This window comes from Dermacentor andersoni, chromosome 6 (genome assembly GCF_023375885.2).
Source record: "Dermacentor andersoni chromosome 6, qqDerAnde1_hic_scaffold, whole genome shotgun sequence".
Taxonomy (NCBI): domain Eukaryota; kingdom Metazoa; phylum Arthropoda; class Arachnida; order Ixodida; family Ixodidae; genus Dermacentor; species Dermacentor andersoni.
The window spans coordinates 78,573,911-78,862,268 of NC_092819.1; the positions used below are offsets into that span (position 1 = coordinate 78,573,911).

Sequence of the window (288,358 nt, forward strand, 5' to 3'; positions counted from 1 at the left end):
CTGTCATTAAAGCCCCTCCATCCACGCGTGACTGGTGGGGTTTTAACTGCCATAGGCGTCAAAAGACCAGATGGCCGGGCAGAGACGAGACTCGGCTTTTTCAGAAAGTTAACAATTTATTCACGTGTTGAGTGAAGGAAGAATTCGAGAAAAGAAAATGCACATGGGTGCCTCTTGTATAGCATCGGCGCCCCTAAAATGTCCCTAGTTCCTTAGACGGCGAATTCATTGTCCTCCTCAGGGCGCAAGCCCTGTGTATTCTTTTAAATAGGCGTCTCTCTGGTGGGCGAGGAGGTCATCTTCGCCTCGAGAGCACAGATCCATTCATGCGGTTGACTTGAGAGACAACTCAAAGGGGCCGCACTTGACTTCAGCAGGCAGCACTTCACGCCACTGTCTGCGCTTAACTTAAACTGGTTATGCCCTCGTCAATTAAAGGAACTATTCAAGCACTGTAGAAATACCCCCCGCAGAGGTGCGGCATTTGACGTCAATGGACACCACGTGACACCCAAACGCACAAGACACGACGCACGCACCAAACTTGCTTCTGCTGGTGTGCTGAGTCGCCCGTAATCATTTACACTAAACTGGCGGCAATGCCACCCTGAAATTTCCCACACTATGCATGCCGTGAAGTCGCGGGTTTTGACGCGTCTGCTCACTCAATAATGTATAGATAAATTTGACACGTTGTTCTTCGCGCTAAACGCTCCTAATAAACAGAAGTAACAAAAGAAATCCGTGATGTCACGATGAACTGGCGGCGTTGTGATGACGACGCGAAATCCAACACAGGAAAGATTCACCTGCTTTTTCTTTGTTAATGACAAATCCTTTTCAGCCTAATAAACGCAAAAGAAAGGTAGCAGCAATGGGTTACATGAAGCCTCTTGTGTTGGTAGCTGTGGGTTGTACGGGCGCTAGGGTACAGAAATGACGTAAGCGAATATACAAGTGACATTTATTCACACATTTCAAAGCTTGCCCCCCCCCCCCCTCCTTGCCCTCCTGTATGAGCTCAACGACGCCTGACGGGGAAAAAAATGTACTGTAAATAATAATTTAGCGGTGTAACTCAGTTAGTCTTTCTCTTTAGAAACTCTTTGAAAAATTAGTTTAGCCGTATTAGTAAATTACGCGTCTGAAGTATCAAACAAGCCCTTGACAGTATGCATCGCAACACCCCTATGTGCTCAGTGATCAAATAGCTACTAGAATTCATGCGGACTACGCTCAGCAGAGTGGCGCAGTGGAAGCGTGCTGGGCCCATAACCCAGAGGTCCGTGGATCGAAACCACGCTCTGCTACATTTTTTTTCATTATTGTATTTATTTAATTCTTCCTATTGTTAATCTTGTGCCGTGGTTATTACAGGAGTGGGGCTTTGAATTCATCATCATCATCATCATCAGCCTAGTTACGCCCACTGCAGGGCAAAGGCCTCTCCCATACTTCTCCAACTGCCCCGGTCATGTACTAATTGTGGCCATGTTGTCCCTGCAAACGTCTTAATGTCATCTGCCCACCTAACTTTCTGCCGCCCCCTGCTACGCTTCCCTTCTCTTGGAATCCAGTCCGTACCTCTTAGTGACCATCGGTTATCTTCCCTCCTCATTACATGTCCGGCCCATGCCCATTTCTTTTTCTTGATTTCAACTAAGATGTCGTTTACCCGCGTTTGTTCCCTCACCCAATCTGCTCTTTTCTTATCCCTTAACGTTACACCCATCATTCTTCTTTCCATAGCTCGTTGTGTCGTTCTCAATTTCAGCAGAACCCTTTTCGTAAGCCTCCAGGTTTCTGCCCCATATGTGAGTACTGGTAACACACAGCTGTTGTACACTTTCCTTTTGAGGGATAGTGGCAACCTACTGTTCATGATTTGAGAATGCCTGCCAAACGCACCCCAACCCATTCTTATTCTTCTGGTTATTTCAGTCTCATGATCCGGATCCGTGGTCACTACCTGCCCTAAGTAGATGTATTCCCTTACCACTTCCAGTGTTTCGCTACCTATCGTAAACTGCTGTTCTCTTCCGAGACTGTTAAACAGTACTTTAGTTTTCTGCAGATTAATTTTCAGACCCACCCTTCTGCTTTGCCTCTCCAGGTCAGTGAGCATGCATTGCAATTGGTCTCCTGAGTTACTAAGCAAGGCAATATCATCAGCGAATCGCAAGTTGCTAAGGTATTCTCCATCAACTTTTATCCCCAATTCTTCCCACTCCAGGCCTCTGAATACCTCCTGTAAACATGCTGTGAATAGCATTGGAGATATCGTATCTCCCTGTCTGACGCCTTTCTTTATAGGGATTTTGTTGCTTTCTTTGTGGAGGACTACGGTGGCTGTGGAGCCGCTATAGATATCTTCCAGTATTTTTACATATGGCTCATCTACACCCTGATTCCGTAATGCCTCCATGACTGCTGAGGTTTCGACTGAATCAAACGCTTTCTCGTAATCAATGAAAGCTATATATAAGGGTTGGTTATATTCTGCACATTTCTCTATCACTTGATTGATAGTGTGAATATGGTCTATTGTTGAGTAGCCTTTACGGAATCCTGCCTGGTCCTTTGGTTGACAGAAGTCTAAGGTGTTCCTGATTCTATTTGCGATTACCTTAGTAAATACTTTGTAGGCAACGGACAGTAAGCTGATCGGTCTATAATTTTTCAAGTCTTTGGCGTCCCCTTTCTTATGGATTAGGATTATGTTAGCGTTCTTCCAAGATTCCGGTACGCTCGAGGTTATGAGGCATTGCGTATACAGGGTGGCCAGTTTCTCTAGAACAATCTGACCACCATCCTTCAACAAATCTGCTGTTACCTGATCCTCCCCAGCTGCCTTCCCCCTTTGCATAGCTCCTAAGGCTTTCTTTACTTCTTCTGGCGTTACCTGTGGGATTTCGAATTCCTCTAGGCTATTCTCTCTTCCACTATCGTCGTGGGTGCCACTGGTACTGTATAAATCTCTATAGAACTCCTCAGCCACTTGAACTATCTCGTCCATATTAGTAACGATATTGCCGGCTTTGTCTCTTAACGCACACATCTGATTCTTGCCTATTCCTAGTTTCTTCTTCACTGTTTTTAGGCTTCCTCCTTTCCTGAGAGCCTGTTCAATTCTATCCATATTATAGTTCCTGATGTCCGCTGTCTTACGCTTGTTGATTAACTTAGAAAGTTCTGCCAGTTCTATTCTAGCTGTAGGATTAGAGGCTTTCATACATTGGCGTTTCTTGATCAGATCTTTCGTCTCCTGCGATAGCTTACTGGTTTCCTGTCTAACGGCGTTACCACCGACTTCTATTGCGCACTCCTTGATGATGCCCATGAGATTGTCGTTCATTGCTTCAACACTAAGGTCCTCTTCCTGAGTTAAAGCCGAATACCTGTTCTGTAGTTTGATCCGGAATTCCTCTAGTTTCCCTCTTACCGCTAACTCATTGATTGGCTTCTTGTGTACCAGTTTCTTTCGTTCCCTCCTCAAGTCTAGGCTAATTCGAGTTCTTACCATCCTGTGGTCACTGCAGCGTACCTTGCCGAGCACGTCTACATCTTGAATGATGCCAGGGTTCGCGCAGAGTATGAAGTCGATTTCATTTCTAGTCTCACCATTCGGGCTCCTCCACGTCCACTTTCGGCTAACCCGCTTGCGGAAAAAGGTATTCATTATACGCATATTATTCTGTTCTGCAAACTCTACTAATAATTCTCCTCTGCTATTCCTAGAGCCTATGCCATATTCCCCCACTGACTTGTCTCCAGCCTGCTTCTTGCCTACCCTGGCATTGAAGTCGCCCATCAGTATAGTGTATTTTGTTTTGACTTTACCCATCGCCGATTCTACGTCTTCATAAAAGCTTTCGACTTCCTGGTCATCATGACTAGATGTAGGAGCGTAGACCTGTACAACCTTCATTTTGTACCTCTTATTAAGTTTCACAACAAGACATGCCACCCTCTCGTTAATGCTATAGAATTCCTGTATGTTACCAGCTATTTCCTTATTAATCAGGAATCCGACTCCTAGTTCTCGTCTCTCCGCTAAGCCCCGGTAACACAGTACATGCCCGCTTTTTAGCACTGTATATGCTTCTTTTGTCCTCCTAACCTCACTGAGCCCTATTATATCCCATTTACTACCCTCTAATTCCTCCAATAACACTGCTAGACTCGCCTCACTAGATAGCGTTCTAACGTTAAACGTTGCCAGGTTCAGATTCCAATGGCGGCCTGTCCGGAGCCAGGTATTCTTAGCACCCTCTGCAGCGTCACAGATCTGACCGCCGCCGTGGTCAGTTGCTTCGCGGCTGCTGGGGACTGAGGGCCGGGGTTCGATTGTTGTATTCATATAGGAGGTTGTGGCCAAGTACTGCACCAGGGTGGCCAATCCTGCTCTGGTGAGAGAGTGCGTTACCGGTTCTGGTCACCGGGATCAGGCCGCACTCCAGGCCTGTTTGTGCAATTTTCTCAACACACGGTTTTTTTTTTTGTATTTTCCGGTGGAGAACAGCGCGGCACCGGGGTTTGAATCACGGTCCTCTTGCACTGGAGACGGATACTCTACCGTCCCCGTAGAAGTTAAATTAAAAATTAATTTATGGGGTTTTACGTGACAAAACCACTTTCTGATTATGCACGCCGTAGTGGAGGACTCCGAAAATTTCGACCACCTGGGGTTCTTTAACGTGCACTTAATTCTAAGTACACGGGTGTTTTCGCATTTCGCCCCCATCGAAATGCGGCCGCCGTGGTCGGGGTCCGATCCCGCGACCTCGTGCTCAGCAGTCTAACACCATAACCACTGAGCAACCACGGCGGGTCCCGCAGGAGTTGTACGCCTCATTTAACCTACAGTGGTGCCCTACTTGGTCAGTCAAGGTGGACCAATCTGAGCTCGGTTATACCGCATGGATGGCACTCGGCTAGAGAACCTGGTATTTATGACCTGCACATGTGAGTGTGAGGCCATACATATTTGAAAATATATATCTTTCTTTTTTTTTTTTAGGAGGGTTCCCGTACAGTGATAAAATAAAGGAAAAGACATTAAAAGAAAGAAAAAAAAGAAAGAAAAAGGGGCGGAAAAAAAAAAGGAACATAACAGGTGATTTGAACTCGTGACCCTTCGATGTTGCCCGGAAAGATAGCTCAGTCGGTTGGTTCGTCAGGCCCCAGGCTACTTTCAAGCGCCACAGCTCCTCCTCCGAGCCTCACACTTACGTGGAAAGAGACTCATGTTGTCCGCGATAGTCGGTTTCCGCTTTCCGATCGCTCAAGGTTGCGCGGACAAAGCATAGTTCTAGCGTCTAGGAAAAGCTTAACCAGGTGCGATGGCGGCACGCATAGCGTGGGAAGCTAGCCGCCAGAATAACTATACCAAGGACTGCTGCTGATGAGGGCGAAGTACCTTCGTGTAATTATAATAACCCTAATAGGACTACTTTCGAAAAAAAAGGAAACGGCCCAGAGGGCTATACTACGAGAGCTATGACTGATAGTTTTCTATATATATATATATATATATATATATATATTCATCTCATCTATGGGATCGCATTCGCGCGCTGTTTCTTTGTCTCTGCGTGTAGTAGTTGAGAGAGCCAGTTTAAGGGCGGAGAAGAAGAAAGAAGGGAAAAGCAAAAATTGCAGCGCCGTGGTTTTAAAGCGCACCCGTGGTAGAGAAACGGAATGCGATATAAGCGTGCGTAGCCATGATACGCACACGACAAACTGCCTTAAAATATTTAGACTTGAGGGAAAGCTTCGTTAGCAAACGATAGCACGGCAATCAGCACTCGAATATAATTATAACCCTAATACTAATTGTAAATATTCATCTCATCTATGGGATCTAATGCGCGCGCGTTTTCTTTGTCTCTGCGTGTAGTAGTTGAGAGAGCCAGTTTAAGGGCGGAGAAGAAGAAAGAAGAGAAAAGCAAAAACTGCAGCGCCGTGGTTTTAAAGCGCACCCGTGGTAGAGAAACGGAATGCGATATAAGCGTGCGTAGCCATGATACGCACACGACAAACTGCATTAAAATATTTAGACTTGAGGGAAAGCTTCGTTAGCAAACGATAGCACGGCAATCAGCACTCGAATATAATTATAACCCTAATACTAATTGTAAATATTCATCTCATCTATGGGATCTAATGCGCGCGCGTTTTCTTTGTCTCTGCGTGTAGTAGTTGAGAGAGCCAGTTTAAGGGCGGAGAAGAAGAAAGAAGAGAAAAGCAAAAACTGCAGCGCCGTGGTTTTAAAGCGCACCCGTGGTAGAGAAACGGAATGCGATATAAGCGTGCGTAGCCATGATACGCACACGACAAACTGCCTTAAAATATTTAGACTTGAGGGAAAGCTTCGTTAGCAAACGATAGCACGGCAATCAGCACTCGAATATAATTATAACCCTGATACTAATTGTAAATATTCATCTCATCTATGGGATCTAATGCGCGCGCTGTTTCTTTGTCTCTGCGTGTAGTAGTTGAGAGAGCCAGTTTAAGGGCGGAGTAGTTGGAAGGCATACTTTCTAGGAAAAATGGCCGCTCAAGGAGAAGAGCGAACTCGAGCGGCTTTAGAGGCTAGGAAAACTGCCTTAAAATATTTAGACTTGAGGGAAAGCTTCGTTAACAAACTATAACACGGCAATCAGCACTCGAATACGACGAGAGAAATTACTGAGACGTGGAAAATTCCCTTGAAAAAAAAATTTGCTAGACAAATGCTTGTATGTATTGAACCTCTTAAAAGATGAGGGGTGAAATATGCGCTCACCGAGAGGGCATCTTCAGCACGAGACATCCACAAGGCACCTTACAGAGATGTGGAGAGCTTCGCGGCCGGAACGAAGCATCCCTTCTCCGCCGGCCAAGAGGGGGAAACGCGCTTTCCGATCGCTCAAGGTTGCGCGGACAAAGCATAGTTCTAGCGTCTAGGAAAAGCTTAACCAGGTGCGATGGCGGCACGCATAGCGTGGGAAGCTAGCCGCCAGAATAACTATACCAAGGACTGCTGCTGATGAGGGCGAAGTACCTTCGTGTAATTATAATAACCCTAATAGGACTACTTTCGAAAAAAAAGGAAACGGCCCAGAGGGCTATACTACGAGAGCTATGACTGATAGTTTTCTATATATATATATATATATATATATATATATATATATATATATATATATATATATTCATCTCATCTATGGGATCGCATTCGCGCGCTGTTTCTTTGTCTCTGCGTGTAGTAGTTGAGAGAGCCAGTTTAAGGGCGGAGAAGAAGAAAGAAGAGAAAAGCAAAAACTGCAGCGCCGTGGTTTTAAAGCGCACCCGTGGTAGAGAGACGGAATGCGATATAAGCGTGCGTAGCCATGATACGCACACGACAAACTGCCTTAAAATATTTAGACTTGAGGGAAAGCTTCGTTAGCAAACGATAGCACGGCAATCAGCACTCGAATATAATTATAACCCTGATACTAATTGTAAATATTCATCTCATCTATGGGATCTAATGCGCGCGCTGTTTCTTTGTCTCTGCGTGTAGTAGTTGAGAGAGCCAGTTTAAGGGCGGAGTAGTTGGAAGGCATACTTTCTAGGAAAAATGGCCGCTCAAGGAGAAGAGCGAACTCGAGCGGCTTTAGAGGCTAGGAAAACTGCCTTAAAATATTTAGACTTGAGGGAAAGCTTCGTTAACAAACTATAACACGGCAATCAGCACTCGAATACGACGAGAGAAATTACTGAGACGTGGAAAATTCCCTTGAAAAAAAAATTTGCTAGACAAATGCTTGTATGTATTGAACCTCTTAAAAGATGAGGGGTGAAATATGCGCTCACCGAGAGGGCATCTTCAGCACGAGACATCCACAAGGCACCTTACAGAGATGTGGAGAGCTTCGCGGCCGGAACGAAGCATCCCTTCTCCGCCGGCCAAGAGGGGGAAACGCGCTTTCCGATCGCTCAAGGTTGCGCGGACAAAGCATAGTTCTAGCGTCTAGGAAAAGCTTAACCAGGTGCGATGGCGGCACGCATAGCGTGGGAAGCTAGCCGCCAGAATAACTATACCAAGGACTGCTGCTGATGAGGGCGAAGTACCTTCGTGTAATTATAATAACCCTAATAGGACTACTTTCGAAAAAGAAGGAAACGGCCCAGAGGGCTATACTACGAGAGCTATGACTGATAGTTTTCTATATATATATATATATATATATATATATATATATATATATATATATATATATATATATATATATATATATATATATATATATATATATATATATATATTCATCTCATCTATGGGATCGCATTCGCGCGCTGTTTCTTTGTCTCTGCGTGTAGTAGTTGAGAGAGCCAGTTTAAGGGCGGAGAAGAAGAAAGAAGAGAAAAGCAAAAAACTGCAGCGCCGTGGTTTTAAAGCGCACCCGTGGTAGAGAAACGGAATGCGATATAAGCGTGCGTAGCCATGATACGCACACGACAAACTGCCTTAAAATATTTAGACTTGAGGGAAAGCTTCGTTAGCAAACGATAGCACGGCAATCAGCACTCGAATATAATTATAACCCTAATACTAATTGTAAATATTCATCTCATCTATGGGATCTAATGCGCGCGCTGTTTCTTTGTCTCTGCGTGTAGTAGTTGAGAGAGCCAGTTTAAGGGCGGAGAAGAAGAAAGAAGAGAAAAGCAAAAACTGCAGCGCCGTGGTTTTAAAGCGCACCCGTGGTAGAGAAACGGAATGCGATATAAGCGTGCGTAGCCATGATACGCACACGACAAACTGCCTTAAAATATTTAGACTTGAGGGAAAGCTTCGTTAGCAAACGATAGCACGGCAATCAGCACTCGAATATAATTATAACCCTGATACTAATTGTAAATATTCATCTCATCTATGGGATCTAATGCGCGCGCTGTTTCTTTGTCTCTGCGTGTAGTAGTTGAGAGAGCCAGTTTAAGGGCGGAGTAGTTGGAAGGCATACTTTCTAGGAAAAATGGCCGCTCAAGGAGAAGAGCGAACTCGAGCGGCTTTAGAGGCTAGGAAAACTGCCTTAAAATATTTAGACTTGAGGGAAAGCTTCGTTAACAAACTATAACACGGCAATCAGCACTCGAATACGACGAGAGAAATTACTGAGACGTGGAAAATTCCCTTGAAAAAAAAATTTGCTAGACAAATGCTTGTATGTATTGAACCTCTTAAAAGATGAGGGGTGAAATATGCGCTCACCGAGAGGGCATCTTCAGCACGAGACATCCACATAAACGCAATAATCTTGGCAAGTAATAAAACAGTTGGCTAAAATGCAAACAGAAAAGAAGGAAGAGAAGGCATGCATATACCGAAGAACTAGTGTTAGCGTAGAAGTTCGCATAAGTACAGACGTAAACAACTTTATAAGTCGGAGAATAAATACAACAGTAAGCGCAAATATAATAATTAGAGGTACGTCATTAGGAAAAATTCATAAACAAGGATAGGAAAGACATAAATACGATACGATTACAAGCTCATCAGCACATGTAAACTAAGCTGTTCTTGTACTAGTTCTAGAGACTCGTCTTTTGTATGCTGTTTTACTATAACTTAGTCGATACCATTCAATTCACGTATGGATCTAAAGAATAATAAAATGTGTTGTTTTTGCACGAATATTCTTGTAGTGTGAGATCATGCTCCTGACGTCTACGTTTGTATTGTTTTCTTAGTTTAAACGTATCCTGTGTGTGTATCTCAAAGCACTTGTGCAGTATCAAATATGAAAAGTTTAGGCGATTAACTTTAGCAAGACTTTAGAGTGTAAGTAATGCTGCACGACAAGGCAGCTCTTCAAAGTCTGCAGTCAGCCTTACGACGCAAGACCCATGACAGACTGGTGTTTGAGACCAGAAATACTCGCCATCAAGCCCTCATAAACGGACCTGTCATCATCTTCCAATGGTTTCCGGGGCACTGTGGCATTGTTAGAAATGACGTTGCTCGCTATGCCGCCCGGTCAGCTCATAAAGAAACCCTGACACTTCCTATGCCTTTATTAAGGGCAGATTCTGCGGGGGGTCTTTCTTTACTTGCTCAAACCAAGATTGAAGCTTTGTGAAACACCCCGATTTTCTCCAACTGCCGTCTTCACCGGTTGGATTCTACATTGAAGCTGCAGGCTTCATCGAACTTCTCCCGACGCGATGCATATTTACTGTGCCGCCTCTGGTTAGGGGTGGCTTTTACGAAAGCCTACTCATTCCTTATTGGAATGTCCGACACTCCGATCTGTGACTCGTGTAACAGTGAAGAAACGATTGAGCACGTGTTGTGTTTTTGTGGTCTATATTACAATGAACTCGACATCCTTCAGAAGGTGTTAAACCGATTAGATAACAGACCATTTTCAGAAACCAAGATTCTCGGACCATGATCTCATGCATCGCAGGCTTACAAAGCCACGCGGGCACTGTTACATTTCATGAAAGCGACTGGCATCCGAGACTGATAATAGGCGTGAAGTTATGTAGATCCGCATGTACTCGCACCGATAGTTCCTTCTTCCTTCCCTCTCCTTCTTTCTTCCCTTAAACCGTAAATCACATGACCAACTGTGTAGGGTAGCAAACCGGACGTGCGTCTCGTTGGCCTTTCCTCCTTGCTTTTTTATCCTCCTGCACGACATAACAATTCTGTCGGGCTGTCCGGGAGTTGATAACAGTTTAAAATAAATCTAACCACTTTCCGCTACACGTTTTCTAGCGTGTTGATACCACACTTGTGAATGGGAACCAGGTTATATATTAGCATAGGCCTCGGGCAACCCGGGACGACCTTGCACACTTTCTCGACATTTTGTCGCCTTAGTGATCCTGTATACCTGCATTCTTCCTCTGCAAGTGCGCATACTTTTCTGTGACGTCGTGTATCCTAGGACCTAACTTATTTTTTATCAGTAAAGAAGGACTGCATTCTATTCTAAACGAGTAATAGACTGAAATTAGCGAATCACAATAAGCTTTACTGAACCAAAAAGACCCAAATGCGAGGAAATAGTTTAATATTCACGACGTCACAGCTATGTGCAGGTGCTGTATCGCATCCCAAAATTAAAAAAAAATGCAAGCTTAATTTTTCTGTTTCGTCCTACTATAATCAGGCCTTTTCCAAGAAACAAAATGAAATAAACTTCTGACAACATATAACCATAAAATGGTTTAATATTTGTCTGTTGTGCCCCTTTAAACACGGTTTATATTTACGAGTAAGTATGGAAACAGCTATCAAATTTGCAGACACACGTGAAAAAATATTTGAATGCGTATACCCTGCATTCAAAGAGAATCTCGACGGGACGATTATTCTGCTGTAGAAAGCATTTCCGCGTATGGATCCTGCAAATAGCCGCAGCACGCATCTAGTCTGTTTGCTCTCTTTTGAAGCGTTCAAAGAGCTTCGAAAATGGCGGTTTCCCACAACTTGACATTAATTCACGCATGCTTCGAAAACAGCGTGATAAATCAATTTAAGTGGCAATTCATACCGACGATCACAGCAAGAAACGCAACCCAATATGTTAGCTGGTGTCGCTGTTTGCTGGGTCTGAGTGACACATTTCTGTCCATCTAAAGCATGCGACCCGAACACAATCCCAATACACTTAAATGTTTTCGCACCTTCACTACCATTATTACGAAGTTGTAGTGCACCCGACGTGGTGGCTTTGTGGCTATGGCGTTGCGCTTCTATAAGCTCGAGGTCGCGGGATCGAATCCCGGTGGCCGCATTTCGATGGGGGTGAAACGCAAAAGCGCGCGTGAACCGTGCGTACGTTAAAGAACTCCACGGGTGGTCGAAATCGATCCGGAGTCCCTCATTATACGAGGTGCCTCACAATCGAATGATGGTTTAGGCACGTAGGACTCTGGAATCTAATTTCCTCTCTTAACTGGTACCGCTTGAGTTACCGTAATAATTTAAAAGAGCAGTTGACAATGCTGCTGTTTCCGTCCGACCAATTACGAAGCGAGCAGAGAGCATCACCGAGCCTCTTTCTGAACAGCTCACCTGCTGTGAAACTGTGTAGGAAAAGGCATCTTCAGTTACACGAGAACGTCATTAGCCTATACACAAGTCGAGCGAGCAGGGGCGAGCACCCAAACCTCGTGACGTCCTGCTCCCACGTGACCACCTTCTGCATCACGACGTGATGACATACACTTCATGTGAAACGAAACCAAAACTGCTTCGTAGAAAGTGTGTGAGAGCAAATTATTTAGGCTGACTGTAGGTTTGCCAGTACTTCATTACGGCTTCAAGGTCCAGGAATTCATTTAACGCAAAGAAATAGGTAAAAAATTATGCCTATCAAAGTAATAACACATCAGATCTCTGTGACGTAAAAAAATACAGAATGCATTTGACGGCCGACCTACACATAAATAGAAAATGTGATAAAGCGACATCAAGTACATAGTATGCTTTCTATTCCAAAGAGTCAGTGCATCATGATTTACTAAATCAAACGCCCTTATTATATGTTTAAATAGCACGGGAAAAGCTTTATTTATTTCATAAAATATTCTTTTTTCTAAAATGCACGTTCCCTCTGTAATAGTAAACTTGATTCTGTGGATTAGTAGATTCCCCCTTCGGGAAGTCTGACACCTCGACATTGTTATGTTATGCTAGCGAAAAAAAAGGAACCCTCTTCGAATCCTACTAACAATACTTTCTTCAAGTGGATTGCAGAATTATGTGGGCAGAAATTAAGCGACAGTTATTTATTAACCGACACATCCTCTATTCCTACGGGAAACGTGCAAGTTGAAGGCAACAGTTAGAGAAAAAAGAAAACATGGAAAATTTTACTGGATAGATGCCAAGGTCAGAGTCGTAAACATGGGCACGAAGCTTTATTACTCGAACAGCTGTCACAGGTTGCTCGCCGAGGCTGGCAATATGCTTCCGCAGCCTTTGTTTTTTTTCTTCGTGTTCTTCTTCTAATGGCACAGCGGCAGGTGAACGCCATTAACGACTGGTTCACGTCGTCCTGGCGTGAACATGTGCGATCTGCATGAGCGACAAATTGCCGCTACATATTACACGAACCGTATACTGGAACCGCCGTGGAAGCGTGTTGGGCCCATAACCCAGAGCTCCGTGGATCGAAACCACGCTCTGCTAATTTTTTAATACTTTTTTTTTACACTTTCTCCAAGTTTTCCCACTGCAACGAGCCGCTGCATTATTCGTTAGAGTTCTGTATACGCGTAATATTACAATAAAGCATCATTCAATTTGTGCCTCAATATCAAATGCATCATAAGAACCCAGCAAACACTGACACCAAGGACAACATAGGGGAAATTACTTGTGCGTAATCAATGAAATAAATAAGCGATAAATTAATGGAAATTAAAGTGGATGAACAAACAACTTGCCGCAGGTGGGAACCGAACCCACAACCTTCGCATTTCGCGGCAATAAAGGACGTTCCACGTCCGCCGCCAAGGTCTGTGAGTGATGGCGCTGGCTAACACTCCCAGGGTTCTACTAGGACACATAAATACCCAAGAAAGTGGATGGGGAAACGGCGCCGTGGTAGCTCAGTTGGTAGAGCATCGCACGCGAAATGCGAAGGTTGTGGGTTCGGTTTCCACCTGCGGCAAGTTGTTTCTTCATCCACTTTCATTTCCATTAATTTATCGTTTATTTATTTCGTTTATTAAGTACAAGTAATTTCCCCTATGTTGTCCTTGGTGTCAGGGTTTGTTGGCTTCGTATGATACGACTAATAAAAATCGGGCCTCTCGGTTAACCCCCTTTGTTCTCGTTTAATATCAAATGCAGTCACTCGTATATTTCTTCAGAGTGAAATTACATCGGGTACCGTTGCGCATTTGCTGGCCCCAGTCCTCGTAAACTTTCTTATTCTGTGTGCAGGGTGACACTACAGTGTAGAAACGGAGAATCTGCAGATACGCAGCACAGTTGGGCATCAACGAAAAGAAACAAAAGCGGGTACGCTTAACGCGAGAAATTACCCACTGAAAAAAAAGACTAATTTTCAGTTGGAAATAAAATGCGAAATAAGTGCACAGGGTATTGTGGGCGTAAGAAATTACGTCTTATTTTATTTATATATTTCATTACGTAAATCCTACCGCGGCAACTACCATGTTATAATACTATGCGGTCCATAATGATCGGCGAAGGATTCGGCCGGATTTAATAAGTGTGTCAGACGTACGTTTCAATTGTCTTTTATCACAATGGCGCTACCTACATACTTCCATTATAAAAATCGCAAAAACCATGGTTCTCGAAATGTGTTCTGCCTCTCTCCAATATTTCTGCCCCCAAGGTGCAAAGCCTTTCCCTGTCTACGGCTATTCTCCCTAATTTAGTGGGAAGAAAATGAAAAGAAAGTAAGGTTTCTTATTATAGTGCAGCTGAAAGTAACACGCCGCACCGGACTTCTTATAGCTAGGTATGTTCATGCCAAATAATACGCTACCTGTAACAGTACTACGGGGTTATCGTTTTTCTTTAATCCGCTACTTTCTAGATCCCTCCGAAAAGCAGATAATTAATGAAAGATATAGCAAAAAATGAAAAACAAGCACTGCGCAGTCGACAGGATTCGAACCTGTGCGGGGAGACCCCAATGGATTTCTAGTCCATCGCCTTAACCACTCTGCCACGACTGCACGGCTGACAACCATCTTCAGTTATTTTTAAACGCGTGGTGTCTTCGGGGAACGAGGCGAACACGTGGCCTTCCACGGCGACCCCTTTTGTCCGCAACGAAGCCAGCAATACTAACGTTGCTTTCATGGCAATACCAACGCAGGAAAATATTTGGCAGTGAAATGGAGCCATTTTGCAGGTGTGTATGCAGATTCCGTTAGATAAAGCATGCGCCTTCTACTTCAGTTCCAGAGAGCGTTCGTGAAATTTCAACGACAATCACGGAATAAGAAACTCATGCCAAAGTTTTCAATTTGCGGGCCGAAGCAATTTCAACTCAATCTTTCTAAAAGGCATTCATTTCCGTATCGTTTGCACAGCTTCTGCTTTACCCTGCCTAACTTTCGCCTAAGTTCTCTCTCCCTTCTTAACATTAACCGCCGGCTTCTAGACCAATTGGCCCGTAGTGGATAAGCGCCGTGTAATGATGTGCAAGCAACAATTAAAAGGCGTAAGAATCGTTCGTCCGTAAATCACTATTTGGACTTGAAAAAGGTAAATTGACAGTCATATCATTGAATTGCCGTTATCTTTAAAGTACCATAGCTCGAAGTGACATTTACATTGCGAAATGTAATGCGTTTCGTGTAAACCCTGGCGTCATGGAGGCAAATTGTAGCGCAGGGATGCTTGCTCCGGACATTCTCCAGTCACGCCAGATTGTTGTTAGGAGAGTGTTTAGCGGATCAAAAAGTAGTTTCTTCCTGTCAGAAAGCCGGTTATACAGTTACGGCTACACCACAACGGGTAGCGTTCGGAATACAGTTAATTGTATAGGAGCAGTAATATATTTCCGACGGAACAGAATAAAGGTTTACCATGCTGATAAGCGTGTTCCAGGCACTTTCTACTCTTCGAATACTAAACCCATCTAGAAGAATGTCAAGAAAAGGGCTTAGTTACTAGATGAAATAATTGAAGTTCGCTTTGAAAACCACTATCCGTGGTTCGTATAGCTATCCACTAATTTGCCATCACAATCAGTGCTTCGACTTTCGGGCGAAACAGCCACTTCTTTTTCTTTCACTTTCCTTCTCACACACTTGGCCCTTGTACCAATAAACACTACATATCATCATCATCATCATCATCATCATCATCATCATCATCATCATCACTTTCCTTCTCAAAGGCAGTACATCATTTTTGAACTTCGTGCTAGGAGATTGAACGATTATTCGGCTATTGGGCCGCATCTATGACGTCAAAAGGGGCCCATGCGGTGGGTGCATTCAATCGCTCAGTCAGGCTGTGGGCGATGCGCGTCCTTTTAAAAGCGTCTAATCTGCCTCTCACGTTCTTCCCAGGATTCACGGCAATCAGGAATACAGCGGAAGCTTAGATTTTTGTTACGCTTGGACTGATCTTCAACTTCAGAAGAGTATAGGCTTGGGCTGGTTGGTAAAACATAGTTACACTGGAAGCATTGCGCGGAAAGGACGATCCACAAAAACTAGACAACGCGAGCGCTCAACCCGATAGGTTAGCTGGTCCGGATCTGAGTGACACTTTTCTCTCCATCTAAAGCATTCATTCCAACATAACGAGTACCGACACGCTTCGCAGAAGTCGTTGCGGTTGTCATGGCTTGCTCTAATGGGTCGATCGAGTTACTTTTTTCTTTCTTCCTGTTCATCCACTGCAGTCTTTTCTAGATTGTATCCATACCAAAGACTAAGCGCATAGCGAAATTCGAGAACGTGTCCTGCGCGCTAAAACGCGCCAAATAAGAAGAAGTGGCGATGCTGCGGTCACGACGCGAAATTCAATATAACAAAGCGTTGCTTTCATTTATTTTTATTAACTACATACCTTTTGCAACTAAACGAACGGAAGCAGTGTTCTTGAATAATAACTTAACGGTCCAACTTGTTTAGCCTTTCTCTTTAGCTTCTCTCAGTAGGGACACTAAAGAGAAAAATAAAATTTAGCTGTATTAGTAAATTACCCGTCCGCATTATACCTGAGAAGCGTGCATAAGCGACAGCGGTATGTGGGTATGTGCTCTATACAATCGAATATCAACCAGATGTTGCACGCAGCATATACCTAGCCGACTGTCACAGTGGAAGCATGCTGGGCCCATAACCCAGATGTCCGGAGATCGAAACATCGCTCCACTACGGTTTCTTTTGTTTTCTTTTTACGATTCTTTGTACACTACCTCTACATTTTTCACACTGAAGTGACGTTCTACACCTGTTCTTTAATGCATTCTTTTTGTGCATATGCGCATATCAGCTTTTGTTCGGGAGCCGTGATGCCTTACTACATAAGCGCAACAAGGACAGGCTGATGGGAACGCCGCCTTGAAGTCTCCGCACCAATAGTGCTGTAATTCTGGCGCGAAATTAAAAAAATATGGAGGTATCTACTTCATTTTCTTTTCTAGTAATGCAATTTTCACCACGAAGTTAACTCAGATAAAGTTTTGACAAAATATTCTGTAACTCTAAACTGGTTTGCTGTTTCTCTTCGGTGCCTCTTTAAGAAGACGGATTAGAAATTACGGATAGGTATGAAAATAGTTCTCAAATTTTTATGCACACGTGGACAAAATGTTTGAATGCATATAATCTGCATTCGACGAGAAGCCCGACGTGACGATGATTTTGCTGTAGAAGATATTTACGCGTATGGATCCTGCAAGTAGCTGCAGCATGCAGCCAATCTGTTTTCTCTCTATTGAAGCGTTGCAAGTGTTTGGACAGCTTCGAAAATGGCAGTCCTCGCAGCGTGACATTAATTCATGCATGCTTCGAAAACGGCGTGATATATCGATTTAACTGGCAATTCATAAGGACGATCCCAGGAAGAAACGCCACCCAACACGTTAGCTCGTCCGGATGTGACACTTTTCTGTCCATCTAAAGCATGGATTACAACATAATTTCATGATATTTACATGTTTTTGCAATTTCTGTACCATTATAACGAATTTTTGCGATGCGGAAGAGCTCGAGTTACTACTGCAACACTTTAAGACACCGAAACAATGTTGCTATTTACTTCTGACCAATCACGAAGCGTGCTAATCGCATCGTCGACCTACGAGTTCATATGGTGTGGTCATCGATAAAGAGACTTTAGCTGTCATCGGAACGTCATTGGCCATCACACACCGAGCCAGCCGAGGCGAAAGTCCAAATCTCGAGATGGTCCTGCTCCCACGTGACCACATTCTGTATTATGACGTCGCGAGACATGTTCCTCTCCCGGGAAACGAAACCGAAACTGGTTTGTAGAGAATTCATTGCAGTAAATTATTTAGGACGCTCTCAGGTTTGCCGGTGTTTTTTAAAGGTTTCAAGGTCCAGTAATATCATATCGCGCACAAAAGAAGAGATGCCTAACCTCATTTGCGCATTCCTTGAATAGGCTGCTCCGAAACCTATCAGGGTAATGCCCTATCGGATATGCAGTCATAAACAAATACGGAATGCGTTTGATGGCCGAATTGCTGACAAATAAAAAAAATCACAGTGACACAGACATTGCTCACACCGCATTCTTTACTTGAGGTCAATGTTTCTACACGAATGAATCACAGTATAATGATTCACTAAATCAAACGCCTTCACTAAATGTACAAATACAATGAGTACAATGATTCAATATTTTTTTCAAATACTTTTTTCGGGAAATGTAATGTTTTTTAGGATTATATCTTTTTTTTCAGGAGGTCTCACATCTTGACATTGCACAATTAGTTTCCAGCAGAACGTACTTACACGATCAGAAAGCGTCAACGACACACACTGCGTGTGTCATCGTCTCTTTGTGTTCGTGTCAATACGTTCTGCTGGAAATCAATTGTGCAATGTGCAACCAACGAGCTATGGCAAACACTGTATTGAATCTTGGCATCGTTATCTTGTGCTAGGGGCGAAAACGACCTCTTCGAATCTGCCTAATAATATTTTATTGAAGTGGATTACAGAATATGTGGACAGCTATTAGGTGATAGTTTCTGAATACCAAAGATATTCTTTATTTCTACGGGACATGAGCAGGATAGAGGCGACAATTTAAAAGAAAGTATGCAAGAAACGCGACAAATTTAACTGCGGTGATGCCGAGATCACAGTCTGTAAAACATGGCCGTTTAGCTATATCACAGGAACAGCTGTCACAGGTTACTCGACGAGGCTGCGAATCTTCCTTCGTAGTGTTCTTTATGTTTTTTTTTTTCTCCTAATAGAGAAACGGCAGGCGAACGCCATTAGCGATCTTTTCACGTCTTCCTGGCGTGAACATGAGCGATCCACATGAGACACACCAATGTCTGCTCCACGATCAAACTGCAGCTACATAACACACGAGCCGTGCTCAGAGAGTGGCGCAGTGGAAGCGTGCTGGGCCCATAACCCAGAGGTCCGTGGATCGAAACCACGCTCTGCTAATTTTTTTTATATATATTTTCTTTTTTTTACACTTCCTCCAGGTTTTCCCACTGTAGTACTCTCCTGCATTGTTCATTTGAGTTCTCTAACCGCTTAATAGTACAATAAAGCATCATTCAATTTGTGCCGGAATATCAAATGCAGTCGCTCGTAATTTCTTCAGAGTGAAATTACACCGGGTGGCATTGCGCATTTCCTGGACCGGTTCTCGTAAACATTGTTATTTCGTGTACAGGGTGATGCAGCAGCGTTGAAACGCAGAATCTGCAGGTACGCAGCATGTTTCAGCATCAACAATGTTAGTGAACTATATACTCACTGCCAAAAAGAAAAAGACGAAAAGAAAATAGTATGCTTCACGCGATAAGTTACTCGCAGAATAAGAAAACTAATTTTTTGTTGGAAATAAAATGCGAAATAAGCACACCGTGTTTTGGGGGAGTAAAAGCTAAATATTACCTGATTTATATAGTTCATTACGTAAATCCTACCGAAGCAAATACTACGCTATATACTATATGCGGTCCTTAACAATCGACCAAGGAATCAGGCGTATTTAAGTGGGGTAAACGTACGTAGCAATTCTCTTTAGCAACAATGGCGCGCTACTGACTTTCATTATTTAAATCGCGAAAACCACTGTCCTCGAAATGTATTCTGCGTCTCTGCAATATTTCTGGCCCCAAGGTGCAAAGCCTTTCCATGTCTACAGCTATTCTTGCTAATTTTGTGATGAAAAAAAGAGGATTTGTCATAAAAGCGTAAACTAACACGACACACCATACTCTCAATAACTAAGTTTCGTTATGCGAACTCAAACGCAGCCTGCAGCAATACTAAGGGATATTCATTTTTCTTTAATCCGCTGCTTTCCGGATCACTCCCAGAACCTCCTCCATATAATTAATCAAATACGTAACAACAAAAACAAAAACCGAACGCTGCGCAGTCGACAGGATTCGAACCTGTGCGGGGAGACCCCAATGGATTTCTAGTCCATCGCCTTAACCACTCGGCCACGACTGCTCGGCTGAACGCCATCTTCAGCTATTTTTAAACGCGTCCTGTCTTTTGGGAACGAGGCGCACACGTGGCCTTGAACGGCGACCCCCTTTCTTCGCAACGAAGTCAGCGATACTATGGTAGCTTCCATGGCAACACCAACGCTGGAAAATGTTTAGCAGTGAAATGGAACCATTTTGCAGGTGTGGATTCAGATTCCTTTGGATAAATCATGCGCCTTGTACTTCAGTTCCAGAGAGCGTTCCTGAAATTTCAACGACAATCGCGGAATAAGAAACTCACGCCAATGTTTTCAATTTGCGGGACCGAAGCAATTCCAACTCAATCTCTCTCAAAGTTATTTATTTCCGTATCATTTGCACGACTCCTGCCTTACCCTGCCTAACTTTCTCCTAAGTTCTCTCTCCCTTCTATACCTTTAACCGCCGGCTTCTTGGTCAATGCCCCGTAGTGAATAACCGCCGTGGAATGCGGTGCAAGCAACAATTGTTGGTGTGGTTTACCGACCTCCTAACTCGTTAATGGCGCCTTTCCTGAGCCGGCTTGAGTTTACTTTGGGAGAACTATCTCGAAGATCTGGTACTAATATCGTTATGGTTGGTGATTTTAATATTGATTTAGCTTGTGATGCGCAATACAGTTATACGCTACTTCTCCAGTCATTTGGCTTAGCCAATCTTCTCATGGAGCCTACTCACCTTACTGACACGTCTAGCATCTTATTAGATCACGCTCTATGCAATATAGATACTGGGGTGTGTGCTGGAACTTACTCTGATGTAATAGCTCATGATTTACCTATTTTTCTTATTATACAAACCAATCCACCCAGGCTGAAGTCGTCCGTTGAACGTATGCTTACGAACGTTGATTATGATCTGCTTCGCAGACACCTTGAGCAAACTGATTTTTACGTTTTGTATGACAGTGACGTTGACATTGAATATCTGAAATTTGAAGAAACCCTTAGAAATCTGATTAATCTAGAGTAGAATCCAGATAACGCGTAACAATTACAGTAAGCCCCTCTGTCCCTGGATGACAGATGAAATTGTATTTGTGTTGAAAGAAAAAGATAAGTGGTAGGACAAATGGGAGGAACACAGGCCTAACTCCTATTACTTGAGCCGAGTTAAATGCTTCAGGAATAAATCAGTTTCTCTCCTGCGGAAACAGAAAAAAACAAAACGATATTACTCCTCGATGGTACAGCGGGGCGACGGAAACACACACAAAATATGGACTATTGCAAATGATGTAATCGGCAATCGGTCAAACCAGCCTGTATTGCCCGAACTAGTTGGTCAAGCTGCAGCAGATGCTTTTAGTGACTACTTTTCCAACGTGGGGCTGTCACGTGAAATCAGCGCAGTTTCCTCCCGCTCATGAACCCTCCATACAAGCTGTTAGTGATAGCTTCGCGACGCATGATATAGAGTAGGTGGATGTTGTAACGGTAGTGAAAAACCTTTCTGTGAATAAGGCGGCATTCCCTTCGGGTTATTGAAAGATAATAAAGATATATTAGGTATTCATCTGTTGCATGTGTTTAATCGCTCCTTGTAAGCGGAAAAATACACTGACGCCCTCAAAGTAGCAAAAGAAGTGCCAATTTATAAGGAAAGAGATCTTTCTGCCCCCAGCAATTATATAGACCAGTATCTGTTCAGAGCATATTTAATATTTTGTTTGAGAAAATAATTTGTACACGCATTGGGGCAGGAATTTTTAGGCAAACATAATATTATTTTTCCTAGCCAGCATGAGCTTCGTCCTCATAGATCCACATCATCTGCAGTTCTTGCACTTACACAATTGATTAATACAGCATTACGTGATATTAAGATTTCTGTTGTTGTATTTATATAATTGAAAAAACATTTGATACGGTTAATCATATCATATTATTGCAGAAAGTGTATACTTACGGTTTTAAGGGGAGAATATTGGCTCTGCTAAATAGTTATCTCTCGGAGCAGAAGCAGTATGTTGTAATTAACAGCTTTATGTAAGCCCCAGCTAGTGTTTCGATGGGCGTTCCGCAAAGCTCAGTCTTCGGGCCCGTCTTCTTCTCCCTATACCTCAACGATCTTCCGGCGGTGTTAACGTGCTCTGAAGTTTCATTATACACGAATGTTACCGCTTTAATTTTGTGGGGGACACTATTGAGAAAATAATTGGCAGAATAAATAAAGGGCAAAATAAATACAGAACTCGATCGTGTCGTGAAATGGTTCATGCAGAATCAGCTTACACTTCACATCGACAAAACCAATTTTGTAGTCTTCCATTCCAGGAGGAAGTAAACGAATTGTGACTCCCTGTCTGTATTTTTGAATAATGTCCGGTTGAGCAGAGTATGCCGCTACAAGTATATAGGAGTTTCGTTTGAATTGGATATGCTCCGCAAATATCAAATCGGTAATGTATGTTCAAAACTGGCGCATAGTTGTCATGTATGGTTAAAAGCCCGTCATTGTTTTGACCTCCATGTTTCACGGACAATTTGCTTTTATACAGAGCCTTGGGGCAGTATACGTACAAAGCCTATGTAGAACCTGTCGTCGGTCCCCAAAAACGGGCGTTACGAACAGTTACGTTTTCTAAATATACTGATCCAAGTAAACCTCCGTTTCAATTGCTTCGTGTTCTGTCGTTCAGTGAGGCGTATAAAGTGAAAGTTGCTCAGGCAGTTAATGCAACAATATGTTTTAATAACCCACTACCCATCACAATATTTAATTTTCCAGCACGAAACACGAGGGCAGCTACTAACAACTTTATTAACTTACCACCATGCCACAATGTATATGGACAGAGAATCGTGGCGTTCAGCGATGCCATATTATGGAACGCACTTCCATAAATATCTACAATATCTACAAATCGCTTATATAAATGTTACCTTTCGCGCTGTTTTTTTTTTTGTCTACGTCAAGCCCCACCACAATATAGAAAAGCTGTAGCCATGCCATATTCGCAGTCTTAACACTTCAGCACCTCGACATCAATGGTGTTGAAATAAAGTGAATTTGAATATTAGACAACGTCACACATATTTAAGTGATTTACACCAAGCTCGTATATAGGTATCATATGTTGTTACGACGTCGGACCCTCTTACCTTGCCTTTGTCGTTCGACGTTATACGATGTGCATGATTAGCGACTGATGATAACCGAGGGATGACTGTCATTAAAGCCCCTCCATCCACGCGTGAGTGGTGGGGTTTTAACTGCCATAGGCGTCAAAAGACCAGATGGCCGGGCAGAGACGAGACTCAGCTTTTGCGGAAACTTAACAATTATTTCATGTGTTGAGTGAAGGAAGAATTCGAGAAAAGAGCATGCACATGGCGGTGCCGCTTGTATAGCATCAGCGCCCCTAAAATGTCCCTAGTTCCTTAGGCGGCGAATTCGTTGTCCTCCTCAGGGCGCAAGCCCTCTGTATTCTTTTAAAAACGCGTCTCTCTGGTGGGCGAGGAGGTCATCTTCGCCTCGAGAGCACAGATCCATTCCTTCGGATGACTCGATAGACAACTCAAAGGGGCGGCACTTGACTTCAGCAGGCAGCACTTCACGCCACTGTCTGCGCTTAACTTAACCTGGTTATGCCCTTGTCAAATAAAGGAAGTATTCAAGCACTATAGAAACCCCCCGCAGAGGTGCGGCATTTGACGTCAGTGGGCAACACGCCACACCCAAACGCACAAGACACGACGCACGCACCAAACTTGCTTCTGCTGGTGTGCCGAGCCGCCCGTAACCATTCACACCAAACTGGCGGCAATACCACCCTGAAATTTCCCACACTAAGCATGCCGTCACGTCGTGGGTTTTGACGCGTCTGCTCACTCAATAATGTATAGCTAAATTCGACACGTTCTCCTGCGCGCTAAACGCTCCTAATAAAAAGAAGTGACAAAAGAAATCCGTGATGTCACGATGAACTGGCGGCGTTGTGATGACAACGCGAAATCCAAAACATGAAAGTTTCGCCTAATTTTCCTTTGTTAATGACAAATCCTTTTCGGCCTAATAAACGCAAAAAAGGTAGCAGCAGTGGGTTACATGAAACGTCTTGTGTTTGTAACTGAATGTTGTACGGGCACTAGGGCACAGAAATGACGTAAGCGAATATACAAGTGACATTTATTCACACATTTCAAAGCTTGCATGCCAACTTGAAATGCAACTAGTGAGGTTCTACGACCCCCTCCCCCCCCCCACCCTCCTGAATGAGCTCAAGGACGTCTCACGGGAAAAAAAAATGCTGTAAATAATAATTTAGCGGTACAACTCAGTTAGTCTTTCTCATTAGAAACTCTTTGAAAAATATTAGTTTGGCCGTATTAGTAAATTACACGTCTAAAGTATCAAACAAGCCCCTGACAGTGTGTATCGCGATACCCCTATGTGCTCAGTGATCAAACAGCTACTAGAATTCATGCGGACTCCGCTCAGCAGAGTGGCGCAGTGGAAGCGTGCTGGGCCCATAACCCAGAGGTCCGTGGATCGAAACCACGCTCTGCTACATTTTTTTTGTCATTAGTTTATTTAATTAATTCTTCATACGGTAATCCTTTGGCGTGGTTATTACAAAAGTGGGGCTTTGAAATAGCGTACACATAAACGCAATAATCATGGCAAGTAAGAAAACAGTTGGCTAAAATGCAAACAGAAAAGAAGGAAGAGAAGGCATGCATAATCCGTAGTACTAGTGTTAGCGTAGAAGTTCGCATAAGTACAGACGTAAACAACTTTCTAAATCGGAGAATAAATACAACAGTAAGCGCAAATATAATAATTAGAGGTACGTCATTAGGAAAAATTCATAAACAAGGATAGGAAAGACATAAATACGATACGATTACAAGCTCATCAGTACATGTAAACTAAGCTGTTCTTGTACTAGTTCTAGAGAGTCGTCTTTTGTATGCTGTTTTACTATAACTTAGTCGATACCATTCAATTCACGTATGGATCTAAAGAATAATAATAAAATGTGTTGTTTTTGCACGAATATTCTTGTAGTGTGAGATCATGCTCCTGACGTCTACGTTTGTATTGTTTTCTTAGTTTAAACGTATCCTGTGTGTGTATCTCAAAGCACTTGTGCAGTATCAAATATGAAAAGTTTAGGCGATTAACTTTAGCAAGACTTTAGAGTGTAAGTAATGCTGCACGACAAGGCAGCTCTTCAAAGCCTGCAGTCAGCCTTACGACACAAGACCCATGACAGACTGGTGTTTGAGACCAGAAAGATTCGCCATCAAGCCCTCATAAACGGACCTGTCATCATCTTCCAATGGTTTCCGGGGCACTGTGGCATTGTTAGAAATGACGTTGCTCGCTATGCCGCCCGGTCAGCTCATAAAGAAACCCTGATACTTCCTATGCCTTTATTAAGGGCAGATTCTGCGGGGGGTCTTTCTTTACTTGCTTAAACCAAGATTGAAGCTTTGTGGAACACCCCGATTTTCTCCAACTGCCGTCTTCACCGGTTGGATTCTACATTGAAGCTGCAGGCTTCATCGAACTTCTCCCGACGCGATGCATATTTACTGTGCCGCCTCTGGTTAGGAGTGGCTTTTACGAAAGCCTACTCATTCCTTATTGGAATGTCCGACACTCCGATCTGTGACTCGTGTAACAGTGAAGAAACGATTGAGCACGTGTTGTGTTTTTGTGGTCTATATTACAATGAACTCGACATCCTTCAGAAGGTGTTAAACCGATTAGATAACAGACCATTTTCAGAAACCAAGATTCTCGGACCATGGTCTCATGCATCGCAGGCTTACAAAGCCACGCGGGCACTGTTACATTTCATGAAAGCGACTGGCATCCGAGACTGATAATAGGCGTGAAGTTATGTAGATCCGCATGTACTCGCACCGATAGTTCCTTCTTCCTTCCCTCTCCTTCTTTCTTCCCTTAAACCGTAAATCACATGACCAACTGTGTAGGGTAGCAAACCGGACGTGCGTCTGGTTGGCCTTTCCTCCTTGCTTGTTTATCCTCCTGCACGACATAACAATTCTGTCGGGCTGTCCGGGAGTTGATAACAGTTTAAAATAAATCTAACCACTTTCCGCTACACGTTTTCTAGCGTGTTGATACCACACTTGTGAATGGGAACCAGGTTATATATTAGCATAGGCCTAGGGCAACCCGGGACGACCTTGCACACTTTCTCGACATTTTGTCGCCTTAGTGATCCTGTATACCTGCTTTCTTCCTCTGCAAGTGCGCATACTTTTCTGTGACGTCGTGTATCCTAGGACCTAACTTATTTTTTATCAGTAAAGAAGGACTGCATTCTATTCTAAACGAGTAATAGACTGAAATTAGCGAATCACAATAAGCTTTACTGAACCACAAAGACCCAAATGCGAGGAAATAGTTTAATATTCACGACGTCACAGCTATGTGCAGGTGCTGTATCGCGTCCCAAAATTTAAAAAAAAAATGCAAGCTTAATTTTTCTGTTTCGTCCTACTATAATCAGGCCTTTGCCAAGAAACAAAATGAAATAAAGTTCTGACAACATATAACCATAAAATGGTTTAATATTTGTCTGTTGTGCCCCTTTAAACACGGTTTACATTTACGAGTAAGTATGGAAACAGCTATCAAATTTGTAGACACACGTGAAAAAATATTTGAATGCGTATACCCTGCATTCAAAGAGAATCTCGACGGGACGATTATTCTGCTGTAGAAAGCATTTCCGCGTATGGATCCTGCAAATAGCCGCAGCACGCATCTAGTCTGTTTGCTCTCTTATGAAGCGTTCAAAGAGCTTCGAAAATGGCGGTTTCCCACAACTTGACATTAATTCACGCATGCTTCGAAAACAGCGTGATAAATCAATTTAAGTGGCAATTCATACCGACGATCACAGCAAGAAACGCAACCCAACATGTTAGCTGGTGTCGCTGTTTGCTGGATCTGAGTGACACATTTCTGTCCATCTAAAGCATGCGACCCGAACACAATCCCAATACACTTAAATGTTTTCGCACCTTCACTACCATTATTACGAAGTTGTAGTGCACCCGACGTGGTGGCTTTGTGGCTATGGCGTTGCGCTGCTATAAGCTCGAGGTCGCGGGATCGAATCCCGGTGGCCGCATTTCGATGGGGGTGAAACGCAAAAGCGCGCGTGAACCGTGCGTACGTTAAAGAACTCCACGGGTGGTCGAAATCGATCCGGAGTCCCTCATTATACGAGTTGCCTCACAATCGAATGGAGGTTTAGGCACGTAGAACCCTAGAATCTAATTTCCTCTCTTAACTGGTACCGCTTGAGTTACCGTATAATAATTTAAAAGAGCAGTTGACAATGCTGCTGTTTCCGTCCGACCAATCACGAAGCGAGCAGAGAGCATCGCCGAGCCGCTTTCTGAACAGCTCACCTGCTGTGAAACTGTGTAGGAAAAGGCATCTTCAGTTACACGGGAACGTCATTAGCCTATACACAAGTCGAGCGAGTAGGGGCGAGCACCCAAACCTCGTGACGTCCTGCTCCCACGCGACCACCTTCTGCATCACGACATGGTTACATACACTTCCTGTGAAACGAAACCAAAACTGCTTTGTAGAAAGTGTATGAGAGCAAATTATTTAGGCCGACTATAGGTTTTCCAGTACTTCTTTACGGCTTCGAGGCCCAAGAATTGATTTAACGCAAAGAAAAAGGGGAAGAAATTATGGCGATAGAAGTAATCACGCATGAGATCTCTGTAGACATAAAGAAATACAGAATGCATTTGACGGCTGACCTATATATAAACAGAAAATATGATAAAACGACATCAAGCACATTGTATGCTTTCTATTCGAATGAGTCACCGCATCATGACTTCCTAAATCAAACGCCCTTACTATATGTAGAAATAGCAAGGGAGAACCTTTATTTATTTGATCAAATATTGTTTTTGAAAATGTAGGTTCTCTTTGTAATAGTAAACTTGATTCTGTGGATTAGCAGATTTTCCTTTCGGGGAGTCTGACAGCTCAGCATTGCTATGTTATGCTAGTGAAAAAAAAAAAAGAACCCTCTTAGAATCCAACTAACAATGCTTTCTTCAAGACAGTTGCAGAATTATGTGGGCAGAAGTTAAGTGGCAGTTATTTATAATTAGACATATCCTCTATTCCTACGCGAAACGTGCAAGTTGAAGGCAATAGTTAGAAAAAAAAAAAGAAAACATGGAAAATTTTACTGGATAGATGCCAAGGTCACAGCCGTAAACATGGGCACGAAGCTTTATTACAAGAACAGCTGTCACAGGTTGCTCGCCGAGGCTGGTAATATGCTTCCGCAACCTCTGTTTTATTTTTTTTTTCTTCTAATGGCGCAGCGGCAGGTGAACGCCATTAGCGACCGGTTCACGTCGTCCTCGCGTGAACACGAGCGAGCTGCATAAGTGGCACCAATATCTGCTCCACGATCATATTGCTGCTACACATTACACGAACCGTGCTCAGCAGAGTGGCGCAGTGGAAGCGTGCTGGGCCCATAACCCAGAGGTCCGTGGATCGAAACCACGCTCTGCTAAATTTTTTTTATATATACATAAGTTTTTTTTTCTTTTTACACTTTTTCCACGTTTTACCACTTCAATGCTTGATGATGAACTGATCAAGCTGAAGCGATTTTAATATATAATGTTAGCCAAAGTGTGGTTGACATGTTTTAGCATTTGAATGTGTTCTTGGTTTGTGCTGCAAACAGGCAAAAAAGAAAAAAAAAACCACTTCAATGCGCTCTTGTATTCTTCGTTAGAGCTCTGTTCCCGCGTAATAGTACAATAAAGCATGATTTAGTTTGTGCCCGAATATCAAATGCAGTCACTCGTAATTTCTTCAGAGTGAAATTACACCGGGTAGCGTTGCTCATTTGCTAGACCAGTCCTCGTAAACTTGGTTATTCCGTGTACAGGGTGATAAAAAACTGTTGAAACGCCGAATCTGCTGATGCGCAGCACGTTTCGGCGTCAACAAAATTGGTGAACTAAATATTCACTGACACAGAAAAAGAAAACGAAAAGGAAGAACGAACGGCACCCTTAACGCGAGTAATTACCAACTGAAAAAAAGAAAACTAATTTTCGGTAGGAAATAAAATGCGAAATAAATACCGCGTGTTTTAGGAGGGTAAGAAACTACATATTACCTGATTTATATACTTCATTACGTAAATCCTACCGCTGCAACTAGTACTTTCTTATAATACTGTGCGGTCCATAAAAATCAACCAAGGAATCGGGCGGATTTAAAAGGTGTCTTAGGGTACGTATCAATTGTATTTTGTCACATTCGCGCGCAACTTACTTTCATTATTTAAATCGCGAAAACCACTGTCCTTGAAATGTATTCTACGTCTCTGCAATATTTCTGGCCCCAAGGGGCAAAGCCTTTCCATGTCTACTGCCATTCTTGCTAATTCTGTGAAGAAAAAAGAAAAAATGGTTTGTCATAATAGCGCTGACGAAAGTAACACTGCATACGACACTCTCAATACCTAAGCATGTTTATGCGAACTAAGATGCTGCCCGCAGCAATACTAGGGGATTTTCATTTTCTTTTATCCGCTACTCTCCGGATCACTCCCAAAACCGACTGCATATGATTGATCGAAGATCTAACAAACAAAAAACATCAAAACTGCGCAGTCGACAGGATTCGAACCTGTGCGGGGAGACCCCAATGGATTTCTAGTCCATCGCCTTAACCACTCGGCCAGGACTACACGGCTCAGCGTCGTCAGCTGTTTTTAGACTCCTCGTGTGTTCGGGGAACGAGGCGCACACGTGGTCTTGAACGGCGATCCCCTTACTTCGCAACGAAGTCAGCAATACTGTGGTGGCTTCCATGGCAATACCAACGCTGGAAAATGTTTAGCAGTGAAATGGCACCATTTTGCAGGCGTGGATGAAGATTCCTTGAGATAAAGCGTGGGCCTTCTACCTACTTTCTCGGGAAGCTTTCTTAAAGCATCAACGACAATCGCTGGATGAGAAACTCACGTCAAAGTTTTCAATTTGTGGGACCGAAGTAATTTCAACTCAATCTCTATAAATGTTATTTATTTCCGTATCCTTTACACAACTCCTGCTTTACCCTGCCTAACTTTCTCTTAAGTTCTCTCTCCCTTCTTACCTTTTAACTGCCGATTTCTTGACCAATGCCCCATAGTGGATAAGCGCCGTGAAATGAGGTGCAAGCAACATTTAAACGGCGTAGGACGCTTTCGCACGCAAATTGCTGTTTGGACTTTAAAAGGATAAATCGACAGTCGTCTAATTGAATTGCCGTCATCTTTAAAGTACAATAGCTCGAAGTGAAGCTTACATTGCGATAGAAATGTAATGCGTTTCGTGTAGACCGTGGCGTCATGGAGGCTAATTGTAGCGCAGGGATGCTTATAGTGGACATTGTCAAATCACGCCGGATTGTTGTTACGACAGTGTTTAGCGGAACAAAATAGTCATTTCTTCCTGATAGAAAGCCGGTTAAACAGTTACGGTTAGACCACGGCGGATGGCGCTCGGATTACGGCTAATGGTATAGGAACAGTAACATATTTGACATTAGGTTCCTTTGCTGACAAATGTGTTCCGGGTACCTTGTACACTTCGGATACTAAATGCATCTAGAAAAATGTCAAGAAAATGGCTTAGTTACTAGTTAACATAATTGAAGTTCGCTTTGTGTTTACAAGTTTACACCGCCGAGAAAACTACTATCATTACTTCGTATAGCTATCTACTAATTTGCCATCACAATCAGTGCTTCGCCTGTCGGGCGAAACTGCGACTTTTTTTCTTTAAATTTGCTTCTCACAGACAGTACACCATCTTTAAACTTCGAGCTAGGAGATTGAACGATTATTCGGCTATTGGGCCGCATCTATGAGGTTAAAAGGAACCCAGGCTATAGGTGCGTTCAATCGCTCAGTCAGGCAACTAGTGGGCGATGCGCGTCGTTTAAGAAGCGCCTAATCTGCCTCTCGCACTCTTCCCAGGACTCACGGCAATCGGGAATACCGTCGAAGATTAGATTTCTGTTACGCCTGGACTGATCTTCAACTTCATTAAAGCCGAGTGCCGACACCCTTCGCAGAAGCCTTTGCGGTTGAATGGCTCGCTCTAATTGGTCGATCTAGCTACTTTTTTTTCGTTCTTCCAGTTCATCCACTGCAGTCTTTCCCAGATTGCATCCATACCAAAGACTCGGCGCGTAGCGAAATTCGACAACTTGTCATGTGCGCTAAAACGCCCCAAATCTGAAGAATAATAAATTAACGGCCCAATTTATTTAGCCTCTCCCTTTAGCTTCTCTTAGTAGGTACACTAAAGAGCGAGAGAGAGAGTGAACTCTAATAAGCACCAGCAGTTTAGTCGGCTGGGCCTAGGCCTCCCACGATGGGACGTCGAGGTCTTGCCTCTTCGCCGCTTCGTAGGCCTGCTGGGTCGCCCAGAGTTGGTCGTCGAGATGGGAGCTGCGCAGGGCGGCGTGCAATCTCGACGAGAGGGTCACGGAATTAAGGTCTTGGTATTGGTGTTTGCACTCCCATAGCATGTGGGGGAGTGTTGCCGATTCAGTTTTACAGACTTTGCACGTCTGGCTCGGGTAGATGTCGGGGTATATAGTGTGATAGCGTGTGAGGGAGGGGTATGTATTCGTCTGTAACAGGCGAAGGGTTGCCTGTGCCCTGTTTAACTTGCGTTGAGGGGTGGGGAAGGTTCTTCTTGCGAGGTAAAATGACTTTACAAGGTCGTTGTATCGTGTAAGGCGGTCGCGTCCTGCGGGTGCACCTGCACCGTCTCCGGCACGGTTGACTAGTCCTCGTGCTACGGAGTGACTAACCTCGTTGAGGTTGGTGAGGTGCGGGTGGACAACGCCGGCGTGTGCTGGGATCCAGACGAGGGTGATTTGATTTTCAGACGAATGCGGGGTTTGTCGTAAGATACGGAGTGATTGATGAGAAATACGACCTTTGATGTAGTTGTTGACTGCTGCGCGAGAATCGCTCAGTATGGTGTGACAGGCTGGGTCAAGAGTGGCCAGGGCGATGGCCACTTCCTCGGCCGTCTCGGCATTTTTGATAATGATGCTGGCACCATGTCGGAGCAAGCCGCCTGCTGTGGTAACCGCCGCAAAGCGCCGTCCATCTTGGTACTCAGCTGCGTCGACGAAGGTGACGCCCGCGGTGTTGGCGTAAGCTTTGATGAGAGCAGTAGCTCGTGCCTTCCTGCGTTCTTTGTTGTTGTCTGGGTGCATGTTTTTCGGAATAGGGTCGGCGTGTATCCATTGCTGAATGTCGCGTGGTATTGGGTGTTTGTCTCCATGTTGACGGTGGTAGGTGATATAAGCTTGTTTAGAATGCTGCGGCCCGTTTCCGTGAGAGTAAGCCACTCTAGTTGAGATCGACGTTGGGCCTCGATCAACTCGTCTAGCGTGTTGTGGATACCTAATTGTAGTAGAAGTTCCGTGCTGGTGTGGTTGGGTAGTCCTCAGGCCTGCTTATAGGCTCCTCTAATGATGATGTCCAGTTTAGTCTTCTCAGCTTTGTACCAGTTGAGAAAGGGCGCAACATAAGTACTGTGACAGACGATAAAAGATTGGACAAGGCGGATGAGGCTGTCTTCCTTCATACCCCCTCGCCGGTTGGTCACTCGTTTCAGCAGTCTGGATGTATTGGCGGTCTGTCGAAGGATCTTTGAGATAGCCGTAGAGTTACCTCCGTTGGCTTCTATGGTCATACCAAGAACGCGGATACAAGGGACCACGGGTATAGGTCTGCCATCCCTCAGGTTGAGCTCTATTTCCTCGTATTGGCGTTTAGTGGTGGAGCCCCGCGGGGGGCGTCCACGTAGTGTGGGGCGGTATAGGAGAAGCTCCGACTTTTCAGGGGAACAGCGGAGTCCCGTGTTTTCAAGATAGTTTTCTACGACGTCAATGGCGTCTTGTAGGGCAGTTTCGATTTGGCCGTCACTGCCCTTTGCAGCCCAGATTGTAATGTCATCGACGTATATGATGTGTTCAATGCCGTCGAGTTTTTGTAGTTCTTGTGCTAATCCGAGCATAACCAGATTAAACAGTATTGGGGAAATGACAGAGCCTTGCGGTGTGCCCGTGCTGCCGAGGGAGAGTTCCTCCGATCGAATGTCTCCGACCGACAGGAAGGCCTTCCGATTGGATAGAAAGTCTCTTACGTAGTTGTAAGTGCGTTCTCCAAGGTTGAGCAAGGAGATGCGCTCAAGGATGGTGGAGTGCCTTACATTATCGAAGGCGCGCCTTCGATAATGTAAGGTACACTAAAGAGAAAAATAAAATTTAGCTGTATTAGTACATTAGCCGTCCACAACATACACAAGAAGTTTCCATAAGCGACAGCGGTATGTGCTCTACACAATCGAATATCAACTAGATTTTACACGCAATGCACTCATCTGAGTGTCGCAGTGGAAGCATGCTGGGCCCATAACTCGGAGGTCCATAGATCGAAACCAAGCTCTGCTACGGTTTCTTTTTCTTTTTCTTATATACCTTTGCACACTTTACATTTTTCCCACTGAAGCGGCCTTCTATATCTGTCATTTAATGCATTCTTGATGTGTGTGCGCGCATATCAGCATTCGTTCGGGAGCCGTGGTGAGTTACTACACATAGGCGCACCAAGGAAAGGCCGATGAGAACGCCACCTTGAAGTCTCCGCACCAATCGCTGTAATTTCGGCGCGAAATAAAATAAACGTAAGCGTCACCTTCATTTTCTCTCGTAGTAATGAAACTTTCGCCACGAAATTAACTCAGACAAAGTTTTGACACAACACTTTCTAACTCCAAACTCGCTTGATGATTCTCTTTGGTGCCTCTTTAAAAAGAAAGGATTTAAAATTCTGGATAAGTATGAAAGTAGTTCTGAAGTTTTCAGGCACACGTGGACAAAATATTTGAATGCATATAATCTGAATTCAGAGAGAGGCTCGACGTAACGATGATTTCGCTGCATCAAATATTTCCGCGTATGGATCCTGCAAATGGCTACAGCACGCAGCCAATCTATTTGCTCTCTTTTGAAGAGATTAAAGTGGACAGCTTCGAAAATGGCAGTCCACACAACGTGACATTAATTCATGCATGCTTCGAAAACGGCGTGATAAATCAATTTAACTGGCAATTCATAACGATGTTCACAGGAATAAATGCAACCCAACACGTTAGCTCGTCCGAATCAGAGTGACACTTTTCTGTCCATTTAAAGCGCGCGTTACAACATAATCTCAAGATATTTATATTTCTTTTTGCAATTTCAGTACCATTACTACAACTCATTACGATGCGGAAGAGCTCGAGTTACTACTGCATTAATTGGACAGACGGAAACAATGTTGCTATTTACTTCAAACCAATCATGAATCGTGCTAACAGCATCGTCGACATACGAGCGCATATGATGCGAAATCATCGATAAAAAGCTTTATCTTTAGTTGTCATCAGAAGGTCATTGGCCTACACACATCGAACGAGCCGAGGCCAAAGAGCCAGTCTCGAGATGGTGCTGCTCCCACGTGACCACATTCTGTATTATGACGTCATTCTGTATTATGAGTCCATCGCCTTAACCACTCGGCCACGACTGCTCCGCTGAACGTCCTCTTCAGCTATTTTTAAACGCCTCGTGTCTTTTGGGAACGAGGCGCACACATGGCCTTCCACGGCGACCCCCTTTCTTCGCAACGAAGTCAGCGATACTATGGCGGCTTCCATGGCAATACCAACGCTGGAAATGTTTAGCAGTGAAGTGGCACCATTTTGCAGGTGTGGATGCAGATCCCTTTAGATAAAGCGTGCGCCTTCTACCTCAGTTCTCGGGAAGCTTTCGTGACGCATCAACGACAATCGCGGAATGAGAAACTCACGTCAAAGTTTTCAATTTGCCGGACCGAAGCAATTTCAACTGAATCTCTCTGAAAGTTACTTATTTCCGTATCATTTAGACAACTTCTGCTTTACCCTGCCAAACTTTCTCCTAAGTTCTCTCTCCCTCTTTACCTTTTAACCGCCGGCTTCTTGGCCAATGCCACATAGTGGATAAGCGCCGCCGAATGAGGTGCAAGCAACAATTAAACGGCGTAAGAAGCGTTCGTCCGAAATCGCTGTTTGGACTTGAAAAGTATAATTCGACAGTCATTTGACTGAATTGCCGTTATCTCTAAGGTATCACAGCTCGAAGTGACGTTTACGTTGCGTTAGAAATATAATGTGCTTCATGCAAACCGTGGCGTCATAGAAGCTAATTGTAGCGCAGGGATCCTTACTCTGCGCATCGTCGAATCCTAAAAATCTAAAAAAATCTACAAATCTCAACAAATCTAAAAAAAAAATTGTTTGCTCCTGTTAGAAAGCCGTTTATACAGTTACGGTTATACCACAGAGGGTGGCGCTAGGATTGCAGTTAATTGTATAACGGCAGTAATATATTTGACATTAGATTTCTTTGCTGATAAACGTGTTCCAGGTGCTTTGTATACTTCGTACACTAAACCCATCTAGAAAAATTTCAAGAAGAGGGCTTAGTTACTAGTTGACGTAACTGAAGTTCGCATTGTGTTTACAAGTTTATACGGCCGAGAAAACTACTATCCTTACTTCGTATAGCTATCCACTAATTTGCCATCACTATCAGTGCTTCGCCTTTCGGGCGAAACTACGACTTTTGTCCTTTAAATTTGCTTCTCACAGACAGTACACCATCTTTAAACTTCGAGCTAGGAGATTGAACGATTATTCGGCTATTGGGGCGCATCTATGAGGTGAAAAGAACGAACTCAGACTCAATCGCTTAGTCAGGCAGTGGGCGAAGCGCATCGTTTAAACAACGTATAATCTACGTCTCGCACTGTTCCCGGGATTCACGTTAATCGATCATACCGCGGAAGATTATATTTCTGTTACGCCTAGACTGATCTCCAACTTCATTAAAGCCGACTGCCGACACCCTTCCCAGAAGTCCTTGCGGTTGTCATGGCTTGCTCTAATGGGTTGATCGAGTTACTTTTTTTCTTTCCTCCAGAGCCGCCTTGAAGTCTCCGCACCAATCGCGCTGTAATTGTGGCGCGAAATTTAAAAAAAAATGGAAATGTCACCTTCATTTTCTCTCCTAGTAATGAACATTTCGCCACGAAATTAACACAGATAAAGTTTTGACACAATACTTTATAACTCTAAACTGGTTTGCTGTTTCTCTTTGGTGCCGCTTTAAAATAGGATTTAACGTTACGAATAAGTATGAAAATAGTTCCGACATTTTTAGACACACCTGAACAAAATATTTGGATGCATATAATCTGCAATCAAAGAGTTGCTCCGCTGGACAATTATTCCGCTGTATAAAGGATTTCCGCATACTGATCCTGCAGATAGCTCCAGCATGCAGCCAATCTGTTTGCTCTCTTTTGAAGCGTTGAAAGTGTTGGGACACCTTCGAAAATGGCGGTCCACGCAGCGTGAAATTAATTCATACATGCTCCGAAAACGGCGTGATGAATCAATTCAAGTGGCAATTCATAACGGCGATAACAGGAAGAACGCAACCCAATACGTTAGCTCGTCCGGATCTGAGTGACATTTTTCTGTACATCTAAAGCGTGCATTGCAACATAATCTCAAGATATTTATATTTCTTTTTACAATTTCCGTACCATCATAACCAATTGTTACGATGCCGAAGAGCTCGAGTTACTACTGCAGCAATTGAAGAGATCAAAACAATGTTGCTTTTTACTTTAGACCAATCACGAAGCGTGCTAATCGCATCGTCGACTTACGAGGCCACATGATGCGAAATCATCGATAAAGAGACTGTATATTTAGATGTCATCAGAACGTCATTGGCCAACACACATGGAGCGAACCGAGGCGAAAGTACAAATCTCGCGATGGTGCTGCTCTCACGTGACCACATTCTGTATTATGACGTCACGACACATATACCCCTCCCGGGAAACAAAACCGAAACTGGTTTGTAGGGAATTCATTGTAGTACATTATTTAGGACGCTCTCAGGTTTACCAGTATTATTTTTTAGGGTTTCAACCGTCACGTGGTAGTGACGGTTAAGAAGGCAGCAAAACTGTGGTTAACGAAACGAGCATTTTATTGGGCGAACTTGTGCCCTCAAAAACAGGTTACACTCAAAGAACAACGGTAGCGGCGAACACACTCGGCGATCGTCGAAAATCTGATCAGCGGGTCAAGCGCGTCGGCTTTCATAGATCAGTCGCCGAGTGTTCCAGAGTAATCGCTGGGACCCGCATGCTTTCCACAAAGTTCTACGCCATTCGCGTCGCGCATATATTCAATCAGATTACACAAGGTTCGGCAACAACAGACAGCGGATGGAACCATCGATAACATTCCAGAAACTTCCGACACATGCAAGCGCGTCCTGCGCTGTGTGATAACATGTGTTAGGCGGTGAAACGCGTCGCCCTATAAAGACAAGTACACGTGTCAATATCATTTTACGCAAGATAAAAGATGTCTAAAATGTCATTTACGCATTCCTTTAATTGGCTGCCCTGAAGACTATTAGAGTAATCCCCTATCGGATCTGCAGTCATAAACAAATAGGGAATGCGTTCGACGCATTCACAAATCACAAAGTAACATTGACATTGCTCACGCCGTATGCTATAGTGCAGGTTAGTGTTGCTACACGAATGAATCACCGTATAATGATTTACTAAATCAGATGCCTTATTAATTAAACAAGTATCGCAAACAAAAGTGAATATTACGCTTGGTTTTGCGGATTTGATCTTTTCAAGAAGTCTGACATTTTGACATTTTTATGTTACACTTGGGGGGGGGGGGAGACATTTTCAAATCTTTCTAATCATATTTTATTCAAGTGGATTACAGAAGAAGTGGACAGAAATTCAGTGATAGTTTCCGAGTACAAAACATATCCAGTACTCATACGGACAGACAGACAGACAAGAAACTTTAATTGGTCCTAAGGGACTACGTTGTCGTAGTCGCGGGCCGCACCCGCGCCGGGGGCGGAAGACCGTGATCTTCAGCCCTGGCGCAGGCCCTTTGGACAGCCCGAAGTTGGACTTGAAGGTTGTCGCTCTTGACGGCTTCATCCCAATCTTCTTGCCTGTTGAAAGGCGAGTGGCGCAACACAGAACAGTCCCACAGCATGTGGTTCAAAGTGGATCGTGCCTCGCCGCAGTCTGGGCAGCGGGGATCCACACCCGGAGTGTAGTGGCTCAGCCTTGAGCGAGACGGAAAGGAGCCCGTCTGCAGCATTCGCAGCACCGAGGCCTGGGGTCTGCCTAGCTTCGGGTGAGGAGCCGGAAACTGCCTGCGTCCCAGCTGGTAGTGAGCAGTTATCTCGTGGAAAGTTAACAGCGGGTCCGTGGTTCGGTCGATCCCCTGCGAAGCCGGGCCCCTCGGACCGGCGCGGTTGATGAGACCTCGCGCCTGGTCGTGGGCCAGCTCATTCGGGTTGATCGAGCGGGGGGAGACGCTCCGGCCCATGTGAGCCGGGAACCAAGTGATGACATGACGGGCCGTGCCTGTCTTGCGGGTCCTCAGCACTGCCGCAGCCTCGGCCGAGACAGAGCCGGCGAGAAAGGCCATCGCCGCCGACCTGGAGTCCGTGAAGATATGCGTGCGCCCGGGTTCGCACAGAGCCAGCGCCACTGCGACTTGCTCTGCGACGGACGCCGTCGAGCGTTGTATAGACGCCGCATTCAGGATCTTGCCCTGGGGGTCAACCACCGTGGCCACGTACGAGTTTGATCCGGCATACCGCGCCGCGTCGACAAAGGACGCGAGCTCTGGGGTTTGCAGGGCAGTCTTGATGAGTGCTCGGGCTCTGGCTGCGCGCCGGGCCTCGTTGTGTTGTGGATGAACATTCCTCGGGAAGGGGGAGACTCATACGGAAAAAAGGAAAATGGAGGTGACAGCTGAAAAGAAAGAAAAAAAGAAGACGTGGTAAATTTAACTCCATACACGCCGAGGCCACATTCGCATAACATGGCCCTGTAGCTATATCACAAGAACTGTCACAGGTTGCTCGACGAGACTACGAATCTGCTCTCGTAGTAACCTTCTTTTCTCTCTCTCCTTTCTGACGGAGCAGCGGCAAGCTGACGCCATTAGCGACCGGTTCACGTTGTCCTTGCCTGAAGATATCTGCTCGACTCTGATCAATCTGCATAAGCGACACCGATGTGGGCTCAACGGTCAAATGGCTACTACATATAAGGCAAAACCTACTCAGCAGAGTGGCGCAGTGGAAGCGTGCTGGGCCCATAACCCAGAGGTCCGTGGATCGAAACCACGCTCTGCTAAATTTTTTTTCTATCCTATATTTTAGTTTTCCCATGGACTGTAGTGCATGTTCTCTTCTATACCTGTCGTTTGCTTTTCTTTATTTCAGTTAAACCAGCATAAACCAAACCAAACGTGCGAAATTTCCTGACCAACACTCGCGTAATATGACTTGCTTGTAAAGAACTGGTAATATATCACACGCACTGAAATCGGGGCGTCCACAGCGGGCAGCCATAAAACCGCTCGTAAGTCGCTGAGTTATTGGTTTTAAGGCCAATAGCTTTGTTTGGCACCGCCCGTCGCTGGAGCCGAGTAGCTATGGCTTACCGCTGCAGAGCTCGAGGTCGCGGGTTCGATCGCGGCAACGGCGGCCGCATTCCGGATGCAGAAATGCAGAAACACACGTGTACCGTGCACTGGACGTGCCTCAAAGAACACCAGGTGACCAAAATTAATCCGAAACCCCGCCACTACACGGCTTGCCTCGATCATAATCAGATTGTGGTTTCGTCACGCGAAACCCCAGAATTCAATTTAATTTATTTGGCTCTTCCGCACGTTTTCGTGTTGGCCGGTGGCTATAGCGATAGCCGAACACTGGTTGGACTTTCCCTGACGGTGAAAAAAGGGCGCCGATTCTCTCCGGCTCGCGCTCTTGCGCAACCGTCGAGGCTCCTTCGTCGCCGGACGTTACCCATCGCCGCTGTTCGAGACGTGCGTGCCCTCACGGGTGTGCTGGTTAACGGCTCTGTTCTCTACGCAATTACACACTGAAGTAACAGGCGCTGCCTGTAGAACCTCGCTTCAACAAATGTGCGCCCTCAAGCGCATCACTTCCTTTAATACAGCGGACAGCTTTTGGCGGCGTTCGCGGTCAATCGCTCGTATTGACGGTCATCGTCGATGGTTCCTGCGCAACCTCTAGTTTTTTTTTTTTTTTGCGCTTTTGTCTTTTTGGACATGTCTGCGCGAGAATGTTCGCAAACGTACCTGAAGTGCATCAGAAGCACATGGGAAGGCTGCAAGGACGGAAGTGGACTGGAGCCGCCCTGCTGCAGTATCGAGCATCGAGAGCGCTATTCTGAGCTATATGACAGTTAACTCAAAACAAAGACAAAAATTACTGCCTACTGCGCGCAATTTATCTTGTTTTTTAAGAAATGATTTCCTCGCATGCATATTTTGACCGCTGGAGATAGCAAATGCGCATATAACGAACGCACCACAAAGGTTCGCTTAACTTCGTTATAACCGAGTTTTGACATACCAAATTTCCCAATATACCGAACAATTTTTGTCGCGAAAGCTTCTTCGTTATAACCGGGCTCGGCTGTACTGGTTTGTTCATGGTGCATGAACCTAAACTGCTGTAGGCAGATCAGGTGTCCTAGGTGAACCTTCTAGCCTTCTGCTGGTTCAGGGCTCCCTCCTGGTCCGGTGAAGGGTACAGCCCACGTGGTCATTCCCTTGCTGAATGAACGGTGCTGCCGAGGAAAGAAGGGGTCACTCGCCGTTGTACGGGAGGGTGGAGAGCCGACGCACTCACATGGTTTGGTCGAAGCCGAAATTATTAATATTCGGTCTGAAAGCATACAAACAATTCACCGAGAGGGAAAAAAAAAAGGCGGAACAAGCAGGGCTGGGTAACTCGCACTGGAAAGAGCACAACTCCTGTCTTCGGCTCTTCAGGAAGGAGGGGTACAGAAACATCGACATGGAAGATAGCAAGCAGGAGAGGCGGGGAAAAGAAATGGCAGGATCACGGATTACAAAAGCTGATGTTAAACGATGACGAATAGAGCACGGCAGTAGGCGAGCATGAATCAATTGAGATCGCGGCTTCATAAGAACGCTTGCTTAGTGCTCGCCCGCCTGTGAGGCACAATCGAACACGTCGCTCGTGCGCGTCTAGAAAAGGGCGATCCAGTTGCGCCTGTTCAGTTCCACTTTTCCGCGTGAGATTGGCTGGGATTGGTAGCGTTAACTTCTCTTTCTGGAAACAGTTCCTCGGATGGCGCGCTGTACGTCTTCCATTCGGACCAGTCGCATGACTCATTTGCTTAAAAAGTTACTTAGTATAGTTTGTTACTTGTTCAAATACTTTATCGAGTCACTTTCACATGTATGACTCTATGGCAGAAGCAATCAAGAGGAGGTCATTTATAATGCCACATTTCCTATTCTTTAAGGAATTACGGACACATTTCGTAAAACACACGCTATAGTCAGGGGTCATCTGACGTAAAAATATTCCATTCTGACTTTATCCCAATCTCCTGAAGTCATATTTACGTAACCGTCGACGCAAGCATCGGACGGTGACCCGCAGCACCTTTTGAACAGCCCACTGAAACGCTGTCCTCGTATATAGAAGGCCACTGTTGTTTGCTTTGAAAGCAAATAGCATTGCCTACCTTGAAAGCTTTTTTCTTATCTAATTAACTAACAACACGCGAGAAGCACGCCGAAGTGGAGAAGGTTTCGGTAGGTTCTAGCTAGCGCAGTGAATGTAGATAAACGGATGAGGACAACAGAGCTAAAATGGCGATCGGTTCTCCCCAGCTGCAAGCATATCATATCTATACACTTCAATATGTGTCTATATAAATATATATATGCATGGGAGCCCGCCGAGATAAAACTCAAGCGTCACCCTGTTGCCCTAGCAATCTTTTTTTCTTAAGCCCGGTCCACATGGTGCGATATTACACTGCGTTTATCGCAGCCACGATTTCCGCAAATTCGAAAATCCCATTTGCGAGCATCTAGTGGAGGAGTGAATAATTCTTGGCGTCAGTTCGTTTCCGTAAGAGAAAAGTAAAGCAACTTAGAAACTGTTTTCTAAGCTTTTGAAGTCCATGGCAGTAACTTACGCACGCTTCCGACGTCGCTTCATTGTGGCTTGCGCCTCAATATATTGTGGCACTTGCCATTACATAAGGGGTGGTGAACCAAGAGAGAGAGAGAAACAACTTTTGTAGTGAGCCCTTAGTGACGGTTGGTGCGCGCTGGCACCAGATGGGGTGGAACCTTCTTCTCAGGTCCCATATGTGTCCAGCAGTTCCTGGCCCCTAGCCGCCAGCGCGAGCTGGTTAAACGGAGGAGGGGAGAAAGAAAAAGCTTTAGAGAAATTGTAAGGTAAGGTAAGGTAAGGGGTAAATTCTGAAATAAAGTGGAAACAGGTTAATTCTAGAGAGGCTCCGTGCATGGGTTGCAGTTGCTTTGTTCACACAGATTGAAAACTTCCGCATGAGTTACTTTTCTAATGCACTGGTCATTGATACTTTCTCTGCGATGAATGTAGCGCACACGAAAGCCCATTGTTCCAGACAGCTTGGGAAATGAGGTCAAGGGTACACCCTTTATCGTTGCGCGGAAAATGCATTCGAAGCTGCCAAATGGCACCATTTCGCTGCTACAGAAATTTCCAGCGTTTTTTCTTTTCTTATTTTATCGCATATCGGATGACTTATGTCGTAAAGGAGGTCGCCATGTGAGATGCTACACGGCGTCTCCGTATATATGAATACTTGGCGTTTAAAAATACCTGGTGGCTTATCGTCCAGCAGTCGTGGCCGAGTGGTTAAGGCGATGGACTAGAAATCCATTGGGGTCTCCCCGCACAGGTTCGAATCCTGTCGACTGCGCAGTGTTCTTTTTATTTCCTTATTAAGGTGTTAAATCTTCAATTATGCTGCCGCTTCTGTGAATGATTTGGAAATCAGCGCATTCCTTTGGAAAAAAAGATGATAATAATAATCGCGCAGCATTCTTGCAGGCTACATTTCAGTTCACATAGAAATACCTAGCTTATGGCGAGTCTGTTATCCCGTGTTATTTTCGCCTGCGCTAGTACGACATCTTTTTTTTAAATTCTTTATTATTCTTTTTTTTCACCAAACTGGCGAAAATATAGCCGTATGGACAGGCAAATGTCGTCGTATATTGGGACCAAAATATACTATTGGCGACGCGAAATGCATTACAAACACCGTGTTTCTCGTGATTTAAGTAAAGAAATGAATGAGTTTGGCGTGCCAGTGAATTGGGACAAAATACATTTCGAAGGAGATACTCAGAATAATTTATGGACAGAATAGTAACCACACTTGCAACGGTAGCACTATTTATGTAACGAACATCATAATTAAAACGGTAGTAAGGTGTGGCTTTTAGTTTCCCATAATTCGGCCTACTTACTACTTATTTTGTTTTTTATTTCCACCCGAAAATTATTTTTCTTTTCCGGTGAATATATTTTTCAGGATGAACATTCACGACTTCTTTCGGGGCGTAATTTTTGGCGTCGAACTTGCCTTGGCTTTCTTTCTTTCTTTTTTTCCTTCTTTCTTTCTTTCTTATTTTTTTTCGCTCAGTATCTAGTTCACTAATTTTGTTCATACTGAAATGTGCTGCGCGTCTGCATATCCTGATGTTCAACACGGTAGTTGACTTCACTGAGTTACAAAATTTACGAGAACTGCTCTAGCAAAAGGGCAACACCACACGGTGTTCTCATTGTGCGGAAATTATACGAACGTGCGAGTGACATCATTTGATACTCAACACAAACAATGTAATACTTTATTTGTAATAATACGTGGCTACAGAGCTATAACAAATAATAGAAAATGACATTATTCTCCCCTTTACCCCGCTCTTTATTTTAGTCGCAATGGCAAGCAATGCGACTAAAGTAAACAGCGGGGTAAAGGGGAAAATTCCCCTTTCCCCCACCCCCAGTGTAGGATAGCAAACCGGATGCTGTTCTGGTTGACCTCCCTGCCTTTCCTATCCTTGTTTTCTCTCTCTCTCTCTCTCTCTCTTGGCAAGCAAAACTGACGTACGCAAGTAAAGACCGTTTCCCATAGTGCGAATTTGACTGCATTTTCTTACTTTCTTTCGCAGTGGCGGCAAATGGGCCGTCGGACCCTTGATGCGTGCGAATTTTCGATGTTCGGAGGGCTGAACTTCTACGCAAAAACGCACATGCGGCAAGAACGGGGAACCAATCGCAACGTGGACCGTCTAGACGCGTCACTGTGGCCTTCCTACTTAATTTTGTTTTGATAAAGTAACGCACTCAATCGCAAAGAACTTTCACGAAAACAGTTTCTAAGTTGCTTTAGTTTTTCTTACGGCAACGAACTGACGTCAAGAATAATTCAGTCCTCCGCTATAGATGCTCGCAAATGCGATTTTCGCATTTGCGGAAATCGTAGCTGCGATAAACGCAGTGTAATATCGCACCATGTGGACCGGGCTGGTTCTTGAGCTAATTGGTATGGTTTACTCATAATGGCAAAGCCTTTAGCGCAATTCACAAAAGACCGGGACGTGACAGAGACACAGGACACCGCTTAAGACACCGGACTCAGGACACCGGGCTTAAGAAAAAAAAAAGATTGCTTAGGGCAACAGGGTGACGCTTGACTTTTATCTCGCATGTCTACCATGCATACATAGATTTACATAGATACATATAGAAGTATCTATATGTATGCTTGCAGATATGATATGCTTGCAGCTGGTGAAGAACCGATCGCCGTTTTAGATCTGTTGTCCTCATCGGTTTATCTACTTTCACTGCGCCAGCTCGGACCTACCGAATTCCTCTCCACTTCGGTGCGCTTCTCGCCTGTTGTTAGTTAATTAGATAACAAAAACCTGCCAAATTAGGCAATGCTATTTGCTTTCAAAGCAAACAAAAGTGACCTTATATATACGAAGACAGCGTTTCATTGGGCTGTTCAAAAGATACTGCGGGTCGCTGTCCGATACTTGCGTCGGCGGTTACGTAAGTATGACTTCAGGAGACTGGGATAAAGCCAGAATGGAACGTTTTCACGTCAGACGGCCCCAAGCCCATTGGGCGACTATGCCGTGTGTTTTACGAAATGCGTCCATAATTCCTTAAAAAATAGGAAATGTGGCATTATAAATGTTTTCCTCCTGATTGCTTCTACCGTAGGGTCATACATGTGAAAGTGACTCGATAAAGTACTTAAACAAGTAACAAACTACACAAATTAACTTTTTAAACAAATGAGCCATGCGACGGGTCCCAACGGAAGACGTATAGGGCCAAACCCGCCATCTAATTTTTTTTACAGCGCAATGAATCCCATCCAATTTCACGCGGGAAAGGGGAACTGAACAGGGGCAACTGGATAGCGCTTTTCTAGACGCCAACGAGCGACGTGATCGATTGTGCCTCACAGGTGGGCGAGCACCAAGCAAGCGTTCTTATGAAGCCGCGATCTCAGTTGATTCATGCTCGCCTACTGCCGTGCTCTATTCGTCATCGTTTAACATCAGCTTTTGTAATCCGTGATCCCGCCATTTGTTTTCCCCGCCTCTCCTGCTTGCTATCTTCCATGTCGATGTTTCTGTACCCCTCCTTCCTGAAGAGCTGAAGACAGGAGTTGTGCTCTTTCCAGTGCAAGTTACCCAGCCCTGCTTTTTCCGCGTTTTTTTTTTTCCTCTCGGTGAATTGTTTGTATGCTTTCAGACCGAATATTAATAATTTCGGCTTCGACCAAACCATGTGAGTGCGTCGGCTCTCCACCCTCCCGTACAACGGCGAGTGACCCCTTCTTTCCTCGGCGGCATCGTTCACTCAGCAAGGGAATGACCACGTGGGCTGTACCCTTCGCTGGACCAGAAGGGAGCCTTGAACCAGCAGAAGGGTAGAAGGCTCACCTAGGACACCTGATCTGCCTACAGCAGTTTAGGTTCATGAGCCATGAACAAACCGGTACAGTCGAGCCCGATTATAACGAAGAAGCTTACGCGACAAAAAATGTTCGATATGTTGGGAAATTCGGTATGTCAAAACTCGGTTATAACGAACTTAACCGAACCTTTGTGGTGCGTTTGTTATGTGCAGATTTCTTATCTCCAGCGGCCAAAAGGAGCATGCGAGGAAATAATTTATTTAAAAAAAGGATACACCGCGCGAAGAAGGCAGTAATTTCTGCCTTTGTTTTGAATTAATTGTAATATTGCTCAGAATAGCGCTCTCGATGCTCGAGACATTGTAGGGCGGCTCCAGTCCACTTCCGTCTATGCAGCCTTCCCATATGCATCTCATGCAGTTCTGGTACGCTTGCAAACATTCTCGCGCAGACATGTTCAAAAAAAAACAAAAGCGCGAAAAAAAAAGAAAGGTTGCGCAGAAATTATGGACTATGATGGTCAATGCGAGCGAATGACCGCGAACGCTGCCAAAAGCTGTCCGCTGTATTAAAGGAAGTGATGCGCTTGAAGGCGCACATTTGTTGAAGCGAGGTTCTACGGGCAGCGCCTGTTGCTTCAGTGCGTAATTACATAGAGAACAGAGCCGTTAACCAGCACACCCGTGAGGGCACGCACGTCTCGAACAGCGGTGATAGGTAACGTCCGGCGACGAAGGAGCCTCGACGGTGGCGCAATAGCGCGAGCCGGAGAGAATCGGCGCCCTTTTTTCACCGTCAGGGAAAGTCCAACCAGTGTTCAACTAACAGTATAGCCACCGGCCAACACGAAAACGTGCGGAAGAGCCAAAGAAATTAAATTGAATTCTGGGGTTTCGCGTGACGAAACCACAATCCGATTATGATCGAGGCAAGCCGTGTAGTGGCGGGGTTTCGGATTAATTTTGGTCACCTGGTGTTCTTTGAGGCACGTCCAGTGCACGGTACACGTGTGTTTCTGCATTTCTGCATCCGGAATGCGGCCGCCGTTGCCGCGATCGAACCCGCGGCCTCGAGCTCTGCAGCGGTAAGCCATAGCTACTCGGCTCCCGGGACGGGCGGTGCCAAACAAAGCTATTGGCCTTAAAACCAATAACTCAGCGACTTACGAGCGGTTTTATGGCTGCCGGCGGTGGACGCCCCGATTTCGGTGCGTGTGATATACTACCACTTCTTTACAAGCAAGTCATTTTACGCGAGTGTTGGTCAGTAAATTTCGCGTGTTTGGTTTGGTTTATGCTGGATTAACTGAAAAAAAGAAAAGCAAACGACAGGTATAGAAGAGCACATGCACTACAGTCCATGGCAATGCATGCTCACTGACCTGGAGAGGCAAAGCCGAAGGTTGCGTCTAAAAATTAATCTGCAGAAAACTAAAGTAATGTTTAACAGTCTCGGAAGAGAACAGCAGTTTACGATAGGTAGTGAGGCACTGGAAGTGGTAAGGGAATACATCTACTTAGGACAGGTAGTGACTGCGGATCCGGATCATGAGACTGAAATAATCAGAAGAATAAGAATGGGCTGGGGTGCGTTTGGCAGGCATTCTCAGACCATGAACAGCAGGTTGCCATTATCCCTCAAGAGAAAAGTATATAACACCTGTGTCTTACCAGTACTCACGTACGGGGCAGAAACCTGGAGGCTTACGAAAAGGGTTCTACTATGGAAAGAAGAATGGAAAGAAGAATGATAGGTGTAACGTTAAGGGATAAGAAAAGAGCAGATTGGGTGAGGGAACAAACGCGAGTTACTGATATCTTAGTTGAAACCAAGAAAAAGAAATGGGCATGGGCTGGACATGTAATGAGGAGGGAAGATAACCGATGGTCATTAAGGGTTACGGACTGGATTCCAAGGGAAGGGAAGCGTAGTAGGGGGCGGCTGAAAGTTAGGTGGGCGGATGAGATTAAGAAGTTTGCAGGAACAACATGGCCACAATTAGTACATGACCGGGGTAGTTGGAGAAGTATGGGAGAGGCCTTTGCCCTGCAGTGGGCGTAATCAGGATGATGATGATTGTTATTATTATTATTATTATTATTATTATTATTATTATTATTATTATTATTATTATTATTATTATTATTATTATTATTATTATTATTATTATTATTATTATTATTATTATTATGAAGACTATCTTCAAGGACGCCAACTTTTCATGTGTACCCCGGATGGCCCCACGGCGCTTTATGTCATCGAGAAGGGAGTGCCACAAGGAGTTGTGTTAAGCCCGGTATTATTTAATTTAGTCATCATCCATCCGAGAAGAAACCTGCCCCGCGGCGTCAAAATCACACTGTATGCGGACGACATCTGCATTTGGAGTGCGGCGCGTTCCCTCAGTACCACCTAACAACGTCTCCAGAGAGGGCTAGCAAATATATCGGCCTACCTAAATCCAAGGGGTCTGAAATTGTCCCCCGACAAAAGCGTTGCCATGGCTGTCACGCGGAGGTTTATGGAAAAGTACCCACTAGTGTTGGGTGGTCGAGCCCTTCCATACGTCAAGCAGCAAAGGTTTCTTGGAGTGACGATCGATAGGAACCTCACATGGTCGCCCCAAGTGAAAAAACTGAGTGAGAAGATTTCCTCGGCGTCGCACGTATTCCGATTTTTAACCGGATCACAGTGGGGCAGCAACTGTCGATCAATGGTGCTCCTCCATAAGGCCTACATCGACGGAACACTATATATACGATATTACCTCCCGATCCTGCACAAAATATCTCCCACAAGCAAGAGAAAACTTGAGGCAGCACGAAACAACTGCCTTCGCGTATGTCTTGGCCTTCCGAAGGGGTCGTCCCGCTCAGGAACTGTAGCAGAAGCTGGATGCCCGCCTCTCGAAGTGCTATCTTCGCAGGAGACACTTCGGATTCACCTCCGTCACGTCATTCATACGAAGACTCACTTTTTAAAGGATATTTCTAGAACCCGTGCTACATCTAGCTTTGGGCAGGCCGTCGGAAGCATATCTGTTTCGATTACTGCTCAGGCGCCACAAATTATGCCACGATACATTTCACCATGGACACTGTCCCCACTGGAAATCGTGCCATATATACCTGGAATTAGTGCGAAAAAGAAAATGCCTCAAGCAGCGACTTATCAGATAGCTTTGGAATATATGCACAAAGAATACGCAGCCGCAACGCACATTTTCACAGATGGCTCTACAACTCCACATCGTTCATCACGCGGACTTTTTGTTTCCTCTACAGGACAACGATTCTCGTTTCGTCTTGAGCGAGCGACATCATCTACTTCAGCGGAGCTATATGGCATTAAGGAGGCCCTTGTGTATGTACTTCGACAGCAGCCGCCAAAGACATGGGTGATTTTCACAGATTCAAAAGCAGCCCTACAAAGTATGTGGAACAGGCAGAAGCGTTGCAATAATCAACTTACAGCATTTGACATTGCTTATCTTCACCACAGGGCTAAGATTGCTGGGCATTGCATAAAGTTCCAGTGGATACCTTGTCATACCGGCATTTCGGGAAATGAAAGAGCGGATGAAGCTACCAGAAATGGACTCCAATACAGCAAGTTCAAAAGAACATTTTTTACAAAAGCCGACGCTTCAAACATGGCAAAAAAATATGCCTATAAAAATAAAGACCGTATCTGGAATCTGCCGCTTCACCAAGATACCTTCCTGCGTTACATTGACCCAGAAATGAGACCGAAAATTCCACGACCACTTCCTCGACACTTAGAGACATTGTACCATCGTCTTCGACTGAACGTGGCATACACGAACAATTATCTGTACCGCATAGGGCTTACCACTAACCCATACTGTGATAACTGTCGCAACTTAGAGACAATTGAGCACATATTACTAGAATGCCCGGCGTACCGCGACGAGAGACAATCTTTTGAGCAACAAATGGATATGATTTGCCACGAACCGTTAACGTTACCGAGCATCTTAGGTCCAATGCCCGGCCCTTCAAAACAGCGACGGGTTTTGGATTTATTGTTCAAATACCTGTCAAAAATTGGTCTAATAGGAAAGCTTTAAAAATTGCACACCTTATATACAAAAGCCTAAGTTTACCCTCCTTGTCACCTGTAAATATTAGTATCAGGTCCACTCGGACATTCCATATTTATTTTTATCCTCTTTTTCTCCTACTCTCTTCTGGAATCTTTTAATGCCATTCCCCATCCCTATACAGAGTAGCATGCCAGCGGTTATATACGCGCCGGCAAAACTCTCTGTTTTTCTAATAAAGAGCTCTCTCTCTCTCTCTCTCACGGACCCTCTTTAGAATTAGCCTATTTCTACTTTAGTTCAGAATTTACCCCTTACCTTGCCTTACAATTTCTCTAAAGCTTTTTTTTTCTCCCCTCCTCCGTTTAACCGCGGGCTTCTTGGTTCATCGCCCGTTATGTAATGGCAAGTGCCACAATACATTGAGGAGCAAGCCACAATGAAGCGATTCGCATTTGCGGAAATCGTAGCTGCGATAAAGGCAGTGTAAGATCGCACCATGGTGGACCGGGCTTAAGAAAAAAAAAAGATTGCTAGGGCAACAGGGTGACGCTTGACTTTTATCTCGCATGTCTACCATGCATATATAGATTTATATAGATACATATAGAAGTATATAGATATGATATGCTTGCAGCTAGGGGAGAACCGATCGCCGTTTTAGCTCTGTTTTCCTCATCCGGTTATCTACTTTCACTGCGCTAGCTAGGACCTGCGGAAACGCTCTCCACTTCGTCGCGCTTCTCCCCTGTTGATAGTTAATTAGATAACAAAAACCTGTCAAGGTAGGCAATGCTATTTGCTTTCAAAGCAAACAAAAGTGACCTTCTATATACGAGGACAGCGTTTCATTTTGCTGTTCAAAAGATGCTGCGGGTCACTGTCCGATGCTTGCGTCGGCGGTTACGTAAATATGACTTCAGGAGACTGGGATAAAGTCAGAATGGAACACTTTCACGTCAGACGGCCCCAAGCCCATCGGGCGACTATACCGTGTGTTTTGCGAAATACGTCCGTAATTCCTTAAAAAATAGGAAATGTGGCATTATAAATGACATCCTCTTGATTGCTTCTACCGTAGAGTCATACATGCGAAAGTGACTCGATAAAGTATTTAAACAAGTAACAAACTACCTCGAGCGACCTCGAGCTCTGCAGCGGTAAGCCATAGCTACTCGGCTCCCGCGTCGGGTAGAAAGCCAAACAAAGCTACTGGTCTTAAAACCCGTAACTCGGTGACTTACCAGCGGTTTTGTGGCTGCCGGCCGTGGACGCCGCCCCGATTTTGGTGTGTGTGATATATTACTTCTTTACAAGCAAGTCATTTTACGCGAGTGTTGTTCAGCAAATTTCGAGTGCTTGGTTCGGTTTATCCGGGTTTAACTGAAAAAAAAAAAAAAAGCAAGCGACCGGTATAGAAGAGCATATGCACTACAGTCGATGGGAAATTTTAAATATAGATACAAAAAAAAGAAGAAAAAAAAACTAGCAGAGCGTGGTTTCGATCCACGGACCTCTGGGTTATGGGCCCAGCACGCTTCCACTGCGCCACTCTGCTGAGTACGTTTTGCGTAATATGTAGTAGCCATTTGACCGTGGAGCCTACATCGGTGTCGCTCATGCAGATTAATCAGAGTCGAGCAGAGTGCTTCAGGCAAGGACAACGTGAACCGGTCGCTAATGGCGTCAGCTTGCGGCTGCTCCATCAGAAAGGAGATAGAGAGAAAAGAAGGTTACGAAAGCAGATTCGTAGTCTCGTCGAGCAACGTGTGACAGTTCTTGTGATATAGCTAGAGGGTCATGTTATGCGACGGTGGCGTCGGCATCTATGCAGCTAAATTCGCCGCGTCTTTTTTTTCTTCTTTCTTTTCAGCTGTCACCTCCATTTTCCTTTTTTTCCGTATGAATAAAGGATATGTTTTGTACTCAGAAACTTTCACCCAATTTCTGCCCACTTCTTCTGTAATCCACTTGAATAAAGTATGATTAGAAGGATTTGAAGATGTCTCCCCCCCCTAAAAAAAAAGAAAGTAACATAAGAGAGTTTTAGAATAGGGGCCCCAAACGTTTTGGAGCCCCAAAGAAATAGCGTCGAAGCCACTGCGCATGCGCGAGACGCAAACTGCGTTTGGGTTTTGCGTTGGGAACGCTATTTCACCGATTTAGCGGGATCCGAAATAGCGTTCCCAAAAGCTTTGCGTCAACAAACATGGCGGCACCCATCGAAGCGACGGCTCTAACCTAGCACCAAACTGGGTTCGATTCGCGGTAATGCGTGAAGTTCGCAAGCTAGGAGAAGTGATTGCAGTTATCGCTTTCTTTCAACTAGCGTGTGTTATGAAGATTGATTCATTAGACGCCGCTGATTCCGAATTCGAGTGTGGATTTTATGGCTCGTAGGCCTAACACGGCTAAGCTTGGCTGGTGAAGGCACGTAAAGTTGGTTTTGTTGCTCCAAACTAAGCACAACTAATTGTTTGCCGCTTGAAGAATAACCTCTGAATTGTAATTAAACGCGAATACACGCAACTCAAAATTACTATTCATATCATAAGATGGTATATTTTATTTAATTATTTGTAATCGTTTTTCTTAGACGCCGTAGTGGCGCTGTCAGCGCAAGACGCTATCTGCAAACGCAAAGCCCTATTCTAAAGCTCTTCACTCCTGCGTGCCCCAACGCTAACACCCGCAAAGCTCTTTGGGGCCCCAAAATATTGGGGCCCCTATTCTAAAACTCTCTATTATGTCAAAATGTCAGACTTCTTGAAAAGATCTAATCTGCAAAACCAACCGTGCTATTACGAGAAAAACGTATTTTACAAAATATTGGATCATATAAATTCATTATTTCGCGATATTTGTACATTTGATTTAGTAAATCATTATACGGTGACTCATTCGTGTAGCAACACTGACCTGGACTAAAACATTCTGTGTGAGCAATGTCAATGTTACTTTCTCATTATTTTCTTATTTGTATGTAATTCCGCCGTCAAATGCATTGCGTATTTGTTTATGACTTCAGATACGATAGTGGATTACTCTGATAAGCTTCGGGGCAGCCTATTCAAGGAATGCGCAAATGACATTTTAGACATTTCTTCTTTGTTTTGCGTAAAATGGTGTTACTGGACCTTGAAACCCTAAAGAAAAACACCGGCCAACCTGAGAGCGTGCTAAATCATTTACTGCAATGAATTCTCTATAAGTCAATTTACCGCACATACCGCTGTCGCTTTATGCAAATTTCTTTGGTATATTGTGGACGGGTAATTTATTGATACAGATAAATGTTATTTTTCTCCTTAGTGACCTTAAGGGGAGAAGCTAAAGAGAAAGGCTAAATAAGTTAGGCCGTTAGGTTACTATACAAAAACACTGCTTTCCTTCGTTTAGTTGCAAATGATTTGTAGTTAATAAACATAAATGAAGGCTACGCTTTCTTATTTTGAATTTCGCGTGTCACCGCAGCATCGCCACTTCATTTTGGCATATCGCGGATTTTTGTGTCACTTCTTTTTATTTGGGGCGTTTTGGCGCGTAGGTCAAGTTGTCAAATTTGGCTATGCGCTGAGTCTTTGCGCTCCGAAGGAAATGTAGATATCTTGGGATTATGTTGTAATGCGCGCTTTATATGGACAGAAAAGTGTCACTCAGATCCGGAAGAGCTAACGTATTGGGTTGCGTTTCTTCCTGTGATCGTCGTTACGAATTGCCAGTTAAATTGATTTATCCCGCTGTTTTCGAAGCATGCATGAAGTAATGTCATGTTGAGTGGACTGCCATTTTCGAAGCTGTCCTAACACTTCCCACTCTTCAAAAGAGAGCAAATTGATTGGCTGCATGCTGCATTTTCTTGTCGGATCCATGCGCGTTAGTTTACGTAGTCTTTGGTATGGATACATTCTAGAAAAGAGTGCAGTGGATCAACTGTAAGAAAGAAAAAAGCAACTACATCGAGCAAGCCATGACAACCACAAATACTTCTGAGAAGGGTGTCAGCACTCGGCTTTAATGAAGTTGAAGATCAGTCCAGCAGTAACAAAAATATAATCTTCCGCGGTATTCCCTAGTGCCGTGAATACTGGGAAGAGCCCGAGATGCAGATTGTACGTAGTTTAAAGGACGCGCATCGCCCACTGCTTGAGTGATCGAACGCACCCATCGCTTGCGTTCCGTTTCACCTTATAGATCCGGCGCCGAATAATCGTTCAATCTTCTAGCCCGTAGTTTAAATGATGTGCTGTCTGTGAGAAGCAAATTGAAAGACAAAAATATTAATTTCAATAAAGATGTCTCACAGCCACCCGAGAGGTCCGTAAAAAGTTAACAAACTGTACAGGGTGCCCGAACTGTCATGCACCAAGATTTAAATTATGTAACCGCCACGCCATGTTGTTGCCGTCGATTGTAGATAGAATATATATATTGTTTTTGCATTCAGCCTAATTACATAGTTAGTCTTAATAAATTAGAATAATAAAGTTTAATAAAGTCTTAATAAGTAAACTTAAGAAATTGTTTTCGTGAAAGTTCTTTGCGCCTGAGTGCGTTACCTTAACAAAACAAAAATTAAGTAGGAAGGCCACAGTGGCGCGTCTACAATCCACGTTGCGATTGGTTCCCCGTCCTTGCCGCATGTGCGTATTCGCGAAGAAGTTCAGCCCTCCGAACATCGAAAAATCGCACGCACGAAGGGTCCGACGGCCCATATGCCGCCACTGCGAAAAAAAGTAAGGAAACGCGGTCAAATTCGCACTATGTGAAACGGTCTTTACTTGCGTATGTCAGTTTTGCTTGCCAATGCGACTAAAATAAAAAGCGGGGTAAAGAGGAGAATAATATCATTTTGTATTGTTCGTTATAGCTCTGTAGCCACGTAATATTACAAATAAAGTAATACCCTGTTTGTGTTGAGTATCAAATGATGTCACTCGCACGTTCGTTTAATTTCCGCACAGTGAAAACACCGTGTGGAGTTGCCCTTTTGCTAGAGCAGTTCTCGTAAATTTTGTAACTCAGTGTATTCAACTACCGTGTTGAACAGCAGGATATGCAGACACGGAGCACGTTTTAGCGTGAAGAAAATTAGTGAACTAGGTGCTGAGCGAAAAAAATAAGAAAGAAAGAAAGAAAGAAAGAAAGAAAGAAAGCCCGGGCCAGCTCGACGCCAAAAATTACGCCCCGAAAAAAGTCGGTGAATGTTCATCTGGAAAAATATATTCACCGGAAAAGAAAAATAACTTTCGGGTGGAAATAAAAAACAAGTAGGCCGAATTCTGGGAAACTAAAAGACACCTTACTACTGTTTTAATTATGATGTTCGTTACATAAATATTGCTACCGTTGCAAGTATGGCTACTATTCTGTCCATAAATTACCCTCAATATCTCCTCCGAAATGTATTTTTTCATAATTCACTGGCACGGCAAACTGATTTACTTCTTTAGTTAAATCACGAGAAACGCGGTGTTTGTAATGTATTTCGCGTCGCCAATAGCATCTTTTGGTCCCAATATACGACACCATTTGACTGTCTACGACTATATTTTCGCCAATTCTATGAAAAAAATAATAGTAATATTAAAATTTAAAAAAAAAATGTCATAATAGCGCAGGCGAAAGTAACACGGCATACCAGACTCGCCATAAGCTAGGTATTTCTATGTGAACTGAAATGTAGCCTGCAAGAATGCTGCGAGATTATTACCTTTTCTTAAAAAGAAATGCGCTGCTTTCCCAATCATTCAGAGAAGCGGCAGCATAATTAAAGATTTAACACCCTACTAAAGAAAATAAAAACAACACTGCGCAGTCGACAGGATTCGAACCTGTGCGGGGAGACCCCAATGGATTTCTAGTCCATCGCCTTAACCACTCGGCCACGACTGCTTTTTTTTTTTTTTTTTTTTTTCTTTATTGCCGGTCTTCGACGTACACATACGGCATAAACAGATACACTTCATAATGGTAAAAGCAATGACCGTCTTGGGCCCTTGCGAATAGTTAAAAACACTTGATTACCGCTAGTTCATCCAATATATGCATCCATTCGGGTGGTTCTGTTCTCGTTTTATAAGCTTCACGCAGATATAGCACGCTTTCAATGAAATGCTCTCTCGCAGGATGAATAACAAGCCTCTCATGACGCTCATCCATTCTTGTTTTCCACAGGCTATGTAAACATATTGCCATGAACATGTCACATGGCATATCTGCGTTCTCAGTTGGCAAGAAGCGGATGCCGTACGGTGTTATCGGTAATTCCTTTTTCAACGTTCTTTGTAGGATGTCCCACAAGAACATTGCATCTGAACAATCAAGAAAGATATGCTCAATCGTCTCTGGTTGCCTGCATCTTGAGCAGTTTACAGACCACGGCACAAAGATTCCCCTTTCTCTTAGCCATGGCTTCACTGGGAGCGTTCCACTGTGTAAATGGAAGAAAAAGGTTTTTGCGGATGACCGTATCGGCATCCGCTTCACTCGCTTGAGCACGTTTCTTCCTCTGGATTCAACGCGGTACATAGAACGATAGACAGGCACAGGCAATGATACATCAAGTAAATCTTTGTACAGTCTTTTGCGTTTAACAGATGCAAGGTAATTCAATGAAAAGCGCGTATGTAGGAAGTCAAAGGCCAATACGACTTCTCGCAGGAAGCCTCTGAGCCTAGGTCCTGTGCTGTAATCGGAGGACACAACGAATTGAGGCAACGCGTTGCTCAAACGTCTTTGAAGGACTGTGCACAAGAATGTATCTTTCTGATCACGTAGGAACAAAAATCTCGACACGACTTGTCTTAAAAAGAGATGAACCAACCCTAGGCCTCCACTTTTCACTGTTCTGAACAAATTAGTGCGACTAGAGCGCTCCCAAACGGAACCCCAAATGAAGATGGCAAACTGCCGGTGTATTCTTTGTATGCTGACTCTTGATGCGCACAATGCTTGTAAAACATACCAAATTTTGGCCACTAAAAACACATTACACACTGTTGCTTTTGTGAATATTGATAGTTCCCTCCCACCCATCCTTGCCGCTTTCGCCTTAATTTCTGCGACCTCTCCTTGCCAATAATCTTTGGTGTCCTGGTGGTGTTGCAGAGGTACCCCAAGGTACTTGGTAGGCATATTCGTCCACTGCATTTTTTCAAAAAGTGAAGGCGTGTCTTCCCATTGTCCATACCATGTCCCAATCGACTTGCCCCAATTAATCGCACTCCCCGTCATTTTACAATACTTTGTCACAACATTAACGGTATTGCTTACACTTTGCTTGTCATCACAAAAAACAGCGACGTCATCCGCGTATGCTAACAATTTTACCTCACTGTAACCGACCCTAAAACCCCGGACATGGCTCTCTTTTATTATCTTTAGACACAGTGGCTCGAGATATAGGGCAAACAGTAGAGGCGATAAACCACACCCCTGTCTTACGGAAGACCTGACGGCAATGCTGGGAGAGAGTGTTCTACCAACGATGACCTTTGTGGAAACGCCTGCATAGCACATTCTGATCCCTTCTGTTAAGGTTGATCCCACATTGACGTGCTCCAAAACATTGAAAAGAATTGTGTGTGTCACTCTATCGAACGCTTTTTCTAGGTCTAATTGTAACATGGCCACCCTACCAGAAAAGTCGTCACAATGCTCAAGTACTGTTCTTGCTACGTGTACGTTTGTAGTTATTGACCTCCCCTTAATGCCACATGTTTGATGTGGCCCTATCAATCGTGTTATTATACTCTGTAGCCTTCTGCCCAAAACTTTAGTGTATATCTTATAGTCTGAGTTTGTTAAGCTGATTGGTCGGTAGGCTCGCACGGATAGGAGTGATGAGGGATCAGTAGTTTTGGGTATCAGGACAATATGACTCTCGCGAAACGACGGTGGCAGTACCCGCTTTTCATAGGCTTCTGTGATAACGTAATAAAGAGCTGCAGCTATATCTGTTTTGAAAGCTTTATAGAATGATCCACCCAGTCCATCAGGTCCTGGCGTTTTCCCAGGGCTCAGGTCATCTATAGCCTGCTCTATTTCCTTGATGCTTATTGGCATTTCTAATCTATTTCGTTGTTCATCATCTAGACTTGGCAAAAGGTGTAAGAATTCATTTTCGAACCCCTGTTCGCATTGCGTTTCATGTCCTAAAAGTTCGCTGTAATATTCTACAAAGGCAAGTTGGATGGTTTTCTTATCACGTACTATTTCATTACGGTATGTTATCGCATTTATCTCCTTTCGTGTGGCATAACTTTTTTCATCCGAAAACGAGCGCTTTGTAGGTTGTTCTCCGCACCATAGATGTTCTGCGCGTGCGCGAATGATTGCGCCCCGATATTTTTCCTTATCGACAAGTTCCAACTGTGCTTTCGTTCGCTGTATTTCTTTAGCGAAACAACCAGGACGGATGCTTTCCATGTTTAAATAAAAGTTGAGCTCACTTTGTAATTCTATTTCATTTCTTTTTTCTTGGTGGTGTAAAACGCTGGACCTTTCTATGGCTATTAACTTTGTTTCTTGCTTAAAACACTCCCACCTTTCCGTGCAGTCACTGTGAACACCCGATAACAGCTCTTGAATGCTATCTTGAATTTTTTTTATAAATATTTCGTCCTGCAGCAATTTTTCATTGAATTTCCAAAGATCCCAGTTGAAGCTTGACGGCTTCTTTGAACCAAGCGAAAAACGGACCAAACTGTGGTCGCTAAAATAAACATGTTTGACTTCATAATCACTGCACAATGGCAACGCTTCCCCAGAAACATAGACACGATCCAGTCTGGCATGGCTGTCCCCTTGAAAATGAGTGAACCGAGGTGTATCATTATTGGCTAAAACGTCGCCTATATCCTCTAAATTATGTTTTTCAACGAGTGCTGCCAAGAGGAGCGCACTGCCTTCGAGACGAGACAGATTACGGGCTCTGTCTTCCACTTTGCAGACACAGTTGAAATCTCCCATCATGACCATGGTTCTCTCACACTTCAAGTGACATTCCACGCTTTCAAAAAAAACCTTGCGCTCAGCTATTCTATTCGGCGCGTAAACACAGATAGCGCGGAACTTGAGATCGCAAAAGATAAAATCGCACAATATAATACGCCCAGAATCATCACTAAATACATTTTCCACATTTATACCAATATTATTGCGTAGAAAGAGCACACAGCCCCCTGCTCTACCAACAGCATGAGAAACGCACACATAATATCTAGACATGAACGTTTGGACTAGGCGTTCGGTCCCTTCCTCAGTTTCTATCTTTGTCTCTTGTACAGCAATAATGTCCAGATTATTTTCGATGAACAGGCGATTAAGCTGGTACTGCTTCTTCTTTGCCGTAAGTCCCCGCACGTTAATCGTGCCTACGCGTAAGGGTGTTTCAATGTGTATCGCCATTTCTACGGTGAAGAGATCAAGGCCGATAGATATCAATAAATTTGCAGCTCACGTCAGTGACGAAGGATCACTCACATTACCGTGGCGAGTCTGTGTTCAGCCTGCACTGTTGACAGGTCTTCCATCGGCAGATCAGAAGTAGCAGGATTTTCCACCACCCCCCTCCAGACCCCCCCCCCCCCCCCCCCGGCACGGGCAAAAACACGCGAACGCACGACCTGTTAAGTCCGCTGCGTCGCCGCCGCCTTTCTGTCCGGCGGTATGGTTGGCGTTGGTCTAAAGGTTGGCCTCCGACCAGTTGCTGTCTTCACAGGTGGTTCGCCCGCACTTTGAGTGCTCGCATTCTGCTCTTCGCCGGTACTTTCTTCGTGCGTTCTTTTGGCCGCTGCCGCTGCTTTGCTGGTTTCCGTAGTGTCCATTACGCTTGAATCGTCCTCACTCGTTGCTACGGAGGGTTGCTTGCTTGTACTTGCGTCATTACTTGTTTCAGCGTCCTTAGCTGATGTAGTCTTGCCAGATGTCGGTGTGGCTTCACTCGTCACCTGCTCTACATCTCGTTTGGTAGAATTTGTGGCTGGGTCTTTCCTTGAAAGTGGCGCCAGAGATGGTCTCGACGCACTGGCACTTTCCTCTGCGTCGACTTCGTCCATGAGGTGCTCGTTGACGACTTCCTCACTTCTCGATGGCCCCGCAACGTTTGCATACGTGCGCACGCACTGACTTTCTTCGTGGCCGAAGCGTTGACACACAGAGCAACGTGGCACGCGGCACTCGCGCCTGATGTGCCCCGTACGGTTGCACCGAAGACACAGTGGAGCACGACCTGGCACGACCACTAGCGCCATTATGCCTGCTACTCGTAGCTGATGCGGTAGATCGTCACGTGTCACGCCTGGCTTCAGCTTGAGGGTCACTGTACGCATAGACGACCCCTTGTCCGTGATGCCTGGTACACGCCATTGCTCTTTTTGGACGTCGTTGACTTTCCCGTATGGAGCAAACGCCGCGTGTACGTCTTCGTCGTGCACATTGTGCAGCAACCAGTGGAGTTTAACCCGGACATCCCGGTTGTGTGGATCCACAACCAAACATCGTCGTTCCTTGACTTGAACTTCCGTATACTTCAGCATTTTCTTTGTCGCCTCTGCACTCTCGAACGTCACCGCCCAGACGTGGTTCATCTGGAAAGCCCCCAAGGCGACCACCTCGGGGAGCAATTTCAAATGAGCCAGCGTGTCGCGAAAATCTTCGACACGGAAAGGTCTCGCTTTCACGTCGCCGTGAAGAAAAACTGTGTTTAAAACACACGAACCTGTAGGCAGTGGCGGCAAAACAACATGGTATTCCGGTTCAACGGACGCAGGCATCCTGTTTCCGCGGCTTGGCATAGCCGCAAACACCGCCCCTACGGAGCGCGACATTCGACGTCCGTACCGAACGGTAGCCGGAGGTAGAATCACTCGGCCACGACTGCGGGACGGTAAGCTACCAGGTATTTTTAAACGCCTCGTGTTCATGTTTACGGAGACTCCATGTAACCTCTTATATGGCGACCTCCTTTGTGACGAAGTCATCCGATATGCAGCAAAACAAACGCCGGCAATTTCTGTAGCAGCGAAATGGTGCATTTCCCAGGTGCGAATGCATTTTCCGCGCAGCGATAGGTAAAGGGTGCTCCGTTGACCTCATTTATCAAGCTGTCTGGAACAATGGGCTTTCGTGTGCGCTACATTACAACTGCATTAGAAAAGTAACTCACGCGGAAGTTTTCAACCTGTGTGAACGAAGCAACTGCAACCCGTGCACGGAGCCTCTCTAGAATTCGCCCATTTCCACTTTATTTCAGAATTTACATCTTACTTATTTTGCCTTATACCTTACAATTTCTCTAAAGCTTTTTTTCTTTTTTCTCCCCTCCTCCATTTAATCGCCGGCTCCTTGATTCATCGCCAGTTATGTAATGGCAAGTGCCACAATATATTGAGGCGCAAGCCACAATGATGCGACGTAGGAAGCGTACGTAAGTTACTGGTTGGACTTCGAAAGTAGCTCTGCAGTAAACTCCCTGAATTGTTGTTTTTAACGTACGGTAACCCGAAGTGATTGTGATAGAAATATAGTGCGCTCCGTATAAACCGCGACGTCATGGAAGATAGCTGCAGCACAGGCCCACATAGCCCCCTTTAGAAGCTACATGAGTAACAATTAAAGAAAGAATACTCATCGCATTGTCGACATGCCGTGCAAGATTGTTCTCCTACATCCGTTATCGGTTCTCGTTACTTATCGATTATCCAAAAGGAAACTGAGACTCAAGCTAGCAAGTTCCGAGAGCTGCTCCTACGTTTAAAGTACGAGAAAATATTTGAAATATCCGTGAGGTGCACTAGGGTTGGCAGGTCCGCAGGTTCTGGCACGAAGTTCGAAAAGGAGCAGTTGTAGCTTCGTTTTCTCTCGTAGCCATATGGGCCATATCCGACCAAATGAATCTCAACGTACGTTTAAAATCATTGCTCTGATTTATTTTGCGAGGAACTTCAGAAGTAGGCGACCAGATGTGCATGTTTAAAGGGACTTTAAAGGGACACTAAAGTGAAATATTATTTCTTCTGCATCAGTAAATTACCATTCTACAACACCAAAGACACCACTCTTACAACTGACTATCGGTTGGAAGGCCTTCCAAACGCCCGTGTGACACGGGTATAATACCCGTGTCACACGGGCACATTTGGAAGGCCTTCCGGTCAACGGCCTTCGAAACGCCAGAACTCTGTCGACTCAAAGGAGTTGTTGCGCTGCTACACGGCACTTTTGAAAGGCCGTTGAGTGGTTCCGGCGTTTCTCGCCAAATTGTGTGGCGTTGCGTATCTTTATTTTCGTTTTCTTGTCACAAAAAGTTAAACAACGTTAAAACCACTTAAAAGCACTATAATTTCTTTTATGTTTGTTTATACATTAAAACAATTGTTTATACATTGCCTTACATATATGTTTAGTTTTTGAGTTGTTGAGTAGCGAAACTGCGGCAACGTTTGCGTCGCTGCACGTCGCTGTTGTCGAGAGTGTGTGTAGTTCGCGCATATCAAGTGGCAAAAATACTTTATTGAATAATTGATAACACTCATACATAGTATTTTTAGAGCATTTTGGTTTGATTTGTTCTTTCTAACCGTGAGTTGGAGCACACTGTGAACGAGAGGGCATGTTCGCGCTGTTTCCGTTTCCGTTGCTCAAAGGCCATCGAGATTTCGATAGAGTTGTAAGGTGCTCCGTTGACTCAATAGACTATTGACTCGGCGGCCGTCGAAACCGCCCGTGTAGCAGCTCGAACTTGACCTTTGAGTCAACTGACTATCGGTTGGAAGGCCTTCCAAACGCCCGTGTGACACGGGTATAAGACGTTTGGTAAGCCAGAAAAATCGCAAGAACGAAATACGGGTGGCGACGCCTACTTAAGTTCCCGCACCTGGGGGCTGTGACGTCTTGAATTTTGATGGCATCTTCTAGGGCCTACTAGTTATATACAGCGGTACAGATTGACTACATTGTGTTCTAAAGGAACCAAATATTAAACATGGCAAGTTTCGGGAACATTTATTCAGCCAACGCGGCCCAAATGCGAAAACATACTTTAGAATCCCTGACGTCGCGCTGACGTACCGGCGCTGGGGTTTCGGCGCAAAATTCAAATACTAATACTTCTCATCTAATAATCAAACTATCTTTTTTTTAAATGACTGCCTGCAGGGTTCTCAAACAATGCTTCATTAGTCTAAACTGATTTATTGTTTCGCTTTAGTGTCCCTTTAAAAGTAAGCGACAACCGAGTGTAGAACATGTATTCGCGATGGATGGGTGTTATGAGCGTCTCCTTCGAAATGGGGCAGTGGGTTGCGCCACCAAGTTTTTGTTTTTAATTTGCCTAATGTCCCACCTACACTCTTAAGCAAAATTATACCCTTTTACCACACAACGATAGTCGTCATCTGTCATGCCCGCATTTCCTTTCTTCAACGCGGCGAGCCCGGCACTTCCCAGTAACGAACGGCATGCGCGTTATCAGCATGACAGCATTCCCGACAGGAAAGTAGCGGGCGCGGCGTTTTCAAGAAAGAAAACGCAAGCAAGGCAGATGACGATTATCGTTGTGGGATACACCACAAAGAGTGCAACTGTTTTAAGAGTGAAGCTTTAGTTCGGGTCCAACTCCGACGCGGCCTATGTCAAACGCAAAAACGTTATTCCGAGATAACCCCTGGAACGATTTTAATGAAATGTAGGCATTTGAGAAAGAGTTAAATTCTAGTGACTGTTGGAAGCGGAATTTCGGCTTAGGGCCTCAGTTATGTTGAAAAGATTTTTTAAAATTCGGAAATTGAAATAAAATAGAAGGACGAAGTTTACAAATCAATAACTCTGACTCAACAAAATGGATTGCGGTTCTGTAAACGGGAATCATTAGTCCATTGTAAGCGGACAACCTCGATATGTCATTTTATATCTTACGTGAATTTGTTACGCTGTGTACAAAGGTTCTGCAAAAGCTGTATTTCCAAATTACTAAATTTCTTGAAATTCATGTGTAACATATCAATTTTGTCCGCTTTAGATGCACTATTAGATGCATTTCACAGATTTGTGGCATCATTTTTCATTGCAGAGTTGCACAGTTGTAAACTTCATAGTTTCGTTTTCTGAAAATGTTCTATTTTTGCCAATTTTTAATGAAAAATTGACGAGCTAAATCAAACGTTCGAAACAAGCAGTCACTGGATTTTAGGTTTTTCCTTTAAAATGCCACAAACTTGGCCAAATTTGGTGCAGTGGTTGCCGAGAGAAACGAATTCTCCTTTTACATGTATTTAGATAGGAGCACTGCGTTCCCCAGCCTGGACCCTGCCTCGAACAGTGCTTACTGCGAGCACGAACAAGTGCACCAGTCATCGGATGCAGACTACCTTATCACACGGAGCAGCTAACTATATAAAGAGAAAGGTGCATCCCGGTTCACAAATGGAACTCTCATTTGTTTTTATCCGAAGACACACTAACAAGCTAACTTGACAGCTTTTAGCCTCGTTCTTTCAGTGCAATATCAGTATTTACCTTCTGAAAGCACCACACACGTTACTGCCTGTATGTTGCGGCATCCTATGCGATATAGTGCAACACGAGTGACAGTACGGAGTTGCCTACGAAGGTCGAGAACAGTCAAGTTGTCGTACCTGTAGCAGCTGGAGCAATTCCGCGAACGAGTGCTTGCACATTTTGGAGGCATTGCGCAAACACGTGCAAACACTTTCATTTTTCAACCTCCGGCTCGTTTGAAATGCTCTTCGTATTGAAGAAAGTCTGATGCGGCTCGCTAGGCAGGCTGGACGTTTTGCACGCACAGCGCAACGATTTTCGCGGTTTGGTCGCTGCAGTCCACGAGAGGGATCAAAATAAGGTAATCAGAAGCAAGGGAACATTTCGGCATCGAGGAAACACCTAGGTTCTACGCCACAAACGAGAGACTTGAGAGATTGAGCCGTAGCTATGCCATTTTTGTAGACGGGTTAAGTAGCTGTGGGAGATCGTGCTCTCGAGTTGGTACTTGCGAAACGTGTTCTACACTGTATAATTTCTTGTTTTATTAGTCAGGACTGTGCTCCAACCAGTGGATCGAAACGGCCACCTGAAAAACCGCAGTACAATTGGGCGAGGTCTACCTACGTGCGCTTCGCAAGGTGTAAAAAAGAAGGCAATGTGCTATAGGTTAAGCCGGCCACCGCCATCTTATTAAGGGAATAGATTGACGTTAGCATTTCGCGGATAATAGGACGGTTTTTTTTTTTCATCTTTTTTTTTTCTCACTTCCAATGGCTTTCACAAAGCCAGTTTTGGCGTACAGATGCTTCTCGATGAGTCCGTCTGAGTCGCTGGTTATAGGATGAAGCTTGAAGGTCTTAGCAACTTACTTGTATGGGTGATCACGATGTCATTACTAAGCCCGAAACAAGATTCTATTATTTTCCAGTTACTCTAACATTCATATTAACTGATCAAGAGTAGTTGAACGGCGACTGTTCTCCGTGTAGTTCAGCCCGCTTTCAAGGGTGAATTACGGGCAAGCGCTGGTAAGAAACTGCAAGGGCTGCCACAGCAGAATTTATTTTGTAAGCTCAACGGTGCTTCGACGTCCGCCTCGCCCGCCGCTCCGTACTCGGAGCGGCGGGCGAGGAGGAAATGTGGTCAAAATGGACCCTTCCAGAAACGCGCACGCGCTGTCAGCGGCGGTCACTCCGCTGGCGGCGTCGACTGCTGGCTAGGTGCAAGGCACTGTGGGAGGGAGCGCTAGGCCGCGCGCGGCTCGCATGCCGCAGGCAAGGGCGCACAGGCGAGTCTTCAATATAGCGGTTCATATTGCGCCTGCTGCTGAAGTGGCTATTGGCGGCGAGGAGTTACGGAGTCGCCATCTATCGGAAGCGCCTCGCTGGCGTAGTATGAGGGATCACGTGGCGCGCTCCTCATAGGTTTTGCTGTCAGCGCTCACTGAAAACACCACGCGCGAGCTCTCCCGGATATTTCTGTAAGTACTTTCGAAACGAGGGACGTTTTTTTAATGTCTAAATAATAATCTTGGGCAAACTGAAAGCACAGAATCGTTTACAGACGCTATCTCTCTTTACCGAATACGTACAGTGAACGCCACTGCGCGCGGTCGCCGCGATGGAGTCTCCCGAATCGGCTTCTTGCGTGAAAGGGAGGTAAACGCTGAGAGCAAACTATGTGAAATATGCTCTTATAGTATTTGTATAACTAAATGGAGCGTAATAGAATGAAGCCTCAATGCAGCGATCGCACAGATTCGCAGCGACCGACTGCGCGTCTGCATGCTAATCCGCGTACTGTTTCGCTTTCACCGCGTGCGCGTTTACGCGCCGTGCCATGAGCTTTAGGTCGCAGAATATGAGCATCTGAGTATACAAGCTACCATTGTTGCGTGGGCGCTATCAGAGTTATTCAAAAATAATTTCATTGTAGAGGCTTCGACGCCTACGGGGACTGTGATGTGCCGTCGCGACGATTCAGTTTTTTTTTTCTTCTAAATTCTTGGACGTTTCAATATAATTTCTCGAGTTGCGCCGCACTGTATGTTTATCGGTGTTCTCAGCGTGCGATTTCCCGCTGCTTCTTCTTCTTTTTTTTTTTTTTTGTAATCCAGTGCATTAATCCATAACACAAACATGACCATATGCCATGCTTTTTTTAATGTGCTTCTTACCGCTCCCTTTCCACTCCAGTGAATTTGCCAGTATATACAGCATCGACAAGTTCATAGACCAAACCGTCATGACATTACTCGGGCAGCGGACTCGGGCGAGCGTCTCAGTGCGCGTTTTCGAACATCGCAGACCCGGCGCTGTAGCAGAAATCTTCCTCGCGTCTGTGCTTGCTGCATACCCGAGTTGTAGCCGATGACTGTTTGCCGGTTTTATGTTTCGCGAGCCAAGCATTACGCAGCTTCTTGTCCTGCGGCTACGTGTGAATAAGGCTGACACCGGGCTCCGTTGCGTACGTCCGGCACTGCGGCACCGAGCAGTAGCCTACCATGTTGCGCGCCTTCAAAGGCAGCCACTACCTATTGAAGTGCTTGCAAGCGTTGTAAAGGAGACACTTGAAGCGGGAAAATCTCGCCACTAAATGAGGACCGCAGCGTACGAGGGAATTTAAACTCTCGTTTTCAGCTCGCTTCGGCGCTCCCGAAGCAGCCGACGCGGCCGCTATGTCCACGTGATCCCTAATAGCACGTCACGCCAATGGTGGCGCCAGGTTTTCCAGTGGTGGAGCTCGAGGCCAATAGGTATGCAATCGGGAGCTGCACATCTAGCGCCAATCGGAATTAGTAAGGACGCGGGAACAGGGAAGTGGCGACGGCAGCTCCATTTCGCAACACCCTTCTGTACGTCACAGGAGGTTTGCAATGCACCGGCCGCGACCCGCGCTTCGCAGTGCTGCTGCTTGCGTAATCGCGGGTTCAATTCAACGACTAATTTGAGGCCAATTATTTCTTTGTACGTGGCCGTTTTGAAATGTCCGAACGCGAAACTTTCGACCTTTATGACGACTACTTTGAACTCTTACGTATATATAAGCATGTGCCGTAAAGTTTGCAACTTATGGCGTTTTTCACTGGTCGATTCGGAGCAGGATTTTTTGCTCCGCGGCAAGGAATCCGAATTTCACTGGTCGATCTGGAGCGGGTTCGCGCTTCCACTGGTCGTTTCGGATCAACTCGCTCCGCGCCGGATCGCTCTCACTTGCTCCGCCGCCGAGACGCGGATTCGGGCGGAAATAGAACGCGTCACATGGCGTCACTTCCGTCTTCAAGCGAAATCGGTACCCGGTCGGTACGCACAACTTTGTGTTGGGCATAGTTTGCGGAACCGGTTTGTGTCACGTGCACGCAGACTTCCTGTGTGATCTCCCGCGGAGCGTTCGTGCGCTCCACTGGCAGACTCGGATTGGTGAAAGCCGAGCGCTCGCTCGAGGATTCAGGCGGCTGCTCCAGATCGACCAGTGAAAAACGCCATTAGAAGTTAATTAATCTCATGTTTAATTAGCGAATTGCCAGCTGCCTTGGCTTTTCTTGCAATGATGTCCGCCTGGGCAGACATAGTTCATCTGTAGTGACGTAATTCGAGTAATTATTCTGAGCTTTCTAAAAGCGATGCTTTTCTTTGCGAACGTCGCAGTTTCGTGACCGTGGGTACTGCGGCCTGGCTGTTAACTGGATAGGCCAACCAATCACAGCAGAGGTCGCGTGCCTTTGAGTGCCTTGCACCACCACCAGATGGCGCTCTCTCAGCAGCAGCAGCGGAGAGATGAAATACTTCGGGTAAAAAAATATAAATACCTTGGTATATGGATAAACGAAGGCAACAGATATATGGAAACAGGAAAAAACAATAACAGTGAAGGGGAAGAGAAATGCAGCCATAATGAAACACAGAGCGTTATGGGATACAATAGGTAGAGGTGCTCCGGGTTACGTGGAAAGGTGTAATGGTACAATCAGAACTTGATGGCAACCAAAGGTCAGTGGGACGCCTCGCATTAAGCGCTCACGGGAAGACTACAAATGAAGCTGTGCAGGATGATATGGGCTGGACGAGTTTTGTAGTGAGGGAAGCTCATAATAAAATTGATAATGAAGAACAACTGAGGAATACGGAAGAAAGTAAATGGGCTGGGAGAGTGTTGAGGTAGTTGTACAGGGAAAACGTTGATTCACAGTGGAGGAAAAGAACTGGGAAGCTTACCAGCAATCATGTGGCCTGTAGGGTGAGCAACACAGCAACAAAGAACGTAGAGCAAAGTCAGAGAGGCTGAAATCATGTCATGGGTGGTGGCAATGGAAAAGAAATGTGCCATGAGTAACTACCTAGGAGGAAAAACAAAATCAGGAAAGAAACAAATGATAACTCAAAGGGAAGCTCATTACTTTTTGAAGAGAGATCAGCATGCCTTAGAACACGCACCTATAAAGAGAGATATAACTTATAAGGAAGAAAATGCGTGTGCTTGCTGCGGTAAAGCTTGGGAAATGATGGAGCATATTTTATTAGAATGTGAAGATCTCTACCCAGCCGTTGATTTAGGCACCACTGGCCTCCTTGAAGCCCTTGGGTTCAGCAAGAGCAGGGGGAAAGTAAACATGTCCGCAACAGAGATTAGCAAGAAGCGACGAAGATTGTTGGAAGCAAAGTAGGGAAGTGACAAAAACAAAGTTCACAAAAGGGGGTCAGAAAATTTGGTTACAGGAGTTCATCGTACGGTTTTTTCTTTTTTAACCTAGGTAGGATATTAAGCAGTATAATAGCAAGAGCTTGGTGGGACAACCAACCGCCCCGTTCCAAAGAGGATGCTCATAACATCCATCCAGCGGTGCCAACCATGCTGGGGAGAGAAAAAGAAGGGACCATAATGCTCACCTTCACGCATCTGCGGCATGACATTAGCCCCTCTACAATGCCTGAACAAAACCTTCTTTGTAACTTTTTGGAGGCACTTGATAAACACAAACTCGTGTTTCGACTCTTTGTGCACTCACACAAAGCTTCACTGTATATAGATTCACTCGTTGAATCTGCTGCATTTAGAAAAAGAAAGTGTTCAAAATAAATCGTAACACGCGCAAAACGCATAAATTAGAAGAACCAGGATGAAAGGGCAGCCCGGCACACAACCGCAGATGCAGTCAAGGCATGCATGCCAACCGTGGTTCCCGCCACCGATGGCAAGAATTTTTGAAGTGAAGAGCTGCAAGGCCACGCATACTTGCAGAAACACCACCGGCACTGCCACGTGTCACCGTGGTGTCAACCACAGAAGGCTCAAAATATAGACACCGTTAACGCCGCAATGGTAATGGTTTTGTATGTACCTGCTCATAATCGCAGCTCTTGAGTGGGTTTGTGCTGTTGCAGCATAGTCAAGGAAGAAATTCCCTCTTCAGCAATGCTTATGCTATGAGCATGACTTTACATGAGCAACACCAACTGTGTCAGCTGCACTGTTTGTGGCACGACAGACAGACAGCGTTTCACCGCAGTATGGGGTATAACTTGACATACTCTGGGTGCTTGTGGGTGCCTCACGCGAATACACGTGAAGTGCCTCGAGCGGCCAGTCGCACGACAATTTTGTGTGCATTTGCGGGCTTCTTTCACGCTATGCAGAAACACCTATGTAGCATGTATTGAGCAACAGAAAGCTGTATCGGGAGTCTTTCATGTCGCTCTACAATTTTCTCATTGACACTTTTAATTTAATCATAATATTTGACAAGCCCATTAAGTAAGACTAGCTTATTAGGCAGAATGAAAAAATATAACTTGTATCTCCAAATGATGGCAAACCACATTACTTTGGTTCTGTCCAGCTACGTGGCATTCATATATATTAAAACTTGACAAGCCCATTAAGTAAGACTAGCTTATTAGGCAGAATGAAAAAATATAACTTGTATCTCCAAATGATGGCAAACCACATTACCTTGGTTCTGTCCAGCTACGTGGCGTTCATATATATTAAAGCTCTGGCTAAAGTTAACTGAGACACCTTGTACATGCACATACTAAATGAAAAAAAAATTGAATTAGGTAATGTAATTATTTAATTACGCACTTCTTGAGCCTAATTTTCTGTGCACAGCATGTCCACCAAGTAGCCTAAAGCATCAGTGCCAGTCATGTTTGCATAGCATAATTGTTTGCATAATTCATGAACTTTTATCTTAAGACACAGTAAAACATTCCACTGCCCTGCAGGAGAAAGTATGTAGAACAGAATGAAAGGTTCTTTAACACATTAGGCTCACATTAACAAGTGAGGAACATTGACACAATCGCCATCAGGGTGAAGGTTTAACAGGCACGATCAACCAAAGATGCTAAACAGAATGCTTTGCTTCCTAGGTGACTCTCGCCCCACTTACGTGCAGTGCGATACAGTTATACATGGTGTAGTAGTAATATTACACCTGGCTTCTCAGAGATGAACAGGAACTAAGTCAATGAACGCCATATTATATGCACAAATACTAGAAAAGCACAGTTCAGTTCCTTTACCACTGTCATTTACATGCAATTGTGTAATACATAGAAAAGTTTAACTTTTCTCATTTGCGAATTCTCTATTCAGCTACATTTTCAGCTGTGAACAACTTTAAATATACTTATATGCAAATAGGGCATCATCTGCCATATAGTATACGCCTTTTAATTTATGAGGCCATATTAAAGTTGATATTAAGTGCCATATAATATGTAGTATATATTTATTACCTCATTTGACCTTACTATTCATACATCTGAACAAACAAGTTTTAAGAAAACTGAACAAAACCAGCATTGTGTTAGCTTTTACAATCCTAACTTTATTACTAAGACTGTTTTGCAGGCTCATCTTCCCATAAGGAGCAGTCCCAACAAAAGGAGGTCCTCCATTACACTTCCACACACAAGCTCGATCTTCAGAACATTAAGCAAGCAACTCCAGCAAATGCTTATCTTACAGAGCACCAATTCTGCAGGGGGAGAAGGAGGGAATAAAGAGAGAAGGCAGGGATGTTAACCAGAGATGCGTCTGATTGGCTACCCTACTCTGGGGGACGGGAAAAAGGGAATAGAAAGATAGAGAGTGAGAGGGGAGGGAAGGGAAAGTCGCGGTGAGGTTGCGCATGTACGCGGAGGGCCTGAGTGAGTCAAAGGCATTCACATAAGCCAGTCGCCCTCAAGAAAGAAAAGTGCCTTAATAGCTTTGTGGGCCGACGAGCGATGGGGACGGTCTTCAAGTAGCACCTGCACAGACAATGGCCGATCGTCCAGACGTCACAGAAGCAATATTGTGTATAAAGCCTCTTAATCTGCTGTCACAGTTGCCTGCACTAAGCTCTTATCCAACAGACACTAAGTGATGCAAGTATAGCACATACAAAAATTTATTCTTCTGTGAATGAGTTGACTTAAAAATAAAAAGTAGCAGAAGGAATCTCAGACTGTCACATCAACATAGAATGTGACCTGTTTTCATAAAAATCTTTATATGCATATTTTTTTCTTTATTTAACTTAGCTCTCATCTAGAAAACATTTGCTCAGTTTAGTCTCCAAATGTATGCAGCAAAAATAATACTATCAGTTACAACAAATCCTTGCTTGAGGGTCAACACATGCCTTCCTGTACAGACAACTGCAAGGGGAATGTCTTTATTGCAAACCGGTTTCAAAACACGCACAAGCATTTCACAATAAGCATCATATTCTTACTTTCTGCAGCCAAAAACGACATACAATTTACAGAAACAGGTGCCTACTGACGGCCATTGTAAAAAAACTACTCGTTCCTCAACAGCACCAGCCAGCATTAAAGCCCCCAACTTTTCAACTTTGCAGCCAGAGCAAGAGAAATTGGAAAAAAAGTTGGAAACTAACAACATTAAAAATTATGAGGCAAACAAAACTGGTACAAATCAAACCCATCTGCGGGTTGCTCAAAATGTGGCTGACACTTTGATAGCTCCACGAGAGACTTGTCACGTTGACAAGCATTATAAACAATCTAGCAAGCTGCCCAGAGGAGGGGGGAAACAGCACGACGGCCTCACTCCTTTGGCTTGGACATCACTCCAGCAAGTGCTGCAGTATCAATTCGGGATGCCAGGGGAGGCAGAAGTTCAGTCACGAGACAGACACAAACAAGCCCCGGCATTGCCACTAGAGCCGAGACATATGCTAAGAGTAGTAGCGGTGAGTCTGCCTCGTCGTCAGGTGGCCTTTGCGGGGAGGGACTTTCTTCGCCGGGCCAGCTTGCATTCTACAAGTGATGCCTCATGCAGACACCACACTTCCCCTCCCCGCACACAGCTTTGGACCAGATAGGAACAGGGTTTGGCAGCGACCCCAACATCACAGTGGAAGGCACGTTTGTGTCGTATACGAGTCCCAGCGGGCATCAGCTCTCCCCCAGGGGCGGCGGTGTCTGCGGCATGTGCTGGCTGGAACCTTGGGTGAGGTAGCCAGCGATGGCCGTACCTGCACCTGTGAGCCGGAAAAGTATGTCTCAATCTTAAAAGGGCCACCTGCAGGTTTGTTATCTCAGTTCATCTTAAAGAGGGTTTCTTTATTTTTTTTATTTTTGTGGATTTTCCTGTGTTTAAGTCCTAAGGAAATTATTTCTCGCTTCTTTTAAAGGCACTGACAACCAATTTTCATGGTACCCACTTTTTCTAGTGCAATGGAATGCTTACTGGCCGGAGCGTCTAATCATGAAGTAGTAACGCGGAAAATGCCATGGAACATATTTTTTATCAGAGTTTTTCGATCTGCAGCGAGGATGAAGTCGTTCCCTGGAAGCATGCTGAAAACTGTGATAGGTGAGTGCGATAGCGATTATAGGTCGGCATTAGTGGGAGGCAGATGACAAGTGCGGCCGTGATGGGAAAAAGTATTATTTTGTTTATCAAGTCAATGTTCCTGCGATTCATGTTTTCCAAAGTGTTCAAGTATTTCTGCGATAAAGTGAAACCAAGTGCGAAACCAAGTGCATCGAAAATGAAACGACACTTTTACACGTGGTACACTGTTCATGTCGCTGTAGCCAAGCGTGCACTCCTGATTTCCGATGTCGTCTCTCGAAGACCTGAGCGAGCCGGAACAAAGGCTTTTAGCTCGCATGCATGCTCTGAAGTTAGGTCCTTACGAATTTGCACCAGAACGCCATGCTTCAATGGACAAAAGCGGCAGTGGAAGCGACGAATCCTACTTGCATGATAGACTACCATCCCCGCGACAAGCAGCGCGCCTGGAGAATGCCAATTGGTGAAGGCTCACTCACACTAGGCCGACACGATACCGATTTTGGTCTGCCGACTGTCGGCGACAGTGTTTTTTCCTTTGTGTGGGCACCTCTGTCACACTGTACCGACGGCGACAATCTGTCGATAGACGGCAGAGAGCACGGCGTCGGTACAGTGCGACAGACACGCGCCGACACGAAGGTAAAAAACGTATCCATTTATGGCACAACTTGTTGATGGCATCTTGTATCACAGGGAGATAATAAAATTCTGGGTACTTGCAAACTCGAGCCATGCATGTGGGACGACATGAGTGCCGCTCATTAGCGTGAACTTTCTTTACTTCGTGATACGCGTAGAATAAAGTGCAAGTGTCTAATAATATACTAACTGCAATTTTAAGCAATAATCGTACCGTACCTAATGACAGTCGACTTATGTACAGTAACCTCTTGACTGCATTTCGAAGTATCAAGATTTCACCACCAGGCTTTGCCACTTACTGGTCTTTCTGACTTTCTTTGCCCAATTAAAAATTATATTTCCTACTTAAATCCCGAACACCGTGCTGGATTCTATCCCTATAAATCATGGTCGTTTCCTTTCCATCAACTTCTTACAACACATTCTGGCCAGTTGTCAGTCCCTTTAAGTGGTTTAGCTCCATCAATGATATGAACAACCGAGTGGCGATACACAGTAGATACAGACTTCGAAGTGATCAACAACAGCCTAGCAAGGGGCGTCTTTTGCTGGTGCCCACATTTCGACAACAGGACCTGTTTCCATCAGGGCAGCAAGGGCAACAACAAGTTTTGGAGAAGCGTAGAAGTGAGAGGCAGCTGAAGTGATCACACCCTTCTGTTCATGCACGTTTCGTTAGCGTCGTCACAGCGAGTGGTCGTTGAGTGAGAACTGCTCATGTTTACCTGTGTGTGTATGACACCAATACTTGTCAATTAGTGGGCGGATGTTTACTGCAGTTTATACGGCCAGACAAACTATGAACTTTATTTCTCGTAGTTGTCTTCATAATTTGCTATTGCTATCAACGTGAGACTTCTTGTGCGAGACTGCGTTTTTTGTTTTTAGGATTACATTTCTTCTCAAATACAGGTATTAGAATTGAAGCGAATACCATAATATTCAATCGAATATTCCAACGTACCAAATATTTGCACGAGCTCATCGTATTTACTTGTGTAAGACTCCTCTTCGGGCAAGACCTGCACCCCTTACTTTCGAGGTAAATAATTAAAAATAATGTTTCACTCGGGTTATCTGGCATCAAAGCACAACTGTTTTTTGTATTGTGCTGATGAGGTAGGAAGCTTCAATGTTGATGGGAGAGACGTCACAAGCGGAAACTTTTAAAGAATGAAGTGTAATTTGATCAGTGGAGCTGGAATTTTGAATAAATGTGCGTGTAGTGTGTAACCAGTGTTTGCATTATCTTTTACATCATTCGTGAAGTCATTCCAAGCTTTAGTGAGGTGACATATGCTTCACTCGTGCATGAGCCACACCCTGCCAAGATGTTGAATACAAAGCGTGGCGTCTCACACAAGTAAACACAATAAAATCCGGCGTTACGGATGTTTAATGCACCAGTCAAGCTTAGAGACACAAGTTTAGGTGCCCTGGACCAATGTAAGAGCTTACAATCAGTATGCAGCCAAATCGCAACAAATGGCAAGATGAGGCTAAATGTGATCGAGTCAATCTCTTGTGCACACACCTTAACAAGTGGACTGTAAGTACAAGACAAAGCACCAAGCGAACAGGCAAGAGAACAGACACGCAAAGTGTAGGCATGTTGGCCACACTCACTGGGCAGGTAGCCAGCCGTGGAAGCAGGTGCCATGAAGAGGTCATGCTTCTGGTCCTTGTAGTCTGACCAGACGCTCGACTGGCCGAGAAGGTTGTTCACCTGCACAAGAACAACAACGAAAACAAACAGAAGACACACAATTAGCAACCTCTCAAGTAGCCAGCCATTTTTCTCATGCCAATATGTGCAAGCTCACACCAGGCAGCTGAAACCAGTCAATCATCATGGCATGCAGTAGGTTAACCCAGACATTTTTATTGTAAAAAAAAAAATTCAGGGGTTTTATTTGCCAAAACCATATTATATGATTATGAGGCATGCTGCAGTAAGTTACTCTGGATTAATTTTGACCATCTGGTGTTTTTAAAGTGCACCCAATGCATGACACAGGCATTTTTGCACTTTGCCTCCATCAAAATGGGGACACCACGGTCTGGATTTGATCCCGCACTCTCGGGCTTAGCAGTGATGCCAAAGCCACTATACCAGCACGGCAGGTTTTCTTTTCCCTTTTTTTGTTTTTTTAACCGTTACCGAAGAGCATCAAAAGCAAGAGCACTGATAAACATGATGCAGTAGACTTCCATCACTTCAACTTCAGTTATATCAGTGTTAGGTTAACTCCTTAAGTGCCAGCAAGAAATCCAGAAATGTGTTTGCAAAATGAAATTTTTTTATTGCATATCTGGATAACAGACTTTGTACAATTTCAAAATACAGTTAAACCTCGATATAATGAACTTCAATATACAGAAGAGTGTTTACACACAATTTCAATGTAACGACATTTCTCTGCCGCCGCAAAGGAATACCGAGATAATAAATAGAAACTTCTGTGGAGGCACACAGTCAAATAGTTGGATTAGAAGCAGCTGCTCGCCAACGCTCCTCTCAAATTGTGTGCCGCGCGACGAAGAGCAACCTCCGAAGCAAAGCAGCGTCATGTTCTGTATAAAGCCCAAGTGCGATAAGATCCTATCGCACCTCGCGCACTGTATGCTTTGGTGCAAGTGAAAGCGTGTTAGAGCAAGTTAAGAATGGGGGCTTGAGGTACGCCTTCTTCCCGCACGAACAAGAGGAAAGGGCGGGAAGGGAGCAAGCTCGCAGTAACGCGATAAAGGGCATGTGAGGAGAAGGGGGGGGGGGGCTAGTTGGCATTTGTCTTTTTCTACGCGGCCATCGCTGCACATGGCCGCGCATGGCTATCAGCGCAACTGAGCACATACGCAGCCAGCGCTCCCTGTTTCAGGTGTAATTTGCCATGCGTGCAAAGAGTGGGTACGTCGAGAAGGCGTGGCATCATGTGTACTGTCTTCCCGCGCTTTTAGTACTGGAGGTTACATAATCTAGAGTTTCGGAGACACGTTGAAGCGAGAGGCAGACAAAACATTCGCTCCCAGCTGCCAGCACTTTTCATGATAACATCGTCCCACTGCTAGCGACACTATCAGCTGCGGCAGCAGAGTGGATGCGAAAGCACAGCTGACCTCATATCATACTGCCGATGTGAAGATATCATCATGGCAGGAAAATGTATTTTTTGTCGCCGACTCTCAAATTCAATTAAATAAATTACTAGTTTTCATTTCAATTCCCTCTTTCTGATTGGCAGATAATTCGGAAAATTTTGTGGCTCCTTCTGTGTAAGAAAAATCCTTCGGCGACTGTACTTGTTTGCATAAAAAGTTAAATTTCAATGTAACAAAATTTCGATATAATGAAGTAAATTGCCAATTTTACCGGCTTCGTTATATGAAAGGATGTATACATAACATGGGGGTAGCAAATTCATTTTGGTCTGAAAATATGAAATAACAAGAAACATGTATGTTAACTAGAAGTTTCAGTTGAGAGGAGTTCAGTTCCGTAAACAACCGCTCGAAGCTGCAGGCACATTTTAGAGCAAACGTTGTTGAGAAAAGCTTGCAAATGCAACATGTCAAAATTCTTGAAGAAAGGCCATGGAGGATTAGAATGCAGCTTCCGTACAATAGTTCTCTAAACACAGTATGAAGCAAAGTCCCACACCACACTCTGCATCAGAAAAGTGTGTTTCTTTGCGAACTTTAATGTCAGTGTTGCTTCTACCCCTGTAACAGACAACACGCTGCCTTTTTTTGGAGGTTTCTTGCCAGCTGTGGACAGGATATAGTCCACAAAGCGGCGTGCCATCCTACAAGTAAGGCCTGCCTCTGAAGAATGTGCACACTTGAGAGGGCAGCAACATGTAACATGCAGCTGCCATGTTTTAAGCCCCTGCTGGACAAGCGGAGTTTGTAGGCCCCCTAGCAGGCCAAAGAGGGAACTTGCCATAATGACAAAATGGATTAGACGAGCTCGGCCCATTATAGGCACATAGAAAGAGCACCCAAATCATGGACGAGACAGAATACACATGCCAGACTGACATGGTGACGCCAATAGCAGCAGCATCTGTATTGGCAGCGCTTATGGTAGCGTGAATGAGTTGAACACACACCATCCCATGGCGAAAATGCACATTTTCGACCTGCATTAGGAAGATATTCAAGTGAAAATGGTAGCTCACAATGAACGCCTACAGAATTTACTTCATGCTAATGTGCATCTTTTCTTCCCCCAGAAATTGGTTAGAAGATTGCCTGCGTGATGCAATTACTAAGTGCAAAACAAAAACCAGATTTGCAGCAGCCTACCACCAGAGCTAGCCTTGACAGCATCACTGCCATGTGTCGTTGCAATGTTGTGAACTTGATCCTCTCTTATCTACATGCTAGCTTAATGCATTCTGTTCTGCAAGCGAACAGGCAAAAGAAAAAAGTTATTTAGTAGCAAAACTGGGTTGTAAGATATGCAAATTTATACTTTAGGAGTGGTTTTACGGCGTCAACTCGGAGTAGATGTCACCTTGAAGTGTGCTTTCACAGGGTGCGCTGCTATGAAACTACGTTTACGGCAACATTCTCTGCCATCAGTGTCACCGAAAAGGTAGGGAACACAGCCGCTGGTGAAAGATAAAACGTGGACAATTAGTGCATCTAGGAATGGAGACTTCTTACACAAATGTGAGCATCGCATCCTTTTATTTCTGCGGGTTATACGTGCAGATTTCTTTCTTAAATTCTGGGGCGTTATAATTGGGGGGTGCGGCTTATAAGTGGAAAATTACGTATATTCATTCATTTCGAATACTTCAAAAACACAAATACCGAAATTTGAGCCGAAGCAAGTATTGAATAGCATAATATATTGGATCAAATGTTTGAAAATGTTGAATATTCGCACAAGGCCACCTGTCGCTCGCAATCAAGGGGTTAGTCTAGGTGTGAGCTACCACCTCCTTTGAGATGGTTATGGAGCGGTTTGATAAATGCAGAATGTCAAACTTGTACCGTATGCAAGACGACATGTTGCAGTTCAAAGACAGTGACAAAATTCTGTCTTAGAGTGATGACGATGAATATTAAGTCCTTAATAAATATCCATTCTGTGAAGGCAAATTCCACAGGGTTAAGTCTTTTTCTTATTGCCGGAATTGGAGGCATGTTACATTTTCTTGCTAAAAGATCAGTTGTGCGTTAAGATTTCTACTTTGTTGAGCAGTTCTAATGTAATTTCTATGTTAGTTTTCTGCTCTGATTCCATAAAAAGCGGCTGCGCATTTGATTTAAGGGCATGTTATAATCGGGTAAACACTCCCAAATTAATCAGTGGTGCATCTCAGCCTTCTTTTTCTACTTCTTGTTTGTGCTTTCCAAGTATGCTATACATGAAATAGTTGATGTTCTGATATCTGACGTTCTTGTGAATAGTTCTCACATACAATACACATTTTGCAAACTTGACAGAACTGACTTTAGAATAGAAGGTTTTCAATTTATTCTGCAGCTGTAAGCTCTTCGTGATTCTGAAGCTGCAAGAAATGTTATGAAACTGAACTTTCAATGGACAGAATTGGACAAAAATGGACTGAAGGGGATATCTAAATACAGTTCCTTCCCTTCTAATACACGGTGTTTGAAGAGTTTTCAAAGAGTGGAATAATAGCCGTACACACAAGTTCGGCAATGTAACGCTGCATAGAAGTTTTGTCGCCTCTTACGATACTTCGGAAATGCTCCTAGTGACAGCCCAGCATTTTCAGGACGACAGCACCTATGGGAACCAACCTAAAATGGTATAACTGTTGCTATGCGATAAGGTGAACATAATATGCTACAGTGACGGCTTTCACTTACATAACCTGGACCATACCGAACGCTCTACAGACAGTCCAGAGGTAAAATGCGAGATGCCATTGACTTTCTTTTAGTTCTGACAGTGTTCCACTTCACAACCAATTGTACATTAAGCATCTAACAAAAATATGTTTTCCCAGGCCCTCAGCCTAATTGAGCAGCTAGCTACCCACAGGCCAACTACTCACTTCTAACCCTTGTGCCATCACAATGTGCACAAAAGACACGAAAAACTTAGGTAGCATCGTGGCACAAACACCAACTGGCCTCCATTTCAGTTAAATATGAACTAGTGAATTCAAAGTCAGTGTTGGTACAGTCGACTCCCGTTAATACAAAGTTCACGGCGATCACAAAAATCTTCGAATTAAACGAATTCCCCGTTAAGCACAAAACACAAAAACAGCACTTTATTGGTAGCGAAATTGAGTATTTTCTCAAAGAAAAATAGTCGGTCATCTTGCTCTGCTTCTTGCCGAATCACGCTGCTGAAAGCAAGTTCTGCAGGCTGTAGATATGGCGGAACGCTTCTTCCGTGTTACCTTCAGCGGCAAAGAAGCGCTCCGTGAGAGCAAGGCCCGCAGCTGCATCGGCAGCCTTAGGTTGCGGCTCGTCTTCAACGTCATCGTCGCTTTCCTGGGTCGCTTCCTGGAGCCGAATAATCTCTACAATCTCGTTATCCGTTCGTGCACCGCACGTTTCGACCGCCTTGTCTATGGCGACGTAATCTTCAAAATTGACGTCCCCGAGAGCATCACCAAAATCAGTGCCGTCAAGCTCGCTTGTTGACGCTTCCTCCGATGAAATTGCAGAGGCATCCTTCGAAGAAGCTGCCACAAAACCGCAAGCCCTGAAGCAGTTTGCGATTGTTTCTTCCTTCACACGATCCCATGTTCGCGCTAACATGTGAATGGCACTGAGCAGGCTCACCTCGTATTTTGCAGTTATCCATACACATATACGCTGCAAGCCTAATCTAGCACAATCTTGCCACTGCCAGTATACAGCGCTGCATGCACCTATGGCACTCGCGAGGCCTCTGCGATCGGCTCCAGCCACGCACAGCAGCTGCATCGCCTCCCGCCGGAGCTGATCGCAGAGGCTACGGCAGCTGTAGCAATGTATAATCGCGCCGCTCAAAGAAAGGCGGCGTTGCGGACGGCTGCGGTGGCGATGACACCAACGCGGAGCACGGAGCTGTTGCAGCACTTGAAAAATTGCATTCTCCCAAAGAATGAAGGTCACCTCGAGGATCCTGGCTGAATTTTAACTTCCAATTAAACAATATTACTGGATGAGGACTTCGAATCATCGAGCGATTTCTTCCATAGTATTACATGCAAAACTGACGGGACCAGCACTTCACTTCTAATTAACCGAAAATTCCAATTAAGTGGCCTCGAATTATCGGGAGCCGACTGAACATACCTCGGTGTAAATTTGGAGGTGAATGTTGGTCACTAGAGCTAAAAGAAGTTTCACACAAAACTGACCTGGTCCCCACTGGCCATGTCGGCTGCCATGGCCTTGAGTGCCTGCACAGCGTGCGCCTTGGTCGTTGCGCTGGTTGAGGGCTTGCCCAAAAGGTTGAGCAGCTGCTCCACCAGGCCTCCACGCACAGCCTGTGCGAGAAATGGTCACACAGTAGCAACGTAAAGGCTCTCCTTACAACGGTCCGAAAGAAGACACAATCGCAGCTGCTCCACAAGAGCGGCAGGCAAAGCATTGGGCACTGCCTCCTGTGCTGAACATAGCATTAATAAGATACTCGGCCCTAATTACTCTTGCACTAAAACCATTGGCCTGTTTTCACTCACGCTTAACATGAAGGTGGCACTTAACGAGAAATGTTTGGGTTGATTGATTGATACATCGACTGATTGGTTGAGTGTAACATACCAAAGAAACACTCTGGCTATGAGAAACATTGCAGCGAAGATCACCAGGTTAATTTTGACGTGCTCCCCAATCTAATCACACACGTGGTTTGGATGCCTGAAATCGAACCTCACACTCAGAAGTGGAAAGCCCTAGTAACTTAGCCACTTGGCGGGCCAGTGCATTTTGTTTAGTGTCATCTCGGGACGCAGTACTTGCCTGTATTGCTCAGAATAAATGTTAACATGCTGTGCGCTACAACGCCTGCAATAAATTAAGATTTTCCAATAGGAAGGAATGTTAACACTGTCTGCAGTTAAAAAATGGCCACTACTATTGCATCTGCTGAGAATATCTACATTGTTCATCTAGGCCTTGCCTAAGACAATGGCTACTTTCGTTTTATTCTGGGACGAAATGGACAGGACACTGCATTCAAATGTGATATCAAATGAACTGCTCTGTGAAAGGCCACCTCTGTTCGAGATCAGTGTGCTAACAGCCAGCAGCATGGTCGGTAGTGCAATTTACACAGGACTTTTATCACGCATTTATACGAAACCTGCATGTGGCCAAGGGGTATTTCAATAGAGGAAGTTACAGTTGCAATTTTATCAAAATTTGTGGGGATGACTGTGGCAGAGATTACAGAACGAATGGTGTGCATTCATCAGGACACTACTAGCAGGGCCACCAGATGCATAATTACTGACAGCGACCATTACGACCATTAGGTTCTTAACAAAAAGACAAGCCAGCAGGATACTCTCCCCCTCCTGTTGAATTCACAGCTTGAAATCTCTGCTGAAAGAATAGTGCATATCTTTTTGTGGTGTTATTATTTTGGCAATGTTCAAGACACTCAATTCTTTAAGAGTAGGTCACTGACCACAATTAAAATGCTAAAACAGGCTTAGGGCTCACCTGTTGAACAAGACCAGGCACAGAAGCTTCGCAGAGCCCAAGTAACGTTTGGCAGGCCAGCTGGGCTGACTCGGGGCATGACAAGGACCGGCCCAGGGGGTCCAAGCAGGCCACGCCCACCGACTGCGCGCAGGCCTGTGTGCACAATGTGTGCACAAGGCAGTTTAAAAAGCCTGGCCATGCACTTCACTCACCATCTTCATTCATCGCCACTTCACTCTTCATCTCACCGTCTTAGATATCCGTCAAGAGCACATAACATCAGAGATAGACTGTACAAAGCAAAAGAAATGGCTGCCACATAATATTCAATGTTGATGATGGCTGAGGACACTCTGCACCAACTTGAGCACATAAAAGCTACATGATAGGAGAGGCTGTTACGTGATTTTGCAGCATTGGAGAAAAAAGTGGACTGAAAAAGACAGGGCCGATTGAAACGATAATGCGATGCAGACAGAAGGAACAGCAAAAACGCAATGCTTATCTCGAAGAGTGCGAAAGCATGTGCAAAAATAGGGCTCATTCCTCACCGGAATTGAGGCATGCAGATTGTGTTTAACACGTGACAAATGCCACTTAAACAGCAGTCAATTTAACCTACATGTGTATATAATGATGGAGTCTATCGCTAATGAGCCACCCGCATAAACCAACTAGCAGCAAGAATTTTGTGAGGGCTGCCCATTACCATATCAGCCAGCGGCAAATGTTTGTCATGGCCACATTGCCTAGGCCACTAGGTGTAATCGGTGCTGCTTCATCAGGCGTTGGCAACTAAAGTTATGGATCTATTTCGCAGCAGCTGCGCAGTACTCAGGAAGCCGACAAACCACCTCGGAAATGAAAGCGAGTGCATGGAATGGCAAGAAAGTTGTTCACGGCCGCCATTTTTGTGAAATATGGCCTCTCATTCCCGACGCCACTCCTAGATACACTCCAATCTTATTTTGTAGGTTTGAGCACATGGTGGGTGTGAAAGTGTCATGTGACTAAGGCTCTGACAGCTCGGCTGCATACATATGCATGAGCAGTGGACAAATGAGAAGGAGTGGGAGGGAGGAGGGGGAGGAAGGGCGAGTGTCGAGCAAACTTCTCTGGAACCTTCTGATTTTAGAGTCTTACAGGTAGCAAATCCTGCCAAATTTGACAATGAAAAGGTGCCTGCTCTTCACCGCCAATGCCAACTGCAGTACCAACGCACTAATGATGGCAATGCGCAGAACAGTGATAGAGTCGCATGATGAGAGGTCTGCGCTTTTGTCTGCCGTACAGATTGGCCTTATGATGACCCCCACTGTAAAGATGGGAAAGAGATCCTGTACCTTAAAAAAAAAGAAAGAAAAAAGAAACGGAAAGCAAATCTTTCTTTGCTATAAAATATTGCCATAAGACCCAGGTTCACTATTTGGGTACCTGATTGGCACTCAGTACAACATAATGTCACTAAATCCTTAGCTTCAGAGTAAAATATAACACCCGATTCTATTCAACATCCTATTGATAAAAAATATAGGAGACCTTCACATACAACAGAGCTATAATAAGTGCTGGCCTACTAATTAAGAGTTCGCTTTATAAGAGTAGACTGCATTGCACATCTTGATTTCTATGTACCTAAGTTGTCGACAACTTGCTGCATCCTTATGCAATACTAGGAAACGCTCGAGCGCGTGCATCATTGTGTTTTCTTGCCAATATTTGTAAGCATCAACCTTTGCGATATATTTTCTGATATTCGGCTTTTATTTTTCTTGATTTGATTCAATATTTTATTTGAAATCTATTCGGTATTTGCACACTCCTAGTATTTATTGGTGACGCTTGGCCAACCTTCCCAACAACATGTTTTGATGCATAGCACCAGCCGGTGCCACAAAATGATGTCAATGGGAACGCTGCTATTGTGAAGAGGAGGTGGCTACTCCCGCAGCTTACCTGGCTGGAGCTGGCCTGATGCAGTATGCGAAGGCAGCCGGGAAGGCCCGGCCTACGTGCCAGTGCTTGACACAGCTGAGGAAGGTGTCCCAGCACCGGCAGTCGCTCTCGCAGGTTTGGCTGGCCTTGAAGCACACCGCAGGCGGCCGAGCACAGCAGCTCTAAGGGGCCGCCTTCCTCCTTGTCGGTCTGCATGAGGCCAGAGGCTATGTATCCCCTTCAAACATGCCATGCGGCTTGTTCTTGTGAGCTCTGCCTAGTGGTGGTGTGTAAACGGCCACGGAAATTGAGCTTCAGGTAAATTTAGCCCCTTGTGTATACCAGTGAGGCTGTTGTAATGTAGACAAAGACGCCGCCGACGAAACTAACTAACTAGTTGTACACTACCATGCCCAGTGGATCAGCAGAGGGCATGAGAAACCTGCTCTTTTTCCTCTTTTTTTATGTCGCCGTTAAAGTGAATGTAAGCTGGTCAGCACAGCTTCGAGTTTTTTATTGCAGTGTGCCTCAGGTTCAGCTCGTCATGCCTAAATAGGGGCTGTAGTGAATATCAATGTGCTGAATATAGCTGCACACAGCCATTTTTTATGAGGCCATTGCTGCGTCTGGCGGGACGTTCAGACTTGCTGTGTTCCGTCAACAATGATTAAAGAATACTATTTCTTTTCTCATAATGCTTCTAGGCAATAACTGACTTATGCATGTGCTTTGAGCTGGCAATTGAATTCGTTTTGTGAAAAGGTGCAACATGACTGACAGTACAATAAATGAACACCTAATTACTACGCAATTACGAGGACTCACTATAAGATGCACAAAGCATCCTCCTACAAAATTAATTTTTTTTTTCAATGGAGTCTGCAACACCTTGGAATAAAATTATATAACTGAAACATTTATGAACTGTCCATCCTAATTCGGGACTGAAGGGGATAACCCCTCCAATAGACATGCTACCACTTGGACAGCCATGGATCTGTAGAATTGAGTGATTAACATGTTAGAATTCTGACTACATGGGGTCCATTAATTTGCAGCTAAATTTAAGTAAACGAGTGTTTGGGCATTACACCCCACCTAGTTGTGGCCATCATGCCTGGTAAATGAGCCCATGACCTCCTGCCGGGCAGCAGAACACCACAGTCATCATGGCAAGTCCTGCTTGTTCCAGGCAAAACACAACAGCAGAGGCACTGCCGAGCTGATGAGCAAAACAATTATAACACCCAGCTGTCAAAGTTTTTAGCATACCCTAGTGCTTTGTGACAAGGGGAGACAATTTCAGCATGACTGCCAAGAGCACCCAGCTTTGTGCCGCTGCATCTTTCCCGCTTTGTTCTGCTTTTGTGTACTTGCAACCCTGCACCCCGTAATGTGAAAATGTGTCTAGTCTCCATATTGGGATGCTGGCTTTACCACACAGCTCAGTCACATAGTGGGTGAGCATTCCTGCACTTAGCAGCACAGAAGCGGAGGGAAAAAAAGTTGCATTCTGAATACAAAGCAAGGCGATTCTCAAGTGTTAATAGAGGCACGCACTGAAAATAAGCAATTCAGTATTGAACAGAGTCCATAAACTTAATTAGCAAGTCAGTTTGCAGGCTCAAATCTGTCCTGCTCATCATCAGTCAAATGCAACAGCAGTGATCTCCAACTTGGCCAGCCCCTGAGCTAGCCAGTATTTAAAAGTATTGGATTGCTCCAGCCACGCACTTGGAGGGGCTCCTTGGCAAGGAGGCCACAGATGCGGTCGAGGCACTCGGTGAGGAACTCCTGCGGCCGGCGTAGTGTCCAGCCCGGATTCTGTACGAACAGGCGCACGTAGACACCTGCCACAACCAGCTCCGAGGGGTCTTCCTCCACCAGGCTGAACTCAGCTGGCAGCTGCACAAGAACACACCAAGAGGAATGGGTTCAATGGTGCGGTCTAGGACTCGATTTCACAATGTGCCACATGGTTAACCTGACCTAGCAGCTTAAGACTACAGCATATTCCCACATGCGATACGCATTCTGAAAACAACACTAAAGACTAATAGGTCAGGCTACACTGGTCACCACCTGCAACAGCAACCTAGCTAAGCATTTCTGGCCTGAATTTTGTTTTTGAAGTAATAAATATATATGACAATTAAATACTAGCAGAACCAACCTTGGAATGATATCTGTCAGCGATAGCTTGCCCATTACGACAAGAGACACGCCGCAGATTTTAGTGACAAACGCATCCCTCAGCCACCGCGGCAGACCTTGCAGAGAAAGCAGTACTTTTATTCAGCATTAAAATGCTTTCACTCACAAGTCACAACATGCTTAACCTCATAGAAACGTGCCACAGCTCCAGAGTATGATGAGAGATCTGCAGTGAAATTCGGAGACGAACGTCTCCCGTAATTTCTTTCTTCACTGTCAGCAAGAAGATGCGTGCTATGCGACGTGGCTAGCGTGTCAAGCGTCTCATGGGCTGGCTTGCATGTGTTTATTTAATGTTTTCAGGCATGCATCCACCATCAAATGGTTTGAGCATGGAGCTTTTGTGCAGGGGGGCCAGGGTTCGAAACTGACCATCAGACATTTTTACTTATTTCTTTAAATAATTTCTAGTGGCAACTGGTGACATCTAGTGCCCCAAGTTGACCATAAACGGCCAGAAATTGACAAACCGCAATATGGGGCGAAAAGTCGAAAACTATCGCTTTTAAATTACCAAAGCAATTTTTCATGAGAGCCATCCGTCACAATTCAGTATGTGGTGCAGAGTTTGTAGAGCTTAAAACTTGTAAATTTCAATCACAAGTGTGTGAAGAATGGGCACAACAAACTATTCAAAGCATGTTTGCATGCTGTACCTTACATTTTACATGCTTTAAGTGGCATGCTCCAAAGGTGCAGCTCGGGTACCTAACCTCAGCATGTAGTCACATGTGGGCACACTTCAAAGAGGATTTATTTGCAGTATGAAGCCTACAGTGTACTAGAATAGGGGCAGTGTGCTCACTGCCGCATCCCTGCGCTGCGTTGCCGTGGCACACTCAGCGTCGACTGCTCTGGCACCCACCAGAGGCACTGCCGCCCGTTTCTCCTGAAAACTTCCCCTCTCTTCGGGTGGAGTGTGTTCTGTTGGATTGACGTGCTGTCGACTGCAAGTCCCGCCAGCGTTTTCAGCAGTATCCTCTGTGCTTGCTCTGTGCTTGACGCTTCACTCAATGTGCACTGTGAGTGAGTGAGAATGGCATGCCGCCGTCGAAATTACTACTTTGCACCCGAGCGCAGAACTGGCTACAGCTGCATGAAAGATGCACCGAAAGCCTCTTTTTTCAGCGTTCCACATGATGAAGAACGGCGAAAGGAATGGGAGAGGAACCTCCACCGTGTAGATAAAAGACTGGATGAATCTTGCATGGTCTGCGAGTTGCACTTTGAACCGCGATTCATAATTAGGGACTTCATGCACCTTATAGACGGCAAAGAGGTGCGCATTCCTCCTGAGAAGCCACTGCTATCAGAAAACGCTGTTTTCACGATTCTTCCGAATTTACCACAGTAACTGGAAAGGAAAAGGTGTGAAAATGACGAAGCACCTGCGAAGAAAACAAGCCGATGCGTACTGGACAATAACGATTCGGAGTTTTCACCGGCTGCTCCCGGTGCTTCCGGGATAGACCACGACTCGACGCAAGAGGAGGGCATTATGGCAGAGCGTCAACACTGTCATTTCTTTTTGATTTAAAGACTTTTCAAGTATTGGAGTTCACATCAACTCCCCGACCTTGACGGAGTGCTTTATTGCACGTCGACCTACCTAAAAGAAGGTGTTGTCACATTCAATAAAGTAGTCGTGTTCCTCTACGACAGACAACCCGATGTTTACTGCAAGGTATACATGAGGGGACAACTAATTAAGGAACTCCGCCTGAAATCTCAGGAACAAGCAGAGAACGTGCTGAAACGCGTGGATGGGGCAACGTGAAAATGTTTGCTTTAGTACAACACACTTCCGCACTGCATGCGCCTTACCTGCGAAAAAAAGAAAACGAAGTGGTGGGTAAATTCGGCACGGTGGTGCTGGAAACGCGGATGCGCGGTCGTTGTGGCAAAGCCAGACTTGCAATTTTATCGATCAGCAGGAGAAAACATTCGAGTGCACTAAAAGAAGTTTCGTGCATTGCACGTCGTGCATTTTATTTTTATTAGGGTCAAAACAGCAGCGCGCGATAGCCGCTTTACCGTGACGTGTAGGAAAGTTTCAGGTGACGCTGCGAACCGCGCCACCTGTCGGCGGCGACAGGAAGTGTGTTAAGCTTTACCGCGTTATGAGCACACTATAACTCTTCTAGTACACTGTAACGAAGCCTACATAAATTATGTAATCAGGGTTGCTGGCCCTCTGATTTCTCAGGTTAATTTTGGCTTTTGTTCTTTTTCATGTTCAGCGTTCTTTGTAAAGCATTCTGATTCCTACAAGAAGTGCTGGATTAGAAAGATCTAAAGGACATAAATTTCACTTCTGAAACATCGAAAGGGTCAATTTTGCCAACAGTGGAGGTTAGTAAGCCAGAAAAGATGAAAAAAATTAACAACAGTTGGCGACACCATTTTAAAGAAAAAATAAAAAATAAATGTCCTACCTTGCAATTAGCTTTAGGGTCTTTTTTCTGGAGGTTCCACTGCCTGCAGAACAAACAATTTCATTAAAGACCACTCGCTCATTTAAAAGCACCGACATTTGCACGCAACTCTTCCAGACTGACATTGAGCCCATTTTATGTAGCAAGAACCATTTTTATTAACTGTCCGTGCTGGCTTTATTATAGAGCAAGGTCTCTGCAGGAGGCAAAGAATACTTCGTAGACAATCCATTAAATAAGAAATGGATTTTAATGGTAAGAAGCATGAAAATGTTAGTAGGATGAACATGGCTCTCGTATGCTACCTCATACAAAATATACAATATGAATGCCGATAGAGTCGAAACCCGCAATAGCGAAATCCCGCTACTATGAAATTCTCATGACAACAAAGTATTTTCGTATCCCCGACGAACATTCATAAGATTCAATGTATTTCATACCTTTTGACAACGAAATGTGACTGTACTACAATCACACATTAACAACATTTGCCGCAACGTAACCCCGCATACTACCTACTCAAGCTTGGCTAGCAGGCTCCAAAATGTGCTGAAATGCGATTGTTTTGCGCTAAAATTTCAAAAAATACTATCACATTATACTTGTGCGGGCACTGACATTTTTGTTTACAAAAACAACCAAGTGCCGGAAGTGACTGCGCCGAAAACACAGCATGGCCGCCATACTGTTTGTTGATCGACCATTTGAACCTGCACGCATGTTGCTACCGACATGTGACAATGGTTTTTGCATATCTAGTGCAGTGCATAATGTGCACCTCAGTGACAGAAACGCAGCAAGAACAAGAAAATCCCCGTCCCATCGTCGTGGAATTGTTTGTGGCGCTTAAGATGGCAGTCACAACATGGAGTGCCATGCATGGGGCAGTGATTGAGCCGTCGTCTGGGAATACGCATTCCTTGATTCAAGAACATTGGTCTTGGTGCCACCCAACAGGCATTGCGTGCGGATTCGACGCCAGACGTAGGTTTGTGCAAAGGGTCCGTAATATCAATCGACTGCTTACAGGGAATACTAGATACAATCACTTTTGCGCTCGGCACCAGACGCGTCGGTGCCTATGGGCAACAGCAGGTGCTGGAGAAATGCTGCTGCATGCGTGGAATGCTGTTGCTCTACATCCGTTGCCGCATTGCGCAAAATCTCACAAAAGTGATTGTGTCTCCAAAAGCAACTGACCAAGAATACTGCTCCACAGCAGTGCTACCACTGCTGATTGATGCATGCGGTGCATTTTGTACTGTTGGCAATACGGTTCTAGATCCTCACAAGCTTGGCAAAGTAGGTTAACAGAATTTTGACAGTAAAGTTTTGATCTGCACCGCATTACCTATCTGTGCTGTCTTATTTCACAACAACGAAATTCTTGTGAAGGTAAATTTTTTCGCATTCCCCGCTGATTTCGTTATTGCGAGGTTCAATTGCAAACTGTCATTGCTTTTGCAGGATACACATGGCTGACACACACATTAAACTTGCAAGTTATGTAGCCCGAACGTCCAACAATGCTACAGAGCACAGCAACCACCAATGATGTGTCCAATACACAATTCGTGTGGATAATTGCACATACGTCCCATCAGCATTTCTTGCTTGCAAGCCATTGCCTCGCTGCTCCTTTACTAATAACTTGCTGCAAGGCCACAGGCACTTCAAGTTTGAGTTGCAAGATAACTTTTACTCCAGCCAACCTGCTTTTGCAGAATACCATTCTCCAGAACTGCGCAACTTTACTGATACTAACCACGCAGAAGAGAAATGCTTTCACATCAATATGGGAGTCTTCGCAGCACTCACTCGAGAGCCATGCGGCGCACTGTCTGGCATAGACGTTGCCGTGTTTCCTCCTTCCAGACAAGTTCAGGGTTCTCTTGTTGGGCTGCAGGGTTAAAAAAATTGCCAATTTTTACTTGAAGGGCAAAGTAGTGACAGCAGTAGCAAGGTTAAGCATTGCACCTGATCTTCGTGGACAGTGTTCTAAATATCCCCACGAGTGTATTATATTGTTCTCTCAGTCATGCTACAAGCCTACCACTGGCCTGCCTTCGAAGAGCAGTGATTGAGAAGATAAGCAGTACACCTTAACTAGTTGCAAAGGACATTAGTATGAAATACCTGTTTCTTGTGCATCACTCATACTATTTTTTACTTATTATAGTCTACACTGCATGCAGATTAATGACAAAGGACGAGAAGAACAAAAGAGACGTGGTTTGCACTATGTCATCATGTCCTTCATTCTTAGTCTGCGCATATTGTATACCTATATACATAAACATGTCAAACCGTATATCTTGACAACACATCATATTAATTGTGTTCTGAAGAAAATGTCTATACTTTGCTATTTCTTTTAGGGCATTTTGGCCTCAGTGGCTGGATTGTTCTGCTGTTGAGCATGACTTCTTAGCCATGGCGGCAGCATTTTGATGAGAGTGATATGCAAAACTGCTCGCGTGAACCAATTTAGGTGCGCATTAAAGGGGCTCTGAACCACTTTTTATCGACATTGAGAAATGCATTGGAAGTTAAAATGGGCTATTTCAGAAATACCTTGCCGCAAAAAGTACCTCAATACATGAAAAAGAAGTGGAGTTATTGGCAAGCAAAAGGTCACATATGATCCAATTCGGTGTGCTCCCATTTCTTCTTCAATGCCTTGCATTGCAAAGGCTATATTGGAGCGGAGCATGCCTACAACGCTCCGCCTATTAAACGTGATTGATTTGATTTTGGATGTTCAGATACACACCACTAATTTCGATTTTTGCACCTACAACGCACCAAGTGTAGCCAAACGCGGTTGTCCTCAGTGAGCCGCAGAGCATTCGGTTAGCAGACTCGTTGCAGCACCCTGTGGCAGCCTCAGTATTTATGCAACGTAGCAGACTGCAGCTAGTACATACATTTGCATTGTTCATGACAGGGCTCGAGTGCGTGCTTGCACCGCTCATATGCTCCAATTCGGCTGTGCTGTGTGGTGCGAAGTGGCTTTGTCCTGCACCAGCTTGACCGATGGATAGTAGCCACATCCAACTCATGCATTTTAAATCAATATCAATAGCTGCAGACGAAGTGAGTCTGCCAAGGCATCTAAACAGGTGTGGCCAGGAGTGAGCATGTGCAGGCAAGTGTACGTGTGGTCTGACCTTAAATTTTGTGAAGTTCGAGACTAGTTGAGTGCTCAAAACTAGTCGACATTAGTGAGACCCGAAAGTTACGACACCGATAAGCAGGGTGGCCAAAGTTTAATTTCCACGCATGCAGCCATGACCAAATGCCAGCAGACGACAGTCGGCTTGTTCCGGAAGTATGCAATTCTTTTTTGAAATTCAAAAGCAGATTTTTGCTTACTTCAGCCTGTTTATTAAACATCGACAATAAATATATGCAGTAACTGTAGGAAGAAGCACACTGATGCAAACACCCTTCTTCACTGATGTCAGTTATAGGCCAACAGCAGCTGCACATTGGAATCTGCTCTATTATGAATTAAAGCAGCCCGAAAAATGTGAGGAGCATGCTTGTGTTGAAAAGAGGATTTGAGACAAAGGTAACTGTGCGTTCCTCTTGTGAGATGCCCGCGCTACGCACGGTTGCAAAATTTTGCTGTGGTGTTCACAGCAACATATACTATCCACAGATGGTGTTTTTTCACCAAGCCCAAGGAGTGGTTCAGGACCCCTTTAAGGAAACCCGATGAGTCAAAATTAATCTGAAGCCCTCCAATAAGACATCTCTCGTAGCCTCAGTATTGCCTTGAGATATTAAATGCCTCCAATCAGAGAATTTAGCAGCCTTTCTTTATGAGCCCTGAAACATATATGACACTAAGAGTACTTGAGCTGCAAAAGAGATCAGGGCTCGTATTCTTGGTCAATCCTTTTCGGGGATATGATCCCGCTCACGAGATTTTGCATGACTCAGCACCAGACATGTTGTTGTCCACAAGCAAGTTGTTATCCTCGCTGTCTTGGTTCAGTGGCAGGTACACGGTTGCTTGCAAATACTGATGTGTCCGGCGCTGAATCATGAAAAATGTCGTGAAAGTGCTTGTATCCCCAAAACTGATGAACAGACGACACTGCTGCAGTGTTTGCCCATGGCCTGGGGTGGCTTGCCAGCTAAGTATGAGACACACCCACCTTGAAACAGGTGTAGGGCCTCCTTGGGGCCTTGGCGCATGGCATCCAAGAAAACGGTTGGCAGGAAGCGGCCAGCTGTGCTGCGCACCAGTGGGCCATGAAGCTTGTCGGCTGCCATCTTGGCCAGCAACTCCCCCGCTCGCTCACGCAGCGTCTCGTCTGTGCCATTGCACCACTGGTCCAGCAAGTACACCACCGCACCTGCCACACACATCATGACTGGCTGGTACCTGGCAGTTTTGCACAGACATTGGTCAAGCGTGCCTCAATTGAACACCACAGTGCTTATACAGGAAGCATGGATGAAATCGGGCATCTAAAATGTGGATACATCAAATTATGGCATAAATACAGTGGAACCTCGTTCAAGTAGTGAAAAAAAAAGAAAAAAAGACATGAGAAAAGACATACTAACCAGGAAAACGTATGATCCAAAGAAACTAAAAAAAAAATGAGACTCAACTGTAGTTGACATCTATGTAATGCGAAGTCTCGCACGAATCTTGGGCACGCGGCACAAGACGTGTTTTGATGTTTCCTATTGCGTAGTGTTAAGATGGTGACCAGAAACCACAATGAAATCAAGCTGGTAGGAGAGGCCAGATGCCCCCGGAGTGAAATGCAATGCTCACATTGCACTGCCTGCAGCAATGAATGGTGCTGTGCTTGGGTTATCGCGTACTAAAAGTGTGCAATACACTTCGGACAGCACTATGGCCCCTGTGCTGTAAAACAGATAGGTGAAGGTACTTATTGCAATAGGGTAGGCGGGAATAGCTGTGAATACCGCATTAGACAATCCAGGAGGAGATTTCCTGGTATCAGCATAAGAAATTGAGTATGTACCAGCGTACCAAAATAAGAAACTGAGTACACGCCAGCGTTTTCACGTGAGATGGGCCACCGAGTATTAATGGGAAGATTATGCGTCGGATGGCTACTGTTCTCAATTGTGCGCACCTTGCGCCCTTTTTCTTGTTTACATGGGATCTAGCGGCACAGAAACATACCATACAATTGCAGTTTAGCAATTTATTGAATGTTGGTGGTGAAAGAGCGTGTTTTCCAGGAACACATGAACCAGTAAAAAATAAGCATAACTGAATTGGGTAATTTTTTGTGTTCTTGAACGTGAATGTTGCCGCCAGGAAACCGTACACAACGAGATTGTATCAACAAAGTTCCACTGTATATTAATGAAACCAACACTGCAATATACCAAGAAAAAAAAGACATTACTTCGCCAGGTCTCTAATAGCATTAAAGTTGCCAATTACCTCTAAAGGATGAATGCACCAATTTTTGTGCCACAATTATGGTATACACTAGGGGTGTGTGAATACCAAATAGTAGATTTGGAATCAAATATCGAATCAAACCAAGAAAAAAAAGCCGAATACCAAATTTCAGAAAATTTAAGACAATATTTTAGGCTTCCTAATTTCAATGTGGACTAAGTGCTCGCTTGCGCGGGCGCTGCATTTTGAAAGCGATCTGCAATGTGGACAAAGCATGTGCCCGTGTGGTTCTCATCTTCAAAGCGATCTGTGATATGGACAAAGAGCGCCCAGTGCCGGTAGCTTAGTATGCACTGCGCTCTCGACGTTTAGTTCATGCTGAAGCAAGAGACAGCCCGAAGGTCAATTCATTCACTCCTGCTGCTGCGCTTCCTCACTCCAATGTCTTGATAGCAAGTTTCCGCGGTCATTTAGCGAGATAAAACTACTATCCTTACTTCGCATACCTGTCTACTAATTTGCTATCGAAATCTATGCTTCGCCTTTCGGGCGCAACTGCTACCTTTTTTTTTTTTTTTTATCTTGGACGTTCGTCATTCACTCTTTGCAATAACGTTGTTAGACAACACAACCAATGTTTCGGAAGTGAGCGGAAGTGAGCCATTTCAGATATTATGGACTTCGAATAAAACATAACTTTTTTGTCGGATTACCAGGGTACATTGCAACGAGTCAACTGTGTTGGATAAAACATAGGTATTTCCACGTCTTGAAAGCCATTTCATTATAACAGGATTCGACCATACTATGTTCACATGTCAAAATTATGAGAAAAGGTGCCACCAAGCAAGCAAAAACCAATAAGTTTCTGTGACGCTCACCACAGAGAAGACAGCTGCATCCGGAAGCTTTGGTGATAATCAACAATCAACACTCACCTTTCGCAATGGCCTCCTTGACGAGACGGCTGTTGGAAACCAGCGGAAGAAGTGTGTCCAGCACCACGAGCCGCTCTGAAAAATCAAGAAAGGATCGCCAGGTCATACCAAGGGCAGTTTCAGGGCTATATGGGAATTGGAATTGGAATTGAACATTGGAATTGGAATTGGGCAGCAGCACTACATTCAGGGCCTTTACAACATGATGTACACGCAGCTATGAATGTTTTTGATGCAGTAACGTTGTAGATGGACTGCACACAGTATGTAGGCATTCGTCTGATGAAAAATGCTCTACCAATGGCAGAGAATTGCACTCGTAATGCAGAAGATGTGGGTTTGTCTCTCACCTGCGGTAAGATTGTCCTTTCATCCACTTTCATTTATTTCCCTTCTTATTATTCCAACATTTCAATTTTAAAAATGCAGTTAGTTTCCCCAACAGCTCTCCCTGTTTTTCTTGGCTGTTGTTGGCTTTCAAGACTCAGTCATAATAGACAATTTTTTCTTTAAATAATGCCACTAAAGTTACTTGAATGCCGACATTAAAAAGAAAATTTGCAGTACTAGTGCATTCAAAGAGCAATTTCCACAGTAACTACCAAATAAATTACGCACAGTGCCTCAGAAACTTAAAGCAACTCACGTTCAGCCTCCTTGAAGGTGACCAGCACCAACAGCAAGTTGACAAGCACCTCCGAATTGGCAATGTCGCTTACACACTCTTGGCTTCCCGTCAGCGCTTGGATCACCTAGAATCAAGTGACAAGCAGACTGTCACTCTAGTTGGCAGGCAGATCAATACAAGAATATTTTTAAGTCAGAATTAATTTATGGTATTTATCGTCTCAAAGCAATACAAGTGCTCTATGAGAGATGCCACAGTGGGAGGCTTGGGATAAATTTCGACCACTCGAGGCGCTGTAACCATTTAACTCCTAAAATCTTTCCTGGAAAAATGCAAATGATTTCCCCCAATTTCTTTTTTACTTCCTTGATGTTTCGCATGTAGCGTGCTCATTGAAAAAATATTAGGTGTATGTTCTACTTTTTTGACTCAATGAAAACCTGAATAACAAACCTTGCTTTGAGTAAGCATACAATGCATACAAGCTTTCAATAATGTTCTCTCAACACATGACAGCAGAACAAATGCAAACTGCAAAACAATAATTCACAAGTGCCCAGTATCAGCAGTAGGTGGTAGAATGAGCAGACGAGCATGACTTGTTCACGGCAATTAAACGCAATGGAAACTGTGGCATGGACAAGTAGGACTCGCCCTTGGCGATATTGGTACAAACAGCTAGAACGAGTACAGATCTGGCTTGGTAGTTGAATGGTTAACATGTAGGGCTGAGCTAAGCATTCAGAAACCCATACAGTAGCTTGCTGTAAGAGCAGAATTGAAAAAAGGTTCTTGGAACATGGAAGCTGAAAAATAAATTGTTGTTCTGTCCCAGCCTAAAAGCATGCAGGAAGCTTGGAGTCTACAAGTGTGCTCTGCAGCAAAAACAAGTCCAATCCTAGTGTGATCACGAGGGTTGCAATGTGGGCTTGTTGGTAATGCAACTTCAAGGGGTGTACGGTAGCGCGATTAAAAGACAGGACAAAAGAAGACACACAGGGACACACACGGTGCTATGGCTAACATGCAGGGCTGTCATATGTAGTGTGATGCTGACCTGCACGGTGACTGCTTGCAGTCCCCTGCAGCCATCCAGGCTGAGGAGGCAGAACAGCAATCGGAAGTGGCCAACACACAGGCTCTCCAGGCCTGCGCAACCAGAAAACAAGCATAAGCAAGTCTTGTAAGTTGAACCTCTGTATAACAAAGTCGGTAAAATCGGCAATCTTGCTTCATTATATCGAAATTTCTTTATACTGAAATTCTACCTTTTATGCAAATAAGTACAGTCGCCAATAGATTTTTCTGACACAGAAGGGGTAGCAAGGTTTTCCATATTGTTATACAATCGAAAAAAGCAGTGTGTATGCGTGTGTATGCATGTACGTGCATGTTACATACCTCATCATTCACAAGGCCATTGTAAGAGCACTGTCGTCCACGGCCAGCTTGAAAAAGCAAGCCATGGCTCTAGTGGCTTCATTTCTACTTTAGCTTAGGACGTCAGTGTCAATGATGCCATTTGGTAAAAGTCTTTCTTGCAGTCATCTGCAAAACCACGCAAGCATCCTTGCCTATCCTGACATGTTCTAAATTAAAGAAACATGCTGTAAATTGCCTGAGTAGTTAAATGACTTGTATGTATGAGTGACAGAATAAATGTGGAAAGGGTCTGCTCCTAAAATTGAGCCAGGGAGCTTTTGTCAAGATTAAGAGTGCGTACACAAGAGTTACATATGCAGTTAAACCTCAATACGACGAACTTCAATATAATGAAATTCTCAATATAATGAAGTATTTAAGTTTTCATAACCTCTTGTTCATAGAACATGTATCTAGAACTTCAATATAACAAAGTGCATTTGCATGCGATTTCAATATAGGGAAATTTCACTGCCACTGTAAAGGTATGCCAAGACAATAAATGGAAACTTCCGGATGCAGATTGTCACGTGATTGAATTACAAGTGGCTCCTTACAAACACACCTCTCAAGTCACGTGCCGCCTGACAAGAGTGACTGCCGAAGTGTAGCCGCATCACGTTCCGTATAAAGTACAAGTGTGAAAAGATCCTATCACACCTCGCGCACTGAGTGCTTTATGTGCGAGTGAAAGTCTGCCAGGGTGAGACAAAAAAGATGGTGGCTCCATGAGTGCCGCTTTCCTGCACGAGAAAAGGGAAAGAGGGGGGAGAAGCAAGCTCGCAGTAACACAATCAAGTGCGTGCGAGGGGGTGGAGAAGGGAGGGGGCGGGGGGTAAGTTGGCGCACATCTTGTTTTTGGCGCTTGTCTCGGCCATGGCTGTGCATGGCTGTAAACGCAGCTGCACGCATATGCAGCCTTGCACCCTGCTTTAGAGGTGATCTGCTGCGTGTGCAAAGAGTGGGCGTGCCGAGTTGGCGTGGCACCATGTAAACTGTAGTACCGTGTGTTATATATTGGAGGTTGCGTAATCTAATCTCTCTCGAGTTTCGGTGGCCAGTTGGAGAGAGAGGGAGACAAAGCATTCACTCTCTGCTACCGGTGCTTTTCCTGATAGCGTCGTCCCAGTGCGGGCTACGGTCTCAGCTCCAGGGGTGGAAAGCATGCAAAAGCGTGGCTGGCTTCGCTTAATTTGTAGTGCCGAGAAGATATTGTCGGCGTATGCGGCTTGAAACCATATCATTCTTCGCCGACTCCCAGATTTATCGAAATTAATTGTTTTCTCATTCAAATGTGCTTTTTTTCAATTGCCCGATAATTCTGAAAATTCTGCGACCCCTTTCTCTGTAAGAAAAATTTATCGGCGACTAATTATTTGCATAAAAGGTCGAATTTCAATACAACAAAATTTTGATAAAGAGAAGCAAATTGTTTATTTTACCGACTTATTATATTGAGGTTTAACTGTAGTAGAACCTCGCTCAAGCGTTCTCTAAAAAAAAAACGCGAGAAAAGACGTACTAACCAGAAAAACATACGATCTAAAGGAACTAAAAAACTTCGACATACTCAATTATTGTTGGCATCTACGTTACGCGAAGCATCGCGTGGATTGTCACGGCATGAGACGCTGATGCATGTCGCGCTGGTGGTATGGTGCTCCAGCAGTCCGAGGTGCGTTCTGTTGTTTTCTTATTGCGTGGTGTTCTACGAGATCGACGGGAAACCGAAACAAAATCAAGCTGGTGGGCGACATCAGATGCCGCCGAAGCAAAACGCGATGCCCACATCATTCCACCTGCAGCAGGGAACAGCGGCGTGCTTGGGTTATCGCCTAATAAAAGCATGCAGTACGCTACCAATGGCACTGCGCACGACATGCTGCAAAACAGATAGGTGAAGATGCTTTTCATAATAGGTTTAGTGGCTATAGCTGTGAATGCGGAGTGCAGCAACACGGGCGGAGATTGCATGAAACGCAGTATACAATCACAGTCTGCAGTAGGGAACGGTGGCAGGTTTCGGCTATTGACTATTAGAAGTGTGCGCTACATTTCTGATGGCAACACGTGCTATGAAACAAATAGACGGAGATGCTTATTGCGATAGGATTGGCAGCGACAGCTGTGAATAATGCATGCGATGAGCCTGCAAAAGGCTTGCTGATACCAAAATGAGAAACTGAGTGCGTGCCGGCATTTTCATGTGAGACGGGTGGGCGAGTATTGCGGTAAAGCTGCTGCAGCTGGCAGTTACATACAGTTCTGGATCGCGCCTTTTCTTGTTCACATGGGATCTAGCAGCCGGAAAACGTATACGATCACAGTCTGCAGCAGTGAATGGCGATGCGTTTCACTTATTGCCTATTAAAACCGTGCACTATGCTTCCGACGGCACCAAGCGCTGTGAAACAGACAGGCGAAGATGCTTATTGCAATAGGACTGGCGGGGATAGGTGTGAATGCCGTGTGCAACGACCCCGCAGATTTGCAGGTAGTGAAATGAGGAAATAAGTGCGCGCCGGCGTTTTCATGTGACACAGGCGGGTGGGTATTGCGGTGAAGCTGCCGTGGCAGGCAGCTATATACTGTTCTCATTTGTGTGTACATTGCACAATTTCTTGTTTGCATGGGACCTAGCGGTCGGAAACCGTATCACACGATCGCACTTTGGTGATGTACTGAACGTTGGCGGCAAAAATTTGTGTTTTTCAGGAACGCATGAACCAGTAAAAGATTAGTGTAACTATTTGGTCAATCTTGGTGTTCTCGATTGCGAATGTATGTGCCGGGAAAACGTGCGTAAAGGGAACTTATCAATGAGGTTCTACTGTATATAGAATGCACTCTATTATGTACCAGAATTCTTTAACTGTTGCCCTGAAATTGTTGAAATGGCCTGTGCTTCCAAATTAACATGTGCCTACAAGGTTTAAATTTTTATTGTCGAATTCCTAGCTTATTTCAATCAATGTTTACATTCACGTCCCGACCTGACACTGCTGTGTCTATTTCAGGTCAAGTGCATCACTGACTATTGTGTTCTGTATTTTTCGGTCACATGACCTGTTGGTGATGTGACGCGTGTAATGTTAAGAGTTGTATTTCTGTAATCTGTTTCAAAGTTCCTTGGCTGTTTTTTTGTTGCTGTGTGGAATACTCGCGGAACAAAGTCTAGCCTAAATTTGTGGACAATTCCTTTAAGACGCGTGCACACTGACCAGGATTGTTACGGAGCACATTGTGCAAGGCCTGGAGGGCTTGTTCCGTCTGTGCCACCCGCTGGCTGCCGCCGCTCGCTGTACCAGTGTTGTTATCGTCCAGTGAGCGGGCTGAGTGCAGGTACTGCGCCTGAGATCCCACAAAGTCCAACAGGTCCAGGGCAAACTGGCGTGGGTTCTGCAAGACGATTATTAATTCTAGATGACTGCCCCCAATTCTGCGCACCGGCAACAGAGATCACATCTGTAAATGTTCCATGATGACAGCCACAGGAAAGAAAGCAGACATCACGGGGTGTTAGACATGGCACCTTACTGCGACAGGCAGGAAGTTACAGCAGAGAGCAATTACTGATTCAAAGTACAGAAACGAAAGAAATATGCCCACGTAAACCCACCAGTGCGCAGTGGCTAAGAGTGATCCATTAGCAGCACCTGAAAAATCCCCATAATCCACCATGAATCCTTAATACAGTAGCAGTGATAGCTGTGGCACATTTTCGGTCCCTCATGCATCCTGTGTGTCTTGTAGTAAATCTGTGATGATGTTATTGTTACCTTTCGATTAGTCTGTGCGATCTTTGTATAAAGAGTGCACTTGTGCAACAAGCAGAACAGCTTTCTCGGATTGTCTTTTGTAAGCATCTGGTGATATATCAATACCTTCCAACACAAGCATTTAAAGTGGAAATAAAAGTCCATAACAGCTATCATAGTAAGACAAGAAACTGGAAAGTTTGTCTCACTGCCTTATGACATAAACTGTAATGATTACCTCGCTGCATGATTCAAGGGGTTTAATGTCCAGAAGCAACAGAGGAGCATGAACGGTACTATAGTTGGGGCGTCAACGGATTAACTTTGAACATGGGGAAACTTGCCTTCAATCGCGCCAGAAATGTAACTGGCTCCATAACATACAGATTGGAACCCACTGACACAAGTCAAAGCTTTAAAGGAAATACTTGACAAATAACAATAGTGAGTGCAAAAAAAAAAAGAACTAATAATATCAGTGGCCACACAGTCAGTGTGATCACTGATATTATTATGAGTTCTTGTATTGTACTGTACCTATGTTTATAGTCACAATTATATAGTAACTGTAATTGACACCAGCCATTGTGACTGACATGCACTTTTGTGGCAACAAAGTGAGCTTAACCATAAAACTAGGTTGCAATATGCAAACATGGCTCGAACTTGTTTGTTTTAAAATCGAAGCTTTTTTTTTTTTTTTTTTCGAAAATTGTCGGGTTTTTATGACCGTGGGGGCTGTGGTGTAGCTGTTCTCTAGCTGAACAGGCCAACCAATCAGAGTGGAGGATGCGTGCAACATCGCCACTGGGCTCCTTGCACCACGATCAGATGGCGCTCGCCTCTGCACATGCGAGGCGGCATTGCACTGGCCTCTCTACAACGCCTGACTAAAGCCTTCTGTCTCACTTTGTGCGGAATTCAATAAACACAAGCTTGTGTTTCTACTCTAAACAAAGCTTCACTCTATACAGATTGCAACTCATTGGATCTGTTGCATAGCTTTTTCTGACATAGTGCTCTCGTAATCCTGAAAGCCGATTCCACAATGCAAACATACGTTCCTAAGCACTGAAATGAGCGTGCACTTCAAGCAACAAAGCAGCCAGGAAGATGTTCATCTTATAGAAGGTACAAACACAATAGCGCCAGGCACAACAAAGCATGGCCCGGTGATGTTCACGCCTTACCTCGAGAGGGAAAGTGGGCTGCTCATTATAGATGCGCACAAATATCTCGCCCACCACCAGCTCCTCCTTGTGGGCACTGTACACGAAGTTGGCACCATACGACTCGTCGCACTCGCCCTGCAAAAATAAGACCAAGATCTACTGGGAGGCACCGGGCATAACAGCGTGTCACGCTCCTGAGGGGTTTAGAACAGATTGACAGATGATCTGGTTATCGACTTACTGTGATCCACACCTGCACAAGAAAGGACTACATTTTAATCTCATGATTACAGCTGCATTAAGCAATGTTCATGTTTGAATAATTGTCATATCACTATTCACAAACTCCGTAAGAAAAAGAACCCCCGACTCCAACAATTCTCTCCAGTGCTTGGATTTATTTAATGCACCAGCTGACAGAAACGGAGTCTCCAAAATGCTATGCAATATTTGTGCAAATCTCATGAAATCCCCCCCGACCTTTTGCAATTTCCACAACTCTTGGAGCAACCTTCTCTAGCATGGATGCATCCTGCAATTACGAATGAAAAAACTCAGCACCAACTTATACACTCTGCACTTCTCTCTGGCCCTGCCCCTCCTTCCCAACACACTACACCTATGGTTTCTCTTTCGGCATCATTCAGCGCAACTTCGACTGTGGGGAGCAATCGTCATACGGCTACGGCAGCACAGCTGTTCTAATTTACGCCCATAGATGGATAGACAGGACACATATACCTCATTTCTTCAGCTCACTGCTGCTGCCACAGAAAAAACCTGCCCTCATGTACTATAGGCATCAAATGAAATGCGAACAACGAAGCGCGGGGCCTAAACATAACTGAAGGCACAGTGCATGCCGTCCAGTCATCGCATCACCATTGACAGGCACACACATCCGGTTTAACCGCACTGCACGATGAGGCTCCTCCTATAGTGCAATATTGTCGTTTCTGTTCTGGTTCACTTTTGTTTAAAAGAGAGAAAAGAAAAATGAAAGAATACAGAAGCTAGAATATTGCAGTATAGAAAGAGTATTATCACCCCGTGCGGTGAAACCGTATGTGCTATTGGTGTCAAATGAAACACAAACAGCGGTGCGTGTGGTACAGTTTGCGCCGCCATCATTACTGCACCGTCATCTTTCCTCACTTTCACATAAAAGAGGACCAGAACACAAGCAAAAATATCACAGTATAGGGAGGGCATAATCAGGCAGTGCAGCCAAACCAGATGTGTGCGCCTGTCAAAGGTGATTACTGCATGGCACGCACTATACCTTCAGTCATGCTTAGGCTACATGCTCTGCTGTTCACATTTCATTTGATGCCAATAGTATGTGTGTCCGAATATAGCGACTGACATTCATGCATGCCAAAAGTAGCATAGCCCTGCTGCACTCTTTCCTATATTCTTTGTTTCAATTTTTGACAGGCTCCTGACACACACAACCCTAAAAGCAAAACAAAGGTAATTTTTTTCGAGGAGGTCGTTTACAAACGTGAATCAATTTTCAGCATCAAAGCTGTGACTACGCACAAGTGAAGCCAGAAACATCCCAGTGGCATTTGCACACCATGGCAATGACATACACAAGTGGGCGCTGGAACACTCAAGAAGCGAGAGACGCGACTGACAACGTCTGGCAACAGAGTGCGTAGACACCAGCTATTGAGCAAGATTATGCCTGCTGCACCTACCGATCGCACGACCGAGCGCTGCTGCTCACGCAGATACTCGCGGAGCTCGGCGCGGGTCGCATTGTCCCAGAGCAGGTAGGGGTTCTCCGTGTTGGCCGTCAAGATCCTCAGAAGTTCAGGGGCTGGAAGCACGCCCAGCTTTCTGGCCAGGTATGGAGTCAGCAGTGCAGACAGGGCCGTGCGAGCGGCGGCATTGGGTGGGCATGCCTCGTCTAGGCCAGCCAGTCGTGCACACGCACCAATGCTCTCTTCAGCCAGCCGATTGGCCACTTCCTACACGAGTAGAGGGAGACAGGGCAAAAGCAAAAGTGATAAAAAGGAAAGAAGTGGGCATAAAGGGAGCTTGATTGCCGATAAAAACGGTCAGTAACCAAAGCCAAAACACACTAATATTTCAGTACCTGTACAGATTCGTTGTTCAAAATTAGCCGCTGCTCTCTGCAGCCAGCTGATGGGCAACTTCTTACATGAGTTGGGGGAAAGAAGAGGCAGCGTCTGATTATGAGGCATGCCGCAGTGGGAGGATATGGATTAATTTTGACCATTTGGGGTTCTCCAATGTGTGCCCCCCCCCAATGTTACACAAGCGTTCTTGCATTCTGCCCATACTGAAATGCAGCTGCAGCGGCCTGTATCCCGCTTGTGACCTCAAGCCCAAAAGTAGAACACCATAGCCACTGGGCCACCATGGCAGGCGAAGAGAGAAGGTTAACATGATTATTGGTAAAACATATCAGCAAGCTATGTCAAGAAACATATTTCAGGATCCACAGAGCTCCTTCATTCACAATAAACTGCCATCACACTATTCACTTAACAGTAAAACCTCATTATAACGAAATAGAAGGGGGAACTGAAATTACATCTTTATACCCATCACAGTTAAACCTCGATATAATTAAGTCGGTAAAATCGGCAATTTGCTTTGTTATATTGAAATTCGACCTTTTGTGCAAACAAGCACAGTCGCCGATGAATTTTTCTTAAATGGAAGGGGCCACCAAATTTTTCAAATTATCGAGCAATCAAAAAAAGCAAATTCGAATGAGAAAAAATTTACTTGTTGGGTTTGACGGTCGGTGACAAAAGATATGGTTTCATGCCGTGTCGACAATATTTTCACATCGGCGGTACAAGGCGAAGCCAGCTACGCTTTCATAACCACTCCGCCCCTACAGCTGATAGCGTAGCCAGCAGTGGGACGATGCTATCATGAAAACTGCCAGCAACGGGAAGTGAATGCTTCATCTGCCTCTCGCTTTAAAGGAGTCCTGAACCACCCACCGGGCTTGGTGAAAAAACACCATTTGTGGATAGCATATGCTGCTGTGAACAGGGATGGAAGTGGCCAAGGAAGTTTTGGAGCAGCTCTGGGAGCAGCAACTTTGGCACTTCGGAGCAGGTTTCGAGCATGAATTACCTGTTTCGGAGCAGTAAATATGCATCTTGAAACAGCTTCGTAAAGTCTAAGATGAGTGAAATACAGACGAATGAAGAACAGGCGTTCTTTATTTGACTTTGCAGAACACCATTGGGTCGCAGCGAATCAGTTCTGCAGAAGCCCACTAGTTGGAGGAAAATTCATGGCAGGGAAAAAATTGTAATTCACCCAACTGCAGCATGAAGCTACAAAGGAAACCACCTACGGGTTTTTCAGGAACCACCATTAAGCTACATATGGGATGTGCCAACTAAATGTGACCAAGAAAAATATACCTGAGGGGTTTCCACGAGCACCACCCACTCTATGTTGATAGGCCCTATTATGCTAGTTGAGCTTTTTTTTTTCCCCATTGTGAACAAGCAACTAATACTTATGTTTAATGAGCTAACATTTATTGCATTACTTATTCAATAAGGTGCCTATGCAAAGGTTGTGGAATACATCGGGAACTGACCGATAACAGCATATATAGCAACCTAGGTCTTGCATGGTCCTTTTTTCCGACAAAAACAAAAAGCAAAAAAAAGGCAGGAGAAAGCCTGCGAAATTTTTTTAAAAGTCCACGTACGGTAACAACACTTCCCCGCACCAGTAATCAAAGTAGCCTCAGACGTAAACGTCAGCTAGTATACATTGTGTATATTATGAAGGTGAAAACCTGGGCCACAGTCTTGCAATAGCTCGGAGAGTGAACCATTACAAGATCGTACTACCTCATATTTGATAAGGACCCAAGGGGCACGCCAGAAACTGCTGATGCGTACAGCAAAAAGCATGGACGCTCGTTCCCAGTGCCCCTATTTGACAATGTTCGTGTAAAGATTGATGCAATCTTTGGTGCGCAGAAGCTTTGTCAAGGTCAAAGCAAGGTTTTCTCTTTTTTTCTTGAATTTATTTCACGGGCTCTCTTTTTGTTAAAAAGGTCTTTAAATGGCGTTATCATTCATTTCTCAACATCATTCACAACTTCTTCACTGACATATCACTGAGTAGGTAAACTTATAAATTTAGCTAATTAAATGCATTTGTGCAGAAAGAACTAGGAATGTTCACAGTGGCCGCCATGAACAGCCCCCATCAAGGTACAGTGAATGCTGTTCGCGTAGTGCCCTCTGGTAATTTTTAATTCTTAGCGACCTTCAGTTCAGATAGCAGTATACGGCAGAATAAATGTGAAGTGACATACTGGTCATTGCGTGAAGGCCAGTATTTCGCATTGCTTGCCGAGGAAGAAACCTCCAAGATATTTTTGAACACAATAAATGCATAAAAATGTTGACTGGCTTTCCGATCTGTTTCATCGACCAACATTTTAAATAAGCTTAATTATTCGGGTTTATATGCAGTTCCACCACAGGCGCCATGAAGCCAATGTATACCTACAAGCAATATTTTGTATGCCAAATGATGGTTTATTCAAATTTTGGAACTTGATCTGTGCAAGTTGGGTCGTGACAATCATTGCTGCAAATGCAATTTCGGAGGTTCACATTTCTGCCTAACGTTTCGTTACGACCACCATTTGGCCGCTAAGGTTGACTAAATACAAAACCTTACATACTTGGCTTGCTATCTGCGGTAGCAAAAGCCGGATTTTGCGTGATGCGGCTGTGCAGAAAATAGTGTAGCTTCAGTGCAAAAGTCAGTGACGATTGCATTTGCCATTGAATATTTGTGACCAAGACGTTTCATGAAAATAGGTCATTTTTCAGCATGCTGTACTATCATTGAAGTAACTGGTGCATGTACAAAATAGATTTAGAATGTCACACGCACGGAGTTCACCCATTAATCGATGCAGATCTACCAACAGAGCACGAAAGTGAGTGCTAGAATGTATAACACAACAGATGAGCTGCATGTTGAGCAAACTGTACGACCTTAATTCATTCAGCACAGCTTTCCTTCCCGACTGCCCTATGAAATGAGCACCAGTTCAAATCATCTTTAGCTGTTCCATGTATATGCAAACGCCTAACACTTATATAAAACATACGTAATGCATTGAATAGCACAAAATGGTTTTCATTTTCATACAGCCTAGTAGCGATTATGACACCAAACACACCAACACTTCAAAGATGCTGACGCTGAAACACATTGCTTAGGCTTGGATTGCGGGGGCTAGACGCATGTCTATGTCTGTGCGGCCACCACCGAACACGCACATCCTACTAAATTTGCCGACTTCATTCGAAATTAGTTTATTGGCGCGGGCTGGCACAGCTCGACGCCTTCATGCAAGATGGCGCAACTAGGTGCAGCACTTCAATTTCTGTGCGACTATCTCAGCCGTGTTTTTCAGTTGTGTGCATTGTGTGGAGCTCGCAAGTGGAGCACGAAGTCCCCTTTTTCTCAAACACTCTTTTTAACAGAAGTCTGCTTCTCACTCTTTTTTGGCTGCTATATCTTGTCATATAGCAGTTTCCCATATGTAGCTACTATTGGCCAATATCTGACATCAATCAAGAAGGGTGTTTGAATCAGCATGCTTCTTCCTACTGTTACTGTGTATATTTATTGACGTAGTTTAATAAACAGGATGAAGTAAACAACAATCTGTATTTCAAATTTCAATAGGAATTACGTATCTGCCGATAATGACTAGTGTACTATTGCCGACTATCGTCTGCTAATGCTCAGCCGCACCTGCCTGCATATGAATGAAACTTTGACCACACTGCTTAACAGTGTCATAGCCTGGTCTCGCTGGTTTTTATTAGTTTTGAACACTCAACTAGCCTCGAACCATGTAAAACTTAAGGCCACACCACACACACACTTGGTAGTGCGCGCTCGCTCCTGGCTGCTTCTGGCTGGACGCCTTGGCAGATTTGGCTTTGTATTGAGCTACTATGCAAAATGCTCAACTTGGATGTGGCTACTATCCGTTGGTGAAAATGGTACAGGGCAAAGCTGGTCCGAACCACATAGAATGGCCAGGCTGGAGCACATGAGCGTGAGCGCACACTCTAGCCCTGTCTTGCACAAAGTAAACACTGCACATACAAACTAAAATTGCATGTAGTTGCGGTCTGCTACGTAGCGTAGATACTGGGGCTGCTGCGAGATGTTGCAACGAGCTCACTCGCTGAGCACACTACGGCTCAGCAAGCAAAGACGTGACCAAAGACAATGCATGCGCACCTGTATAATTAAGAAATGCATACTATGTCCAGTGACAGTGGTAATCATTCTGGTAATCTTCACTGCAATAAATTGCCTATGCTTCACTACATAACACTGTTGTATTGCGACGAAGCTAACTAGTTAAGTTCAAATTATCTGGCGAGGGCCAATTTTGAGGTTAAAATAATGGAAGTTTGGGCCCACAAAAATAAATGCATGAGCATCAGCCGTGATGTTCGGTCGGGATCGAATTAACTGGAAAATCGAATTAACCGGAGTCGAATTTACGGAAGTCTACTGTATTGAAATTATGTATAAACACACTTCGTTATATTAAGGCTCAAGATACGTGGTCTTCTACGGACAAGAAGTTATAAAAAGTTAAACACTTTTGTTATACAGAAAATTTCCTTATTTTGAAGTTTGTTATATCACACTCTTTAACTGTATTGAGGTTCTAACGTAATGTGTCTTCCTAGCTGTCAAGGAATTTTGAAGTCAAGAATCTACACTACACCGTATAGACTCGTGGAAGGGTAGCACGTTTAGAGCGCAGCTCTTGGGTAGCCTTTCCTGTGTTGAGCGTCCCCGTCCCTCGGCGTACCTCAGCATAACTGAGCGAATGAGCACAGCTAAGAATGAAAAAGCAAACGCAGAGCAAAGCAGGGGATGAAAGACGGCAATAGCGAAGAGAGCGTGAGGAGGAAAGCGTAGTGCCACGCAAGACGTGTTATGCGGCAACGATCGCTACAAGATGGTGCCACAGTAGTGTACATCGTCTGTTCACCAATGACGCTATTGATAAGGCATGCGGCGAGCACGTCCACCAATACCATATATGGAAACAAAGCGCTGCATGAGCGGAGGTCTGTCTGTCATCTACATGCTGTGTCATCCATGTGTCATCCACATGCTGCCTCTCACATTCTCCCAATCAGTGAGGCCATTGCGCCCCAGTTCGCACCATTATCAACATGCCTCAAAGGAGAGATTGTCCGTGCCAGCCAATATATAGCAAAATGAAAACGCGTATAGGGCTGCGCTCAAATTTTGTATTAGGAAGTGTACCATAATTGTCAGTGAATTTTTTTTCCACAATTTTGGCGAGGGGCAACCCTTACATAGGACCCAACCTTTTTGTCAAAATGGTGCCGGTGAAACCTTGGCTTGTGCACACCTTGAATACCTGAATGTACAGTCGCAATCAAAAGTTTGGTGACCACGGCACCAGCAAGAAATTTAAATATATTGAAGCATAGCTCCGCGGCCTGGAATCTGTTTAATACATTGTATGCACTGTTATTTCAGCCAAAATGCCTCGGCTGCAGAAAAACAAAAAAACAAGAAACGTGGCACATTTTGTCCCCAAACTTTTGATCGCGACTGTACCATTGCACCAGACGTCAACATACAGCTCTCATCATCTAGTAGCAGCATACAGAAGTATGCAGTGAGCGAAAATTCGCCGGTGCGTGTGCACAGCATTGGGGTACCGAACACGATTGCTTCTGCGTTGAAATCCTTCAAATTTTGGGCTGCCAAGTTCGGGGTGCGGCCCTCACACGGGTGCAACCCTTACAAGTCTATGCGGTATTTGTGCTCACAACCATAATTGGGAAATTATGGCAATTTACTTGCCCGAAGTGAGCATGCAACTGTTCTGCGGCCCCCTACCTGCTGGTTGGTCTCGAGAGCGCTCTCCACACCACCTTCGCGGAGCGTGTAGTCGTAGTGGAAGGCTGACAACAGGAGGTGAAAGAGGGCGCCAGCTGCCAGCAGCCGCGTCTGCAGCGCATCTTCCACCGCCAGGGCACCTACACACCGCACCAGTGCCAGGCACAGCTCCGACAGGTGCTGCACCGAACATATCCAAAAAATCCATTAGGATGGTAGCACAAAGGAAACAGCAATACACAGAAGATGCACACAGGACAACGCACTGAACTGAAATTTTGATGTACTGAAGCAAAAGTAGAATTTTATCTGTACATGTATTACCCTTCACAGAATACCAGCTTACCGGAGACATGAATGACACTAAAATGCTGGTAGCAACATCTTCTGATGCTTTGTCCAACAACACATCAGACTATTTTGTTTTACAATGGTGTTGTTATTGAAGCAAAACTACAAAAAGAACTGCGTGCTGACGATTACATTGCTACCAATGCATTCCAACACGAGCCAACTATAATGTGGTTAGTCTCTGCATTAATGGCACTGTGTCCTCCCTGATTCAAGGCCAAATGCATCGAAATTGCAGCTTGGCTAAATTGGCAATAAATGAGTGTTATGTACTATTGAAGCAATTTTGGCAAAGCTACAGGGTTAGTATTCATCCAAATTTCTTGTTAGCCTCCTTAAAGCACTTAAGCAGACGCATGCACTTGGTGGTTAGCGGATATGATGCAGGTCCCATCATGGTGCCTCAGAGATCTTTCACCACGCCGCGAGCAGCCGCTGGAAGCGCCCAACCTTGGAGGTCGTGCCAAGGAGCCACAAATTCTGGGTCGTACATCACTTCTGGTGAGTCGTAATGGCGGCATTTTTCTTTTTTCTTTTTGTTAGTTTAGTGTTGGTGTCAAGCACACTTGCTTTTGCAAACTTTTCATGAAGCATGCGCTCATATTAACAGAAACATAATATTGTGCACGGAGGCTGCTCCTATCGTCACTCTCCAAGCCTAGGATACGAAGCTGTCCAAAATTTCGTTGCAGCTGGCTTTTCAAATTTGCTGCACCAAGAGATGTCACCACCAATGTGGCTGTTTTTGTCGGCGTCTACAATAACCTGACATTCCGTGAAGAGCAATACAAGCTAAACACTCAGTAATAAAGAAATTCTGCCTGCCCAATAGCCGTTTACAAGGCTGGGGGCTTGGGCTTGCTGGTACGACATAATTCGCTGCACATCATGGAAAGCACAGGATGAACAGATAGATTGAGAAGACGATACAGTGCAAAATAAACCGACTCCACATGGGCACCAGTCTCCCGGTGTCACTTTTCGGACCATATGAAGTCGAGATGCCCAGAGATGGAGGTGCGCAGTTCAGTGGCTTGTGTCGAGAGATATGCTGCCCTCTTTGTGGCCTCTCTAAAAACATGCCATTTTACGATCTCTTTCTCTACCAGAAGCTGCATCCCCACAGTTGCTCACTTTGTTTCTAAATAAATTTAAATATCCCCTCCAGGTGCCAAAAAACTTTAATGGCATTTCTTAATCTTCAACGTCACAGAAACAAGTCATCAGCAGAATGGAACAAAATTTAGAATTTACCAATTTGAATTTTCCAGTAATCTAACCGTGTCTCAAACCTAGAAGGAATTGGTTCAGCTAAAGAAACAAAACTGGTGGATTTAGCATGTGGTTAATTGTAACACACCAAGCTATTTCAGACATTCATGTGATATAATTCCCTCTTGGCAAAAAGAATTAAAAAATCATCACATGATTAATACAATGGTGCTGCCAGTGAATTACCGTATTTATTCGCGTATAACCCGCACCAAAATGTGAAAAAACGCGTTTAAAAAGTGGGGGTGCGGGTTATCTGCGAATTTTTTCCTTGGGAGGGGGGGGGGTGGTCGGCTTCACCGCAATGTGCGGCGGCCTCCCCGTGTAGTCCGCCATCCCCATCGTCATCGACGCTTGTCAAGCCGATGAAGGGCCAACGAAAGGCCAGCATTGTTGAGCCTCGCGTTAGGCGCTGTTTAGTGTACTTACCCCAGTTTGCACTGTTTGCCTGCTTTGTTTTGGCATCATGAGTGCGACTCGACGGCAGTGTTTCACAGCGAAAGAGAAGCTAAAGATTATAGCCGCTGCCGAAGAAATCGGCAACAGAGCTGCTGCAAGACAGCATGACGTCGACGAGTCGTGCATTCGCGACTGGAGGAAGAAAAAAGAGAGTCTCGAAGCAACGAACCGGGACAGGCGAGCGTTTCGGGGTCCGAAGACTGGCGCGTACCCCCACCTCGAGACGCAGCTTGCGAAGTTCATTGAGGAGCAGAGAAGTCGTGGCCACGCTGTTTCGACTGAGATGGCGCAAATGGAAGCCCTGAAGTTGGCCCGGGAATTGAACATTCCACGTGAGTTTCGTGCAAGCCGTGGATGGCTTCAGCGCTTCATGCGAAGACATGGATTTTCTATGCGGCGGCGAACAACCATGTGCCAGCGGCTTCCTGAAGCCTACGAGGAAAAGTTGTTGAACTTTCAACGATATGTGATCGCACTTCGGAAGGAGCACAGCTATTTGCTGTCTCAGGTGGGAAATGCTGATCAAACACCTGTGTACTTTGAGATGCCGATGGACACGACCATGGAAAAAAAGGGCTCCAAATCAGTCAGCGTGCTGACCGGCGGAAATGCCAAGCTGCGCTGCACAGTCATGCTATGCGCTTTGGCTGACGGCACGAAACTGCGCCCGTATGTCATTTTCAAACGCAAGACGCTACCTAGCATTCCACTGCCCCCAGGAATCGTTGTGCGTGCGGAAGAAAATTCGTGGATGAACAGTGGCCTAGTCGGTGACTGGCTTCGAGTAATCTGGGAGCGAAGACCAGGTGCCTTGCTGGCACGCCGGTCGATGCTCGTACTAGATTCCTTCAGAGGCCACTGCACTGATGCGGTGAAGGCTCGCCTTGCCGAGACCAGCACCGACCTCGTCATAATACCTGGCGGCATGACGTCCATGCTACAGCCACTCGACGTGTGCCTGAACAAGCCGTTCAAGGCACACGTGAAGCGGCTGTATGCCCAGTGGATGGCCGACGGCATTTACGCCCTCACACCGACGGGACGCGTGCGAAGGCCTGATATTCCATTGCTGTGCCAGTGGATCGTGGATGCGTGGAAAGCGATACCGGCCGATTTGGTGCGGAAAAGCTTTAAAAAATGTGCGATCAGTAATAGTTTGGATGGTTCCGAGGACGACTACGTCTTTGAGAGTGGCGATGAAGCCTCGGATGGCAGTAGTGAGAGCGGCGACGATTAAGAATCGGATAACCAGTGACGTGGTGGCGGTCGTTTGAATAAATGTTCTGAAAACGAAATGATCACTGAGTGTGAGTTGCATCTTTCTAGCGCTAATTTTTTTTTTTTCAGGTAAACGTGCGGGTTATACGCGAGTTTTTTTTTTTTTTTTTTCCGCCGAGTTCAAAGTTAGGGGTGCGGGTTATACGCAGGGGCGGGTTATACGCGGGTAAATACGGTATCTGGACGTCTAGTACAGTAGAACTTCATTCATACATTTTAGAAAAAAACTTGAGCAAAATGTATTAACTAAGAGAATGTATGATCGGAAGTCACTAAAAAATTGACAGACTCAACTGTAGTTGACATCTACATCATTTGAAGCATTGCACAAATCATTGTAGCATGAGGCACCGACATAAGCCAAGCTGGTGGAGCTCGAGTAGCCCCAAAATGCACATTGTCATTTTTATGGCTTCTGCAAGATTATGTTTGTGCTCCTCGAATTCGGCCTGGGTCAGCAGCTTCTTCAAGCTGGGCATTTCGGCGGGAGGTTTTGACATGTGCAATCATTGCCGTGCATCAAGCTAGCAGGTCCATCATTGTTTTCCTATTGCATTGTGTTTTTTTTGAGACAGCAACTGGAAATACAGTCAGAACTCGCAATAACAAAATCCCCCAACTATGAAATTCTCGCGATGACAAAATATTTTCGTATCCTCATCAAATGTACACAGGATTCAATGTATTTCGTACCTCTCAATAACCAAATGTTGCTGTACTACAATCCCGCATTAACGAATTTGCCGGAATGTAACTCCACATATTACCTACTTGTGCAAGGCTAGTAGGCTACAAAATGTACTTAGATGCGATGGCTTTGCACTAAAATAGCGTAAAGTACCACCACATGACGCTTGCATGGGCGCCGCCATTTTTGTTTACAAAAACAACCAAGAGCCGGAAGCAATCACGCCAGAAACACGTCATGTCCACCATCGTGTTTGTTGATCAGCCGTTTGAAGTGGCAGCACGTTGCTACCGACATGTGTGACAATGGTTTTTGTGCACCTAGTGCAGTGTGCGACTTGCGCCTCGGCGAGAAAAATGCAGCAAAAACAAGGAAATCCACATCCCACCGATGTGGAATGGTTTATGGTGCTTGAGATGGCAGTTGCAGCATGGAGTGCCATGCATCGAGCCGTGATTGAGCGATCGTCGAGGAATACGCATTTCCTCGTACACATTCCTTGATTCAAGAACGCTGGTTTTGGCGTCACCCCACAGGCATTGCTTGCGGATTTGGTGCCGGATGTAGATTTGCGCAAAGGGGCTGTAATCTGGACCAACTGCCTTTGGGTATACGAGATACAATCACTTTCGCACTCGGCACCGGATGCGTCAGCACCTACGGGAGACAGCAAGCGATGGAAAAATGCTGCTGCATGGGTGGAGCACTGTTGCTCTGCGTCTGGTGCCGAGTTATGCAAAATCTCGCAAAAGCAATCATATCTCCAAATTGACCGAGAATACTGCTCCACCACAGCGCTGCCTCTGCTGACCGACACACGCGGTGCAGATTGTATTGTCGGCAATGCAAGCAACGGATTAATGTGGCGAACTGGGCGTATTGATACATATTTGAAAAGATGGCAGTGCGAAAAAGACAGACAGAGATGAGACAAGCGCTGATGCTTGTCATCTCATCTCTGTCTTTTTGCACTGCCACCTTTTGAAATAGGCTAACGGAATTTTGACAGTAACGTTTCGTTCTGCGATGCATTACCTATCTGTGCTGTCTCATTTTGCAACAACGAAATCCTCACGAAAGCAAATTTTTTCATGTTCCTCGCCGATTTCGTTATTGCAAGGTTCAACTGTATAAACGAAATTGAGCTGGTGGTTAACATCAGAATACGATGTCTACGATGCCGCCAGAGTGGTACACAATGCTTCCTTTGCTCCGTGTGCAGCAGGGAATGGCAGTGCGTTTGGGTTATCGCCTATTGAAAGTGTGCAACCTGCTACCAACGGCACTACAATTCACGCGCTGTGAAACGAATAAGTGAAGATGCTTATCACAATAGGATTGGCAGTGATTGCTGTGAATGCGGTGGGCGCCAAGCTGGGAGGAGACTTGCTGGTACTGGAATAAGAAATTTAGTTTGTACCAGCGTTTTCACACGAGAAGGGCAGGCGAGTATTGCAGATGCTGCTGTGGTGGGCAGCTACTATTCTCGATTGTGCCCGCACAGTGCCTTTTTCTTGTTTACATGGGATTTAGCAGCCGAAAAACTTATCATACGATCGCAGTATGGTGATCTACTGAATGTTTGTGCTAAAAGATTGTGTTCTCCGGGAACATACTAACCAGTAAAAAATAAGCATAACTGTATTGGGCCATTTCTGTGTTCTCGATCACAAACGTTGGTGCCAGGAAATCGTACGTAACGAAATTGTGTCAACAAGGCTCCACTGTACGTTCCCACTATCCACACATTTTACACATGCCTGATTTTATTGTATAAGTCAGAAGTACTTTAAATTAGAAAATGCAAAGCCTTGGGATGAGCTTGGCTGGCCCACAACAGGCAACTAAGTATCTTTGGGAAAGGCCTTTGTTGTGCAGTGCAATTAAAATACCGTATTTACTCACATAATGATCGCACTCGTGTAATGATCGCACCCTGAACTTGTCGCAGCAACATGTCGTGTGCCAAGTCTAGCTAATGATGATCGCGCTTACCATCTGTTGAATGCTACGCGAACGACTCTTGAAGGCATAGCAAGTGGTCTGCACAAACCCAACATTCTTAAGCAGATGCCCCATTTCATTCCTTTCACTTCCCGCACTTCCATTAAAAAAAAGCTACAACCGAACTTGCCTCGGCTTTATTATATTGCCGCAGAGAGCTCTCCACATGCCAGGTACAAGCACTCTCGTGAGGCACCTTTCGAAGCGTCTCATCGCTAAAATCGCCATTAGAAGAGCGCCAGCAACGCCTCGCGCATGGCGATACAGCGCGTGTCTCCCGTGCACGCGCTCACGGCAGCGCCCGAGTCTGCCGTCCAATGAGAAGCCACGGCGTGGCTCTTGGCCTTCGGGGCGCGTGAAAAGTGCGTTCGGCGGAGAGACGCGGTTGACTGTGAAATAGGCTGCTGTTAACTCTTTTTTCAAAGTGTATGAATACTTAATAATTGAGTTTCTGGGCACAAGTTCGCCCACAATAAACCAGTGTGTTTAGTGTGCTTCATTTAAGAGTGCTACATTTCTGGTGGAGGTGCGGGGTATGATTGGAAGTCCCCAGTTCGTAAGAGAACGGAGCCCCGACCCTCAGCGATTGGAACCCAGGGAACTGACTCCAGTACACCAGCGCACAAGCCGCCGCATCCGAGGAGACCCACCCGAGTTCGGACCGCTTCCTGTTGCTGCAGCAGTGCGGGCAACAGCTATCAGCGACGGTGCAACCATGACCAGCCCAGTGGCATCATCCCAGCTCATCGTGTACCCACCACGCACGCCCGAGTCCTTCCACGGCGATACGTTCGAAGATGTGGAAGACTGGTTAGAGCAGTTCGAGCGAGTGGCAGATTTCAACGGCTGGGACGAGACACGGAAGCTTCGCAACGTGTACTTCGCGTTAGAAGACTCAGCGAGGACGTGGTACGTCAATCATGAAGCGACACTATCTTCGTGGGAAGAATTTCGGCGACAACTGCTTGCCACGTATGCCAGCACCGATCGGCGAGAGAAGGCAGAGCACGCCCTACAAGCCAGAAACCAGCGCACTAACGAAAGTGTCGGCATGTATATCGAGGACATGTCCCGTCTCTTCACGCGCGCTGATCCAAACATGACCGAAGAGAAGAAATTACGCCATCTGATGCGTGGCGTTAAGCAGGAGCTGTTTGCAGGACTCGTCCGCAACCCACCACACAGTGTTGCTGAGTTTGGCGCCGAAGCGACGACCATAGAGAAGGCGCTGCAGCAGCGTGCCCATCACTACAATCGTGATGTCACCAGCGCACCGGCCGATATCCTGTCAGCAGGCCCAGGCAGTAACACCGAAGCACTAAGAGAACTGGTGAGATCAATCGTAAAGGAGGAGCTTCGAAAGCTGCAGCTACTGGAAGCCACGCCGACAGTCTCAACTCTCGCCGCCGTCATTCGAGATGAAGTTCGCCACGCCATTCTGCAGCCAGGACGTGAGGAACCGCCTGCTCATCATGACCAACCACCACCCGTACGTCGCGTGCCAACGTACGCTGATGTGTTATGCCAACCGACCAGGCATGCATTCGCGACTCCCAGCAGCCGCCAGCCGACTCTGCGCAGTGGACCCCTTCTAGCAGAGCTGAGGCCACGAAAAAGTGACGTGTGGCGTGCACCCGACCGGACACCACTCTGTTTCCACTGCGGGGAAGCTGGACACCTTTACAGAATGTGCCCATATCGCAGAGCAGGTCTTCGCGGCTTTACGATAAATGCACCTTGCCCCCGTAATGGCGAAAGACCCACCGAAATTCAGGACTACTTGACCCGACAACAGGATCCGGCTGCTAGATACCAACACCAGCCCCGATCATCAGCGTCTGCACGCTACCGATCACCAAGTCCACGGCCATCCTCGATTTCACCAAGGCGTCGTTCACTGAGCCCACGTCCGGAAAACTGAAGCGAGCGACCTGTGGAGGCGAGGCCGCTGACGTTCGAAAAAGCCAAGATCCTCCGTCAAGTTTACCGAGCAGCCGCGACGAACAGAAGCGGATGAATAAGATAAGTGAACAGAGAATTTCTTCAGACTTGAGCATTACAATAGACGGTCATGAATTGAGTGCATTAGTTGACACAGGTGCCGATTATTCCGTCGTAAGATATGCACTCACGAAGGAATTGAAAAAAGTTTTGATGCCATGGAGTGGACCCCAGATACGTACGGCTGGTGGGCACCTCATTACGCCCCTGGGTAGATGTACAGCGAGAATCGGAATTCGGGGTTTTTCTTACGTCGCTGATTTTGTCGTGCTACCAGAATGTTCGAAGGATGTAATACTCGGAATGGACTTTCTCCTAACAAATGGTGCCATAATCAACCTGCGGAATTCTAGCGTGTCATTTTCTACGAAGCAGGCTATAGACATGCAAGAGTCGGAGGAGGTAGAACACGTTGCCTTGCGGGTTACCGACGATGACATAACCGTACCACCACGATGCAGCATGCTGGTTCGCGTAAGAAACGAAGCATTCGACGACTCGGAAGGTATAGCGGAGGCCAACGTCGAGCTACTGTTGAAAAAAGGCATTTGCGTAGCACGAGGAATTGTTCAACTACGCGATGGGTGTGCTGATGTATTGCTGACGAACTTCGGAAGTGAATTTCAGCACGTCGCAAAGAGCACAGCCATCGCCTTCCTGCACAGCGCTACTGCGGTCACAGATGTATGTAGCTTAGCATTAAGGCCACCTGCTGTCCAAACTATGCATGACGCCGTAACATCAGTTGCGATCAACCAAAGTCTGACGCCAGCCCAGAAAGAAATGATGGAGGACCTTATAAATGAATTCGCAGAATGTTTCTCCACCTCATCAAAGGTACGGCGCACACCAATTGTTAAACACCGTATAATAACAGACGAAGCGACCAGGCCAGTATACCAACATCCGTACCGAGTGTCACCGGTTGAACGAGAGATCATAAAGAGTCAGGTGCAAGAGATGCTTGAGGACGATGTCATTCAGCCATCAAACAGCCCATGGGCGTCGCCGGTAGTCCTTGTGAGAAAGAAGGACAATACATTGAGATTCTGTGTTGATTACCGGAAATTGAACAGTGTGACCAGGCGGGATGTATACCCCCTTCCCCGCATTGATGACACGTTGGATCGCCTACGACATGCAAAATTTTTCTCTTCATTAGATCTCAAGAGCGGATATTGGCAAATTGAAGTAGACGAAAGAGACCGTGAAAAAACTGCTTTCGTAACCCCAGACGGCCTGTATGAGTTCAAAGCGCTTCCATTCGGTCTCTGCTGTGCGCCGGCGACATTCCAGCGCATGATGGACAGTGTCCTCTCGGGTCTTAAATGGCAGTCATGCTTAGTTTACCTAGACGACGTAGTGGTATTTTCCGCAACATTCGACCAGCATCTCCAGAGGCTGCGTTTAGTGCTTCAAGCCATCCGCTCGGCAGGCCTAACCATTAAACCGGAAAAGTGCCAGTTTGGATTCCAAGAACTTCGTTTCCTGGGTCACGTAATTAGCGCGCAAGGTACTGCTCCGGATCCCGACAAGACTGCTGCTGTTGCACGATTTCCAAAGCCTACAAACAAGAAGACGGTACGGCAATTTTTGGGACTATGCGCTTATTACAGGCGATTTGTAGAAAACTTCTCGAAAATTGCCGAACCTCTGACGAAACTTTCTAAAGAAGACGTACCCTTCATGTGGCATGCTGAACAAGAGGTTGCGTTCAATGAACTAAAGGGACGATTGCAAGCCCCACCGATCCTCGCCCACTTCGACGAGACAGCGGACACAGAAGTCCACACAGATGCAAGCAATCTCGGTCTCGGCGCGGTTTTAGTTCAGTGGCAAAATGGGGAAGAGAAAGTCATAGCGTATGCTAGCCGCACTCTCTCGAAAGCTGAAACAAATTACTCTGCGACGGAAAAGGAGTGTTTGGCTGTCATATGGGCCATCAGCAAGTTCCGACCATACCTTTACGGCAGGCCGTTCCGTGCAGTCAGCGATCACCATTCTCTTTGCTGGCTGGCAAACCTAAAAGACCCATCTGGACGACTTGCGAGGTGGAGCCTGAGGCTCCAAGAATACGACATTACTGTCGTGTACAGGTCTGGAAGAAAACATAACAATGCTGACTGCTTGTCCCGCTCACCAGTGGAGTCGACTCCTTCAGAAGAAGAAGATTTCCCGTCTCTTACAGCGATGACAGCTTCGGAAATCGCTGAGCGTCAACGGGCCGACACAGAATTGCTCCCACTCATCAAACACCTCGAAGGATACGACGTCCACGTCCCACGCATGTTTATGAGAGGTTTATCGTCATTTTGCCTCCGAGATAATGCGCTCTACAAGAGAAACTTTGAACGCAACAAGGAAAAATTCTTACTCGTCGTACCGTCAGCCATGCGACCAGAAATTTTGGAAGCTTGCCATGATGAACCATCGTCGGGTCACTTAGGTGTCAGCCGGATGTTCGCCAGAATTCGTCTCAGATACTTCTGGCCTAAATTGTTAGCGTCGGTGCAGCATTACGTGAAGACATGTCGCGAATGTCAAAGGCGCAAAACACCACCCGTGAAACCGGCCGGACTTCTCCAGCCCATAGACCCACCAAAGACTCCATTTCAACAAGTTGGAATGGATCTTCTTGGCCCGTTCCCAACATCATCGTCAGGGAAGAGATGGATCGTAGTAGCGACGGACTATTTAACACGATATGCTGAAACTGGCTGCCTTGAGCGAGGAACGGCAGTTGAAGTTGCAAATTTCTTCGTTTGTAACATAGTACTGCGACATGGTGCACCAATGGTCGTGATTACCGATCGAGGAGCGGCCTTCACAGCTGATTTGATGCAATGTTTGATGAAGATGACTCACACCAGTCACAGAAAAAGCACTGCATACCATCCCCAAACAAACGGCCTGACGGAACGTCTAAACCGAAGCCTGGCCGATATGTTGTCCATGTATGTCGACCTCGAACATAAGACATGGGACGCAATCTTGCCTTACGCCACTTTCGCCTATAATACGGCAGTACAGGAGACAACCCAGGTCACTCCATTTCAACTGGTCTATGGCCGCACAGTAACAACCACACTGGATGCTATGTTGCCGGTAGATGATGACAGCAACAACCCGTACGACATCGACGACTTCCTACAACGAGCTGAAGAAGCCCGGCAGTTGGCACGGTTCCGTATCCGCCAGCAACAACGTAGGGACGCAAGCTACTACAACCTGCGCCGCAGAGAAGTTCAGTACCACCCGGGCGACAAAGTGTGGGTATGGACACCAGTGCGTCGTCGCGGACTAAGTGAAAAACTCCTTCGCCGATACTTTGGACCTTACGAAGTTATTCGCCGAGTAGGTGACCTGAATTACGAAGTCATCCCTCATGAGCAAGAGCGATCAAAGCGGCACATCCATGCGGAGGTCGTACACGTAGTCCGCATGAAGCCTTACTACGACAGGCAATGAAAACACATCTCTAGATAAATTTGTTCCATACGCATCGGGACGATGCGTTTTCGGAGGGGGACTAATGCCGCAGAGAGCTCTCCACATGCCAGGTACAAGCACTCTCGTGAGGCACCTTTCGAAGCGTCTCATCGCTAAAATCGCCATTAGAAGAGCGCCAGCAACGCCTCGCGCATGGCGATACAGCGCGTGTCTCCCGTGCACGCGCTCACGGCAGCGCCCGAGTCTGCCGTCCAATGAGAAGCCACGGCATGGCTCTTGGCCTTCGGGGCGCGTGAAAAGTGCGTTCGGCGGAGAGACGCGGTTGACTGTGAAATAGGCTGCTGTTAACTCTTTTTTCAAAGTGTATGAATACTTAATAATTGAGTTTCCGGGCACAAGTTCGCCCACAATAAACCAGTGTGTTTAGTGTGCTTCATTTAAGAGTGCTACAATATGTAGGCTTTATAATGGTTTTGGTCAACAACAACACAAAGGGCGCCTTTCGATTCTTCTCGTCTGCACTCGTGAGCACGCAACAAATCGTGAGTGGCAACGATAGTGGCCACGTTTACACTGATACATTAGAAGTGTACCCTATTCGTATGCCGATGCTTGTAACGCAGCTATTTGCCTACCCTTAGTAGAAACGTGCCATAGTAGGATAGCAGTGAAGACAAATGCCGCAGTTTCTGCAGCATGCCCATCATGTGTTTCTATGTCACTGGCAGCTAAGCGCGCCCATCTCTGTTTCTGTCCCCTCAAAGTGGACATGGCTATGTTATTGTCACAAACTTGCCGATATTACCAATATTAATCATTACTGATGCAGAAGAAACTGTTTCAATGCATGTAATGTACTCACGAGAAGAAAAACAATCATGTTCGACGCGTTTGGCTTGATCTGCCGGCCACCATTTTTGTTTTGGTGTCCCGTACTGACAGCGGCAGCCGCCTGCTTGTTGACCTGTTGTCATCAAGCAGCGAATGCGGGATGAAAAAAGAAAATGTTTCTTTTCGTGTGAATATTAATCTACGTAATGATCACACTCCTCAATTTGCGTCAATTTTTTTGACAAAAAGTGCTATCATTATGCGAGTAAATATGGTATGTTGATAAAAATGAGAGACAGGAACTTGGTTTAGTCAGTATAAACCAGACACAATGTTCCATAATGAAAAAAGAAGACATAGTGCAAAAAAATGAAGTGCAGCAAGGCCTGTCTACTCTCACATTCTGTTTCATCTTTTGTGCTATGGAACAACATGCTAGATGATCATGCCGGAGTGAGGCTGGGAGTCGCACTTAAGCATTGTTGCATACACTTAATGCAATGCGGTGAGTTTCCAGACTATGAGCTGTACCATGTGTACGAGTCTATAAAGCATGTGCTATATGGATGCTCTCAGAATGTGGAGAGCAATAGCAGTCGACTGATGATCTTGCCCAACTCGACAACTGTTGTTAGACTCGAACTGTTGTCAGAGGACTTTGTACTGGGCGATTGGCATGACTGTAGGCGTAGTTTCCAGGCCATTCAAGCCTTACTTGACTTTATAAAATGTCAAGTCCTTATTTGACTTAATAAAAGTCAAGTAAGGACTCTAGGCTACAAGTAGACTGACCCGTCATGAGTTTTGCATCTTCCTTCTATCGTCATCATTAGCCATCTTGTTCCTCTTTTTGTATTCCTCTTTTCTTCTTTCTCTTCCGCCAATGCAGAGTAGATGGCTGGACTGGACAGTGGCGGGCCAACTTTTATGCCTCTCATATCATCAAACATCTCTCTTCTCTTTAGTGTTTCTTCAGGCCTTAAGCACTGAACAAAGCCTGGCAAACCAGCAAGCCCGACACTCACGTCAAAGTACAGGCCTCGGCAGAGGTCCCTGGACAGTCCTTGCATGGTGGCCAGGGCCTGCCGGCAGGCTGGGAACTGTGCTGCCACGCCCAGGCAGTGCGCCGTGTGCATCAGCACCTCCACCTCCAGGGCACCCTTCTGGGAGCTGTGGCTCAACATCTCCACACTGCACGACAGTGCACGTTCCAGCAGCTGCGAAGGAAAGAGGGGCACGTTTTAACTCTTTCACACATGGCAGAACCACGTGCAGTTAGTATCTTAGGGGTCCCCCTAAAGGAAAATATTAGGCCTAGTTGGACTGTTAGATTATTCGTCTAGAAGTCAATCATAGTTTTCTGCATGCCTACATGATTGTTGCGTACACAATTGCCACCAAAGGTCTCACGGCTCCTCCTCGATCTGAATCGGCTATGCCAAAACTAACGAGTTTCTGGAATTGCCCTCGCGACTTCCTTCTCTGCCGCTCTCTGTGAATCAGCCAGTGCTGATGGCACATGAGAGGTACCATAGTCCAAAATAAGTGGCACCATTCAGGTTTTTCATTTTTGTCATATTCGTGCTAGCAATATATCTGTTCTTGCTACAAACAAATTAATTATTACGGAAGCTTAATCTTTCAATCTAGCTCAACTTCCTTCCTTTAGAGTGCCTTTAATTATACAAGTCTGACGAAGCACCATTAGATATTTGTATTGTCCAAAATATGTACCACCCAGAACTTCTAAAGCTTGTACATTGAGGCAGCAGAATTCCATTTGTGCAGGTGAAGTCATGACCAAAAAATCAACGCATATATCTTTGGCCAATTATTTAGACATGGTATAAACCACGAAAACGTCTTAACACCAGGTAGTTTATTATGCAAGGAAAGAAAAAGAAAACAAGGAAAATGCAAGAACAGGAAAGATTATGCAAGGAAAAAGAAAAATTCATTATATTTTACAACACCATTTGACCGAAGAGCTTTTTAATAGACTTTTGCTCAGTCATGCACATCAATATCTTCTAGGTGACATTTTGTTATAGCTAGTCATGTTCCGTATACGTATATAGTGTATGCCGTTACTATACAATATACATTGCTTGTCACTAAGCATGCGCTGACAGCACTTCAACAGGCAACTGCAATGCAATCTTACTTTGCTTAAGTTGGCTAAAAGTTTATATAAGTGAGTGGTTTAGACTACTGAAGCAATCTTGTCTATGCCGTAAGGCTGGCAATTGTCTAGTTCTTGGATTTGATGCTCTTAAATAGCACCTTAGCAGACGACATGGCCACCTGGTGGTAAGCAGATACGTACGCTTCAGAAGTGGACACCGGTTCTCAATGTTCTGGCAAACAGAAAAGCCAGAGTTTTCTTTTTTTTTTTTTTTTGTCACAAGCTTTTTGAGGTGCATCCACTGGTGTTTCAAATGTACAATTTTGTGTAGAGGCTGCTCTTCAGGTATATACACTTATCAGAAAAGGCTATTGACATAGTCAAAAATTTTATTGCAGTTAACATTTAAGTCACAATATGAGAAATAAGTTTGGCAATAACTGCTGCAGCATGAGCATTCTCTGCTCCTCCCAGTAAGCACACACATGAAGTTACAGTCGAGCGCCTCTACAAGAAATAAGTTCAAATAACCTGCATAACAAAGGAATAATTCTGTCCTAGTTCCACTGCGAGCTATGCGGTGTGCAAACTTTACGAGGAAGTGGCCTATACAGCGAATGATTTTGGAGGACCCAAGAACTTCGTAATAAAGGCGTTTGACTGTACTACAAAGAAGGGCTAGAGCCAACCACCAACAGGTTTACATGCACACAACACCTCAGCTCACTCACTACTGCAGCACAAGTACAGTACGCCGACAGCTTGATGACAGCTCAAGTGCTCGCATACACCAGCCCGACAAATGTGCACACCGCGTGGAACGCCATCTAGATCAGGCAAAATGAAGTTAAATTAAATTATGGAATTTAACACCCGAAAACTGTGCACTAGGTTATGAGGGACGTCGTAGTAGAAGCCACCCAAAGCACAGTACACGAGAGTTTTTGCATGGTGCCACCATTGAAATGCAGCTGCTGCAGCCGCATATCGACACTGCAACCTCGTGCTCAGCAGCGCAATGCCGTAGCCATTGGGCCACCGCAACACGTCCAGAGCAGACAGGTTCACACAGGTACTTTTTGCTCGCGAAGCTCGCAGTACCTGGAGACCGCCTTCCCTGCGCAGCTCCTCAACATTGAGTGGCGAACAGCTCAGCGTGTGCCAGGCAGTCTCGATGGCCACGCCCAGCAAGGGTGTGGCCTTGCTCCGCAGTTGGGGGTCGTCCAGCTCCGACTCCATTAACCGCAGCAGCAGCCCATAGCCCGCATACTTGTATGGCTCCAGCTCTGTGCATCAACGTACATGCATTGTGAAGCCAAGCCCAGTCCAAGTAACAGCCACACAAAAATGCTTCTCTCTGCACACAGATTGTTTGGAATAAAACAAGTAACATGGTTAGCCTTTCTTTTTTCTCTCTGCATATTTTTTTCGTCAAGTCAGTGATGCCAAATTAGACGCATAAGATTAGGGACCACATATTGTAATGATTATTGTTCGAGCTTTTTTTTTTTATACTTCATCACGCTGGGTGGCCAATCTCAGCTTAAGTAACATGTGTGCCAATAACAATTGTCCCAGGTGACGAAATCCAGCGAAACCAGCGCTACACAATACATACAAGCTGGTGAAAAAAAGGCAAAAAGAATCGACCTGTAAAAAAATTGTTACAGAACCTGGCTCCAAGTTACTCTTCCATTTTTCATTAACTAAGTGCACAAACCAGGCATAGTGCCAAAGCAGATGATCCATTTCACATATAACAAGGCAGTGATCATAATGAGGAGATTTTGACTTTCCCTTACCAATTTATGCATTTTCAGTAAAATCTGTGCCAGTTTTAATGAAGCATATTTCATAATTTTACCAGATGCAGCAAAGTTTTACAACAGCCAGGAAAGAAATACATTGATCAAAAGCTTTGACAAATAACCTTGATAAACAAGCTCCACAAATAGAGACTAATCAGAATATAGCAGCTGGAAGACCCTGCAGCTTCTACAACACCACTTGATCACACTGCTAAAAACCACATACAGCCAGTACCACTACACTCCCATACTTTTCACCTTCTGTCCCTCTGTATAATTTTACAAGCCCTTTTACACGTGAAAGAAAGGCATAGGCTGGGGAGCCATTATAGTGAACTGATGCATAGTCAATGATGACAGTAGCCAAGCATAGTGCATAGTCACAAAGCCACCATTTTATATGAAGTGATAAAAAAAGTGAGTGTGTGCCTAATTTAGACAGGGGTCATGTGCAGGAAGAACAGGGCAGAGACAAGACTCGAGGACAGGAGTACACAACTTGAGTGTCATCTTTCAGCTCGAACACAATCATAAACTACCCTCTATTTAGAAGAGCACATAAAACATATACACACACAGAACCACTTCTTGCAAGCTGTGCACTTTAGGTAATAACAGTGCATGTGTGTGCATTGTTGAGCTTTTATCAGGTGGTATAGTAGCGTGGCAAGTGGTATAAAGATGAGCCTATTTATAAATACCGGTTTTAACAATATATCATATCTAATAATGAGCAGACACAGCACCGTCCATTTTTATGCATGTTCTATGGTAAAATAAACTGCTTACTACAAGGTTCCCATGGCACATTATTAGTTATAATAATGAAACCTGGCTACTGGGTGTCTGCGACGAAAAGAAAAGTATAGTGACGTTTCACCTCAAGAACGTGGGTTACGCGAAGCGTACAGGTGCTTTCCCCTTTTTGTGCATTACGTATAGAATGTTTGCATTGTGGCAAGCCGCCTAGCACGTTTCTAGGGAGTCTCCTGGGCACGCCTAGCCCACACCTTTTGCCGGCCTTGTTCGGCTCCTGCCCTGCTTTGCAGACAACTTCGGGGTTGATTGACTCGCGCTAGGCCTGCCAACGCTTGCATTGCTGTGTCCTTCTCGCTCTTGACTGCCAGACAAACCTGGTACATCCGTAGCGCACAGAGTTCGTAGCAACTGCCAGAGGAGGTGAAACTATTGCAGCTTCACCTACCCTCCTCCGCAACGATCTGCCTCCTTCCTTCTCCCCCTCTGCCGCGCACTCTTCCTCTCCACCTCCAGACACCCTCCTCCTCTAGTATCGCTTCCCTCTCCCAGCCCGGCAGCCTCTGACTTAATCGCGCCGATTTCACAAATGGGGCAGATACGCTTGCCCGTAAGAAGATACCAAGATTCTCAACAAGAAATGTAATGCAAAAGGATAGAAAGTTGGGCGAGTTGGTCTGCTTCTAGTCTCTGTCCGTGTCACTTCGTGCAACAATACAAGATCATGTTCTCAACAAGAGCTGCTGCACCACACCTACACGGTGTGCCGTACACGCCCCCCTGCATGACTTCACCGCATTTAGCCTGGCATGAATCTCCCTTGCACAACTTCGAAACACGAGTCGAAGGGGTGGGAAGGAGACAGGAGAGAGGCACACACGGGCACACAATGCGGTGGCTCGTGCTTTTCTTTCCCAGGGTTTAGCTTCATTTTTCCTTTCAGCGCAGACACCAAGTAGCCAGATTCAATTGTTATAATCAACAATGCGGCATGGGAACATTATTGTAGGCAGGTTTATTTTATGACAGAACACACACAAATGTTCATGGTGCCGAGCCTGCTCATTGTTGAATCGAAGTACTGTTACATCTGCAAACTTTATGAGTGGCTTCAACTGTACTTCTTTCCGTCTAATTAAAATGTTCCATGTTGGACCTCTCATTTTCTTTTTGTGCAACCCAGCTATAACAATTATCGGTTATAGCAAGGGAACATCCTCAGCACTTTAATTTTGTTATAGGTAGGTTCGACTGCAGAAGCATGGCAGCCATTCTGGACTGTCTATGAAGCTGTTATTAAGAATTAATTGCCATGCACCTCATGAGGCCAGACAATGTCCATTTGAAGCTTGCTAACACAGTGAGTAGCAGGTGGCTACCATGACTTGTTAGCTTCCACAAATTTCGAGAATTCTAATCTGTTCAATCCAGTAAACTATACATAGGTACTGCATGTTAAAAAAAAATAAAAAAATTATGGGGTTTTACGTGCCAAAACCACTTTCTGATTATGAGGCACGCCGTAGTGGGGGACTCCGGAAATTTCGACCACCTGGGGTTCTTTAACGTGCACCTAAATCTAAGTACATGGGTGTTTTCGCATTTCACCCCCATCAGGTACTGCATGTTAAAACAATTTAACTCAGATGCAAAATTTGTCTAAAAAAATCTAGGGATGGTCTAGTCCTTGCTACATTTAATTTGCAGTTAATCTTACAGTAGGTAAGATCATTCCAGGACACAGCTTAATGTGTAGGACATTGAGGGCCAAGGTGTGGTTCTCAGTGGGTTCACCTGTGTATCACAGCCAATCAGACAGGCTGTAAGGGCCACTTTACCAGGTACTACCGTATAAGGCTCTTTCTTGCATTTTGTGCACTCTATATTGCGTTAAATTTTTTGCTGAGCTACAGATAAACATGCTTCGTGACATGTTTGTTATTAGCCATTCTTAGAAACTCAGTCAACGACTGTTTCTTAGTAAAGATGGGGAACTGTCAAAAGACACTGGAAGCACAGTCAACGGCGGCAAAATATGCAATGCCCATGCTTGGTACGGCTCTTCGATGGAATGGTTCCTCCTCGAGGCTCACGGGATATGTGTTTGGCCACCTCTGGTGTAGGACATATGCCCGATGCCTTCTAAGAAGCCGTCTTGCCATGTGGGGAAACAGACCTTTAGCATGCCGGCTGAAGAGAATGGCCTGTGTCTTGAGCAGCAGCTGAAGGTTGATGGGGTCGGGCCCATCAAAGCAGCGTTGAGTCTTGTCAGAGAGTAGCTCGTACGCCTTGTTGACCTTCTCGAACTGCTCCTGTGGGTCCCATCCAAATGAAGAATGCATTACTCAATGCTCAGTACGACAGAGCTTGGCATAAAAAAAGATTGAAGCAAGATCCAAGCTGCAAAGTACATCACTGCTCGGGAATATAAAGATGATAACAGATACCTTTTGAAAATAAGTGCGGCTCAAGTATGGGATCAGTAACAGAAAAAGTGAGACCATAATGCGTTTAAATATGAGTAGCATAGAGGCATTACGCAATCAAGGAATACAGGCCGCTTACGCAAGTATCTTGGAAAATATCTACAGAGATTCCACAGCTACCTTAGTTCTACACAAGAAAAGTACGAAGATACCTATAAAGGGGTCATACAAGGAGACACAATCCCTCCAATGCTATTCACTGCGTGCTTGGAAGAAGTATTCAAGCTATTAAACTGGGAAGGCTTAGGAGTAAGAATCGATGGCGAATACCTCAGCAACCTTCGGTTTGCAAATGACATTGTTTTGTTCAGCAACACTGGAGATGAGTTAGAACAGATAACTGAGGACCTTAAAAGAGAGAGTGTAAGAGTGGGGTTGAAGACTGATGTGGCAGAAGACAAAGATAATCACGAATAGCCAGGCAAGAGAACAAGAGTTCAGGATTGCCAGTCAGCCTCTAGAGTCTGTGAAGGAGTATGCTTACCTAGGTCAACTAATCACAAGGAACCCTGACCATGGGAAGGAAATATACAGATGAATAAAAATGGGTCAGATCACCTACCACAGACATCACGAGCTCCTGACTGGGAGCTTACCGTTATCATTGAAAAGGAAAGTATACAATCAGTGCATTTTACCGGTGCTGACATATGGTGCAGAGGCTTGGAGATTGAAAAAGAAGCTTGAGAACAAGTTAAGGACCGTGAAAAGAGCGATGGAACAAAAAATGCTAGGCATGACCTTAAGAGACAGAAAGAGTGCACTTTGGATCAGAAAGCAAAATGGTATAGCCAATATTCTAATGGACATTAAGAGAAAAAAATGGAGCTGGGCAGGTCATGTAATGCGCAGGTTTGATAACCGTTGGACCAATAGGGTTACAGAATGGGTAGCAAGCGAAGGGAAATGCAGTCAAGGACGGCAGAAGACTAGGTGGAGCGATGAAATCAGGAAATTCGCGTGCCCTAGTTGGAATCGGTTGACGCAGGACAGGGGTAGGTAATCAGAGATTGCAGGGAGAGGCCTTAGTCCTGCAGTGGACATAAAATAAGCTGCTACTGCTGCTGCTGCTGCTGATGATGGTGACGAACAGAAAATTGCCAACTACATAAAACAGATCGAAGGGGAAAATTGTTACCTACCAGAAAGTATCCCAAAGCTACAAAGGAAACCCACCTGGATGTTTTGGAAAGAAAGCTTTACAGTTGAAGAGGAACCTGGCACCAATGCGTTTCTGGCACTGAATGCAAGCATACATGATAATTCTTCCCTTTAATAAAGCTTCCATCACTTTGTAGGTTTTCCACAAAACTGATTTGCCATTCATGAGACACATTTCCAACATGTTTTCAGTGTGAAGTCACCCAATGTCAGAACATCCATCACATGCTGGACAATAACCACATTGCTGTAATGGCCACCACGCATAATGTGGGGTATCCGGTATAATTAATGATCACATGGAACACATTTCAGCCAAGGTTAATGCGCTATTATCACACAATGTAGGAGAGGTGTGCAGAAGCCAAGTAGCAACACTCTATAAAGATATGTCAAGTGTCCATAATGTGTGGCTGGCTCTGAAGGTAGAAACTCCACATATAAGTGCTGCGTTACAGTGAACTGGAGCACAAACTTTACCTTTTTGCTCCCTGATGAAAACAAAAAGTTCATTTTATTCAAAGAGGCATAAGTGTTTATGCCCTTCAGGAATAAAAAGAGTGTCACGTGACTAGCTGTGTTAACACTGAGTGCAGTACAAGTTCACTCCTGTCAGCACTATACTCAATTAAATGGGCAAGTGTTTAGTGCCCAAACTTAAGAAGGTCAGTTGAAATCTGTGAGGGTACCGGGCCGACGCCAGGTGGCGTATAGTCGCAGGCACAGGACAGTAGGCAACGGTGTGTGGCGGGGAGGGAGAACATGGAAGGCGAGTGTGCGCGGTCAGCATGCGGGAAGCACGCGACAACGTACTGAGTGAGTGAAGTAATCGGCGGAGCAAGCCGCGTGCGGTGCAGCGGGACGGAACGCAGACTGCGTGTGTGCGCGTGCGGCGAGGATTTCCCAAAATAAAGAACGTGCTTGACAAATCTTCAAGTCACTTGGAAAGGCAACGGTTAGCTATGGTGTAATGTTACCACCCGGTAAAACATACTTTTCTTATAACAATACACAACCACCGCCATTTCAGTTACAAGGCACTTCCAATACACCAAACTGCCTTTCTGATACATTACCAATCTTCTGATTTCCTTTTAGGGGTCGGCACATAATTGCCTTTTGTGCAAGGTGTGAGCTTCCACAGTCTATGTTACCACTGCAAGGTCATAACCTTTTTTAAGCCTCATTTTAGCACTGTATGCTTAGGAAAAACATCAGCAAGTATGTCAAGAAGAGTTTTAAAGCAGTCCCCGGAAATTAACAGCCCAAAATGCTGTCAAGACACAATATACATGTAAAGACAAAATTAAATAAAATTAAGGCGACACACATGAAAGCTGGTAGTTGAAAACCATCATTACCATTAATACTCGCTATGGTTATGATAAAATAAGTACATTTAGCTGTTTGTGAATATGCTTAACAGCTTGACAAAGATGTGGTCTTGTAAATGAAACTGAAGCATGGTGTGCGAGCACCAGTTATGTGGCCTTATTTTCTAATGAGGAAACATCAGCAGATAATGCAAATTTTAAAGTTGCTGCAGTCGTATTTTCCAAAGCTGACATGCAAGAAAAAGTACGCAATGGTAAGTGAGAAAATCTAATGCTTACCCTTCCTTCTGGGTTCTTGTCAGGGTGATACTTTTGAGCAAGTCGAAAGTAGGCACGCCGAATAACTGAGTCATCTGACCTGCCCAGCCAATGAGCAAAAGATTAAGAAACCTGGTGCACACACACGTTCACACAGATGCTCAATGCTTTTAACTCCCAGGTTCTCTCCTGGAAAAGCTAAATTTCCAAAATCTTTCTTATTTAGACAATTTTCTCATGAAATATTCTCTTTGAAATATGTATTCATTGCACGGTTTATCAACCCTTGATTCCAATAAAAACACTTAGCAAGATGTCAGCACAGAGTTTTTTTCGACATATACAAAAGTCTGCGATAATGTTCTCTGCACTCATGACAGCAAAACAAATGTAAACTATAAAATGATAAGCAATGAGCAGTTATTAGTGGAACGAGCTGATGCGCATGACTTGTTACTGCAGAGAAAAGCAAAGTACACCATGAAAGTAAGGTTTGTTCTTGGCAGGATCGATGCAAACTAAAAGAGCACAGGTAGGGCTTAGGGGTGAAAGAGTTAACACAGAACATTTCCATTACATTGACCTTAGCAGAGAAAAATGAAGTTAGATTGAGTTAATCTAGATAAAACTAAAGCTACTTTGAAGTGCTTGGTTAAACATAGATAAAGGTAATGTTAAATTCACCACAAGGGCTGTATGCATCAATGCAATGGCACGTGAATCAAAAACAATAACAAGGCATATTATGCTCACTACAGATAACAAGTTGTCACACTTTTCACTTATCCTCATAGTGCTCTGTCCGCTGCTGCCATCCCATATTTAGCACCACCGATACAGTTTCAAACACGAGACTGGTGTGAGATACAGCAGTACTATGGCGAGCTAAGAGAGGGAACACAGAATTTATGTTTAAGCAATAATTACTCATCATATGTAGATTCGAATCTGACGTGTTGATATGGAACAAGTAGCTTTCCTATTGGAGGTTTAATGTCACTGAACTCTATGTTGGACATGTGCATTTAGCCACTGTGACCTCGAAGGCGATTTCAGTGTTCCCTTTCATGTTGCTCAAAAGGGGCACACATAATATAAACACCCGTGTATATTACAACATTTTCTTTTCCAGATTCTAGCATATCCAATGTATGCGTTGTATTACACGCAGAACCAAACAAGCTTCAGCCCAGCTTTGCAGTTATTGTTTCTTTACAGCCACTGTCATAAGGAGGTTTCCTTTATTATTGCTCATAATTGGTGTTTTCAGTGTTGATTGATGTCACCTAGCTCTCTTGTATTACATCTTTTATTCCCATTGTAAGTTTTCCTTGCTAGTGCTTTATGCCAATCAAAACTCCTTTTTCCTATTTTTATTGTCCCCAAATATCGGCAAATTACATTTGGGTCTGTATTATGTAAGTGTTTTTACAGTTTATAGTAGTAGTAGATGTATATAAATTGAGAAATCTGCGCAGGTATGCAGGCTTTTACTGCTGCTTTGCGAAAGAAAAAGGCCACAAGGCCCTCACCAATCTGGAGCACTTGCATGCAGTTTCTCTTGAAAGCCTATGAGCGCTGGATAACTTGCCCACGCCAAGAAAAATTGCAGTTCTTGCACGGATTTCATGCAATGTGTGAGTGAGGGCACCAGATGTGGTCACTCAGCAAGGGCATGCTGGTGCAATAAACATTGGCTCTGTTCCCTCAATAAGTCAAGATTTGGCTAATTCCGACATTTTATTTCCTATTCTGTGAAACACGAATTAAAATGCTCCTGATTGAAAGATAGAAATTTTTTTGTGCCATTACTCAGGAGGTTACGGAGCGTGGTGGTAATGGCAATTGCTGACCTCTGCTCCTGTGTGACGCCCAAGGTTGCGCAGGCCTCCTCCATGGAAAGCGCCGGCGGTTTGCGATCCAGCTCCTGTCGCCATCGCTCGAGCACATCTCGCAGTAGCGCTACCTGCATTATACAAGCCATGCCATAGACCTTCATAAGCATAGCCACATAAGTCAAACCCCTGGACAACCAAAAATAATTTAGGACTTGAAGATTTCAAAATTAACGTACCAGATCAACACAGAAGCTAAGCACGTGACAATGTGAATGTACTTGAAGCTTTGAGAGCTTCCCCCAGCACTTCAAACATCGGCCCACTGTGTTATAAGTTCAGTTGGCCGCAGTAGCTTAGTGGCTATGGCGTTGTGCTGCAAAGCTTAAGGTACCGGGTGCAGTCATTTCGATGGGTGTGAAATGCAAAAACACCTGTGTATTTAAATTTAGGTGCATGTAAAGGAACCCCGGACGACCAAAATTCATCAGGATTTGCCCACGACGATGTGCCACATACAGTTAAACCTCAATATAACGAACTATGCAAAATCTGCAATTTGCTTCGCTATATCAAAATTTCATTGTACTGAAATTCGACCTTTGATGCAAGTAACTGCAGCTGTCAATTGATTTTTTTCTGACAAGCAAAGGGGCCGCAGAATTTTCCGAACTATCGGGAAATTAAAAAAAAGCAAATTTGAGAAAACAATTCATTTTGATGAATTTGGGAGTCGGCAACGAATGATACGGTTTCATGCCACGTCGACGATATCTTTACATAGGCGGTACGAATTAAGCGAAGCCAGCGACGCTTTTGTGTGCACTCTGCCCCCGCGGCTGATAGCATGACCCGCACTGGAACGATGCTATCATGAAAAGTGCCGGCAGCGGGGAGCGAATGATTCGTCTGCCTCTCGCTCCAACAAGCCACCGAAACTTGAGATTACACAACCTCCAATATTAAATGCACAGGAGACAGCTAACATGATGCCACGCCCTCTCGGCACGCCCACTCTTTGCCCAAAGCGGCGGCTTACCTCTAAAGCAGAGTGCGCGGCTGCATATGCACTCAGCAGCGCTTACAGCCATGCACAGCCACAGCCGATATGCGCACCAGCAATCGCAAAGCGCCAACTTACCCTCCCTCCCCTCCCCCTGCCGGCCTACGCGTGCGTTTGATCGTATTACCGCACAGAAAGCTCAATTTCTCCTCTTTTCCTTTGCTCACGCGAAAGGCGGCACCGCCTTTCTTGTCTAACCCTTGCACACTTTCATTCGCACCTAAAGCACAAAGTGTGCGAGCTGCGATAGTACTTTATTGCACTTGGACTCTACACAGAATATATGATGCGGCTTCACTTCGGCAGGTCGCTCTTGTCGCACCGCACACAATTAGAGAAGTGCGTTTGCAAGCAGTTGCTTGTAATTCGATTATTTGACCATCTGCACCCACGCGGAAGTTTGCATTTATTGTCTCAGCATTTCTTTGCGGCGTAAGCGAAATTTTGTTCCATTGATATTGCATACAAATATAGTTTGTTACATTGAGGCTCTAAATGAATGGTGTTGTATGGACGAGAGGTTACGAAAAGTTAACTACTTCGTTATATCGAGGTTTAGCTGTATTCGGATTGTGGTTTTGGCACGTGATACTCCAGAATTTAATAAAATAATAAATCTTATGTTACTCATTTTGACAGGAAATCAGTGGGCAACGAGATTAAAACTACCTAGGTGTATTCGGTCATGCGGGGCGTGAAGGACATGTTGAGTTTTAGGGAGAGTTCTATAGCAAGGGCAGGTGCCATGAAAGCTGGATATAGTAAATGGGCCAAATGTTAAAGGGACAATAAATAGCAATGTTAGGTTGGGCAGGTTGGGCACTTCCAGAACGCCAGGTATGTCAGTCTTATCCTGAGCAACGTCTTTGTAAGTGATGAGACAGAAAAGATGCAAAGACAAAAGACGGGCTCGATATTCCTGCACGAACTTCTTACGATGTCACAAAATTTGGAAAGCATCTGAACACATCGAAATGTGATGGTGCTTTTCTTTGGGCATAAACTTCAAGGAAGGAAACCTTGTTACTTTGCTTTCTCCGCTAGTAGCTAACATTTTTCCACCAAACTAAATGCAAATTAAGTGTTTAAAAAATAATTCACCAGACTAAACAAAGGCAAGTGCTGCTCTTTAACATCCATGAAACAGCTACTAATGGAAAATTGCGATCTCATATCATGCCACCTGCGCTCCTTTAAAACTGCTATGCTGAAATATACCACGAATAGCTTAAAGTGCAAAGACAGGAAAAAGACAGGTGCCTAATTTCCAAAACTGTGGCTGTTTTTGAGTTCTTGCCTACTGCTGCACTTTGTAGTATTGATGATGAATTTCAACCAACTAGACAGCCTTACCATCCTAATGAAATTCAACAGTGCATGCTCAGAACCCAACCTCCAAGTGATATCCCCAGGCATGCTACATATGGCACTTTCTTCTTCAAAGCAGTATTACAGGCAGTACTATTGACTTCAACTCACGGGGTCCTTGATGGGCCAGTCTGGGAAGCGCTGGGTGTCGCACAGGTGCCGCAGGTAGAAGATGTTGCAGAAGAGCTCATTCTGCAGCTGCGGATAGCGCACTGGTGGGATCGGGCAGTAGTCGTATTGGGCGCGTGTGTTGGACTTGAGTCGCGGTGTGAAGTCCCCAATGTGGCTCGCAATCTTGCCCATCATGAAGCGCCTGCAGTGAGCACCATATATTCCTTCAGATAATGTGGGCCAGTTGCAAAAGGACACCAAAAGCGAATTCTAATGGAACACTCTGTTGGATCCTGTTTAACCAAAGGCAAATAGAGTTAAACCTCGATATAACGAAACAGCTAAAATCAGCAATTTCCTTTATTATGTTGAAATTCGACTTTTTATGCAAATAAGTACAGTCGCCAATGGATTTTTCTTACACGGAAAGGTGCCGCAGAATTTTTCGAATTATCAGCAATCGAAAAAAGCAAATTTGAATAAGAAAACAATTCACTTTGATACATTTGGGAGTCCGCGACGAGTGACATGGTTTCATGCCACGTCGACGATATCTTCACATAGGCGGTACGAATTAAACGAAGCCAGCCACGCTTTCCCGTGCACTCTGCACCCGCAGCTGATAGCATCGTCCGCACTGGGACGATGCTATCATGAAAAGCGAATACTTCGTCTGCCTGTCATTTCAACGGGTCACAGAAATTCGAGATTACGCAATGTTCAATACTAAATGCATGAGAAGACAGCTTACACGATGGCACACCATTTCGGCACACCCACTCTTTGCATACGTGGTAGATTACCTCTAAAGTAGGGTATGCAGCTGTGTTTACGCTCAGCCCCACTTACAGCCATGTGCATCTACGGTCGAGACGCGCACCAAAAATCGCGATGCGAGGGATCCCCCTCCCCGGCCCGGCCCTCACGCGCGCTTGATCACGTTACTGCGAGCTCCCTCCCCTCCCCCACTTTCCCTTTGCTCACGCAGAGAGGCGGCACTCGCGCATGAAGCCACCATCTTTCTTTCTCACCCTCGCAGACTTTCACTCGTACCTAAAGCCCAAAGTGCGCGGGGTGCGATAGAATCTTATTGCACTTAGACTTTACATAGAACATGATGCGGCTTCACTTTGGCGGTCGCTCTTGTCACACCGCACGCGATTTGAGAAGTGCGTTTGCAAGCAGCCGCTTGTAATTCAATCATTTGACCATCTGCCTCTGCAGAAATTTCTATTTATTGTCTCGGCATTCCTTTGCGGCAGAAGCGAAATTTCATTATATTGAAATCGCATACAAACACTTCGTTATATTGAGGTTCTAATTACATCGTGTTTTATGGAAAAGAGGTTATGAAAAGTTAAATATTTCGTTATATCAAGAATTTCGTTACATTGAAATTTGTTGTATCGAGCTTTAACTGTACCAATATTACATTCAACTGGTTCCTGCTATGTATAGACTCGGTTTATCAAGGCCTCACGAGGCTGGAGCAGTCTCTGCTGCTGTGCCTTTGCATTGGCTGCTCCAGGACGGTATCCGAGAGGTACAGCAAGTGCCTGGCTCCATCCCCAGCCCACTCAGCATGCAGTGAGGCTGATAAAATCGAACATCTCTTCTGCCCCACCAATTCCAAGGGCAGGTTAGTGACATCTCTCTCCACATTGTTTCGATGCCTAGGCCTGCCCTCACAACTTCTATTTCCTGGCAAGCACCATAGCTCCGCCTTCAAGCATCTCCTTAGGTTCCTGAAGGACGCAGGGCTGATATCTAACCTGTAGATGTGCTGTCTGAATGCCTGCTGCTGTCAACTATGGGACCTGTGACCGTGATAGCCTTCTGCCTCTACTTTCGTCTTTATGTCCCCTTCCCTTCCCCAACGCACTGAACCGTGCTCCTTAAGAGGTCGCAGAAAATAGTACCTCTTTTTTCCACAATCACATTCTCTCTCTCAGTCTAGGATTGCAACAATGAGCCTGCTCGAGATCGGAGCCAAAGACAGTGAGTTCAATATTAATGAAAAGCAACCCAGTAGAGCTGTAGTAGGCGGCAAACAAACACATCAGCACTGCTTTTGTTTTAAACAAGCATGGTGGACATGGCCTTCGTAACGGCATTACTCCCGCTACTGCCCATTACCGAGCTCCTGCCACAGGAGACGATGCGCCAGCAACGAAGATGCAACAGCCACTCAACTGGAACTCGGGTGCATTTTGTTCACGATCCTAGAATAAGGGTGGGAGCACTTCTGAGCACTCTGAGCTAGAGCACTTGGCTATGGATAAGTGAGTTTGCCAGCCAAATGTAAAGCCCTCCAGAGCACTCTAAAGCGGCCAGCCAAATGTACCACAAGTGATGATAAAACAATTGATTAGTGCTCCAACGTGTTGCTCTTTCTAACAACAAGGCTTTCATAAGCAAGAAAATGATGTAAACAAACAATGAAATCGGTGCTTTCACTGAATGTATGGTATCAACTCCAACGACATAACATGTTCCATTTATAATTTGTAAATTAATGTCAAGCAATGATTAAGAAAGCTGAGCTGCATTTCAACATCAAAAAGATGAAAAAATAATGAGTTCATCCAATTTTAATGGATTTTGCACTATAGTATCTGACACGTGGGAGGCAGTAATGCCTAGCAGAGCCTGACCCCTGAAATTGCCAGCTCAGCTTCTTGCAAAAATATTTCGATAACAGGCTGTTTGTACCAGGTGAGAAATCACTCTAGGTGGAGACATTATAAGCGGGTTAAACTGTAGGCCAATTTGGTCCTAACCAGCATTTGCATGTGGTTACCGCCCTAGCTGCAACAAAAGACAAAAAAAAAACTCATCACCCGGTGTGTAGACACGTCCAGATATAATTTGCATAAAGGTTGACATTGTGGGTGGCCTTTGTTACCCATATTAAAGAGGGTGTGTAACTTTGGACTGCCACAAAGCACCGGATCCAGCATGTTTTATTATTTTATAATTAATGATCGAAGAAAAAGAAATGCATGAAAATCGCCAGAAGACTCTCCACAACAATGCGTGTTAGAACAAATGAAGTGAAGTTAGTCAGCACTTGCATGTACGATAAATAGGAAGTACGTGCAAAGGCACCGCTCTTACAGTGGGCTGCCATTTCAGTGGCCGTACCTCATCTCCGCGTTCCAGATGGCCTCGGGCGTGTCAAACTCGCCCAGGAAGATCTCGGCAAACTTGGCCGCTCCGTGGTTCTCGAGGTAGCACACCATGGCTTCTGGTAGCAGAGGGCCCAGAATACTGCGCTGTGTCAGTGAGCTACCCTGCAAGAAGGCAGCACGTGGCAATACTCCAGCTAGTCAATCTACCAGGAGAACACATCACTCGTAATGTCAAACAAAAGCTGCATCAAACCATGTGCATTCTGGTATTTATCTACATGCTATTTAAGACAAAGACAAAACGGAGCCCCCAAGACAGGAGAAGCCGTTACTAAAGCTTGCTTACTTAAAGCATGAAATGCTTACACATCTCATAAGCGAAACATGCAGAAAGAAGGCAATACTAAAAGAAACAAGACAAAAGAAAAATAGGGTGTGAACCAACTGCAATCAAGGTATACAAATTCAGCGACTAATAACGATACTGATAGTCACCTTACACACATGTTCCGTGATTTCCCTAGTTCTCTTGCATCTTTAGAAATGTAGGGAGCTGTGCCTTCTATTTTTCTGCTTCACCTATCACTCTATCACCAGTATATTGTGAGGATCGAGGTGCCTACCTGTGCTTCGTCCCCCAGCTCATGCGTAGCGACGGCCATTTGCCAAGATTGTTCTCCGGGAACCAACACCCCAGTGGCATCATGGCGGACATGGCTAGTACGCCAGAGCTACTTTCCCGTGCAAACTGTGCTACTCCCTCATGGCAATCTTGCAATTCATCACTGGATTTAGCTACTTTTATGACCGCTTACCACAAATTATTCTATTTTAGTGACCGACTACTTTTTCTTGGCAACATGACTGAAAATTGGCAACACTTAACAACTTTGAAGTTAGGAAACTTACTTCAAAAATGTCAATCTCTGGAACACACTTTATTGTATTAAAGCCACATTTACGCAGTCAAAAATGACTATGATTAAGCAACTATTGCATTCACATTGGAAGTCTTCAAATTGAGCTCATTCTTCACAGCACTATAGTCATCACAGACTTCAAATTCAGCTCACAAAATTCAGCCCACAAGCGCTATGCTTGGACTTCGCAGCAGCGCCGATGAACGATTCAGAATGTCCAGAGGGAAGCACAAGAGAATAGCCCGGCTGGCATATACGCCGCATGTGACGCAACTCTGTGGTGGCAATATGTTGTGTCGACACTTTGCTAATCGCACCAACGTCAACATTCATAGCGAAAAGAGTTCCCTTGCTTACTTCAGCCATTCTAAGTCAGTCAGTCACAGTCAGTCAGTCTGTCTATGTCTGTCTACTTACACCGACCCAGTGACCTAAGTTGTCTACAAGCCTGGGCCATTAGTATGTGCTCGTGGTCGTGATGCCGGCGGGGTTATTCTGTTATCATTCCAGCTTCATGATCAGACTCTTGTCATGCCGTTGTGATGCCTTCTTCAGACAATCGAATGTAGAGCTGGCGGCTGTCAGAAATATTGGCCATGTTTAGGAGTTAAATCTATGGGACCATTGTTGGTGATTACCGAGCATATCCGGATTATCGATCTCCGATTGATCGGTCGACAACTGTATACTTTGTGATACAGTCGTCGTTACATCATTGTCGTCATACACCAGTCGTCATCGCATTGTCCTTACATTGTCATTCCATCATCGTGCTGTCGTCTTACAGTCATCATATTCATTCCTTCGTAGTCATTCTAACTTCATCATCCGACTCTTGTCATGCATTCATTGTCACATTACTATTGTGATGCTGTCGTCATTCCAGTGTCGTCACTCCAGCTTCATCATCCGACTCTCATCATGAGGTCGTCGTCATGCCATCGCTGTCATACAGGCTTTACGACAGTCATAACACAATTCTCGCCGTGCACTTGTTGCCATCCCATTGTCTTCATACCATTGTCATGCATTTATCATCATTGGGTCACCATCACACAGCTGATGTCATGCAATCATTGTTGAACCACCATCATGATATCATTGCAGCTATTCCAGCATAGTCATTTTAACTTCATCCGACTCTCGGCATATGTAGTCGTCATAGTCATAACCACACTACTGTCGTCATACAGTTGTTGTCACACTGTCCTTTTACAATCATCATCACTTCAGTAACGTCATCCCACTGTTATCATCATGCCGTTGTCATCATAATGCCTTTGTCGTTCCATTGACATCATTCCTTCTTCGTCATTCTGCCGTAATAATCATGCTATCGTCATCCAACTGTGATTATGCCACTGACATCACTGCGTCATCGTCAGACAGTTGCTATCATGCATCCATTGTCATACCATCGTTGCCATGCCACCATGGTCGTGTTATCATCACCATGCCAGCTTTGTTTAGTTGTCGTCATGCCGTCATCACCACATTATCTTCTTCATACCCTCATTGTCACTCCAGTGCCCTCATATCGTCATCATCATGCTGTCATTTTACCATCATCACCATTTAAGGATCATTATCTGATTGTTGTAATGCCATAATCATCACAGTCTTTTTCGTTCGATTGACGTCATTGCTTCATCATTCCGTTGTCATCACTGCATCGGCGTCAAACAGTCGTCATGCCTCCAAGCTCATGGGTGACCTTTGCAAGTGAGTGCCAGGGCAATGTGGGATGATACTCAAATAGTTTCTGTAATCGAAGCAAATAAACTTTCACCTTCCCCTTCATATGTAGCATATAGCTGAAGCAGCGGAGGTCTCTGCATGACCACTACAGTCGTTAAATAAATGTGACTTCAGAAATATGGTGTCGCTACATTGTTAGAATTCTAACCGCATTACCATTGACAGTCATCATGAGATGAGTTTTGCTGTGGTGTTCCTCCTTTTCCAGGATATTGCGTTCAGTGCAGGCACCCAGTAGCCACATTTAATTGTCATAGCCAATATTGCAGCTAAGGAACACTGTAGTAAGCAGGTCATTTTACCATAGAACACACACAAAGGTTCCCGGTGCCACAGCTACTCATTGTTCCATACGAGTATTGTTAAAACCGGTAATGCTTTCCACTTTACTTTTCTAAATTAAAATCTGTCTATGTTTCTCTCATCATTTTTTTGTGTAACCCAGTTACAACAATAAATTTTCTTCACATTTGAATATTGTTATAAGTTCGTTCGACTGTATCTACATTTTTTCGTCATCTAATGTTTAGGTAGGTCTTTGTGTTTTGGACAGATCAGGCAAGCAGTGTCCAAAGCACAGCATCACATTGTAAAATGCTATCTGTGCAAGAGTCCCAAGTGCAAGCAAGTCAGCGGTTTAGTCGCAAGGGCCAATTAAACCAGGCTCCTTCTTCGGCACAACATTCAAAATTGTATCGTAGACCTTCAAAGAGCCTCGTGCTACACAAGTACACAAGTAACACTTCATTTCATTATGGCTTACACAAATTTTGGTGAAGGACATGTCCATGTTAACAGGGGGAAGTGTAATAGACTGCTACGTACCTCGTCGAAGCGGTGTGCTTGGCATGTGTGGGCCCGGTGTAGCAGTTCACCGATTGTCAGCAGGTTAGACCCAGTGTAGAGGAGCACAAAGTAGAAGAAGCCTGTGGCATAAAGCTGCTGCACGGCTGGGTTCTCTTCCATGACCTGCAGCAGTAGCTGAGCAACCTTCTCCACCAGAATGGGGTCGAATGTCAACAGGACCTGCAATGCACATTCAGAAGTGGCAATTGGTTAATTAAATTCATTACATTCTGGGGTCTTGCATGCCAAAACCACAATCTGATTAGGAGGCACTAAACGATGCACAAATATATTGTGCACCCAATTATTTAGGAATAAAAATGAGCAAGGACCTCATATTCGTTGCACAATGGCGTCCAGTACCCTTAAGTCAGCTTCACCAGGACCTCTCCTTTTTAAAAAAAAAATTTGTAAGTCAACTTTGTAAGTCAACTTATATATCAATTGTAAGTCAATTAATATTGTATTCCCAGCCTTTAATTTCTAAGGAGTGAGGAGGATACATTTACTTGCCATCCGCAGCCTTGAAGTGCAAAAAGTATTTCAGGAGCTGCTTCAAAAAAATGTAAAAGCAATGTGTTTGTGCAAGTTATGGCCCAACAACTTTTGACAAAGGCTGCACAATCAACCAAAGAAGATTACAGAAGGGGGTTCTGTCAAGGAACTGAGTTTTTATGCAGTTTGGGTCTGTGGCTTGTAAACACATATGCCATTGTTTATACAGTGGAATCTCGATGATACGATCACGGCTAATACAAATTTCTGGATGATACGAATTTTTCTGTGGTCCTGGCCGAGCCCCATTACTTTGCAACATGCTAGAGAACGGTTGTAACAAATCAATTTTCGACCCGCGTCGGTTGATACGAAAATGACCGAAGACACTGGAAATTTGAAAGTGTGCTTGGCGAAAGCCAGACGCTGCTGCCGTCTGCACTCCGCTTCCCTGGCCTTGCTGTTCGGTGAAATGGCCGGTTGCTTTCGTTCTGCTTCCCTGCCTTTGGTACCCGGCGATCTAATCAGTCGCTCTTGGCCTAATCAGTCATTCTGCCTCCCTTGCTTTTGCATCTGGTGACATGTTCATTCGTCGCATGCGCATTCGCTCGTTGTTCTTCTGGTGTTTGATGTTGGGGGAATCCGGCGTCTGCTGCCGTTTCCCCGAACCGCTTGGCGCGCAATCACTGGGCCACTTCGGAGCTATGGGTCTCACTCACTCGACTGCAACGAGATGTCTGACGAAGGAGCGGCGGAGCGGCGATGCAGCTGACACCGCTGACGCCCGCGCGCTCGTTCGCTACTGTGTGACGTCACGGTTGCTATGCGCAACTACGTCCCCGACTGGCACGCCGGTGGCTAAGGAGGGGAGGAGGTTGCGCCGCTGCGCGGAGGAGAGGCCACAGTTGGCACGATTCCAGCGCACAGACGGACGCGACCGCAAGCATGAGCCCCACCGACGGCAGTGAAAGAGAACAGCGTGCCAGTTACGCGATTTCTCCCTCTCTTTTTTGGTGCGGAGGTGCGGACAGCGCGGAGGCCACGACTGGGCGCGAACAGTTTGAAGAAGTGGCGCTTTTGTTGCTTTTGTTGCTTTTCCTCCTTTTCCACATGCCATCGGACGGAGTGGCTGCTGTGCTTTGGGCTGCGTTCTTTGTGTTAGACGTGGGCGACGGCGAAGGACCACCACCGGCGCCTGAAACGCTGCATGCGCTCGAAGTTCTGAGGCGTGCTATGGCCACGGATGAAATCAGCGACGACACGTGCACGCATTTTTATAGATTTGAACAAAGTCTGCTAATTGACCTGACAAAGAAAAAGAAGCAGAAGGACATTAGAGACTTTTTTTTCAAGAAATAAATGCTTTTTACGTACGCGTGCCTGAGTGAGTTCACCTCTCACTCTTTAATTTAGCTAGATTTAATTGTTTGGATGATACGAATATTTTGCGCAACCCCGTGAGATTCGTATCATCGAGATTCCACTGTACTACTATACATACAGTGCAAACTACAAATATGAACTGCAGAAGTTCATATTTGTAGGTCAGTTTCCCATTAGGGCTGGTTGGTTCATGGCTTGAACAGAAAAAACAGCACAGTAAACCGGACATAATGGACACAAGGTGCAATGGACAAGGCGTTGTTTATCCCTTCCTTCTGTTTTATTCACTACATTGTATTTTTTTTCACATGAATGTAAATATGACTTCTTGGCAGTATGCACAAGTTTCCCAAAAATTAAGTTTTTTGTAGAGCTCTCACCCCATATGCATTTGTAGTAGTAAGTACTTGTAGTCATGCATTCATGCATACACACAACCACACGCTCCACATGCTTGCTTCCACCTCACCTGCACAATGTGGACCAGGCTGGAGCGCTCAGAAAGGAGCCGCTTGGCACGGGGGATGGGACGCACCACGGCACCGTCCGAGTCACGTGACGGGTAAAAGGAGCAGATGGCCGAGAGGACCGAGAGCACGGTTGCCGCAAGCTCGCCGTCGTTGAGCAGGGCCTGCCCTGTGGCAAGCAGGCCCCACCGGAGCTGTGCTACCCGCACCAGGGGCTGCCAGCCAGCCATGCCCTGTGCCCAGCACATTGTCCGCGCAGACAGCTTGCCCTCCGCCCACATCTCCTGCAACTGCACACCCAAAGGGGAGAACAGGGACAGCAACACATCCCAGATCAACATCTGGCGCACACAAGCACAAAGGATAAAATAGATGTCTACAATTTCAAGCTTTAAGGGAAGAGCTGGTCCTTAAACCAAACACTAAACAAATTTTTTTACTCAAGTTATAGGTTATAGTACTGAAAACTTGTAGATACTGTGAAACCTTGTTATACCATATTTACTCGCATAATGATCGCACACATGTAATGATCGCACCCCTGAATTTTGTCGTCAAAATTCGATTTTTTTTTCTTTCCCGTGTAATGATCGCACCATGAACTTGTCGCAGCAATACGTCGTGTGCCAAGTCTAGCTAATGATGATCGCGCTTACCATCTGTCGAATGCTATGCGAAGAACTCTTGAAAACATACCAAGCGGTCTGCACGCACCCAACATTTTTAAGCAGATGCCCCATTTCATTACTTTCATCACTTACCGCACTTCCATGAAAAAAAAAAAAAAAGCTACAACCAAATTTGCCTCAGCTTTATTATTTGAAGGCTTCATAATGGTTTTGGTCAACAATAACATAAAGGGTGCCTTTCGATTCTTCTCATCTGCACTCGTCGGCACGCAACAAATCGCAAGCCGCAACGATAGTGGCCATGTTTGCACTGATATGTTAGAAGTGTACCCTATTCATACGCCGCCGCTTGTAATGCAGCTAAGATATTCGCCCACCCTCAGCAGAAATGTGCCGTATTAGGATAGCAGTGAAGACAAATGCCGCAGTTTCCGCAGCATGCCCGCCCATCTCTGTTCCTGTCCCCTCAAAGTGGACATGGCTAAGTTATTGTAGCAAACTTGCCAATATTAACCATATTATTCATTACTAATATAGAAGAGACTGTTTCAATGCGCGTAATGTACTCCCGAGAAGAAAAATTGCGTTTGGCGCGTTCAGCTTGCTCCGCCGGTCGCCATTTTTGTTTTGGCGTCCCGCACTGACAGCGGCAGTCGCCTGCTTGTCATCCCGCAGCAAATGCGTGATGAAAAAAGAAAGCGTTTCTTTTTGCAGGAAATTTAACCCACATAATGATCGCACCCCAGAATTTGCGTCAATATTTTTTTTAGATAAAAGTGCGATCATCATGCAAGTAAATACGGTAACTAAGTTGAACGGGGAGCCAAGATTAGTTTGTTATAAGTCGAACCCGACTATATCGAACCCGTTTACACCGAATTATTCTATATATCGAACAATTTCTGGTCACGGTATAGTTACAATGAGTATATATAGCAAAAATTACGCTTACATCGAACAAATATTGCAGTGACTCCCGATATATCGAACGTCAAGCGGCGGAAAAGTGCCCCCAGAGGTTGGCTTTCCCTCGCGGTAGCGGGGAAACCCGGCGGCGCGGCTCCATCCAACCGCTCTCCCTACCGTGACCGCGCTATCTCGGGCTGTTCGGGCCAGCCGTCGACACTCCCCGTGTCGCGCATAGTGGAGTCTATTAGGCCACCATCCTCCCTCTTTTTCTATCATCTTTCACTTACCACCCCTCTCCCCTGACGACGCTTCGCCGTGCTCCCACACGGGTTGCAGAATCAAGCGTCCTTCCTTTCTTTAGATCACTATTTAGCGACACTCCCCAGCAAAAGATGACCCTGGCCCGCCTACAGCGCTTGCTCAGACAGCCAATCAGAAGCTTTTGTGCTCTCTTCGTGCAAGATGCCGAAAGTGCGAGTTGTCTGGCTGCTTATCTGGTTTATCGTGTTTGCGCCTTGTGGGCCTTCTCCCGCAGTGTTCCCGTGATGAAGCGGCAGAATTCGGCTTTCGTCGTGAAGCTCGAAATCATAAATCGCGTCGAACGCGATGAGAAGTTGGATGTCCCCGCAGCGTGCAAGATTCCGAGGAGCACTCTCGGCATGATTAGGGCTAAAGTGGCCAGACTCGCAACCCGGTGCCCATGGCGCCCAACGCATACGCACGGCCGGGTACGAGGGGTTCTTCATACGTGCCGGTTTCCGCGTGCTCGGTGAGGACTGTAAATTCTGATGAATGCGACGAAGCCGTTGCCGGTGTTGCCGAAGTTTGGAGCTAGCTGACAAAATTTCCGGGACATTCGAATCAACGGTGGACGAGTTTGTGAGTGCAGATGATGGTGTCGCGACCACGGTAGAGCCCGGAAACGAAGACTACATCGCTGACATCGTACCGAGCACAAATGACAGTAGGCACATTAAGGAAAGCAACTACAGTCCTTTGCCCACATCCTCCGAAGTGATTGGTGCACTCGCATTAGTCCGGCGCTTCTGCGCGAATGCGGAAGGTTGCGGCCTCAGCTGCTCCGACTCAGACAACATGGGGAAGTGCATGCGTCGCAGGCAGCGAAATTGCCCAAGCAGAAGAAAATGCAGGACTAATTTATGCCAAACTAAGCTAGTTTCGTTAATAAAGTGATTTTATAAATGGTATGTGCTTTTATGACATCCAATTATTTAGCAGGCTTATATCGAATTATGCTCTATATCGAACTGATAGGCGTTTTTTTGCGAGTTCGATATAGCCGGGTTTGACTGTATACATTACTTCATTGACAATATCGATTGTTAAATGGGAGCACGACACCACTTCCAGAATGGCAGGCTTAAGTCCGTTGCCTTTTCAGGTCACGTTCACCTGGGTCGCGTGTTCCGGACTGTTCAGTTTGTGCCATGTTCCTGCAGAGGATTCGCTTCCAGCACGGCTGCCATGGTTGCGCCGGGCGCTAAGCTTGGATACAGCCAGCCAGCTCATCTGGCAACATGGATCCAGCACGACTACGGTGGACGCAACCGGCTTGCATTCATAATCGTCAGCTAGCAGCCCCTCCACTTGGGCACGATACCACTTCCAGAATGGCAGGCTTACGTCCGTTGCCTTTTCGGGTTAGTTACCTGAAAGGTGCTGCTTGCGTTAAATCCAGTAATTATTGCTTGTTGGTGGTGTCGTGCCCACGAGACCTGAATGATGCGTTGAAACAGTTTTCGGCTCTTGCGTGTGAAATGTGCTATGCCTTGTCTGCAATAACACTGATGCTGTCAGGAGACGTTGAAACAAATCCTGGACCAATGACTAAGGTTCAAGAAGAAGCTTTTGCTGCTGCACTAGAGGCTATTAAGAAATTAGAAGAAGCGCACTCACACTTGCTTTCTCAACTAACTAGTGTCAAACCAGTAATACGGCAGTTATAAACAAGTTTCAAAAGCTAGAAAACGAGCACCATAACACTACTCGCCGAACTAAAAAAATTTCAGAACAGAGACATGAGGCCGCTGAAGGTGAAATCAAGCTGCTGAACGCCAAGATCGCCACGCTGGTTGATACTCCCACATCCGGAAGCTCGGCTGTTACAACAGCAGGTGTTGATATCCTTCGCAGTGTATCTGATCGATTGGCCACAATTTCTTCACGGTGCGATGACACTGAGAATAGAATGCAACATTCAAACCTGCTCTTCTTTAGCATAGCGGACGACGAAAAAGAGGACTGGGCTGCGTCTGAGCAGAAAATTGTTGCTTTCTGTGCTGCAAAACTTTACTTAAGCCTATCAGGCACGCACTTCAAAAGGGTGCATAGATTAGGCAAGCACGCCGATAACAAAAAGAGACCCATCATAGCGAAGTTGACCTTTTATAAGGATAAAGAATGCATCTTGTCAGCTGCGCGACAGCTTAAGGGCTCTGGGTTTTTGATACGAGAAGACTTCTCTCCGGCTACACAAGAAGCAAGAAGAAAACTGATCGAATTTGCGAAGGCAAAAAAAAAGAATTTCAAGCTCAACGTTGACAGAATGCGCATAGATGACACAACCTACGTGTACGACGGCGTCACTAGCATAGTAGTGCAGCTGAGCAGATAGCTGAAGCATAGCACTCGAATTCATGACTGCCAGCAGGCACCAGAACCTCAGATTATACCATCACTATCAATATCATTTACTAATATTCGCCTTTGATCGCATAGCTCACTGCCGACTAATTTCTAAACTGTCTTCTTTGTCCTTAGTTTCACTAACGCTATCTTGAATTCCAAACTTTTTTTACCAATCGGGAGCAGTTCAGCGTGGTGAACAACTTTTCCTCCCCGCTCTTTTCAGTTTCCTCTGGTATGCTACAGGGCAGTGTCCTCGGTCCACTACTTTTCCTGATAAATATTAACAGCTTACCGAATAACATATCTTCTCATGTGCGGATTTTTGATGATGATTGTATAATTTACCGAGAAATCGCTAGTACTGATGACCATGTAAAAATTCAAAATGATCTTGACCTTATAGCAGTTGGTGTAGCACCAGGCTAATGTCGCTTAATCCAGATAAATGTAATGTCTTTCACTCGCAAACATTTCCTTTCCAACTTTTCATACTAAATTAATAACAATCCTGTGTCTGTAGTTACTTTTTCAAATACCAACATGTAACCATGACATCAAACCTTTCCTGGACTACACATATCAACAACATCTGCAGAAATGCCCCTCCCGATCCTTGGGATATTTACGCCGGAACCTCCGTAAGACACTGACAAATGTGCGCAAATTAGCCTATCTTACATTTCTTCGCCCTAAACTTGAATTCACTTCTTCAATATGGTCTCCTCATTACATTTATTTAACCACTATGCTAGAATCAGCTCAGAATAGAGCCGCTCGATTCATCTCACAAAATTACAACTGCAACGAAAGTATAACGCAACTTAAAAACAATTTATCAATTCCTTCTTTGAACACTTGTTGTGATGTAGCACTTTTAGTGCTGTTTCACAAGTACGTTCACGGACCAAGGCCATCACCAATAGCTCTGCAAGTTTCTCCATTCACCTCACGAAGATTGCATAATCCTCTTTCTTTCACGCGAATCTATGGTAAAACAGACGCTTTTAACTCATCTGCACTTCCAAATGTCATCCGCTTGTGGAACGACCTTCCCGATATTCTGGTAGCTGAAGCTACCAGGATACCGTCCCGACATAAACATTCATTTCTTACTTTAAAAAAAAGCTTCTTGTCTGCGTTGCTTCTTGTATGCCTTTTTTTTTTTTTTGATCTGATAATTTTAGAGTTTGTGTAAGCTTGACTTGTCATTGTATTATTAACGGAGCACTTTATGTTCTGTATAGTTGTATGCTCTTTATACTATGTAAAATTTTTGAAGCTTCCCTTACCCAATGCCTATTCTTTGGGCCTGTAAGGTATGTTGAATAAACAAATAAATATGAATCTATATGGGGGTTTCAAGTAGAAATTCACATAATCCATTATATGCTTTATTTCATTATATCTGGTTTGGTTATAGCGAGGTTTCATTGTATATATCATTTTATGTGCTTAATTATTTGGAATACGAGATCCATTTCTGGAGTAAGTGAAACTTGCATAAAATTACAACTAAATTACTAAATTACTTCATATTTGAATTAACCATATAAAGGTACATATATCTACAAGTTTTCAGCCCCATAACTTGAAGAATAAAGGTTAAGAAAAAAATGCCCAAGATTCAACTCTCCTTTTAAAGAGATGCTAAAAAGAAAAATAAGTTGAGCTGTATTAGAAAATTACACTTTTACAACAGCAAAAAAAGGTACTCTTATTAGTAGAGGAGCCTTGGTAACCGGCCGAAAAACATATATCGTTGCAATTTGACGATGTACTGAACATTGGTGCCAAAACATTTGCTTCCGGGAACATATCAACCAGTGAAAAAGAAGTAATTGTATAGGGTCATTTTTCTTGTGTTCTAGATCGCAAACGCTGGTGCTAGGAAATCATACGCAATGGGATCGTATTAGTGAGGTTCTTTTGCATTTGGACACAGGCTAGGGAAATCTGCTCTAGAGTATGCCTTCTCTGTATAAATTATAATGACAGATAATATTACTGCAATGACTGCATCACAAGCAACACTACCTCTGCACTGCACAAACTGTTATACCTTAAACGATATTTAGGACCTCTGTCCACCAAACTCCTAGCCTACACAACCTTTGTGAGCCCTGTTTTAGACTACTGCTAATACAGTACAGTTTCCACATTCTAAGACTAACATTAAAAAACTAGAGACTGTTCAACGTAAGGCTGTCAGGTTTATTCACAGCAAATATAAACGTACAGACTCCCCTACTAACCTTTTGGTTCCCACTGGCCTTCAGACCTTAGAATGTAGAGTGATACAGGCGCGATACATATATATATATATATATATATATTTTTTTTTTTCAAATTCTACATAATGATTATAAAATTGACCAGGCTAAATATGTTGTTTATTCACAGTCACGTGAAAGTCGACATAAGCATCTCAGTACATTGGTACATTCTCACAAGGTCGACACACCTAATACACTAATTTTTTCGAGTTAGTTGAATCAGCTTCGTCCAATAATGCTAACCCTAAAGGCAGCGTAAAATATTATCCGGCATGGTCCAGGTGTAGTAGAAAAGATGATGAGTACAAGAATGCCAACAGAGTGTGCATGCTTTGATAGAACATGCGAGTCTCAAGGCGTCTGCCAGCAACACTGGTGTTGCCACCTTTTGTATTCCAATACACATCCACGCTGATACATCTACAACAGGCTAAAGCACTCCAGAAACGCAACCACAAAGACAGCCCACCTGATCGTAGCCATAGGGCCCTTGCCGGTCCTTGTCCTCACCGCCAACGTGCCACTCCTTCTCCAGGCAAAGTGCCATCTCAGGTGATGCTTCTATCACATTCATCTGCACAAGGCCAGGTATGTATGTTACTGTTATGTGTCCATTGTCAGTGGAGAACAAAGTAAACTTGTCATACAATTTGGGGATAACTACTGAAAGCATTGCCATCTACAATACTTCGTGGACACAATTGTCACTGCATGCTATACGCACACTGCTCATCTGTTCGAAGTGCCCGAAACCAGAGAAGGACCCTTTCCTTCACCATGTTTGGCCACTACAAACAGACAAGCACAGTGCATAGATAACATGCTTACGATCGTCTGCAAAGGTAGTACACCCATGTACACTGTGAAAATTGCAGATTGTTCAAATGAAAGACCACACTACTCCCTTCAAAAAAGCCCTAGCAAGTAGAGACATCACAGATGGCGTCATATGTAATGCCTGCAGCTCACAGACAGACAGCAGCAACATTGCAGAGACAGACAACAGAATTAGCGTAAATCGCACAGCATGCAAGACCCTCACCAGAAATGCAACACACAGCAAGACAAGAAAGAAAAAAATTAGGCAGATCCCATGCACTGTGGGAATCTATGTTATGCAAAGCATTCTGCAGGTAGGCAACTATTCAGCACCTTTCGGAGTTTGAAATAGATGGAATAACCTGCTTGTGCAAAGCGAGCAGTTGTGTTTGATGCGAGCCTGTGTGTGACAACAGAAGCAAGACAGCGGCGATACTATGATGGTGACAGCATTACAACTTCTTGTTCGTTTGTTTGTTCGTTCACTCCAGAAAGAAACACTACAAACTGTTTCATTACAACCTCGGCTAATCCAAAAGGTGGTACAATGTCGTGCAGCATCTTCGTAGCATTTTGCCATGACGAAACTTGAGAATGTAGGCCAATCCTGAAGGCAGTACAGTACAACGCCCCATTTCAAAGCACCAGCTACCATGAGGCAACAATTGGAAAAATTGACAAGCTCCTGCTCGTGACGTAAGGGAAAAAGTGTCAAGTCTCTGGCCAAATGGAAACTAGCATGCACATACGTGCTCTAGCTCGTGCGATGTGATGTGATGCATGTGCCCGTCGTTTCAAAGAACTAGCTGGCATTGGCATGAGAGAAGCATGCATGCGATCATGGCCGAACGGTTAGAGCATTGGGCTGCGGTGCTCGGTGTCTGAGGTTCTATCCCACAATCAGGCACTTTGGTTTTTATTTTTATGAAATAAGGCCGCGAAAGGAACCTACCTACCTACTGCAAAGTGCCCGGGAGGAGCCAAAGGATGCTTTATATTAAAAAGGGGGGCCCGCATTATGACGTGGGCCATGGTTTTGGTACTGGATAAAGCAGGGGAGGAATGTCATTTCTAGGCTCTCAATGGGAGAGAGAGCTTCTGCTGCTGGGACGGTAGCTTGCCTCCTCACACCATTGCCTCGGAACATTTCACTTGCTTCTACCGTATTTACACGATTGTAAGTTGACTCGAATGTAAGTAGACCCCCCCAATATCGCGTGACAGGAAAAGAAAGATAGAAAGGAGAGCATAATCGAGAGCTCATTCGATAAAAAAAATTTATTAGTAGGTAACATGGTCACTGGTCTACTCGTCTTCACTAGTGCTGCCATCGTCATTGTTGCTACGGTCCCACAGCGCGTCGTCGTCCAGCGAAATTTGACATTTGGCAAACGACCGCATCACGACATCCTGTGGAACAGCAGCCCATTCCGAATGCACCCAACCACACGCAGCCGTCAGGGAGGCTCTTTTTTGACAGGTCCGGTTGGCATAATTTCGAGGTCTTCTGCTGCCAGCCACTCGTTGTACTCACGGCGAAGGAGGTCCTTAAAAGGCGAAGATCCGGGCTTGTTTCATGACCATGTCGCATTTCAGTGACAGGGACCGATCACGCATTTCAGCGATGTATGACGCAAGCTTAGCCTACAGTTCTGGAAAGCGTCCAGACTTCGGCACGTGGGAAATTCCTCATTTGCCGTCACAGGTGAAAATTTCGCTTCGCTGCAGTCGCCACTCTCGCACCACCCATTCAGAAACATCGAACTTGCGGCCTGCTGAGCGGTGAGTTGTTTCTTCGGAGTAAAGGATGGCAGCCCTCTTGAACACTGCTGTGAACGAGTGCCGAATGATTAGTGGGCCTGGAGCACTCATGACGACTGAGGAAGCATAGAAGTAGCACGTAGCCAGCAGTCAAGTGGAACGTGTCAAACCAATGCCTTTCGTCAAACTATAGAGAAAGCTAAGCACAACAAGGAAAGAGAAACCCGCAAGCGGTGTCTGCTCTTCTATTAACTACCAATACTCCCCGCAAGCGCCGCCGTTCTGAGGGAGCCACCGCGAATGGAACAGCGGCGCTTCAATCAATTATCGACACCCCCCAAGAGTGTTGTGTGCACTGTAAAACTCTCAAAAATGTTGAAAAACCCTTCCGGAAAACGAACAAACACGCGGGATAGCGAAAAGCTACGGGTAGGGCCATAGAGCAAACATAAAATTGTAACTATGTTGTAGCTCCTGTTGGTCTCGCTTTTTTGGCAGTGCCATGTTTTGGTTTCGATTGAAAGTCGACCCCACCACTTCAGATATTTAAATTTAGATAAAGTGTTCAACTTACAGTCATGTAAATACGGTACCTTGGCCATTTCTAAACATGTGTAAAACTTCTTGAAGCAGGATGCTCCCTGCACAGTGCTTTACAACTTCCAGTGTGTAAGAGACATTTCTGACGGGGCCTGCTGAAGGGCTCTTTAACCATCAAAGCACCAATAGTTGACTAAACCTAGCATTACTAAAGAGCAAAATACAAGCAGAAACATTAAGTACTAACACACTCAGTCACCAAACTTCAAAACTTCTCTTGCATCAATATGTTTGCTCGTTTACCAGCCACCATATGCTCGCCACTTATGACAGTGATTGGTGTGATAAACTAGTGATCACTCTGGTACAGCAACACCTCATTAATACGACCCTCGTTAATTTGACCCTTGTTAATTCAGAAAAGCGGATAATTCAGACTCATCCTTTGGCCCCGGGAGATGTATGTATTATTTAATGCAATGAAACTTGTCAATATGGATGTATTTGGCCGCACATCGGTTAATCGGGACAACTCTCTGAGCGCTGCAAATGTGTGATGCAAAAGAGCAAAAATGGTGTCAGCGTCCACCAAAACAAAGCAGCAGAGTCCTCATCGCCATAGACATCAGTGGAAACTGAACGCAAATGACAGTAAGGCTAAAACGCTTTGAGTCTATTTGTGCCTATATTCTTGTGTTTACCACCGCACATAGCACTGCATTGGCCACATTCCTTTATGACTGCATAGCTGCCATACATGATCGCATCGATAACGGCCACGGTTTCATCGGCAGTTGTTGCAGCAAACAGCAGTTTTGTTTTGACTCTGTAAACGCGCGGCCACGTGCCTTCAGAACTGCAAGGTCGCCGTCTATGATTGTGTCGACAGCGGCCGCAGTTTTGTTCACAGCAGTTGCGGCAAACAGTCGTTACATTTTGACAAGCTTTCAAAGATGAACACCAGCTACAATGCGATGGATGGCGACCAGTTCACTTGCAAAAAAATAATAGGGATGTGCATGCGATTGTGAAAAGCGTGTCTCAGATTAAAACACCGGCTGCAGCCGCAGTGTGAAGGAAGTTGCAAGGCCTAGGCTGCTGTGAGTGCTAATCACCCATGAGATGATGAGAATTGCAGCTTCCATGCTGCTTTTGTGCAAAACAGAAACTGGATTGGCTCATTCATTCAGTAAATAAAAGCGTGTTGATGTAGTAAGCACTTATTTATCGTTTTCTTGATGCTCTCGATAATTCGACATTCGCTTAATTCGGACATTCTTTTCGGTCTCGTGAAATCTGAATTAACGAGGTCTTACTGTTGTGGCAGAACGATTTTCACCAGCCTTTAGCCAGCAAGGCTGATTAGGTACCCATTATTTGGCTATGCTTATAACTGACCCTGAAGGCTCATAACAAAAACATGTGACCATAATGAACGCAAATCGTAAGTGGCAAGCGAGGCTCACAAGGAAAAGATATAAGCCTCAACAGTCATGATGTGACCTGAGTGAAGCACATAATTTTCATAAGATTGACTCTGAAGCTGCCAAAATGCAAAAAAAAAAGAAAAAAAAAGAAAATGAGCACACATACCTGTGTTGGGACAAGTGCACGGCTGACATGCCGATGGGCCAAAGTCACCAGCTCCACCAGGGTAGTCAGGCCACCAGCATCCAAGAGTTCCTTGACATTGCGCTGAAATGTCAAAGTCAGCATTAGAGATTAATCAGCACAACAGATCGTCTCAGGGTCTCACTAGCACGTTAAACTTCCCACACTATAGCTGCTTGTACTGGCAGGTAAAAAAAGCTAACACACAGTTTTCCTAAAGTCGCTGCTTACAGTAGCAAGCATGGCCATTTCTCGAAGCAGCTGCACATATGCTTACTTTTTGCTCATATGTGGGCCACACACACAAAGTTCATACCCATATTAAAAAAAAAAAATGCTTTTTAAGAATATATGGCAATATAGTCCAAAAATACATGGCACTGAACCTGAAGATCCACTATCAATTGCTACAGAGTTTTTTAAATGCAAGGTGAAACCACAAGATGTTTTTTTCTTTTAAGCGCACCTCTTAGATGCCCATTCCTGCGGCGTGCGGCGGCATCCCTTGGTGCAGCCAAGTGAACACGGGAAGCAGCGGACAATGAAAGACGGTGACAGCGAAGAGAGTGCGTGGAGGAAAGCGGAGGAGGGAGGCATGGCGAAAACGTGAGAAGCGTACTGCCATGCAAGACTGGCTCTGCGGCAACGATAGCTACGAGACGGTGCCAGAGTAGCGCACATCTGTTCACCGTTGACGCCACCAATACCATATAGTATAGAAACAAAGCGGTGCGTGGGCGGAGGTCGGTCTGCGGCGGCTGCTGTGAATCGCGCCCGCGCGTCACCCACGAGCTGCCTCTCTTTATCTCCCGATTAGCAAAGCAGTTATGCAGCACTTTGCTCCGTTTACAACGTGTCGCACGGGACGGATTGTCCACGCCAGCCAATATATCGCGAAATGAAAACATGTATAGAGCTGTGCTTAAATTTCGTATTGAAAAGTGTCGTAATCGTCTGTCAATTTTTTTTCACAGATTTAGAGCTGTCATGTACTAAAAGCTTCTCAAGCCATGTGTGCACCTTACTAAATTTCCTGCCTTTGTGGCATGGTCCCAAGGTCATTCCTGCATCTAACAGCATTAAGATTGAAAAGGCATAGAGATGAACGAAGATGGAGCCTCAAATCAGGATGAACCTTTCAAGAAGTACCATAAAAATCCCCATGTAATACAAGGTTTTCTTGTTCCCAGATTTTTAACATATCGCATTGGCGCCTTGTGTTATATGTGGAACCAAACAATCTTCAGCCCAAATCTGCAGTTCTGGTTTCACACAGCGATTGCTGCGTGAATCCGGCACCCAACTCATCATCTCTGCAATCATGACATCCCAGTTGCAACTGCTTGACGTCTATATAAACAAATCCTTCAAGGACAGTGTCAAGCACTACTCAGTGGTGGGAATGGCCAATTGTGTGTCAGAGCAGGTTTTGAAGCAGTGAACAATGATGATTTTCAATGGTTATTGGTTGCACGCTATTCCTGCAGGTCAAAAATAGTTCCAGAATAATAGTGCACATCACTGCAAATATCTTCAAGGAAGACAATCCACGTACCCCAGCCAAGTCAACCTGCATGCTCGAGAAAGAAAATACCACGCATGCCCAGCTGAAAAGCAAGCTGCACAAAGGCTCAAAAAGCTTAAGGAAATACAGTCACGTGGTATGCAGAATGACCATTCAAGAATTTTTATTTTAGGCCTAAAACTGTCTAGCTAGTAAAATGACCGAGCTACAAATCCGCTGCGCTCACACACAGATAAGCGCAATGCAGCAAAGCAGCTAATAACATGCAAGGGAGTAAGTTTCAGTTTGCCGAGTGCCATGACACAGCCACCATATTGACAAAGACCTCTCCCACCAAGGCCACACCACTGGTACGAAGTACAAATGCGGGACACACGAACAAAGCGAAATGGGCCGAGCACACACTACTAGGCCCGACAGAACTCCATCCTAAACTATGCACAACTCTCGAATGTGGCGTATAAGGTTTCCTAATGGCGGATTGCAAATATCCACGAGTGCACACTAGATTGGCAGCACTCCCACCACTGCCTACTACAGGCATTGGATGAGGTCAGGAGAGCCTGCAGTAACTCCTGCGTATGGCTTAGCAGCCATCTCCCACCATGCTCTCAAAATGAATTGTGGCCACTTTGGCAAGCATTCAATCATTCAATCAAGCATTCAAGCAATCATTCAATCAAGCAAACATTCAATCAAGCATTCCATCATTCGCACTGTGAAAAAGTGCAAGACTTAAAACACACACTACGGCGCTGAAGAAGAGTTTCTGTGGGAGAACGTCTTTGATAAGGGACCCTCTTTGGACAGTGCAACTGACGAGAACAACTAAAGTGTGAATCACAGTCACGTAAAATGCTTCCCTAAGCATTTTCAGTGCTGCTGTCGTCGCTTCTCAATGTCTTATGTCTTCATTTTGCATTGTAGCTTTGCGTTCTTTTTAAATTTTACTCCTTGTGTTATAGGTCAACTAATTTTTTAAATTTTGCTCTCCTCAAACAACTCACCTTGTGAAGAATCAGCTTGCTGAGGAAAATGAGCAGACGGTCTCTCTCCATTCGGTCCATGCACTGTGATAAGAGGGTACCACAAGTCAATCCACAGAATTTGCACCAAGAGAGTCAGTGCCATCACATGACTGCGTCACAGCACATGACCATGCAGCAATTGTCGACCAATAAAAACCCTAATAGCTTCTGCAGTCTTGCTCCCTTGTCATGTTTATTTATTGAGTAACTCTCACATGTACTTGCTCAAGTTAACTGCAACATCAATAAAGGCTCACATTGGGTGTGTTACAATTCTGGCCAGCATTAAAGCCTGCCTACATTGATCACTAAAAAGACAGTTTCGATCCCAAGTGTTAGAATGCATTAACAAAAAAAAAAAGGAAAAAAGAAAGAAATCAATGCTATATCGTAACACTTCGGGCGTGTAAACCTATAAAAAGCATGATGTGGCTTAATTTAAAATTGCCAAAGCACGCCTGGCAATACATTTCATGAGCACAGGTGAACTTCCTGCTGAGCTTCCAGGCAGGCTGCTCAGGGGCCATCTTGTTTGGACAGCCAAAGTAGCCTGCATCATTCTTGACTTCCATGTTATCTTCACAAAGCTATGTTGTTTGCCGGCTCCATTTGAATTGGAACGAGACTTAATATGGCCGCTGTTCATTTTGCTGTCTATACAGCCATCTACAGCGAGTAGTGGAACACAGCCATTGACACCCAGGCAAGTGGCAGCAGAGCCACATTTTTGTGCTTCTGGCCCTTCAAGGACAAAATTTTATGAAATCATTTTAAAAGAATGCGATGTCTTCAAAGACAGTAATAAAAAAAACTCAACATGCTCAAATTGACATTTTTTCTTTAAATTTTTTTTTAATGATCCCAAGGATCCCCTTGCAGTTTTTGACTTTGGGACCCTTGTCTGTATATTGTCTCTTACCCATTCATTTCATTTAAAGAATAACAAACTGAAACTGAAATGGCATCAATTGTACCTTCTAGTTTAGTTTTAGCAGGTGGCAGGAGACGGTATCAGTTACGGAAAATATTGGCAACAGCATGCAATAATCTCTGTTGGAGATCTGCAATTTTTACTTGCACCCATTTTCCTGTCTTTCATTAGTTCAGACTAGCATCAACTTCTTTCACCTCGGTGCTGTGAACCAGAACCACTGCTTTGTCAGGAAATGCTGATCTTTGTGATGATGACGATCATCAGCCTAACATAGGTACATCTCCAGGACAAAGGCCCTTCTCAGTGATCTTCAATTACCCATTTTGTGCCGGCTCACTCAGTTTTATGCTTACAAATTTCCTCAATTTCCTTAGTGGTTGTGCTCTTCAGGTGTCCATGACAAAGTTGGCTTGAGTGTCCACTTTTGGAAGTGAAGGCCACTGGTTTTCCCGCCTGAAGCATCTTTTTCTCAATCGCTTTACTTTATTGTTTGCATGACTACACAATAAAGATAATTAGTGGGGGTTACTACAATAGCCCATAGCGACAACCTATGCCGCAAATGCAGCGAAACAGCCTCATAACAGCTATTTAACAAATATCTATTTTTGCCCATAGTCACTCCAAGGGGAAGAGACATGCTCCATAACAGACATTCGGGAAGGTCCAGTTGTACAATGAAAACCTTGCCTTGTCCAGTTTGCTGAGTATGTGCTTGGTGTCATTGAACGGTCCTATGTCCATGTAGTGCCGGCCATAGACAAGCGCCATGGCTTGAAGACACTGGCAGCGTCGTGTTGCATCTGATGCCAACAGGAAGGCATGGTACAAGTCGTTGAAGAACTCAGACCTGAAGAAAGAAGCACATTTCATTATCATGACATCTGTTGCGCTATGCAGAATGAAGAGAGTTAACTGTTAGGGTAGCAAGCCAATCACTCTCAGCCAAAAAATTTTTTTTTTAATTTATGTAAAAGATTGCAGATGCAATTAACCCTTTCAGGCTCCGTGTGCACAATCATGTACACCAAGATAATGCATGAACAGTAAAAGCATTGATGAAAGTAAATATTTTTTAAATGTGTCGCGCACATGTTGAAACACTTCTGAGTGGAATGTTACTGCAAGCTTGAATAACATGCAAAATGTTTTAGTGAAATGAGTGGGAAGGTAGATGGTCGAAAGAATTTCAGTAAAACATGTTTTCCTTTTTGTTGATTATGCTTATTCTCAGTGTGTTTTGCATAGTTAGCTAGAAAATAAACACTTTTCTGTGTATTTATAGGCCGCATCATTAAAGGGTTAAAGAAATATAATGTTATTCTCCGGAGTGCTTAAAGTGTTTTTATACAAGGAAGCTCTCGATATAAATTCTCAGGCCCCATTGACTTCATTAAATCATTAACTGTGCATACTTTTCTTCTGAGCGACACCAAAAAGCAGTATCCGATTATGGAACCAGCGGAGGACAAAAAAGGAAAGTGGCTCCTCACGAGCGGCGGATGTAGGATGCCGAGGCGCCGTCAGCCGGCTGGTCGTCCTCGAGAAGCAGGCGCAGGAAGTAGTCCCCCACACGCACTTCCTCCTGCAGGCTTGGGTAGAGCACCTCAAACTCCCAGTGGTTCCAGGCTACGGGCAGGCCGGCACCACATACCGACCGGTCTTGGCAGAAGCTACGCAACTCTGCCTCCAGCGCATCCCGCAGTTCCTCCCGAGTCTGCGCACACGTGTGCACGTGCATGGGGTTTCATTTTGTGACGTAATGAATATGACACGCATACATACCAAAAGAAAAAAAAAAACTTTTTTTATGGTCACCTAAATATAATGATCTCCTGGCTCATATTGTGAATGCAGAAGCTAGCAAATAGTGTTCAGCTGTTTCACATTACTTTCAACGGGACCAGCTGTGCGTAGCTATAGTACAGTCACCGATAGATTTTTTGGATACCCGATTTTTCAAGCTTATTCAATTATTCTGACTTCCTTGCGCACCCCTGGCAACGGGCGCATGACTCTGGCACAGCTGCGATCATTCAGCCACCATGGGAATGATGGTTAGTACATGGGTTTGACTTTTTTGTTTGTGGCCTCGGACGTTCTTGTGGTTTTGTTTACTACCCTTTCATCTGCCTTCATTGAGCCAAGTGTATCAAAGATCTATACTGTGCTAAATGTAGAAGCTAATAAGACTGAAAATGTGTAATCACTGTTAATTACAGCGATTCTGCCTCTTGAGGCATGAGTCCGTGGCCAAACTGAAATGCGTCAGAGCGTCTCAACACTCTCGGTTTGCCTGAAGACAACTCATAAGGTAATTTTATTCTGCATGTCGAAGCCTCCATCCATGGCATAGAGGTTACAATATCAGGCTTCTATGCTAGAAGTTCTCTGGTCAAATCCAGACATCAGAAAATTTTATTTGTATTTATTTATTAATGTATTACAAAATATTTGTTGTGAATGTATAATTTGCAAGGCCGTAAAGCCATTCGAAGCCATAAGGCCAAAGTTTAGGCAAATCCATGCACTAACCATCATTCCCAGGCTGGTTAACCGTCCTGCTTGAAGCTCCCGTAGACACTAGAGCCAGAGTTGCCTCTAGTTATTATTGTAGGAAGCTATGCTATCGACAGCATTTGATGTGGGGTTTAAGATCACATGTATAAGCTGCTCTGATGGCCACACATATGAAGTGAGCTTTGGATTTATTGGCAATAAGCCAGCAGCCAACATTAACACTTACCAGCTTTGTATGTGCACTCATTAAATGTGCAATGGACCGTACGGAGGACATGTAGTGGTTCATAGGCAGCATTAATGTAGGGGCGTGAGAAGACTTGAATATCAAAGAATCAAACTGAACAGTAAATGTTCGAATAATTCGATTTGTGAGTCAAACATCTACTTTTCGATATTTCTAATCAGTATGTATGGTGAAACACCTAGAGCGGTTGGCGCCTGCGCGCAGCCTGTCACAGTGTGCAGTCAGTCAGTACAAGGTTCGTTGGTCGGCAGGGCCGATCGAAATAATAACAGACAGAGGGAATAGTAAAAAGCATCGCATACTTCATAAAGCGCAAAAACGTCTGATTATTGAGCTGATTAGGCACCACAAGGCATGCAGATCATATAATATACATGTGTCCACACACGTATTCAGGCAGTTCGGAGCTTCCTGTCCACAAACGAGTTTAAGCGCACAGACAAAACTGGCACACACGCCCCTAACACAGTTGCCTGCAAATGTGAATGCTGGTTCAATAGCCATCAATTTATTCTGTACAGGCCATTCAGCCTAATTGGCGCTGCTTTGTTTGGCCAAACATCTGCGAGTAAAGTTATAGTTTGGTGCTGAATTGACACAGATCTTTTTTGCAGCAGCTGCACAATATTAGGAAAGCCGACAAACATCCTCGCCAACGAAAGGGAGTGTACGAGATGGCACCAACATTGTTCATGGCCACCTTTCTTGCGACACACCGTACTACAGCCTCTTACTCCTGGCACTGTTCTTAAACGCACATTGGCTTTGTTTTTTTGTAGCTAAGAGTAACCCGGCACAAGGCTTTAATATAGCTTTAATTAAGTTTACACTGTGGGAGCAAAAGTGTCATGTGAGTAGTGCATTGACCGCCCAGCTGCAGACACCTGCATAGAGAGCGGAGGGACCAGGAAAAAGGGGGGCATGCAGGTTGCCCTGCGTGATTTTGCCGTGGCCCTCCCAATGAAAAGGCCCCTGTTTTTTACCGTCGGTGTGACTGCACTTGACCCGCGCAGCGCCAATGAAGGCTACACATGAGGCAGTTACCAAGTCACGTGATGCGGGGCCCACACTTTCGTTTGTCACTAGATTGACCTTCATGAACTGACAATAACCAACAATACCCGTTTGCCCATAAAGCTAGAAAAATTCATCTGTATTTTTGGAGGAAACCTGGAAAGCTATGCGATAAAGGAGTGCCATAAAACAGAGGTGCACTATTAAACTGAAAATCTCATAAGATATTCAGTAGAACATAACTTCGCCACTAATGCTTCGGAGGGTGAAAAGCCACTTGATTTTATTCAACACATATTTTATTGACTAAAAAAATGTTTTCCAGATGTTCACATAGAAATGTGCTGGGACCAGTGCTGGCATACTAATTTGGTGTACCTTTTAGTAGACCATACTGTAAATCGTGATTACTAGATACCTAAGTCACTGATAGCTTGCAATATTCTTGCTAAGCAATGCTAGTAGACTCCTGAGTATGAGCATGACCACGATTTCTTGCACAAAATTTACAAGCATTAAATTTAGTATAAATTTTCTTATATTTGATTCAATGTTCTTTTTTTCTTGGTTTGATGCAATATTAGGTCATTCCATGCCAAACATCCCAGACTGGTACTGTTTGGTACTGTTTGCCTTTGTAAGCTATTTTTGCAAGAAAAAGATTTTTGTGCCTCTTACATCGATATAAATGTAGCCGTGGTGGGTGAAACCTAGGTTGCAGAAGAACACTCACAAAACTACAATACCACACGAAGCGCCTTAAGAATCTTCTGGTTGCTAGTAAAAGAATAGCACTTCCTTATTTCCAACCACTGGCGGCTGCTACTTTGTCTCACAGTGTGCTTTGTGTTGAAGATTACAGCAATTCTGCACCAATTTATACTATCTTTTACAAAATTCTACAAGCTTTCCAGACACAATACAAGTGTATCACTTGGTTGGATTGTTGGAAGTAAGTGTCTAATTCGATGGACAAGTAGTTTTGAAGTGGAAGAGGTGCAAGCATTGAAATATGTGCGAAATGCCTCACATTCAGTCAGATATAGATTGCTGATGCTGTCCAAGTAAAAATGCATGCTTAAGTTCGTTTGGAAGGGTGTCCACAGAGATTTATTTCTGAAAGTTTAATCTGAATACTTTTTGCTTTATGAGAGAAAAATTTTCTTGGGTGTCTGCTGCATGGCTGGGCGCTGGCCAATAAGTCCGCTTCACTGCGCTGCGCACTTCTTAACTGCATCCCTATCCAGCCAAGTGATGCAGTTGTATAGTGTCTGGAAAACTTGTAGAATATTGTAAATATAGTCAAAATTGGCGCAGGATCACTGTACCGCTTCACCACAAAGCATACTGTAAGAAAAGTAGTGGCCGCCAATAGGAGACAATAAGAAAGTGCAATTAATTTTCTAGCAACCAGCAGATTTTTAAGGCAGTCTGCATAGTATCGTATTTTTAGAGGTTCTTTTCACAACCCAAGTTTCCCCCACCACAGCAACATTCAAATAGCTGCAAGAGACAGCAAAAAATTTTTCTTGTAAAAATAATAGTTTTTACGTAGTTTACATAGGCAAATAGCACACCAAAACAATTGACCACACTTTTTTAGATTATCAGAGAAGCTCGAGCACAATGTCTGGGATGTATGGCATGGCATAACCCTATTAGATTTGAAATCTACTATTCAGTATTCACATACCCTTAGTATACAGTGCTGCTATGGGAGTGGTAACAATCGACATTAGATGTAAATAAATTTCTATTCTGCAAAGGAAAATTCGCTGATTTCATCTTTATTTTATTGCCAGAACCAGTGGCATGCTACATTACCTTGCTAATAGAGTGTGCGCATTTCAATCTCTACTTTGTTTAAGAGCTCTAATGTCATTTCTATGTTATTTTTCTACTTCACAGAGAGCTGCGCTCAAACTTTGCATTAGGGAGTATCGTAATCGACGGTGAATTTTTTTCTTCTGCCTCTTGTTTAACTCGACCTGCTAGGTAATCTGCTCAATTTAGTAAGCCCCACCAAGGTCAAACTAATGGAAGTCAACTGTATTTTATTGTGATAGCAATTACATGGGCACTCCAAGCCAATTTTCGTCGTCACTGTTACCGTCGGCCTTGTCCTGATGTTCCGCATAAAATCCTTGGGTGATAAGATCGCGACAGCACACCGTATGCTGTAGGCGCACGGGTAAGCAGTTGAGATGGGGCAGAGAAGGATAGTGACTCCCGTTACACAGGTCAAAGCTGGGAGGCTGACAGGTTTGGCTCGTCAGTATCTTTTCAGGGTTTCACAGGTGCGCACATGTTCCAACAGAGTGCATGAACGGCTAACTCACACTTTGCTACATGCCCCTTGGTGACTAGGCTGCCTGGCCCCCTGCTCCAAAAGTAGCCCCTAAATTTCTTAATTTAGTCAACTATCCAAACATTAGCCAATCTAGGCAGCTGACGGGGAGAGTAGCCAAACAGTAGCTATGAACAGCGGTGTCTAGGTATTAAACTAACATTGTGGAGGACAGCAATGTGGAGCCTAGCTGAATGCATGCGTTTGTTGCAGAGCAAAGCAAATAATTATGTCAATTTTCTGGTGCGTTACTCAAAATTAAAGTAAACTAAATTCTGGAATTTTAGATACTAATCTTATTGCGAGGCCCACTGTGGTGGAAGACTCCAGATTAATTTTAGCTACCTGGGGTTCATTGATGTGCACATAAATCTGAGCACATGAGCAATACATAAAAGTGATTGCAACAGTAGCCAAAAAGTGCCAACCATCTTGAAAAAAAGCCACGATTAACATGCTGTGACCGATGCGTCACTGACAGCGTCTTAAATTAGAGAGAAAAACCGATGACATCATCCACAACACCACGCACCTATTCTTATCTAGGTCATCCATCATCTGCCATGACAGTTGCACCACTGGCCTCATTATTGGTGCTGTGCCAACTTTCATCGCTGAGCTTCATACAACTGCATTGCAAATCTTCAAAGTGGGGGCACATATGCTCCCGCGTAAAGGTACACACGCAGTAGAGGAGTCAAAATTTTTGTAGTTTACAGATCCCAATTTAGCCATTCCAATGTAGACCATCCCAAAAGTAGTCATTTTGGCAGAAAGTAGCAAAACTTGGCAACAACCTTGCTTCATAACAAAATACCCACCCTGAAGTTCCAAATGAGGTCTGGTCGTGCGTGGTCCTGGTAGAATTGGTAGTAGAACATGGGCCAGTTGGCTTCAACACGGACACGCTGGCGTCGTTTGCGGAGGACAACAGGCCGCACCGTGTCATTAGCGTTTGAAGGCGGTGCTGTCCGCTGCCTCCAGTGCTGGAGGAACTTGTCCACCTGCCGCTCAACTGCTTTCCATTGCTGTGCAGCCCGCGAGGCTGCCCGGCTACTCGAATGGTCCTATTTGCATGAACAGAAATGCAATATCATGGAGACAGGCAAACAAAAACTGCTGATTAGTTGAAGCCTTCATGTCAGCAATCAGGTGACAAGTATGCGGAATACAGTAAAACCTTGTTATACTACATAGTTGGCGGGAAACGTAGATCAGGTACACACTAAGTGATGTACCCACAATTGCAGATGAATGAGTAATGACTTACCAGTAAAAGAAAAACATGTTAATTCTCACTAAAACACACATGCAGACAAGGTTTGTTCGCAAGCAGGCAGCAAGAAATCTGATTTTCACTTGCTGCCACGGCGGCCTTGCAGCAACGATGACATCTTCAAACTCAACAAGGGCACGAGCCAGTTTCTCCATCAGGCCCCACTGCAAACACCCTCATGATGGTCAACATACCAGCCACGTCGGATACAGAAGGGCCATCATGCACGTCATCATCTGTGACAACGACGTGGAAGTGCTAGAAGCTATGTAAGCAGGAAAAACATCATGGCTACTATATATTGATGTCAGTATCGGTGGTGATTGCAGTCCAGGAAAGGTCCGTGCACTGCAGTTTTGCTATATGTAGTCTGAATGCACAACACGTCACCGATTCCATGCTAGTACGCACTGGCAAATGGAGTAAATACCCCCCCCCCCCATGCAGGGGTCAGGGGGGAAGGCGGGGGGTGCTTTAAAAACTTTTTCTTGAAACTCAAGCAACTTAACGAATGTGTGCACCTCTCAAGAAATATATTCGAGAAATAATTTTAAACAGAACCTGAAATATGAAAGAAGATATAGCGAGAGCAATGTTTACTTTCCCCATTAACCCTCAAGTCAAACATTACTCTCAGCTAGGGCAGGGCCAATAAGCCAATAGCAGTAACCTGCCTATTGCTCCTTTTTAATGCAAGAGCATCCTTTACCTACCCCCTCCCACTATGACTTAGCTGGGCATGTGCCACGACTTCTCAACATTCTAAATTCTGTGTTATTTCCGGCAAGTGATAATGGCAGTATGTTTCCCAGTTTCGGTATCAAAAATGCTTACATTTGTAAGATTTTTCTGACGCATCCACTCATATCTCAAATGTTCGACTGGAAAAACCCTGCTCTATCGCTACACTACCTTAAACAAGGCATCTTACTAGCAACTAAACTTCACTGAAGTTAGCCTTTAAGGGTGTCGGGTGCTTCGGGCATTTCCAAAGCCAGAGGTTTTCCCAAAGTACAACAAATTCCATTTCTGTTAAGTAGCACCTTAGTGGGCTTTAAATTAAAATGCCATTTATTGGCAATCTGTTGCTGAACATCTTACAAAGTTTCTTCATCAGAAAATTAAAACAATTATTTTAATGAGGAAAATTTGTGTTCCACAATCAGCATGGCCTATTCATCGCTTTCAGTGTCACTTGAAAACATCTCGTAATAGAGGTGTAAAACAGAGTTCATAAGTTCTTGAATTTCTGCATTGTTAACAAGATGCACAGCTTTCTTGCACTGATCCACCGTGCCGGAAAAGAAGAGACGTTAAAAACGTCGACAGATGGGCCTTGTCACGACATCTGTTGTATAAAAACAAACCTGACATCAACCAACTTCTGTGTAGATAGTCAGGCCAGTCAAGGGTCAAAGGTATTTCATGTTAATGAATTATTTTGGGAAAGACAGGATGATGTGGGGGGGGGGGGGGGGGTAAAAAGTGTAACATGGCTTTACTAGGACATGGCCAGGGGCATGCATCAGTGCCCAGACTAGTATACCCGAGGGCAGCACTTAACCCTTTCCTGTCCAAAGATTCTTGTTCCTAGGAATCAAACGTTTGACAGAAAATATCAGACACCAACAAAAACAAACAAATCTATTTTCATGAATGTGAGTGTCAGCAATGCTAATTTACATGATTGGTCAACTGAATCAATGTGGCTCTCCCTGAAATTTCCGGAATGTCAATGCGTTGCATCACACCGAGGTTAGGCCTTGGGCTTTATTTTTGGGAGCCTGCTGCCTAATGCATAACCTGCCTTGAGCGGCACAAAAATGGTTTTCAAATAATCTGTAGCCATACTTCACATTGTTATGATTGTGAATCAAGAAACCTGAAGAACTACTCGCTGCTTAGAACAAATTGAGCACTTTGCCGTCCAGGAGGAACACTTTTGATTCATTGCCAAGAACACCAGTGTAAATTTTTTTTCCCCCAACTTTTGTTATTCAGATGCACGTAACATAAAATTATCACTTCATATAAAAATTCGGATCAGGAAAGGTCAAAGGGTCAAGAAATTAAGTGAAACAAAGCCACTGACATTTGCCAGGCGCAGGTTGTCCCTCGGGCGGGGAACTGCGGCGTCGGCAGGTGGCTTGTTAGGGTCCTCGAGGAATGCTAGCAGGCCGGGTGGGAGTATGCGCTTGAGTGCCGCCATGGCCGCTTCATGGCCGGAGACCCAGAGGCCCACAAGGTGACGACACAGCTGCCGCAGGGCCATTAGCCGGGACTCCTGCCCACCGCCATAGAGGGCACCGTGCAGGTGCCGCGGAAGCGCCGCCTCAGCCAGTGCCAGCGACTGCATGCGCCGGGACGTCTCTGCGTCTCCCTCCTGCCACAAACCAGGGGTGTGAAGGGTGGGGTCCTGACGGCTAGACACACTGCTTCATAGTGTAACAGAGCACGAGTTAGCAAGAAGGCGACCCATACAAGGTGATGTGCAAACTCTCAACAGTTTTATTTTGCTCAAGCATGTGGCTTACGGGCAGAATTCGAAAGAGAAAATTTGAGAGAAAGTGAAAACCCAAGAGCAAGACAGAATTAATAGAAAGAGTGAACTGGGCAAGTTGGTAGTGATTCAGGTCGAAAAATATTGCACATAAATAGCAGTGACGTAGGGAAGAAAACCCAACGCAATGTCCATGTTGTGTTCTTTTCCCAATGTCATTGTATATGCGCTAAATGTTTTGAAAAGATAAAGTTCCGCAGTTTACAATTTGAATTTCACTTCCCTTGTTCACATGTGTGCTAAAGATGCTTTCCTTTTTGAACACATGAAGCATTGAAGAATTCTATTTCTTTTTTGGTTACAGCTATGGTCAACGCACTAGTGCATCTTATCAGTACGGTGCAATTCGAATGCCTGATTAATCTCTGTCTAATCACAAGAGTGCATATTAACTTTAGTTCTTTGCTAAAGTGTCATTCAGATGTGCATGTTGCACGAAGCCCAGCTAGATTTCATGGGTGTGCGACGTATTTACAAGAGTAATTACGCCCCCTGAGCCTCTCATCAAAGAGGCCCCGAACCATCCCTCGGGCCTGGTTAAAAAAACCATTCTGCAGATAGCATACGCTGCTGTGAACATCTCGCCAAACTTTGTACTCGCGCACTGTGCCTGGGGCTCACAAGTGGTGTGCAAAGACCCTTTTCTCGAGCACTCTTTTCAACAGAGGTGCCTTCTCCTAAACCATATCAGGGCAGCTGGACGGTTGCCTCTTGACATCAGTGGGCTGATTCCCATAGAGCACTATCAGTGGCCGACAGTTGACATCAATCAAGAAGCTCATTTCAATCAGTGCACTTCTACTGCTGTTACTGTGAATAGTCGAAGTGAACAAAACAGGCTGTATTAGAGAGTGCTAGAATACAGGCTGAATTAAGTAAAAATCTGCACTTCGAATTTCAATAAGAATTGCACACTTCCAACAGAAGTCATGGCTACAACTGTTCATGCTCGACTGCACCTGCCCACATAGAAATAAAACTTTTCCCAGACTGCTTATTGATGCCGCAGCCAACAGGCCTCGCAGATTTCGGTTAGTCTTGAACACTCAACTAGCCTCTAATTCCGCGAAACTTGTGCTCAAGCCACACGTATGCTGTGCTTGCCGCACCTTGTTAGGAATGGCGGTTAGCATCTACAAGGGACAGGCACTCATGCCCTGCTGCTCCTGGCTAGATGTGCTCCACACTGAGCTGTTGATAGCATTTCAAAATGAGAAATCTGGATTTGCCTGCTATCTGTACAGAACAAAGCCGGTCTGCACCACATAACACGGAGAGACTAGAGCACGCGAGCATGCAATCCAGCCCTGCCGTGCACTTACAGTGGTGCGTAGCTGCGTCTGCTGCGCAGTGCAAATACCACAGCAGCTGTGGGACGCTGCAACAAGCCCTCTCGCCATTACGCCATAAGTGGGGCACCACCACCGGCGTTGCCTCGCTTCTTCAGAACAGAGGACGTTGAGGGCGATTACAAAAGGTAACTACTTCACTCCTAGTATGTATGCTCATACTAAGTCTTATTGAGAATGCTCATACTAAATCTTATTGAAAAATTATTGCAGTATGATATTCCTGAGAAGTACTATACTCATTCCAATGCATTATCAAGGCTTAAAAAAAGAAATGCGGTTCGGGGCCCTTTCAATGCATCTGCCCACTTGCTACCTACTGTTACATGACAAACAACATTGGTGATGCATTCAATTAACATGTTCTTGTGCCCGACCTCGCAGAGGCTGCTGTTCACCACACTATAGTTAAATTTTATGCAAAGAACCAAGTTTCTACAGTGCTAAAAGAACAATGTCCACTTTATGTCTTGAAGCCTTTCTTTTTCTTAATCTAATGTTCGTTGTGAATTAATGGTATCACTACTGGGCTGCTCTTTGTCTACAGAACCTTCACTGTCTTATTTCTTATTTGTAGTGGTAACAGCCAGTTCAGCATCCAAACTATTCACTTTGTCAGGGAAAACTGGCAATGTGAGGGATGTACAGTATGGTCCACATAAAGGGAATACCCAGTTAGCACTGAACAATCAATTACCACTGAATACTCATCAGTTCAAAACTTCACTCGCCTTATTGTATCTTGCATGTGTATTCAGTGGCACAAAAGACACTTAAGAGTATGGCCTGCTCTATCGGTTTTCCTCCTGCTATGCGCTTCTGATTTTTTTTTACAACACTTACAAACCCAAAAGATATAACTTGTCTTGACTAAACTTGCTCAGGCATTGAACTGAACCTAGAACAAAGACTAATTACAGTAAACAAAGTCTGAAGATTATTGCACCAAATATGTTTCACAGCTGGCAAATCAGTTATGCAGAATTCTGCAAGATGGAGGAAGGTTCATGAAATGAAAAATTGACATCTACCCATATGTAGCACGAAGCTACAAAGAAAACCCATGTGGGTTTCCTTTGTAGTTTCAATTTTTTTCATTTCATGTTGCATAGCAATGACATCAATGCCATTATTTTTACACTGCCACTGAAGAACTTCAAGTTGTAGTTCATTAGCAGAGCTAAGTGAATTACTATTCTGTACAGTTGTATGGTTACTTCTATTAGCTGTAATTTGTGTATTTGTAATTTTTCAACATAAATATCCACACATTATGTGAATGTGTTTAATGTGCATGTATGAATTTAGCCATAATGAGTTCAAAATGTTATTTATTTCAATGTGGAAAAGGGTCTCTGTTACTCTTGGTTGTGTGGGGATGCGCGACTTTCCTGCATCTCCCGATATTTTTTCCCGCATAGTTCCCATCTCCTGTAATCTGGCTTCGCCGCGTGGCTTTACGGCAGCGGTCAGTGTGCTTGCAGGGTAGTACAAGTGATGGCGCGAATGTTGCACTGCTAACACCACCTAACGGCGGGATTACTTGGGTGTAAAAAGGAGAAAGCTGTTCCTCTTTGGCTAGGGGTCGGCAATCGGTGTGGACATTTCGCACCTGAGCTGATCCATGCTTCTGCAAGGTTGTCTCGCGAGGCCTACATCAGAATGAATGAACATGATTGTTTGAACGCGCCACCGTTTGCGCGTATGGCCATGCGAACGACCAGGCGTTGTTCTCCAGCATGGGGCAAACATATTCACTCGCTATCCGGTTGCGGTGAGTCGGACTTCCTCGATTTGTTGCGCGTCCATCAGCATGTTTTGTGGATAGCAACTCAGATAGCCTTTGAAAGGTGCAATGAATGTCCTTGCGACTGTTTGCACTAGTGTGTTGCCTAGTATTTACTCCAAGAGCAGGGAAGAGACCCCCACACCTGATAATGTCTGTGTACGTATGCTCACGCACTGCTGTGCAGCTATATATTTTTTTAAATTCTTCAGTCTGTACTGGGGCTTCAGACACTCTCAAACTGCCTTTTATAATTCCTTGTCTAGACCAATTCTCTTTAAGGCTGGAATAAATGAATAAACAGCTTTGAACACCCGCAAATTTAAGGTCATTAAATTGACTGCCACGACTGGTCTCTTGTAATAACCTCCTCCTTTACTGCCACAAGCCCTACTAACAAGGCAGGTTTAAGCCAACACCTGCCTTCAAATAAAAACTGGTAAAATGATCAAATAAAGGAACTGCATTGCCTTCTTGCATTCTTTTGTTTGCCACTGCACGCGATGTCTATGCGACACAGGTTTGAACCCCAAATTTTGTGGTCCCAGCAGTGTGAACACAGTGCACTGAGGGATTACCTATGACTAAAACACGTCACTTTGAAATAATGATGGAGGAAGGAAAAAAAAAGAAAGCCGAGGGGAAGCCACAATAATGCATCCTGCTTTGCAGAAAGTGTGGAAAAAGGCATGAATAAGTCTAAGCTATGCCGTCCTCATTTATGAGACAATAGCAAGAGTTGCTAACATGAATTTGGTCAATGTGACGCAAAGCTTTGCGATGGACATTTTTAGTAACCATAAGGTTGGTTTTCTCACTTTTGTAATCACTGCGCACGAGTCCACTTTAATGCAGGCGCAACCCTCGTGACGAAACCATGTGCAACAGACAAGGCCCACCATGTGCAGCTAGCACTTCATCTTAGTCTTCATCTATGCTGCCATACGTTCGGAAAGTGTGCAATGTAGAGAAGTGGACTTGCAAATTAAGAAAAAGGGGCTATAAACAGAGAAAGTGGAGGTTTATAGAATCGCACTAGCAGTTTTTCTGTATTTTGTCTGTCTACGTATTAAAACCTTTCACTGAAGAAATGCATTCTTTGAATCCAAACCAACTAGCGCAGCTTGTTACGCTTATCACTGCGCATTGTAACACCGTTCGGCAGCCACACTGAAACACAAGCCATGCTTCAGTGCGTGGTGGCAATTGCCATAACTTCACATCAGCCACTTATCCCTCTACAGTGCTCACAGTGAGGCCTGAAGTGGCGACGTACTCACCTCTATGATTGCACGCATCACCAGGCCTGCCCCCTTCACAATGGCAACCGACGGATGCTGCATAAGGTAGAAAAACGCCCTCTACATTTCTGTTCCGTCTTGCAAGCATCACTGTGCAAGTGACTCATTGCATCAGACAGAAACAATGAACACATTGGCACATATAGTAAGCCACAAGATGAGTGCTAGTATAAAAATGCTTTAAAAAGACATGTAAATGAGGCTGTCGTGAGCCTGTTGCTCGACAGCTACCGTTTGCACATAAAGTAAAACAATACTTGAATAACACTGTAGCGAGAATGCGTAGCTTTATTCTTATTATTTCGGTATAACATCCTTCTCATTCTCAATGTAATGAGTAACCCAGTGCCTATAGCATAGGCAGATGATAAAAATTGATGACTAATTGACTGACAGTATTCAACCTCACAAAGCAACAACAGGGCTCAAAGACTGCTATAATGGAGGGATCCGAGTTAATTTTGATGGCACGATATTCTTTACTACATATCCAAATCATGCATAAAAGATGTTTTCAAATTCCACATCAATCAAAATGCAGAAAACTTGCTTGGCATAAGTTGAACCTTAATGTTTCAACATGCAACATGGGCTGCCTGTCTCTATGCTGTCCTGCCCATCGTGTGATTGGCGAGGATATGTGGATGCATGTAAACATGCACAGGAAGAAAACTCTTGGCTAACAAATGAGAAGATGGAAGACCTGCCATGGTGGCTCAATGGCTACAATGTGCTGCTGAGCATAAGGTTGTGGGCTCAATTCCCGGCCACAGAAACCACATCTTGTTAGAGGAAAAATGGAAAAACGTTTATGTGCTTCGATTTAGGTGGATGTAAAAGAATCTCAGGAGGCTAAACTGATCTAGAGCCCTCCACGATAGCATTCCTCATAGCCCCAGTGCTGCCTTGGGACACCAAAACCCACCCAATGCAATCAAATCAAACAACAAATGGGAATAGAATAAGATGCTGCTGCCATCAGATGTCTAGCAGAAATGTCCAGCAGTTGAACTAGGCAACAGAAAGGAGTTAAGTTTAAGCAGGCCTCCTACAAAGGGGTGCGTAAACTGGCAGCTATCAGTAGTGTAGGTCAGTATGTACTGTCTGGTCAGCCCGCACACGAGTTTGGCCCTCCATTCCCGTGAGTAAGATTACTTTCACCAACCTGGAAGAGCTGGAAGACCACACGACCGTGAGATGCCACCAGCTCGAGTAGAGAGTCAAACTGTGCACCATCTGTCGTCTCGCTGTATGGCGGGCACATAGCAAATGTCAGCAGGTCAAGCAAAGCACTCACGACCAAGGCCCCTGTGCCCCGCTCCTGCAAGGGAAATCCTCTTGGTTGACAGGCACCATAAGAGCCAAGCAGTGCCTGCTCCATGATGAACAAAACGAGAACAAGGTAAAAGCGCGAGCCAACGTTTCGACAAGCGGACTTGTCTGTCATAACGTTGGCTCCCGCTTTTATCTTGTTCTCGTTTTTCTCATCGTCTTGAATGTCTACCTCCCGCTTTTCCCTGTGTTTCTCCAAAAATCGCCAAAACCACGATTTGATTACGAGGTGCATCGTAGTGAGGGACTCTGGATTGATTTTGACCACCTGGGCTTCTTTAACATGCTCCCAATGCAAGGTACACAGGCATTCTTGCATTTCAACCCCGTCAAAATGCAGCCGCCGCAGCCGGGATTCGATCCCACATCCTCGGGCTTAGAGGTGGAAGGCCATAGCCACTATGCCACCACAGCGGGGATATGATATGTTACAAATATGTACTATCGGCATCAAATGAAATGCGAACAGCAGAGACCATAGTTAAAGGTATAGTGCACACCGTCCACTCATCACCATTGACAGGTGTGCACATCCAGATTGACCGTACTGCACGATGTTGCCCTGTTTTCGTTTCTACTCTGGTTCTCTTCTATTTGAAAACAAGAAAACACAAATCTAAGAAAACAAAAGCCAATATAAGGCAAGTATTATTGCCCAATGCGGCGAAACCGTATGTGCTATCGGCATCAAATGAAACACGAACAGCGGCGCGCGTAGTACAGTTTGCAGAGTCATCATTAGTGCATCATTATCATTTCTCGCTTACAAATAGAAGAGAACCACAAAAGGAACGAAAATATTGCAGTATGCGGGGAGCATCATCGTGGAGTGCAGTCAAACCAGATGTGCACGCCTGTCAATGGTGATGGCTGGACGGTGTGCACCGCACCTTCAGTTACGCACTCTGCTGTTCGCATTTCATTTGAGGCAGGGGTGTCACAAGGGTGGGGTTCCCTAGGAGGAAAAAAAGAAGCTTTGAATGGCAAAGAACCTTGCTTGAGGTGTGGCTTCACACTGATGTGAAGTTACAAGTACAAAGGAAGGCGGTGAACAATGACAAGGTTGAAAAGCAAACCTGTTTATTTTGCAAGATTGGGCCCTCCTCGCTCCAAGATGACTGGGAGAGGAAAGGCTCGAAATGGCGAGACTACAGTTCACACCACCGGTAATGTAACCGCTTATAGTGCAGGACCGGATATAATGAGGCCATTCCTGACTGAAGTTTATCTTCCTATAGAACTCAATATACATGCACATGGCTTATAGTGTAGCAGAGTAAGACGAAATAGTTGTTATAATGCGGTTCACGGAAAATACCGCAGACAAGCGAGGCAGTGGACGTGCTCTTCAATGAGGCATGCCGGCAGAGGGGAGAATAACAAAGGCTACGGGAAGGAGATGCGAATCGAGCGAGCAAACAAAAAACAGAGTTAAAGAAAAACACAGCAGCAGCAAGCCATCCAGTAGGTGGGGGATTCCCTAGGCAACAGAGGAGTCATTTGCTTTGGCCACTTGTCAGCGGTGTGCAGTCTGCACCGAACGCATGCGCACTGTCGCCCTTTGGCTCTTCATGCAGGTTGTGTGCTCAAAGTAAACACAGTCACTGATTTTTTCTGACACTAATGGGGTCACAAGAACGTCTGGATTATCAGGCAGACCAAAAAAACTAATTTCAGCGATGATATAAATGTTATTAAGGAATATTCCTCAGTTGGCTGGTTGGTTCGACATAGTTAACACTATTGCTCAAAACGACAAAAAGACAGGACTTCAGCGAGAAAAACAACACATGACACGTGAGCACAAACTATCAGTTGTTTTATTTTTCGCTAGAATGAGGCACACATATAGCCTACTCGCATGTGCAGAGATGCTCTTCCTAGTCTACCTATGCCCTCTATTGTCAGTGATTAAGCAAATCCCTTTTTTGCTGAGTGACAGAGACAGTGCGCTGACACACGAGCCATGTGGGGCCATATCTTGATGTTGAAGTCAGTCAACAATACCAGTGGGAAAACCAAGCCTGACCTCAACAGTGGTGACCTTATAAAGACCACAGCTATTCCAAAATGTAGCCGCTAGGAACTCACCACATGCTGCACGAAGCTAGACAGCAGAGCTTCAAGGAAGCCCTTTGAAGACAATAAGGCCAACTTGTTCTGCTGCTCATGGTAGAGGTCGCCATTGTCGTGCATGGGCTGCACCATCAGTGAAAAACCACGTCAGTAAAAATGCAAAGGCCCCCATGACAAAATGAAGGCAATCATAGTAGTGCAAAACCATTGTGCATATGGCATGCCCAGGGATACTAGTACAGTTGAATCTTTAGCTAACGTAAACCTACAATTCGGTTGGCCATGTTTTATTTCAACAAGCATCCTAATGCTATAACAAAATTGAAAATATGGGGTGTGATGTGGTTTCAGTTATAGCAAAACAAATATTTGTTTGCACCATGGTTCAGTCTCGTGAACTATTGCTCCCAGATAGACAGGCTGACTCTTGTTCTAAGACAGACTTCGAAGAAGTCTTCAAAGTCTTTCAATTCCTCTTTTAGGATAGAAATGCTAACTGTTGTACAAGGGCAGACTACAAGAGACTTTCAGAAAGGCCTTCTTCTGAGTGTTTACTTCAGTCTCACAACTCTTGGTCTAGGATAAACAAAGCAATAAAAATTGGCCTTATTGGAGCTCTCAAATCATGCAGATGCCATCATGCAGATGCCAATACCCTGTTTAGCAAAATTTAAGCAACTGATTTTTCGCAAATCTTTCTGAAAAATTAAGTAGATGAAACTTGCATGAAGTCAAAACCATATGAGGAACAAAAATGGGCCTCATTAGAAACAAGTACTCAAAATTCCATATTGTGGGCGAGCTCCACTACTGGAAAAGCTGGCACCACCGTCGGCGTGACGTGGCATGAGGGATCACATGGACACAGCGGCCGCGTCAGCTGCTTTGGAAGCGCCGAAGCAAGCTGAAAACGAAAGTTTAAAGTCCCACCTGCGCTGCAGTTCTGATTAAGTGATGAGGCTTTCCCGACTTGGGTGTCTGCTCGACAACATTTGAAATCACTATATAGGTAGTGGCTGCCTTTGGAGGCGTACAGCATGGTAGGCTACTGCTCGGTGCCGCAGTGCCAGACGTATGCAACGGAGCCCGGTGTCAGCCTTATTCACACATAGCCGCAGGACAAGAAGCTGCGTGAAGCTTGGCTCGCGAAACTTAGAACTGACAAGCAGCCATCGGCTACAACTGGGGTATGCAGCAAGCACAGACGAGAGGAATATTTCTGCTATGGCGCCGGGACTGCAATGTTCGGTGAGTAGCAGAAAATGCACATTGAGATGTTCGTCCGTGCTCGCATCCCGGCTACGTGCTCACTGCCTGGCTAACGTCACGACGGTTTGGTCTATGAACTTGTTGATGCTAAACACTGGCAAGTTTACTGGAATGGAAAGGGAGTGGTAAGAAGCACATTAAACAAAGGCATGTCATATGGTCATGTTTCTGTTATGAATTAACGCACTGGATTACAAAAAAGAAGCAGCACGAAATCACCTGCCGAGTGCATACAGTGAGACGCAACTTTAGAAATAATATTGAAACGTCCAAGAATTTAGAAGAAAAAAATTATTGAATCATCGTGACGGCATATCACAGTCGCCGCATAGGCATCGAAATCCCTTGTTAAAACGAAATTGTTTTTCAACAGCTCTGATAATGTCCACGCAACAATGGTTGCTTGCGGACTGTCAAATGCTCATATTCCGTGGCCTAAAACTCACAGCACGGTGCTAAAGCGTTATCCCAGTGAAAACGAAACATTGTGTGCGGACATGCATGCAGAAGTGCAGTCGGTCACCACAAACCTGTGTGATCGCTGCATGCATTGAGGCTTCGTTCTGCTTTGCGCCATTTGGTTATACAGACCGCCCACTACAAGAACATATTTTCACATAGCTTGCGCTCAGCAATAGCCGACCTTTCACGCAAGCAGGTCCGGGAGACTCCATCGTGGCGACCGCGCGCAGTGGCTTTCACTGTACGTATTCGGTAAAGAGATGGCGTCTGTAAATGATTCTGTGCTTTCAGTTTGCCCAAGAATATTATTTCGACAGTAATAAAGTTCCCTCATTTTGAGAGTACTTACAGAATTGTATAGGAGGGCTACCGTGTGGTGTTTTTATTAAGCACCGTAAGCCAAACCTATAGAGGAGCGTGCCGTATGATCCCTCATACTACGCAAGGGAGGCACTTCCGACAGATGGCGACTCCATAAGTCCACGCCCCCAGTTGTATCCACAAGTTCACAGTAGTTTAGCATAAGGGATAAAGATATAAAAAAATGTTTGCTGAAAGACCTAACTTAAGGAACATGAAATTCTGTTAAGCTTTTGATATAATCAACAATTTATGCATGACCAAATAGCCCAACATGCAATGAACATTGTAAACCATGTTTTTCTATGGTTTTCCTTGTGGTCAGCTTGCAAGTGATCTTCAGCTGTGTGCCAGGAAAGCAGGCTCCCTACTTTACAGTTTGGGATCCCACAAGCTTAGAGAACTGGGACGTGATGATTCTCTGATGACAACCTGCCTGCATTAGTGCACACAGCATGTCGATTGTCGCATGGGCCACGCCGACATCATCCAGCTTGAGAGCCTTGAGCACCAGCAGGCCAACCCGTTCCCGAACCCTGCACAAGCAAGGGTTTCAAATCCTCAGAAATGCAGTGCAAGGTTTACACACTAAAGAATGCACAGCCCTATCCTTTCCTCTCGCTGCCACTTCTGCCCACTTATTTGTTGACATTAATGGCCACCAACAGCTTTGCTTCTTTAGTATGGTGCAAGTACATAAATAACTGTCAGATGGGATCAATTACTTGGCCAGTGCCAAGTACACTGAGTGGCAACTGTACCTATGTTGAATCCAAGGCCGACAACTGGAAGTGGCTACTCAGCATGTGGGGCATAAAGCATGCAATGCCACTCAGTTGCTTCCAGAACAGGTGTGGTGCACAGTCATTGTCATGAGGTACTCTGTATAAAGGACAGACTGGATGCTGCATCAATGTGAGCTTTCAGCACAATGAAAGTGCTGGCAGATGTGACAAACTGTCACGCATTGCAGCACACTGCAGTATGTGCAAAATGTGCAACTGCCACATTTATTTCATGTTTTCATGTGAAAAGCCTCATTAGTCTTTTATTCACTGTGCAAGCTCGCAGTAGAGCCCATGTTCGACCACAGCAAATAAAATCATACTGATTTGTCCTCAGGTTGTTCCTGCAAGTAGCAGATAGAGGGAAGCTCACAGATTAAGCATCAGTGTCATCACAAAGTTCGTATCATAGTGTTCCACAGCTTTTCATGTTGCATCTTCCTCCTAGGCATGTTCAGGCAACATAAGTATTGCCACTTTCCACACGCACGCTGCCCTAAACGGGTGCATTAAAAAATTAAAATTAAATTATGGGGTTTTACATGCCGAAACCACAATCTGATTTTGAGGCACGCCACAGTGAGGGACTCCTGAAATTTGGACCACCTGGGGTTCTTTAACGAAATATTTTAAAAAAAAATCTTTAAATCTAAGTAAACAGGTGTTTTCACATTTCGCCCCCATCGAAATGTGACTGCCGTGGCCGGGATTCGATCCCACGACCTCGCACTCAGCAGCCCAACACTATGGCCACAAAGCAACCACTGCAGGTGAATGTGTGCGTGCCATAATTTGAGGGGCTTTAATGCATGGAACCTGTGCTTCATATGTACTGTACTACATACTTTTGAAGTGATCTTTCACCACTCCTGTACAACACTCAGCTAGATGAGTGTGGTGCATCGGCTAACTACATCGAATTCAATTATTTGACCATTGGTGCTCACGGCAATGCTTCCATTTATTTCCTCAGTCTTCCCTCACGACATTTAAGAAGTTTAATTTTATTAACCTACTGGATAAGCACACTTTATTGTATAACGAGGCTAAAAATACATGGCCATAACATCAAGGTATGAAAAGAAACAATTAGTGACGTTGAAGATTTCATAAAATTTAAGATCATTACATCAATATTTAACTGTATTCCTTGGAAGCAGGTGGCTGGGACAAAGATAGTAGAAATGAGCATAAATTTCAACCACACATCAATATATGCCAGCAAGACATGCACTACACCCATGAAATTAGACAATGCAAACAGGAGAGGGGTTTCTTTCCAGCCATTTCCAGCCCTTGGGAGGAGCACCACTGACCTCGAAATCTGATTGAAGGCCGCGAAGCCAGGCTTCGAGGCAAAGAGGCGCCTCAAAGCATGGAGCTGGGCCTCAATTATCTCCAAGGGCATCTCCTGGTCCAGCACTGACAGCAGGGCATTCTGAACCTGCCGCTCCTTGTTCTCCGCAAAGAAGCCCTGCGTGCAAACGCGACAGATAGGAGTAGGATTAGTGGGTCAGTGGGCAACACCTTTTATTTAAAGGGCCCCTAAATCACCTCCAATATTTTGGAACAGTTCAAGTAAACACAGGCATCAAGTTCAGAATGCCATCACGATCAACGATGCCAAATGCAGCAGTGCTATGCGGCACAGGGGCGGCAAAAAATTTTTAAAAGAAACCCGTGCTCCTCTCCGGGTCTTTCCGGTGTCCCCAGCGCTCGTCGTGATGTCACCAGGGTTCGTCTGGTGATGTCACCAGGAGCAGATGCTGTCGAGTCGTCAAGCAAGAACCTATGACTTCCGGCTAGTCTGCTGTTGGATACGTGCGCTCTGTGGTCTTCCTCATCGTGTAGCTCGCTTGTGCGCACTTGCGAATCGGTAACTATGACCCGTAACACAAGTGCCAAATGGCTTTATTTCCAACACAGATGTGCTTAGCAGCCTGATTAGCTGTGCAAAGAGAGTCCAACAGTGTTTTGTGATGGCTAGAAGGCATCTGTGTGCAGTGCTTGGCTGCAAAAGCGCCGACTGGAAAAATGAAACGACACGACACCAGCTGCTTGCAGTCATTGTTTCCTTTAACAAACGGCTTCTGTCACCTCTCTGGCAGAATGTACCAACCCACAGCGCCATCTCGATCTGGGGAAGGCAGTGACAGCAGCTGTTAATCTCCAGCAGAGGTGCTTCAGCACAGCGTCTCTCCGTACGGATCCATTACACTGGCGAGCCTTTCTAGACGTGTGCGCGACACAGGGTCCATAGCAGCACGCTTCACAGGAGCCCAAATGCCCTTGAATCTGTGCTCGGATAGGGCTACTTGTGTTACGATATGTGGCTCCCAGTGCATGGACATTGCCGCGAAATCCAGCCCGATTTCGCAATGTTTGCGTTGAAACGTCTTTTCGAGCATGAAAAGGACATTCTAGACAAAGTCCAGCATGATTGATTTCCGCCACACGGTGGTTGTTTTGATCGGCGGCGCATGACAGCACAAAAAAATTTCGAGAGGGGGGGGCTTAATAATCGAGAAATTGAGGTAAATGCAGGACGTGATTAAAAACACCCCCCAAGACATTCAAGCACTTGCCCGATGACAAAGGCATGCCTCAGTTAAATTCAGTCGCTAGTACTCAACTACTCATTGTAGAAGACATCCTTGTTATTGTATTATAAGATGAAATAAAGTGCTACTTGTCCAGTTCTATTTCATTTTCCGAAAAAAAAAGAACTCATTGAAATTACCCTTGATGGGTGGTCGAAAGGTTTCGTTTTCGCTCGACTCGTTTTTGCTTTGGAGTATCAGTTGTTTTGTTATCGCGTCGTGCTTCACTGGTTCTGCTGGCTTGCGAAACTTGCATTTGGAACAGGCAGCGAGAATCGTGTAGTGCTGCACTGGTATTGCTGGCTCGCAACATTCGCACAAACTGCAAGTAGCAAGGAATTCAACTTCCATGTGATCTCGCAGGATGCCCAAACGGTCTATGCTACTTGACCAAGCAACAGCAGCAGCGGTGAATCCAGCGCTCTGTCTTGGTTCGGTACCGCCATCTGTCAGGCGCCATTTTATTCCCCAATGGCAGCAAAGGGTGGTGATGGCGTATGCAACGACACCACTCCCCCGTTTGGGTGGTGGGAGATTTAAATTTTGAAAAGGGTATACGGACCCTTCAGATTCAATTTTCTCATAAACTAAGTCTTTTCTTGGCATGAAACAAGCACTGTGAGGTTTCTGGAATGTTATTTAAACAATCCACGTTGACTCAGTATTTTCCTTTAGTGTCCCTTTAATGCAGGTGTTACAAGCCATAACCGCAGCTCACAGTGTCCGATTACAGTATTTGCTCGATTCTAATACACACCCTTTCTGTTTTTTTCTTGTAAGAATTGGGTCATAAATTGCTTAAGCAGTGAAATCAGACAAAATATTAAAACAGTCGTCGCAACATTTGTATGCTTTACCGCATAACAAGAATGCATTGCGGCGATGCAGAATTTAGAAAACTGGCCACCATTGTGCAACAATTGTTTTTGCTAAAAAGCAGGTGAACGTTAGATTTCTAATTTCTTTACAAGCTTTAATATCATTTTAATGTTAGTCTTCTACTTTGGACATATAGCAAGTGGGCACGCATTCATTTCGGGGGTACTTTAGAATCAGGCAAATACCGCCAATTGAATCAGTGGCGTGTTGTGGCGTCTTTTTTTTTCTTTTGCATCTTGTTTAACTCAACCAGCCAGATAATTTTACCGGTTAGCACATTCTTTCTCATGTCTTTCTCTAAAACATATGAGCGAGATTCTACTGTACTTCATTCAAAGGACAGCAGCTGTTGTGGAGAGGAATAATAAAGTTAGATGCAAGGAACATTCTTTCCTGTCTGGTTGTTTCCTTACTTGTTCTCACATCTTTTCCACTAGAGGATGTAATTCCTTCAATACAACACGCTGACTTACCAAAGCAGCTCAGCTCTTTGCGCTACTGAACTCCTTGAAGGTCAGCACAAATGAAGATCCAGGGCTTTATGTTGCAACCATCCTTTGCTTTCTGTGTTCCTTTCAGTCTTTGTCATTAGCTCAAATGTCACTGCACTGGCTGCCACCAACCTTGCCTACTTGGCATAGCAAATGATAAAGGAACAGAACTGAAGCAAAAGGGCCCTTACAAAATATGACTATGGTAACACTTGCCTCTTTGGTAGCCGTGTTGAGAAGCCCACTGTAAGGTACGTTGCTGTTGAAGCGAAGCAGAATCTCGGAATAGCCCCAGTTACCTGCAGGACAAGGAGAACAGGGCCTTACTGAAGCACAAAATTTCTAGCTCATGGTATTATTGATCGTTTCTCAGCAGCCGTTCTCGGCCACAAACGCAAGCCTACATGCAACCTCATGTAGAATCACAGCAACAACTACAGTCGGCTTCCATTAATTCGAGCTTGATGGGACCGACGAAACCAGTCGAATTACCCGGCAGGCCGAATTAAACTAAAGAGAGAAAAGACGCAGAAACACGATTCACTTGGCAGTATTTGCCTTCAAAGTTAGCTTTGCCAAAATACAGCAGTGTTATACGGTGAACCACACCAAGCGGGGAAAGGTGCCATTGTATGGGACACAGCACCGTGTTTCTTAATTTACAAAGTTAAATATGCAGTCTCCAGTCACAGTACGAGCACCGAGATGCCTAATAAGCTTACTGGCATGCCTTCAGAGTTTTAGGATAGATGCCCGTTCTTTTGTTGACCCTAAAAGAGCCCTAGACTTTAGACTTGTTCATCTTACCATCTCCCTTTTAATTACCCTTCCTAAAATACAGATGATGTTTCTCCGCTTCTTGGTGCATGGTGCATGTGTGCGCTTATAATTAAGGAACGCATACTAGGCCCTGGTAACGGTCCCATATACGAGACAAGTGTGGTGGGCGAGACGAGGGTTCAAATCGCCACAGCAACACCAGAAACAGCTCTGTATGGCTGCCAGTATGCTTATTTAGTGTCTGGGTGCCCATACTGTGACTGGAGAGGGCGCATGCATGCGTGTATAATTAAGAAATGTGTACTGTGTCCCGTGACAGTGGCCGCTTTACATTATTGATATGATTCAACGCATAACACAGTTGCATTACAACGAAGCTGACCAGTCAAGTTCGAATTATCCAGCGAAGGCCAGTTTTGATATCAAAATAACGGAAATTTGGGCACATAGAAATGTATGGACGCCTGCCCGGACCTTTGGTCAGGATCAAATTAACAGTAAAATCGAATTAACTGGAGTCAAATTAATGGAAGTTTACTGCACTGCACATGGCAGCACAACTTAATGTCAAAACCTAAATGGCCTGACAACATCTCTTTTTGCTGCGGTATGCCTTACACAACTTTTATGAAAACCAGGGGTGTTCAAATAGCGATATTTTCTATTTGTGTTGAATATAAATATTGAAAAAAATATGACCTTAAAATATTGAATCGAATATGAAATATTTTCTAAAGTGCAATATAAGGTTGCCATGGAGCAAGTGTAATAAAAAGAAAGCTTATTTACATTTGATATATGCATGTAATGCCAATCACAAGTGACAACAGGTAAACTAAGGAGCTTGTATATTATAAATAATGTCAGTTATTTCGTGCACCACAACAATGCCAGTAGTGAAACAATGGGACAGCACGTCACCTTGTGCATGTATACTGTTGTGTTCGTTGAAGCTGCACGTCAATTTTCAAAAATACAACAGAGATGACAGTGGCCAAATAAAACCTTGCTTTGCATAAATTGAGACAACAAATTCATAAACTGCCTAAATGTGAACCACTCTCTTGAATGAGTGGAAGTTATTGCACAGGAGTTGGCTGCTTCATGCCTTCACTGAGGAACTGGTGCCTTTTTTCATCCACGGCTGTCCTGAAGCAGAATCATTTAGAACAGTTCCCGCTTGCTTCCCTATTTCTCGTCTGACACTCAAGAAGTGTTGTTATCCCTTCTGCTTAAAGTGAAAGAAATATTAGAGAATTTTGAATACAATCAATCTCCAATATACAAAACTGGAAGGGGATCACGAAATAGTTCTATATTAATAATTTGCAACATAAAATATGCATATGTGAAGCTTATCTGAAAACTCGGCACATCTTGAGATCCCGAGAGTTCCCCAAGAGATTCAGAGTTTCCTGAAATCGTGAAATGTGGGAATTTACCAATTTGCTTCTCCAAAGCCATGTCTAAAACACAGTAGTTCACTTTTTCATACATGAATGCCGCAAGTTGCTTGAGTTGCAGAGTGGTCTTTGATTAACTGATCACAACGCTAATCCTAAAAAAGTCCATGCTGAACGCACTTCATTCGTGCTCACAGTAATACATGCGAGTGGGAATAGACGCAGATGTTCTGCAAGCCGAAAGCCACTTTTAAATTGAACAGTGTCTGCGAGTGCAGGGAGCCAGCGACACAGCGGCTGAAGGGGAAGGATGAAGAGCAAACAAACCAAGAGGCGAGCACTGAACGACACACGAGACGAGCAGACTTGCAGACAAGAAGCGAAGACAACTGCCTTCAATAGGAAGTCCATTCAAAAACCGAAACCTGAAACAACAGCCTCCCTAGGTTGACTCGTTTCCAACGTATGACTATCAGCCGTTCAACGGTGTATTGTAATGGGCCTGCGGCTGGGCCCGTTCACATACTGCAAATTGCAGTACGAGTACACTTATAGCATCACGGTATGTATCCATGCAGGTTAGCTTGCTTCTGCAGTGTGTGCATTTCTACTTCATATTGAAAAGAAAAGAAAAAAAAAATAAGACTTGCAATAAGCACTACGAAATCTCATGTTCGAGCAATTCAGGTTTTTAGGGTTAGCATTGTGACCATTATATCAAAAGCCATTCCACTGCGCGAGCGACTTGCAACATTTGTGAGCAAAAGTAAGTCAATTCTTGTGCATTCGACACAGCCTTGGAGAAGCAAATATGTAAGTTGCTCCTTTTCATAATCTCAGGAAACTGAGCTTGCACACATGCACGCATGCGCGCACACAACACACATACCAATAGGTGGTGGTGTGTGAAGCATGCGAAGGTAGGTGGCCTCGACATCCTCGTCGGGCGGGCAACCAAGTGGCCCCACCCGCCGGCCTCGTCCCCACTGGCCTGGCTGGCCCGACACCAGCACATCTCCGTTACCTGATGAACGCACCCCATCCAGCAGCGTGGCTAGTAGGGCATCCCTGCATGAAACACCAGAAAACCATTTGCACTTTCAAGAGCACGCCCTGGATAACCATGCTGCATAAGCGCTTTCAAATAGCAGCTGAGTTCATTGCCACCAGGTTTCTAACACACACACTAAACTTGGCAGCTCAGATCCTATTAACAGCAACCTACGAGCATGTTGTTGGCAACCGTCTATGCTGTCCGCTGAAACGGTGCCGTTACATTAGCGCACAGGTACTCCTGGCAGCAGTTTTGAGGTCAATCAACATACAGCAACAATACCTTGTGACAGTGATCAGATTTCTAGGTTTTGTGAAATGAATGAATGTGTGGTGTTTAGTGGCACAAGTGTCAGGTATGGCCAAAGAGCGCCATACTAGTGTTAATGAGTTCGCAGTGGAGTGATAAGTTCTATGAAGTTAATGTGACGTGGCTGTAAAGGGGCCTAAAAATAGTCGCTGTAAATGGACAAGCATTAAAATGCATTGCAAAAGAATTATGAAATATACAAAATATGTCAGATGCTAAAGTTGGCTAGAGCACTACTGCCTCCCCAGAGCCCTTGAAACACAAGGGCCATGTGCTATACAAAACAACTGTCACAGCAGCATCCTCTGGAAGGAGGATGGGCTATGAATTTAATGGTCTTACAACATGTGGGACAACATTATTCAAGAAAGCAAGGACTGCTTTGGTCTTAAAAAGCGGTTCTTTACCAAGAAACATAGCCTGATGAAGAGGGACACAACAGCGGCATGCAAGAGGAAAATGTTTCTGCCCCTCTCCTTCGGCTTCCCAACACTTCAGGAAGACATGGAGGACACATCTACCCCCCATCGCCACACCTACCACAGGTTGGAGGCTCGTTACCAGTCAACAGAAAGTTCCGAGTGCGAAATTATGTTCTATTCTGAGTAGAGTGAATAGCACATCCATTCTTCATGTTTTTTTAAGTTGGAGGTCAGAAACCAAACTTCGGCTTAATCACGTGAAGCTTATTGTTCGTTCCAGCATCCCGCAAGCATTGCCAGTGGCTTCGCAGTTTGTTTCATAGGAAGGGCTTCATGTCTGTGGTAGGGGAAGTAACAGAAGGAATACCTTGCGATGCTATTGATTTGGCACTTTCGTCAGCAGGCACATCACCCTCGATTCCTCTATGGCCAGGAACCCAACATATTACTACATGTCTATGAGATAAATAAGTGTTGTACAAGAGTGAGTAAAGTTCAATGAAAACAGGGTTTGTATGCTTTTGTAGAGACATTAATGCTTTTACAAGGCTGAACGACATAATAGTTCTGCGGAAACCCGCAAGGTGAAGAGAAGTAATTAATGAAGGGAAAATCAGACATCCAAGTGCTACAAAGGAAAACCATACAGGTTCCTCGAAAGACAAGCTTCGCAGTCGAAGAAAAATTCGTCCTGGTCCAGGACTCGAACCCGGGACCACCACCTTTCCGGGGCAGCCACTCCACCATCTGAGCTAACCAGGCGGCTAGCAGATGGCACCAAACAAATGAGGGATTTTTGCCTCGTTTCAGAATCGGAATGACAAGGACAAGGTACCCGGCAGCCTATATAGCATTGAAAAGTGCGAGTAGCATTATTTGAGTACCACTGTGGAGAAGTTTAATCATGTCGTACATGATCCTGTCAGGTCCAGGTGCAAAAACTGACATGCGGCAAAGAAGGCTGTCAACTCGGCGATGTTAAAAGGCAGGTTATAGGATTTGTTCTGTCTGCATTTGCGGTCGGTGGTCTCACATTCTACTATTTGTTTGTGCTTTAGGTATGCCTCAAAATAATGATTAGAACTGGAAACGCACTCAAAACGTTCCCCAAGAGTGTCAGTTTGATCTTCCAAGCTGTTCCTTTCATCGTTCACTAGGGGCAACGGATGAATTTCTTGTCCCTTTAGCCTTCTGAGCTCGTCCCATACTGTAGCCTCTTGAATATATGAATTTATACCTGAGAGAAAGCTCTGCCAGCTTGCCCTGTTTGCCTCTCATTGCGTCCTTCTCTGGGATCTAACCTGTTTAAATTCTATTAGATTTTCGGCAATAGGACATTCACGTAGTTTGCCCCAAGCTTTATTTTGTCTCCATGCCTGTGTGCAATCGTCATTCCACCAGGGGAACCGTCGTTTGAATGAAGTAGCACTTGTTTGGGGAATTGACTTTTCAGTGATGTCAATGATAAAAGTGGTAAAGAATGATGCAGCATGATCCATAGTAAAATTATTTATAAAATCTCGTGATAAGTAGGTGGATTCCTTAAAAGCTTCCTAGTCAGCTGAGGCCAGTCTCCAGCGAGGGACCTGCTGAGAGGAACCATGCTGGGTTAATAAGTTCAGCATTACTGAGAAGTGATCACTTCCGAATGGATTTTTAATTACATGCCATTCTAAATCCGGGAAGATAGAAGGGGAGCCAATCGACAGGTCTATTGACGAGTGTGAATTATGGTGAGGATTATAGTACGTTAGTTCCTTCTTCAAAAGGCATACACCAGAGTTTAAAAACAAGTTTTCAATGAGTCGACCTCTCGCGTCGCATCGTGAGTCTCCCCAGATCATGTTACGAGTGTTAAAATCTCCCACAAGTACCTAAGACTTGAGGAGCTGATCAATGAGGCTATAAAAGACTTCTTTCAAGATGATGGTTCGGAGCTATATAAATGGAACATACAGTGACCACTTTATTAAAAAGAATGGCCCGAACTGACACTGCCTAAGGGGCGTCTGAAGAGCGACATGTCGGCTACTACTGCTACACCGCCAGAGGCATTAGCCTCGTCGCTGTCTTTTCGAATGATGGTGCAATTCATCATCATCGTCATCATCATCAGCATCATCATCATCACCACCACCACCACCACCACCCTATTTTATGTCCACTGCAGGACGAAGGCCTCTCCCTATGATCTCCAATTACCCATGTCCTGCGCCAGCCAATTCCAACTAGCACCCACGAATTTCCCACTTTCATCGCCCCACCTAGTCTTCTGTCGTCCTCGACTGCATTTCCCTTCTTTTGGCACCCATTCTGTAACCCTAATCATCCACCAGTTATCTAACCTGCATCATACGTGACCTGCCCAGCTCCATTGTTTTTCTCTCAATGTCAATTAGAATAATGGCTGTGCCCGTTTGCTCTCTGATCCAAACCAATCTCTTTCCGTCTCTTAACGTTATGCCTAGCATTCTTCGTTCCATCGCTCTTTGCGTGGTCCTTAACTTGTTCTCAAGCTTCTTTGTCAGTCTCCAAGTTTCTGCCCCGTATGTCAGCCCCGGTAAAATGCACTGATTGTACATTAAGAAAATTTGTGTTCGTATGTTTCAAATGTGCCTCTTGAACACACAGCAACCTTGGATTATGTTTGTATAGGAGTTCTCTAATATCATCAAGGTTATGAATGAGTCCTTTAACATTCCATTGTAGTATTTGTGTCTCCATTATGATAGAAGTGTTTTGTGCTATGTATTTAAGAGACGAAGGTTAACTCATGGGCCTTTTCCAGGTGCCGTAATGCCAGCTTTGTCTTTCTTGGAGCGATCACGAGAATCTCACCGCTCCTTAGGCGCTGGTGACGCCATCTGGCTTGTGGTTATGTCCATCGCCTCTTGCAAGTCGCTGGACACGCACTCTTCTGAGCACTGTGCCTGATGTGGAGGCCTCAACACGTTGGAAGACACCCTTTTGATGGGGTGGCAAAGCAGCGCTAGCTGCAGCCAACAAGGGGCAGATGGTGTCACCAACGACTCATTGCGTGTGGGCCGGACAGCTGCCAGGAGCCATTGTGGCACCGCCCCCTGACGCACCACTTTGGCAAAGCTGTTCATTGGCAGGTATGACACCCACCTATGAGCCTCCTTAAACGTTATATTTTCCTTTACTTTGAGTGTGACTATTTCTTTTTCTTTCTTTCAAGACAGGCCCGACCGCGAGTATGCAGGATGCTCGCCATCACAGTTGACACAATGTGGAGCGTTTTCGCAAGTTTCAGAGGCACGGTCACCGGAACAATATTTTGCACATGTCTGCCAGCCTCGGCAGTTCTGGGAACTGTGGCCGAAATGCTGGCATTTGCAGCATCAAAGAGGATTTGGAACATACGGCCTGACCCGCAGCTTTACATACCAGCCTCGAGCGTCTCAGGCAGAATGCTTTAGCAAAAAGTTAGTACTAGATGCTTGGTTTTGATCTCCTTGCAATTGCACCTTAGCATAATTCTTTTAACATTGATCACATTTCGGTCGCTCCAGCCTTCCAACAGTTCAGCTTCTGTTAGCTCCATCAGGTCATCATTGGAGACAACACCACAGCTGGTGTTCATAATTCAGTCTGGGGATATTGTCACTGGGATTTCCCCGAATGACTACTTTAGGAAGCTTTTCATGCTGTTTCACATCGCAGGGTTCCAAAAGGAGATCACCATTAGCCATTTTCAATATTTCCGTATATGTACGAGCCATTTTCGAGCCATTTCCGTATATGTACGGCGGCGGTTTTCTGTCCCGCAAGGTCTTTGCCGTACGGGTATGGTTTCAACCCTCCGTTTGAAATTTCACGCCATAATGACGATGCGTGCTCACTGGGAGGCGCTGCCACCTCATAGGACTAACAAGAAGCGCTTGAAATTTGTGCTCCCATCTTGTGGAGATAAACAGAACTGATTTCTAGCTTCAGCACGTCGCGCAGACTCGGTTTCAGTTTCGCCGCATGATTGCAATGGAGGCGCGCAATACGCGATTTTTCTCTTTGTCGGCACTCTCTTGCAGGGGCGGTAGAAGTTTATTGATTGGCGCTGCTCTGAGCTTGTTTATCACCACCACTCAAGAGGTATTCTTGCTCTCAGTGGCAACGCGCTTTTATGGTTTCATTTCCACCGCGTGATCGCAACGGAGGCGCGCGAAACGTGATTTTTCTCTTTGTCGGCACTCTCTTGCAGGGGCGGCGAAAGTTGATTTCTATCTTGATTGGCGCTGCTCTTAGCTTGTTTATCACCGCCGCTCACGAGGTATTCTCGCTATCTACGGCAACGCGCTTACACGAGAGGGTGCCTCAGACCTCTGCCCAAGGCAGCTGCATGCAGAGAAGATGCCATGTGCGTGCCAACACAACTCGTCACTCCAAGAGGAGAATAGACACGCATTTTAGGTGTGCAGACTGTGATAAGGCGCTGTGCGTAGACCCATGTTTCAAGGAGTACCACACTCTGAAATACTACTAAACATTTTGCAGTTCTGAGTGATGCCGACACCAAATTACTATTTATTCCCGACTTTATACATTTTGTACATTCAAGATCCACAATAAAGTAATTTGACCACCTGGGAAAGTTCTTTTTCAAAATAATTCGACCCTCAAAGGGTTAACAGCAACACTCGGGCACATGCCTGGCAGTACAATTCACACTGTCTGCTGACAACCACAGGTGCTAACAGGTGATAGGAGGGGCTACAGTCAGTCTGGAGCATGCGTCTCACATTCGGAATACGGCCTGAGCAATGGTAACAATCTACAGTTTGACAGACAGCTGGTGTGGTGCTAGACGCTGCCACTCTGCGTGCAGATTGCCAAGACAAATCGGACACTGGGACATCATTGCTCCTGGTGGCCGGCTGTGTCGTGAGTGCCGTCCCATTTTTTACTTCATACAACGATCGATTTTTCATACGGCCTATTCAACAATCGATTTTCATACAGCACCACCACATATCCCATAGAGCCAAAGTACAGTCAAATATCGTTACTAAGAACCATCACATTAACGAATATTTTAAAAATCTCCGCCAGATTGCCTATATTTTCAATGTAAAAATATTTCAGAACTACGAATTTGAATACAATGCATATTTCAGAATAACACACGCAGTTTCTTTACCCCTTTATAACCAAGGAACATCAGTATTATGAATTAGGCTAAATGTAACAGCGCCGCAACTCTCGAGTGAAACAGAAACTGCGAGTGCAGTAGCTATCATCATCACCATGTCGAGTGCCAACTGCTTCACCACAAAGTTCATCAAGAACTTCATGTCAAAGGTATGACGATGTTCACATGAGATCAAACAATGAATGCAGCTAGCGATGGCGCCAAGAAGAAGCGAAAGCTGTTTTTGCTGCAGGTCAAATCGGACGTACTGCAGGAAATAAACGCAGGGGAAAAGCAAATTGACGTGAGCAGATAGCATGGCATTGCACCATCGAGAGTCGCGACTCTTTTGAAAGACTAAAACAAGATTGTCAAGCTTTACTGGCAATCGCAACTCGCTCCTACGAGGAAACGGCTGTGACTGGAAAACTTTCAAAATGTGGACCAAACTGTTCTCACGTGGTTCAAACATGTCAGACTGCAAAACATTCCCGTGTCTGGCCCAATGCTCCAAGAAAAAGCCCCCGAATTTGCCAATGCACTTGAAATAACTGGTTCGATGCCAGTGCGGGTTGGCTTTTTCGTTTCCACCAAAGGAACGGAATAATTTGGCAGGTGGACTCGGGCGAGGAAAAGGCTGCTGACAGAGAAGGCACGAATTCCTGGTGCAATGATCGTTTTCTAGAGGTGGCTAAATCATACTCTGAAGCTGATATTTTCAATGTGGATGAGACTGCATGTTTTTATCAGCTCCTGCCAGACTGGACGATGCACTTCAAAGGGCAGCAGTGCAAAGGAGGGAAGAAGTCGCATCTTCGCGTGACAGTCCTGCTCTACTGCAATGCAACAGGCCTGAAGAAAATTAAACCGCTCGCCATCGGCAAGTACACGAAGCCTCGCAGCATGAAAAATGTCATGTCGTTACCGTGCGACTACCGTGCCAACAAACGAGCCTGGGTGACCAGAGAACTCTTTTCTGAGTGGCTCATCAAACTCGACGACCAAATGAGGAGGGATGACGGAAGAATTCTACTGGTCGTCAACAACTGCTCTGCTCACATACCGAATGTTCGCTTGAAGCACATTCGCTTGGAATTTCTGCCGCCAAACAACACGTCCTTGCTGCAACCCCTAGACCAGGGCATTATAAAGAGTGTGAAAGCAGAATTTCGTCAGTGCCTTGTCCAGCGGTTGATTATCAACCTCTGCCTAAAGCAGCCAACTGCAATCAATATTCGTCAGGTAGCAGAAATGCTCACAGGAGCTTGGTGGAACTTGAAGGTGTCCACCATTAGCACCTGCTGGTGAAAAAAAGGGCATGTCAAAGCACCTATGCAGCTTGAAGATGGCCTGGAGGTGACCGACAACAACCCAGGAGACCTGTGGACCAAGGTTGCAGAACTGCTGCCCGCCATCTCTTCCTTCAACGACTATGTGGAGAGCGACAGCGCAGCACTAATGGCGGCGGACCAGACAACCAAAGAGACTGTGTTCGCAAAGTCTCCAGTGATGATGACGACCTGAAGGAAGACGACTGTGGATCACCAAACACAGAAGATGAGATTGTGTCGAACATGAATGATTTAGTAACATGAACAAAGTCTGCACTTTCATAGCTCAATGCAATGACGTACCCAATGATGTATTGTGCAAAGTGGAAGATGTGGACGCACTCCTAATTGGTCGTGCGTGCTGCACGCGCCAGAAGAAAACCACCGATTTCTTCACATAAAGCAGCTTTGAAGTGAGTGAAATATTTTTATTTGAGAGTACGCTTGTCTGCACATGCGTCTACTGCCAAGGTACGTCCTCTTCATTCCTAGGTTTGTCCACTGGCTTATAACCACAAGTTTCTCATTACAACGATATTTCAATATAATGAAAGATTTTTGCCGGTCCGGCGTGATTTATTATATCGAGATTTGACTTTAGAAAGTTTAAAATTTCACTTACGGTGCCGAAATCCTTCACCATCTGATTTTTCAGACTCTTTGACGCGACCACAGGTACGAAACAACATTCACTGAGGCCACTACCGCCTCCATTTTATCTCACACCCTCGACATATGAACGATGTTCTAATGTATTATTCCAGAAAAGTAACATACTGTCATTCTATCACATGTTGGCTCTATTGGTGCTGGTCATACCATTTACATCTAATGCTGGATACGGCAACACATATGGACAATCTAGAACACCCCCTGTAATGCTGTTTCACATGTTCTTCAATGTGAATTGAACTTACAGCATACTCCCGACAAGACACTCACCGGTCACTGGAACTGTAATGGCGTGTATCCCCCTGAGCATATTCAATGGAAAACTGTTGCACATGATCTCTTGACCGGACAATGCGGCACACCTGCAAACAAAAATGGTGTGTTAAGGCTTCAAGTCTTCAAGCATGGTCAGCCGTTAAACCCAACAGTGAAAAAAGAAATGTCGGTTACTAATGATTACAATTATACTTCATTAAAGAGACACTAAAGGCAAATATTAAGGTCGGCATGGACTGTTTATATACCATTCCAGAAACCTTGCAACGCTTGTTTTGTGCTAAGAAAAGACTTAGTTTACGCGAAGATTGCATCTGAAGGGTCCGAATACCTTTTTAGAAATTCAAATCTTCCAGCCACCCAACCGGCGGAGTGGTGACGTTGTATACACGATCACCACCCTTTGCTGTCGTCGGTGTGTAAAACAGCGCTTGACAGATGGCGGTACCGAGCCAAGACAGGGCGGTAGATTCGCTGCTGCAGCTGCTTTTTGGTCGTGGCGTAGACTATTCGGGCATCTCGCGGCTCACATGGAAGTTAAATTTTCTGCTACTTGCAGTTTGTGCAAGTTTCGCAAGCCAGCACAAACAGCACAGTGGTACACGATAACGAAACTACTGAAATGCAAAAGCGTGGGCAGCGCAGAGTCGAGTGAAAACTAAACCTTTCGACCGCCCGCGTCGTTGTCAAGGGCAATTTCAATGCATTCCGTTTTCTAAAAATTAAATAGAACTGGACAAGTAGCATTTTATTTCATCTTATAATACAATACAAGGATTTTCTTTTTTTGCAACAAGTGGTCGACTACTAGTGACAGAATTTAACTGAGTGCTTTCGTCATTGGGCAAGTACTTGAATGTCCAGGGGAAATCTCTAATCACGTCCAGCATTTACCTCAATTTCCCGATTATTAAGGCTCTGTTCGCAAAAATCCTAATGCCTTAGAGATTCTTGAGCACTAATCTAGCACTTTAGCTTAACTTAATATTTGCTTTTAGTGTCCCTTTAAGGTTTATGTTCCAAGCCAAATATTTGCATTGATAGATGCTGCAGTGGAGGCTCCGGATGATCACCTGGGGTCCTTTACTATTTTTTAATCTACATTAAAATTTATTTATTCCCATACTTGTAAAATTCTGCAGGTCCAAGAAAAAAATTAGGCAGCATGTTACACTCCTGTAACACGTGAAGGCGAAAGCCTGCTACACACACAGTAATGTGCCATCTTGCATCATCGCGTCGCTGCTTTTGCAGTTCGGCTTCTTCGGCTTGTTTTCGATGCATAGCTACAGTTTTGCACATTCGTATAGCGGGGTCAGACTCTCACCAACAATGTTTCTCTTACTTTACACTGCATACTCTCAGCAAGCAGGGGATTGAAGCATATGCCATTTTGTGTGTTGTATGGGTGATTTCAATGAATGTATGCAATGTTCACTTCACTTTGCTGAGTGCTTGTAGCCTCAGAGCCATTGCATTTTTGCTTGCTGATGGGGGTATGAGGGATTAAGAAGATCACATTTTATTTTTACCCCCTCGACCAGATGGCTTGTTTCTGTATGTTGTATGTGTGATTCCAATGAATGTATACACTGTCTGCTTCACTTTGATGAGTGCTTGTAGCCTCTGCATTAGGAGATGGATGAGCCATTGCATTGTTTGCTTGCTTAGGGGGGTATGAGCGATTGCTGATAATAGTTTCTGTACCACTGGACCGGAAGACGCTTTTTTCAAGGCCATCGGGGGTATAAGCCACTTAAAGCTTTCGCCTTAAAAAGTTATATTCTAGGGTTTTATATGCCAAAACTATGACTTGATTATGAGACACACTGTAGTGGGGGACTCCAGATTAATTTTGACCACTTGAGGTTCTGTAACGTGTACCCAATGGACAGTACATGGGCGCTTTTGCATTTTGCCCCCCATCAAAATGTGGCCTCTGCAGCCGAGATTTGATCCCACGCCCTTGGGTTTAGCAGCACAACACCAAAGCTACTACGCCATCACAGCGGTTCTCAAGAACCCCTAGCTAGAGAAGTCTAAACAAGTTTGGCAACAGCTGGTGCCAAAAAGAATGGAAGAGAAAAACTGTAGTGTCACTTCATCAGAAGATAGCCACACTAAACATCACATTCACAGCAATAGTAATAAACAATATTTGAATGAATTAAAAATTTTGCAACGTAGTCAATGGCAACAAAATCTGCAGAATGAAACTGAAATTCAGCAGTAAAAAGCCGTAGGGATGTTAGAACAATTATGAAGTAATAACACAAGTTATCAAGTAATTAGTTCATATGAATCAAATGAAATGTCAGTACACAAGTGTTTTGCATTCTGCCCCCTTCGGAACGGGGCCACAGAGGCTGGAAATCAAAACTGCAACCTACAGTCAACAGCGGGCCATGGCTATAGAGTTACCGCAGCTGGTGAGAATCAAGTTCATGTCTGACAAGTTTGTGGATCTTACACGTGATAACTGGCCATATTGCTCAGCACTTCAAATTCGACGAGAATTCGACCAAAATAATCTTATAGTGTTAGCCCTAATCCTGCAAGAAAATTTTTTTTGGTGCCACAGTAACTTTGGTTTTCTGTACTTAGTATGCACTAACTTGACAGCCATAAAGAGGTCTAAATGCCTTATTACTAGGGCAAATACCGAATACCGAATGAAATATTTCAAATCGAATATAAAATTGAATAAAGAAAAAAAAATCCGGACATCGAATCGGACAGCGATTATCAGATAATTTGCGTGAAATGAACAATGAGAAAAGAGAGGCCAGGCCGTCCGATGAAATAAAAAATAAAAAGTGATATGAAGAATGAATTCACAGAATTCTCACGTGGCACACTACATCTTGACGTCTTCATCAACCTGACTGCTTGGAAATTATACAGGGAGTCACAGGCTACAGTATCATTTTTTGTTGCTTTGCGAAATCTCCTGATGCTTAAGCAATTATTCTTTCTTGTTGCCGGAACACAGACTTTTAGGCTTCCAAATTTTGTGCAAAAAACACTCCTGCACATGCTCAGGAGGCTAGCCACATTGCTTAACAGGAATCTTGGTAGTTATCGGAAACTTAGGTACATGTGAATCGAGATGTATAGTATGCTCTACTCTTATTAAAGGGAACACCAAATTAGTATGCCAGCACTGATAACTAAGTTCATATAGAAAGGTTAGGAAAATAACTTTTTATCAATAGAATGTCTGTCAAATAGAATTACCGCATTTTCCTATGTATAAGTTCAATTTCTTTTTTCCGAAATTTTCGGCGGTGGGTCTCATTCACTGGTGCAATTTATGTATGGAATAAATCTGGCTCGTGGAGGCAGTGCGTGGTCCGGACTCGAAAAGGTACCTCTGTGCTGCGCTATGTCTGCGTACGTTAAGAGACAGCTCTATGGTTTAACTGAATCCGAAGCCCACCGCTACGGCATCCCTCATACCTCATATGTCGCTTCGAGACGTTAAAGCAAACAATTTGCTGCTTTTCCTAGTCAAAAACATGATGATGATGACGTGCCACAACCACACGCCACCTTCTGCCACGCACAGTATCTACATTTCAGAAGAAATTCAAAGTAACATGAAATTGGCTTGCAAAAACGAAATGTCATGACACCTTCATTGCACTAATCGTTGCGGAGTGTTTCACATGTGTAGCATCTGTCGCGTCATATTTCTCACTAACCATTACGCCACCTGCGAGGCAAAAAAGTTACGATGCGAAATTCAAGCTGTGTGCAATTGCATTTGCACAAGAACATGGAAACCGGGCTGCAGGAAGGCAGTTTAGGTTAGTGAGAAAATTATATGCGACTGGCGCAAAGCCACCAGCGTGCCCTAGACAATGAAATCGACTAAGAAGGCCAACCGCAGCAAGAAAGCACACTGGCTAAAGCTCGAGGTTCATCTGCGCACGTGGGTACTCAAGCAACAAGCCAAAGGCAGGGGGCCGTCTACAGTGCAGCTCCGTCTCAAGGCGAAGAGCTTTGGAATGGAGATTAATACTGTTGGATTTATGGGCGGTCCGTTGTGGTGTTTTCACTTTATGCGGCATAATAAGTTGGTGATTCGAGCGCAGACGAGGATGTGCCAGAAGCTCCCTGACGACTTTCAGGAACAACTCGAGAACTTCAGTGCGTTTGCCAAAGAAATTGTGACCAAGGACATCTACGCGAGCCACATCGTAAACATGGACAAAGTCCCGCTTACCTTTGATATTCCCCTTGGGAGGAGCGTCGCCAAGAATGGGGAGAAAACTATAACGGTGAGGACAACTGGCCATGAAAAATCGCACTCGACTGTTGTTCTCGCCTGCTGAGCAGACTGTATGAAGCTGCCTCCCATGTTAATTTTCAAGCGGAAGACGCTACTAAAAGACTCCTTTCCTCCCGCTGTGGTGGTACAGGCCAATGCCAAAGGATGGATGGATGATGATATGATGAGTCTATGGCTCGACCAATGTTTTTCGTGTCGACCCGTCAGATTTTTTCACGTTAAGAATGGAATGCTTGCGATAGACAGTATGCGGGCACACATCACGGCTTCCATAAAAAAGAAGATTAGTGCGAAGAACCGTGTCCCGGTGGTGATACCAGGCGGCATGACGAAGATACTGCGGCTGCTGGACATTTCTGTGAACCACAGTTTCAAGGCAAAGCTGCGACGCTTCTGGGAGTCATGGATGTCCGAGGGCGACCACAGATTTACGCATACAGGACGCATGAGACGCGCAACATTTGCAGAGGTGGCCAAATGGGTCTCCGACGCTTGGGACTACATTTCTACAAAAACAGTCGTAGCTGGGTTCTCAAAGGCCGGATTGATCCTGCTCGCGAGCGGTGACGATGTTGGCGAAGAAGACATCAGTGAGTCTGAGGACGACAGTGATGTGCCGGCGGAACTCCCACTTGAAGTTGAATTACTTGTTAATGACTCGGAGGAAGAAGGGTTCTATGGTTTCGCCTAAATGCCGTCTGTAAGTACATGCCATCTGTGTGTATCAATAAACCATTTTTAAAAAATTAGTTCTGTCTAGACACCGGTGCGATTTATATCTGTTTTTGTTTTTTTGGAAAAACTGGCGTTTTGAGGGGGGTGCGACTTATACAAAGGTGCAACATATAGACCGAAAAATACGGTAAGTGCCTTTTTACTTACCTGTGAAGCTGAAGTTATCATAAATACCAACGGGGTTCTCAGTTTAATAGTGGCCCATACTGTGCTTAATGGTGATTTCGTACTAATGCATTGTTCCTGGGTCTCCTACACTATAGCTTACCTGCACTGGGTGGGAGTGGTAAGACCAACCTCCCAGCTCTCCAGTCTGTACAAGCTCAAGCTCTGCGAATTTGTCTTGGCCTTCCCAGATGTGCATCCATGGCAGCAACAATAGCCATTGCGCATGATCAAGCCATCAATACGTATATTCATGTCAACTCTTTAAGGATGCACATCAGGCACTTCGCCTGACTTCCATCGCATCATCTCGCCTCCCTTCCTGCCGCTCACCCTCGAATGCGTTTAGCAAAATTATTGCCGCCAGCCATGGAACTTTACCGTCAAACTTCACGCCTGCAGCATGACCATCTCTACCGCTGTGGTGCCTGCATCCACTCCAGGCCCTTCTTGTCATTCCCGTAATCAAATAGAATACGGAGATGTCATCTTTCGCCCTCAAACAAACCGTGCTTTCACTCCTACATGACAAGCACAAAGAATGCACCCACGTTTACACGGACGGTTCTGTATCCTCTAAAAGTTCAGCTGGAGCAGTAGTAATTCCCGCAAGATCTCTCACCATCCAATTCAAGACGTCTCATGTTACATCATCGACGGCTGCAGAACTCGCAGCTATCCGTGCTGCTCTGGAGTTTACTGGTCACAAATCACCACATTCATGGTGGATCTTTTGTGACTCGAAGGCAGCTCTCCAGTGTCTGCTGTCCCTTCAACCACGGACCTAATGTGCAATTAGTTGCGGACATCCGACTATTACACCATCACGCAATCGACAAGGGGCATAACATCTACCAGTGGATACCGGGTCACTGCAGAATTTCGGGAAATCAGTGCGGATGACGCTGCCCGATCGGCCCACGACGGTGCCCATATTATACCCATACCACTGTCAAGAACAGATGCAGCCACAAGTATTCGCTCCCTCACACGCAAGCTTACGCAAACTCTGTGGAACACCAGTGAATTCACGAACACACTTCTTCACAGACTGGACCCATGTTTGCAACTCCATCTTCCACTTGGGCTATCACGAGCGGAAGCAACGCTTCTGTGCCACCTATGGCTCGGCATGGCATTCACAAGCTCCTATTCCTTCCGCATTGGAATGGCCGACAGCCCTACTTGTGACACCTGCGGCTGCGAGGAGACGATCGAGCACCTCCTCTGTGCCTGTCCCTGTTACAATGTGCCAAGAAAGGTGCTCGCGACCGCCCTAAAATATCTGGACAATCGCCCCTTTACAGAGGAAAAAGTTCTAGGACACTGGTCCAGACGGGTTTCGGCACTCAAGGCCTTAAGGGTATTGCTGAAGTTTTTAAGGGCTTGTGAATTGCGCAACCGCCGTTGTCTGTTGTAGCGCAGAGCATCGTATTACTGTGTCAATTTCTCTCTTTTTTTTTCTCTTTTCTCTCCTTTTATTCCCCTTACCCCTTTCCCCAGCACAGGGTAGCCAGCCGGTATTTACACTGGCTAACCTCCCCGTCTTTCCTTTCCCTTTTGTTTCTCTCTCTCTCATATTGCTTTCCAGTTTTCTCCCAGAAAACGGGAGGATTTTTCCTCCTTGTGGCAGGTGGTTTTTGTGGGTTATTGTCAACTCATTTATTAAAGCCAATCTACACGACGGACATAAGCTGGGAATGCACATCACATTACTCAGTAATGCTTCGCATGGTTATTGGCGCAGCTAGAGTCAATTGCGGTCAGCGCTGACGATAAAGAGTTATCAAATCGGGAGGTCCGTGGTAAGTTTGCATGATGTCCTCTCTCTCTCTTTTGTATGCATCCATCTGCCATCCGTGTAAATGCGTCTGCAGTGGAGGGTCAACACACTGCAACATGGTATTTTCAACCCCGCCATGTAAATCCAAAACTAATCTTGTGACGGGTCGCTAGAAGCTACGAAAAGAGACCACTGTGCACCTATAAACAGCATTTCGAATGTGGGGCCACTGTGCACTATTTAACAAAGATGGCAGCTGTGAGCACACAACGGTGATCCCGTGCACTCGCTTTCGTTGGCGAGGTGGTTTGCCGGCATTCTGCGGGTCGTGTGATGGCTGTAAATAAATCTGCATTGATTCAGTAATCGTAACTTTTGTTGCCAACACTCGACGACGCAGCTCTGACTGGGCCTAATGAGCTAGACAGTGTGGCCAATGGTGTGGCCGTGACAAAAATTCATCATTGGCCGACATGATAACGGGTCAAAAAACATCGCAGAAAGCTTGTCGCTAATGTGTTCCTACAGGCGGCTCATCAGTGACAGGTCACGAAATCTCACGTATGTGTAAGATTGACAGCTGTTGAAGTAGCGTTCGAGTCTGCGATTGACCAGCCGGCAACTACCGTGAGCATGCGTGTCAAGTTCATCTGTGAACTCGCATGAGGGTAGATATCTGCAAACTGCATAAATATGTGCGCATGAACACTGAACTCGCGTATTTGATGCAGTCAGCATGCCTTCCGGTGGCTAATTGGCCCGATCTTCACAGATGCTTCCGTGCTCTCCATGACCACTGCTCTTGTTTCATTTGTTCATGTAAAACTAATCATTTCAATTGGTCCAGTTGACCTGGACAAACCTTATATCGATAAAGATTGCGTGCCATGGAAACACTGCGTGTGTCAAGGCACTGACCACAGCGGGGTCATTGACTGTAGATACCGATATACGAAAAATTGAATAGCTGAGAAATCAAATAGTAGATATTCCATTTGCAAATCAAATTTGAATGTTCACTATTCAATCCGAAAATAAATATTCGAGTACTCGTACACCCCTAATTATTCCTTCTGTTCATATAGGGGAGTAAGGAGTGCAAAGTGTAAAATGAACTGCGAAACGAAAGTGGCACAAAAGCAGACTGAGGGCTCCAAGTGAGGCGAGACAAGCTGTGGTTCTCGGAGGCCACACGCGTCAGACTGTGGTTGCCAGAGAGAGGAACCAGGTGGCACGAGTGTGGCAGGAAGAGGGAAAGGAAGACGTGGGCAGCGCGATGTGTGTGGTGTGATGTGTGCGACTGAACGGCGCGGTGTAAGAGTCACTAAGTGCGGTAATAAAGTGAATGTCTTCGATGAACATGTCAGCCTGTTGTCATTCGTAACATAACAGAACAAAGAAAAGACAGAATGTGGCACTGGTATCAAGATTAAATTTCCTATATGTTACACTCCATTCAATAAACGTCCGTCATCCATCAACGAGCCCTGTGCTTTCTCCTTGTCCCATTTTTTGGCTGTTTATTTTTAAGCTGTTTATGGCTAGGGTCATGTGCATGTTTTGTGTCCGTCAAGAAATCTGTGGGAGTAAAAAATATCATCATCAGCAATAACTTGTGCCACTGCTCGCGCGTTTGTCGCTGTCGTCTTCTACCACAGCTGGCGCCCCTCGGTGTAACTGTGCAAACGCGCTCATGCCACTGCTTGCGCATTCATTGTCATCGTTTTCTTCCACAGCTGGCTCCGCTGCAGCTCATCATGCCAGCATTCCCATACTGCCCTTCCCTCTATGAAGGTGCTGACGATACTTGCCCACTGCCAGTCGGTGTGGTCATTTCGGCCTCAAATTCTTTACCTCAATACATTGCAAAATGAGAACACGAGTGTATGTAACAAATGTATAACACGAATTAACGCGTATGTATGAAAATAAACATGTATGGGTACCTTTCATTACGATGACCACCGATCAAGACAATAAATGTGTTCATACCTTTCTTTAATATTCTGTGTCACCTCTTTGTCATGTGCTACACAGCTTCGCTGGTCATTCACCTTCACAGAGTGGAATGTGTCACGATTTTTTAAAAAATATTGTTGGCTCCCAAATATGTACCAAGTACATAGCTGACTTAATTCCCATTACCTTACATATGCATACATGACGAACCTCTCGCAATAAAACTGTCGCTACATGACTCACATCAGCCAATGGCCTCAATGTGACCACCGTGTATGTTGAAGGGTCCCTCTCCAGCAGGCAGCTCTCAGTGAGGCACAGCAGGCGTCTCGCAGGATCCTAGAACCAAAAGATCATATAAAAGTATGGGTGCCAAGCAGATTAAATGTAGAGATTTCATTCAAATAACTAGCAATAGTGACCAAACAAATGTGCACTGTAGTTTGTGCATTAACAGAGGCAGTTATCGTGGAGAGCAAAAAAAATTTCTTAGAACAATGAAGATGCAACATATAATAACAAAATTAATAAAACATACATTTATTGTACTTCTAGTAGTCACCAATTAAAAAAATTGTGCTGTTAGCAGCGTTCATGTGACTGACCGTTTCTTTTGCATTTTTAAACACTGCAGTAGGAACGGTTACAAAACTGGCTGAAATACACATGCAAGTTAACTGCTCACGGCCGATAGCTATGTGCCCTCCAAATGATGCTGTGCCGCACTGCAGCTACTTTGAGCAGCATACCAAGCTTTCCCATAGAAGTCTTGTGAACAGAACAAAAGTATTAAAGCTCTGGTGACAGAAAAGCCTATGTACTTCCTGCCTCTGCTAATTGATTCTGTGATCAGGCTGCAGGCGCCACCAGATCTCAAAGGCCATGCTCTGCTATATACACTTGTCAGTAATGTGTCGATTGCCAAAGGCATGTGCATTGTCACTCTTTGGCTTTCAGTTCGTGTGCACAAGGTAAATACTTTCCTCCTTTGCTTTTTTTTTTCTGTGTTACTTTTACTTTTTCTTCTTTATGCAATGACCGCCGGTTCATAGGCTTGTCTTATACTAGTCTAATGCATTCTTTTTTTCATTGTGAACAAGCAACTGATATTTAATTTCAATAAACTAACATTTATTACCTTACTTATTTAAAGGGCCCCTGAAACGGTTCGGACAAATTTTGTAGACGCGTAGGGTACAGCTTAAGTAGAACATTCACACCACAATTTAAGTGAAGCGTTACGTATTAATGGAGCTTCAAGCGATTAGAAGTTACCCTCCTCCCTAGTCATGCTTTTCCTCCTCAACTCGTTCGCCGAGCGATCGGGGCTAAGCTCCGCCTTCACTGGTTTCGCGTCACGATGCGACGTCACATCGTCCGCTTCCGGTTGTTTTGGAGCCCGCCCCCGCCCGCGTGAAACCTCTCTGCTAGCCGCTTGGCCGTCGGACCAAGCGAGAGCTATCGAAGCAGCATGCGTTGCGAGCATTCTGTTGTAGCGCCGAACGTGTCTGGTATTCCGGTAACCACAGGCAAGCTGGTCATTTCGGCAAACGACTGGAGGCATAAACTCAAGCTGATGAAGGAACTTTAGCGTAGACGTACGTGCGGCCTGATCGGTCTGCACGGTCCAGCCACTTGTTGGCGCAGTGCTTAACCAGCCAAACAAATCGCTAATATTGCTCTAACCAAGTGTAAAACATTTTAAACATTTATAAAAACAAAGTGTTGCTGATTACACTCCTGCGAAAAATACACACCAGCAGCCAAAGAAGAATACACTTCGTTACTGCTACTGTGCATGGTTGAGCTCTGTGCCACCAGGTGGCTGCACCGTGCAGACCATTCGCATTTGCGATTCTGCTCATCCCATGGCTCATCCCGTTACGGCACAGTCAAGCGGCCAGACCCTGTCCCCTTGCGCTTGCATTTGTCCTAATACCGGACTCGCGAAACGCTATTCCGTTAGTAATTTTCCGGTGTAAAGTGACGGCCACAAACGCGCAAACCCTGGCGCCGATCGGATAGCGACAGTCCGATGCGCAGCAGCCAGCTCGCTCGTATGCTGCCTTGCAGAGGGACACGATGTCGCAGCTTGACATATTGCCAGTCGCTACGTTTGCAGTCCACAAAGCAACAAAGTCGAATCGTAGTGCTCACGAAAAGACTGAGACCGACTCTGACCGCGGAGCTCTCGTCAAAATGGAGTACGTTGTAACACAAGCAGACGACACTTGCTGTGTGCCGGAAGTGCTTAATTGTATTGAAAAGTCGTTCTTGTGCATTCTCTTTATGTTACTTTCTGTTTATAAAAACAAATGAACTAACATTCCAACTATTACGAAGATCATTTGTTTACCAAAAAGTTGGAAAAATTATTGATCACGCGCGCTGGTCAGCCAATCGCATAGCTCGCCCCACTGACGTCATATGGGTGATTTTCGTCATATGGGTAGGGGCGGCTTAAAATTCCGCCGAGCAGCGTGCTCCGATCGGCAGCGATGTGCATTTTTAAAACCTTATAATAAATTACACGCTTTACGCGGAGCACTTAGATGTGTCAATTAATGATCAGAAGGACCTACTCTAACGACTCAGTACGTTTGTAGAAAATCGTCAAAATCGTTTCAGGGTCCCTTTAATAAGTAAGGTAAGTGCCAATGTAAAGGTTGTGGAACACGTCAAGAAATGACTGATATTGTATATAGCGACCTAGGTCTTTTTTTTTTCGACAAAAGAAATGAAAAGAAAAACCTGCGAAATTTTTTTTAATGCACGTGACATAGCATCCCCACACTAGTAGTATAAGTGGTCTCAGACGCAAACGTTATCAGTGCATTGTGCATATTATAAAAGTGCAAACCAGGATCGTGGTCTTTAATGGTTTGGAAAGCAAACCGTTACAAGATCAAGCTACTTTGCATGTGATAGGGACCGAAGATGCGCATCAAAAACTGCTAGCGCGAGGAGAAAAAAGTGTGGTTGCTGCTTCCCAGTGCCAGTTTGATGAGGTTTGCGTAAAGATTGATGCAATCTTTGGTGTGCAGAAGCATTGTCATGGCCACAGAATTTTTTATTTGTTCTTTTTTATTTATTTAATGAGCTTTCTTTCTTGATAAAAAGTCTTCACGAATCTTAGGTTGTTTTAAATGCTGTTATCAGTCATTTATCAACATCATTCATAACTTTTTCATTGACATCTCATCAATTAGACAAACTTATCAGCTCAGCTAATTAAATGTAATCATGCAGAATGAACGAGAAATATTCACAGTGGCCACCATTAACAACGCCCATCATGGTACAGTGAGTGTCGTTCACATAGTGCCCACTGGTAATTTTTAATGCTCGGTGACCTTCAGTCAAGGCAGTAGAATACCGCAGAATAAATGTAAAGTGACGTACTCGTCACTGCACCTTTGCCAGTATTTCACATCATTTGCCAAGAAAAAGCTCCAAGATATTTTTTTAAAACAACAAAGGGATAAAAAATGTTCACTGGCTTTCCTGTCTGTGTCGTTGACCAATGTTTTGTATAAGCTCGATTATGCGGGCTTACTCGCAGTTCCGCCACAGGCGTCAAAGCCAGCATACTCTTAAAACAGCAACTAACATTTCGTATGCCAAGTGACGGTTTATTAAAATTTTTGGACTCAATCAGCGCAAGTTGCGTCATAAACATCGTTGCCACGAGCGCAATTTTGGAGGTTTGTGGTTTCGTCAAACGTTTAATTACAACCACAATTTCACCACTAAGGTTGACTAAATATGAAACATTACATCCTTGGCTTGCGTTCTGCGGCAGCAAGAGCCTGATATTGCGTGGTGTGGCCGGGCAGAAAACAGTGTAACACGAGGGCAAATTTGAGTGACGATTGCGGTTTCCAATGGATATTTGTGACCAAGAAGTTTCATAAAAGCAAGCAAGTTATTTTTCAGCTTGCCTCACTGTGATCCCGGTAAGTGGACGTGATGCATATGCAAAATAGATTTAGACACACATGGTGTTCACCCATTGATTGACACAGATGCACCAATAGGGCGCAATATTGAGTGCTAAAATATATAGCGAAACCGACGAGCAGACTGTATGACCTTATTCATTCAGCACGGCTTTCTTTTCGGACTGCCCCATGAAACGAGCGCCAGTTATAATAATCTTTAGCTGGTCCACATATGTGCAAATGCATAACACTTTTACAAAACATTCGTAATGGATTGTATAGCACGAAACGGTTTTCATTTTCGTGTGACCTAGTTACAATTATGCCACCAAACCCACCAACACTACAAAGTCGCTGATGCTGAAACGAATTGCTTAGGCTTGGACTGCAGCAGGGCTTATTTTTTGTCCACGTGCACCAAAGCATGGTACACAGGCATTTCTGCAATTTGCCCGCATCGAAATGCAGCCGCTGTGGGCGGAATTCAATCCCATGGCCTCGTGCTTAGCAGCAAATTGTGCAGCAGCAGTGCTGTGCCATTGAAAATCATGCAAATGGCACAGTGCTGCCATTTTAGAATTACACTTTTTTTTAATAGCTAAAGCTACAGCAGGTGCATGCCTTGTGAACATTCCTACGTAAGCGTGCAGCTTACCTCATGACGCGATGAAATCTTGTGAACCACGAACTCGCAGAGAGATGTGAGTGCCTCGTCAGTACTGCCAAAAAAATAAAAAATTTGGAGACAGTTGGAACGCCATAAGTTGGAACACCACATGTGCTACAGGAGATCCTGAATTGAAACTTCCGATGTTGGTCGTAGTGCCCGACACACAACATAGCAAATGGAGGGAGCAGTTCACCAGGACATTCCACAACTGCACAACACAACCTGCGATCACAGTTTTTTTCAATAAAAAGTTTCTAGCTTGCGCCAGGTGCAACTCTACACGTACCTTGCACTGTTAAGAACGGACATGCTCAGATGCTGGAACACAAGGACGACCAACTACGTACAAACGCTTGGCACATCAAGATCAGGTAGGCCACAAATTAGAGATTATCATGAAGCATGTTGAGCACAGACAGAATGTTCTTGGGTTGCGCTGTGTTGTGCCTGTCCTTCATGTTGTCCCATCTACAGTCAAGATGCTCCATCACTCGCTGTGTTGTGCGTGATGGAGAAAACAAGAAATACTGAACCAAGGATTGACACGCACCTGTACCGGCCAAGGCGGGCCTCTCGTGCTGACACCCGTGTCATTGGCTCCCGGAACGACAGCTGGACACCCACGTGCTGGCTGGCCCAGTCCACAGCACGCTTCATCAGCTCCTCTCTCTTTTCCACGATAAATACATGCTGCCATAATCAAGAATAAATAGAGAAATGGTTTCATGAATTCCACTGCATTGCCTGCTGTCAAGTGCAGATATCGCACGTGCAACCTCGACTTCGCGACACTGTTAGTCTGACCCTTTAAGTGTTTATTATTTTAACCTAAAGTGACCTTATCTAGCTATTTTACACCGAAGCTGTTAGCCTCTAGTTGGTCGGGATTTTTCTTGGCGTGCTCACCCAAAAAACAGCAGCTGGAAGGCTTTGTGTTTGAGTTTCTGCGTAAGAGAATTGTTTTCTCATATATTCAGGTTACAATCTGATGCTATCATATCTGCAGGTTTTGTGTAAGTCCAACTTAAAAAATTTTCTGACACATTTTACTTTGAGAGTTTCAATTAGGCTCATCCGGTGGAGACTGACACGCACGGCAGCGTGATCACATGATCCAGCACTGCCAGTGGCACAGAGAAATAAAAAAGATGCCAGGAGGGAGCATTATGTCACGCAGTCACCCTCCTCAAAATCTAGGCCCAACACCTGCACTTGGTCAAGTCGGTCCAGTGCACTTGAATCTAAGTAGGTTTTAATAATTTCACACTTGTTTTGGTACTTTGCTAAACACTGTGTGCACATTTTCTTCCAGTGTGCTTGTGCAAGTTGCACAAGGCAGCAGTGTATTTTGGCGTTTCTTTTTTGCCTCTTTAATTCAACCTGCCAGTAATCAGCTCAATTTTGTCAGTTCTGTTAACGTCGAATAAATGGACATTGATTGTATTAGTTAAAGGCTAACTTGGTGTTCTGCCAATTTTTAAGCATGGAAGTGGTGCCATTTCATCAAATGTGCTAAACAAGCTGATTAGGGCACCTTTGGTAAAAAAAAAAAATTAAATTATGAAGTTTTACGAGCCAAAACCACTATCTGATTATGAGGCACGCCGCAGTGCAGAACTCCGGAAATTTGCACCCTGAGGTTCTTTAACGTGCACCTAAATCTAAATACTCGATCCCGCGACCTCGTGCTTCGCAGCCCAACACCACAGCCACTAAGCAACCGCGGTGGTTCACACCTTAGGTAGTGACATTGATTTCTCAATACCAAAAGTGTCTCAGTTCTACAAAGCATAGAGCCTGCATGTAAACAGGCTGCATGCTTAGTGGAACATTGCCCACCTTGGGCATAACTTTGGCTATTCCCTATTTTCCCAGTGGACACATACCTTTCCAAGGGCATTTCTTTCTGAAGGAAAGCATACTGAAGTTGCACTGACCAGGAGATATACATGACACAAACTGCACCACGGCGCCTACATTTACATTTGAACATACCGTATTAAGTCAACCTTTATTATTTCGACCCTGATAGGACCGATGCGATTGATTGAATTATCCGGCCAGCCAAATTAAGCAAGATGCAGGAAAAATGTCAAAACACATCATTGATTCATTTGGCAGCATTCGCACGATTCTCACATGCCCCCGTATAAAATTCGTGCCCGCTTTTCGTGTGTACTAAGCAGAAAACTAACATATAAATGACACTGAAGCTCCTAACCAAGGTAGAAATCTAACACACTCACAATTTTTTAGGGAAAAATATGGACAAGTGTCTAACATGTATTTACACAAACCGAGAGCCGGTTACCTACAGTGAGCTTCGCCGCAATACAGACTTGTTAGGCGGCAAAGTATATGAACGCCGCAAACTCGTTTTCTGACGTAATTTTCTTGGGGAAAAAAGGTGTGCATTAGAATCGGGTAAACATTGTAGTCACGCATTGTGGACCATTATTAATGCTTGAAAATCCTCCTAGAGCAAGCCGGAAATAGGCACTTAAACTGCCGCTAAAGGGATCACTATTGAGGCCACCTTCGGGGTCAGGCATGTGTACACTGACTGGTCAAGTTCGAATTATCCAGAGAAGGCAAATTTTACAATCAAAATAATGAAAGTGTGGGCCCAAAGGAATGCACGGGCGCCAGCCAGGACCTTCGGTTGGGACATAATCAACCAAAAATCGAATTAACCAAAGTTGAATTTACGAAAATCGACTGTATCAATTTTTTAGTTCAAAGCCAGTAGTTATTAGTGTTGAATAATTGCAAAGTGAGTAGTTCGAATCGCTGTAGGGCATGCATAAATCTTTTGACATGCTAGATGTTGACAAATTCTTAAAAAAAATGGTTATTGCAAATAATGGAACAGTTCCATCCCTGGAATTCGTTAAAATTTAGGTACTGTGATTCAGATATTTTCATGCAAGAATTCAAGTTCGTGGTTTATATATATATATAATGCAAAACATTATTTTCAGGGTTTTGCGCAGTTTTGTGGTTAGGTATAGAGTCAACGTCCGATTTTTCGGACTTCCTAGGGGCCATGAAAATGTAAGAAAAATTGGGCAGTGCAAAATAACGAATACATGTCTTTTCTGCCTCCAAGGGCTCAAATCACCACAGGCACTTACGAAATAGCTCTAAAGGACTGCCATTACACTCACGGTGCTCATACTGTGATAGGATACGACGGGTGCAGGAGTTTGTAGTTAAGGGAAACCGTGACAATTACCCCTTCACACTTATTATGCTTCACCGCGTTACACTGCTGTAATGAGGCAAAGCTGACTTTCGGAAACCAGCATTATGCAACGCGCCATGCTTTCCGAGCTTCAATTGTTCCAATGAAAAAACACGGCACCGAACAGCAACAAGCTTGGTAGCGAACGTCGAAGTAGCTAGGCCTAGCGTTCTCGCGGTGGTGGCTACAACTGATAGCGGATCTGCGTGCGAGAGTGCCTGTTCGAGGCGGCGAAGTAATCAAAATGGCGGCGGTAGTGGCTTCAATTAAAGCCATTTCGGACCTGATGTCATGGCAGAAAGTCCGGAACATCGAACGGCAAAGGTTTTTTTGTTTTTTGCGTCTGAAGTTTCAGACATTCTTATACAACGACTATGGGGTAAGTGGCGGTGCCGTGGAGGCGCTCAAATTATCGGGCAAGACAGCAAAATCGGTCATTGACTGTATTTGAAATTTAACTATGGTGAAGGCTATGGGAGCGTTTCACATTCGCCTGTCATGATGCAGATGATGACGCAAAGTGCGACCTTGACTGCACAATACCAGTAGTTTAGGCTGTGTTGCGCAAATTCAGGGGTTGTGTTTTCAGGCGATCACTTTTAAAGATACTATTATTTTCACAAATTTCTTGGCACCGGATGCATCAAAGTATGAGGCCAACAGTGTTTCTGGAACTGTATGCAAATAGTGAGCTTGGAACAGGACCAGAAATGCTGTCAGACATAACTAAAGAATATCGGATATAACTAAGCTATCTTCTTGCAGAATGCGACTTCATTACAAAGAGGTTTGCATGTAGTGCTTACCAGGCGTTCGTGTCCAGTAGCAAGCACCAGACCTCCCGGTGCGTCTGATAGGGCGGCCATGCCCCGCAAATCACGGTACAGGTATGTGGCGAGGACGTGACCTTTCCGGGCAGGATCCCGCTGCACCAAACCCTGGCAGCCCAACTCCAGCTCCACGGTTTGCTCATCGTCCGACCAATGAACCTTGCGTGCCCGGTAACACTGCGTGCGTGCACCACCATCACCATGCAATCAAAGAAATAATTACAGTCAAGCCCAATGGTAATGAACCCAGATACAGCGAATTAAGCTCTACCTCAAACTGCCAAAATTTACTTTAGCAATATTCCAGCAATATAAACCCCTTAAAATAAATTCAAAATTGCAAATATGGAACTCTGAACATGTACAACCGGCGATGTGCTATGTAAAACACCAGCAGCCGCTCCTTATTTATTTTTATTTTTCACCCTTTGAGCATTTTTTACCATGCAACCATGTAATGAGAATATGACGCATAACCTGATAGAAAGGTATAGACTGTACTGAGTTGATGGGTTGCTTACACATGCTGCTGTAAGAATCTTATCACCATGGAATGTTTCAGTCCCATTGCATGCAGCTTTGTTTTAACGTGTATAATGAACTCATCATATATGCTCATATATGATGATTTGGATATTATCAAACTACTTGGTGTATAACTATTTTCCCTCATGAACCTCTTTGTTATAGCTGGGTTTAACTGAACAACTATCAGATGTGCAAAAATAAAAACGATTACAGAGAGAAGAAAGTGCCACCCAGAGGATTAAAATACTCTGCTCAAGACGGAAAAAGTGTGCATAGAAGGCCATCAAGTTAAAAAGAATAGAGAATACAGAACAGAAACAAAATACAAACATAAAACTTAGCAAAACTTGATGCTCCACAAGACAGTTACAGTCTGCTGAATATATGGTAGCGCAAAGATAAGAGCCCACAAGACAGAATATTGGAGAAGAATATTCGATACTGGAATTGCTGGATAGGTCGCAATGCCTGGTGTGTCCATCCATGATCAGTTCAATGAACCATTGTGTGGTGGCGTCACGGGCCCACCCTTGGGAGTGTACGAGAACAGCATGCTCAGCTTGGCATGTTCGATGAGGCCGCAATGTTGCCACTCAGCCAGTCATCATTTTGTACCACGTGCACTGCAGCTTTATCATGCACAGAGAAATGATGTCATGTAGAATTTTTCCATTGGATATTATTTTGTGAAGTGCTTCAAAACATGGACTCGGCAGGGATGAATTCGTCGCAGTGAGTGCTTCATGAACATTTGCAGTATTTTATATAGCCTGTGAAGCCGGTTCCGTGACGATGGTCTACTGCTGCGTGCTGCTTTCTAAATCTTGGCCTGGGAAGAATGTTGGCGCTTCATTTCATCAATTTCCGGTCGACAAACAGCTGTGTTCAAAATGGTAAAAAAAACATTTCAAGGGAAAATCTTATAATTAACGAAAAGTCAGCATCAACAGTAGTCTTCAGCAGGCACTTTCTTCAAAGTGATTATGCTGAAAGGTGCCATATCAGAAAACTTAGTTCTGGCACCGTGCCGACAGTACTCGAGGATTATCCGTCTTACAGGGCACCAAGCTCTAAAAAGCCTCACAAAGAACCAAAGGCTAAGGACCCCCCACCGCGATTTCAACCAAATAAACAAAAAGCCAATGAAGCAGAGTCGTCGCAGGACATTTCATGTGTGGAAGACTACACTAATGAGCGCTCTGGAAGTGTTTCCATACAGACCACCAACAAGGACCATCAACAAGTGAGTCATTATGTTTCACTGGTAGCGAGAGCGTATGCTCAAGTTTCCTACCACCGCTCAAGGTGCGGCAACCTTACTCGGCAAGTAAAAAAAGAAAAAAAGATTTCAGTGCTTACCGTGAACATTACAATTACGGCTTGGTGCAAAATATTGTTGAGGATTCTCACAAAGGAGAGAAGGCGGCTTTCCTATTGCATCAAATTCTAAGTTATGGTGTAAATGGCCCAACCTGCCCTGAAGATATCATAAGGGAATGTGTCATTTGGCGCTTTGCATCGCCGAAAGGATATGACCATGCAAGGGCATCAAACCTTTTGACACTGCCCACCAAGTGCACATTACAGAAACATGTTGGCCTTAGCCCGACATAAGGAATGAGCACTCCCATGAAAGAAAGACTTATTCTTGAGGCGTCGATGTTGAGCAGCAAGCAACACATGGCATCATTGATAATTGATGAGGCTGCAATAAAACCAAAGTGCTTGTATGACCGAAAGGCGGACACCATTTTCGGATTCAAAGACAGACCGAACGGCGCATTCTGCAGCGCAGAGGGGACCCTGGCAAATAGAGCATTGTGCTTTGTTCTTCAAGGTGTGACCGGCACATACAGAATCCCTTGTTCATATTATTTTATGAAGCAGCTGAGTGGGAGGGACCTTTTTGCCTGGGTCAAAGTCATAGCAGCCGTGGAGTCATGCAGATTTGTGGTGACTGATAGCGACCGATAACTACTCTGCAAACAATACAATGTTTAAGCTGCTGGGAAATGGTTGTTTGTCTACGAGCGTGAGCCACCCACGGGACAACAAGAGAGTTATCTTTCTGAGTTTCGATCCCTGCCACGTTCTGGAAAATATCCAGAGTCAGTTCCTTGAACGGACCCTTACTGACGTCTCGGGCACAATCACTAGAACATTTGTCCAGCGACTGTACGAGTTCCAGAAGGACAAAGCGGTGAAACTTGCTAGAAATCTGATGCAAAAGCACGTCTACCCATCAAATCTGGAGAAGATGAATGTGCTCCGAGCCGTACAAGTATTCTCGCCACAAGTGATTGCAGCAGTGCAGCATCTGCAAGCTAATTCTCATAGCGACCCAGCTACAAAAATCTTCATGGAAGCAGGCCCTACAATTGATTTTATGAAGAAAATGAAACAGTGGTTTGACATTCATGACAACCTACAGCGAGAGTCACTGCAAGATGCCCATTTCACAGCAGGAGAACCATCGATTGCTCTGGCTGGAAAATGAGTTTGTAAATTTCATTAAGAACGTCCAAGATCACTTGCATCAGGAGGGGATGCCTTCACGGACGAAACATTTCATGCCTTGTTATTCACCACAAAATCTACGATGCAGACGACACGGTACCTCCTAAGCAGGGGTGTCCGGTATGTCTTGAGGAGGAAGTTCAATGGGAAATCCTATTGAGGCTGTCTTCGGCCGACTGAGATCCACGCGTGTGGAGGCAATGACGAACTAGTTGCAAGGTCTGTCACAACAGCCCTTGAGCTCATTATCAAGGAAAGCGAGCTCTTAATGCAGCTTCACACGCCAGACATCACATGCCAGCCGAAAAGATGGCTGCACATGTACCTCAGGAGGTACTTGATGAACTGAATTGCCTAAAGGAACAGCAATCCAATGTCTCTCCATCAGTTACGTATGCTGGCTTGGCCTACGTTGGTGGCTACCTCGCGAAGTTCATCATCCAGTATGGGTGTGAAACCAGCGTGATGCTGCTCTCAACTACCAGCAAAGATAATGTTTTGTTTGAGTTGGTGAAACACCAAGTTTGGGTAGTGGCCTTCACTACCCAAACCCTAGGTTTCTTGTACTCCTGGACAACAGCGTAAGCTTTTTTGAGAAAGCTGTGCAACAACTCCCCCACAAAACATGCACGAAGTGCTGAATATTACTGTAACGCCCTACTTGGAAAATTCTCCTGTTCTCAGTTGCTCAGAAAGCCTCAACAACTGCCACGGCAGATGATCGGCACATTTGATTGCCGACAAGTTCCTTCGGCTACTTCTGGTCAACCACACAAAGGTTGTCACTGACAAGAACAACAAACCATCATCCTACTCGTCCAAGCCACCAAGAACGTATGCCCTGTCTGCACATAATAATACTCAAATAAACCAGCCGTTCTTTTATGGTCGTATGACAAGGACTCAGTTTTTAACTGTGCTGCAGCAACAAGCTCATTCACAAAAGGCACAGAAGTGGGGCACAGTAATCAATCAAGGGGGTCACTGATAAGAGAATGTGCATGTGAAAAATTATCAGGCCCCTTATATGCCCGTAACTCTGCATTGAATATGTAAATAAATTAGCATTATTTTCAGTACTCGTAAGAAAAAAACTTTTCCTAATTAATATTTATTTACCACCACTTTTCCTCGTAAAATGTGGAATTTCGGTAGACATTATTATCCTACAAAATTATGAGGTCACCGGAGGATGCTGAAATACTTGCATGATTTCCTAAATCACAGCAATGGGCAACGTCGTAAGTACTGATTATTCTAACGACAAGAGAAAATATTAGCTGACAGAATCAGTGGTAACTGATGCATGTCACCTTGAATGAGTCTCAGCGTAATGCGAGTGAGCAGAAGGACAGAGGTCGGTCGCCAGCACTGTCGCGGAATGGTGGTCGCACGTGGCAAACAATCCCTTTGACAAGGCCGTAAGGAGAGAGCGAGCAAGCGCACACTCCAGTCCGACCATGACCAAACATACTAGTGTCTGGTATTGGCAAATAGTATCTCTTCACAAGCCAAGCCAACAGTGGGCACCATTCTTGCACCACCATTTGCATAGATCTTTATCGCCAAAATTTCAATCTGCACATATCTTTCAACCGGTGCTTCTGATAGAGAAAATCACTGCCAGAAGCAAGGGAAAATTGCAGCTGGTTGATGAGCTTATTAATGTCTTTCTACAGGGCTTATGTGGAAGGAGCCTCTTCAGAAGCTTTCACGGTTGGGGACATATTGGAGTTCCTTGGTGTTGAAATTTTGCTTGTTTGTTCTAAAGCCAGTATTTTAATCCAGCTGGCCATTGAAGCGTACAGGTGGTACTTAACTACTTTAGAACAATGGTTTAAATACTTGGTCTTGCTTGCTACTTGGTCCAATTTGCAGTTTGGAAACCATGTTTTTAGGCGCTTAACTAGATTAGTAGCAGCCAAAGGTTTCCACCTGGTGGCTGGGGTCAGATGCATAAGTGGCAGCACAGTGTGGGCACTCTGACTAATAGTGTCAAGTAGCCATAAGCAAAAAGTCGGGCCCCACGACAGTGGACCTCCTTACATTTAGTATGCTTCCCTGCACAGCAGATATGCTTCACCGCGATACAGTTTGTATGCTCGTATAACATGTCTCTACTGCGGCGAAGCCGACTTTAAAAAAAAAAACAGCAATTTTCGGGGGTTCAAATATTTCGAACAGTAGAAGAACCTTCGAATACTAATATATTCGAATGGAAGATTCGAATTTTCGAATATTCGAGCACCACTAGGAAAAATTACACCCCGGCACTTCATGTCCCATGGATGCGTCCAATAATTGCCTAAAGTTGGAGCCTACCAGTGGTTAGAATAATGGGAATAGAATGGAGAGGCTAGATGTGTCCCTTTCGTAGAAAGCAAAAGGGTATTCAAAGCTTGTACAATTCTAGATGAAAAACATCAAGCTCTCTGCATGCCGACCGCTGAGTCAACAGCAATATTCCTGCAAAGCAATCAAATTAAACTCTGCCAGACCATAGCTAAAGCACCACAGCAAGAAACGAAGTGAAAATTTCCTGAATTAAGAAGCCCAATTCTTGGCACATGAGTGTTCATGCATTCCACCAAACCTTCACACATTCCACAACCTCATGTTCAAGAATGCCACAGCAACACCAGCAGGTGTAGCGAGTGATGCTCAGTCGACAAACCACAGCCAACACAAATGCACAACCATAGACTGCACTGTCAGAGACTTACGGTAAAAGAGGGCGTGCTGCAGGAATAGACCCTTTCATTCTTGTTGTGTTATCACTGCCTCATGCTATCAGCCCGAACGTGACATAGCGGTGGCGACAAGGAAGCGTGTTGGCGTGAGACGAGCAGACCCGCGCAAGCATGAGTGCCAGGCAGCCACAAGAGTTTTCAGATGTGGAAGGTATATGGCCGACATACCGTATTTGCCTGGGGGCTTACTTTGAAGCCCACAAAAGCGTGGAACCAATGAGAAAGCAAGCACTACTCATAACATTGCTCACGGACAGTGCAGCGTGAGTGGTCTAGGGGCAGGACCACCCAAAAAAGGTCGAGCTGAGCTATGAAGATGTTATTGGGCATTTGGAAGACCACTAGGTCCCATAATTTAATGAGATAGCTACAAGTTATGCTTTCATGAGCAGTCTTACCATCCTCTTTCGATCACAAGAAGATGAAACTGCTTATGACTTCATAGTGAAAATTACAAAGCTAGCGGGGAAGCGAAACTGGGAGATTACTGGAGTGTATGCTAACCGTTTGAGGGTCAAAGTTGTAAACATATGGTGCTGCAAATAAGTCCCAAATGGTCAATGTTGTATATTTATGACATCATCTGTACGTTTAAACAACATGCCAATAACTCTGTTGCCCAACAAGTGCTGCCACCCTGTGTCGACACAAGTATTTTTTTTTTCTTCTCGCACTCCGTTTTAATTCCATGCCTTCTTTACGTCAGTGTGTTGCTGACTGCTCGTGCATTCATGCATGTGCGGGCACACGGAGATTAGTTTTGGTTTCATCTCGCAGACTGTTCCCATTTGGCGTGCTCGCAAAGACTGATGTCTATCTGGTTTCGAATCTTTCAAAGGGTCACCACTAGATGCTCGCTCATTTATTGCCCACAGGAGTGTGATTACATCTGTCCATAGGTGGGTGCTGGTATATCCAAACTATGCTGCCATACATGTATGATTCTGCCATGCCTACGTTTTTCTTGCGACTCCGAAAACTAACTGCCCCTCATTGGCAATGGGACAAAAGAGTACTGCAAGTTTCCGACTTGTTTGGTTTTTTTGATGGGTGCACAACCATTAAGTTTTCTTGCATACACTCACATACACAGTTCGATCATGCTAGGGATGTGTACGCCTATTGCATTTCAGCAAGTGAGTCACACGGCGATTCCTTCAACGCAGACTACTGCCCAATACCAAATCAGAATATATCTATTCCAGTATATCTACTTTTTTTATTCTTACTATAAATATTTATGCAAGCACATCTGTATTCGTGAATAAACAATGCATGCTTACCTATGGAAAATATTTACGTGTCACTGTATGGTCACTAGAAAAATTTCGGTGCATTTTTTTTTTCGAAATAGGTCACTCTAAAGAGTAAATCTGCAATAAAAGAATTGATCCTGTATAGCTGCATTTGGTGAAACAAACTGCCCCTGAGGTGGTTAAGGGATAAAATTTAACAACACAACTTGTGTTATCACTATTTCATGTTATAGGCTCCAATGCAACATGGCAGTGAGAAGCATTGATTCAAGGAGCTACTCAAAGCCTTGCCGTACACTTGCAAAGACAAAATCAGCAAAATTGCCAGCGTGCTTACCGCAGTCTCTTTGCAAGGCTCAGCGAACAGGTGCTTGAAATCCTGTAAAGGGACAAGCAGGGAAGAGAACTTCAGCATCTTTACATTTATACACCACAATTAGCTTTTTCCACAACTTTTTCATGCACAGATATTTGTTTCAATGAAAGGAACTGAATATTCTTGAAGAAAGCTTTAAATAAAACTGACAAACACTGACAAATAAACAGGCATTAATTACTCGACAAGAACTAATATGTATATGAGATAGTCAACTTCTGTAACCATCATGCTGGAAACGGTTCCGTAACTCATCGAGCAACTGTGTCATCGGGCCTTATGCTTCTGCATATTTACGTGAAGCACTTAGCTATTGAATGTGCATGCTGCTCCTCGATCACTAGTTTTTTGAACAGATCGCACACACCTGACATCAAGGTTCCCAAGAAGCTCCATGGCTGTCATCAAGATGACAAAAAATGTCCTTAAAGGGATACCAAAGGAAAATATTGTTACGGAAGGATGAAAGAAGAGAGGAAGAAGATTGGAGACACTGGCTGCTGCATGTTGTTGGGGGTCAGCAGATTTTAGTTGATGAAACGGACCGCGAGAAGGCGGCCTTCTTCACGCTGGATGGCTCATATCAGTTCAAAGTCATGCCTTTTGGCCTATACAATGCCCCCACCTGCCGAAAGAAATTACTCCATCACCGAGCGGGAGTGCTTGGCTTTAGTTTGGGCTGTCGCCAAGTTCCAGCCATATCTGTACGGCCGCATGTTTTTGGTCATCACAGACTCTGCTGGCTGTCTTCCGTACAGGACCCAACTGGACGGCTTGGTCACTGGGCTTTGCAGCTCCAAGAATTTTCATTTAGTGTCCATTACAAGACTGGACGCCTCCACAAGGACGCTGACTGCCTACCGCAACACCGCGTGGATCCTCCCAATCCTGTTGCGCATGATCCGGTGACCTGTGTGATGGCTTTGACTGACATGCACGCTGAACAACAACGCGACGCATCCTTACAGTCCATCACCGGAGTGCAATCTGGCAGCATCAATGGCACGTACCGCATGTTCGTGCTGCCTGATGCCATCCTCTACTGCCGCAATATCAACCCTGACAGCCCTGAGCTGCTCCTTGTCCTTCCTAGTCATCTGTGACCCGTCGTTCTCGAACAACTTCACGATGCACCGACGGCGGGACACCTTGGAGTTTTGCATACATACGACCGCGTACGACACCGGTTCTTCTGGCCAGGTCTCTACCGCTCTGTGCGTCATTATGTCGCAACTTGCGAATTGTGTCAGTGCCGGAAGAAACCTCCCATGGCACCTGTCAGACGATTCCATCCCATTGAAGTTCCCTCTGAACCGTTCTTTCGCGTAGGCCTTGACTTGCCTGGCCCTTTTCCGACAATGACTAGAGGGAACAAGTGGATCGTTGTTGCTACTGATTACGCAACATGCTCCGTGATAACAAAGGCGTTGCCGACTAGTTGCGCAACTGACGTCGCCGATTTTCTCCTCCACGACGTCATTCGCCACCACGGTGCACCTCGACAGTTACTCACAGACCACGGCCACTCGTTCTTTTCTCGAGTTGTCGACGACCTCCTCCACTCTTGTGCCACTGGGCACAAGCTGTCTTTCATTTGTTTTCATTTCAGAAATACTTTGCCACAAAAAGTACTTTAATGCATCCAGCAGAAGCAGAGTTATTGACAATCAAACATGGCCTCCGCTGTACTCTTATTCATTCTTCAATGTCTTGCACTGCGAAGGCTACAGCGCAGTGGGGCATGCCCACAACACTCCACCTTATATATGTCGCTGTGGCGCGCAGTCCAAATTTCATTTTGGATGTTAGCGTAGATGCCACGACTGCCACCTCTGGTACCTACAACGTGCTAAACATAAGCCAAACACAGCTGTCCTCAGCAAGCCACAGTGCACTTAGCCAGCGAACTCGTGGTGGCATCCCACGACAGCCGCGGTATCTATGCCATGCAGCCGACCGCAGCTTGATGTCGGCTATCGGCCAATAGCAGCCGTCTAAGGGAATGACGAAATAGCGCGTCTAGAAGAGAATGAGGACAGGGCCTTCTGTTGAAAAGAGAGTGTTTGATAAAAAGGTGACTTCGCAATTCGCTTGCAAGCTCCACGCACTGTGTACGACAGCAAAACTTTGCCGAGATGTTCACAGCAGCATATGATACCCGCGGACTATGTTATCTCACCAAGCACGAAGGGTGGTTCAGGGCCCCTTTAAGACAAACCTTAAAGGCAAATATACTAATACATGCCTCTGGTTGAAATTGTTTCTATATGTAAGTAATTTTAAATTATTTAATGTCGCAGCTGTCCATGCATGGCTTCGAAAAGTCCAAGAAAGTCCAGAACGATTCCTAACAGTGGCAACTGCACATTTGAAAGAATGCATCTGGTGGCTTTTTGTGTTGACAATACACAAGGAGCCTTGTGTGCCTGGTTGACCACGATCTCCACTTAAGTCATCACATAATGGTTATTGCTCTTGAAGGTCTCACCAGTGCGCGGGTGATGATGTCAGCACGGTGTTCGGAGAGGAATCGCATGCTGTTTTCGCCCTTGCGACCCTTACGGAACGTGATGGAGAACTCGTAGCCCGCACCCAAGGGCTGGATGCGCAGGAAGTCACCATAACTCCACTGGTTGGTGATCTCCATGTAGGGTAGGCTGTAGGTACGGATGCCCTGGGTGCCCACCGAGAACACCCGCGCATATCTGCAAGCCGATCGTCACAGATTAGCACTTTTGTGGGCACAAAATTGTTCCCTCCACATGCTGACAGACAGAAAGCCCCTTATACAGAATTCAAAAAGCTCCTGTGCATTAAGACCCGGCAGCTACCAGCTATAGGATCATGAATAGAACTATCTCACATGACGTCATGATATGACTTGATCAACCACTGTATTAAGAAAATATGCCACACAGCCCTCTCAGTTTAGGGTTACCAAGGTATAGAGATCCACAAAACAGTGTAAAGGATGGCTGCCACACAAAGTGCATAGAACACAGCTAAACAGTACACTAGATAAATTAGTAGGACATTCTTGAGGGCTAGTTGGTGCATACTTGAAGGTAGGTTGAAACTGTGAAAAACGAGGACAGCGAAAGAAACACACTGCACTTGTTGTGTGTTGCTTTTCTTTCGCTGTCCTAATTTGTCGCGCAGTTTTAACCTATCTTCACTAGATACAGCTTGCAAAATATGCTTTTAAGAAAATGTCACAGATAGCTAGCAGTTTTTTTTTTCCGCTCTGTATTGTCAACAATCTCTATTTCATTTATTTAAGACATTAGAGATTCCTCAAATACAAAAATTGCCATTCACCTGACTTGTAGCGGAATGCTACATTGAGTTTACTCATTTGAGTGTCCTGAAAGATCAATCTTCGGAAACGAAGAGTTTAACCTGGACTGGCAACTTAAAGGACTGCTGATTTTTTACGGGGAAAATGCTCTGCTAACCAAGCTAACCAAGGTTCTAGCAGGTGACAGCATAAGACAAAAATTAACGACTCAAAGCCGTGAAAGCTTTGAAACAAATGAGCTGTTCAAATAGGCTCAGATGGTAGAGGAACTGTCCTACAAAAGCTGCTGGGTTTGACGTACTGACCAAGACAAATTTTTACTCAACAGCTGCATTATCTTTTAAAAGACACAGAAATGTGTCCTTTTGTATAATTTCGCCACAGTCAGCTAGATGGCAACATTTATTTACATGCCTACCTTATAGGCTTATGCAGAACATGCTTGAATAATTCATCACAAACTGATAATGCTTCCCACAAGGTACACGAGTGCTAACCCTTGTAGTTCATTCATCCAAAAGCCCCTTGTCAGTACTCTCACAGAGACTGTAGACTCACTAGAGATGCTATGAAAACACAGCTTGGCCAACTGGTATTACTATTACTATCTCTAAAATGCTAAGCTATTGAAACATGTCCTTACTGCTACATGCAGTGACATTACTGTAGCACTAATAAGTCGAATGTGTGTGTGCCTGCGCAACCGAAAGATCGAAAGTTTTATTGCAAGGGTCACTTTTCACATACAGCATACAAGCGTACATCGCCACATCAGAGGGAGGCTAAAGACTGTATGTGCCTGACGAGGCCTACCCTCCCAGTGGTGACAAACAGTGCATATGAGACCGTAACAGACTTCCTTGTATGGCAGCATTAGAATCATACAGAAAATGAATATCCACAATTCTGTGTGGTACATAAATATTTTAACATAACAATTACTCCAGAGTCCCATAAAGTGTGCATTGTTAGTACAGTCACACAACCATTGTGTTAGTAGCACATTATCGCTGTTCCTGTGCTTTTTACAAAATTACCTGAAGACTCCAAGAAGTCATCACAACCGAAATTATACTACAAGTGGGGACTTATTTTAGCTATTATTTTTTCAATCAAATGATTTCTAGAACTGCTAAATAATAAGTCCTTTCCTGTTCCATTCATTCTGCCTTACACAATGCAGACTGTTTTAGAAGGCCTGCATGTAGTGGGCATTTTTCTTAGCCAGGGTACTACACTCCGACATCTCGCATGAGCACCTGTGCCTTTCCTCAGATAACTTTAGAATATGAACGCTGCGTAAGTAGAACTATTAATGCCAACAGCATTCTCGGCATTCTCTGGCTAATTTTCCTCCCAGCTATGCAACCATTTTGGTGGGCTAATCCTGAAGATAATTCAGTCTAAAAATGAAGGCCCATTCGTGTTTCTAATGCAAATAGCATTCTTGGCCCTGTAGGACCAGATTTCTTCCTGGTGATCTAACCATTTTCGTGGGCCCATCCTGAAGATAGTGCAGTCTAAATACAAGGGCATATCCTTCCTTCTAAAGCGAATAGCGTTCTTGCATTGTCAGAAAAGTTTCTGTTCTGGCTACCTATGTAACCATTTTCATTGGCTGATCCCGAAGATATTGCAGTCTAACAATGTGGTCCTAACCTGTGGGCCTAACCTTATTCACGGCTCTCAAAAAAAAAAAAAAGATGTCAAAATTTGATCTGGATTCTTTTTCATTTCAAAAGAATGCAATTTGCATACTTGGGTAGTCATTATAGCTGTGTTGCGCCCGAACATTTATTGTTCTGAATGATGTAGCTGACCTGCCACATTGGTGGCTCAGTGGCTATGACGATGTGATGGTGAGCAACAAGTCACCGGTTTGATTCCACAAGTGGCTAAGTCCATGCAGAATGCACTTACATTTATATTCATGCACTTACACTTCGATTTTTGAGACCTCTTGGTGATAAAATTAATGAATCCACTATTGTAGAGTACCTCATGTCCACAGTTGAGTCATGGGATATAAAATTTACTAATTATTTGAACTCAGCAGTGGAAAGTAGTAGTGAGAAACCTAATAAAGTTTACATTGTTTTATGTGCCAAAGAAGTGCTCCGTGGTATAAGCGGCAAGTTATAGATTAGCAATTTATGGCTGTAGTTCTGTGCATTTAATTTTCACTATGTGGTGTTTGCACTCCATGCCTACTAATCTGCAACTGTCTGAGAAGACAGCAAGCCTGAGTTTTTATATTCAGTTAATCGCCTTCAGTGACTCCTCCAATTCCTTAGCCTAACTGTTGCTCTAGTTGGCCTTGCATAACTGTTTGGGGGAAGTGGCACTAAAAAATAAGTGCACTTGGGAAGAAAAGACGAGCACTTGGCCCCTCCTCCTGTCTTCCTAACGCTAATTTTCCTCTGCTCAGAAAAATTAGCACTAAGAAGAAGCGCTAAGGCATTCCTCTACACCTGCACTTTCACATGGCGTCATATCCAGCACAATGCCTCTCTGCAGAGACAGGCATTCAATGTCATTGCAGCATTTCTGCAGCCTGTCCTGTCAATGCACTCGACACCTGCGTGACATGAAAACAATGTTGAGAAGTGCATCTGTAGGCAAGTTTCAACAGGTTTGATCAACTAGTGCACACTGAGAAGTGGTACTCGCAACACTGACCAGTGTGGACAGCGTACGGTTTTCCGTGATGACAAGGTACAAGATGAAACAATCAACTGCTATGAATGCAGCATTCCAAGTCTCTTAAAGGGAATAAAGAGTGATAAAAACAATTGAAAATGATGAGGCACAGCTGTAAATCCATAAGGAAAATTGCAAATTTGTGTACATAACCAGTTTAAATCCTGCAGAAATTAAGTAAGCAGTCATGATTAGTCAAGTTTCAAGTTACACAATTCACACATGCAATTTTCTTTCTTTAAAGGCCCGAGTAGTGTGTATCTATGTAGAATTCACACCGGGGCTGGATGCATTTGAAGTAACTGAGATCATCTTATTCATTAAACCTGTCATTTTCATTTACCATACCCATCACTGGAGGAATAACCACCTTCAACAGTTTGCAGGTGAACTGAAGTGTGTTACGTTGAATGAACAATAAAAGCTATGCACAACATGAGACACTGCAGCCCTCAAAAAAGACTTCCCATTTAACTTGCTGCAACTGAATTGCATATTTGCAGGAATTGTGAACATTGTTTATGTTGCAGTTTGAAGTCTTCTTGCAAAATGAAGTTTCAGAGGCACCCAAGTTGTCAAATGAATTAAAACCACATGCATTCAGAAACTGCATGCTTTCGCTTATTTTGTAACTGGTTCCACCGATGGGTTCAGTCAAACATGACTTAAAATACAAATCTAGGTCAAGAATTTGAACAACATGGACAGAAACTAGAAAACACTGTCTATAATTTAAAAAAAATACGGGATAAAAAGGCACCCTAACGACGTGCGCTTGAGTTTTCCTGACGGAAGGTGCCTCGTTATACTGCTCTGTCTGAATTCCCATTGTACGCGTACCCCGTGGCCTCCAGCTCCTCCCATACGCGGGATAGCGCCGTGCGCACTGACTGACACGCGTACCTAGTGCCTACACTGCACACCGCAGCATGCAAATTTCGCAGTCAGTCAGCTGTACACGCCCTGTTGCGCCAACTTCAATCAAAACGCGCCGTGCGGACGCCGGGTGTCATGTGTACATTAGTGTCGCGTAGGGTCCAAGGCTACTAAGCGTCAATCCAAAACCGCCGCCTGCCGTAACAGCGAAGCGCCGTAAGACGACAGCAACTTCGCACATATGAAGATAAACCGTACGGTGAAACGAGTGACCGTTGCAAAGGCGCGCACTGTTGTTCGAGGCTCTTTCGGCCTACACATCGCAAACAGGCATTCCCGAACCTTGCACGGAAGGAAGCAGCGCGCGTAATACTCACTTGCCCTTCCAGGACAACTTGGTGACCAGGTAGCAGGCCACGTCCTGGTTTTGAGCCATAGCATCGGCCGTCATGGCCAAGCAGGCGAGAACCGCCAAGTCTAACGAGAAGAAGCACGTGCCCGCATCAACGCCCCCGAGCACTTTCGGCGGCCGAGCCTCGGCGGCGCATGTGTGCACAGGGGCAGAACACCGCCCCCCTGGTCAGCAACGACAACGCCGTCGGGCACCAACGGGGCCCCTCGTCGCGAGGGATGAGAAGGGACAACACACAGCAGCAGCCCTTAGCTGCGTCCCAACACTTGACGTCGCGCAGGGCTGACGCGGGTCTTCCGATCGTCGGCGGATCACGGGACACCACCGCTCTTTGGGGCGCTTCACGCTGTCATTCCGGGCTACTCAAACACGTTCAACTCTACAAGACACAACGAACCCGCACGCTAGGAGCCAAGCTCTGAACACATAATCGCGGTCAGTGTGTACACAAGTTAAGATAGCCGAATATGTTCCGCACCACGCCAACAAATACCGCGACGCCGCACACACACAAACAGCAGCTTGAAACACTCCTCTAGAACCCGCTTCGACAAATCTTAAACCGTTCAGCTTGTCGCCAAATCAGCCGGAAATATTGTGGTCACTTTAGTACAATACAACGCCGCAAGTAGCGCTAAGAACAATTGTAGCGTTGTAGCTGGTGTTCCGTGTTTGTAGTTTTTGCATGGCCGGAATAAAAGCGCTGCGACTAGTTTTTCAATATAGTAGAGCGAGTGATTCTCGTCGCCAGTAGGAGCTGAGCGACTACGTTATTTCTCGCGAGTTGTAAGAATTTTAATGACTATGCAACGCCAGTGCTGAGTAAGCGAATCTCCATGATATCAACAAATACTTATGAACAAAAATACAAAATAAGAACATTGCTGTGTCGCATTTCATTTTCGGTATTTGTACTTGTTTCTCTGAGCAGATAGAAGCGCTGCCGCTGCTGCCTTGATAAACAACTTTAGCGCTGCGGTCGTGAACGATGCAAAGTGTAGGCAAGAAAAGTAAGCGCGGACGCCCGCCATGCTGTGCCAATGCATTGGCTGTGCATGACGCGTGCGAATCGCAGTGACCGTTCATTTGTGCGGTTCGCGTTGCCTGTTCTGATAAATTATTTTTTCGTCTTTAAATACACTATTCAAGCTTATATAATCATGCTGGGCCTCTAAAAGTAACTCCCAAGCTTCGAATTACCATGGGTTTCATAAATATCGAGCTAATTATTGTGTAACGGGATTCCTTAAAGATCAAAAAGCAAGAAAGGCGCATTTCTGTAGTGTTCAAAAGTATTTGAGTAGCCCACCATTAAAAAAAATGCGAGTGTACGCGTAACCCGATCTCAACCTACGGGGCACTGGGACAGAGCGGTACCACCGATCAGTACCTTGGTCTGCGCAACAATGCCGGCTTAAGCGAACGATTTCTATGCGCGTGACAAACGATAACCTTGTTCTGATGGCGAAGAAAAAAAAAAACTTTGCATATCCACTAAAGGCACGAAAGTAAAAGAGAAAGAATGAACGAATTGCGAAACAAGTGTATGCGCTGTGGTAAACTTAAAAGCCAACATAAAAATGTGGAAAGGACTAATCAAAACAAATACAATTATTCGATGCGCAAATAAGAATAAAAAATGTAGAATGCTTCATTGCCAGGTGTCATGCTAATCTTCTCTGTATGGTTCGAATTTTAGTATATTTGCTTTGGCAGTACACAGATCTTAATGCGCTTAAGCTATATATATATCTTCCAAATGTAGCGACATTTTCAAAACGTGCACCAAAGGTTAGCATATCGTTTAAAAGTTGCCATTTTTACTGACACTGTGCATAAACTACTTCGTTTCTCTCTCTCTCTCCCCCTCTCTCTCTCTCTCTCCTCTTTTTTTTTTTTGTGTGTGTGTGCCGTACAACCAAATGAATACTGTAATTTCTGTTTCCAAGAAGGAAGATCGCGCAGAGTCCATCGGAGACATGATCGGAGATGTTGCTCTGTAGCGGCCTCTCGCGAACGTGACAGCAATGACAACGCCCGCGCTATTTGAATTTGCTTACGTGCAGCCCCATTCCTGTCACGTTGCGCACCGCTAACCACCCAAATGTATGTTTGTCTAACTGTCGCGTGGTTAAGACAACAGAAAAAAAAACAGAATTTATGACGAACCAACCACGGCTGCTGTCCAATACTGCATCTAGCACGTTTTGGGAGGTGGTTATTTGTGGCAGTACGCTTGCACTACATGTTATGGGTGGCGCTCCCATCCCAGCTCCGACGCGGCTTATTCAAATACATGTACAACGCAAAAACGCTTTTCTGACATAACCCCCGGACCGATTCTAATAAAATTTGTTGTATTTGAGAGATAATGCTAAATTCTAGTGACTGTTAGAAGCGGAATTTCGATTTAGGGCCTGAATTTTATGAAAAGAATTTTCAAAAATTCGTAAGTTTGAAAAAAAAATAGACGCACGAAGTTTATAAATTAATAGCTCTGCATTCGCTCTGACCTCTCGCTCTCACTCTCTCTCTCTCTCTCTCTCTCTGTATATATATATATATATATGTGATAAGACATGATATGATAAAAATGATCTGAATTCGCATTTATCTCTTGCAACTATATAGAATCTCAAGATGATACAGGGACAAAAGGCAACGAGTGCCCAACAGTGGTCCCGGATCCCGCCCAGTAGCAACAGTCCAGCGTCCATAAAAAATTCACATATTCTACAAAGAATTTGAATAGTTCAATAAAGAAGTGTACTTGCTGTTTAAGTCTACACTATAAATGTATCGCTAGTTTAGGTAATAGTATTGCCGCGGTTATACGCAACGACATACAATCAACATAAATTACTTGCAATATTAAAAAAAAAAAAGAACTGACTCGCCATCCCTGCTCTGCAACAGTGAATGTCCAGCGAATCTGTTAAGTACCACCACTACAACTGCAGGCAAGGGTGTGCAATGCTTTATTGCTTTATACCAGGGTTGCCAGATTGGGCTATTAATAGGCAAATTGGGCTACTTTTTGTCCAAGTTGGCGTCAGAATTTTCCTTTTGGCTATGTGGCTATTTCTTGGGCTACATCTGTTTCCTGTGTTAAAAGAAAGTAATAATAGTTAAGCATAAATGAAAAGCAAGCTGGAATCAAAACGCAGACGACAGCAGGTTAAAGAAATTGAGCACGTCTGGTACAAAATCAAAATTTGGAAGTTCTATGTGAGAGAAGACATATGCATGTCAGAAGGTCAAGGATCGCGGCCTTTTGATAATTTTAATTAAGAAAGCTGGCCTCAGGAAACACGTCTACATCCGCGAACTAACGCTACCCACGCGCGCGCGCGCCGGCGAACATAGGCTGTTGCTGTCTCCTCATGTGAGGTTTCGGCTTCCTACAGTTTCATGAGACGCTTTTAGCTCCCGTTGACGGTGCTCCGCGGTTGACCTCGGCGCCAGAACGGAGGGAAAACACCGAGCTGAACCTAACTGAAATTTGCCGAATTTTCTGCCTGCCTCATGGCGCCTACGAGGTGATTCGCTCGGGCCCTTCTTGCCCAAATTGCCCCTGCTCCAACGCCAACGTAGAACATATCCTCTTCCGTTGCCACACAGCCACCACGGCTATCCGTTCCCAACACAACTCCAAACCCTCCTCCTGTCTTTGCTATCACTACCTGTATCAAACGACGCCATCGAGCGAGTGTTCAGCCATGTCTCGCTCATTAAAACCGACCTTAGAAATAGAATGCCGAACGAGACATTGGTAGCGCACTTACACGTGAAGTTTGGCCTGGCCAGGAACGGAGGCTGCTACAAGGATTTTAAACCGGGCCAAGAATTTTATCCCGTTTCAGCTCTGACATTTTGTACACGGACCAAGAAGTTTCACTTCACAATAAGCTCGTGATGCTTAATCAAAGCATACTTCTTTATATCTATATATATCGTACTAGATTTTGTACCAACTGACATCTATTGTTTTAGACTTTGTCTTGCAATTTTTTGTGATTTTTCGTTTACTGCATTGTGTGGTGTAAAGCGAAATTACCGCGAGCTGTAAGTAATAACACTGAACGCCCGAATGCATACCATCGCTTAGCGTGTTTGTTGCGCGGTGCTATTTGTGTACTGTTCTTTTCGTGATATTTTGGTGCTCTCAGAAAAGTAAAAAAATGCATTTGCAATGAAGACCGCATTTGCCTTATCATGAATTTGCCTGCATGCCAGCGTTTCTGCCCTTCTTGCAGTTGTGCGCCATCTGTTGCCCGTGTCGCATGGCCTGCGTGACGATGCGCGCGGAGGTCATGCGTGGTCATGCGTGGAAAAACTAATATGTAGGTATTCTTGCCGAAAATTAATTCAATATGCTTAAGAAAAGACTTCACAAAAAGACAAAGCTTTTTGGCTATTTTTGGGCTATACCCAAAAGTTTCGCTTTTAGCTACATTTGGGCTACAGCGGAGGCCAATTTGGCTACCCGTGGTTGGAGAGATCTAGCAGCCCTGCTTTATACCCCTCCACCCCCACACCACCCCACCCAATTTCCGCTAAGCTTGATATATGTTGAGTTCACAGTTCCTCCAGGGCGATGGGATGAATTTTTTGTTCGCAAAGGACATCCATAAAGCTCCGGATAGCTTACATGCGTAATTTACTGCAAATGTCATAATTAGTCCCCTGTCTTTGAAGGTTACCTACATATATCGCCCGTAACACGCTTTTTATTTTCGCCAAATATAAACAAACTGTTTCGTTTAGTTCACCGAGGACATCACTGAAACCAATTCGGAACGTGTTATGACGCCTGAAGATAGGCAAAGAAAAACGACGGCTCATTACTTATTTGCGACGCTTCTAACCGGACCAGGAACGTAAAACATTTGTCGCACATTGCAGTTACCATGTCCCCACTCACCTTTCCACAAAATATAAACCCGTTGTAAACTGCAGCTGTGTCGGGACACCGGGAAGCATAGCTGATAGCGGCCATATGTCACACGCTCTAACACTTGAATAAGAAATTTTTTACTAACGCCGTGTTTGATCCAACATTTGACTGCACACAGAGAGTTTCCATAGTGTACTACCAATTTTTGTTAAATTTGGTCTCGCCGGCTTTTATAGTTCTGGCAGGGAAGCGGGCTCAATTCTTCCCCGCTCGTTAGACACGCTCAAACGCTCTGGAGTACTTGCATACGTAATTTATTGCGAAAGCCCTAATTACCCATCTATGTGGAACTTCACCTCCGCATCACCCATTAACTTCTCCTTGCAATTACCAAATATAAAGAAGCTGCCTCCTCTAGTTCAGTGAGGACACCAGTCGAAACTTATATATCCCGCATGAAAAAAGTAAAAAGAAAAAGTGAAAGGATGAGGGTTCAATAATTATTCCTAACGCTTCTAAGTAAGCCAGAAAGGTTAAAACTACGCGACACATTGCACTCAAAATGCTGCCTATTCCTTCAAAGTATAAAATACCTGAAACGCAGAGTTCCCTTTGGACACTGGGAAACCTATAGCTATAATAGCGGTATAGCATGATACTTTCGAACACTTGCTTACATTCCTTTTAACGCTGTATTTGATCAACACGTATTTACCATGGCACATAAAATTGTCGTACTGTTCCTCTTATGCTCGCAAAATTTGACCTCAGTTGTTGTAATTATGCCTGCGCAGCCGTCTATGCCTTGCACCACTCGTAAAACAGACTAATAACGCTATGGACCACTTGCGTAAGTATCCTGCGGGAAAATGCTCATTTAACCCACCCATTTGGAACATTGCCTACACCTTATCCATGCCATGTCCCTAATTTTCCCTAGATATAAACAAGATGCCTTGTTTAGCTCACCGAAGACACCGGAGAAACAAACTACGAATCTAGTAGGGCCCTCACGGCGTATACGTCTGTGAACGCGACTTACTTTTGCCGTTACTGTGGAGTATATATATAGATGCAAGAAATAGACAATGAACATTAACCGTTGAGTAAATTGAACATTCTGCCTGTTCAAAGTACACCCATTTCACTTCTGAGTGAAATGTATCGCTTCACACGACCACTTTCATGAAGGCACTACCGTCTTTGACGGGACATTTGGAGTGCGACGTTTCGGTAGTGATTGCGAAAGATTATTTCTTCCCTTGTTGTAATGCTTGTGCCGAATAATTAACCCGTACATGTAATTCGAGTGGCTGATTCAACATATTTAATGAATAAACGCAGCATGATTGACTGTAAAATAAATGAATATTTAATTACTATGTAATTATGATGGGTCACTATAAAATGCACAATGTCATTCTTCCACCTTGACTTGCTTTCTATATGGAGTCTACAGCACCTTGGGATAAAATTATGTTAATATCACACATCTATCGACAGTCGATCGTACTTCGCGACTGAAGGTATCACAAAAATACATGAAATAAACGACGGTTTAGTATTAATCCGCGACAATTGCATTTGAAGCAGGAAAGTGAGTTTCGCAACGCATTGCGCTTAAAATTTTTCTATTTTCCCGGAATTTCACGTCCGTATCTCGTGCGCTGTTTCAGGAGTCTAGGAAACATCTAGATTAGCGGCAGCGTGACACCCTAGAACGCGTCAATGAGTAACTTTCTATAAGGGCTGTAATGAATGTACACAGAATAAACATATACAGCTCGCCACTCGGAACATTGTCTCGTACGTCGAATAAATATGAACACCCTGCCCGGCATACTTTACCGGGCGAAAACAACCGCGCGAAACAACCAAATGCCGTCTATAACGCATAAAAACGGGGATAAAGCAACCAGTCAGTTACTGTTTTCGGAGCACATAAGCAGCCTACACAATGCAAATTTTCGGTACACATCACCAAAAAGTAGCTCTCATTTTTTAAATGCGAATATCTGCTTTGTTTGCTTTTGCTGTGAGACAAGTAATAGTGTAGCTCTTATTTAGAAACAGCCTGGAAATGAAATCGTCAGTCAGAAGTGACACATGTCTTTAGAAAAATTCAAGTCACTGTTCTGTTGGTATTGAAAGGCTCGCATGCGAGTTAGACCAAGGTTATTTTCACGAGCCTATCTACGATAAGTCGTGGTTACACAATGAAATGCGACAGTTATACCTGTGAGAGGTTTGATTAGATTTCTGATGGTCATAACATACCGAGACCACAACGCTGCCACGGACAGAGATTAAATAGTTCCAGTATTTGATAATCCAATGATTTCAGGCCGTAAGGCATACCAGTCGTGGACGGCGACTGATTATAATACGTTATCCGGACCTCCCTCTCACCCGCAGGTTAAATGTAACAAGCGGATTGTGTTTTTAGAATACGGATATAGGGGCCCCCTAAAAACTGGGCATGATGCAATTTGCCCAAGCTGACAGTTTGTAAGGGCGCCAGCTGCCCAGCGCCAGGCGTTATCCGCAACGCGGGCGTGTATGGCGAATCCCGCGTGTCGTCCGCTAGAGGGCGTCCCGAGAAGGCACAAAAATAGAGTCCACGGAGGAAGGAAAACTAAGGAGAGGCCCTGACGTCACTCTTTGTGAAGCAAAAAGTGAAGCCGGAATTTGGCGTTGCTCATGGCGATGCTCCGCCTTTTGGGCCACCCTCCTCTCTTGTTTACTTCTTTCGCGAAACCACGCCGCGCTGCGCGTCGGAGCGCGCGCGCTCGCGCAACATGTGGCAGAGCACGGTGCAGGTAACACAGCGCAACAATATACGGTGACTAACGCAAACCCGCCCACTCAGCGCCTTTGCCACGGCCCGAAACCTACCAGAGCAACACGTGTGAGCGCTCAAAACCGTAACAACGCCGCCATTGTGGCCCAAAAGGCGTGGCCATACAACAACAAAAAAAAAATAAAAAGCAGCAAAAAAATGAGAACCTACTACGTCATTTCCGCCACACTTTTCTCCTAGCGCGCGGAGGGGGTAGGGCCTCTCCTTAGTTTCCTTCCTCCGTGATAGAGTCACTGGATAAAAATTTCAGAGTACCGCATTCGTTTTCCCCGCGCCGCCGACGCGTTCATTGGCCCAACCGTACCAAGTGACCTCTGGGGTGCCATATACCTTCCAAGCGCCGGGCGGGCCGGCTGAGAGAGCAGACAGCGCAGGTTCCCTACGTTTTTTTTCTTTTTGTGTGTGTGTGTGTCTGTGTGTTCCGATTGTCGCGCTCGCATTTGACTGCAAGGAAATCATGCCTGGCTGCTGCGCCTTCGGATGCAGCAACCGAACTGAGTCTGGAAAGACTTTTTTCTAGATTCCGACCGGGAAAAATGACCGAGAGCGTCGTTCTGCGTGGTTACACAGAATCGGCCGGGAGAACTTCAAGCCTACAAAAAACACCCGCGTGTGCGAGGTATAAGTACATCTTGCTTGTGCTTTTCGGCATTGTTTTAGAAGATATTTAAGCGAAGTGCACGCGGTGCTAGCGATGCTACGAAAGTAGGAGTTCATTGGAGGGATCGTTCCCGTCTTGCACGCTTGACGCGGGTACACGTGTATACGCGTTTGTTGCTCAACACACGCGGTTATTCCGTGCTCGTGGCACGCGAAGGCACACTTGTCGCGCGAGAATTCCGCGTCCTCACGTGCACCAGGTACTCGCATTATTTCTCCGCGCACGTGAACGCGCTCTCGCCTCGAGTCACTCGACCCCTGTGGCACTTGTTTTTCGCAGATCGTGACAATCGCAGTCAATAAAAGCATGGTCAATACGACGCCCATGATACTTTCTTTTTCCCACTTATCCTTTGCTCATTTTTACATACGCATTTCGAGCTTGAAACCAATGGCCATGTGATATTCACAACACATGCTTCAAATTTTGAGCTTGTAAGCCGAGCACATGCAATGAAGTGAAGTCAGCATACATATTATGTTTTATGTTGAAATGCTGCGGTGCATACCCAAATAATGTTGCGGTTGATGCATAACAAGAAATACAAAACAACAGAACACCTAGTAGCTTTAGTTTCACTCTATCACTATGCATGTTACATAACCCGCTCTAAAAGCACAAGAATTTTATACATCGCCTATGTAACTTAGAAAAAAAAGTGCTGCGTCAACAGCGGGCGTTCCTGCTTTTTTTTTTTTTACACAGGCAGCAAGTATTGGCAGTCTAAGAAAAAGTCATAAATATGTTGAGAAGAGTAGCCGCTCATGAATGCACTAGACAGCCGCGTTCATAAATCGCAATGTAGCAAACTCTCGCTCATTATCAGTGTACCTGATATACGTTACTGTAATCACGCAAATGGCTCATATTGGCCTTCCACAAGATTTAGTGCGCAAAATGGTCATCGAAGTTGGTTTTTACGCCCGCTGTGCACAGATCGTCTTACGATCACGGCCAAACACCGGTGCGCACACGGCAGTCGCAGTGTGTCGTGCGTGTACGGCGGACAAAGTCGCCCCGCAGAATCGATAACGCGCGGTATCCGCTTACAAACTAAATTAGATGTATCAGATTTAGCTTGGGAAATTATACGATGAACGTACGTGCCTGACACTGTCAAGTGTTAGTTTCGTCCTGCTTGGAAACATTCAATAAAAGCCAACGGCGATCCACGATGTTCATGCCCAAAAGCACAAGCTTGCCTCATTCCGGCTCGAAGTGACGAAATGTGTCGTTCGTAGCTCGCTCCGCGGAAGGAAAAAAAAGAAAACGCGTGCATAAGCTCCCGATAGCAGCGCTAAGCTGCTGTCCACAATCGTAGCACAGTTCCAGCAGTAAACACGATCGGCGTGCAAAACAACCACCGGCTGCATTACTTCGCACAAAATAACAATTTATTTTTGTTCTTAGCAACCATTATCTCCGGGCACAAAGTATTTGTACTTCAGTAAACACTCAACCCGACGTGTCACCGAATATCAAGCTCTTCCAACACGGCGGCCTTCCCGCGACGCAGTCGGCTTGGAAGGTATATGGCGGTGGCCACTCAGTGTTGCCAGTCAAATCCCGACCTTTGCGGTACTCTGAAATTTTTTCCAGTGACTCTAGCACAAAATAGTGTTCCTGTATATGCTCCCGCAGGGAGCAGAGTTGCGCATAGATCCGCCGCCGTGATCCAGCTCTGCAGCGAAGCCACTCCTCGCGCGCGCAGGAGCCAAATGCCGCGCGGTGTTCCGCCTTTTTCTCTAGTGGTCGCGAGCTACAAGCGCCAATTGTTCGCAGGCGCTTAGCAAAGGGCACTGCTTAATACAGGCTACGCTCGAACGAGTCATTCGTGTAGCCGGAGGGGGTGGGCTTCCAACCAACCGAAACTTTGTATGTACCTATGTAAACACGCACATACAAACACACACACGAACGTACAAATAGGGGGTAGGACCGCCTTCGATTCCCCAAAATAAAGTATTCCCGTGGCTCGAACAACTCCAAAGTTCGCTCGCAAACGCGCAGTACGTTGCCACAAAAATCGGTGCAATGATTTTCGGCATGCATATGAAGTTGTCTTATCATGGTCAGAAAGCAAGAAATGTTTTAAAGAGTGTTTAGAACTTCACACACGTAAGGTGGACACTTCGCGCATTTTGGCTGCCGAAACCAGCCGATTAATGACCGTCGCCAAGAGAGCTATCGTGCCTGCAGTTATGTCAGTGACCGTTAACAGAGCGCCATTTATCACTAACCATCGTTCACAACAGCTGCACGTTTTCGATACATGTGGTGCAGACACAGATTTAAGCGCATTTCAAATGTTGACATGCGCACATTTTAAGCAAAGCTTACTTTTATTTACTATTACTATTTAGTAGTGCTTACTATTTAGTAGCAGCAAATCTGCAAGTAGAAAAAGATTCAAGATGCAAGAGCTTCTAGCTGCTCCTCTGAACGCACCGAACGCACGATCGACGGTCCACTGATTGCAATGGCGATGGTACTGACGGAAACGACGAGTTCGCATGAGTCGGCGATGCGCTCGTAAAGTTGGCTTCGCAGCGGCGCGGATCATTTGACGTCATTTTTCGCGCTCGGCCAATAGCGGTGCGAGCGGCGCCGGAAAAGTTATGCGCAACTCTGCTCCCTGCGGGAGCATATACAGGAACACTAGCACAAAAGACAATCGTCGTTGTCCGAGCACGGATATGCGCAGTAAATAAAAGCATTACTTAGGTGGTCACTCCACTAAGAAAGAAAAGTTAGGTTCAGCTATAGTTTAATGGACTCTCCAGCGTGCAGCCAAAAATGCCAGTGCCCGCTTTCAAAAGTGTGTATGTGGAGGGGATGCAAATGACGTACTTTGCCCTCTCCCCAAACTTGTGAGAGTGGGGAGGGGGGAGGCAAGTGCCCCACCTTGCCCCCCGATACATACGCCTGAGAAGTTTCTTTGCTCGTTTGTATGCGTCTGTCCCTAGGCGTGCCGGCATTGCGGTATGAGGTGTGTGTGCGAGTGTTTATCGTTCACAAATTTTCCTCGTTGTATTTGGATGTTGCTGGTGGGTTTGTAGCGTTTTTTTATATGTCGCAACGGTAACAGGAAATCGTGTCGCGAGGGGATAACTGAACCTTTGAGAATGACGACGAATTGGATAGCATTACACTCCTTACGTCGGACGTACGCGAATTCCAGGAGCTAAAGGTACGTCGGACGTATACTATCTTGCGGCTGCGGCGCTCGTGCTCATTCAGTCATGCCAGATTATACCTTTCTCGCGCCTTACGGCGCTCTAGCTTCAAAATAACATCACTGATTTTCCCGGGGCAGCAGTAGGGCCCATAGGAGAGACCGGGTCTGCTCTCCTGGAGAAGTATCCTCGCTCGTTCCAGGCTTTTCGTATGCTGCTCACCGCGATTTTTCAAAAAGCATTTTTAAGGAGGGGGCGGAAGCAGGAATAGATGGAAAGGTAGGGAGGTTAGACAGTTCTCAGACATGCTGGCTACTCTGTTCTGGGGAAAGGGGTTAAGGTGAATAAAAGAGGAATAGAAGGTAATAGAAAATAGTTATTACAAAAAAAAGGAAACAAGAGCGAGAAAGAAAGGGGAAAATAACGCAGATCCGACGCACTGTGGGAATCAATGTAGGCGAAGCTTTCTGTGCTCTTTACTTTGATTTACAATAATTAGCGGTGATGTTGACAGCGAGTGTTTAATTTCTTCAACATTTTGTCCAACGCGAGAGTGGTAAGTTGACGTTAAACGTTACCTTGCGTGCACCATTGCTGTATGTCTGTGCAGTACACAAAACGCAAAGGGAGAGGTGTTTGCTTGAGGTGTTGTTGTGCGCCATAAATCATAACGTCTGAGAGGGTTGAGCATTCTCATTGCCTCACATGGCACACCGCACGGCGGCAGAAGAATTAAACTTGAATTGGATTATGGGGCTGTACATTCCAAAACCACAATCGGATTATGATGCAGGCCGTAGTGGCGCACTTCAGGTTAATTTTGGCACCGTGTCCCTAAATCGAAGTGCGCGAGCGTTTTTTATTTCTCCGCCGTGGAAATGCGGCTGCCTCGGTCGGTATCAAATCCGCGACCTCGAGCAATGATATAACTGCAAAGCTACCGCAGCGGGCACAGAAGCGTTAATTTGACGTTCAACCGCTTCCGTTGTGTCGCCTAGACCCAGCGGTGTGCTTAACGCGGCTCTGCTCATATTAATGCGGCTCAGATTCTACACGCACTGCGTAAGTTGTGCGCTAGACATGGTTGCATGGTTTTATTTTTCAGAAATAGCAGAAACGCACCGTACCGTACTTTGAACTTAAGTTTATCCAGCGTTTCCTTGCCTTCTCATGTCACCTTTGCCCTAACTCCCGCCCCCCCCCCCCCCAACCCCCTTGAATTTGTATAGGAACTGAGGGCGAAGAGTGGCAAGGCTTTTATTCACTCATTTCGCGACTGCGTCGGTTTGTCTTGTCTTGTCTTGTGTCCCAGACAATGGCGCATACCCACTATGGGGGATTGGCCAAGAAGCAGGCGGTTTTTCGTATGCTTAGTAGTAAAGCCAAACTAGATTTAAATTGTGGAGCATGAGACTAGAACTGTAATTTAGACGTATGATGAAAATATTGTGAATTTTGATAAAGTAACCTAACGTAAATAAATGAAATAATAGAAAATATTGATAATTTTAGAAAGTCAGCAAGGTACTCTTTTTGTATCTCTAATAAAATTGTAAATTGCAAGAAAAGCATCCCTGTGGCTTGATCCCAGTGAGGTCGCACCAAAAGAAAGAATGGTTGGTGAGGTTAGCGATAGCCCAAGCTTGGTGAATGAGTGTACTAATAATTTTCTTTGTCTTATAAAGCGGCGGCAGGAGAGAAAATAATGTTCGATCGTTTCAGGTGCACTGCAAAAAGAACATAGAGGGGACATAGCGAGACCAGACCTGTGTAAGTAAAAATTTAGAGGAGGTATACGGCATCTCAATTTTGTAAAAGAAACTTCCAATTGTCTTGAAGGACACCAATTATTATTCCATGGGAAGCCAAGATGGTGGAAATCAGAAGACGGTGTTAATATGGATGTTGTAGAGTTTTGGGATATAGCGAAATTTCTATACCTAGCCGCGGTGACATAAGCTGATGTCGGCAAAACAGATATGATAGGGCCGTTGAGGGATGCTCGTGCGAGTGAATCGGCCATTTCATTCAAGTGTAACCCATGATGTCCCGGTACCCAAAGCAAACATACTTTCCGTAAGTACGGAGGTACCATCGAACGAAATGTTCTTTGAATTCTTGTATCTAAAGATGCAGTCAGTGCTGCACATACAGATAGCGAGTCGGTCACAATAACAGCTAATGGGTCGTTTTGGGGAAGTTTTCGTAACGCTAATATAATTGCTAATAATTCTGCTTGAAATATAGGTGTGAAATCGGGAAGACGAAGCGAGTAAGACCATTGGAGAGATTCAGAGAAGATCCCCACTCCCGCCTTCTCATTGCACACAGAAGCGTCAGTGGCTATTACATTTTCAGTGGTTAGTTGGTGTAGGTGGTCATGTAAGATGTTAATTAAATCTCGCCTTGGTAACAGTTTAGCATGATTCGGAAATATGTCCTCGAACTCAATTTTGAGGTCTGTTAAGTCATTATTTGAATGACAAACTTGGCGTATGGACACGTCCAATTGTTGTAACTGTGCTTGCACAAATAGTATCTGAGGGCTGTGGAATCTTGACCACGATACCTGAAAAACTCAGATGGTTCAGTGATAAAAGCATATTGCGTACGCATTTTTGAAAACTCATAAATTTTTAAATATGTCTGAACCGTAAGCATGCGGAATCTGCAATCTAGGGTGGGTATATGGGCTTCCTGATATAAAACAGCGTTGGCAACAAATCTAGGAAGCCCGAGGCATGACCGTAGAGCTTCTCTTTCTAAAAGTATGAGAGGTTTAATTTTGTAGGCGGGGCCACCGGAAAGTATCACGCAGCCGAATTCTAATATGGGCCGAACATACATTTTATAGATCATCAGTAGGGTATCCCTGCGTAGTCCAGAGCGACGGTGGCTGAGCCGGCGGAGCATAGCTACGGCTCGTTCTGCCTTTGTTTTAATATGTTCAATGTGACTGCGCCAGGAGAGTTTGCCATCGTAAATAACACCAAGGTACTTGACTTCGTCAACTTGAGGAATGATTTCCTGTCGATATTGCAAAGATATATGCACTTGTGCAGTTAATGGGAAGACTAAGAGCGAACTTTTACTAATATTTAATGACATACTTAATCTCTCTAGCCATGTCTCCAGCATTCCTAAGTAATTTTGCAACGACTGTTGTAGGGAATGTATATTGCTTGCGGAGGCAAAAAATGCGATATCGTCCGCATAAACATAAACATGTACTTCCGGAGACAAAGGAATGGTGCTTAGCAAAATATTAAATAATACAGGGGAAAGAACGGAACCCTGTGGTACACCTCTTGTCTGCTTATGTTTCGACGTCGAAATACCGTGTTGGTAACAATAAAATTCTCTATCCCTTATAAATTCGCAGATCCAAGCGGTTATATATTTTGGGAAATTCGTAGAGTGAAGCTTATCGAATAGAATGCAAAGTTCTACAGAGTCGTATGCTTTTGCTAAATCTAGTGTCACCAAAGCTGCGTACTCTCGTTTGCGGTGAGCAAGTTTAATGCGGCTCTCTAAATCTACATGAGCGCACCATATGGAGTGGCCCGGACGAAATCCAATCTGACAAGGACTGAGAAGGTTATCATCCTGCATAAAATTTTTTATATGGCCGTGAAGAACCCTTTCTATTAATTTTACCACAATTGAGGTAAGAGAAATCGGTCTTATGTTTTCTAAGTCAAGTCCTGATGATTTTTTCTTCAATAGTGGGATAATTTTAGCTACTCTCCACTCTCTTGGAACCCATGAATTCTTGAGAGAGAAATTTATTATGTTTAGTAGGTCCTGAGGCGCATAATCAAATAAAACTTTTAGCATTCCTGTTGTAATTTCATCTGGACCGGGGGCTGACGCCGGCAAAGAATTAATAATGCCTTCAAGCTCTGTCGCTGTTACTGCTATAAAGTCGTCTACCAAGGGAGGTTTCTTTAGTCCTATCGGCAATTGATTTGTGAAACGTCGCGCAAGTCCTTGAGCAATTTTCTCAAGTGATTCTGATAATTCTTTTGTTGATAGAACAACAGATTCGACGTTCACGGGGGCCGGAATAGCTTTGCGAGATCGAAGAAATTTAAACAGGGCTTTTTTATTGCAAGACTTCGAAAGGTATGTGTAGTGCCTGGAATCGTAATCCTCCTTAGCTTTTGAGACTGTTCGTTTAAATGTGGTAGCTATATATGTATAATCAGCCCAATTAACAGGACACTGGTTGTATAAAAGCTTTTTCCATGCAGCTTTTCTACGTCTAAAATCTCGTTCGCACTCAGAATTCCACCAGGGACAATATGATCCACCCTTATAAGATTTCACAGCAAATTTAGCTTTTTTTGATGACTGTTTTAGTATTGAACATAGGCTCATTGCTTTTATATCCATCTCCATGCCCTCCTGGGCTTGTAAAGCTGATTTTAAAGCATTTTTAAATTTTTCGTAGTTAACAAAAGTACGCATATTATTATTTAAACTAGTTAACGGAGTAAGCAGTTCAAAAATTATAGGAAGGTGATCACTGTTAGTTCCGGAATCTAGAGTCTTCCAGGAGGTGACTGTCATGCTCGGGGTAGCAAACGTAAGATCTAGGGCAGATCGCGACTGACCACGCACGAAGGTATGTGCTCTCGAATTTAAGCAGGAGAAATGATTCATTAAGACCCAATCCCACAGGCGTTTGCCACAAGTGTCCGTTCGGAAACCCCACGATACATGATGAGAATTAAAATCTCCCACTAGTATGATGTTCTTCTGACTGCGAGCAATAGAGGTATCTAGATAACGGGTATCGTGTACTCCAATGGGGAAGTACGTGTTTATTATAGAAAAAGGTGTGCAACCAGGTAGTATTATATCCAGTGCTAGGATTTCACAGTCTGGGGACATTATCTGGTATGCTATAGTAGCTCTATGGCAGATTTTTGATGACACAAACAACACTAAACCACCGCCTCGGGATGGGCGATCCAATCGAAAACATCTGAAATTCTTTAGATGAAAAGATTGACCAGCAGCAAGCCAAGTTTCCTGTAAAATAATAATGTCTGGAGAGTATGTAGAAATAAGATATAATAAATCTGTTGCGGCCGAAAGTATGGAAGGACAGTTCCACTGAATTACTGTTAAAGTTCCTATGGTGAATAAATCCGAGCAGCAGAGACTGCTTGGTCTAAAACGTTCTCTTTTAAGAAGTCCTTCTTAGTCGGAGTCTCTCTAACGTACTTTTTTGCTTTGGAGTTGATGGGAGAGCTAGATTTTTTCTCTGTCGGTGACCTTGTTCGTTTAAGAGATCGGGGGTCCATGTCTACATCTTGATTTTCCAGCCCATCTGTGTCGGAGAGACAGATTTGGTCGACTTTCTCAGGAGTTGATGGCTTTGGTGAATCGTTATTTGTGAATGGCTGCGCGGTCGATATTTCAATAGGTGGACTCCGCGGTAGACCCGACACCGGATCAACAATATAGGGTTTATTAGTTAGTTGAAGCCACGGAGTTAGTTGTGAGGACAGCACCTGAACGAGGGAGTCGGTGAGATTTGCCATCAAGCGCTCCATTGCTTTCTCCAATGCCATTTCTACGGAAGCTGCCACAGCCTCAGAGATTGAGTTCTCCATAGACAATGTTTGACGGGCCGTTATACCAGCATACCCTTGAGATCTGCTCTGAATTTCTCCAATGGCCTCACGACGAGAGCATCGACGTCTGTCAATTATTTCGAGGATTTGCATTTCTTTTGCCCTTGCAGGGCAATTAGGTCCATTTGCAGGGTGGGGACCACTGCAAAGGCAGCAGGACTCATTTCGGGAAGAACAGTCATTTGAATGATGGCCTTCTCCACAAATTCGGCATCGTGTGTTTGACCTGCAGGCTTTTATCGAGTGCCCAAACCGCCAGCACTTTAGGCACTGAAGGACGCGAGGTGATAGAGGCTCAACTCGGTATATAAGTGGCCATGCCTTGATTTCCGATGGGCGGTTCATTCCAGCGAAAGTAGCTATGACTGTTTCAGTGGGCATGCGCTTATTATCAGCGACACGGCTGCAACGATACACAGAAATCACGCCTGCCGCTGAAAACATTTCTAAGATTTCTGCCGGACATAGACTTATGTCGACACCGCGGACTAGGCCTTTGGTACATGCAAGGTGATGAGGAATGAAACTGCTCACCGGATGTGTCGCAAAAACATCGCACTTCAGCAAATCTTGAACACAAGCCTGGTCTGACGAGCAGCAAAGAATGCCCCCTCGGCCAAACTGTCGAACCTCGGTGATTTGTTGAAAATTGGCCGAGGCCATACGGAGTTCGGTTTGAATTGCTTTGGGATTCTTCATGCGAATCACCCCGCCATCACTCGGAACCAAAGCCACAGGTACGCTGCTCGTCCCACTGCGTAAGAAAAGCTCCACCGGCAAATCAGAGTTAGGAACAGAAGCCGACCAGGAGGAAACCTCCTGGCCTGGCGATGAGAGTGATATTGCCAAGAAATAGGAAATTACTCTGGAAGCTTATCAGATATTAAACAAAAGCTCAAAACCAATTACGTAAAACACACAGATTAAAAGAAACCGCCAGCTACTTGACCAGAACCAGTGATCGGGAGCTTCGCAGGAACGATGCCTGGCCGATGCCTGCCGCGCAGGCCCGTCGAAATTTGTTGTTGTTGTTGTCCTATGTGGCCGTGGCACATACCCACAGTGGGGGATTGGCCAAGAATCGGGCGGTTTAATTAGGTGCCTAAAAATAATAATGAAACAAGGGAGTTAACAATTTGGGCGTGTGAGCTTAAAAGTAAACGTTTTATGTCTGGAGAAAAAAAATAGATAATCAGATGAAAACCGGGTATACGAAAATAATAATAATAATTACAATAACAATTAATAATAGATAAGAAATAAAAGAAAGCTATGGTAGGGAGGGAGAACGATCAATCTAACATGGAAAACGATTGGTTTCAATTAGGTAATTTTGGATCGCCAAGCAAACATTTCTGTGGCTGAACCCAACAATGGAGGCTCCAAAAGATAGGATCACAGGCACTGATAAAGTTAGACCAATAGAGCGAAGCGGCATTTGAAGTAGTCGTTTTCTTAGAATAGAAAACCGTCTGCAAGACAACAAGAAATGGTCGATTGTCTCCGCTTCGCCACAGAATGAGCATAATGGTGAGGGGACCAGACCAGACCTGTGGAGGTAGAAGTTCAATGCAGGTATACGGCAGCGCAGCTTCGTGATGGACACTTCAATTTTCCGTGTTCGGCAAAAATCTCTGTTCCAAGGGTGTAGGAGATGTCCGTAATCCTCAGAGTTAGTAATTGCGGAGCCTGATACGGACTGTATAATGATACTCCTGCGAAATCTAGCTGCAGTAACGTAAGCAGTCAAAGGGCAGCAAGGAAGAATCGGGCCACTTATCGATGCCTTGGCTAGAGAGTCTGCAATTTCATTAATGATTAGTCCTTTATGGCCAGGCACCCAAATCAAACGCACGCTTCTCAAGTAACCAGGTACCAATGATTGAAATGTCCTCATCACGCGAGAATCACTAGAAGCAGTAAGGGATGAGCACAATGATAAAGAATCAGTGACTATCACGGCTGACGTAATTGATGGTCCTAATTTGCGTAATGCCAGCACCACGGCCATGAATTCAGCTAAAAAAATCGGTATGAAATCTGGCAGCCGAAGAGAAAATGTCCAATCGAAAATCGGGGAAAATATTCCTACACCTGACTTTTCTTCACATTGTGAAGCATCTGTAGCAATTACAACGTTTGTTTGAAGGTATTTCAGGTGATCTTGTAATATACCGTCGAGAATACGGTGTGGAAGTAATTTTGCATTATTAGGAAAGATGTCATCAAATTGAATATCCGTGGCAACAGCTCTGTCGGTAATAGGAAGTACATCGCATATGTGCACGCCCAAAGAGTCAAGTAATTGTTGCACGAATATAATTTGCGGTTTATGCAGTCGCGGCCAGATGACACCAAAAAACAACGCAGGTTGTGAAATAAAGATTATTTGGGTATGACGTAGTGGTGATTCGTAAATCTTTAAGAACGTCTGCACCGTCAAAAGCCGGAACCTGCACGAAAGTGGCGGAACACGGGATTCTAGATAAAGAATAGAATTTGCAACAAATTTAGGTAGACCTAAACACAGACGTAATGCCTCTCTTTCTAAGAGGATTAGAGGGCGGGACATGTAGGCTGGAGCTCCCGAGAAGAGCACGCAACCAAATTCTAATACAGGGCGAACGTACATACGGTATATCATTAGGAGTGTATCTCTTCTCAATCCTATTCGACGACTGCTCAGCCTACGCAATATGCCAATTGCACGGGTACCTTTCCCAGTCAACAGATCTATGTGTGAGCGCCAGTTGAGAGAGGCGTTATAAATAATTCCGAGGTATTTAACAGATTCCACCTGTGGTAGGTCTTGAAGGTGGTAAGACAATGAAATGTGCACTATGTCACGTATCGGAAAAACGAGAACAGCACATTTGCTGGCATTGAGTGTGAAGTGACTAGCATCTAACCACCTCTCCAGATCATAAAGGTAAGTTTGCAGTCGTTGGTATAGCGTGTGGATGTCGTTTGCAGATGCAAAAAACGCAATATCGTCTGCATAAACATAAGTAGTTATTTCTTGATGACAAGGTAGTGTGCTCATGAGAATATTAAAAAGTACCGGGGAAAGCACTGAGCCTTGCGGTACGCCTCTCGTTTGTTTGTGTTTAGAAGAAACGCCGCTTTCGTAGCAATAGAATTCTCTTTCACCTAAGAATGACTGAATCCACGCTACTATATACCCAGGAATACCACAGGAAGTTAACCGATTGATCAATATAGTGTGCTCCACAGTGTCGTATGCTTTAGCGATATCGAGCGTCACTAAGGCAGCGTATTGCTTATGACGTCGAGCGAGTTGTATTCGGCTTTCTAAGTCGACGTGGGCATGCCAGATGGAGCAGCCGGCCCTGAAACCAATCTGACAGGGACTAAGAATGGAATTATCATTAATAAATTTCATGATGCGACGGTGAAGAAGCCTCTCAATAAATTTTACTACGTTTGATGTAAGCGCAATGGGCCTAATGTTCTCCAATACATACCTTCCTTCTTGTTTCTTAAGCATCAATATTACCTTGGCAAGCTTCCAGTGCAACGGAATCCAAGCATATTTAATTGAATAATTCACCAGGTCTAAAAGAACGTTAGGTGATTCCTGTAACAATATTTTTAACATTGCATTTGTGACGCCATCAGGGCCAGGGGCTGAATTCGGTAAACATAGTGCAGTCTCATTTAGTTCAGCTAAGGAAATTGGAGTGAAGCCATCCCAAGGACCTAATGTAGAATGAATAGCCGGAAGCCTGGCCGTAAATCGATTTTCTAAGCCTAGTTGTACCCATTCTCTGCCTCCTCTTCTTCCTCATCTCTTCCATTCTATCTAGTTTCCCTCTGGACTTACACATTGGAAGAAAGGTAAGCGCTTGCGGGTGTTCACGGATAATTACAACTGTCATGAGGCTAATGTGGCGAAGACCCGGGAGCTTTAGAGGGCATTGTGCATATTCGACGCGGTGCGATCAAAACGAGTTCCTCGCGTCTCTTTTCTTCTCTGCCATACTCCTTCCATGTATATACCCGCTCTGAGCCACCCCCCGACGCGGTGTGCCAGACAGCAGCAGCCACAGCAGCAGTGCAGTGGGAAAGTCGAAGGAAAAGGCAAAGAAAGCTTCGTTTTAAAAGGAAAGGAGAATACGGCACTGCTTAAAGTCTGTATCTAAGACCAATTCTCCGCAAGAAGCGCAACAACGCTTTCAAAGCCTTCTTTGTTGAGGACGGTCTCGGCCTGTGTCCGAGGACCCTTTCCTCCGACAAAGGGAGTTTGTCAAGACTATCTAGCGCTCTTGAAAGTTCTTTCCTGGGCACTCATGAAGCGGGGACACTCACAGAGAAGGTGGGCTGTTATTTCCTCGCACCCACAGTTATCGCATGTAGGGCTGTTGCCCATTCCGATCCGAAATGAGCAAGTATTCGTGAAGGCCATGCCAAACCACAAGCGGCACATAAGTGTCTCCTCAGATTTAGATAGCCCTGACGGACGAAATGCCTGATGTGCATTCTTAAAGCATCGACGCGGATATATGTTGTGCTTGGGTGGTCATGCGCGATGACGTTATTCGCTTGAAGATGCACATTTAGGAAGGCCAAGGCACATTCTCAGTGCTTGAGCTGACTGATTGAACCAACTGGAGGACGCGTACGTTTGTTCTTCGGGTCTTGCCCAGCTCAGGTAAGCGGTAGCGCATGCACCGGAGGAAAAGTACAATATAAAGTTGAAGCATTGCTCGTATAGATACACTCCTCGATTTTCTCGCAAAAAATATTAGCACGATCTATAGATCGCGGCCTGTCCTGGAGCGCTCATATTGCCTACACGAAAAAGAAACTCACCATGAAAAGCATTCTTTAACGTCCCCCTTTCAGTTAAAGCGTCATTCTGCAAAAAAACATGCGCAAAAATCGTATAGGCGGGTTTCGCGGAGCTAGCGAAACGGAGGCAAAGCAGGTACTTCCGACGCATATATGTTAAGCTTTTGGGATTCGAGTACTCCCGCCTACCGATCTTTCTACATGTTTTCGCAGAAGGATGTTTATATAACTCAAACGGGAGCATTAAAATATGCTTTCGATAAGACACGGAGAGCAGCGTACGAAAAGCCTGGCACGAGCGAAGATACTGTTCCAGGAGAGCAGGCGTTCTGTACACGGCCCCTACTGCTCCCCAGAGGAAATCAGTGATGTTATTTGGGAGGTAAAGTGCCGTAAGGCGTGAGAAAGGTATACTTCGGCATGACTGACTCAGCACGAGCGCCGCAGGCCCGAGATTCTTTATTTCTGATGCCCGAGGTACGTTAATTCATTCTTGACTTCCGACGTACTTTACTATTGTGGAATTCGCGTACGTCACAGGTTCAGTGATCCCCTCGCGACTATCACACGATTTTCTATGTTGCACACACACACACACACACACACACACACACACACACACACACACACACACACACACACACACACACACACACACACACACACACACACACACACACACACGCACGCACGCACGCACGCACGCACGCACGCACGCACGCACGCCGACCTAGAGACAAACGCATACAAAACGAGCAAAGAAACTTTTCCTCCGGAGTATACCTAGTAAAAGTCAGGTATTCAAGAAGCAAAAGCCACGATATTTTATTGCAATAGCAATTACATGGACACTCCAGGCTCATTTCTGGCGTCGCCGTCGCCGTGAGGTTTCGTACAAAGGCCAAGGGCGATAAAATAGTCGCCGCGCGCCGTATGCTGTATGTACCAGTCAAAGAGTGCGAGGGTGAGCCGGCGATAGCGGCTCAATCTCGCGCACGCAATCGAGGGAAGCGGTCAGGTAGCGCGCCGTCTTCCGTCGCGCGCAACGATCCGGGCGGAAGGGAGGGAGCGGCTCCGGGCGGCCCAGACGCAGCACAGCGGGGCATGACATTTCAGGAGTCGCCCGACGTTTGTGCGCAGGCGCCGTTCGGGCACGTTGTCGTTGGTTATAGCCGCGTCTTTGCTGTCGACGCCTATCCTCGTACTCGGCTTGAATTAAGGAATGAATGTTTGATGTTCAATAGCGCAAGGCCCAGGTATGTCCAAAGAGCACCATGCTAGTGTTAATGAGCTCGCAGTGGACTGATCGGTTCTGTGAAGTTAATGTGACGAGGCTGTAAAGGGGCCTAAAAGAGTTTATGTAAATTCCATAAAATCTACGTGTCATACAATTATGGGAATGACTATTGACGTGTACTATGAATATTAAAATGCATTGAGAAAGAATGATGCAATGTATAAAATATGGGAGATGCTAACATTGTCTTGAACACTATTGCCTCACCAGAGCCCTTGAAACCCAAGGGCCTAGAAGCATGTCCCATACAAAGAAAACTATCGTAGCGGCATCCTCTGGAAAGAGGATGCCCTACGAAATGAATGGGCTTGTAACATGTAACACAACATATTTCAAGAAAGCGAGGACTGCTTTGGTCTTAAAAAGCGGTTCTTCACCAAGAAACGTAGCCGGATGCAGAGGGACGCAATGGTGGTACGCAAAAGGAAAATGTTTCCTCCTGTCTCTTGCGGCTTCCCGGCACTGCAGGAAGACGTGGAGGACAATCAGCCTGTCGTCACATCTAGCACAGGTTGGAGGCTCGTTACCGATCAAGAGAAAGTTATGAGTGCCAAATGTGTGTCCTATTCTTAGTCTAGTGAATAGGACATCTGTTCTTGTTTTCGTAGTTGGGTGCCAGAAACCTAACTTCGGCTTAATTAAGTGAAGCTTACTCGTTTCAGTGTCCCACAAGCGTTGCCAGTGGCTTCGCAGTTTGTTTCTTAGGAAAGGCTTCATGTCTGTGGCAGGGACAGCAGCAGAACGAATGCCCTGCGATGCGACTGATTTGGCGATCTCGTCGGCAAGCCCATTACCCTCGATTCCTCTATGACCAGGAACCCAGAATATTACTACATGTCCATGCGATAAATAGATGTTGCATAAGAGTGAGTAAAGTTCATTGAAGACAGGATTTCTGTACTTTTGTAGAGAAATGAGTGATTTTACAAGACTTAACGAGTCTGTGAATATGATTGCTCTGTCAAGTTTTAGTTTCTTTATATGCTTTACCGCAGACAGTACTGCATAGGCTTCTGCAGTGAAGATACTTGTTATGGGGATTAACACGTTATATTGAGAAAAAGAGGGACCAAGCGCAGCGTAAGATACGCCAACATGTGATTTTGACGCGTCTGTGTAGAATTCGCAGCAGGAGTACTTCGATTGAAGTTCACGGAAGTGCATTGCGATTTCGAGGTCAGGAGCGTGCTTTGTGACCTCTACAAAGGATACGTCACAGTCTATCACATGCCACTCCCAGGGCGGTAATAGATTAGCTGGAGTCATTAGGCGATGTTCGAGAAATGGGGCATCCATTTCTTTGCTAAGCTCTCTTACACGCCGTGAGAAAGGCAATCTAGAGGGTCTATTACGAAAAAGTGTTGCACACGTCAAGTCGTTAACGGTTGTGAAACACGGATGTTCCTTATTAGAGCGCACTATCAGAAAATAGGTAAAGCTGGTGTATGTTCTCTGAAAGTGGAGTAATCACTTATCTGACTCTACGCATAGACTTTCGACAGGTCTACTAAATGCGCCAGTGGCCAGGTGGATACCCAGATGGTGGACGAGGTCTAACATCTTTAGCGCACTCGGGGCGGCAGAGGATAAACCACGGCACCATAGCGAAGTCGTGATCGAACTGGGCTCCTGTAAAGATTCGATAAACACTTCCTGTCGCTACTCCATGTTGTGTGGGATAGGATTTTAAGTAAGTTGATTGTTTTTAGACATTTTGCATTAAGACATTTTATTTGTGGAATGAAAGTAAGCCTGGAGTCAAGTATTACACCTAGAAATTTGTGCTCTTTGTTGACAGGAATTTGTTGTCCGCCCAGTTCTACAAAAGGATCTGGAAACAGGCCTCTCTTTCTTGTAAAGAGAACACAAGAGCTCTTGTGGGGGTTGATTTTAAATCCATTTTGGTCTGCCCATTTGGACACCTTGCTTAAGCCCTGCTGTACCTGTCTCTCACACACTGTGAGGTGGCAGGATCTGAAACCTCTTTGTATATCGTCTACGTAGACGGAATAAAAAATAGCTGGTGGTAATGATGCACGAAGCGTGTCCATCTTAACGACAAAGAGCGTGCAGCTGAGTACGCCACCCTGGGGTACCCCAGTTTCCTGTATGAATGTACGCGACAGTGCATTACCTGTTTTCACCCGAAATGTACGGTTGTGTAGGTAGCTTTCGATAATGTTTAACATATTGCCGCGGATGCCCAGCGCCGACAGGTCGCGCAGGATTCCTTACCGCCAAGTTGTATCGTACGCCTTTTCCATGTCAAGAAACACGGATAGGAAGGATTGTTTATGTACGAAAGCATCGCGAATGTTTGCTTCGATGCGCACGAGATGGTCGGTTGTAGATCGCCCTTCCCTAAAGCCACGTTGAAATTGGTCAAGCATTTTGCTGGACTCTATAGGAAATGTACGAGACGGTGATTGATCATTTCTTCAAAAAGCTTACAAAGGCAGCTCGTAAGCGCTATATGACGGTAGCTGGTCAGCAATGATGTATCTTTACCGTGCTTCAAAACAGGGATCACAATAGCTTCTCTCCATTTAGATCGGAAGTACCCGGCAGCCCATATAGTATTGAAAAGTGCGAGTAGCGTTATTTGAGTATCGCTGTGGATATGTTTAAGCATGTCGTACATGATCCTGTCAGTTCCAGGTGCAGAGCTCTGACGTGCAGCCAGTGCAGCTGCCAACTCGGCAATGTTAAAAGGCGGGTTATAGGATTCCTTCTGTCTGAATTTGCGGTTGATGGTCTCGCGTTCTGCTATTTGCGCTTTAGGAATGCCTTAGAATAATGATTTGAGCTGGAAATGCGCTCAAAATGTTCCCCAAGTGCGTCAGCTTGATCTTCTAAGCTATTGCCTTCATCCTTTACTAGGGGCAACAGATGGATTTCTTGTCCCTTTAGCCTTCTAAGAACGTCCCATACTTTAGCCTGTGGGAGATAAGAGGTTCTCCTCCGTACTCTTGGGACAAAGGAACGACAGTACACAGTAGTGCAAACAATCACAAGGGCATTTATTGCACCTTTCATAGATCAATGGCTGCTAGCCGAGTGGCTATCCACTAAACATGCCGATTGGCGCGCGACAAATCTAGAAGTCCGACTCACCGCGAGCGAGCGAATATGTTCGCCCCATGCTGGATCCCAACGCCTGGTCGTTCGCGTGTACAGTCACGCCAACGGTGTCCAAGGCGGCCACGCGAGACGGTCTCGCAGAAGCATGGTCGGCGCGCGCGCGCGGTACGTCCGGCGCGGTTCGCCGACCCGCCGGGAAAGAGACAGCCCCTTGTCCCTCGGCGCCCGAGTAACCCCGCCGCGGCGCGACGGTCGCGACATCTCTCGCACCGCGCTTGTACCACGCCGCGGGCGCCAGGCCACGCGAGCCGTGCGGGAGAACAGCATATCAGGGGATGCACTATGCGGGAAAACATCAGGGGACGTGCGAGAGTCGCGCATCCCCACATCCCCCCAACCTTAAATCACTTCTTATTCCGGCGAAACATGTCACACGGTCTAACATTAACCCGTGCTTCGCGAACAAGGTGGTACATGAAACAGTGGCCGCGCCGGGGAAATGTCCACACGCTGTCCGTAACATGCGAGCCGACTGTCCTTGGGGTACACCGCTGGCGTCCGCCGGTCACAGCAGCAGCTTTGCAGACTCGACGGCATCATTCCAGGCCAGGACTCCGGAGACGACGACGCAGTAGTCGGTACGAGCAAGCGTCGCTCGCGCCGACGCGCCCTGCTGGCAAGAACCGCCGTAGCTGTTGGTGACCGCTGGCTCCTTTGTCCGCCGCCGAGGGTTGTGAGCTGGATGCAGGAGGCCGCCGAAGTCGCTGCGCCGAACTGGCCACAGCATCACCATCGCCCGGGGTGACTCGATCGTACTCCGGGCAGCAGCGCAGACCATGTGCAGGTGACAGCAAGCCAGGGGTGACTCCAATCACGCTGCGTAAACTCAACACACTCGGCAAACACTACAGTAGTGCAAGGGAGAGGAATTCTGCATGCGCATCGCCCACGTGGTACGATGTTCAACTCGGCTAGCAAAAGATCGGGCAGCTACTCAGATGCTAAGTTCACGTGAACGAAGCTCGCTTCCTTGAGCCGAATGAGTAATTTCAATTCGTGCGAGGCTAAATAGAATGAGGGAAGCAAATTGCAACGCCTCAACGCCACGGTCCACCAGGTTGTGTCCCTCCACGTGCGACAGGCAGCTTCGTAAAGCCTTAGGCCTAAAGCGTCGCTACTCTGACAACAACCGGCATCCAAAAACACTCAAAATGAGCGCAAAACAGGCAGCCGCGAGGAGACGTTAGCTCTGTGAGGTGGTCCTACTCCGCTCGGTGCACACAGCATCCGAGTTGACGGCGCCCACCGTCCCAGACGGTGTCGGAGCGCCCGGTGCCAGGCCGCAATACCAGTCAGCCCGTCGTGGCACCCGTGGCCCGCGGCCACCCGGCTCCCTGAGCCGCGACTTCATCCGAGTCAAAGAGATAGAAGAAGCTATTTACATAAGAAATTCGGACCACCCACGAGGCTTCCGTACTCACTCGCTTCAGGCTTGCCACTGCTCCGCGGGCGCTCAGCCTCGCTCTCCCAGGATGCAGACCACGTGGCTCTCGTACCGACGAATGTCATTAAAAAAAAAAAAAAACACTTGCGAAAAGGCTTAGCATGTTGACATGTTCAAACACACTACAGCCTCCGTCGCCTCGCTCAAGAAAGCACGCCGCCAACGCTAGCGATCAAAATCCACGCTAGCCCTACGCTTCGGTTCAAACAAAGGTCTCGAACGAAGCAAAACTGTTAAATCTATCGTCCGATGCCCCAAGAGGTCCACGTTGGGCAGCCAGATGTGGGAGATACGGGTGGTTCTCCTCCGTACTCTTGGGACAAAGGAACGACAGTACACAGTAGTGCAAACAATCACAAGGGCATTTATTGCACCTTTCATAGATCAATGCCTGCTAGCCGAGTGGCTATCCACAAAACATGCCGATGGGCGCGCGACAAATCTAGAAGTCCGACTCACCGCGAGCGAGCGAATATGTTCGCCCCATGCTGGATCCCAACGCCTGGTCGTTCGCGTGTTCGGTCACGCCAACGGAGGCGCGCTCGAAGGCCGCCACGCGAGGCGGTCTCGCAGAAGCATGGGTCGCCGCGCGCGCGTGGGACGTCCACGCCGTGCGCCCGACCCACCGGGAAAAAAGACAGCCCCTTGTCCCTCGGCGCCCGAGTAACCCCGCCGCGGCGCGACGGTCGCGACATCTCTCGCACCGCGCTTGTACCACGCCGCGGGCGCCAGGCCACGCGAGCCGTGCGGGAGAACAGCATATCAGGGGATGCGCTATGCGGGAAAACATCAGGGGACGCGCGAGAGTCGCGCATCCCCACAAGCCTCTTGAGTATATGAATTTATAGCTGAAAGGAACCTCTGCCAGCTTGCCCTCTTTGCCTGTCGTCGCGTTCTTCTTCCCTGAGATTTAACCTGTTTAAATTCTACTAAATTTTCGGCCGTAGGGCATTCACGTAGTTTGCCCCAAGCTTAATTTTGTCTTCTTCGTGCCTCTCTACAATCGTCATTCCACCAGCGGACCCGTCTTTTCATTGAAGCGCCACTTGTTTGAGGGATGAACTTTTCTGCTGCATCAATGACAAGAGCGGTAAAACATGATACGGCGTGATCTATGCTAAAATCACTTATATAATCTGGTAATATGTAGGTGGATTCTTTAAAGCATTTCCAATTAGCCTCGGCTCGTTTACAGCGAGGAACAGGCGGAGGGGAGTCATGTTGTGTTACTAGGTTTGAGGTAATGGGAAGTGATATTCCTTCCAAATGGATTTTTAATTACAGAACACTCTAAATCAGGGAAGATAGAACCAGAACCGATAGACAGGTCTATTGACGAGTATGAATTATGATGTGGATTATAGTACGTCGGTTCTTTGTTATTAAAGAGGCACGCACTGGAGATTAAAAGGAAATTTTCAACGAGTCGACCTCTCGTGTCGCATGTAAGGCTCGGGAAGCTGATCAATGAGGTTAGAAAAGTGTTTTGTCGAGACGCTGGTTCAGCGGTATATAAATGGAACACACAGTTACCAATTTATTAAAAAGAATGGCCCGAACTGACACTGCCTCAAGGGGCGTGTTAAGGGCGATGGGTCGGCAAGCGACAGATTTGAGGGCTACTATTGCTACACCGCCAGAGGCGGTAGCCTCATCGTGGTCATTTCGAAAGATAGAGTAATTAAGAAGGAAATTAGTGTTTGCAGCTTCCAGATGTCTCTCTTGAACATACAGCAACTTTGGATTATGTTTGTGTAGGAGTTCACTAATATCGTCAAGGTTATGAAGAAGTCTTCCAACATTCCATTGGAGTATTTGTGTATCCATTATGCTAAATGTGTTTAGTGATGTGTGTTTAAGAGGCGGAGTTTAGCTCACGGGCCCTTTGGCAGAGGCTCGCCGCTCCGTAGGCGCTGCTGGCGCCGTCTTGCTGGTTGTTGTATCCATCGCCTCTTGCGAGGTGCCGGACAGGCGCTCTTCCGAGCGCTGTGTTTGATGTGAAGGCCTCGGCACGTTGGACGAGACCTTTGAGACCACCTGCCCAGAGGTCGATGGTCCCTTCTTCTGGGGTGGCGGAGCAACGCTAGCTGCAACCGCCGGGGGGGCCGGATGGCATCACCGCCGGCTAACTGGGTGTGGGCCGGACAGCCGCCGGAAGCCGTTGTGTCGCCACCCCCTGACGCGTCACATGGCCAAATGTGTTTGGCAGGTAGGATACCCGCCTGCGTGCCTCCTTGAAAGTTATGTTTTCTTTTACTTTTATCGTCACAATTAGTTTTTATTTTTTTCCAGGATGGGCACGACCGCGAGTATGCGGCGTGCTCCCCTTCACAGTTTACACAATGGAGAGTGTTCTCGCAAGCTTCAGAGGTATGTTCATGGGCACTGCATTTCGCACAGGTTTGACGGCCTCGGCAGCTCTGCAAACTGTGGCCGAAACGTTGGCATTTGAAACATCTGAGGGGGTTGGGCACATATGGCCTAACACGGAGCTTGATGTACCCTGCCTCGGTTGACTCGTGATAATCACCGAAGGTGATTATCAAGTGTATTTTTTTTTATTTCTTTGCCATCTCGCCTCATCCTAATTCTTTTGACATTTATAACATTTTGTTCACTGAAGCCCTCCAAGAGTTCAGCCTCAGTGAGCTCCAACAAATCATCGTCGGAGACAACGCCGCGGGTGGTGTTCATCGTGCGGTGCGGGGTTACTACTTCTTGGGTCTCCCCAAATGATAATACTTTAGACAATTTCTCAAATTGCTTCTGATCGCGGAGTTCCAAGAGGAGGTCACCGCAAGCCATCCTCGACGCCTTATAACCTGGACCAAAAACTTGGGTAAGAGACTTTGATACAAGGAATGGTACGTGAGATTGTTCGCACTGGCTTATCTGGTTTTTCAGAATGAATCCCGTGGAAACGAGGAAAAGATTCTTTTTGCCGGCCAAAAAACTGGAATACTTCATCGGTGCGCCCTCTCTTCTGAGGGCGATCAGGGAGTGAGGGGAAGGAGCTAGCTATAAAGATATGTGGAGATTTCGGCAGTAACGCCAGCCACCAACCGTGGAGTCCTACAAGGGGACGCTGCAGGACCTGTGAAACACGGCCTGCAAACGCCACCTGTACATTACCACTATAACGAAATATGAAATAACCTAGGTTGGCTATTCACACAAGGTTAACCCTTGCTGCCTGGAAAAATTGGAAGGGAAGACAGGAGAAGACGGGAAAGATGGAAAGTGAGATAAAGACGAAGGTTGGAGGGAGAGAGAGACAGGAAAAGGAAACTACCGATGTCCCCCGGGTGGGTCAGTCCGGGGGTGCCGTCTGTGTGAAGCAGAGGCCAAAGAGGTGTGTTGCCTCCACCGTGGGGCCTTAAAGGTCCTAACGCCCGGCATCTGCTTAACCCCCAGGATCCCCCTTTCCCCAGACACGGCTAAGCCACGCACGGCTACACGCGGGAGGGTCCGACCCTGACGTGCTCGGGTACGTGGTGTCGCAACACACCAAACGCCTGCTCCCGCAGACGCCCCTGCGGGGTACTCGGCTTGTTCTTCGGCCGTGCGCACTAATGCGTAGTCTTCCCACTTTCCTCATTTTTGTTGGATTCGCAACTGTTGTAGTGAGAGTAAGAACGAGTGCGAGAGAGAAAATGTAGGGGCTTTTGCGCCTTGAATATCTGACTTTGCCTAGGTACTACGGAGGAGACGTTTCTGTGCTCGTGTTGCATGCAGTTGTCTCTAGTCGCGGCCCGGGCGTTCCCCTGGGCCACCGTATAGTGAAAGCCATCTGCGACGGGGACGGAGTCCGGCCGCGCGCTGTGTTTTCCCGGCTTAGTTCGCGTTGATGCGAGACGTAGCACAAAAGTCAATTCTCTCGCTGGTGCCGCCGCGCTTCCTCACCCCAACGTTTTGACAGCGAGTTCCCGCGGTCATCGAGTGAGATGTGTTCATGTTTGCTCGTGCGCGTGCAACACCATAGGCCCTATAACGTAAAACTATTCCAATATGTTTCTATTCCAATCTCCTGACGTCAAATTTGCGTAACCACCGACGCAAGCACCGGGTGGTCGTGCACCCGCAGGGTTGTCTGAACAGACCAATCAAACGCTCTTCTCGTTCATAGGAGGTCACTTTTGTTTGCATGAAAAACGAATAACATTGACTACACTGAGCGCCTTGTCGTATCTAATTGGCTGACAAGAGGCGAGGAGAACGCTCAAGTGGAGAGGGATTCACTGGGGCAGAGCCAGTGCACTGAAAATCGATAACCGGATGAAGAGGGTGGTGCCGGCGTCTGCGATTGGTCGGCTTTCCCTTACTTAGCTTGTGGTGGCTGGTCGAAAATCACGGCGGCATGCAACGGAAGCTTAAGAATGACGCTAAAACTGACCCTCAGCAAAGAAGAGTTGGCAGAATGAGGTGGTAAACGTGCCGAAAGGGCTCGAAAACGTTACACGGCCACGCAAGAAGATTTATTATACGCAAAAACACCCATGCTCTCCGGCAGGTGCGAGTAGCCAGCGCCTCAGCGATCGGCGGCAGCCATCTTTTATTCCTCTCGGAACGGGGCAGCCTGCGGCTATTCCGAAGAAAATTCAGTTTTGTTCGGCATATTAATGCATCTTTATCGCGTACACGTCACTTTGACGTGGTGAGTTCGTGCGGTTTTGTGACGCCGCGTGACAGGCAGGTGAAGTGGCTGCAGCCCGAAAACTTTTTACCAATAGCCGAGGGCTAATGGCGAAAGGGGGTCGAATCAGAAATAACTGTTTTTCTTTTTTCTGTCAAATCATGCATAATCAGTGTGTACACATCATATCAGATGGGGAGGTATCCCGGTTTTCGTGACGTCGCGTGACAGACAGGTGAAGTGGGCGTGGTCGAAAAAAGTTTTTGACCAATCGTGGAGGGCTGATAGCAGAATTGGAATAGAAAAGTTTGGAATAGTTTTACGTTATAGCGCCCCATGTTTGTTAATTTAGTTAGTATGCATGCCTATGTTTACAAGCTTATACGACCGATAAAACTACTATCATTACTTCGCATAGCTAGCTGTCCAATAATTTGCTATCGCAACTGATATCTCGCCTTTCGGGCGAAACTGCGACTTTTTCTCTCTCGCACCCTCATGTATAGTCATGCCTGCGAAAAAGCGGCTGGCGATTTCTGAAATGAGACACTCGTACGTTCCGAAGTGTAAGATCTCTAATAAAACAAGTTTCCAAGGTAGCGCCACTCTTCCTTTTCTGCTCGTTTTCTCCTCGAACCTCGTCTTCATCACTGTATGGAAGCGCCCCCAAGAAAGCTCAAAACTAGTAAGGGCACGCGTAAAGATAGGAATACTTGTTATTCGCTTTCACATCGGTTACGATTACTTCGTTCATAAAAGCGTTATTTAAGACACAGAGTAAGTATTCGTTTAGTTTATAGTACAAGGTATATTATATAAAGAAGCATAATCTGTGCAGTCTAACTGCCAACACTGTGCAGGTTGTATTTTACACCACTAGCCATGGTGTCTCGCATGCTTCCTCGCGCGCGCCCGCTTCGGTTCAAATTCACGCTTGTTGCTTGCTCTCTACTCCCACGGCAAGAAATAAATGGTGAAGTGAGTCATAGCTTAGTCTCATCTCATGCTGAGTGAAGGACATCAGACATGTTTTATAGTTATTAAGATTACATATTTTAAGCCCACGTCTTCGTCCAGCGGTTCTGTTCCCCGCCTATTCGGCGGCGCTGCCGTGAAGGAACTAACCCTAAAGGCGGTTTCGCGGCAGTGCGCATCGCGCTGCAATGAAACTACACTTTCAGGCAAAATTCGCACTGCCGTGAAGCCACACTTCAACTCATAATTCGCATATAATTCGCACCAGAAGTTGGTTGTTAAATTAAAAAAAAATAAGGTTTTGGTGTGTTTTGTACGCTCAGAAATATGGTAAATTTTAAAAGATTATAGACTGCTTTGGTTTTGATGAGCAAGTCGCAGCGGAGAACTCATAGCCTAGACAAGGCAAGCACGTATTCGTTTACAGTCGCTTACTGATTTCTGTGAGCCGCACGGCCGATGTGAATAGAATTGCGCTGATGCGGCACTAAGCCGTAACTTTGGTGGCCAACAGCCCGCGAAACAGCGCAGGTTAGGCCTAACCGTCAAGGCAAGTGTCAAGCCGTCGCGGGAAGGTTGCCTCTCGTTGGTTTTGGGCCCCAGATCATTTTCGCTGGCCAGTCTGAGGACTACAAAAGGGGCAAGCGTGCCTATCAAGTTCGTCTGTGCGCTTACAGAAGCTCCTGCTACAAGAAAAAAAAAAGAAATTGGCTCGATCACACCTATAATGTGAGTGGAGTGACAAGAAGTGAAGAATGAATCTAGAGCACGAAACAGATACGTATCCTTGGTTACAGATCTATAGTGCCGAAACCATTGCGGGGAGTAGCATAGTCAATTGACTTATCCATACTCGTTTATTTCCTTCTGAACTGAATCGTGGCAAACTCATCCCAGTTTTTTAAAAAAATGCGATAGCTCATTATTGCAGAACTACAGACCTATTTGCATTCTACCGTTCTTTGGGAAAGTTATTGAGAAACTAATTGAAATACGGCTAACGAAATACCGTTCTAAATTTAATATCCTTTCTGCATGCCTGTTCGGTTTTCGCCATGGATATTCCACAGAGCTGGCACTTATTCACCTTACGGGCCAACTAGAGAAATTATTCGGCGAGGGATTTCTCGCCGCCCCAGTTATTAAGGACCTGACGCAAGCATTTTATAGCATAAATCATAATATCCTAAGCTCGAAGCAATTGGCATTTGCGGTCCTACCCTTTCGCTCCTAAAAAGCTACTTATATAACCAAGTTCAAGTTGTTTCTGTTTCCGGTGCTTATTCTCGACAGCGAACTACAAACATCGGTGTGCCCCACGGCTCCATCCTGGCGCCACTTCTGTTTATGGTTTATATTAATGATTTACTTAATTGTCTTTTTGTACAAAATGCATTCTGTACGCTGATAATACCACAATATTCACCTTTCATAAAGATATCTCATCTCTCATTAATAAGCTAAATGCTGACTTAGAAAATATTCTAAGGTTCTGTAATGCTAACATGTTATCTATTAATCAGCGATAAATAGCTTCCATTCCACCTATCAGTTTTGGTCCCCACTGCCTTCATCCAAGTTCATGTTAATCTTTCCTTGCGTTGCTCAGTGGCTATGGTGTTGCGCTGCTGAGAACGAGGTCGCAGGATCGAATCCGGGCCACGGCGGCCGCATTTCGATGGGGGTGAAATGCGAAAACACCCTTGTACTTAGATTTAGGCGCATGTTAAAGAACCCCAGGTGGTCGAAATTTCCGGAGCCTTCCACTACGGCGTGCCTCATAATCGGAAAGTGGTTTTGGCACGTACAACCCCATGATTTAATTTAATTTTAATCTTTCCTTGGTATTCTACTTGATTGTAATCTGAAATATCACAATCATATTGCTCACATAAAAAAGAAAATAGCCTACCGTATGCGCATCTTAGTTAAAGCACGCCCTTACTTCTCACGTACGACATTGTTCTCCCTTTACCACTATTTTGTCCACTGTCATATTACTTATGGTATAATATGTCGGGGAAACACCTATAATACTCATATTGCGTCTCTACAGACAGTTCAGAACCGAGCCATCAGAATAATTACTTGTAGTTTACGCTTTTCCAATGACACTTCCTTACTGCACGAGAATAACATCCTTACCATTTCTGGGCTGACTAAATACAACCTAGGTATTTCCCCCCCAGATTTGTGCATAATGAGTTACCATCAATCCCATTTTCACCACCTAACCTGACAATTCATAGTACCACCAGATTCGCGTTGAATAACAACTTTCTTTTACCAAGAATCCGCATTAACTACGGTAAACAAACCGTGGAATTCCCTTCCATATCAGTATGGAACACTCTTCCTCTCATTAGGAAAAACGCAAGATCTTTACGCCAGTTCAAAAGGGAACTAAAAATGCATTTATTATTGACAGACTAATGAAAAAATTTACTGTAACCGTATTTCTGTCCGTTTTCTTTTTGTTCTTCCCCCTTTTTTGTTTATTTTTGTTCTTGTAAATAAATTACTGATATTTTCTTCCCATACAATTCTTCTTGCTACCATGAGATAAGCTAAACCTTGTTTTTTGCAAGCAATTCTGCATTTTGCTCTGTTAACGTTCATTTCCTGTTGCTTGTATACTACCTTATTATATGCTACTGTTGCTTTGAGGTGTCAACTATCATAACTGTTCTTGTACAGGAGCTCCCGATACAGTCTTTGACTATGGCACCTCCTTCTGCATCTCCTTCTTCTGCATTTCATTCTTCTGCTTCATTGAGTCACTTGTAATGTGACCCAACTTCTAACAATAAATTCTGATTCTGATCCTGGCACGGAGGCATTCGTTACCTGTGACACTCATCTTCTTAGAAAGTTTGGAAATTTCCTCGCCAACAGGTAGATACGATGATTTGCACTGATGCGGTCTTGTGTGTCCGCCGACGTCGGCGCTGCGGTGGATATCGCTATATTGCTCCTTCATGTACCAGATCCTTGAACAAAAAGCTCGTGCGTACCACCATGGCCTCCGAGATTTACCCCCGCGCGCGTTTTCGAAATGCGCGCCGTGGTGGATCTCGGAGGCCATGGTACCACTAACGTGCGGCTGCGCGTGCTCTATCTTGAAAGCGATGTGCGTCGGCTAAACAGTCTAGGCGGGCCGAGGGCTGATGGCTTCGTGTGAGCTGTGTTGTTCTCGTCCCTTAGTTCCCGTGGAAGCGTGAGGCATCACGAAGGGTAGTACGTTCGCTACTGCTGTCGATCTTCCTCGCGCCCAGCGTTTTGACAGCGCGTGTCCGCAGTCATCGAGTGAGAATGTGTTCACGTCTGCCTATGCGCACGTGACACTATGTTTGTTAATTTAGTTAGTAAGCGAATGTTTACACCTTTATACGGCCGATAAAACTACTATCTTTACTTCGTACAATGTCTATAATTTGCTATCGCAATCGATGCTTCTCCTTACAGGCGAAACTGAGACTTGTCCTGTTCTCCTACTTCACGTTTTTATACTTTGCGCCAAGAAGAGTACGTTTAGTAAGTCTAAACACCAACTTGGCCATGAACAAGTACTTTTGGACATACTTGCAGGACCGTTATAGTATTCATGAGCCCATGACGTCTGAAGAGAAGACGCATGCAATGCATGCATTGCAGGAACGTACTCATACTATGTACGTAAGCTATGGAGAGGTACCTAGCTGGATGACAATAAGTCGATTATTATAAATTTCTTGTCAAGCTAGGTACGCCTTGCACCAATTATAGTTCAGCTGGAACCTGTACCACATTATTGAGGTACGTTAGACTTTCGAAAAAGGGCTACACTACGCCCTCGGCAGTGTTTCCTGTAAACTCCAGCCACTTTATAACCGGAGGGTGTTATTCCCTCATCGCATAAATCATCGTGTAGCCCAGTGGCGCAGTCGGGGGGTGGGGGGTGCGGGCACACCGGTAACGTGCCCCCACCCTCCGAAATCTCTTTGTTAGTATGCCGCCAGACCAGGTCCCCCCCTATCCCCGTCCACGGACAATTGCGCACCTCCTCCCCCCCCCCCCCCCTTCACCAGAAGGATAAATAAATAAGTAGGTTCCGTCACCCCTATAATATGAGTTGAGCGATAATAAGTAAGCGCGAAGAAGTCAGTAAGCTTTCTCAGCAACCTCCTGTAATATTGACAACCTGCACATTGATTTGAGAAAAACGAAAGTAACAATTTGCGAGCGGGACAGGAAGTGGGAGCACCTAACGCGCACTCAGAAACTTCGACAGGTTTGCTGGTGGATTGAACCCAACTGTGACGCACATTCTCAATAAACGTATCATCAAAGCGTATACGTACCTATTGTCCGTATTATTCTGATATATTATTGCGAAATGACGTGGTTGCAGCCTATAGCTTTTTACGGATAGCGCGGACATGGTTTGAGAAGTCTTCTCTAATAGTATAATCTTTGTATAGTATAGTCTTTGAGCTTGGATGAGTTTTCCAGCCCCCCCCCCCCCTTGTTTTTTTTTTTTTGTAGTCGGCGCCTACGACACAAAGCGCTCCTTTCCACTGTCTCTCAAATCCACGTAAAGACACATTAATTAACTTAACGTATTTAGTGAAGCATACAACGTAACTGTCGTGCCCAATGCAGATTTACTTGCATTGCACGTTCTAAAAAGGAGACATGAGCCGTCGGTTGACACAACCAAGTCTCCCGCCGACATTACTGCTTCTGTGAACAGCTACGCGATGGCGACACCACCCCGCTAGACATCGATAGTCTGGTTTAGTTTTCGTTTCCTTCCATGCTAAGTATGCACAGAAATTTACGCACAGGCAGAAACCTTCGCATACAAACAGATAATTTTCTTCAAATCCAAAACATCTCACAAGAATCTATGTCTCCACGCGCACATGACGACGTGTCCTGCACAGTATCTTGTCCAGTTTCGGTAAGGTGCAAGTGGTACCGATATATGGTACCGAAAACACCTTGCCATGACAAATTGATTTAAGAATTTTCGAAGATGAATTCAGCTTAGGAGAAGGCATTTTGCATCACCGTAACCGAATTGCAAATAATCGATCACTGATTTAATACTCCCAGTTAGCACAGCTGGTTCTTCTAATGCGATCAGCGTTCTGTGGGGACTTCACCCAGTTTGCGGTATGTGCCTAACCTCTTTCCCATACCAGTGACCCTTGTACAGATTGGCGACGTTACATAAAAATGTAACCGATTACAATTACAATTACTTCATTTAAAAAATGACTCACCGTCCCAGCCCTGCTAAAGTGAATGTCCAGCGAAGCTGCTGAAAAATCCTAAGCCCCAACACTCAGTGAAGGTGGATGACCAGCGAAGCTGTGTAACACACGACAAAGAGGTGACAGAATTTTGAACAAATGTGCGAACACATTTATTTTTATCAGTGGTCATCGTGACGAAAGGTACGCACACAGATTTATTTTTATACATCCGCGCTCATTCGTGTTATACATTCGTTATATACATTCGTGTTTTCATTTCGCGATATACTAAGGCAACGAATTTGAGACCTGAATCACCGCACCGACTGGTAGTGGGCCAGTGCCGTCAGCGCCTTCGCAGAGTGAGGGGCAGTATGGTAACGCTGGCATGACGAGAGGCAATGGAGCCAGCTGTGCAAGAAGACGACGACGACGACGAAAGCGCGAGAAGTGGCACGAGTCTTCGCTGCATGATTGTGATGGTTTCTGCTCACACAGATTTGTTGACGGACACTGAAAATGTACGGAACCCTCGCCGTAAACAGCTTCGCTGCAAAACCATTACAACTGCTGAGGGGGTATGCAATGCTTTATTGCTTTAAAGTAATGGTAGTAATGGTAATTTTGACAGCACGCCGCCGCTGCTCGTATTGCCCTTTCTTTTTCCCTTTGCCGTTCCTCGTACTCACGCTGCTCCTTGGGAGTCCTTTGTGTTGCCGACCCATAGCGGTGCTGCAACAACAATGAAATCAGTTGCTAGGCTGGCTCTTTTATATGCGAAAGGCTAGTGACATCACTTCACACGTCGCAAGCTGCCGTCGCCGCGGCAGCTTGCGCAACAGTAATATTTACAGGGAAACGTAGGCGGGGAGCGCTACGTGCTTCGCATTGTTATCCGGAGCGCCTTATGACCAGTTATGTAGATGTTTGTGTTTTTCCGAGCGTGAAAGAAGCCCGCGAATACACGCAAAGTGCCTCGAGCGGCTTGTCGCGCGGCAATTTTGCGTGCATTTGCGGGCTTCCTTCACGCTCGGAAAAACATTTTATGTAGCACGTACTGAGCAACAGAAAGCTGTATCAGGAGTTTGTCATGTCGCTCTACAATTTTCTCATTGACAGTTTTCATAGACATATAATATTTGAGAATTTGATTTATTAATTAAGGCTAATTATCTAATTAGGCGTCAAGAAAAAAAATTGTTTGAGTATTTCCAAGCGACGGCAAACAGCATTACCTTTGTTCTGTCCAGCTACGCCGCATCTGCATATTTTGAAACTCTGGCTAAAGTCAGCTGGGACACCCTGTATAAGGTCTTCGCACAAAAATACAAGCTCCAGCAAAGAAAAATGAAGCGTTACGCAGAGCCCACGCATTGTGGGAATCTATATTTTGAAAAGCATTTTGCAAGTATCTCTATCTAGCATCGTTTGGGTTCAGCAAAGTAGTACAATGCGCGTGCCTTTGTAAGGCGAGCAATTGTGTGTGTGATGGGTGTATGCATGTGACGTCAACAGTAACGCGACGGCACGACAATGACAGTAAGAAGACAAGGGCGACGACGATGGCGTGACAACTGATTTATTGTACTGTGACGAAAAAGCCGGACAACCTGTTCCTTAACGGTATGGGGCGATCCCGATTGCGGTACAGTGTCACGTGGTGTCTCAAAGCTGAAGCTGTCAGAGGGAAGCACTGGGGAAAGTGGGCTGATCCTGAAGACGGAGGGAGAGGGGGTGCAATGTAACATGGCAAAGAATGCTTCTCATTAGAAACGCAGTTACGCAGAATAGGCCTTCCGTGGCCTTTCTCACTCCAGAAGATGGACAAAAGCAGACGGGAACTATATAGTAACTGCTCAGTCCACTTCTCTTTTCCGGTCCCGTCAATTACACTTTGTGCGTGTGCTGCGCTTCGCCAACATGCCCAGAGGTGCACTAGTCTGCACTGTTCAACAGTCTTGTAAAATAATGTTGTTTTATTGGAAGGCAAAAACACAAACTATATTGACGCACAGCAGCAAGATGGGAAGCTGGGACTGTGTGTGCGTTTACATAGTGTGCTACATGCACCCGCCGCAATTGCATGCCAAAAGATGGACAGCTCGTTTTGCCTTGTAGCCTCGTCGTCGTAGTCGGCAGGTTATATGCACTGGTCTTCGTTGTTTCGCGACAATATTATACAATGATCGAATGATTCGAATCCCACAATGGATAGCAAGACTTGTGCAACATTTGCTGATGATGATTGGTGCTTTCGTTTGAGGAACCTCTGATGCGTTTGGCGAAGCTTTCAAGCGCTTAACAGTTTTTGGCGTGGGTAAACGGCTACAAAGTTATACAGCCAAAATATATGTTTCTTAATTAAGATAACCGAGTAGAGATCTAAATGTGAAAAAAATCGCTGGCTTTCTCTTGGTCGGAGGGCGAACTGATATCGAGCCCCACGACATAAAAAGAATTTCGATATTTTGGTAAAGAACAAGCGATATTATGGGATCACGTATTCAATCATAGGAGTAAGCCCTTTGTCTTGTTCTCTACAGTCCTCTCTCTTTTTTAACTTTTTGTTTATGTGTTCATCTATAAGTCGCGTCGTCCCGCCTGCTCATAGTAAACCGTCTTGTTTATCGCAAACTATGGTTTGATTGCTTTCCTTTATGACTTGAGAAAACAAGTCTGACTTTCGGTACTGATATCCAAATGTTGAAGGGGATTTTCTGAATTTTACATAATCCGCAGCCTGTTCACCAGGTGACGTCATATCACCTGGGCTGCCTATGTAAACTTGTGCTTTTCTGTCAAGTGTTACATAGTCCGTTGTCTGTTCGCCAGGTGACGCCATATCACCTGGGCTGTCGAAGCCCCCGGTACCATGTGCAGCGTATCGGACGGCGAGGCCACAAGATAACACCGATAAAGGAGGGCTCCGCCACTCCACCGGCCGCGTCGCCCACAGCCCCGTCGAGGATCCCGGCAGCCGCGGGCTGAACAACGCCGCCATGGACAAGCTCTTCTTCACCGACTCGTTCAGAAAGATCCTGCGAGTGGGGAAAGTGCAGACAGACAACAATGTCTTCCGGCTCCACTACCGCTTCACGGGACTGTTCTTGCTCGCCTGTAGCGTGCTCGTCAGCGCAACGCAGTTCTTCGGCAACCCGATCTACTGTGTGGCCCACGACGCTATACCCGAACCGGTGATGAACACCTACTGCTGGGTGGAGGGAACCATCACCCTGCCCCGCTCGCTGAACGCCACAGTGGGCAAGCAGGTCGCCTCGCCCGGCGTCGACCAGCGCCGCATCAAGGACGGTGACGAGGTGATCGAGCACGCGTATTACCAGTGGGTCTGCTTCGTCCTGTGCCTGCAGGCCATCATGTTCTACTTCCCGCGCTGGCTCTGGCGGAGCTGGGAGAACGGACGCGTCCAGGCGCTCCTCCTGGAGCTGAACAAGCCACTGCTCGAACACGAGAAGAAGCAGAAGCAGGTGGACGACGTGGTGGACTACTTTTACCGGCACCGAAGCCAGAACCAGACGTACGCGCTGCGCTTCTTCCTCTGCGAGCTGATCAACTTCGTCAATGTCATCGGCCAAATGTACTTCATCGACAAGTTCCTCGGGGGAATGTTCTCGACTTACGGCGCCGACGTCATCCGCTTCATCAACGAAGACCCCGAAGTGAGGGTGGACCCCATGATTCGCGTCTTCCCCAAGATGACCAAGTGCCGCTTCCACCGGTTCGGTACCTCGGGAGACGTGCAGAAGCACGACTCCATCTGCCTCCTCCCGTTGAACATCATCAACGAGAAGATCTACGTATTTCTGTGGTTCTGGCTCATCATCCTCGCCGTGGTCACGGGAATCGCGCTGTTGTACCGTGTAGTCGTCTGTTCGTTCCCCCGCTACCGGTACCTGCTATTGAAGACCCTCAGTCGCATGGTGCATCCCAAGACCATGGATCAGCTGGTGATGAAGGCTGCGTATGGCGACTGGTTCGTACTCTACCTGCTGAAGGACAACATGCAGGCGCACCACTTTCGGGACATCGTGATCAAGCTTTCTCAGAAGCTGGCAACGGAGAAGGACCCGGATTACGTGGACGGAGCGCTCAACTCCTCGGCATAAACCACACCCACCTTTCCGACTTCTTGAACAGCATGGCGAAATATGCGGCTCGGTGCGGTACCGTACGTGCAAACATCGACACGTCATCGAAACTAAGTCGTTACACACAGTGATTTTTCCGCATATACCACTTCCATACAGACTTGTAATAACTTTGTGCATTTGTTCATTTTTTAATAAGTAAAATTATATGTTATAGATTTTATTACATCGCTGTTAATGACAAGATCGAGCGTATCATTTTTATAATATAATTATTTATGAGGCTCCGAATAAGTGCTTCGTAAACCTCTGAATGCTGATACGAATATTTACTTTTTTTTGGCAAACGTAAAACAGTTTTAGTGGAACTTTGAGAATTTTCATTTTGAATTTACATTGTGTTCCAAGTTGTTCAGTGGCTCGCTGACGAAATATCAGAGTATACTGCTTCAGAAAAGCAATACAAGCACAGACGCTACAGCACTGCCGACTTTAGAGATCTTCAAAGAGCGCTTAGTGTATAAAGTCGAAACACTTGTTGGCCTCTCTTCATCGTTAGAATGGGCTTCCAACCAATGAAGAAAACCCTTTGTAAAGTCGAGGATGGATTTCAACCAGGAAAACATTATGCACCAACAATTTAAATGACTAAGGGTCCACAGGTTATCCTTTAAAGGCGTGAAATCTGATTCTTGAGAGAACACACCGACCCTGTGACGCTATGGACTTTAGCGGCTTGTAATGCACACTCAACCTTATTTTTCATTTGCGCATTCACCTTCTCAACTTCAATGCTTGCCTTTCTTTTTTTAATGTGAAACGCGTACCCGGTTAGTTAGTGGCACAAACACGGTTTCCAGGTCACTATAATGCTAATATTTTAGTGTGGGCCGCGTCGCAAATCACGAAATGACCGTGTCTTTCTGGGTTTCCCAACACACAATATTCTGTGTTCGTGTTTTGGTGTTCAAAGCGGTGTTCTCGTTCATTACATTTCTGCTTACTAGCACACTCTATGTTTATAACTTTTTTATGCATCTGCATTTGCGCTAAATGGTATAGATGATGTGCTTTGAACTGCTCTATGCTTCCTTTCGTAACAAACGATCGGCATTTTGGATCCCGTTCACGCGTTCGTATATGCTCTGACTGGGTTGCTTCAGTGTTGGTTCCTATATAATGTAACCCTACTGATCTTCGCCAAACTCTGATTCACGGCCACAAGATAGCGTATGTGCAATATGATCCCTCTAAACCCAAGCGTCTTGATTGTGATGGTCAATTGTGCTAATTCATCAGTATTTTGTAGAGCCCTTGTTTGGCAGTCGTGCCTGTAGCAATAAATCCAGTGCTCCGAGACTGACGTTTTAACGTGAAAATGCCTTGAGAACTGGCACAGAACACTGATAAAATATCTCGCTTTCGGGGCGTTGAGGTTGCCAATGACAAAACATTGGGGAATGTTGCCTCAAATAGATTTAATTAAACAAGTGGCAGAATCCTGCGGCTGTCGTTCTGAGAAATAAAGTAGCGATAATTGTCTGGTTCTTTCGAAGAACAAATTAGACTGACACAGTGAAGCATTATTGGCAGATTATTTTATTAATTAATTGTTTAATCGCTTCTTATATAGCGCTTAGGAACAGCTACGGAGCCTTCCTACTACTACTACTCCTACTGCTACTACTTACTACTACTACTACTACTACTACTACTACTACTACTACTACTACTACTACTACTACTACTACTACTACTAATAATAATAATAATAATAATAATAATAATAATAACAAATTATGCGAAGATCTGCTGTAGCAGATAGCGCAATTCCACATTCGCAGCAGGATTATGGGGAGCTGCACACCCGCACATTTCATTGCAGTGATCAATTTGCTAATGAACGTTGGTATCTCGAAGCAGCTTGTAAAAAAAGCATTCAGAACATGCATTTACGTACAAGAGACGAAGTCTGTCATTCTCCTGTGCCTGATCATTTAGTTAAATTTTTCTTTTCTAGCGTGATACAGACTGCCGCAAAAAATCGCTGCAGGGAACTTTGGCGCTGCGATCGGTCCGCGCTACCGTGATAATGACGGTCAGAATGAATTGGTGTAATCTTCGCGCATGAGGCTTCAAACGTACTTCCGTAGTTTATTGCTGTTTATCTTCTTGAGTCTCAAGGCATTAATAAATTTCTAGACACAGCAAGACAATTAGTCTATCTGCCCACATGTATAATCATTGAGAATTGTATTTATAACTCAGCATTTTTCAAAAATGATATGTTTGCAAAGTCACCAAGCGGATCGAGCCCGCCACTACGGCGTGCCTCAGGATCAGATCGTGTTTTTTTTTTTTTTTTGCACGTAAAACACCAGAATTGTGTTGCCTTTGGCATTTGGCAAACATTCTCAGATCATGAAGAGCAGGTTGCCATTGTCCCTAAAGAGAAAAGTGTATAACAGCTGTCTTACCAGTACTCAGGTACGGGTAGAAACCTGGAGGCTTACGAAAAGGGTTCCGCTTAAATTGAGGACGACGCAACGAGCTATGGAAAGAAGAATGATGGGTGTAACATTAAGGGATAAGAAAAGAGCAGATTGGGTGAGGGAACAAATGCGAGTTAATGACATCTCAGTTGAAATAAAAAAAAAGGGAAATGGGCATGGGTAGGACATGTAATGAGGAAGGAATAAGATAACCGATGGTCATTAAGGGCTACGGACTGGATTCCAAGGGAAGGGAGGAAGGGAAGCGTAGCAGGGGGCGGCAGCAAGTTAGGTGGGCGGATGAGATTAAGAAGTTTGCAGGGACAACATGGCGACAATTAGTAAATGACCGGGGTAGTTGGGCAAGTATGGGAGAGGCCTTTGCCCTGCAGTGGGCGTAACCAGGCTGATGGTGATGATGATGATGATGATGTGTTGCCTATCATTCCCGTGCTGGCTGAATTACCACACTTGCAGTTTCCGTAGACCCCATAGCACCCTAATTCCATGTATAGTAATTTTTGAAGGAAACATTATGACTGGTCGTACGGCAAGTTTTTCCGTCTGGCGAATGAAGCACCATGCGCAAAGGCAAGGACTGCCGCACTACTGTATACCGCTGATCCATAAACGTAGGAAGTCTCATAGTATATTTCTATTAGCGTGATTATCTAGCAGATTGTTACGTATCGTTCGATTATTCCTGCTACTGCCCAAACGGACGCCATGTGCGCATGCGCGAATCGCGGAGTGTGCGCCAAGTCGGCCCCCGGCAGAAACGCCAACGTGCAGCGTCAACTGTTCAACGTTGTTTTGTAATGCTGTACACTTCAATATAGGCGGTACCTTAACGACTTCATAGATGATCGACACCTTCTGCTTGCTTTCAACGGCGATCCGAACGTAACAGGAAACACACTTCTGCAAGGTGTGCATTGAAATACCCGCACGTTGCAGACGTGCGTAAGGAACCAAAGTTCCTAATGTACTGCAGCAATCCGCCTTTTTTCATCGCGCGATGGCGCATGCGCCCTGCCCTAGCGGATCAGTCGCGAAACCTTTTGGAAGGGTCGTGCACATGGCCGCGCGCCGGGAAGTCCCCCGAAAAAAAGAAAAAAAGTGCTCGGACGCCCGCTGCGGTAAACACTCGTGCCGTGTACCGCGTTGAAACTCCATGGTAGCTCGACGTCGGTGCGGTGCCGAAAACATGCGTGGTGTAAGACTACAAATCCACTTTGAAACATGAAGCGGCCAGGGCCTCGTCAGAACTGCACCGTGAACCACGTAGTTGCCGGCTTGCATTGACAGCTATCAAATTTAACGAAAAACTCGTGCGTTACACTTGAGCGACAGTTAATTAAAAACATCACGTTGCTGACGAAATCTTCTTGCTAGCTGCCGCGTAGAGAGTTGCAATGTGGGCTTGCTGGTAAAGCGTCTTCAAGGGATGTGCGGTAGCGTCTGTCTTCTTTTGTCCCGTCTTTTACTCGCGCTACCGTACACCCCTTGAAGATGCGGCGTCGACCCTTTCTTGTAGGTGGTGGCAGCGCGTGCCTGACTTCACGTACTCGTTTAACGCGCGGTAACACTGGGTCGATACGACACCGACAAGACGCTGACGCCAACGACTGACCGACTAGTGTGCGTCACTGAAACCATTTTATTAGACCAGGCCGAAAATGACGCAACCGAGGAGCGCGAGTTGTCGTGCTGCGGCGGGCTTTCTGGTCTACGGCACCGACAAAATCAGCGCGCCGACCATCGTTCGACCGAATCCCGCGCGATCGGCCGTCGAACCGACAACGCGATAGCGAAAGTGCCTTCGCTTGTATGTATAATTAATCGTGCTCAAAATGAGTCAAACATGCCTACCAAGTTGAAATGCACAAGCTTCAACCCTCTCAAGCCGTGCACATGGAGTTTGAGCCACTGTTGATCTCCCGTTCAGCGAAAGTTAAGCCTGGCGCCGTCGAGTTTGTGCGCCCGCTATAAGTACACCGGCGGACCTGAACCGATATGTATAGCAGTTAGCAAGATGGGAACTGCTTTAATAGTTCAGTTCTGACCTTATTCATTTGAAATCAACTACACTTCACTTCGCACGTAGCGTACACATTAAGCGGCAAGCGGCGACATAGCGCTGTACTAACATCTCTATACGCCACCGTACCCGTAGGCTGCCGGTCGCATTCGTTACGTAGATAGGTGGGTCTGTACGTGTTGTTATGCTGACGCGTTTCTTAATTTCATAGATGCACGGCTTACCTCTGCGTCAAACAGGAAACAAGAGACACTGCATTCGGTACAGCAGCAGCATAAACAACCGCTTCGCTCAGTTACCAACGGTGTCAGCTATAGCATCCGCGTTTTCGCGAGGGAACAACACAGCCTATAAATGAGCACTTATGCGAGCACAGCTTTCTCTAATGCTTTATGACACGCGCAAATGGTAAGTATTAAGGGGTTATACAAAAGCGAGAATCAGTAATAAACCAACAGCCCATAATATCTCTATCTGGATGACACTTGCCGTTATGTAAGTGGTTGGCCGCTTATATTGACTCCTCTCAAGGTGAAACAACGCGGCGCATATGCCCAGATATGTATGTTTTGCTACGTTTTGACATTATTTCATATCAGCGATGCACCTTTTCTCCAATATTTCACGCTAACAACCATCTATGGCTGTAGGTGTCAGTGGAGACAAGTGCTCGCTTTGCTAAACTTCGAAGACTTCTTGAATATGCGAAATGTCTAAATAATGTGTGAACAGAATACAAAACGCGAGCTCCCAAGTGCAGAAATCAGCGACAACAAACTCCAGTTGAGGCAGCCGTATCGGCAAACGGAACTCAGCATGCCTTTATCGGCCGCACTGTTTGCACAAGAGCGCACTCAGGCCTGCTCACCCAGTAGTCGGCGAGTACTACATGGCTTCCAGGAACGACATGCTGCCTCGAAGAAGCCATTAATAATGATTCGCGATCCAGGAAACGCACAACCGACGCGCACTCAACATGGGCGCAGGTACAGAAATCAGGCGGCGAAAGGCACGGCACCCTTCCAAAACGTTTTCAGCGGCGTGCGGCAGAGGGCAGCACAGGAAAATGAAAAAAGGCGGATTCCTCTGCCGCCGGAATAGACGTAGTATAATTACTCAAGCCACTGTAGTATAATGTCATGAACGGTGTAGCGCAATCACGACAGATGCATGCTTACGATTAGTGTTACGCAGCTCGAAGTACGCAGTGTAAGTAATTCCTAAGGCGTTCAAAGAAAAACTCTAGGCAACCGCTTCTCAGTGGCAGGAAGTATTTCAAGAACACTACTTTTCTTGTTAGCCAGATGTCATTATTGTTATCGCGTATCGATGAAAACAGATAATACACGAATCTGTAGCCTACATATACACCCACATATATGGTGAATGTCCAAGGATGCGCGTGCGCGCGCGCACACACACACGCACACACACACACACACACACACACACACGCACGCACGCACGCACGCGCACACACGCACACACGCACACACGCACACGCACACACGCACAAGCGCACAAGCGCACAGACGCACACGCACACACGCACACACGCGCGCGTGCGCGTGCGCGTACTGTTAGTTTTCTTTTATAGCGGAAAAACCGCCAAAGGAGGCATAGTTTATTGCGCGTTCATTTAAAAGCGCAGTTAAGAAGTTTCAGAACGACAAGCAACAATCGTCATTTGACACTGCCGTCTCTTTGGCCATAGAAGGTTGCATTTGCCTATGGAAAAGACAGAGATAGAGAGAGAAGGAAAAATAAGAAAAATGAGAGCCATATGAGCGATATAATATCCTGCAAAAAAAAAAAAACGTATATTCCTATAAATCAGACGAATAATTAGAATGAGAATTAGATAATGGGAGTTATGGCATAGGGGTCTCATCGAACTGTTCTGCCTGCAGGTGGAGCGCCTAAACGGGAGTTAACGGCATGAGCGCTGCAGCTTTTATGTCTGTAAGCTGTCTGAACAGCCGAAAGAAGCCACTGCCCAGCGTACGCGTCTGAGGGCGCGCGCAAGTAATCCGCCTCACTGGTTGCCGAGCGAGCAACCGCGCGTGCGTGCGCGCACAAAGGCGAGTCTGCGCCGAAGTCGCGGGCCTCGAAGTAGTCCGTGAGGTAAGGATTGCGTGTCCCACTTTCTCCACGGTCAACGAGCGACGACGCCTGCTCGCTCCCTGGGAACCAGGTGCGCGAAGAATGCAGCCGCACTATCTCCGCTGGATTGCTGCTGCGCGCAGCCCAGAGCGCGGGGCCTTCGAAGCCTCGCCACCGACGCGAAGGAAAGGAGCTGCTTCAGAAGCAAGTTGGAGGAATGGTCCGGCGATATTGAGAGGGCCCCATCGAGGAACACTAAATCAATTATACGGGGAAGAAATGGCGGCGCTTCCATGCTTTGGATATGACTAGCGAAGTTAATGCGATAAGCAATATATATTTATATGCTATGGTGATTATTATGAAGAGCGGCAAATACCTAGTGATCCAAGTTGGCGTGGAAGTAAAACGGTTAAATACCGCCACAAATATAGGGAGGTGCAGACGTCCTATATAAGAATGGTAGTCGTGTTAAAAATAATATTCACGAGTGTACGGACAATTTTGCAATGCCAAGTTTGTACTGCAGTCCTCATTTTCAAGTTGCATTCATCGGTGATAAGAAAATCAGTTTTATTACAGAATCGTGCACTGATCCGTATACTTTTGCTCAAAGACGCTATACCATCTTCTTCCTTGTGATTGTCTACAAAGCGCATCCAGTCTTTCCAAATACAATGAACCAACTTGCCCAACAATGCATCCTGCTGAACTATATACAATGTGCCATACACACAGACCACACTATACGCTTGTCATCTGACGGTAAACATGACCGTATTACTATTGCGGAAGCTAATGACCCTCTTTAGTGTCTCTTTAAGGGGGCTGTTAAGGGACACATTAAAGGATTTTAGATCCCCGGTAAGGTGTTCTTTCGGAACTCTATTTGCGATGTTTGGTGAGCGGCAAAACTCAAGGCTGAAGCTCAACTTCTTGAATTCTGAGCCTAACTCACTGCGCTCCATATAGGTCGGCACACTCATTCGCGAGTATACTCTGACTCGTACTTGTTTCGCACTCATTTCACGGGCGCGATCCTTAGGGAGGGGCAAAGAGAGTGGACGTGAGCATGAACGGGAGCGATCGCCAGCTAACGTGGGTCGGAACGACAGCAAGTGACGGTGGTGTAGAGCGAGTGTTAGCACGGCTCGCGATTCACTGTCGGCGAGTTTTAATGGACGGTGTTGTGCACACGAAGGAGTGCCGGCGAATGAGGGTGGGCGCGAGTATGAGCGTGACTTGGTGCCGGTAAGTATGCGTGCAAGCGACTATATAGGAGCAGTGGCGTATAGCCAGTGGAGACACCGGACACGCGCTATGTCCCCATGCCCCCACCCGAAATGTCAGCGTTACTGTGCTGCCTGCCCATCCTCCCCTCCCCCACACCATCCCGGGTCAAGTGCGTGCTCCCCCCCCCCCCCCCCCCCTCTGCACGCCTTGGAAAAACGATTTCTGGCAACGCCACTGATTACATGAGTGAGCGTTGAGGTACGAGTGAACGCGATAGGAAAGTGAGTGAGTGCCGCCTATACACTGTGAGCACATACGTGAGTGTGAGGGAGTACACAGCCTGGGAAAATATTGGTGACTTATGCATTGTGGCCACTTATGCCTTGGCAACGATCAGTGTAACGTCGGTGTTGTCACGGCATTATGACTTTCTTGCGGAGAAGTTCTCAAAAATTTACAGGTTGAAATTTTGTTTAACTTCCAATGCATTTCAAGTATTTTCGATTGCTAAACGTTTAACCAGGCCCAAGCAAGCTCAATCAATGAAGTGACAGGGAGATGCTGCACGAATGTCAAGTTGTAGTCGTACATGAAGGAGAAGACATTAAACGCTGTAATTTAAACGTAAAAGGAGGCGGGTCGCTTGCTCCAGGTACATGCCGGAGGCGTACGCCAAGGTGGAAAGCATGGAAGGCAGTTAATGTGACTTCCCCAGTAATCAACGAATGTGGATAAAAACAAAAGAAGAAAACCTGCATTGCGGATGACATATAATTAGTCGTACCTCACAATTTCAGAACGTTTCATTTTTCTCTTCTATTCTCGGCTTCGCAATCGACGCTTCAGTAGACCCTATACGAAGACGACTCGGTCGTTCACCCGCTGGAGGCGAAGCAAGCATCGACAAAACAGATAGCAATTTACTCTGCCGATGTTCAACAACACTGCCGGTCGTGGCAGCGCAGGACTGTAAAGAACGAGCCACTCCGCGCATCTTCAACGGCGCCAAACCAGGAGAGGAGAGTCTTTTTGTATGCGCGAACGGTTTCGAGATAACGGTACGACTTGTTCTTTCCGGCGCGGCGTTCGGATAACGAGCTCGCTAAGCGAGCGCGCATTTTGCAAGCCAGAGGGCAGTCCCCCCCCCCCCCCTCGCTGCTCCAGAGGGCGAGGAGAAATAAGAAGCACTGCTACGACGATTATCGCCCATTACCATCCGCGGCGTTTCTATAGCGCGTGCCTGTTTGTATGCGCCTTCGACGGACCTGTTCTGTTAATTTCCCGGACAACACAGTCGCGCCTGAGTTGCATGCAGTATGGCCCGTTCTTGGCTCTTTGAAAATGGCGCCGTTGCCTTTCTAGTTAGGCACGCCTTCGCAACACATAACATTAAAATCCTGCAAGTGCCTTCAAAATCGAATGCTCCCAATGCCAGAGGCCGAAATGCAAAACATTTTTTCTGAAGAACGCTCATTCTGTCACATGTGCCAGATGAACACCTAACTTTTGACAAGTAAAAGAAAGGAATACTCAAGACTGCCCTGTTTTTTTTTTTTGTTTCCCGTTTGGAAAGGTAGTACGAGTTTTGCTTATGTACAATTAATGCGATTAGCATTCTTTGCCTACTTCAGACATTTTGAGACATCTATCTATCTATCTATCTATCTATCTATCTATCTATCTATCTATCTATCTATCTATCTATCTATCTATCTATCTATCTATCTATCTATCTATCTATCTATCTATCTATCTATCTATCTATCTATCTATCTATCTATCTCGAATTTTCGAATTCCAGCGATGACACCGGTGGATATCAAAAAGACCAGGGGAGTGAGCCTATCACAGCTGTCGCTGTAAAATGAAAAGGTTGGTCTCTTTATGGTGGGCTGTCCCAAAGTCACAAAGAGTACCCAGCAATTAAAAAACTCAATGCCCTTCCACTCCATCAAGAAGGATGACCAGCGAAGCGGTGTATGTAGACCCTTTAATAGCGAACTGCGCCTCCACCGCGGGTCAGCCCGGCATTGCACTGTCTTCGGGATCGACCCACGTATGGGGAGTGCTTAACGCCTGCTTCACCTCCGCCACGGGTCGGCCCGACATTGCACTATTTCCTGGATCGGTCAACGTCTGGGGAGTGCCTAACGCCTGCTTCACCTCCGCCGCGGTTCGGCCCGGCATTGCACTATCTTCGGGATCGGCCCACGTATGGGGAGTGCTTAACGCCTGCTTCACCTCCGCCGCGGGCCGGCCCATGTATGGGGAGCTTTTTGCTTACAACAACGACACGAAAATTTCCTTGGATGGTAGAGGTATACACCTTCGCTGTAAAGAAAGGAAGGAAGGAGAAAACGAGATGAAAATAACATATAAGAAAATAATCTCAAGGCATATTAAAAAAGACATGTTACATGTGCGTGCCCCTTCGTGCGTGAAGGTTATCGCAAGTGAAGTTTAAATTTTCAAGGTTGTCAATGGAGGCGTTCCACCTTATGAAAGGAACGCGATACAAGCTTCCTTTACTCAGTGCAGGGGTCGTCAGAAGTTGAGCTGACCCAGCCCTATGCCCGACTGCGTGTACATGCATCTATATAGTTAGAGCCTCTACAATCTTGCCAAACGCGTTGGGCGAGTCAAGGCACATGCACCTTGCAGAAGGGTTGGCCAAAGTTGCCTCGACGCTCACGCGGCCCGACCTGTTAGCGTTTGCATGAACCCGACGACTGATTTTCGGACAGACAAGCCTACTCGACCCGACTTTATCAGGTTTATGTAAATGTAGCTGCAAGTGCTGAAACACACACACACACACACACACACACACACACACACACACACACACACACACACACACACACACACACACACACACACACACACACACACACACACACACACACACACACGCACACGCACACACACGCACGCACACGCACGCACACACACACGCACGCACGCACGCACGCACGCACGCACGCACGCACGCACGGACACACACATGATACAGAACTGTTTCTGTGGGCACTGTCACGCCGTATGCGAAAGCGTCCCTATAGTGTTACGGAGTGTCACCGTCCAAGCCTACGTCACACAGTGTACAGTCAGAATTTGTCAGAAAGTCCAGTGTCTTTTAAGTAACGCAGCAGCGCCTTCATAGCGGATCGCGCTGATGTTCGCGTAGGCCAATTTCCAAAGATGTCGTTTGCCGTTAGTGGGCGCTTGTCCAGTATAGGGTGGCTGAGAGGGCTGCTCTTTGTGGGTTCAAACGAGGGCACTCACAAAGAAAGTGTGCGATTGTTTCGTTGCACCCGCGGAAGTCACAATGTGGGCTGTTGGACATTCCGATAAGATAGGAGTACGGATTTGAAAATGCTACTTCAAGCCATAGACGGAATAGAAGGGCGCAGTTACGTCGGGGAAGGTCGGGCGGAATACGGAGCTGTGAATTAGGGTCCAAGGTATGAAGGCGTGCACTTGAGAACTCGGATGAATTCCATCGAGCTAATGTCAAGTCACGCGCAAGTGCGGAAAGTTTTTTCGCTCCGTCGGCTCTCGAAAGAGGAATGGCAACGCAGTTGACGCCGTCATGGGCAGATCGGGCAGCTGCGTCTGCTCGATCATTGCCACGTATGCCACAGTGACTAGGCAACCACTGATATATTATATCGTGTCCTTCGTCAACTATGTGATGGTGGACTTCTCTGATTTCTGCGACGAGCTGCTCATGGCGCAGTGCTGAGAGTACACTCTGTAGGGCTGCCTTGTAGCGCTGCTGTAGACAGTAGATTACAGGAAGAGCCTGCTGACCACGCAACGCGTTTTGAAAACCGTTTTACTTATAGCGAGATTGCGACGGAAAGCGGCAGCTGTGCTTGATTTACCAAGTTTATGCTACTCACCATGCAGTATCTCCTGGCATTCAGTTCACCCAAACGAAATTTTCCCCAGCAAACTTTCCTACCTATCCTTTACTATGGCTACGCTTTCTCTTCTTCGCTACTTTCCTGTCGGCAATGCTAAGTCATGCTGATGAAGCGCATGCCGTTCGTTACTGGAAAGTACCGGGCTTCGCAGCGTTAAAGAAAGGAAATGCGGACAAGACAGATGACGATTATCGTTGTTTGCCAAAAGGGTGTAATTTTGCTTAAGAGTGTACAACCCAAAAGGTCTAATTTTGTTTTAGAGTGCACTTTTGAGTAAAATTACACCCTTTGGGCCGTATCTTGCCATACAACAATAATCGACATCTGTATTGTCCGCATTTCCTTTCTTTAACGCTGCGAGCCCGGTGCTTCTAAGTCACGAACAGCATGCGCGTTATCAGCATGACAGATCTCTCTCGACAGGAAAATAGCCAGCGCAGCGTTTTCAAGAAAGGAAACGCAAGCAAGACAGATGACGATTATCGTGTGGCAACTATGCACCCCAAAGGGTGTAAATATGTTTAAAAGTGTAAAAACAGTTGCACCCTTTGGGGTCTATATTTGCCACACAACGATAATCGCCATCTGCCTTGCTTGCGTTTCCTTTCTTCGGGAATGCTGTCGGGAATGCTCTGTCATGCTGATAACGCGCATGCCATTCGTGATTTGGAGGTGCCGGGCTCGCAGCTTTAAAGAAAGGAAATCCGGGCAAGACAGATGACGATAATCGTTGTGTGGCAAATATACATCCAAAAGGGTGCAGCTATTTTTAGAGTGCAGGCTGAGTCTGAGCACGCTGCTGATATAGCTCGCCGGAAGGAAGCTCCGAAGAACCGTGATCTAACCATGCTTAACAGGGCTTTCGCTCGTATAACTAGGTTCAAGCCACGTTGAGCCTGCAGCCACTTTTTTTTTTTCCTTCTGCTGCGTGGACGCTAGCCGCCCAGGTCCAAAGGATGCTCGATAGCTATAGCTTAGTCGTGACATCAGGGACGCCATATTTGTGTCATGGGCGTAGCCACCTCGGCTGCGCTAATTAAAATAAGCGGAACCAACTCGCAGCTCTTCGCGGACTTGTGGTTCGCTAGGATGGCGGCCACAGCGAGCGTCAGAGTTAAACAATTCACAGTTAACTTTTCTTAAACCTGACCGCGGGAGCTTAGCTCAAGCAGATGTTCTAAATGTTCTTTGCTTGTGAGCGTTGTGGTGGTGTCTGCATTGCTGTTTGTCACCTTGTAGGGAGTCGGAACCCTCGCCAAACTTATTCCTCAGCTTTGAATTCCAACTCCTTTCCAGAAAAAGGAAATAGTATTGAATTCAAAATCTAACCGGTTGTATAAATTCGCTTGAAACTCCGGGCAACATTCTCTACGTGCCGCTATAGCGAGCGACAAGACGAACTTCTTAGGTATTCACCGTTTGCTCTTTAAAAAGGGCTCGAAATGGCTAACCTTACTGAGAAAGAGGGTGCTGATGGAAAATGCTGCTTATGTGGTGTTGCCTTCAGTGCGTACCGAGATCTTATATTGTTGCTGTCCTCAAAAAGGTGCAATTAATTATTGCGTCTGGGCTTTGAAACGTGGGGCCTATTGCGATTGATTGTATGAACCAGTGAGCCACAATGAACCACTGCCAGGTCGCCCAAGCGTTCTCACTCGCATGGAACCTAGGGGAAGTTTCGCATGTGGTATGATTGAAGAGCTCCGGGTCGGGAACGCTATACCGACATCCTCGAGGGCCGCTGTAAGCCTTACCTGCTGTGCACCCAACTGCGCGGCTACAGGCACCGACGCCAGGCGCCGCTTCTTCCGCGTCTGGCCGCGTGCTCCTCGCCGGACAAGGAACGCCCGTCCGTGGCCCGACGCCAGGGAGGGAGCGGGACGGACCTGTTTGGCCGGCGTGCCGATTAGAAAAGAACGAGAGAGGCAAAAGCGAGAGATGGGACGGCCATAAATCTTTCGCCCAAAGAGCGGCGTATCGTTTTCGGGCTCCATTAATCTCGCGCGACCCGTTTTGCGATTTTACCCCGTCGAGGGCACGGTGCATCGGCTGCGTGCTTGAGGGGAGAAGCGAGAGGCCGTTGTACGCCGCCAAGAGCAAAACAAACGGCGCGTTTATGAAGCCGCCGCAGCGTAGTCGCGCCTGGTGTATAAGCGGAGGTGACTTCAGCTTTCAGGAGCGGTCGGTCTCCTGTGGCCAGCAGAGGGACTATAGGCGTTTTTGTAGTGAGTCAAGGTGACATCCAAGCCTCCCTGAACGCTCGTCAGTGGAACTATGGTAGGCACAATTTTTGGCACCCAGTAAGCAGAGGATTTCTGCCTTTAGCCTTATCGTCCCAGACAAACTTCCGTCTAAAACAATGCGAAATAAATGAAAAAGAAAAATGAATTAACAGAAGCTATAGGCTTCTTCGTGAGCTGGTGTGCTGAAATGTGTTCGCACACGCGCGGGCTAGTTGTACTTCTCGAAATAAAAATGTTCAAGACAGATGTTTAGACGAGTTCAGCTTGTCAGTAGTCACAGTGGTTCCGTAAAGTCTTGCTGGAAACAGTATGTGTATCAGTTCCAAAACTTTCGGTTCATTCGTCTGACCCTCCATAACGCTCTCTCCAAGCTTTCTTATTTTTTAAATTTATTTTGATTTCATATTCATTTATTTCACTTTATTTTTCTGCATTTGTTTGGCGTGATTGCGAAAGGCTCGTACTGAGTGCAGCGTCTTTTCTTTAAAGCCCTCCGAGTTCCTCAGTGCAAACGCGGAAAGATATGGTGCAGGAATGCGGGGGGCCCCACTGCCAGTGTTCCATGCGTCCGATTGGCTCACACGAGGAACTAATTAGCGACGGATCGGCTTAGAGAAAGCGCTGAAGTTCTTTCAGGAGTTCGCAGCGTGCACATATAGTTACTGCGCCACCTTATTTCACTACACGCGATATCTGCAGCTCTACTTGCGCTATTTCCGTCACCAATCAACTGCCCGCTGCCAAAATTCGTTATATGAGTCATTAGCTTCAAACTCGACAGAGAAAAATAACGTGAGCCTGTTCTCGACTTGCGCTGCTGTATATCTAGAACTATAGATAACTCGTTCACTATTCTTAAAATTTGATATCCTGTTTTTCTGCTGTTTATTCTCATTTCCTATCACGTCTATTCATTACTGCTATTTGGAGTTGTGTCAGAGAGAGAGAGAGATGATCCTATACTTAGTGCGATTTTTTTGTCGCTGGGAGTAGACTTCCCCATTGGAGGTGACTATAAATCTTCTTTTTCTTTGATTTCAAGAAAGAAAAAGAAGAAAAAACGCATCTCGTACTGATCAAGAAAATATACCACTTCCGTTTTGACTCCGGATCTGGCTAGTCAGCAGTTCCTGTCCTGCAAAACTCCACTATGACATACGATGCGCTCCAGCTCATCTCCGGCGCAGCACACTAAGCAGTGTTACGGTTGGCCTGTAACACCCCGGGCAAAAAGGATGCTCAACCGTCATGTCTCATCGAAACGGAGGGTGGATTCCTAATTTGTTATGGTTGTCTCGAGTGGTCGCCGGTCTGGCGGACGCTCCGCTGTGTTTAAAGGCCCCTTTGTGTGTGTGCGTGAAAACACTTGCCGCGAACTGTCAAACTCTAGGGGAGGGCCCTTTCCGCGAACCAACGACGCCTAGAAGAGAAAGGTTCAGCCGCCTACGATCTCCAGGACCCGCGGGTTGCCACCAGCGGAGGCAAGCTCGTGAAAACTCACCTGGGAGAGGGGATCAGCCGCCCATCCACAACCAGACGCAGTGCCTGTCACGTGAAGTTGACGTGAGCAAGATTCCGCCTATGATTTCAGTGGGCCTATTTAAAGGGCTCCGCAATGTACTTTTTTACTTCATTCATTCTCATCTTCTTATCCTTCATTAACCATTGAATAAACAGTGCAAGTTTCGCACTAGAAATCGTCTCGTCCCTGTTGGTCGCCATGGTCTACCGGACGCCTGCAGCCCGCCGACAAGGCCACTCTACCCAATAGTAACGTCGGTCGAGCTTCGAGAAACGGCGTCGCAACAGCAGGCAACTATGGTCGAAGAGCATCGAGACAGGGACACCACCAGTTTATCGGATCGTCAGAAGTATTAATCTATGAGCAACACTACCGAAGCCAGACAGAGAAACAAAGACAGGGCAGGTAGATTAACGTCCGCTTCACCTGCTACCCTGCATGGTGAAAATAGGTGGTGCCTAAACATGGCGGCCGTGACGTGTTT

At 45.2% G+C, this 288,358-nt stretch overlaps 4 protein-coding genes, 10 non-coding genes and 1 pseudogene across 14 annotated transcripts; 7 read left to right on the forward strand and 8 right to left on the reverse strand.

Annotated features, from left to right (window-relative positions):
* Positions 1-1,238: 1,238 nt before the first annotated feature.
* Positions 1,239-1,310, forward strand: TRNAM-CAU (transfer RNA methionine (anticodon CAU)). The gene has a single exon. It is a non-coding gene; the product is annotated as a tRNA-Met (tRNA).
* Positions 1,311-14,624: 13,314 nt separating this feature from the next.
* Positions 14,625-14,706, reverse strand: TRNAS-AGA (transfer RNA serine (anticodon AGA)). The gene has a single exon. It is a non-coding gene; the product is annotated as a tRNA-Ser (tRNA).
* Positions 14,707-20,093: 5,387 nt separating this feature from the next.
* Positions 20,094-20,175, reverse strand: TRNAS-AGA (transfer RNA serine (anticodon AGA)). Its single transcript has one exon. It is a non-coding gene; the product is annotated as a tRNA-Ser (tRNA).
* A 4,458-nt stretch (positions 20,176-24,633) lies between these two features.
* On the forward strand, positions 24,634-24,705 carry TRNAM-CAU (transfer RNA methionine (anticodon CAU)). Its single transcript has one exon. It is a non-coding gene; the product is annotated as a tRNA-Met (tRNA).
* Positions 24,706-28,665: 3,960 nt separating this feature from the next.
* Positions 28,666-28,737, forward strand: TRNAM-CAU (transfer RNA methionine (anticodon CAU)). Its single transcript has one exon. It is a non-coding gene; the product is annotated as a tRNA-Met (tRNA).
* A 1,112-nt stretch (positions 28,738-29,849) lies between these two features.
* Positions 29,850-29,931, reverse strand: TRNAS-AGA (transfer RNA serine (anticodon AGA)). Its single transcript has one exon. It is a non-coding gene; the product is annotated as a tRNA-Ser (tRNA).
* Positions 29,932-39,483: 9,552 nt separating this feature from the next.
* Positions 39,484-39,555, forward strand: TRNAM-CAU (transfer RNA methionine (anticodon CAU)). The gene has a single exon. It is a non-coding gene; the product is annotated as a tRNA-Met (tRNA).
* A 3,548-nt stretch (positions 39,556-43,103) lies between these two features.
* Positions 43,104-43,185, forward strand: TRNAS-AGA (transfer RNA serine (anticodon AGA)). Its single transcript has one exon. It is a non-coding gene; the product is annotated as a tRNA-Ser (tRNA).
* Positions 43,186-51,764: 8,579 nt separating this feature from the next.
* Positions 51,765-51,836, reverse strand: TRNAM-CAU (transfer RNA methionine (anticodon CAU)). Its single transcript has one exon. It is a non-coding gene; the product is annotated as a tRNA-Met (tRNA).
* A 4,255-nt stretch (positions 51,837-56,091) lies between these two features.
* On the reverse strand, positions 56,092-56,173 carry TRNAS-AGA (transfer RNA serine (anticodon AGA)). Its single transcript has one exon. It is a non-coding gene; the product is annotated as a tRNA-Ser (tRNA).
* A 3,714-nt stretch (positions 56,174-59,887) lies between these two features.
* Positions 59,888-61,134, reverse strand: LOC126522982 (uncharacterized). Its single transcript, XM_050171824.3, has one exon. It carries the CDS (start codon positions 61,108-61,110, stop codon positions 59,911-59,913), a length of 1,200 nt encoding a protein of 399 aa, XP_050027781.1. The 5' UTR covers positions 61,111-61,134; the 3' UTR covers positions 59,888-59,910.
* Positions 61,135-72,161: 11,027 nt separating this feature from the next.
* Positions 72,162-230,107, reverse strand: Rme-8 (receptor mediated endocytosis 8). The gene is made up of 47 exons (XM_050171184.3): positions 229,390-230,107; positions 224,627-224,843; positions 222,100-222,141; positions 214,688-214,888; positions 211,188-211,327; positions 210,623-210,686; positions 206,270-206,365; positions 197,085-197,176; positions 188,770-188,948; positions 185,914-185,996; positions 183,044-183,201; positions 181,379-181,478; positions 178,867-178,974; positions 176,609-176,764; positions 175,423-175,479; positions 170,540-170,830; positions 167,993-168,238; positions 162,537-162,760; positions 161,734-161,893; positions 160,089-160,151; positions 157,539-157,640; positions 153,295-153,399; positions 146,368-146,655; positions 144,000-144,200; positions 140,510-140,658; positions 137,366-137,567; positions 134,842-134,954; positions 133,010-133,088; positions 129,926-130,061; positions 126,287-126,471; positions 124,086-124,277; positions 110,727-110,906; positions 104,480-104,752; positions 102,795-102,911; positions 101,068-101,245; positions 97,482-97,573; positions 96,443-96,548; positions 95,797-95,871; positions 93,621-93,821; positions 91,273-91,354; positions 89,452-89,494; positions 86,537-86,707; positions 84,824-85,012; positions 82,886-83,020; positions 81,577-81,705; positions 75,866-75,965; positions 72,162-73,277 (listed from the first exon to the last, which is right to left on the reverse strand). Exons 1-47 carry the CDS (start codon positions 229,461-229,463, stop codon positions 73,192-73,194), a joined length of 6,660 nt encoding a protein of 2,219 aa, XP_050027141.1. The 5' UTR covers positions 229,464-230,107; the 3' UTR covers positions 72,162-73,191.
* LOC140218880 (uncharacterized) lies at positions 111,456-118,811 on the forward strand. The gene is made up of 2 exons (XM_072288585.1): positions 111,456-111,578; positions 117,284-118,811. Exons 1-2 carry the CDS (start codon positions 111,456-111,458, stop codon positions 118,697-118,699), a joined length of 1,539 nt encoding a protein of 512 aa, XP_072144686.1. The 3' UTR covers positions 118,700-118,811.
* A 952-nt stretch (positions 230,108-231,059) lies between the features above and the next one.
* LOC126523121 (U6 spliceosomal RNA) lies at positions 231,060-231,143 on the reverse strand (annotated as a pseudogene).
* Positions 231,144-271,131: 39,988 nt separating this feature from the next.
* Positions 271,132-273,670, forward strand: LOC126522440 (innexin inx2-like). Its single transcript, XM_050171185.3, has one exon. It carries the CDS (start codon positions 271,205-271,207, stop codon positions 272,327-272,329), a length of 1,125 nt encoding a protein of 374 aa, XP_050027142.1. The 5' UTR covers positions 271,132-271,204; the 3' UTR covers positions 272,330-273,670.
* The last annotated feature ends 14,688 nt before the right edge of the window (positions 273,671-288,358 follow it).

Excerpts from the sequence above, each read along its gene's own strand:
- Rme-8 (XM_050171184.3), bottom strand. The coding sequence starts at position 229,463 with ATGACGGCCGATGCTATGGCTCAAAACCAGGACGTGGCCTGCTACCTG. Across the intron at positions 176,765-178,866 it reads CTAGCTTCGTGCAGCATGTG|GAGCGGGGCACAGGGGCCTT; the intron begins GTGAGTTCCTAG and ends TTTCCCTTGCAG. Across the intron at positions 140,659-143,999 it reads AAGCACACCGCTTCGACGAG|GGTAGCTCACTGACACAGCG; the intron begins GTACGTAGCAGT and ends GCCTTCTTGCAG.
- LOC126522982 (XM_050171824.3), bottom strand. The coding sequence starts at position 61,110 with ATGTCGCGCTCCGTAGGGGCGGTGTTTGCGGCTATGCCAAGCCGCGGA.
- LOC126522440 (XM_050171185.3), top strand. The coding sequence starts at position 271,205 with ATGGACAAGCTCTTCTTCACCGACTCGTTCAGAAAGATCCTGCGAGTG.
- LOC140218880 (XM_072288585.1), top strand. The coding sequence starts at position 111,456 with ATGATGCAGGTCCCATCATGGTGCCTCAGAGATCTTTCACCACGCCGC. Across the intron at positions 111,579-117,283 it reads TGGGTCGTACATCACTTCTG|AGTGCTACATTTCTGGTGGA; the intron begins GTGAGTCGTAAT and ends GCTTCATTTAAG.